This window comes from Excalfactoria chinensis, chromosome 2, assembly GCF_039878825.1.
Source record: "Excalfactoria chinensis isolate bCotChi1 chromosome 2, bCotChi1.hap2, whole genome shotgun sequence".
In the NCBI taxonomy this organism is placed as follows: Eukaryota; Metazoa; Chordata; class Aves; order Galliformes; family Phasianidae; genus Excalfactoria; species Excalfactoria chinensis.
Window position 1 is genome coordinate 47,505,561 of NC_092826.1, and position 272,560 is coordinate 47,778,120.

General features: G+C 38.1%; 3 protein-coding genes and 1 long non-coding RNA gene across 9 annotated transcripts in view; 2 read left to right on the forward strand and 2 right to left on the reverse strand.

Moving 5' to 3' along the window:
* The window catches only part of LOC140248950 (uncharacterized), a 2,336-nt gene extending 1,924 nt beyond the window's left edge, over window positions 1-412 (reverse strand). The window contains exon 1 of the long non-coding RNA XR_011902915.1: window positions 286-412. This is a non-coding gene — a long non-coding RNA (uncharacterized lncRNA). The remainder of the gene's footprint in view (window positions 1-285) is intronic.
* A 65,856-nt stretch (window positions 413-66,268) lies between these two features.
* Window positions 66,269-140,615, forward strand: ARHGAP28 (Rho GTPase activating protein 28). Of its 6 annotated transcripts, none has more exons than XM_072329408.1 (15): window positions 66,269-66,510; window positions 104,955-105,163; window positions 109,341-109,558; window positions 115,768-115,855; window positions 117,851-118,008; window positions 121,449-121,614; window positions 121,732-121,823; window positions 123,137-123,214; window positions 126,212-126,374; window positions 127,819-127,901; window positions 129,706-129,903; window positions 130,588-130,731; window positions 133,487-133,641; window positions 134,277-134,341; window positions 136,863-140,614. In XM_072329408.1, the coding sequence occupies exons 1-15, from the start codon at window positions 66,380-66,382 to the stop codon at window positions 136,952-136,954; spliced, it is 2,040 nt and encodes a 679-aa protein (XP_072185509.1). In that variant the 5' UTR covers window positions 66,269-66,379; the 3' UTR covers window positions 136,955-140,614. The 6 variants fall into 6 exon arrangements, with proteins under 6 accessions (XP_072185509.1, XP_072185511.1, XP_072185510.1 ...); XM_072329410.1 differs by lacking the exon at window positions 136,863-140,614 and adding an exon at window positions 135,929-135,955; XM_072329409.1 differs by lacking the exon at window positions 136,863-140,614 and adding an exon at window positions 134,447-134,704.
* Window positions 140,616-140,652: 37 nt separating this feature from the next.
* On the reverse strand, window positions 140,653-235,897 carry LAMA1 (laminin subunit alpha 1). Its single transcript, XM_072329414.1, has 63 exons — window positions 235,800-235,897; window positions 216,960-217,130; window positions 216,538-216,650; window positions 209,281-209,523; window positions 206,658-206,837; window positions 204,641-204,730; window positions 204,110-204,227; window positions 202,897-203,075; window positions 201,349-201,454; window positions 200,730-200,890; window positions 197,816-197,956; window positions 196,999-197,172; window positions 195,643-195,744; window positions 194,581-194,792; window positions 193,152-193,263; window positions 192,184-192,294; window positions 191,299-191,426; window positions 190,627-190,713; window positions 190,065-190,276; window positions 189,477-189,583; window positions 187,860-188,040; window positions 186,790-186,926; window positions 184,637-184,873; window positions 182,179-182,322; window positions 181,684-181,863; window positions 180,920-181,105; window positions 180,397-180,524; window positions 179,186-179,306; window positions 178,908-179,045; window positions 177,401-177,522; window positions 176,238-176,324; window positions 175,790-175,983; window positions 174,727-174,869; window positions 172,351-172,449; window positions 171,681-171,792; window positions 171,351-171,513; window positions 169,516-169,726; window positions 169,160-169,276; window positions 168,888-169,051; window positions 167,667-167,805; window positions 166,298-166,391; window positions 165,000-165,116; window positions 163,213-163,392; window positions 162,742-162,896; window positions 161,526-161,669; window positions 160,618-160,751; window positions 160,216-160,366; window positions 159,144-159,268; window positions 158,014-158,164; window positions 156,766-156,910; window positions 155,996-156,137; window positions 154,759-154,873; window positions 154,394-154,564; window positions 153,554-153,705; window positions 152,887-153,072; window positions 152,261-152,414; window positions 151,024-151,136; window positions 149,818-150,007; window positions 147,752-147,910; window positions 146,860-147,013; window positions 146,138-146,271; window positions 144,823-145,045; window positions 140,653-142,498 (listed from the first exon to the last, which is right to left on the reverse strand). Exons 1-63 carry the CDS (start codon window positions 235,888-235,890, stop codon window positions 142,338-142,340), a joined length of 9,291 nt encoding a protein of 3,096 aa, XP_072185515.1. The 5' UTR covers window positions 235,891-235,897; the 3' UTR covers window positions 140,653-142,337.
* Window positions 235,898-263,395: 27,498 nt separating this feature from the next.
* LRRC30 (leucine rich repeat containing 30) lies at window positions 263,396-264,432 on the forward strand. The gene is given in 2 exon segments (XM_072330543.1): window positions 263,396-263,447; window positions 263,450-264,432. Coding segments are annotated over 2 exon segments (1,035 nt in total).
* Window positions 264,433-272,560: the final 8,128 nt, after the last annotated feature.

Here is a 272,560-nt window from a genome sequence, read left to right on the forward strand (position 1 = left end):
GGAACAAATCAAAGCAGTAGCTTATCTGAGGTATGCATTTTGATACAGAGCACTCAACAGAATACCAAACATTTACAAATGTGCATTGTCTACTGAATAAGGAATGTACATAGTCCTTGAATAAGGAATATATTAAGGAAATTATCACTTAGTTAGGCCAGGGGATGCATTTTCAGCACTCCTGCTGTAATAGTCACATGGCTCAGAAGTCTAATGTTCACAACTGTGTTTATCTCCTGATTTACACCAAACACCACTACCAACCTGTAGGTGCAACAAGTTTACCTTTAGATGACATTTCATTTCTGATCATACTCTGTAAGCAAGCAACAAACTACCAAAATAGCTTGTTTGTCATATAAATGGCTACAGAGGACTCAGAATTTCCTTGCTTTGCTTTGTAGCTTTGAAATAAATCCTACTAGTTAACTCATATTCTTGTCAGATCTTGTTGACAGAAGAATTTATTGCTGAGGGGGGCCAGGTGTGATGACAAACACCTGGGAACTTGGAGCTAGTTAAAAGCCAATAAAAAGCAACTCACAGTAAGGAAATACCTTTATTTAGGCAAAATTATATGGGTTTTTAGTGCTTGTCAGTGTAGTGATCCTGTCTCTTTAGTCCATGGTGAAGCAAAGATGTTCTTTTAAAATTAGAAGGGTTGAATAAGTTGTCATTTAATGCTGCCTTTAATAGAACAAAGCCTTCATCTGTGATAGTAATTTGAATTAATGGAAACAAACATTTCTGAATTAGTGCATATATTGATCACTATATATAACAGTGGCTCTTAGTTGCTTAATCTGAATTGAACATTTGGACTATTTTCAAAAGGGTATGAAAGACACCAAGAAATTGTTAATTAGGTGGAACTTCAATCATGTTAAAACCTCTGTGAACTTTAAGACCAGAATACCACACCTGCTACCACTAGATGGCATTGATTCAGCATCCAAAACTAAAGACAAGCTTCAGATTTAGCAGAACTAAATCTCATTTCAGTGAATGCACAAATATTAAATGCACTCATAACCATTGCTACTTTTCTTTAAGTATATTCTCCACACTCAACAATGTTATCTTTTTTCCATCTGTATCTCCTGTATCACTGATATGTGTTGTCAGCCAGCTTTGCTGCTGTTTGCTGTTGATACAGTTATAAAGGAGAAAAAAAAAAAAAAAAAAAAAAAATCAATTCTAGTGCTATGAAATCAGAGCTACTTCCTTGTGGAGTCTTCAAAACACTCAAAATTACCAGGAACTATGCCCAGATCTAGCATAGAATGTGATGAACTTTGTCAGCAACTGCAGGAGGTTGTGCTCTTTAACATCTTTCTCAATGACACTGATGACAGAATTGAGTGCACGCTCAGCAAGTTTACTGATGACACCAAGCTGAGTAGTCTGGTTGACATGGTAGAAGGAAGGGATGCCATTCAGAGGGACCTCAAGGGACTTAAAAGGAGGGCCTGGGTGAATCTAATGAGGTTCAACACATCAAAGTGCAAGGTTTTGCACTTGGGCTGGAGGAATACCAGACATTTATACAGACTGGAAGGAGCAGTCCTGGAGAGTAGCCCTGCAGAGAAGGACGTGGAGGTTCTGGTGAATGAAAAACTGAATATGAACCAGCAGTGTGCTCTTGCAGCTCAGAAAGCAAATAGTATCCTGGGTTCCATAAGAAGAGGGGTGGCCAGCAGGGACAGGGAGGTGATTGTCTCTCTCTACTCTGCCCTTGTGAGGTCCCATCTGGAGTACTGCACCCAGGTCTGGAATCCCCAGTACAAGAAAGACAGAGAGCTGGTGGAGAGGGTTCAGAGGGCCACAAAGATGACTGGAGGGCTGGAGCACCTTACCTAGGAAGACAGGCTGAGAGAGTTGGACTTGTTTAGCCCAGAGAAAAGAAGGCTGTGGGGTGACCTAAGTGCAGCCTTGTATTACCTAAAGGGAACCTATAAACAGGAGGGGAGTAAACCCTTTGAAAAGGTAGATAACAGCAGGACAAGGGGAAATGTTTTTAAATTGAAGGAGGGAAGATATAGTTTGGATGTCAGGGGGAAGTTCTTCACAGAGAGAGTGGTGAGGTCCTGGCACAGGCTGCCCAGAGAGGCTGTAGATGTTCCATCCCTGGAGGTGTTCAAGGCCAGTTTGGATGGGGCTCTGGGCAGCCTGCTCTAATATCAAATGTGGAGGTTGGTGGCCCTGCCTGTGGCAGAAAGAGTTGGAGATTCATGATTCTTGAGGTTCCATCCAACCTGTGTGATTCTGTGATTCTGTGGAGTTTAAGCATCAGTAGTTTCAAGAGATGCTGCTCTGTCTGTTTTACTGAGCCTCAGATTTTCACAACCACAGGCTGCCTTTACCATTACAGGATTACTTTACATGGTCTGGAGGAGACTTCTCCAGACAAGATGCAAGAATTGGGGCTTTAATCCCAATCTTTTCTGCCTTTGCCACTGACATGATGGGAGAGTACCACTGTCCCTACAGATGCCTTCTCTGTGAGGTCTTACATGAAAGAATAATTTCCATTTGTTCTTGCTCATTCTCTGTCTCATATTTAAGGTGTGAAACTAAAATGCCTGCTGCCCACAGCGTTCCTAGTTTCACTTTTGATCAGTAGTCACACACCTTGATTGGGGGGTAATGGAAAAGAAAATAGTGTCTTTTTTTTTTTTTTTTTTTTTTTTTTTTTTCTTCTTCTGAGGTATCAGCCACTCTGGAAGAACACCCTGGAAAGACCTACCTGAAAGGTGATGGTGCCTATGTAACAAACTGGATATAAATATTTCCCACACTGTCTGTATTTCTGATCTCCGCACCACATTGCATAGCCACCTTAAGGTTTTATTCTGTCTACTTGGGACTGGAACAGCAAGAACTACTCATCCAGAGTAACACGATGGCACTCATTGTGGATGCTCCTTGACCTCCACTGCTGAAGGCATGAACATAACAAGTGTCCACATAGATATGCACATAGCAAAACTCAATATATAACCCACAGTCACTCCTATTACCCTCCCAGGGCTCTATACCTTCTTTTGTCCTTTGCTGTGTGCTGTGATGTGCTGTATCAGCATTCATTGGGACACAACACAGGGTGGGGGTTGAGCTGTTAGCCAAAGAAAATACTGCTGATTTGCAGTAACACTGTGTGGCACTGGAAAAGGAGGGAGAAATGCAGGTAGGCATAGGAACTTTTCTGCTTCACTTGAAGCCATCAGGGGAGTGGGAATTTGTGGGGAAAGGAAATGTGATAAACACAGTTGCTGCAGTATGGGAGAATGAAACTGGGTAACATTTTCCAGTTTTGATACTCTTCCCAAAATTCCTTTTCAGCATTTAGAAGAAATGATGCATCTAAGCAAGTATGAAGATGCCCTGAGTTATCCTAGTATTACAAGGTCAAAGTGTTTTGGATGACCAAGAATTGCTTTTAGTCATGTCTCAGTCATAAGGAAAAATAAGCCCCACTTGTATTCAATGAAACTAAGTATGAGACCTACAGGAGAACAAATGTGCCTAGTCAGCATCTCCAAATCCATTCAGTTTTATACCTATTCCCTACAAGAAGAAAGCATCTTAAGTCTTCCATAACTGTGGGGCAAGGTAGCTAACTCATGTTCAGTCTACATTAGAATTAAAAAAAAAAAAAAAAGACCTGAATGGTCCAAATAGTTTATTCTTTCTCAGACCACTCTTACCAGATTTCATCTTAAAAAAACCTTGAGATCCAGGAGGCTGAAAGCAGAGCAGATAAACACCTGTATCCTGTGAATAGTAAGGAAGTTGGAGTGCCTTCCTGTTGTAGGAAAGATTTGGTCTCAGGTCACTTTTCCAAGGACCTCATCCCTCATCCCCTTGCTAAAGACCACAAGTTACCACTTTCTTTTGTAGCTTTTGTCATTGGTGTCTAAATTGAAAATGGACTGCAGTGTTTGGCAGCATACTGCTCAAATGTCTTTGCAAACCAGGTCCTTAAAGTTGTTGCAGTAGTTTTATGGCATTCTTTTCAAGAAATTGTGATCTTATTATCCAAAACGTGACTTTTAGATTTTTATCATCTCAGAATATTATTCCTACTTTGTTATCATCCTAGTCCCTTCCACAAAGGGAACATAATCCCAGCTCATGAATTCTGCCAATAATGAAAGCTGAATCTATGACAGATTACAGGTACATAAGATGTCTGGATAGGTTGGATGGATAATACCAGTTGCCAAAACTTGCTTAAGTGCTCAAATGAGGTGTTAGAAACATAGAGAGAAGAGCTGTCAGATCTCACAGGGTCTCACCATGGCTCCTCAGAGGTCCATAGCAAAGCCTTTTGATAATCAGTAGGTGTTGTATGACATACATTTATAGCTAGGTTTCCAGCTGCATGGTATTTGCAGGATCATGTGAAGGTTGATCCCTGTCATATGCAAGAAGCATTAAATATATGGCAGAAAAACACTGCCCTGTATGTTACGTTCTTTAACTAAATGAGTGCTAAACTTGTAGGGGGAGGGGGGGGGGGGGGGGGAAATGCTTATTGACATACAATTTTCATGGTTTGCTAGCTAATGAATCTCAACTGTTTAGAAAGTGATTTTTTTTTTTTTTTAATTTTATTTTTTTTACCGTGAATCAGAAAGATGACCGAGAATTTTTTTTCAGCTCACATTCACTAGAAACTGTAACGTTCCCTGGATAATGTTATGATATAGACCTATTTTTAACAGAGTGCTTTGTTTCTCCCTGAATGGTGACTGACTTGATTGCACCTGATGAATCTGTATGAACATAATATAATCTTTCTTGTTGACAGGATGTCCATAATCCAGTTTGTTCGCAACCAGAACGTAAGCTACATGACTTTCAGGGGGCATTCAGCAATATTTCAGTCATTTCTCTGGTGTCCTTGAGCCTGTATTGCTTAATCTATTTACAAAGAAAGGTCAATCAGATCAGTATAAATTTTTAGTGCCTCTCCTCCAATTGGTCTGAGCCTCTTATCAGGGGAGTTTGTCAACTGGTGTGTTTGTATGGCAAATATGCATACAGTAGCCTTGTTGTTATTACCTCCAACAGTTATGAGTTCTTCTTAGGTACCATATTGTAGTTAATCCTCACCAGCATTATTATACATCTTACTGCTGATATTTTCTTTTGTAATGTCATGGGTTAACCTAAAATCTACCTGCGCCCATGACAGGGGGCAGTCAGCCTAGAATGGGCCACTAGCCCAAAAGGTAAGGAAAACAGTGGCAACGATCTAAGGAGGCACACTTATTTACTAAATACTATATCGAAATACAGGATAACACAATATAATACAATATAATTGGAATTAAGGCTAACGAATCAAGTAAAATAGGAGAGAGAGTGAGTCCCGAAACCAAGAGGCCTACTGTAACTCTAGGCGAAATGGTTGGAATTCTCCCACGCTCCCTCCCTGGCTGGCAGGATCCAAGAGAGCGAGTCCAGCTCTGAAGTGAGATTATTATATAGAGTCCTTGTCATGTGACTGACCGTGATGTTCTCTGGGACATACAGTCTTCTTCTGTGAGCAGCACATTCGTTAAAATTATCCATGCTTAACATGATGTTATGATGTGGAATACTGATAGCAAAATTACAAAATTGTAAAACCATGACATGTAAGAACAGTTATATTGAAGGCTGATCACTGATCACATCCTCAAGACATTTTCCATACTGTATATACATACTTTCTATTTTATATGAAACCTGGAAGTAAACAATTGCTACAAGAGGAACTTGAGCTGTAGCTGAACTCATGAGACTGACTCATAAACCTCTAGAATAGTACTGTGAAACATGACATACAGTCACTTAACTATACAGAGGGTTAGCGGAAGTGAGAAGTCACCTGACTGAGAGGCATCTCAAAGACGGGGTAGGAAATTCAAACTAAAAACTAAAAAAGTGTCTGTTGAGGATATTCTCTTCTTGCACTCCTGAAGAAAATCATTACTATAGAATTGTTGAAGCTCAGACATGCTCATATGAAACTCACTTAATTGTTTAGTGGTTTGGATCCACTTACCCCTACAAAATTCAGTGGCTCTTTTAGGCAAAGTGGGAAAAAAAGCAAAAGTTAATGGTTCCCGAATCAACTCTATGTATTTGTGTTGCTGTGTTGTTTCATCCCCCCCCCCCCCGTCCCCTATCCCCCATCCCCATAATGACATTGATCACTTTCAGGACGTCTTTGAAAGCCATCTGCCATCATAACCTGGGGCACAGAAGCCATTCCTGACAGGCTAACTGCAAAGGTTGGTTCCACAACACAATCTGTAGTCATTGCCCTGCATGCAGATGGCAAAAAGAAAAGCATACAGTTTACTCTCAGAGGCTTCACCTCTTCACCTGTGCAGGATGTTTCCTGGTGCAGAGTAGCCAACACAGAGAAGCCCATGGGTATTTTAAACTCCTTTACACTTCAAAACCAGCTGGCAGCATCTGAGCTGCATTTCAGATATAATGTGTGGCCCACACAAAATCCTCACTGTGCCATGGACCACTGGCGCTGGTCCCCATGCAAAGGACCGCTCTAGCCACTTACTCAAGCAGATTACCAGTGGTGCTCCCCAGCACCATTTACCCACAGACAAGAAGAATATGGACCCAATTTGTTTTATACTTACCTAATCTAGAGCTGAGTATTCACCAGCTAAAGATACAGTTCATTAGAATTAAAGCTTGATTTTATGCCTTACACAACTCAAAGAAAAAAAGAAAAAAACCCTGCTTAAGTTACCAACAACAAACAGCTGTAAATATTTCACCTTTTGTAGAATACAGCAATGAAAAGTTCATTTTCAGGGGCATAAAAAAGGAGCAGCCACTCTTGTGTTTCCTGCGCGTAAATGCCCATTAATAGCCTCCAGAGCTCTGAAACCCAATGTCACTGCACAAATGCTTTATCTCAGTATGAAAATGAAGTTTCCTTTCCTACTGGTGTAAATAGCACCCATAAACTAGCAAACATTTGTCATGACACAGATGTGACTCCAGCTCCTGCCATAAGATAATTAGATTTAATGCACAAATGCAGGAAGCAATATTACACGGAGACGCTTGCAGTATATCTCTGAGGATGCTTTCATAATTCAGCAGAGGAAGTAAAGCCAATTAAGCCTATCTAATGAATGTGTACCAAGGACTGCAGAAGAAATCACAAAGATACCTACATGATTAAGACACTTTTGCTTTCCCATTGTGCAAGTCATACATGAGGGATTGTAATCAAATTATCTGTTTTTCCTTTCAGAAAAATCAACATGTCCTAAGAAATGCGAAGAAGAATGAAGGAAAGAAAAACTGTGCCATCCATCACTGAAGATAAACTCTGATTCAGTCATACTTACCATATTTTCTTGAAAGATGAGCTCTCCTGGGGCAACATAAGCATCTTGTTTTTCTAAATGCTGTTCACTTGTGTCGAATGCTGCAGAATGTCTGACATCTGCCCCTCTTCCTGAGAGGAATTACTGCCCTCCCATGTTAAGCCAACAAAAGTCCTATTCCCCCTGCCACCCCCCCACCCCTCCCCCATGTATTTCAGCATCTACAATATCTGTAGCTTTGAAAAACCTTTACTTCAGGCTGTTTTTTCTTCTTTGTGCTTTGGCATTGAAATTGTTATCGTTTTTATGAGCTATTGAGTTCATGGCTAGAAAATAAACAGAAATATTTTGAGAAGAGGCATTATTAATTTTAAATTCCCACGTTCTTTGCCAGCTGTGAGCCTTTTGCTTACAAATAGTGAAGCAATACATTAATAAGAAATAAATAACCCTAAATTAAAATAATTAAAATAAGACCACCTCAGCTTTTGACCTCAGGGAGATTGCATAACTCTATTCTCAATATCAGTTTTTACAAACAGTGTTTTTGTTTTTTTTCTTTTTAAATTGCAGATGTTACTTTACCTGATTGACATTTATTTTCTACAGATATTTAAAATATTTTTCTTTGTTGCCATAAAGAAGCAGCATATTTAAGGTTGCAGGTCTTCCTGAAGCTGAAATCCAGTTCATTCATGGTTTGGAGGACAGCACAGTAAAGTTAACTGACTGATGTCATAGCAGCGTTTAATGTTCTCTGGACTAAAAATACAGATAATGTTTTTTAAGTAGAGTGGTTGAATAATTCATGATTTAGGGGATGTGCAGGGCAAGGGAATACTTCACAAAAATTATGGTGTAAAATGTAGCCAGTAGGAAAGCAAACTGGAATTTTTTCAGGTGTCAGTGGAAAAAAAAATTAAGTGAAACAAGTAAAGAAGGATTTGGCAAGAGTCACCCATCATGCAGGAGTGCATATACTTGGCAATGTAGAAGACAAGCGCCAGATGCAAAAGCAATTTGATGAAAGTTACTGTTTTCTGTTGTCACTGAATATAAAACAAGGCAAGAGGGTGAAGCAATAAGAAAGCTAGTAAGAAGTTTCAGCTTACAACATGAAGATGTACATATAGCCTGCATACATTCAATTTAAACCATGTCACTTTGAATTAACTTGTATAAAGCTGTCTTTAATACTCATCCTGCAAAAACACAATTTTGAGCTCTAAGGGGTCTTTCCCTTAGACAGTGATTTTTTCTATCCCTTTGCCTTTGGTAAAAGGGCTGCCCCTCCAAAACATGATATGGGTCCTGGGCACGTCCAAGACATCTTAAAAAGGTATTATAAAAGGTACAAACTTGTTCATAATATAATTATTTTCTACCACAATCTATCATCTGTCCTTCACACTGCCTCTGTAAAGTAAATCAACTTCATACAAACTAATTCAAGAATAATCTTCCTGCAGAAGTAATTGCTAGGAAAAATATGAAGCATTCCTTGTTTATGCAATTTCAGTAACATCTCTACTTGCTTAGGCTCTACAAGATATGGTGATTTTGGTGTGCTAACAGGTTGTAATTTTTTTTTTTTTAAATCTTCCATCTGTGTAAACAGTATGTATCAGCACTGCTGCCGAACATAACACATATATTGCAAATGAGCAGGACAGAAAGTTTTACGTGGTGGCATATATACATGTCATAGGATTCTGCTCAACAGTTTTATTTTTCATGACAGGTGGCAGAGCTACATCATGAATTATAGCAGCAGTAAGAGATCATCAGTGAAATCTGTAAATTTGGAGACAGATACCTATACAAAAGTCTAGTGTTCACTGGAACACATGTGCTTTTTCAGTAAGCTAACAGCTAGGAGACATGCACTGAAAAAATGTCATTTCATCTTCAGTAAATGAATGAATTTGGCATTTTCTGGCTATTGGACTTATTAATTTTGATTGAAAAGAATTTTCTCAAATTATACTCTGTTCATTCAGGCTTTTCAGCTTTAGGTACATGTTGAAATTCTTTTCTTTTTTTTTTTTTTTTTTTTTTTTAATATATGGAATGAAATTGTACTGAATTGAAAAGTCATAAGATCCTTTCTAGAAAGACACCCACAGCCCCCCTAAATACGCTCTCAAATATTCTACCTATTTCTAAAAAATACCACACTTCCAGATACAGTTGTTTATAGGCTCCTTAAGGGCCAAAACAATTGTTGGCAACTTTGAGAAAGCTATGAATATCTTTTTTCTCCCGTTTTCTTTTTTCATTTTAATAAACTGTAGAATAAAATAAGCCAATTATACCATGAAATGAGGGCTAGTAAATTTATATAATATATCAAATAATCATCTGAAGAATGCCTGCCATTGATGGAGAGCTGTATTTCTGCTGTCTGTAGCAATTTCTCTTGTTCTGACAGGCTTAATCTTCTCACATCTGATAAGGGAGAAATATCAGAAAAGATAGACATCAAGAAATATAGCCAATTAAAGAAAACTATATAAAAACATTCAATTTAGCTGTCTGTTGTCTGGCTGATAGCAGTTAATTTACTTTCTATGCGTTACAAAGCAGATAACAACATATCCTGTGCAGTTGGATACATTTTTGGGGAAGAATCCAAGAGGTTGTCACTGCTAAAGAATGTGCCCTTTTCAGAACTGCCAACAAAACAAGAGATGCACCAAAGACCCTTGAACATGTAAACAAATACGATAGTGTTTTTGTAGAGATTTAGGAGAGGATCCTGGCTGCTTACAGCCCTATTTATTGGTAGCGCTGTGTTGGAGTCACGGATAGAATTAGTTACAGAGCTTAGCTTCAGATATCTACCCTACTTTTCTTCTTAGACAAACTTCCCTTGGCCCTGAAGAAGCTGAGAGGGTGGGAGGAAAGGAAAAAAAAATAAAAAAAAAATACCAAACATATCAAGTTAGTTAATCAAGAGTGTCCTTCTGGACTAATGAAGGTTTATGTCTTTTTGTACAAAGAATGACTAAAGTAAATGTATCTGAAACTCCAGGAATATCGTTATTTTGAGCCTTTTTACTTGGATGATATTACAGATCTCATTTACTGAATTAATTTTAGAAAAGAGCAATAAAATCACATACCAAACCTCATAATTCTTTCCAGGTAAAGATTGAGAGCTTCCAGAAAATTTTCTGTTATTCCTAGAATCATAGATTCATAGTCACAGAATGCCCTGGGTTGGAAGAATCATCAAGTCCACCTCCTGGCTCCACAAAGAACCACGCAAAATCCAAACCCTAAGAGCACTGTCCAATCACTTCTTTAGTTCCAGGGGGTTGGAGCCATGACCACGGCCCTGGAGAACCTGTTCCAGTGCACAACCAACCCCTATGTGAAGAATCATTTCTTAATACCCAATCTTACCCTCTCCTAATGCAGTTCCAAGATTTTTCCTTGGGTCCTACTGAATATTATTTGTAATTGTATCCTTTGTCCATCCTTACCAATGTCTGTATGAAATGCAGTCTCCTACTTTAACTGGATTAATACAGTTATTATCAACTTTTTATTGACTTGGAAGTGAATTCACCATGAACATATATAATGTTGAAATGCATGTATTGATTCTCATATTAATTTTGTTTTAACCATATAAAGAATTTATTTATGTACCCACCCAGACAGTAGATAATGTGACCTCATCCAGACATCCTGGCTGAAGCTAACACTAAATTATATTCAGTGAGAAGGCAACTTGGCATTAGCAGGCTATATGTACAGATGACTGTGGGATACTGCTTACACATACATTCCTGCTTAGCTTATCAGTATATATGCTGCCAGCTTCACAGGACGTTGCAGGGTACAGTGACAGTACAAACACAGCACTTTGGTATAATGAGATTACTTGCACATTCAGAACTTCAAGTGGATGCTGCTTTTAGCACATTACCTCTATAGTATGAACAATAGATTCTAGATCTCAGTTAGAGCCTGCAGACAACCTGCAGAGCAGGTTTAGGTAAAATATCCCTGCTCAGAAGTGGACATCTTCTAAAATAGAAAACTATCCGTAAACAAAAAGTTTTATTTGTAAGACCCAATTTGTACATTGGAATATGAATATCTTTCTGCTCATCTGTCTTTAGGACCAGAGGGAATGGTTTCAAGCTGTGCCAGGGGAGATTCAGGCTGGACAGTATATTATTTCTCTGAAAGGGTGTTCAGGCACTGGAATGGACTGCCCAGGGAGGTGGTGGAGTCACCGACCCTGGGGGTGTTCAAGGAACAGCTGGATGTTGTGTTGAGGGACATGGTTTAGTGGGAGCTATTTGTAATAGGTGAATGGTTGGACTGGATGAGGAATTAGGTCTTTTCCAGCCTTGGTGATTCTGTGATCTTTATCACTGCATCATAGTTCCGAAAAGCATATGGCTTTCATATTACTTTTTGCCTAGTTACTCTGTTCTGTAATTGTCTACCCAGCTTCTCTCTGTGAGGTGCTGCTTACTTTATAATTGTGAAGGGAATACATTACTTCCAAATTTGAGGTCAATTATTTTTTCTATTTTACAAAGCAATGCAACATCGAGTCACCTTTTCACTAGGTTTTAAGCATCATACTATCTTTATACAGAAAGACAACTTAAATAATTATCTCTTTTCCCTTTGTTTATCTAACCACTTACTCCATTATTTACTTTTATCACTAGAATGCCTGATTTATTTTTATTTTCAACTCTTCTCCCTTCACCTCTTCTTAACTGATCTTTTCATTGGATCCTATCACTTTCCCTTGTATTGTCACCTGCATGGTTATTCATGTCTTCTCACACCTACTGTAACCTGATATTTCAAATCCTTATTCTGCAGTCTTCTATTCAGTCCAACCAAAGCATTATAGCCAAAAGCCACTGTTTCCTATCTATCTACAGTGGTATGGATTGTTCTTCATATTCCTTTATTTTTACCTCACTTCCAAAGGTTTTCTTCACTCTGACTTCTGAGACCATTTTCACCTTAAGAGAAATCCTTTTCTTCCCAGAGATTTCAGCTCTGCTAAGCTACTCTGATAGTTAATATTGTGGTGCCTAGAAGTAATATTGAATGAGCATTACACCTTTTCAGAGATATGGTGTTTCTGGGTCAAACATAGTGAAAGAAGGTGATGTTTGCCACTCAGAACACAGTGTGTCAGAGAGGAAGAATCATGAATGAGATGGAATTCATCCAAAATATGCATGTGCAAGAATCTGCATTTTTGCATATTAATGTATTTGTATGTATCTGTAGTTCCTTTCTTTTAGATCTATGTGGTGGGTTATTTTGTTACTTTTTGCTTCCTTCCCCCTCCCCAGCCCCCGTGTATCTCAGTTTAAAGAATAATTTGAGGTTTTTATTCCACAGCTACAGAGCTTTGTAGGAATAGGAGAGAATAGTGCTGAAGATAGGTTTGCAAAGCAGTCCTGGAGTCTCATAGAGCCTGGCTTTAACTAATAAGCTATGAAGACACAAAAAAATGTGACCTAGTTGTAATTTTCATACAACATTTGAAATAAAATGACTTTAAAAAGCCCTGAGGAAAGGTTTCTTAGAAACTTAGGATAACAGAAGGCTGTCAGAAAGAGAATTTCCTAATTTCTGGTACAGAGCTGTTGAATCTACACTAAAAATAACCTCACATTGAAAAGTTATGTGAGGGCTAAAGAAATTACAGTTCAGTGTTATCATATTATGTGGAATACTAATAATACTGACAGCTTATGCATGTGTTTATTTTCATACATATGTACAGATTAATGCTATTCAGATTTGGCCTTTGTTGTTTTGTAACTTATTGAGTATAAAAAAAACCTCAGAATCAATTTCTATATTTCAAATACAGGACCTGAGGGAAATTCTGAATCGCAGCCTGAAAAAATGTTTTGTCTGTTAAATTATACGTTTTACTTCAATTTTGTTGAGCTTGGGTCACGTTACTGTTACAAAGATATGATTGTTTATATCTCTCATCTAGCGTGTATTGGAAAATTGGCAACACTACCCTGTAATTCATCAGTTGTGAGTCAGGGGACAGTGTATCTTGAACTACAAGGCAAAGGATTACATTGAGTCATAAAAGTAAAATATTGCATCCCTAGGACCTGAATCAACCAAGTAACAGAGATCTCATACAAACTTTGCAGAAATACATGGAAGAGTGGTTTCACAGGCATAAATGGTATTGAAGTATTTTTTCTCTTATCTGTTTAAATTGACATCATTTTGTTCAGTCAACTGATGAGTCATGACTAGAAACATCCACAGTAGAAAATAAGGCTCTAAGATAGTAAATAGACATTTTTGACATAAAGTAACAATGTGGCTATACTCAGCTCCACACAGTGAAAGTACTAGGGATTAGAAAACAGCAATGATAGTAGTTTTCAAATAAGTACTTTCAAATAATTGATATTTGTAATACCTTACAATAGTGCATCAGTGAAGTAGCTAATGTTCCATGTAATGCTGTAATGGGATAGAAAGTACTATGACAATAGCAAGATGGAAAAGTCTTTGGCTACAGCAAACGAGAACAAACCCAAATACAGTAGCTGCAGAAATAAAGAGCTGCTTACCTTGAGAAGGCCTTGGATGATAAGCAAGAAACCCCAGAAGGAAATGCCCTTACCACCAACACTTAAATGAGTTCTGGGAAGGGGTGGATCCTGGCTCCACCCCTTCCAGTCACTCAGGGGCATTACATGCATCTGAGCTCCCCTAGGTTCGCTCTGCCTTCCCACCAGGTACTAAATCACTGATTCAAGTTATGACTTAGCATTTCCACTACAAGGAATCTACATAATTATCCCATTTAAGATCAAGGATTTGGCCATTTCACATAATAATAATAATAATACACCCCCCCTCCCCCCCAAAAAAAAAAAAAAAAACAAAAAAAAAACAAGCAAACAAAGCAAAACAAAACAAAAAACCATCAACAACAACAAAAAAAACATGCAATACTTGTAACACAACACATTGAATCGTATCTTCTGAAATTTGAAAATATTCTGTTTCCAAGGGAGATGCATGTTTAGACGTAGCAAACAGGCCATCCTGAGCCTTGTACTTTCTGTCTGGCCATGGGTGACCATCTGTTTCTGGGAACACAGGACATATTACAGCCCTGAATCTGCTGGAAGAAATGCCAGTTTCTCAGAACATTTGAATGTTAGCCTTATGCACATTCTACAATTCAGTTTTGGTTGTTGATTGTTTGGACAAAAGAACAGTCATTCCGCAATATCATCTAGCAAATCAACATTAGGTGCTAGAAAATATTAAGAGTTATAATGAATTAAGACTCTGAGATATGAATAATTGTAGTTGAGGTTAACGGTGATTATGACTCAGGAAATCTGTATTCCAGGCACACTGTAGGTTCTTTGTTTAATGCTGTCTATGACAACAGAAACAATATTATTACCCTGATAGCTCTGGAAAACATAACAAGAATCTCACGTCTGGCAAAGAAATTATATATCTCCTGTTTTTCATATAGTTCCTTTTTAGCTGAAGAGAAAAGCTTAATTTTCATTTAACTTTATTTGGTACAACTTTCTCTTCTGAGAAGAAACAGAAATTGCAAGACCTGAGGCATTTTTTTCTGTGAACATGGATGATATTTTGCCTCATATTTCATGCATGTAGTGTGGCTGTAGGGAATAAAACAACCTCTCCATCAGCATTCAAAGCAAGGTTTTTTTATTTCTTTTCTCCCTCTTTCTCCTCGCAAGACTGAGAATAAAGAGACTAAAGAGACTAAAGGATAGCAATATTAAAAACAACAACGACAACAACAACAACAACAACAAAAAAAAAAAAAAAACACTTGGTTTTCTTTCTACAGCATTATTTCAAAAGATCCAGTCATGTACTTGAAATGTGCACCTATGCCTGATATTCTCAGGAATTCTTTACAAACTATGTGATTGTGTACTAGCTCCCTACAGCTCTGTGTGTTGCTCCTGACAGTGATTTTTTGACCCTCTGTTAGGAATTTGCTAGATTTAACTGGACCTGAAGCTATTATCAGGGTTTTAGCAACCTCATTCTTTGAGCTAGACATTATCGTGAGGAAGATGTCAGCCACTTGGGAAGAGCAATGACCTCTGTGTTCACATATCTAAGTGCCTCAGTGCATAATAAACCACTTTGCTTTCAAAACCCCCCCAATGCACTTCCTCTCTTTCAAGTGCCAATGAGGGCATCTCTGAGGCAGCCAGTCTCTAGCTTGCATTAAGAAAAGTTCAGTCTCCTGTCACTAATGGAATAGAAACAGCGAAGCATAGGCCCCTTCTGTTCTGTCACAAAAACACAGGCAGTGACTATGCTGGTAGAAATTACCATAATCACATATTGCTGAGCCAAGAATAACAGAAACTCTCCCTTTTACATCACATCTGACTTTAATATAAGCAGTTCATGTTTCTATGGGGATTATGCATTGTTTAGTCTCCAGCAGAAAGTTGATCTTTAAGTAAACAGTAACCAGAAAAATGTCAATCAGCTTTGTAATAAAATAGTTTGTGACAAGTCAGATCAGGAAATTCAGTGTTACTTATTAAGAATACCAGTCTACTTTTTCATGATTCCTCTTGTTCATGAAGTGGTGATTGAACTAAATGAGTTGTGCCATCATGAATGATCACCAGTAAATGCAAGTAGAAGCTGCACCAAATGAAAGGCCATATGTTTCCCAAATATAGGTACACTTAAATTAAAGTGTAAGAGTTCACTGACATGCTTTTGTGGTTTGTTTTGTTTGTTTGTTTGTTTGTTTGTTTTTATCATGCACACAGGTAATCAGCACCTCTGCACAATATTTTGCAACACAAAATCCTATGAACTTAGAGAGCTATTTTCAAACACTCACCATTACTCTATACAAATCAAATCCTAGCTGGTCTTTAACAGGACTCACAGTTTCTTCCCCTTCGCTGGTTCCCTTCCTGACTCCAATGAGAGCAGGAGGCTTTGAACACAGACAATGGCCATTGCAGCTGTGGGGATATGGATGCAAGTGTGGGCAAAGCAGGTTAGCAGGAAGGCAGGTGGGAAAATCATCAGTTCTAAGTCGAAGGACATTGTGTGGGCAGTAAGAATAGGATTGATTGTCAAAAGGAGGAGAAAGAGCAGGGTCTAGACCTGGCCTGGATTTTGTCTTAAAAGCATTAATAGCAAGTCATTTTACCCATAGCCTTCTCTTTTACTACTTTCCTGCTTAGCTCTGCAAGGTTCACATCTCTCACACCTATACAATGAATAAATAAATAAATAAATACTGGTATATTGTTTCAGCCTAATGGTCTGCATGCAACAGTTAGACTAGTAAAATCTTAAATTCCCATTCTGCTTACTTTATTTAGGGAAGTCCCTACAAACTCTCCCAGCAAAAACCGTGCTGTTGCCAATACAAGCTACATGAGTGCTAGACGAGCTTGTCGCAAAGGTAGAAACAGAACTGCCCTCGTTGGTTCTGTGGCCAGAGGTGAGGAGGAAGCACCTATGTCATCTGCCAAGATGGAGGGGAGAGGAACAGCAAGAGGTCAGAACTCGTTTGGCCAACCGTTGAACTCATATACTAGTAAAAGAGCCAAGTCATCCAGACGCTTACAGATGAAAATAAAGCTGAGCTACTGCCTCACTGGGACCCAAAGTATCCCTGAAACATTATTATTTAGCATAGATCATATTTACAGGGCCCATGAACCCATGATTTACAGGTGGTAGGAGAATGAGGAGCAGCAGAGGATTTGCACCAGGTAAGCAAAAATTTTTGGTAGAGAACATATATTTTGTTTGAGCTCTGATAATAGAGGACAGAGCTCCTATTAGCATATTCTCCTGGCAGGTAATGAGGCATTCAGAATTATTTCTGCAATCCATGCAGAACACAGGAATATCCTGATTTGAAGAAACTTATATAAGGCAAAAGGATGAGTCTTTATATCTTAAATCTGAAGCTTGTGAAAGTTGTAAAAATAAAATGGAACTTCTTTTTTTTTCAGATGTCACGATGCAGCTCTGCTTAGGTCTCTCACTGAAGATAGTCCAGATCCATGATGCTTTCCTAACTCCTTTTGAGACATGAGGAATCCCTGCAAAATATTCCTTGCATTTGAAAAACAATAACAACAATAACAATAACAACAACAACAAAAAACAACTATTTTTACTAAATACCTTGTTGGAATAAACGATCCACAATGCAAGTCTTTGAATGCTCCATTTTAAATATCCACTCATTTAGAGCATGTCTTTTCCAGAGTAGTGTCTTCAGCTTTGCAATGTAAAATTAAAACTTGTCTAACATTACTAAAATTACAAATTAGGTACATTGGGTTCAGCTGCACTTCATAGGCCAGTGCTGCTGTCTGTAACTTCCGAAATTAAGCCAGGAAGGAAATCTGCAGTTTCACCCTTAGTGAGAGCAAGACAGTCTCATGTTGTGTCTAGATCTTGGAAGCGAGTGTCAGGAGGTTACGGGACTGTGCTGAGAAGAAATTAAACCTCACATATAGATCATTCTCCCAAAGAGAGCATCTTTTTGCTTTACAGAAATTCTTGCAGTTAAATGCAGACTGAAACACTTCTGAGCTAAACAGTTCCTCATTATTGAAACTACATCACATGAAGCGACCATCTACCTACAGACAATTTAAATGATTAATTGCTACACAGGCTTTATGGGGGCTTACATACACACATTTGGAAGAAGTATTATCACGTAAAAGGATATGTAGAAGACTGTACCATTTATTAGCAATTAATATACATTATTTTCATGGAATTACAATGGGATTCGTATAATGCAGACAATAAAATTTTATAGCTTATAAATGCTAGTATCAGCTTTCATTTCACATTCCATTTTTGCAGAGGTCTCCACAGTATGAAAGTGTTGCAAACAGGATCATGGGGTAGTATTTCCACTTCTAGTAGGAGTTATTAAATTCCTTATGGGACTGCTTTGCAATTGTTTTGCGAATTCTTCACTTCAGAACTACTGGTCAGTGAAGGAGAGTGCTAGTCTTTTACTTTGGAGAGTGAGAGACTGAGGTAATCAAGTTGCATGGTTTATCAAGACTGAAGTAGTATCATTCATTCATCGTGTCATCATTGCTCAATACTATTTGTCACCAATTCTTATTTAGGAGACTGTGCAAATGAATGTATGGAATTTGCTATGACTGCAAAGACTATTTAAGCTTTGCTACTGCATTGCCAACTATCTTCAGTGTTACACCTTCACCAGTTGACACCTCCTATGAAATGTTAAACTACAAAATAAGCTCTATCATTTATGTTATTCCAGTTCAACTTTATCTAGGAGCTCTTTGCATGAGAAACTCACAGGTCAGTCATTTTCCCCATGAATTTTTGTGGATAAAAAAAAATAAAATAAAAAAAAAATCAAGTCTTCAAGACTTTCTGGAGATAAAATGGCCAAGAAATTTATTTCACCTGGTAGAAACTGCTTGGTGATACATGCATGTGGTCTAAGTTACTCTGTTAAGAAGTCTTGGTACAACTGCCATATGAAAACTTTTTTCAGGACAATACTTGTTGTGTAGACATTCTTCTTGGTTCTAGAAAACTTGACCCACTGATGTCTATGTGAAAAAATCTTATCCACATTCACATGATAAAGAAAATATTTAATGGGCTAAACCAAAGCAAAGAGCAAACCAGAAGGTAATACTCAGTTAAAGTGAAAGAGCAGGTTGTGTACAGGCTGTGTCTTTTGGTTTCCAATCAGCAACACTCTCAATATTTTGAAGGCAGAGGCTGCATCAAGAAGATGCACTGAACATCTTTTGGAACCTGAGGTCCAACAGAAGTCCTGCTTCAAGGAGTCCTTCTGCCTGTATGTTCCCCATCTGCCTACAGCATAAAATCCTCAAGACTGAGGTTATATCAAGCAGCAGGAGATGAAAATTCAAGCAATCTTTATTTAAAATTAATTATTTGGTCAAGAGAAATAGTGTAAATGACCCAAGAACAAATGTCATCCTGATTCATGTGGCAGAAAACTAGCATTTTTCTCTAACTTTCTGTATACCTTCATGTAATACAGGAGGAAATTGTCATCTACTACTAACAGAGCACTGGCAAAAAAGTCTTACAAAGCACTTGGCTCACAGTTATTTGTCTCAAGAGAATATGGTGTATAATCTTGTGAAGAGAGATTTGGTGACCTTTCACTTTTGCTTTTGCAAATAGATTAGCATCAATCATTTTCCTAGTCTCTCAGAAAATTATTTCTTTGCAATACACAACAAATGACAGTGCTATAACTAATAGTCTTTCCTACAATCCATCATATTAAACAGAAATATTTAATTATGATGTTTAATAATCCATTATTTATTGTTAGATATTTTTTTCACAATATTAAATCTTAATTATTCCTTACTCTACATTCCTACATTAATTATAATCATACATTTTATCTGCTGAAAATAAATCTGTCCCTTGGTGAAGGACAGCTGTTCTGTAATCTCACCTTTTCTCTGCTGAAGTTTATAAAAATATGTTTGCCCATACAAGAAAAAAACAAAAACAAAAAAAAAAAAAAAACCACTTAGTAGCTGTAACAGTTTTTCTGAAAGCTTTTGCTGTCTGAAAGAAAGGCTTCTACATAGAGTTTCCACATTTAGCTTTATACAGACATTTGAAAATAATGGTACAACAGTTCAGAGGTGTTCCTTAAGAAAGCAAAGTGCTTCTGCAGGAGGAAAACCTACTATCAGCTGTACATTCATATGTACATTGTTAGATAGGACCAGGTATTTAAGGACCATGACCAGATGGTATCTCAGTACTAATATAGCTTTAGCATTGCATACTAAATTATAGCACCTTCAATTTAATATTTAATTATACATAGTTTGGATTTTTAGAGATAGACAAATATTTCAGGTGTTACTGAAATAGCTTTGCACTGTAAACTGTCCATAACTTTTATACTAAATACATTTTTTCCAGTAAGGCAGAAAAAAATGCTGTGAGAGAATGACTCAGTCTCTCTCAAAATGATGGATATTTTGAAGGCTGACACAGATCTCAGCAAAGTCCTTCGGATTTATCCCAGAATATTTAGTGGCTGTTAGAACATGTTCTACATACTTAAATACATAAACGGTTCTTTTGGTTAACACATCAAGTTCAAAATGCCAGATGATATGTGCCATTAGATTACATCAGTTTTGCATAGTTCTATTGCTGATCCATCTATGAGTAAAACTTATCCTGAGTATAAGCTTATTCAGCAAATCCCTGTATTTCTTATTTTTCTTTTCAAGTGGTACAAGGGTGTTAAATGTCAGCTAGCACATTTGAGAATGTAGACTAACATGTATAAACCCACATACATGCAGAAACTATTACCATGTATTCATTATTTTGGCATAACACGGGATGGTTTTAGTGAAAATATGAATGAACTCTAATAATGGAATAAGCAAAGATGGCTCCTTCAAATTGAGTAATTCACGTGATTTTATTGAGGTCCTTCAAACGGTCTTGCTTATTAGAGCCATGTGTCCTATGCTTTTATGACTAGATTTGTTCTGTGCACATCATCATTCCACATATGTTCATATTACTGTTTGTTCACTATTTCATGATTTTAGTGTACATAGATTAAAACTTTATGATGACAATTTCCACAAATATGATTTTCTGCAGAGAAAACTCCTCTTATCCAGCAGAAAACCTCACTAACTTTCAGTCATGTCAGGTATTCTGTAATACAGATTAAAAATGTAATACACATTTGCTTTGTTACCTCAATATTTCTTAACATTGCTGGATTTTTTTGAATGTCATGTAAGGTATGAAGAGATAGTATAAATGTGTAAGATGTGCATAGATTCTATTTCAGCATAATAAATACATCCATTTATCTTTTATTAATGAAAACTGGCCTACTAAGAATACCTGTCTCCTCTGTTAATTCTCTGTATGCTTCTAGGCATTTTTTTGTTTGGTTGTTAAGTATGCACATCTTCCATTTAACTTCCAGTAATCATCATATATAATTTAGTGCACTTTTCTCCTGAGTCAGAAGCAGAGATTTACTGACCACTCCACTGTAAAACTAGTACCACATTTAATTAGGAAATTATTTCCGTTTGTTAGCATGGTGTTTTATATAAGCACCATCTTAAATTGTAAAGTTCTTCTTTGAGAATCTATCTAAAAATGTTTTATCTGGCATTATGACTATGATCAGGCATTATGATTATTATTTATGACAACAGTAAGTGGATTGCAGGAGTCATTAAAAGAGTGTAGATTTCAAAGCTGTGAATGCACTCACACAGAGCAGTGCACGTAATATGTTTTTGGGAAACACAACTACACTTTCTCTAAAATCATTATTTAATTTTTCTCTCAGGTTTAAAATTGTTAGCTCTTAGGACTGTAAAAGGCATATTAATATATAAGAAGGAAAATATTGCTCATATATAGATATATCCAGGTCATTTTTTGCTGAAGGACAGATTTTGTTACAGTATTTTTTGTACAGGCTGAATAAATTTCTTTGAAAACATTTATTCTCCAAGCCAGAGAAGACTGATTGATTGTATACCTTACCAGGCATAAGTGATAAAGATGTCAGACAGTGAATGCTATGGTCTTGACCCAGCAGATTATCGTGTACATATTGCCTGGACTGTGAGTTAAATGTCTACATCATCAGTGTCATTTATTTTAATGGGACATTTTTTGGTTTAAAATCAGTTAAAATTATCAGGTAAATCTGCTAATGGGATTGATAACATCAGTGAAGTTAACCCTGGCATAGAGGAATGTATGAGCTCATTGAGTTGGCTGAATCAAATTCAGTGCATGAAACTCAGCCCTTACATACTTAAATAAGGAACACGTTTTGTCAGAGTCTTTTGAGGGATTATGACCATGTCAATATTACTACATTTAGAGATTTTCATATTTGTGTGATACAGGAAAACCTGCCACTTGCAGAAGATTGCCCCAGACTAGAAAATACCAATGTTATGAATATTTTTTATATTTTTTTCCCAAAATGATTTTTTTTTTTTTTTTTCCTTTTTGCAACAGAAATGCTGTTTCCAAAGTGCAGGTGTGTTTTCTGCTTAATAACAGCATTATACTATTTCCCCCCTTTTTTAAAACTGAACTTTTACAGTTGTATGACAGTGAGTCTTTGTTCTGCCCTTGCTGTGGTAGAGACAATCTTCCAAGTAATAATTTCAGAGAGAGAGAAACAGAGAGAGAAGAAATGTTATCTACTATTTGGGGTTGGGCCATGGAGGTACAACAGTATCCTCCTGTACCAGAGCTGCTGGCCTTGACTCTTGCTTCCAAGCTTGAGGCAGGTGGGCACAAGACTAACTGGAGAAAAATGAAAAGTAAAGAACTAGGCAAGGTGCAAGACTTAAAGACAGTAAACTAAGGCAGTGCTTTGAATGCTGCAGTTTCTGATCTCCTGATGGCATGGGAAACCATCAGTTTAACAGATATGATAGCTAGTATAGAGTCACAGCACTAACAACTGTGCTGCACACTTGAGCACATCCAAGGCAAAACAAGTATTTCCTGGAAACCTAAGAACACTTACTATGAGATATCTCATCTATTAAAAATATCTCTGAACAAGCTGACAGCTGAGTAACAGCTTTACAGCCAAACCAGCAGAGATGGCTCAGGGCTTCACAGGAAATACAGAAATATGTAAAGGCAGGCTTCATATAATGACTGAAAGCAAAGGAAAACCCATCACTTCTGCTGATAATGTTTGCCAATACAAGTTGATTTCTTTCAAAAAACTTTCCTTTTAAGCAAGGCTGTACCCCGGGAGACAATCTCAGCACCATGGATTCTGAAGTATGTATGCCTCCTCAAGCATCTGCACCCATGATATTACTGAAGGGCTTGTTATAAAGTTACCAGTGTAATTCCTTCTCTGGGAGAAAATTCCCCATGTAAACAAATGTGCACGGTAAGTTTCCTACCAGGCAAATGCCCAAATCCCTCAATACAGGCTAAGTGTTAACTTGACTTTTTGTTTCACAATAAGTTGAAAGGTCTTTCTCTAAAAGCACTGAGCCTCTTTTCCAACTTAAGTGGTTGCCAAATGTAAACAAATTGACTTAATTTCATAACAACATATTTGATTTTAAAGGCGGCTTTCTATCTCAGTTACGCCTCTCTGTTCAAAGATATAATATGCCTTATAAGAATGTTCAGATTTCTGCTTCTCTTCATAGGAATTTCTATTTTTGTAGTCAAGACATGTCTGAAAATATAAAATTATTGATTATTCTATTTGCTTTTATATGTTAAAGTCAGTATATCCTTGCAGTTAACGAAACAGCAACCACAAGGCTTGTCTTCTGTAGCAGTTAGGATATCACTGGCAAGATCACAGTTAAGATTTACTATGCAATTGAGAATTTTTGCATTCCACAATAGATCAAATAAACAGGCCCTCCCAAATTCACAGAAGTGAGCATGGGAGCAGGTGGCATGGGCAAACCATCTAACACGGTCCGCAATCACAACAAACACTGTGTGTGTTCCTCCAGACTGATGACCAGTAAAGAGCTTCAAGGTCAGTTCACATTAAAAATCACATGAATTCCAAAATCTTGGCTGTTTCTGACAGGATGAAAGCTGAGTGAGGTAACTAGGCTTCTTCAAGGAAATAATAATTAATCAGACACAAAAGTGAAATCAAGTTGTAATGCAACTTAGTAGGTTGTGATTGGAAAGGGAATAGTTTAATACATGACAAAAGTGTTTTGAGTTACATACTGGAAGTAGCTTGCTGTTAAATTTACACCTTTCTCTCCCTCCCCTTCTTCCTTCCTTCCTTCCTTCCTTCCTTCCTTCCTTCCTTCCTTCCTTCCTTCCTTCCTTCCTTCCTTCCTTCCTTCCTTCCTTCCTTCCTTCCTTCCTTCCTTCCTTCCTTCCTTCCTTCCTTCCTTCCTTCCTTCCTTCCTTCCTTCCTCCCTTCCTCCCTTCCTCCCTTCCTCCCTTCCTCCCTTCCTCCCTTCCTCCCTTCCTCCCTTCCTCCCTTCCTCCCTTCCTCCCTTCCTCCCTTCCTCCCTTCCTCCCTTCCTCCCTTCCTCCCTTCCTCCCTTCCTCCCTTCCTCCCTTCCTCCCTTCCTTCCTCCCTTCCTCCCTTCCTCCCTTCCTCCCTTCCTTCCTTCCTTCCTTCCTTCCTTCCTTCCTTCCTTCCTTCCTTCCTTCCTTCCTTCCTTCCTTCCTTCCTTCCTTCCTTTTTTCCTTTACGTGTTTCATAGTAGAAACTGCAAGGAAGTACCGAAGACAATATACTTTTGAATCAGTAAAAACTCAGTGTTGCAACAATATTATTTTACATTAGTTTTGCCTTTTTTCATTACATAGCAGACATTTTTAAGTTTAAAAGGCATATTAAAATGAGTAGTTGAGTAATGTTAAGAGTTTTTTCTCTGTTTTCCCATGAAATAATGTTCTGGATAAATATAATCTAATGGAGCATTTTATTTTTAATGGATTTATAGAGTCACATATAGTATCATAGCATCATTAAGGCTGGAGAAGACTTTTATGATCATCTAGTTCAACCATTCACCTACCACCAACGTTGTCCACTAAACCATGTTTCTCAGTGCCATTTCTACACATTTCTTGAGCACATTCAGGTTGCCCAACTCCTGTTTTGGAGAAGTTTTTCCAAGTGTATGGAGTTATGCCAAAAAAAGCACTTGCCTCAATATCTTGAAAAGTCATTGATATGCTTGGGGAAGTATATAGAAGATGGAAAACACATAGCAGGTAATATCTCCCTTGATACACCATCTCAGCTTCCAGCAATTAGGTAATAACTTCCTGAGCTGGAGATCTCATCTGGACCATCATTCTCTATCATCAATGATGCAACCATTAATGAAGGAGTCATCCAGTCAATTTCTGTTGAATTTTATTAGTGTTAGCAAATGGGTATTGATGCTGAGAGAGAAAACATAATTTGTGGCTTTCTTCTTACTTAAAGGAATAGGATTACACATCTGAACAAGTCATTCATGAAGTCATAAAGAAACAACAATATGAAAATAAAAAGGCATATGAAAAAGGAGACTAAAAGGAGAAGCTAAGAATATTAAATTCATATAGGTTGTATGTGTATTACATTGTATTATGAAGGGCTTGAATATAGCTGAGAGAAAGACAGAATGGCAAGGAAAGGAACTTGCTAAAGTCAGTGGAATAGCTTTCAAAAAGATTATATAAGAAAGTGAATGAAGTAAACTCGGGCATATCAAATGTATAATAAAAATAAACCAGATAAAAATAAAATTTGAAATAAAAACTCATACTAAATCCTTCAAACATATCAGGAGGAGAAACCCAGCGCTCAGTTAGGGGGGACAGTGGATCATCAGGATTTGATGCTTCACAAGATGCACTCAACTTGTCTGAAGTTGAAGTGACTGCAGGAAAGTCTGTGGAACTGACAAAATGAACAGTAAAACAAAATTTCAGGCCTGGATTATATCCTCCCAAGAGTTCCAAGAGAACTCAAGGATTAAATAGCTGAATTAATAAAAGTGCTACCTAACCTCTGGTTTAAGATTCCCGTGGCAACTGAGGACTGTAGCAAATGTGGAATCTGATTTTTTTTAGAAGCTCCAGGGAGACCAGGAAGCCTCTAAGTCGGAGATCTTTATGGAGGAAATTAGCACAAGTGTAAACCAAGTGTGGAATTAGCAGATAGCTTAAGAAATATGGTCTGCCTGGGAAAAGCTAACACCACTTCAGTAAGGTGAAGATGGCTGTTCAGTATTCATACATTCTAAAAACTTCAATTCTCAATTGTTTTATCCTACCATTCAGAGTCACCACAGCCCAGTACCCAGAAGGTACGTAACCAGTATAAGGAGTAGCCTCCACATATCCAGGGGAACTGAGAAAAGGAAATATTTTCATAGGGTTTCCACAGCCTCTCTACAAGGTGCAACTCCTTAAGAAATAATGAAATATTGAGGGGAACAGAATCCCGTGAAACTTCATTGATCTCTGGCCAGGAAGTTTAACAATACTATGCAAATACTAAGAAATTCTTTTTCTACAAACTGGTGTTGCCAATCACTAATCACTAGAATTTAAAGGACTGTAAACACAGAGGAATTTTCACTCTCAAAAATATATTTCAACTCTCAGAAAATGCTTTCTACCCAAGTAAATTCTATGCATGTCTTAGTGTCACTGGTTAAAGAAACTCTGTGCTAGACCTGGCAAACCTTTTTTGGCAGATGAGTTGACAGTCCAGACTGCAAGGGGAATACACTGAGTCAGAGTAACAAACGGAGGATCTCCTTGGTGGTGGGAGAGATAAGAGTGAAGGTTCTCTTCAAGATGATCTCACAAACTCAGCATTTTAAGCAGTAGTGTGAGGGGGAGTGAGCCTTCTTCTCAGTGGGTGCACATTCAAAGGTAGAAAGGGTCTTGTCTGCTTGGCTAACTAAACTCACCAGCTCATGCTGAATATTCCTATCAGTTATTAACAGTAGCCAGCTTGGTATTACTGACTATTTCACACATTCACATCTAGACTGTTGGACTTGGGCTTTACAAATTTTATCAAGGCAGTCAATCTGATCAAGATAAAATAACATAATTTCTCTTATCTAACCCTGAAAAGGGAGATCAGATTAGACTGCCAAATTGAGGGAGAATGTATTGCTGCTAGAGAAAGCAATCGGGATTTTAAAAACAAAAACCTTAAGATTTTGTTTGTTTATTTGTAATAATATTGCGCTGTTCTGAAGGCTCTCCTTGTCAAAAGGTTAGTGATTTCTGCATTTTACCTGGTAATTATCACAGCACTCAAAGCTCCATGGGGAGCATTGTCTCTCACTACCCCAACACCCTGGAATGCATGAGTGGTTTCTCTCTCTGCTCTGTTTCTCAAAAAACACAAACTGCTGAAACAGCTTTGTTTCGTCCTGCCTTTATCCTACACCGTCACAACTTCATTGAACTGAAATTTCCTGTAGGGACCATCAGTGTTGAGGAAATTTTATAAAATAATCATGTGTTTTTTTAAAGAGAGCAAGTAAGTTCCCCCAGGCTTCATACCCTGAGGAAAGGATTCTTCCTGGGGCTACAGTCAGCACCATACTGCTCTTGTCTGACTCATACTGATTTTGGGGTAAGCCTGGATTTCTAAGTGGACATAGCAGAACAGCAATAAAAATAATGCCTCTAAAACTGTGAATTTTAATTAAGTCTGTTTGGGAAATGTTTGGTAATGTACTATGAAATACAAATATGGAGGAAAAAGAATGAGGAATTATGCATTCCTCAAAGATGCATGACTAATGACATGGTGTCCTGAATGTATTCTCGTAAGGAGATCACTCTGATGGAAAGTAATGAAGTTTCAACATGACTTTCACAAATTATGGATCAACATAACAGGAATCTTTAATATATCTTTTCCTTGAAGAAAAAAAATTAGAAGTTGCAGCAACATACCACTTTTCACTGAAAAGGAAATGTCCATTCTTGACAGTATGCTTATGTCACTCTTATTTTTCTAAAATGCATCTTGCTCTATTCAAAACATAGAATTACACTGGGAGAGTTGTACAACAGATTGAGTGGGATCAGGCTGGTGACACAAATACTGCATTATTGCAGGAGGTGGTTGAGTCACTGTCCCTAGAAGTGCTCAATAAGTGTTTAGATATAGCACTGAGGGACATGGTTTAGTAGAGGAATACTGGTGGTAAGTGGATGGTTGGACTGGATGATCTTAGAAGTCTTTTTCAACCTAGGTGATTTTGTGATCACACCCATAGCAGCTTTGCAAAACTTCAGGGCATAAATGTCATCCAGAGCATCTTTTCTATTCCTTGGAGTTTGTGGTTAAATCAATGAATCAATGGGAAAGTAATTTGTTCTTCAGTATCCTGGATCTATAGCATCTTCTGGTATGTTGCACCTGTGCTTTAGGGATTTGGAAATACCAGGCTTGAGGTCTCATATTTGGAAAATAAAACTTCATATGTTGAAAATAAAACCCAGCCTGTGAGTTATGGGCCAGACTAAAAGACAAGTTCCTCAAATTGCTATTGAAAATAATCAGGGGAAAAAACAAAACAAAACAAAACAAAACAAAACAAAACAAAACAAAAAAAGCACCATAAAGGATATCTGTATGGTGATAAACAATTAACTTGGAAAAATAAAAGTACTTCATTCCAATGAAATGAAAAATGCTGTTGTTTTTTTTTGTTTTTTTTTTTTTTAATACGATTTCTTGGCTTCAAATAGTGGACAGAGCAGTACTGGCTTTTTTGTAATGTTTGCAGATTCTTCATTTAGATAAAGATCTGGTCACAGACATGATGAGTTTTTTTGGCAGTGAGAGGATTACGGTAGCTGATGTATCCCCAGGTTCTTCAAGAAGATGCATTAGCTCCTAAACTTCGAATGTGAGATAAAGTTTAATATTTATGATTTTTAAAATTCCATTTTATATTTGATGAGAAATCAGCTTGAGGCACATACTCAATCTTATTAATTTACTCTTCTGTTTCAGACATTTCCAATATTTTCATGGACTGGGAGGAGGTATATGGTTTGTTCCCTTTTTGCAGCTGATGTACTTTTACCAAAGATATTCCAAAGTATTATATATGGTCATATTTCTTAATTTTATACGCTACATGCATGACTGTGTTCTTAATTTCTTACCTTTCAGCCATCTACTATCCTCAGCAATTATAATATAACCATTGATGGAAATATAGCATGTGAATTACTGCAAAATCACTACCTGTGGGGCTATGACCTGTGTTGTTAAATCCTTTGGTAGGACCTAAAATGAATCACACTTTGGGATGTGACTATTGGCAAATCAATGAACTATTCAGTGAAATCCACTCCTGTAAGGAAAAATCTGCTTTCTAGGAAAGTCAGGAAATAGGGCTGCAGTTATTGTGTCAGTTTTGCTGTGTACCCATCACAATTAAACTGAAGGTCTCAGTTACAATTGAATACTGGCATTGTTACTTTCCGGTATTATTTTTTTCCATTTATTTATTTGTGTGTGTGTGTGTGATCTAAATAGCATATTAGTGTTACACTGAGAATTAGACTGATAATAACAATCTTGTTGCCATAAATCCTGTCTTGAATCTAAATAACACCACATCACATAACAATAGCAAGTGACATTTTCCTATTTTAATTGTACAGTATGTGTAGAATAATTCCTAGAATAACTAAAACACAGATTGGGTTTCTCAAGATGTGGACATTAAATACAGTGTGTTTTATTTCAGTATTAAGTCTGCAATTGCACAAAATGCCATGTACTTTTTTATATGGTGTGTAAGCAAGTTTATTCTTAAAATTTTATACCAGTGGGAAATAAATTTCTTTGTTGTCATTATTTATTTATGTAGAAATGAAGAATTTCACAGGGACGAACCTTTATTTCACAAAGAAAATGACATTAAAATATTTTTATTTATTTTGCAGATATAGTTACTAAAAATGATGCATTAATTAGAAGCTACAGTTTCTCCTAGTAAATTTTTCTGATAAGCCAGAAGGAACAAATATTTCATTTGCTTTACAAATCATTTTTTCCCTTAATTTTAAATCAAATAATATCCAAACATATTGAATTTGTTACTTTGTGTTATACAAGCCCCCTAAATTATACATTTCTTATTCTTTATAAGAATTTTTCTTATAAAGAAAATTATTCTTATAAAGAATAAGAAATGTATATGAACTGTAGAGTGAGGAATTTTTAGAATAGTCTAGTCTAAAAGCAAGTGATTCCTTGAAGAAATTGTCATATACATTCATTAGAAATTCTTCCTCATTTTTTTCTTTTTTTAATCCTTATTCATCCATTTCCAAATGCTGTTGCTGTTATCAATGCAAAGACGTAGAATTTCATTTATACTTCTAATCTTTCTCGTACCAGGATAGCTCATCAATACAAATGTTAGCATTCAGGGTTTTACCATAAAAATAGGAACATCAATAGAAAGATAAAGAAAAAATGATGTGCTAGTGTAAAATGGGGCAGTGTTAGTGTACATTTAAAATAACAACACAACCAGCTAGGTGCTTTACCAACACTTGGAACACATTTAGTTTTGTTAATTAATTCATCAGGTTTCACTCTTTGTAATTACCCTCTGAATGCCTCCTTTTTAATTTTCAAGAGCTCTAACCTGGTCCATTTTAAACAACATATGGATGATGATTTACTGACATATTGCTGGAGGTTCATTCTGAAATGCTCAATCCAATAAATTACACAGTATTTCTGTGAGCAGGCTTTTATTAATGAGAGTTTATGTTTAATGTTTAAAATGTGGATAAACACCACAACAATTTAAAAAGTTCCATGATTTCTCGAGGAACTGGCACTATTACACATTTAAATTAATAGTCTAGGTAGTACAGAACAAAAGATTTTAAAATTTACAAGTGTTATTAAGCTTGCAAGTGGTTCCAATCAAGCTCACAGTCAAAATTTGTGTTCCAGCTATTCATAAATAATTAAAGTGTTTTTCAATAATGAAATCACATTGCAGCGAGACCGTTCATTACACAAATAGAGGCACAGAAAGGAATTTTAAAAAAAAATTAAAAAAAAAAAAAATCCATGAGGTTAGCCTTAGCCTCAAATTCAAAATTAATTAGCAAGTTTATGAAAGAAAAATAGGGATAGTAAATGCCAAACTAGCATCTAAAATAAAAGTTTATTCTCTAACACATAGGGAGCTATCCTTTTTGTTATCTTCTATATGGGAAATAACAGAAACATTTCAGCAAAATGATTAACTACATTATCAAAGTTCCTTTTAGTTCTATTAATGCTTCTATTTTTGTTGCAAATGTTACCATTGGAACATACAAACTATTTTGTGTGCTACTGGGAACACTGTCTGGGCCACAAAGGCAGCTCTCAAGTCATAATATGCTTTCTTCCCAGGTGTGGCAAAACATATTAACATGTAGAATATGTCATGTTCAATAGACTCTTGGGAATCTGGAGGTAAGCACTGAGTAACTGGATTTGTCAGCAGTGATTGTATGTCACTTTTATGAGCTGTTCAAGCACTAAAATTGGATCCATCAGTTGAATCTGAGCTCAGATTTCTAGAATAAACTGAAATGTTTGCCTACAGTCGCTTCTCTGATTAAAGATGCACCAGCGCATTTGTCATCACACTAATTGAATTGACAAGTATTTAGTTTCTACCACACTTGCACAGACTTAACAATGGTGATTTCAGTCTACTGAATAATTACGTGCCTGAGGATCATGGCAGTGTGGATGCTTATAGTGATTTTCCCGTGTTCCCTTATTGCCTTATCTGTGCTTCACAGAACTGCACTTTTACAATTTTTCTTGCTTCCATCAGCAGTTAACTGAGATTTCTCAGATATATCAACTAGTGCTTGTACTTTATCTTCATTTAAGCTCTCATTGCTTAAAATATGTCTGTAATAGATAAGAGGATAATAGGCTGATCTGTTAGACTGGTTTTTAACTTCTTGCTTTTCTCTTGCTCACTGAAAACCTGCCTATATCCTTCAGTCTATCTTTATGGTTCCTAATTCATATTGTATCTTTTTTACTGCAGTGTCTTAGTCCGCTAGTACTCCAAGATCTGCATGCTAGCTGTTTAAAATATTTTTGGTCATATATAAATGAACTGTAAAATACTTGAAGAATGCCTGAAACAAACTGAAACATTAAAGCCATCTTTCTAAATACAGATAGAATCATAGAATCAAAAAATGGTTTAAGTTGGAAGGGACCTTTAAGATCACTTTGTTACAGCCCCCTGCTATAGGCAGGGACACCTCCCTCTAGACTAGGTTGCTCACAGCCCCATCCAGCCTGGCCTTGAATGCTCCCAGGGAAGAGTCATCCACAGCTTCGCTGAGCAACCTGTTCCTGTGTCTCACCACCTTCACAGTAAAGAATTTCTTCCTCATATCTACTCTAAATACAACATCATATTTAGATATACTGAAGAAAATTCTGTTTCTGGGAGTTCTCTACTTTCTCAGGAAATCTTCTGAACTAATATTTATATTATGAAGTCTTCTTAAAGTCTGTGTGCATCATTCATAGCCTTGTTTTGTGCTTGCAAATACAATCAGCCAAGATGCATGCTTCTGTAACATTTAGAAAGTTTATCACTTTTTCCTGTTATCACAGTTACCCTTTACACTGCTGATTGGAAGAAATTAATTTTTGTTGGAGAAGGATCACTGGAATAAATTACATTTTAGGATTTAGAAAACATCAGTGTATGTAGAATATGATCTCTGAATGCTAAACATGGTTCTTTGGCATTTGAAGAAAACTCAGTTTTAACCATTTAACTAGAACAGAAAGCTAATGGCATAAGAGCAGGGATGTTGCTGCACCTCCTGTTTAGAAACACAGTTTAAGTTTACTAAAATGTATTTGAATAGGCGCACATATTCTTAATGCTTTTCTGTCTGGAACATGAAATAAATTTTGCTTTAAACATCTCTATCATGTCTATAATTAAAACAAAACATAACTTCCTCAGGACAGAATTATATTGTACTTTTCTATTTACTTTAAATCATACGGCTCTGCAACTAATGTTTGTCTGAATCATCGCTATGCCCTTTCTTTAGCATTGACTGCAGAACTTATTCTCCAGAAAATTTAATCTTTTGCCCTTCTGAGTGATTCTATGCCTCGTTACCTAAACTATCTAATGGAAAATTTGTCAATTCTGAAATCTTTATTCAGATGGGAAAAAAAGTTACCTGTTTGGATGTACCTCTCTCTTATCATTGACTTAGAGCAGTAGACAACATTAAAAAAGTTATAAAGCAGCTATTTTGTTTTAGAGATGTATAATAAGACAGTATACATCCTGATATGTAGGTTTTTATAGAGAATGCATTTGTGCAGAATGGTTTCTTATTTCTGCTGATTCTGCAAACATGAGGTTCAACAAGATTCCTTTTAACAGCACTCAGCTGAGTGCAATCAAATTCTGTAAACAAACCTGGCTTAAGATTTTCTCCTTTCAAAAAGGTGAAGGATAGGAACATTTTTTTACAAACATTTAGCTCTAGGCTATCCAGTATAAATGTCTGTGAATGACTTGCAAAATTATCTATTATGCTACTAATAACACTGGTTTCTTTTTTCTTCCAAAAGTTATATGAAAAAAGTTTCAGACTATCATTGCCTCTTTATAAGCTGAACTGTGTTTTTAATGTATGTCCTCATCCCACATCAGTCTGTATGTCTGTGTAACTTTGGCTCCAGTATTTACCAAATTGTCTACCTTACTATTTGTCTAGTCTCTCCTATGTTACATTCTTTAGCTTCAAAGAAGGTAGCTATCCCAAGTGATCTACTTATTCATAAATTCTACATAGAACGCTTATTTAGGTTTATGTACATTTATAATCTGTCTTTTCAATCCATTCAATTTTAAAACAACCTGATTCAACAACATGGTTCTATACTAGAAGGTGTACTCGTAATGACAGGAGTGTCACAGCTTGCATTTTTACTGTAAAGGTATGCTCCATGGTGGGCACACAATCTTACTTCCTTGATCATCCAGACCCTGAATGTGTGTTTGGGCTCCCATTCACCCTGGGATGGAAAGGTTTATATCTCACCCAAATGCTGCAATTAAATATTCAGATGAGATCTCACGGATGTATATCCTTACACAGGACCTTGGAGAGACTCCCGTTTGTGTTCTCGATACAGTTTAAAAATAAATAAAAATCATGTACAAAACATGTCCCAGAAAATATGAACTAAATTCATTGGTGGTCAGAAGGACCTACAATCTACAGTTCACTCTTAAGAGGTCTATTCCCTTTGGATCTGCAGCAGCAAACCAAACACTATGAACTACAGAATTTTCCCTCTGCTTTTAGCACTGTATAGCATTGTTCACTTGAACCTACTTGTGTTACGGATCATGAGAAAGCATTTTGAAATCTATCCAATATTGTTTTACTAAAAGAGCATCAGTCATTTCCTCCCACTGAAAAGATTAGATATTTACCTGATTCAATTATGAGCATATGCACACCATAATTGCTTAAATTAATGTAATGGTTTTTAAAGTATTAACACTTTGATTAAACTAATTAATCAAAGATTAAAAACTTGACCTATGAAAATCAGGAAGATCTTTTCTCCCACACCCTTTAGTAAAGTTCTAAGAAAGGAAATGGCCTTAAAGTTCGAGTAGGACTTAAAGTTCAGCGTGCCTTACAGTTCCACAAATTCTTGACAATTAAAAAAAAAAAAAAAAAAATCTAACTCCAGGCTACAAACCTATTAGAAATATTAAGACACAAGGTTAGATGGAAGGCATTATAGATTTTTTGCAAAATTTTATTACTGTTGAGTATAATAATACTTTTCATAAGGTTATCTTATTTCTTTCTGAAACCCGACAAGCTTTATGTTTTCATTTGTGATTTGAAAAATTAGTTAACGCCTCACTAGTTTTTCAATGCTTTTGAAAAACTATGTGTCAAAGTCCCCCCCCCCTTTTTTTTTTCAATTCTGGGAGAAGAGCACTGACATCTAATTTCCAAAATTACTGAAAAGAAACAGAAAACAGGAAAAGAAAATGGAAGCACTGTGTGTAGTGATTCTGCTATGTCACTTAATGATGGATAAACCTTAGCTGAAAAGATCTGCAGCCTACACCAGTTTCTCAGAGACTGAGCATGGGCACATAGCTGTTGGAAATTCATCTTAAAGTTGTGATTTTTGGAAATTTGCCATTCTATGTCTGTTTAAAATTAATGGATAACTATATATTTAATTTCAAATAAGAGTGACAGTTTGTCTGCTAACAAATTGGCTTGTTGCTTTCTGAAATATCTTATTAAAGCTATCTTTCTGTAACCGCATCTGTCATGAAAAAGTCTTGATTTCTATATAAATAATATGAATATAAGAAGTAAACTAATACATTTTATGTGGATTATCTTTATCTTGTGTATAGAATCTTGGCAAGAGAAAAGACATCCATGTGGCAGACAACAGTGGAGCAGATTTACCCAAAACATCACAGTGAGAAATTCCTAGCAAGTGATTTTCTTCCTGACACAGTTGTTTTTAACAGCCATGATCACTTTTTGATTGCATTGTTTGTTATCCATGTGTGAAAGGATAACATCCAACAGAACAGAGCTTGTGAACAGGTCTACTTCAGAGAGTGCCCATGTCTCCTCCTGCAAATTTGCAGAAAGATCATACCTTTCTCAATTGAACATCAGTCTTCAAGGACAGTTTTGAAAATGCCCTGCTTCATCATCTGACTTCTTTTGTAAATATGATTCTGCAGATCTATAAATGATTCTACTCATTTTCTTCTCCAGATTCAAATTCCTTTAAAAATATGGCTAGGATATCAAGCACTCAGTGAAAAAGTAACACTGATCAAGTTTAAAGCAAGACAGCGTGGGATCACCATTTGTTAATATATCAGCAACTTCCTTTCAAGAATGTGTTATTCAGCATATTATTCTCTAGGATCAATTTGTTCCTATGAACTAAGGTACAGGGCTTCCAAAAATCACGTCAGCAGCTTGAAAATATTGATGCATTGTGTTTTTTCCTGCACCTGGAATGGTTAATGCCAACTTCAAATGTATTTGATACAGATAGAGCTGTAAGATTCCATGTGAACAGCCTGTTTTTTGTTTTTGTTTTTTGTTTTTGTCAAACCAGAACTACATGTCCATTAATTAGTTCCAAGGTTTCTGGAATCAAAATGCCTACCTCATGTAAAGCAAGAACCCATTTCATAGGTCTTCAAAGAAAACATCAACCAAGTCTATAAACATATTGGCTGCCTTCCTACCCTCTCATCCTTTATCAACAACTGATTCCTCAATAAACATCTTTCTAGCTATCAAAAGTCAGAATAAATATGGTGTTGTTCTACTCTGATCCTTTTGCTCAGTTGCTGAGCCCCAGTTCTAAAATAATAAAAGAGAACAAAGCGTTTATGTTAACACAGTTAAGCCTTGGTCTTGCAACAAACTTTTGGACATCTGCTATCTGCTCTACGTCCCTAATTCCACATTTGCATGATGAATTCAAGGACGAAATAACTAGTGACTACAGATGTCCTGTAACTAAAATAAAGTAGCATTTGCAAACTAAATTGGGAATTAAAACTGGAGTATCAGATTAAGCAACAGAAAACAGTAAGTTCTTAGGAACAAATAGCTCCACTCACACTGGAAAAATAAATATCACATTCAAAACATTATATGTGTGAGACTTAGCCAAGCAAATTTCCTATGACTTTTTGCAAAATGGGGAGAGTATGATTTTTTTTTTGCTTTGCTGGGAATAATCAAAATTATTTATGATTACTTTGAATCAATTCAGATAAAGAAAAGGACTGCTTACACATGATTATGGAGCTTGTGTCTCCTGAAAAGACTAAAAGTCCAGGATTGTCTTTTGCTCACTGTATTTATACTTTCTTACCTTCAGATTTATTGTAGTCCATCTGTAGATATAAGGAGCCTCTTGCTGAAATGAATATGGCCCTGCCTACATTATCCACATGCCATATTTCCTCTTGGGAAGGCTGCTTGTAGTCTTACTGTTGTTTTTGTGGTGTTATGTTCTCCTGTAACAAATCCCTGAGTGCTAGTAGACTTAATCCACATTCTTGCTTAAGTGTGAATCTTCAGTTTAACTCTCTGTTTTGGAGATAGGAGACCTTAAATTCCACCAAGAAACATCCGTGTCAATCTTCTGTACTTAGCGTTATCTGCTAAGGAGGCAATAGAAGGACCTAAAAACACCTTGTGCCCCTGGATGATCCTGTCAGCAGCTGTAGAGGTAGTCTGTCCTGCTTCTTCTTGCTAGAGCTCTACAAATGCAACCAACCAGCGCTTGCAACAGAAAGCCCAGCTAAAGCCTATACCAAATAAGGCTGCCTGCAGCCTTCTAACTGGACAGCTTCTGTGGAAGTAAGGCATCCTCGTCAAGGAAACTGCCACTTTCTCATCAAACTACTAACAAAACAAAACAAAATAAAACAAAAATCTCAAGTTATTTATCCTCCCTCAAATAGTTGAAAAAGTATTCCTTAGCAGAAATTCAATTTTGATTTTGATCTCACTGGACTAAATCTGTATCGATTCTATTAGCAGCTCTGGGCTTGCTTTTATGTAATTGAAAGAAAAATTGGGTCCTTGATATATTAGGACAGCCTTGAGCCAGCTTTCAGATTCTAATTAGGAATCCATTGAAAGGGAAAAAGTGTTTGTTTTTATAAATACTGACAGAAACGTAGGTAAGTAAGCCAAGTATTCCTAGTGTAATACTACTGCCCACCTGCACCTCAGCCAAACAGAAGGCTAATGCCAGACAAAGGGGGATTAGGAGGCTCAGACAGCACAGAAAAATGATCATTTGTCAAGCAGTGACCTCTTTCTCACTCAAAAATTGGCTATGAAAAATCCTGATGTGTAATGTATCCAACAATTAGAGGTGAAAGGTTGAATGATGTAGCTCATCTTCACAGATCGGTTGTCACAGAAAATCTATCCTTGACAGAGGTTTCTCCTCTGACTGGAAAAAGATGAGAACATAGAACTTGTACCATGACTTTTGAAGACTTACTGCTTGTCTCATATATTCACTTACCAGAAGTTTCAAAGGAAAGAGAAATAAAAATGCAGTATTGTATTGTTTCAGGAATAATCTTAGAAGAGATTATTTCTACTTTTTTTAGTGAAGATTAATTTATTTTTCAGTTCAGAATGATTATATTCCAACTTGATTAGGTTTGAAGTTTTAACTGACTTCTTGGAAAGCAAGGTGTACTGCAGTCATATTGTTATGTCAAGCCTCATCTGATCAATTTAAAAGATTGACTAATTCAAGCAGGTGTGACAGACTAATGAAAATCCTAAAGACAGGTCAGTTCACACTCCCCTAGAGAGTGACAAAGGCAAGCTGGTAACAACAGACAAGGATTAGGCTGAGGCATTTAAGAACTTTTTGCCTCTGTCTTCTCTGATAACTGCTCATCATACAGCCCTCAAATGTTTGATTTGATAGGAGGAGATTGGGCAAGCATTGTCCCTCCCACTGTAAGAGATTAGGTTTGTGACCATCTGAGGAACCTAAAAATCTACAGCACAGTAGTCATCTCTTATGCTTTAGCTGCAGATAAACCAATCAGAACATAAGCTGCTGGCCATGCTTTGCATGCAACCCACAGATCACTGATGCAGATAAACAGATTCAAATGGAATTGGTAAAGAATTCTGAGTCCTCAGAAAATATCAGATTAAAAGATTTGAAAGTGTTGAGGGGACCAGAAGACAGAATTCTGAGCCTGAGATACAGGTATAAAGGATGTGAACCAATGGGAAAGCAAACTGAATGGTTTGACCTGCCATAAAAAGTCATAGGATAACAAGCCGTAAGAAAAGATCAATACCAGAGTATTCTGCTTTCAGTTCTGCCATGGTTTTGTTGGAGGTAATACAGGGTCAGTCATCTAATCATTCAGTGAATCTGGTTCCCATAAAATAGGGATAAAATGCTTATTTTAAGGGTTATAATGGGGTCATTCATTTTTGCTAGAAAAAGGCTCTGCAGCATTAGAAGAATTGACAGAAGTATAAAGAATACATGAATGGAACACAGACATGAATGCAGGAAGACATTATGTTGCCCATTTAATGTAATGAATTAACACTATGTTGGGACAGACTTGATTTCTCAACAAAATCTACCCACTGAAGGTCTCCTTATTATCTTAAACCAACGAGCAGTCAGTATTTCATTTTTCTAGGCTACCAATTCCTTTGGGTGAGGATCTTTGTCCACCATCTCCTCATACTATTAGGCCTTTGAAGAATAGCCACCTTATACTGAGACGTCATTTATATATCCTTCTCATGATCTCTATACAGCTTTGAGGGTTTTTATGATTTACATATATGCTACTCACAAGTCTTTAACTCTTGCACTTCCTTATACCTGAAAAAAGAATATAGATGAACACAGATCACACCCAGGGCTAGATCCACCACCTTCAGGGTGCAGGGCAGGAAATCCAGGATGGAGTGGAGCCAGCACAGGTACCTTGAGTTAGGCCTATATTATTCTGTAACAAGTGACACCATGTAGAAGTCCATAATGCTGTGGATAGTTGGTTATTGACAGCTCTTGCTTAGGATTTCCTATGAATCAGCTGGCAAGGCTTTGTGTTATTGGCAGGCCACTGTACTGTTGCTGTACATTGATCAGTGAGTAACTGAATGTTGAGACATTTAGAAGTCAGCAGATGCTAGAAAAGCAAGCTTAGGCTAAAATAATTAATTTAATCTGGAGTTCAAAATTTGCAGTCATTAAAGTTACCCCAAATACTATAATTCCTCCCCTCTTCCTGGACAGTTCATCACTTTCTGACAGATTGAAGTAGATCTATCATAGGCTGTGTTTTGCAAAAGATCTTTATTTTATTTTGAAACTCTTTGTTTTACCACAGAAATATTAACAATCAATGAGGTCTGACATGTGGGGCACAAAGAACTGAACTTACACTTTGTCCTTGTAGACTTACTAAACATCTTTACTGCACTCGCGACAGACAACTGTTGGCATGTGGTGCTGGTTGTATTTGAAGTCTTGTTAATAATTAGAGTAGTCTACTCTGGAGTAGTTCCCTGCAACTACTGCAAGTACCATAAATACCTTTGGCTGTCTTTCTAGCTCTCAAATTAGCTGCTGCTACTCCCTCTCTGAAGTGACATTCTCCACTCCAGAGATGCCAATACTTAAAATAGCAATAGGGGTTAAAGGCTTGAAATACTTTGCATTGGAATTTTTCACCCTTAGTGACAAGAGCATTTTCATCATGCCAATTTAATTTTGCTAAGGCTTTCTAGTCCTTTCACCATGTTTGTATGATGTTGACATTCTGGTATTTCACCCCCTAAAGCTTGGTGAAAAACTTTTCTTTGTTGAACATCCATTCCAAAAACTATTTTTCAGACCAACAGATATTATTTCATGCAAGTTAGCAATGTCAGAAAGTGCTTCTCATCTCAGAGAAATCTGACTCAATTGCTTAAAAATGATTTGAAGATTATATAAAAGATTAATTACAGCAGGAAAGATTAATAGTTCCAAGGGCTTGTCATTTCATTATTTGTAGGATAGGTGAGCTGAGTCAAAAATATAGATCTTAATAACTACTCGGCCATTGCTGAAGAGTAATATTGTTATTTTGCATTTTTCTATAGTCACTAGATTTAATTGGTTTCATTTTATAAATTATTCATATCTTAACTTTTGTTGAGTTTGACAGAGCTGCTTGATTGATTTCTCTTAGGTAGAGATCCATCTGCCCACATTGTCAAAAAGATGAGGATAGTATAAATAAAACCATTTGTTAACATTACAAGTGGAATATGCTATGCTTTCATGATGTCCTTACTCCCTACATGTATCCCACTGCCCTCTATGAAATGCAACTCATCATACCACTATTCAATAGTCATTGTGTTAAAAACAACTATTACCATATTTCATCATTATCTCAGTTTTCATTTCAGCCCAGGGTTGCTGAAAAGTATATTAAACATAATATTTCATGCAAAAGTAGGTCATATAATGGTTTCACACTTAAAGTAGGTGAGCAGATGGTTTTCTGCTCCTGTGAGCAGAGCTACGTAAAATTAGAACTAGATTTAACTAGATTAAATTACATGGTCCTAATGAGGTCATTTAGCGAGAGAGGGAAAAAAATCATATAAAGGGGTCATGAGTGTTATCACAGAAAATTAAATCAGTGACAAATTTTCCTTGGAGAATACTAATTGGAGATTTTTAGTAAGAGTCTATTTTTGATAAGAAGAACTGAAAATATTTAAGAACCTATTCTGTGCTCAGTAAGGTAACTGTACTGTCTTAATTTTCTGCTACAAGATCTGTGAATTCATGTGTGGAATTTCTTCCAATCACAGCTAACTTTCTATGTTGCAGAGGAGCAGTTTTTCATAAGCAGATGCTTGTATTTATCATAGGTATTGCAACCTGCAGTCAATAGAAAAGCCACACATGATTCATGGGAGAAGGGTAGCATCTGCTTACTGCCTGATTGCTGTTCCTCTCAGAAAAAGAAATAAATAAATAAATAATATGTGTGTGTGTGTATATATATATATATATATATATATATATATAAATCACTTCTACAGATACATCTGCTACTCCTGTTATGTCTCATGTCAATGCATATGAAACTAACTACTTTCTATGCCAATATGCATTATCTTGATCAAATTATTCATCAGTTTTTCATGCACAAAAGCTCTGACATTTGAACAGTAAGTGAACATCGGCTGCAGGGAAGCTTGACATTGGCATTATTCACTTGTTGCTAATTTTCCCCATTCCCAAACATGCTCATGATTTCAGCAGTGTGAAAACATTCTCAGCCTATGTGCTTCATGTTCTAGCACAATAGTGCTATTCTGTTTACTTTTCCAAAGCTTACTTCCTCTGATTATTCATACACTTAGGCACTCATGAAAAACTATTTTTTGGAGGGTAGGGGGAGCAATGAGGACTGCCTGGACAAGAAACCCTCTAAAATGCACCCATACTTCTCAGACATCTGGGATCATGTCACAGTGTTTCCCAGCAGCAGGACCTCCCTACGGAAGTGATCTCTTAATAGATGTACTCTGAGCTATGCAACAGAAAATATTCCAAGTAACCTTTGTTATTGTCTATGTGAGTTCTGGAGAGGAAAGGTAGAGTCAGATGTCAACAATGAATGGTAAGAAAGTCGATTCTTCTTTAGACGATTGCTACCAAGACTGAGGAAAACACCAGCTGAACCAAAGTTTCAAAACCGCTATTCTGACACCAAGAAAGCAGATGCTCATGGATAGCCTGAACATCAGTTTTCTAACTTCTAATTCTAAACACACTTGCAAATACAGAACAATCATTTAAACAATCAAACAAACAAACAGAAAAATACTCATTTATCTGTTTTCACACTGCATGACACATCAAATGTCATCTGCTGAGTTATATCAATGTAGTATCAATTAAATGAGGATAGGATTTAAACATTAAGATTCATATACAAAACTTTAAATGGAAACCAAAATACTTTTCTTTATCGTTATTCCTTAGAACACTGATTTCAATACAAATAGATGAACAAGGGAAAATTATGTATCTCCAAGACAGTTCATAAACAGAGTTTTGTATCACTTAAAAGTTTTAAGATTAATTTTTCACACAACAGCAAGATGAGAATGGAAAAAGTTCCTGAACAATGCAGAAAAAAGTAATATAAATTTGATGTACAGGCAGAATATTTATCTTATTTCAAAAACAAACTATTTCTAAAGCTCCTATCACTGGCCAAATATTCTTTTCCCTTCCTTTTCTTCTTTAAATGTAGTTAGTGAAGCTTCCAAAATCAGTTTCAGTAGTTCTTAGGATGTGTAATAGGAGTACATAAAAGAGCTCTAGATTGCAAACTCTAGTTTTCTGTTTTGTTTGTTTTTCCAGTAACTGAACTAAATAATAATAACAATAATAATAATAATAATAATAATCAGAAGGGGGAAAACCAGTGCTGAGATATATTTTAGAAGCAGAAGTGAACTGTTTCAATTTGAGTTACACTGGAAGACTTTATGAAGAATAAAACCCCTTAGGGGGGGGAATTTTTTAATCTTAGTTTTCACTTTTCCTGTGGTGTTTTGGGGATTTCTCTTTGACAGGGAAGCTCTGGTTTCATTTGGGGTGTTTGAAAACCTGAAGAACCAAGCAAAAGCATCGGAGAGGAAGTTTTTATTATTTTGATTATGTTGTTTGATCTTCTGAGGAGATACAGAGAGTGTCGGTGATTGGAAGAGTAGAATAAGAGGGAAAGAATTCTTGAGGAGTGAAGGAGAGATTTATTTAACCAGAATTAATTTTATCGGAAAAACTAGGTGAAAAATCCTGTTCTGCAAAGATGTATTTATTCTTGTTTTATGGGAAATATTGGGCACAATTTAATTTTTGTTTGACTTGTTATTTTCGTAAGTATCCTGAAAATCAGAGATGAAATCAGTGATTTAGAGAAACTACCTATGAAACTTCAATTGTTTTCCATATATTTGCAAATTTTCTGACCTAATTCAGAAATAGCTAAGCAAGTCATTTCCCCATGGTGTTGTTTTTTAAATAGGATGTCAGTGATTCCCCATTGCTTTCAGATTTGAGGGGTTTTAGTCAAAATATTTTAAGCTATTTCAGTTATTAGGGAGAATTCCTCAGCTTCACTTATTTGCACTTTTGTGACTTTTTTTTATCATTCCCTTCTCGCTGCATTAAGCAGACTTTACAAAGGAGATAAGGAAAAATTGTTTGAATGTCTGGAAACAAAAAGACAATCCTAGTTCTCTCTGTTTTTTCACGTGAAGAGAAAACCAGAGGAATTCCATCTTTTTCCGTAACTTGTTCTATCTGTCAGCCTTTCTTGGAAGTTATATCTTCTGTTCTTTGCTGGGCTAAAAATTGGCTGATAAAATGGTGAATTTTATCATGTAAGTGGAGCCCATTGTGTTATGTATCTACAGTAGTATTGCATTTATCAGAGAAGGGAAAATTAATGGATTGCACAGTAAAATACCTCATGTTCTAAAACGATTTTCATTTTTATCAAACTCTGAAAGAGAAAGGGTGGGTTTGGGAAAGATCCTGGTAATATATGTCACTTTTGATTACTGGAGGGGCCTAATTGAGTCTTTTAACGTTCCAGTGAATGGGACTCCTTCTTGATGTCACCCACATAATCTATAAGAAAATGTTAAAGCATGAAGTGGACCCCAAAAAACAGGCTATAACATCTACAAATGACAGTGTATCATTCCCATAGACTTCATTTATTAGTTTATAATTTTGTAGTTTTATCTCAGATGCTGTTTTCAACTTGATTCAGAAAATTTCACGGACTGGTACCATCAAGGATGAATGCTTTCTGATAACTGTTAAAAATACTGTACTGGGGATGCTGTGGTTGAAAGCTTGTTCAGCTACATGGACAATGGCCTGTGAACTCCTTATTCCTTTCCACCTTTTTCTGAAGTGCTGGGAGAGGGAGAGAGTAGAAACGAAAAAAAATCATTGAATTATCATATTGAAGAAAGCAGTTATTGGAAAGGTGTTTGACAGCAGGATGGGAACAATCTTTGTTCATGGTCATAAATATCTCTGGAAAGAAACAAACAAACAAGAAAACAAACAAACAAAACTACTGTGCATTAGATAAACCTACATGTATTATGGTAAAATGAAAAAATAAATGAGAAAATAGGTACCTTTTTCTATAGATGACTTCTAGAGTTAGATTTCACAAAGCATTTTGCTAACGTGTATGTCACATTAGACCAACAGTAGTTCATTACAATGTGTAATAACACACTGTGAAATCCTGCAGCCTTTTCTTAGGACATGGCACAGAGCTAAACCAGAAACAATGGCTCACAAGATTAAACAAAGTGGAATTATATAGATAAATAAAAGTAATTTTGAGACCATAATTAAACAAGAATATTAATAGAAGTATAAAAAAAATCAGTCATACCTGCCAAGAATGACGTGCTGAGCTTTTATCATTTTGCTTCAGCAAGGTATTTGACACAGGAATGCTTAATGATAGCCAGTGTTGGTTTCTGGTTTATGTTTAACCTCTGAATGTGCTAACCAGGAATGCTGGAAATCATTTTGATTTAGAAATACAACTGAGCAGTTATGTGGGAGGGACTGCACAGGGTTGTAGTCATAAGGTTGAATTATTACCGGGAGTGGATTTTGCCATGGAACTTTCCTTTAGCACCCACCTGGAATATTATTCATGTATGCCATCACAAGCAAACATAAAAACTACAGATGATGCTCAGGCCCTAGATACCTAACAGCGACCAAAAATACTATGTATGATGGTTTAAGCATTAAGTCATGCCAGATTCAATTTATCTATATTCCTTCTGCACATTGGGGTTCTATTTCTGGGACTATCAGACTAATCATGCACGTCATTGTTCAAACGCTGCTTTGGAGCCTTTGTGTCACTGCAAGACAGGAATGAGACTTCAACATGTTTTATTCTTTAATAAAAGCACACACTTTCATGTATCACAGGCCTCTCTAGCTGACTAAGACTACACTAAGAGCTACAGTTTAATCACACTTTTTGTCTGTTCAGTGTGAAGCAATTGTCACATAATATTTCAAATAAACAGACTCTTTGAAAGTAGTAAATTCTAGAGTTTTCTAATACCAACAGAATGTCCAAAATTCATAAAAGCTATAATTTACTGTGATTCAACTGGAAAAAATGGAGAAAAAGAAAGCAGATTTAAGCATCAGTCCAATTTCAGGACTAATTCAGTAATTCCTCAATCATTTACTGGAAAACACTAACAAAGTTCCTCTTCACAGGGGTGAACTGCTGAAAGATGTAACTTGGGAAGAAGAAGTGGGAGGAATTCGGAGAATGGAGGACTTTTAGTTGTGCATTCTGTGTTATGATTGATACATGAATGTGATGTTAGACTCCTAGCACATTTCTTTCAGATGAAATATCCTAAATGAACCCTCTGCATTGCTTATATTTGAGCTAAAGTTTCAGCTTCCAGGACATCCTAAGTTTGTACCTTCGCCAGAGGAAGACTTCAGGGTCAAGCCACTACTTAACAGTGCAGACTGATACTATTTTTTTCTATGATCAGATGACACATTATGAATACTAGATTCAAGGATTGGTTAAATCTCTCAAGGTTATATCTTTCTTCAGTAGTTGGATTCCCTAATGTGAAGATTATTAAAAGAGCATGGTCAAGGTTATTTGCCTCTAAATGTGGACATAACAGCTGTGTTTTGATTTCTGGGTGTATGTTTGTACAAACACGGATCATTTGTGCATTTGGGCTTTTATACAATGTAAGAAAGATTGTTGTATTTTATTTCTGCCAGACTGCCATACCCTTCCATAGAAGGTAGGAATAAGACTTACTGAACAGCGTTTGTATTTTTCATGTATGTCTCTATCAGTTCATGTTGCATATAAACTGATAATGCGGCCATGATTTGGAGATCTAGTCCATTTTTTCTGCTTAATTTATTCTAACAGGTCAGCATATCTTTTTGGTGACATAAGGCAGTACTTCCAGATGTATTAGCTTCAAAACCCTAATTCTTGTTGTTTATCTGCATTTTTAACTATATAATTTCTATGTTACTCTTCTGCTTTTAAAATGGTTTCACTTTCCAGGAAGACACAGGAACTCCTCTAAATTACAGTGGCTTCTAGTGACCTCCAGGTTGTCTGGGAATTGAGGGATTGCTACTCTGCATTTGTTCACTGTTCCAACAGTGCCCCCTCTAAGCAAAAGTCTTTATATTTGGTAGTGGTGGTGGCTAGTGATCTAGGATTTAGCTCACCAAGCCTAAACTAAAATAAGCACTATTTGTTTGGCAAAAGGGAACAGCATGCCCTCAGCAGAGGGTTAGATGCCTGCTCTGGTGGCAGAGTTGAGCTGAAGCACTTTGCCACCTGTAGAGTTGTCAGGCTCACTGGAGTGAACTAAAATTTTCAGCTTTAGGCCAATAAAGTTGATAAATTCAATGTTTTACAAATTTGCATGGAAAGGGCAACCAAGGAATAGTATATTTACTTCCATAAAGCAATCAGGCAGATTGTTCACCATATGCTTAACTGAAAATGTTGAAGGCAGCTGAAACTACAGTTAAGCTTTAGTGTTAAGTGATAATGAACTTGTTTTCAGAGGCCAACGTAAAAGAAGCATTTACAGTTCAGTCTGCAACACTTCAAGAAAGTTTTGTAAAAAAATATATATACACATCCCAAATTCTTTCTTTGGACTGTGAAGGTTTTGAGATTGTTCTTTTCGGCCTCTTAAAATGACCTGTGCTGACTTTGATGGGCAATGAAATTTTATATATATCTTCAAAACCTAAGGAAAAGAAGAAAACAAATACTGCAAACGGCTGAGTCTAGGTATTTAGGATACAGCAATGTGTTGTATATTTTAAAATGTGGAGGTGCTCTTATCCTATCAAATTAGAATCATTGTTTATGGCAAACATGGTATAAACAATAAACAGAGTTAATGAGCATGAACATCCAGTATAGCAATGCCAAGAAAAGTGATGTGCAAGCCAACTTTTATCCCAGCATTTATTTTATAACTGTGGGGATTGTTTCTTCAGTCACTAGGATAAATGTGTTGCTGAGGAAGTGCTCTCTTCTCAAGACTGGTTAGCAATAATGAATATCAAGACTGTGCTCTTCAAATCCCCACCAGAGGTAAACCACTGTCACTTCCCAAACTCTCTGTTACTCTTAGTTTTCCTAGATACAACTCAGCAGCTGTCCCAAGAATCCATTATCCTGTGCCAAAGGGAATTAGTGTGACGAAACAGGTTAGCAGGCTGGTTCTGTCTTCATTCCAATGATAGAATGCAAATTTTGCTTTCAAGATGGTCTTTCCACTGGAGAGACTGAGGTTTACAGAGACAGCTGGTTTGCAGAGACTTTAAAGCTATTTCAAAACCAACAGCGCTATGTGCAAATATTAGTATTTATAAGCATCTGTGCTTTTTCTCCGAAGGTCAGAAATGCAAACGTTCATGTGAGAGAGGGAAGTGGTAAAAGGCACCAGACTGGAACTCCAAAGCAAGGTTCAGTTCCTGGCTATGCTGCAGTTTGTCACTGCAGGCAACTCTTAAAGGGATAACACTTCACTGTCCCAGAGAGCCAATTAATCAACCTGTGGGTTTGAGGTCTGTGTAAGAAGGGATGAGAGCAGGGAGTCCCCATCACAAAACTGTATTTGGGTTGATATCCATATTCCAGGCACCTATTAGAGATAGCCCACCTGCCTTTGCAAAGCATGCAGCAGGATTTTCATGCAGCTCCCCACATCCTGGCACTGATCTTCACTTCTTGAAGGACTCTGTGATCTATGCTCACTGAAGTTATAAAATCTTAATCTGGGACTCAGAAAACCAGTTACTCTATAGCCATGGATGGGGAAGAAAACAGACCTCATAGTAGAAGAATGAAGGGCTGGATCTTTTTTTCTGCAGAACATATGAATTCAATTTCAGTGAGAAATGAATCTCAGACTATAAGCACATAAGGAACCAGAACAAAGGGTCTCTTAAATGATAATCAGTCATTTTATCAGCCTACAATGGTAGCAATATGTTTTTGTTGTAAAACATTTGTCTGGCACATGCTTGCAAACCTATCAGAAGGTTATCCCACATAAACAAAATAGTCATTGGCTTCAAAAGTGGGTTTTACTGATTTATTTTTCCTAATTTTGATTCAACTAATGTGTGTACTTTGACCATACCTTTAAATTAATTAATAGCATGATGAAAGTTACAGCATGATGCTCAGGCAGAAACATACCATCCTTGCTGTAGCAGCCACAAGCCCAGCCAACCTGCGCCTTCACACAATGGAGGAGAAAAAAGGCTGGTTGTGACTTCTTAAACAAGGTGAATGAAAGGTCCAGCCTGCCTACACACTGCTGTGTAAATTATGCCTGTTGGCTGTGCTCTGCAGGGCAAGTCCAGCTTGGAGGAAGCAAGGTTAGAGCCCTTGCTTTGTTCCAGGAGGTATTTTGCAGTCTCATTTGTATGTGCTCTCCACAAGCAAGCAATAGTAGCTCTATTGAGATCCTCACATCTCCTTCTCCTGTACCTAATCGCCCCCACACTTCTTAGGTCTTTGCAAAACCACAGCTTTGGCTGACTGCTTTGCAGGGAGGTCTGAGCAAAATCTCTCCTACAAGCTCCAAGCAGTTGGAATTAGCTTTGGTGTCTGGTTAGCTCATTGCTGATGGAAGAACAGAGCTTTACTGTAAGCAGAGAAGGTAGAGAAAAGGACCTGAAAGGTCATCACACACTGAGAGGCGCCAGGCAGCAGCAGAAATGGAGACGGCCCAAAGGGCCCTTCAGCTTCACGGAGCCAAGTGTTGGATGTGTTCTGCACACACACAAGTGGAATTGCTTGGAAAAACTGAAAGTATTCCAGATGCTCTGTAATCTTACAGTATGATTATGGGTATGCAAGTTAAAAAGGGATTCACAAGCAGGAATGTCCAGAGTGTGATTTAGAATAAATAAACAGATTTTTCAAAATTAAATTAAAGCAGAAAGCAATCAAGCATAAATGATGGGACAACTCTCAGCACTAGGACATCATAATTCAACTGGCCTTCTTCCATCTATGCATTAAAATTGCACTCTGACTGGAATTTTGAAAAGAAAAAATTGGGAGGCTACTATGAGTTCAAAAAATAATAGAACTATTATATCTTTATTTTGTTTCCATCCTTTGTAGAGGAAATACAAAGTGAACTGCTCTCAGCTGTGAATCAGTCTTCAAAGACAAAGGAGAAAGAATATATATGTATTTGGTAGGTAGAGTAATTGGTTAGTAGAATTTCATTTAAACAGAATGATGTCTGTGAGCATTAGTGGCTAAGAATACAAGGGAAGCTTTGAAGATATACGTTATTCTATTTTAATTTCAATATGAAGTTCACTAACTTACAGTGAACCCCTGTATGAAACAACAAAGCCAGACAATTTAAGGTCAATTATCAGAAAGGGTACACGTGTCAGTTAAGATGAGATGGTGATCCAGTGATTTTGAAGACTTTCAAAGAATTTATTGAAAGCTATTTTAAAGAGCTCTCTGCTAGAGGGATAACATCTCAAGGCACTCAGACTGTACTGAAGCAAAGGAATTCAACCTTAACTAACCTGTTGAAATTCTTTGAAGATATTACTGCAGTGATAGATAAGGAGAATTCTAATTTAATTAGGTTTTTAGAAGATAATCAAGGTTGCTTCACATCAAAGATTACTGAATAAAAGGTATAGAACAAAGGATTAGGGCTAGAGTCGCGTAGGATAAAAATTATCTCCTGAAGTAAAGAACTAAAGAGAGAATGGCTATTAGTGAAGATGAAAAGAGGTCACTGCTTATGGCAGGGTTAGTTGAGGTACATGCTTTAAACATCCCAAAAATATTGAGGTATGAACAATTTGAATAGGTCTTCTAAAAATCGAGGGCCATGGTTTCTAATGGAATATATCCACTTTGTCCCTTACAGCTATCTCTGATTTCTCTGCCTCGAGAAATATGATAAAATTTTCCTGGTTAATCAAAATCAGATGCACAGGGAAAATATGGATTTCTTTCTACAGTACTTCCTTGTTCTGACAATGCTTAAATGGGAAAAGGAAGACTGACAAAACAGCTCAGTGCTGGTCAAAAAGTATAGCTACAAGCAACTGTGGCTCTTTAAAACATTGACTAGAGCAGCTTTCAGGCTAATCTGCCTTGGCACAAGAGTGTTAAAAGTGAGTGAAGTTATAATTCACAGACACAGCTATCAGAATGAAACTGTGTGCTCACTGGACACACTGCGCTTCAAATCTATAGGCAAATAGATTAGAGCATCCAGGGGGCTCAAGACCTAGAAGAAACTAGGAAATGTTTCCACCAGAACGATTTCATTGCCAAGATTTTATGTAGTGTTGATGGAAAAAGTGCAGGAAATTAACAACTAGCTCAGAGTTAGTTAGAGGAACAGAGGGGGGGAAAAAAAAGACAAAAAAAAAAAAAAGGATGTTATTTTCAGATAAACAAGGGGAAAAAGAAAAGACTGGGCATGCTGAGTTGGACAGGCTCTTCCTGTTCTTGTGCTAGAGATTTCTTATGTCACCTTCTCTGTTTTTCTAATCATATACTCAAGTTGAATGGGTATACTTTGCTCCTGCATTTTTATTTCCCTAATTATGACAACCGGTAGTGTTCTAGGCTTTTTCTTAAATGCTAGTCAGTAGCATCCAACCCAAAAAGCAATTGGACATAATTCATTACTCAAAGCAAATAGCAAGCCAAAACTAGAAGTCATTAATTTTGGGTACTTTTGGTATACTGTGAAGTACAATTTTTTAAAGCTTCTTAAGGAATTAATTGCAATTTAAACTGGAATGTGCATATCAAATTACACATCTTCCAATAGATTCAGCTCACTAATTGCAGTAAGAAATCTCTTTCATCCTCCCTGCATCAGAAGATGTCAATTGCGTGAGCTCCTCCAAGGTAGGACAGGTAGGCACTTTGTGACAGATATGCTGAAGAAAATCTCTCCTTGCTTGTGCAGAAACTGCAAAGCAAAAAGCAAAAAAAATAAAAAATAAAATAAAATAAAATAATATATATATCTATAATCTTGATTTTTTAGCACATAAGCTTTAATAAGGTTGCAATTCAGATAAGGACATGGTTCACAGACATAACTAGAGTAGGAGTCGGACTATGTATTTGAGGACAAATCATTAAAGGATATGAAGCATCAGGAGTTACTGTCAGCAGAAAGAAAGCCCTGCATTTGTTACAGGGCAGACTACAAGTGGATGGTTGCCTTCCTGGCTAGTGCAAACACAAATACCCATTTTCCTAAGCTTATGAAGGAAAAGCTGGTGTCCATAGACACCCATTACTAGAATGCAGACTGCAGCACAGGAAATGCAGTAATGTTTAAGCTTTTTCCTGTGTTTAGGTCCAGATGTCCAGTGCCCTGCAGTGTTTGCTGTATACTCACTACCAATTGTAAACACTTTTTTCTCTGGGGTCACCAAACCGGCCTTTTCCAAATTTCCTGAAGAGAATTATCCTGAACAAAATGCACTGTGGAGGAAAAATTAAGAATTAAAGCACAACAGCAAATCTGCAACCTCATCTATGAGCCTGGAAGCATTACTGGAGGAGTGCCAAGAGTCTAGGAGGGTGGTCCAGGACCAGAGCTGTCGCAGAAGTTTAGGGAATTGAAGATCTATTCAAACTAGCCACCTCCCTACCAGCCCAGAAGCACTGAGTCACAGCTTCCAGAGTCTGTCCCAGCCCAGATGCTGCAAGTTGGAGAAGTTGCTTTGATCAGCCATTTACATTAACCTTGTTTTCAGTGGCATAAATGAAGAGTAAATCCATTTTGATCAGACATATTTAGCCTGGAACAAAACTGCAGTGACAACAACATGAGAGTACAAAGATTATAGTCCAGAAGTTGTTACAATCCCACACAGACAGTGTTTGCCACTATCAGGAGTTTTGCACAGTTCATTGTTTAACATATAATTTCTTAGAAGAGGGACAGTAAGGCTATTCAGTGAGATCAAGGTCACATTCGCTGAGTGCTTATCCTCTAGATCATGGGTGTCCAGACTTTTGACTTGCCTGGGCCACGTCGAATGAAAAGAAACTGTCTTGGGCTACATATATGTATGTTGCTTGGAAAGTAATGCCTCCTATTTATTTCCATGAAAACTGACCAGATACAACCAGCACGGTAAAACTGTTTGATAGAGGAAATTCTCAGCTACAGAATGCTATTTTTCAACATGGTCACCAACATTAACTATGAATTTTCTTCAGAGATGAATAAGATCCTGCATGACAAGCTCATAAAAACCTCCACCAGCAGACATGGCCCACTGTCTCTATTGCTACTGCATCACCCACCACTTCACTGTACTCAATGAATGTCAGTGGTGCAATTTTTTCCACGTGGAGGAATTCACTGACACATCTTTGCTTGATATACACTTCCATGTCAGACACCATTCTGTCAGACTACCCCCTGCTGCCATCTGTCACACAGCAACCAAATGTCATGGAATGTTGGCAGGAAGGTTCAACCACTACTGCTATGCCACCAATATCCGCCCCTGGCATTGTGAGCCAACATCATGAAACAGAAGCCATTACTTTCAGAGCAGCCCTCAAAAAAATATAATGTAGTTAATGTATATAAGTAACAAGACATTTTGATTTTTGACATTTTTATTAAAATAATATAAAAAGAAGAGCAATAAAGCTATGAAAATAGTGGGATGCTTGACTTTGCTTTTTTTAAAACCAATACATCAGTCTGGTTCAATGGCAGTGGTTGTAATATGTGGTGAGTTCACAAGGTTTTCATCAGAGATTTTTGATGAAGTTTTATTTCTTCTGTGCTTCATTCTTGAAAACACTTGTTCACAGATATGTGTACTGCCAAAAGTGGTGAAATGTTGATTGTGGAGTGAGGGATATTTCTCTCTGTTGACAGGGCTTATAAAAGTCCATTAAGGAAACATGATTAATTTTTTGACTATCTGATTCAGCTCTATCCTTTCCATTTGAAAATTTGCAGACCATGTAGTTATGTTGACTGAAAATGGAGTTGCAAATATACAAAAAAAAAAAAGTTGATGATTTTTTGCCAATCTTGAAACCTGTTCACAGGACAGTGTTTAGTCAGCGTATCAAAATGCATAAGCTTATTGGCCAGTACTTGAGCTGGCATTCCTCTGTGCCTCTGTGCCTGGTGGCCTGGTTTCAGCCCAAATAGGGTTAACAGCTCACTGATGTTCAGTTGGTACTAAGGAATGTGTGCTCACTCACACCTGAGAATAGGCCTGGCCACTCAATTGGGGTGGGGGGCGGCTGCATTGTGATCTGTGCTAGGCCACATGCAGTCCATGGGCTGCCTGTTGGGCATCCCTACTCTAGAGTATTCTAACAGACTAGATTAGGTGAATCAGCTGGTAAAACTGACAGGAAAAAAAAAAAATTGCATACACCCTGGGTTTTCTAAAATGCTCAGTTGCACAGTGGTATTCATAGTGAGCAGTCCCAGCATGATGCAGCTACTTTGATTTCCTTTTCTTATTGTCTTCCTCTCTTATTGCCATACCTGAGATTAAGCAGTTGATACTGCCTGTGGTCATCCCTGGAGGATTTTGGTCTTTACCCTCTACCAAGGGACACGGAAGTCTCAGACAGCCTGAGTCCAGCATGCCCTCAGGGGAAATGCAAGGCTCTGATTGATACCAGAACCAGTAGGTTTCATTATTCAGGTGAAAATTAAATACTTGGCATTGCACCAAAACCTGTTAACACAAACTGCATCTGGGAAACTTGCTGACACAAATGCAGTTTTATGAATATTTTTGCTAACACCAGGGTGCTTCTAAGTTTGAGAGCTGTATTGCTAAAGATAATGAGGCGAGGAACTCCCTGTGATGTCCTATAAAGGTGCCTTCATGCTACAGCACTTCACCCATGAACAGAAACTTTACTTGAATGGAACGTTAATGTTCCATATCAATCTTGGTGCTTTCTAAAAGAGTTCAGAGGAAATTACTGGCTCTGTGAGTGCCAGATCCCAGGGTGTAGAAACAATAGGGGGCCATAAATAAATAAATAAATATGTACATAATATTTTTCAGGCGTTTTTCTGGCTTGCCATAAAGATTTCCCTCATCCACCTTGAGTTTAATTGATGCCCCTTATTAGAGACCGGGATTTAAAACAACACTGGAGAAGTCAGGGGTTTTCATATTAAAGTTCATTGCCTCTGCTCTTTGCAAACAAGATACTCTCTGAATTCGGATCAGTCTTCTCATTTAGGTCTCTGCACACCCAGTGACTTGCTTCAGGAGTATTTCTAGGCAAAGCCCTTTTCTGATCTTTGAATTTATTCCTAGATTTTTCTCTCAAGGAGTGGGTGGCCTTTCAGTAGGCTAGGTTCATTTGCTGTGTCAGAACAAAGGAAAAGAAAAATAGCCAGCTGAAAAACTGAAGTTTCTGGAATGTGTAATACTCAGCATTAAAATGGCACAAAAATGCCTGCCTATTTATAGCTCTTGTTTTGAGAAACAGTGAGGCACACTTTGGGCAGTAGGTACAATGGATCACCCAGGAAAATGCACAGCCTTGCATTGTGTGTGAATGCCTTTTTGTTTGTTTGCTGCAATACCAGTAATTGACTGGGAAAATGAGGCTTACTCAGAGGTTCAGTTATCTCTGTTATGCAAACGAAAGTGTTAGATGTGAGTATGGTCAGTGACTAAAATGATGATGAAATAAATATCCGTGATTGCTGTAATTCAGATTTATCCACCTATCTCTGTCATTGCCTCTTTGCTGAGACATCCATGCTTTGTATGATTACACAAGAAATGTGTGTCCAATGTAGTAAGTGTCCTATACTATGTCACTCATCAGGTGATGAGACTTTGAGGAGGACAGAACACTCCCTGTCCACTAATATCCAATCTTTTTTTTTCCCCCATATGCCTCATTATCCTCATTTGGGTTGTGCTGAATTGCACTTAACAAATTATGAGTTAGCTACTTTCTCTTTATTTTCAAGTTTCCTGTCATGGTATTGTTTTCCAGTTCAGCAGAACGTAAGATGGATTCAAATGTCAGTGAGCAGAATGACTAGAGAGATATAATGAAATTGCTGTTTGAAAGAAATAAAATTATTCTGCAGATATCGTGCAGAAGACATCTGCAAACAGATTGCCCTATTAACAGCAGTTCAGTGACTTTGATGCTGTATGTAAAATGTAAGTCAGGCCTTACTGTGTGCCAGGTGAACTGAGAGCAGACAGCAGTCATCTGCGTTGGAGCATGCAATTCGCACATGCTACAAAAGCAAATGGGATGGCTCAAGGTAGATCCCTGCAGGGAAACACACTCATGATGTCCTTCGGTAAAGCTAGAAGCAGCTCTAAGATTTCATGCATTTAGAAGCAAGCAGTGTTCACAGACAGGACACATGCCAATCCGGTGTCTTCCTGAACAAAATGGCAAGCATACCCAGAAATTGAAGTTGAGGTCTCTCATGGGGTGTTGTCACCTTCAGTAGCCAGAAGTTCCATGGTAAAAAATCAGTGACTGCACTTTGCCTCCACTTATGTGTAAACTCAGGACAAATTTTATTTAATAACAGCAATTTACTTAGATCAGACAAGTATGGTAAGACCAAATATAAGTAGAATCATGGTGATACATTTTCTCTTTCATTTATAAGTTGTTTTTAATCATCTCCAGGCACTTTTGAGTTCATCCTCAAGTTGCAAAGGCTCAAATCTTTACCAAACAAAAACAAAAATGGCTTTTTCTGGCTTTATTGTAACTGTACACAATTACTACCAGATCTGCTTAAAAATTGTTGGTTTTATTCTTTTATTTTAATAAAATACATGAAGCTTTTTCTATTGACTTTTTATATCACAAAGTCCCTAAATAAACATATTTAAATTTTGATAATCAGTATTTCTGGTTGTTAACTGTATGTTCCAGAGAGACCAAAACTTTGCTGGAAACAAAACCTTATCCTATATAGGCATCCTGTTTTCTCAGCAGGTTTGTACCTGGTACACTACAGCGATTGATAAAAATTCATTCAGAGAGCATAGGGCCATAAGAAATGCACCACATGGTCATTTCACTGGTTCACCTAGGCCAGTCCTCTGTCTGCAACAGGAGCAATAAGAGATGCTAAACTAGAAATGCACATGAGACGAGCTCTCTGCCAGCTCTTCCCATGATCCCAGAACCCACAGTCCCTGGAGTGGAGCTGAGAGAGCGAATTCCTGCCTGCTCCCTGTAGTTCTCTGGACGGTTTCATATACTGTGACTCTCTCTTTGCAAAACAGCTGAAGATTCCTCATGCTTTTTTGAAACTGACATATATAATTGGACATGACAGCAAGAGAAGGATCAAAAGTGGGGAAAAAAATCTCTTAGAGAAATGAAGGAAAATGTTTCTGAAAAGACTTTGTGGTGATTCAGCAAGGCCAAAAAAAAAAAAAAAAAAAAAGGAAAAAAAAGTATCTGAACTGAAGCCAAATAATAAACACGGTCCCATGGATCCATTAAGGTATATTAGTGCTGCTGCTTTCCCATCTGTTCCCTGAAGTTCCAAACCTAAAAAAAAAAAAACAAGTCATCTGTGGACTTGGCTCCCTCATTCTGTGAAATATCCATCTATTAAATTAATCTGGAGAAAATGGATCCATTTTGTCCCTGGTGAGTCTTTGTTTTGTTTTAATAGTGCTACATACCATGGATTGTAGCCCATTGAGGCCACTGATAAATTACATGTGAATAAAAACAAAAACCAAATGAAACCGATAAATAATAACAGCATGTTATTATTTTGCTGTAACAAAATGCCTTTGGGATAACTACAATATTTTCCTGCGATGCTGAGAAGGCCAGCAATTTACACTAACAAAATTGACACAATAACCCTGGGAATCCTCATTTTTCTATGAACGATATACAAGGGCAAAGTTTAATGCTAAATTTCCATGTCGTCACACATCAATATATATTTCAGCTTTGAAACAAAATTTCTGGTGCCAGCACCAGAAGTACAAAGGGAATGGTTTATGTTTGACCTTGTTAAGGAAAAGATTGGAAATATTCTTTGCAACCTCCCACACCAGTAATTCCCGAATGCTTTGAATTGCAAAATTCCCTTCTGCCACCCTCTGATTATCACTGCTGCTTCATCATGGTGATTCAACGGTCCACTTGGAGCCGTGGCAAACTATTTCTAGTGCTTTCAAAATATTCTTCAGCTCATGGTGTTCAATGCCTTAAGAGTTTTTCCTGGCTTCAGGAATGGTGTGGTGAGCAGAACTAGGGAAATCATCCTGCCCCTGTACTCAGCATTGGTGAGGCCTCACCTCGAGTACTGTGTTCATTTTTGGGTACTTCAGTACAGAAAGGACACTGAGGTGCTGGAACAGGTCCAAAGAAGTGCAACAAGACTTGTGAAGGGCTTGGAAAATCAACCCTATGAGGAAAAACTGAAGGAATTGGGGCTGTTCAGTCTGGGGAAAAGGAGGCTGAGGGGAGACCTTAACTATATCTGAAAGGTGCTTACAGCAAGAGCGGGTTTGGTCTCTTCTTGATGGTGACAGGTGATAAGACAAGGGGAAATGGCCTCAAGCTGCACCAGGGGAGGTTTGGTTTGAATATCAGGAAAAACTTCTGTACAGAAAGGGTTGTTAAGCACTGGAATAGGCTTCCCAGTGAGGTGGTTGAGTCACCATCCCTGGGTGTGTTTAAAAACCATTTGGATGTGGTGCTCAGGGACATGATTTAGCAGAGGGCTGTTAGTGTTAGGGTACTATGGTTAGGTCATGGTTGGACTTTATGATCTTTAAGGTCTTTTCCAACCTGACTCTATGATTCTATGATTTAGTTAAGCTGCATCCTCATATATGGTTAGGGCACAGGACTGTGAGCACAGCAGCCTAGGTTCCCTCTGTAGCTATGTCATAGGCATGCTGCATTTTCCTGGGAAAGCCAGTTCAGTGCCTCTGTCCCAAAAACCCAGGGTGTTCATAAAGGGACTGATGAAATATGACTTTCCCACAGTTCTGTTTAACTTAGCAACACTGTAATGTAAATGCATACCTTTGATAATATGATGTTGTCAAAATGAAACTTACCATTAATCACTGCATATTCTAGTGCTTTTCTGTTGAATTTTGATATGCTCAAACTGTTCTTTTTCAGTTTGAGAGCATTTTCTTTTTACCACTCATAAACAATAGAGGCTGCAAAAATATGATTTAAAATTCTCATCATATAGATTATAGCATTAAATTTACTTACAGATATTTAATTAGGTGAAATTTGTTCCTGCTCATACTGAAAATCTTTTCTGTAAATAAATGGACAGCTATTTATTATTGCCACAGATCTAATTTTGTAGTTATTAATTTATAAAACTATCTCTGTCAAAACAGGAACATCACTTTTGAGCAGATGTCATTTCATTCTTAAGGATCTAACTTGAACATCTAAAAGGACTGACCAAAACTCACACTGCAGAACTTCCCTAATTCCTATTAATGACCATGACAATTTTTGAGCTTATTCAAAACAGGGAAATTAATGAATTTCTCTGGTCAATGTGAGCATGCTTGTCTGTGTATTAATGGCAAGATACTCACATCATCTACAAAAGTTAAGTAGTATGCACAGTGACTGGATGGATCCACTGAATACAGTGCAGAGCCATTCCTTTAAAAAACCACACTATTGTGCATCCTAACACATAAAGGTCACTGTTGTGGTTTGTTGGGTTTTTTTATACTCATCTCTCTTTGGTACACAACTAAGATTTCAGGGAAGTTTTGAGCCATCATGCTTATATTACCAGTATGTGAATAAGACTCCTCCAGTGACCTCTATTACCACTTTAGTGATGATATTATACTATCATGAAGGAAACAGCTGATAAGAAAAAATGTTTCTTCATTTCTTGCATAGGAAAGGCAAAAGTAAATTTAGCAGCTTCAGGAATTCTAGTTATCAAACCACAGAATTCCAGAGCAGGAGAAAGATACAAACTGTGCTTTATCTTCAAGAAGACCTAAATAGGTATTTCAGAAATGCACTGCTCTTCTCCAGCTAGGCAGATTTCTCCTTTTTGATACAGATAGAGAAGTTTCAGTTCATAATTAATGTTATTGATCACTTTAATTGTACAAACTGCAGCTCTTGATTTTAAAATGAGTAGAATGCAGTCAGTGTAAGACAGCTGATGTCAACCTGTCTTAGATACATGCCTGTGGAAACATCAAAGGCTTGTGCTAACAACCCCCTTCACCTTGCATTCCTTCACCTTGCATTCCTCCACCTTGTTTCATCAATTTTTATATACATCTCTAAGAACGGAACTCGAAGTCTGGATCAATTAAAAGAACAGTGCTCTGGGAACTGTCTCGCTTGGTATAACTTCCCAGTACACCAGAAGCTGTTTGCTCTACTTACTGCTGCTTTCTGGGAAACTGATTCTGTTATGAAATAGCACAATGGAAGAAATCATTGGCATGGTTACATGGAAATACCAACCAAAGCTTATGAAAAACTTCCCGAGAAATGGAATATGTTTGCACATTGTAAATGTTACAAAAATGTTACACTTATGATTGTAATGTGAGTTAATAAATCTGTTCTCTTAATAATCTTGTCTTCAGATGTCTGAGATGCTGTAACAGCAAATGTAAATACAAAAATAATCACCACTTTCATCATACTGCATTTTGCTGTTCATAACATTTAAAATGTTGGATGTTTATGTTTGTTTCCTTGGCAAATCTGTATATATCCATATGCATACGACTGCTTAAGAATTTGACTGACCTTGGAAAACTTCAGTTTTTAAATGGATGATGTTATAAAACTCTGTCTGGATTTTTTTATATGTATGTAAGAAATTCTTTTTATACTTTTTTTTTTTTTTTTCATTTTAACTCTAATTGCATGGTGTGGAATATATAAACATTTATAAATATATATGTAATTCTAAGCCTCATCTTTCCCAAACCAAATGCAAATGCTCCAGTTCTGCTTTCTCAGATGTATCACAATGGTCACACATATACTGAAAATGCTCATTGCTGCTCAAGTCTGAGGGGTCTTCCCCTTCCATCCTGCAGAGACCAATTCCCATTTTCATCTTCAGCTTAGAGAAGTTTTTCAAAGAAGCAACTGGCCTCTCCCACTGCCACTTTTCTTAACGTGACCACATCACCACTCCTTCATGTAATTTTAACCTACTGCCTCAGAGCATAAAAACAGATCACAGCATTCAGCTGTGGATACTCCTTCATATAATTTTAACTCTCAGCCTCCAAACAAAAAAAAAAACCAAAACCAAACCATAGAATTCAGCTGTAGCTATCAGCTGTTCCAGCTGAAGGAAAATGAATCTAATGGACAAATAAAAGGATATGATATTTTTCTTATAGCAAACCTCCAAAAAGTCCTATCGTGTCAGACAGAATTTTTTCTGTATGTAACTAACAGGGGAACGATGTATGGGGAGTCTAATCTATACAAAGGAGGAACATTTTTTGAATTCACAAAACATAAGTAAGGATCATTATGAAGAGAGCAGATACACAAAGCTGTCAGACAAGTTTTTTTTTGTTTTTTGGGGGGTTTTTTTTATGCTTTTGTGTCTTTTAAGATAAAAGGATCTGCAGTGAATGACTAAATTTAAAAAATGACCATTTTAAAGATCAGCAAAGTATAGGGTGTAGTTAAGTGGGGCCTGGGACTAAAATACATGAAGTCATATTTAACAAATGTGGATGTTTACTTTCATGCTCTACTTTAAAAACTTTGTAACACCAACAATTGACTCGATGCTTGGTTTTTAATCTCTCTGCATAAATAGCCTTGCTACTTAACAGATCTGTAAGTGACAAGTACATGTGTTTCAATGTTATTTTTAATCCCATTTTGAAAAGTCAAAGAAAGAACAACACAGATTTTAACTTTTTGGCTTTCAAATTTTTAAATACTCTAAAATCAGTGTCTCTGTTACAGTGCTCCTGATGAATCCCACACATTTACTCTCATTCCAGTTGCCCACATAGACACCTCATACGAACACCTCACCTTTATAGTGGATGAAAGACTGTAATCCTTCCAGCACAGTGGGAATAAAAAGCATGGAGACTAAATCAGGCAATAGACTACTGAGGACTGTTTTTCATGATGTATTAAAAACATTCATTTTAAGCAAACAGACTTCAATTCCCAGTGAAAATCTTCCTGACAGAGTAGTCAGCCTCTTCTAAGAGACTTTTTCAATACAGGGTTTGGTACTGAGCAGTAGGAACCTCAAGCCAATGTCCTCAATTTTCTTGTGTCTTTGCGGCACTTCTTGTTTTCAGACAGCCCAGGTGCTTTTTACATGCACCAACTCTTTGATGCAATGAGACTCTCTACTCACCACTGCCCACACATCTTTTCATCCAAAAAAGAAATGGAAGGCAAGTAATGATTCCAAAGTGAGGAGAAATAGAGTGTTCCTTTTTTTGCTTTTTTTTCACACAGTTACAAAATTTATTGCATGCTACTGCTTAAGCAAGAGGGATGAGGAAATCTAGATACAGTGCTAGGATTACATTTTTCTGTGTACTGCTCCATCCTATTTCCTCTGATTTAATCAGGGAAATATGCTGTGCTTAACACAGCTTCCTTTTAAAACTTAATCTAACCCAAGTTCACATTAAACTGGTCCAAAATTAACTTCAAAGTTTCTCAGATTCTGTCCAACTTTGTCTTGGCTAATTTAAGCTGGAAGCTAGCAGTGAAATTCAATATCAGGAAAGTTTTCTATGATTAGTAGTTCCAAGGGGAATTTTGCACTTTCTACCACTCTGTGGTTCTGCTCTTACGCTGTTATGGCGTATACCCTTGCCATCTCTGGACAAGAACTCCTAGTTGATAAAACCCATTCTTTCCAGTGACATGGAGATTCTCCTTTGGACATGGCCAAAAAAAGGTTGTTTTAAATTTATGTGAAATTGAATTGGTTCCTTTCTACGCAATAGCCATTGGATTTGCCATGTCAAGTTTCCTGTCATGTTAATGACACAATTATTACCAGTTAATATTATGCAACCACATATTAGTATTATTAACAATAATAAATACATCTTTTTAATATCAGCAAGTGTTACTAGTGACTGTAGATTTATACTCTTGAATGTAGCAGTCACTAATACATTTGTGTGATCAATATAGCCACTCAATCAATATAGCCACTGATTATGCTTCTGAAACAATGAGTTAATAAAGACTTTCCTTCCTAGTTCTCAAAGTCTGGGCCTACTGACCTACATGTAAACAACTCTTGTGCCAAATCTGTGAAAGTTCAAAGCATGCTTCTTGGCATGAACACGGTGTAAAAAATGAAAGCACAAGGTTCTCGACTATATTGTGTAGACCAGCATGGCCCTACCAAACCTAAGTGGACAACTTACAAGTTCCCTGGTTGCAGACTCCCTACAACTTCTCTTCTTCTAACTTCACTTTACTGATTTTAAATAAATAAATAAATAGATTCTACAAGTATAATTTCTTAGAAAACAGGTTTTTCCAATGCATTTGGAAGCCCTATGGAGCTACTAGTCACCCGAAAATACAAGTAGGTATACTATAGTCCTGAGTACACCAAGATCAATTACTGAATGATATCCTGTAGAAACACAAGCATTTTGGACTAAAATATTTTCCTAATTGCTTCTCTAAAAGACAAGAATATAAACTAGAATACATAAATAATAATTACCAAAATTACACAGACAATACTGAAGGACGAATCTTGCACACCTAGCCTTGTGCACATTTATTATGGCTATATTACTAGTCTGGTTAAAGTTTTGTTCAGTGTCTGTCTCTACTTAATTTAGTATCATTTTCAGTTTTCAGTACTATGCAGACATCTAACCCCAAGAGCCATTATGCATATAAATATTTTTAGCTCTCAGTTTGATATATGTAGTTTGGCCGATTAATTTTAAAAATACCTATTTGTAGTTATGCCAGACAGCCTGCCATTCATGTACAAACATCTAGTTTGTGCACCATCACTTTATAAATATCAAACTGAAATCTTCCATATCTATTTTTCTTAGAGACAAAATCCCATTTAACAAATGCAGGCCTCTTTTTTATATGTACTTTACTATTGATAGGGTAACTGTACTCTCTAAGACATGTTGATGTTGAACTTTGGGAAGAGAAGTAGTTAAGACAGTATGAAAAATAACCAATATGTCTAGTGTGGGTTTTGTCTACCCATAGCTTAAACTGTCCAGACGCCATTTTGTTGTCTGATGGTACTGAAGAAAGCCTATTGTTATGATAGAAAAAGGAGAAAAAAAGACAGTTCCCTGGAGTTGTAGCCAGTACTTTGTCTGTTCTGATCTTCTAAAAGATGCTTATCTTATTCCTGATGGTGCTTTTTATTTAGATGTTTAGTTTCTTGGTGTGAATTGTGGAGAATGACTCTTGAGGCTGTATGCAGACAACTTGTGTGAATGACTCACATTTTTTAAGCATTCGGTATTTTTTTTTTAAGCTGGATATTAAGAAAATTTTCTTCTCTGAAACAGTGGTGAGGTATAGGAATAGCTGTGCAGGGAGGTAGTGTAGTCACAGTCCCTGGAGGTGTTCAAGAGCCATATGCATGTGGCACTAGGGGACACAATTAGTGAGCATGGTGGTAATAGGATGAAGGTTGGGATAAGTGATCTTAGTGGTCTTTTCTAACCTAAATAATTATATGTTTCTACGATTCAGACATTTACTCTACTTCTTTCTTAGAAGTGGGATTTTCACCTTCTTATCCAGAAAGGAAACATATATTCACTGCAGAGGGAAAAAAATGACATTGACAGCAGCCTCACTAATAATTTAGCAGCAAGACAGCATCCTGACAGAGTTCAAACCCATGAAGACACATGTCCTAATTTTGTCAGACCTTCTCCCTCCTACTATTCAGCACCATGAGGTCTTCTCTGGTTTTTGCATTCACTGCAGCCCTCAGTGGTGACACTTCAGGATATGATCATGATGCCATTGGTGGTAGGCAACACTTAAAAGTTAGCTCAGGTCCTTCTCCTTCAACCTATTTATATGGCCATCCTAAGGCTCTGAGATGGCCTCTGTGCTGCCACAGAAGCAGCCTTGATTTTATGCTATGCAATCTGACTTTATAATATTTAATCCAGGACACATTAACAGTGCAGCAAGAGCAAGCCTAGAGGCTCAGAATGTTCAAATATTTATGCTTCCTGGGTGAGTCTGGTGCGAAATGCTGCCAAGTGTACTGCTATCAGTGTCCTGTGCTGGCTAATTGAAAATTAACTTGGGCACTGCCTATATGAGTTGTGGCAGCGTATTTTACCGAAACGATCATGCTCCTCCAGATAGGATAAGAAGCTCAAGGGGAAGGTGGAGGTGAGATGAATCACTTTTTATGCCTTTCAAAATCTGACTACCTTACCTTACATCTGGAGAGACTGCAAATGAAATCTGGGTAGCTCTTCAGCAGCACATCCCTTCACAAGTGGGAGTGTGAAAGAAGACCTCAGCTGGTGTTTTGCGCTGTATGTGTGCTGGGGATGCCATTAGCAGCTGTGGGGCTGTTGTCTCACCCACATCCTCACAAGCTGCCCTAAGAGCTTTGGCTGTAAAGCAGTATATGGAGTTGAAAAGTAAAATTAGGAGCATCCTTCCTATGACTTTGTAAGAAGGACAGTACTTTTCAGGAACAGTCTTTTTTTAAACAAACAAACAAACGAACAAAAAACACTAAAGAAGCAAAATGGGAAAATAAAGGGCTGTGTAAGTTTCCTCATTTTAGCTACATTGCTCTTTCTGGGTGTTAATTCCTGCCCCCTGATATTTTTGTTTGTTTGTTTCCTTTCATACAGAAACATTTAATTGTCATTTCAAAGATCACAAGTAAACCTGAAAAAAACCCAAACACCTAGAGTCTTGAAGTGGATTTATTTATGGACTTGCTCCAGATGAACGCAGGCTATTAAAACAGATTTTCTCATTTCCCGATGCCCTTCTAATTGCGCACACAGTGGTATTCAGGCAAAAATGAGAGCTCCATTGTTGTTCAGAAAGCAAATGCAGTCCCCTGCTGCAGGAATGATCTGCCATATAGGAAATCAAGGTTACTCTTTGTGCTTATTTAAATAGAGTGCTCACGAGCCTCTCATGCATGCGGTTGTACTGTCAGCCCCTGTGCTGGCAAACCATGTTTTAGGGTTGAGTAGCACTCGCCACTCAAATAACTTCCTTTCTCCGTGTCTATTTTGGGAGCACGAGGCATATTAAGAAACGGGTTCTGAAACAAAAAGGAACAAAGCAAGAAGTTCCCCCCCCCACACACACTCCAGTCTCGCAGAGCTGTGTTAGGATTATCTCAGGTTTCTGGTTTCCTAGGGACTCAGTAACTTCCCTGTGGGTTGTTTTGTGGGCGGTGTTTTTGAATATATGCTAATTCAGCTTTCCTGACAGGGAGACTTGCTGGGCCAGGCTACTCCGCTCTCCTGACAGCAAACAGCAGTAAGAGGCGGTAGTGGGGTCAGGGCACACGCTGCTTTTCTGACAGAAGCCCTCGCTGGCCGCCTTTGTCACCGACATGTATCTATGACCATGGAGATGAAGGACTCGGGCAGCGTGGTTCTGACAGCCTACCACCCCCACAGCCCAGCCAGGATCCCGGGTATGGAGCAGAGCTTCGTGCAGGACATCCCCTCTAGCCGCTCTCCTGGCAGCAGGTAAAGGCCGAGGGTTGGGAGTGGTGCATTGGCCTGATGTGGTGCCTGGGTGGGTTCTGTTGGTTGCGCACTGAGTCTGCCCAAGAGCACTGTTTGGCTACTTGGTTGGCACTTTGCTGTTACATGTTGCTTGCCTCCAGCCAGGGAAGTGATTCAGCTCAGCACTGCTGGTCATGGCTGGAAGTGGAAAATTCAAGTGTTTGCTTTAAATGGTGGAAGTGACAGATTGAGCCAGTTTCCTGCCTGGGAATCCCAACAAGACTGGCACGTGGGCCAGGCATCTACTCAGGTCCTTTAGGAAACCCAGGAGGCTGCATTGAAATTGATCCCGGTTTGGCTTAGGTGATTATTTGATGCCTTTCATATTCACTCACCAGCTCCAGCTCTTGCCTTTATGTGGGGCTGCGGTTGCTGCTTTGCACACCCCCATACACACAATGGGAGACTGCATCGTTAGAGACCTAGTCTAAATAAGAAAATTCCTTTGTGTTGAAGGAAACAAAGTATTGTCTTAATTAACTTTATTGTGTATGTATGTTTCCCTGCTCTGCGTGAGTGCAGGCATTTGCGCAGTTAAAGTAGCAGTTTGGGCAATATTATTGCCCCAAGTCTGACCTTTCTCCTAAACACAAGTGGTTTTTCTGTGCAGTTTGCTCCAATAGTAAGTGGTGTGGAAGTTCATACTGTAAAAAGCTGAACAAAGTAGAAAACTTTATTCTGTGACGAGACTGAAAGAAACCAGAACTGAAATCTGAGGGGAAAAAAAAAAAAAAAAGTAGATGTAACTGTCTCCAGGACTTAAGTTCGTGTCTCCTGTTAATAAAAATAATGATATTTACTTCATACTGTTTATTTATAGCCTGATGGTTATTTTATTTTCATTGTCATTATTTAGGTTAGCTGCATCTTCCTGTTCTTTGTGTATTTCCCTGGCTGTCTCATAAAGATAACTCCTTTGTTCTGTTAAACTGTTGTTTGAGAGCAGTACCAAAACACACAATTTGATGTTAAGAAAAGAAACAGAGCCTGGGCTTTTAAAAGCAGACAGAATGGCATTTGTTACTCAAATCAGAGCAGTGGTTTGGCACTGAGTTAGTGGGGAACATGTCATTTCTTCCTCAAGGAAGAATGCTTAACTGAGTCTCCCCTTAAGTCTGCAAGCAATGGAAATGTGGTGTCTTGCAGTGTTTCTGGTAGGTGTGCTCATTGTTTCAGAATGTCCTTGAAACTTAAGCCCAGAATGTATGAGAATTTAAATCACATACATATCACCTAAGAAAAGCAGAAGAGAAAATTCTTCCTGAAAGGAAAAAAAAAAAAGAGAGATAGAAAAGGATCCTGGCATTTTGATGAGAAACATATTTTGGAACCTCCTGCTGCAAGGCAAAGCTGTGTCTCTCTCTCTGTGTATATGTGCATGTTCATAATATTTTGGTGTTGTCCCCACTTTCTTGTCTTTGGCTTCCTGCAGCTGTCTTAACAGCAATAGCCAAATTCTGCCATATGGGCAGTCGGCGACCATCTGAGTTTCCAAAGGCTGTTCAAGTGGGGGTTTTATTAACCCAGCATGCAGTCCTCTGGAATGCAGAGTCCATGAAGGCAAATGCACTGAGTATTTTAGCAAATGGTAAAATGGGCTCTCATTTAATCCCTACTTCATCTTCAAAGAAGTCTCTCTTGGACTGCATTTTCTGTATTATTTCCCCTGCTGCCATCCTAATGCAAGAAGCTTTTCTGTAGTTGCTGTTCCTTGATCCCCAGGGCAGCCACTTGGACTACATCATGCAGTTCCTCAACTCTAGCAGAATCATTTGAAAAAGCATGCAGCAAGCAGAGGTGTTGTCTATTTCTTTGTTTGATAACAGAAACAGTTAGAACCCAAAGCCTGTTGGTTTTAGTTGGATGTAGCTCTAATGAAATCTGTACTTCAGATACAGATCTGTGAAAACAAAATCAGCCTTGGATTTTAGCCTTTTATTTGATAAACTGCCCATCAGTTCTTTCCCAGTTTAAGAATTATGATTTTTCATCTCCCCACAATGTTTCTCTATCTTTGGAGTAATGTTCCACTCATATCAGAAGAACAACTTCACTTAGCAGGCCCAGGCTTTGATGTGAGACTCTTCCATCTATGTTTTCTCCTAAAAACACTTTCAGTTTGGGAACTCTCTAAGCAGAGGTTTCTCACAGAAGGGGAAGCTAATGCAGCCTCTGTCGGCATTAAACTGTTCTGCTTCCTACTATTTAAAGAAGCCCTGATTAAAAAATAAATAAATAAATAAAGGGAATATTTAGGTACCTATCATGAATGTCAAAATAAATCAGTGACTTAAATATTCATGCCAACTCACGTATGTAGCTGAGAAGCCCATGGACACAAGAATTTATGCTAATAAAGTAACAACACTTTAGACCACTGGGCTACATATTCGTCAGCAATTCTTGGAGGGTCAATTAGACAGACATTCTGTGTGCATTTCAAAACATACCTATACATCATTAACATCAGCACAAAATACAGCAAGCACAAGTATTTTTATTCATAATCCCAGCAGAAGGGGAGCATATCTGCCCAGTTATATATTAGGTGACAGTGATAGTAGGCAGTACTGAGGACAGGAGAAGATATGCTTCAGTTACTTTGAGTGGAAGATACACAGTATGCAAAGGAAGATGGATAATAACTTCATAGGTGTAATAAATATGAGAGAAGGATAAAAAATTGACAACATGGTGATGCAAAGGGAGAAGTCTAGCTTCCAAATTTACTGTTTTGTAATATTAATAAAAGGGTTAAGAAGAGACACCACCAATTCCATGCATTCTCCAGAATGAGAGAGTTTTGGGGGACCAAAGATAGTTGTGTTTACATATCTCCTCCTCAGCTATCTATATCATTCAATTCTGTAGTCCTTTATTTTCTACCCACAGACTTCACCATTTCCACAAATAGGACAAGCTCTGAAAACAGCACTGTTGGCATTGTCAGATGTCTATGAGAATTCCCCATCAAAATCTTTCTTTCATTTTGTTTATGCAAATTGCAAATACATTTCTCCACTTTTGTCATAGAACATTTTGGTCCCTTCACTTTTTTTGTCAACTGCTTTACATGATTGCAATTGTCTACAACACTCATATTATTCTTACCATTTTCTTTTTGGTTTATTGCTTTTGCGAACTAGATATTGAGCAATCTTTGTTTAATTAGCAGTTAGTCTAATCCTACAGCATATGAATACAGTAGAGAAGGCTTCTGTGCTTGTGGCATCTTCCTCACTTGTTTTTAGTCCCCACTGTTAGAACTCAGATGCCACAAATACAGGTACAAAATACTTCAGAATATTACACTACCCTTTTCAATACAGGCACTGTCCCATTGCAAAGGTGCAAGTGTTTCTTTATGTTTAGCACTGGCCATTTTTCCAACCTCACTTCAAAGCAAGAAGGACTTAGTAGCTGTGCACAAATATTGCACCTGAATTATTTAGAGGAGAAGTGGTGCCATAGCCATATGTCTTTGTCACATCGTTTTTGTCCCGCTTGCTAGAAGTGAGAAGCTAGAAGTTATTTCTGTGCTCAGAGGAAACAGGAATGACCTCTATGCCAAATGGCCAGTGAGCCCTCTAAAGTAATTATGCAATTAGGGTAGTACAAAGCATTCCTGAGTGAATCATGCTCAAGCTTTTCTTTACTCAAATATGAGAGTTAGTGAGTTCTTCAGCCTATTTGTTACTAGTGTATCTACCAGCAAAGAATTCATCCTGCACTGCACTGCAAATCACAAATATTTCTATTGCAATGAGTGACTTCAGCTTGGATATGCGTGTGATCAGAATCAGAGGAAAGAAAAGGCTCACTGCTCACAAGCTTTGTTCCTGCAGAACAGGTTTGGATCAGATTTAAAGGATACATCAAGCTGTTTATGTGTGGAATAAATGAATTTATAACAAATAATCATTCAAAGAGGGTACATATGTACTGTCAAGTCTTTGCACATGCTACACAGATAGAGGACAAAGTGGATTTCAGCACCAATGAACAATGCAGCCAGGAGCACTGCTTAGCTCTTCTCTTAGCCAAAGGAAAGTCTGGCACTAGCAGTTGTTTCTGGGAAGTGCCTGTCCAATCCCTTTGTGTTCAGCATATCTTCCCCCTGCTGTATGGGGTGGCTTTCTAGCAGGCATCACAAAACTGGAGACTCAAATAAGAACAGGAAAAATTTCTGAAGTATCTGTATCACCTTGAATTACTTGCTGACAGCTTCAAGGGTTCCTGCTCTTCAAGACTAGGACTTCCAGACTTCAGGTCAATAGCAGAATCATTATACCAGACAAGCACAGCACCAGATCCTCCTGCAGTATTCTTCCCCTCTTGCTAGCCTCAAGATGCTATATAGATGTCAGGGTGAGGTATAGTGCCCTGAAATAATGACTATTTCTGAAAGGAATAAAACTAGAAGAGAAGCACTTATGCACAAAAATTTGGCTTGTGACAAGAGGAACTGAAAGAGCAGTTCATGTTTCATCCCAACAGGAGTAGAATTTATCACACTGTAGTAAGGTCTGTATGCCCCGAGGCTGGGAGATCTGGGTTTAATTTATGTCAGACTGATTGAGCAGCTCTCCTGCTCAGCTGTATACAAGTGATGTCAAGAATGTCTTCTAAGTGATGCAGGGTAAACAACCTTAACTATTTTGGATGTTTATCTCACTCTACCATAAACTTCCCCAGAAGACCAAAATAAAAAGCTGGCTCCTTTTCTACAGTCAATATTGTAGTGGCTTGGGCCTCTTGAAGCAACTTGGACTCAAAACCTACAGAATTAAAATTTAAAATGTACCAGAAGTGGTAAAAGAAAACTACGTAACAGTAGTCTAGGAAAATATTGTACTGGCACAGACTGAGCAAGAAGTATGTTTTGTGGAAAAATGAAGACTTTGTGTAGTTTTCAGCAGCTTCCTAAAATATGGTGTTAATACTATACTTTTTATAGATGTCAGGAATGATAATTCTTAATGAAACTTTTAGTGGGAGGATGCATATAAATAAGTCAGACAATAGTAGACACACTTTTCCTGTAGTTTTTTTGTAATACCTACAGAATGTCCTCTGGGAGCCTCACTGAGGAATGTAGTATTTATAGCCCGTTCCTCATGTTATGGTTGAAACTAGAGTTGGCTTCTCTGGTTACTTTTTAGTTTGGTGCTCCTGCTGCTCTCCCTGGTACCTCCATATGCAGAGCTGATGGGAAACATCTGGTACTGTCCCTTTGATCATTTTGTTTGGTCGAGCATTTAGCCAGCTGCCCCATTCATTTCTAAGCAAGTCACTTATCTCTGATTTTTGCAGGGCTGGAGCTGCCTGCAAAAAGCATAAGACCTGAGAGCCTCACGTGCCCTCCTCAGACATCTTCAGATTGCATCTGGCACATTGACAGCACTGGCACAGCAAACAGCCAGAAATCAAGAGCTGTAAAGTAGTTCTTTTGCACAGGAGATCGAAATAATTGTGTTAATACACAGAAAACTGCAAAACACAGTTATGGATTATTAGTAAAAGTCCTAGGTAGGACAGAATCTGAAAAGCATCTGGTTAGCACTGTACAAATTTAGAAACACATCCTGAAATAGTGCTGACTATCCACAGCAAGTGATCAAGTTAACATCCTGGATTTGGCTAACCACAGTACTAGCAGCCATGCTGCAGTGCTTTGCTCCAGCTGGCAGGCAGTGCATCTGCCATTGGGGAGGGCCTGTGCTCTGTGCAGGCTTCAGATAACACTGTTTGGGAGGGAGGGGGGGAGGGCAGAGCTGAAAGAACCAGGAGAAAAGTGGTCAGGGTCATGTCTCAAGGCACTGACTGAAGCCAGGCATCCTCTTTAGGTTGTTGGCCCCTTTGCTGGCCTCCTTCTTTCTCTCCCTATGTCAACAGTTCCCATTGTGGTCCTCCACATCTTCCTGTGATTACTAGAGACTCTTAAGAGAAAGACAAAAAGAGTGTAATCGGGTTATCTAGATTTATCCGTGATAGAGGCTGCTGCCCCTAGAAGGGGAGAAATGAACAAAAACAACGGCAGCAATCTAAGGAAAGAAATTATTTTACTAAATACGAGACACAATATGATACAATATAACTACAACTACTATATCAAACAAGGCAGAGAAAAAAGAAAGAGAGAAAAAGAGTCCCGGAGAACCGGGGGCCTACTGCAATCTCTAGGCGACAGGCTGGAACGTTGCTGATAGAGCGAGACGGCAGGGATGGAGCGCTCCAAAGCGAAAGACAGGGCGAAAAGAGGGACGTTCCAGCCTGGGAGCGAGATTATATGTGTGTCCTCCTCCTCTGGTGATTCATCTCTGGCCGCGTTGTCCCCTGGGATATGTAGTTTCCTCCAAGGGCTGAGTACTCGGGATGCTGCCATTCCACAGATCTGGAGCATGAACCTTCCACACTTCCGCATACCCTCTGTTACACTTCCACATACCCTCTATTACACTTCCACATACCCTCTGTTACACTTCCACATACCCTCTGTTACACTTCCACATACCCTCTGTTACACTTCCACATACCCTCTGTTACACTTCCACATACCCTCTGTTACACTTTCTTATACCACCAAAACAGTTCATACCGCACATGATGTCATGATGTAGAATATTGACAGCACAAAACCATGACAAAGAGAAAAAAGGAGCAGAAGGAAGAGAGGAGAAAAGGAAAGATGGAGAAGCATCTGATTCTCCTCTTGTGTGCAGAGAAAAGGAGTAAGAAAAGAAACCTCTACCAAAGGATGCTGTCTTGTGGGACCATTTACAGTTGAACTTGTAGTCCCACCAGAGGCAAAGGGTTTCCAAATGACATTTAAGGTGGTCATTTTGAAGTTGAAAGCTGAGATGATTTAAAACAGGTTGTTTGAAAAAGAGTCCCCATTGCCCTGAAGGACTGCTTTAGCTGAGGTCAGCATAAGTGCTTGAGTTGGCATTCCTTGTAATTAACGCAGGGAAAGACTGATGCTCTGTGAAGGAACCCTCAGCTCTGTAATTCATTTCTTCCTCCCTTGCCTGTATCTGTTAACTTTCCAGACACCGCCAGAGCCTCTGGTCTCTGAGGAAAGAGAGCGGAACAAACACTGGAGCAGAGAGCCCATTATCAGCTTGTTTGTTCGAAGGCGGCTGTTTTCTGATTTAGGATGCTATGTGTAATGCTTAGCTACTGTGAGCCTGTGGGATTTTCAGATGTGTGAAATCATCCAGTGTAGGATGGACATATGCTGGAGGTTTAACCAGGGGAAGGCATTACAAAGGAGTCTCTCCTTGTCATTACTGTATTTCCACCTGAACACTAGACAAGCCATTTATAACTCTTCTTACAGCAGAAGTTGCTCAGAGCACATTATGAGCAAAGTAATGATGATAAATCTTTCTGTGAAGGGTAGAATAGCCCTACCAGTGCAAAGAAACAGAAGGGAATGTATGCTGAAAAATTATATTGGATGCTGAAGTCCAACTGTGTTGACATCATTTACCAGATGAAAGACAAGCAGAGCAAGAGGCAAGCTGGGGAGCTGTGTTTCCAACATCTGTGGGCCCAGCCTCAGGACATCAGTCAGCAGGTCACTCTCACAGTTTGTCACCACAGATGGGAGAAGTTGTAAGTCCTCATATATTACTGCAGCTAATTGGAAAAATTCTAGCATCCTAATAGACAGATTTGGAGAAGGAATAACAAATTTCTGCAAGGGCTGAATTTGACTGAGTACTATGTTGCTTACTAAATGCTGCAAATTAGTGAATCTGCAGTTACCTAGACACTGGTTTAGTCTGTGCAAACTAGCGGAGGTGATGAAGAGCTTCCTCCCCATCAGATTTTCTTCCTCTGGCTAATAAAAGCTCAGAACAAAATATTATCTAGGCTTATTTTCTATCCCAGTGATGATCATACCTACTGGTTGAGAGAGATTTTAAGAGTGAGAGTGACAGATCCTTTTTAATGTTAACTATGTATGAGAACAAGATCCTGGATAGTTGTAGCATACACCCTTACTTGAAATCATCTGGATTTTTTATTCTCCTCTAATAAAAGATCAAAAATAAATTCTATAGTGAAACTTAACTTGGGATAAAAGCTATGTTTATATCCAATGACTTAGTTAATGTCTACTAAGGAGAGTTACAGCCAATGGAGATTTTATCTTTGAATTCACTGCAGAGGGGATCAAACCAGCAGAACTCGTATATGTTGTCTATAATTTTGCTTACAGACAGTGACTGATCTGATAATGCCACTTCTGTCAGCTCAAGCTCATTATTTAGTAGCATTTTTTTGCTAAAGAAAATAAGATGAAGTCCATTTAAAGGAATTTTAAAAAGAATGGCATCCAGGTCTGTCTTATTTTGTTTGTTTGTTTTTTAATACTTCCCTCCGTTACTGAAATGTATTGAAAACTTCAGTTCTAAATATTAGTCTGGATGTAGTGGAGGTAAATGTAAAATCTACGCTGTAGCTACAGGTGAAACATGAAGCGAGGGAGCTTAGGGAGTTCTCTGAAGATGTTTTGCAGACTTGGCTGTCCTTGGCCATTTCTAGGCCAGATGGTGCCCAGATCATGCATGTGCAAGGAAGTGAAAGGAAAACAACAAGCTTTATCCTGATGAACAGAGACAAGGGAAGCCTTTGTACTCAGACAGCAGCAGGATTTCACGTTGAAAGTTTTAACTTTTGGAGCAAGAGTAGGCAGAAAGAAGCAAGGACAACTGGCCAAGCACAGGAGAGAGTACTTCTTTTAAATATGTGGCAGTCTATAGTCTCCTGCTGGAACAATCACACCCAACTTGTGTAAGGCAGCTTTTACTCAGAGGATGCATTTCCCTGCCACCCCTGATGATCACAGCAATCCTTTTCTCCTGCCTGGCTTGCTTGTTGTTTTTTCCCTCCTCACTTTCAATTAGAAAAAAGCAGTTAAACAATGTGATGTTAATGATAACATTAGTGAATACGTGAGGTTTCTTTAAGTGATAATTTATACTAAATTACATGTGTACAGTATTCACAAGTCTATACAAGGAGCATGAAAATTTAGGCTACCCATGTGTCACTGGCAATTCGGAAAATATACAGCAAGCATTAGAACTATGTTGTCCACAAGACAAAAACTAACTTGAGTCTTCTTCAATTGTATTTCTTCAAGCCATCTGTTGCCTCTGACAGAATGGAAATTAAAAATAAACAAACAAATGAAACTACTGAGTCTCTTTCTGAAAAGCCTTCTTCAGTATCCAAAAACTTCAAGTTCTGTATTTAGGAAGTACACCGCAGATTTTTGGGAGGGACATTGACTCTGCAGCTGTTTCTTGTGGTCAAGATGCGTTGCAACCTTAATTTACTCCAGCTCTTCTAGCTTTTTTTAGTTAGGATATTTTTTTATTTTGTTTTTAGCGTTTAGCTAAGCCAGGACTGAAGTTAACTCTGCCACTCTCAAAAATTCAGTAAGACCATGCAAACCAAACCAGTTTGCCTCAGTCTATACTGAGCACTAGTAAATCTGCAGTTAATTATAGTTGTATGCCATGCAACAATGAGTCACATATGGGGTGTATGTTGTCATAGAATATTCTTCAAGGCCCATTTTCTTTTATGCAGATTCAAACATGGGGTATGATATTCATCTGGGTAATAAGAATGCCTCTAATTGGAAGTGTTAGTGATATCAAGAATTCTAGAAGATGCAGTAAATTTTGCTTTTCAGGGTTAAACTTCTACTTGAACAGAGGCTTACTGAAGTAAGAAGGAGATGTATTATTTTTTATTGAATTCAGTTCTTTCTGGTTGCTCTCAGATACAAGACACTTAAATGTATGTTCTCTGAGTACATGAGGCCCAGATGTGATGCCTGTATTCTGACACTGAACGTCCCTATTACAGGTAAAAAGGAAACCGTAAAAGAGTGAAGTCAAAAAGTTGCCTGACACTGTAAGTTTTATTAGCAAGGCAATAAATCCATAGACTTAGTGAATTACCATGTAATGATTACACCATAGGAATGTGGGACATCTTTTTATGAGGTGGCAGCAAGCAAACACAGCCTTTTTTGTCTCCATCCAGGGACTATCTGCATTAACACAGCACTGTGCCCAAGCCAGTGGATGGGTGTAGCACTGCACTTCCACAGCTGGATGGCTTCTGACCCCTTCTCCAGCTCCTGGCACAGCACTGGAGGCTGGAATTCAAAGTGTTTAGACTAATGCTCCTGAACTGATAAGAAAAATAGGGTATGTTTTTCTGAACAGCCCAGTCTGCTGATTAATAGGTTAGGCTGGCTATTTTCAGGGCTAAACACTTAAAGTAAATAGGTGAAAAACACTGCTGCATTTTTCTCAAATATTTTGCAGACTAGAGGGGAAACTTTATCTAACTTACTCAAACCATAACAGAATATCTCATTCATTTGTGCAAATCAGAGTCCTACCACAGCAAAACACAAGGGGAAAAAAAAAAAAAAAAAAAAAAAAAAAAAAAAAAAAAAAAAAAAAAAAGTGATATCCACTTAGCAAAGCTTAATGACAATCCTGCAAAGGTATCAAAAATTCATCTTTTTAATCTGTGCATACTCCTGCTGAAGAGTCAAGGGTACAGCAGGAGTCAAGAACTAGTCCTGGTCAATACATTTTAAAAAGATTTATAATTTTTATTAGGTTATATTTTTTACCACTAATTTAGCCAATCTGTGTGAATGTGGTGATCTGATTTTCCTAGGGAACAGGGCTTGAAATATCTTTTGTTTCTTATACAATAGATAGGCCAGTCAGAATCTGACTATCCATTAGAATCTCTTTTCTGATTAAATCTCATCTGCTGGATCAGGAGTTCGGTGATGTTTGCAGGCTGAATTGAGACATATTCAAACACTGTAAATAAGGTTCATAACCTTTATGTGTAAGCTGTCAATTCAGCCTTTGGTTTCTGATTCATTTCAAGGCATTAATCCAGGGCTGCAACTATACTAAAACAGACTCTGACTACCACATAAGTGGGTGGAAAAACACCATTCATCAGTTAGCTGGGTATATCTGCTGAAAGTATGTCTGTAACTCTATGAAGGCAATGGTATTACTAAGAACGGATTGGTTTCTGAGACTGCCTCAAACCCAGCCAGCTGTAGTTAAAGCCTCAAAGGCTGACAAAGTGCATTCCTAATTATAACAGTGGAGTGGACGGCCAGATTAAGTTACCTCCTTTGAGAGTATTGGTGATGAGTCTCTAACACTGTGATAGATCCTATATTTTATCCAACCAAAATGGGACCTCAGGCTGTGCAACTGTTTTAATAGAAATAAGGTAAACACTAGGGTGATGCGTGCACATCTATGGAACTACCATAAAGCCTTCAGAGTGCCACATCCCACAACTTCACCTGATGTAGCAATACCAGTTAACATTAGATAGGCATTCTCCGAAGATTCTGAATGCATTTATTATCAGATTCATCATTGAAATTAATGAACACAGCTTGCATCGGGTACCAGAAACAGTCAGGAAGATAAGAGATAGTGGAAAGACTTTTGATATCTTTACAGAAAACTGATATTTATGGCTTTGGCCATCTTCACAGTGTCTTACAACATTCTCTGACGTCAATATTCTGAAGCAGCTGGTATAACTGAAGATGATAAGCTCAGGTTTTGTTGTTTTTTTGGTGTTTTTGTTTTTGTTTAGTTTAGTTTTGTTTTGTGTGTGTGTATGTATGCTCTTCTGTGATCTATATTTAACTAAAAACTAAACTTTATATCACTTTTCCATCACTGTTGATAGTCTATACAATGAGTAATGCCCCACAATGTGGTTATAGCAAAGCAAATTTAGCATCTTATAAATAAAATTGGAAGGCAAAGAATACACCCTAAGGATAAACAGTGAACAGCACATATATGCTTAGAGGAGTGACATATTCATACCAAAGGGGAGGAAACTTGATATTCAACATCAATTTCACATGTGAGGAAAATAATTTTCTCACTTTGCAAAACTACTGCTGTGCATTTTATATTTGGGAAAAATCCTGTTTGCTTAAGCAAATATTTCTGCCATCATTGGCCTTTCCAGCATTTAAACATTTAAAATGGCTACCCAAAGCAAGAGAGATGATACAGTCCTCTGTATGTACCAATTGGAAAATCCTGCTTAGAAATACATAGAGTGCTCAGCCAATCAGATAAGACATGCCTGCAGAGAGAATGTTTGATTTAACAGTTGAAGTGTGGAGGTTACAGAGAGTTGAATCTGTGGCTTATTAATAATGTAGTTGACATCTCACTATATCTGAGGCTAGATCCAAAACTCCTCTTGGCTGCAGTAGGTTTTGGAATTGTCTCTAAAGATATAAATGATAGTACTCTGCAGTCAACTCTATTTCCCTTGACATACTTTGCAGTCTTATTTGTGGTCGTTGATGCTATTCATTCTATTTTCCTATTTAAAAACTCCTAAATTCATCACAGGGATAAATCAGTTATTGAAGTTCTCTGAGATTGCATTTCTATTGAATCCACTTTTTGCATAGATAGGACATTCTGGTAAAAAACAAGAAACTTCAGCCAAAACCTACTGAACTACACAGGAAAGATAATAGAGTGTGGCAAATCTGTAATGGTCATTCATGATGGAAAAAGTGAGCAAGTTCAATGGGATTTTTCTCTTTTAGATTCATAATAGACACTTTTTTTGGATTGCCCTCAGAGCAACATACTTACAAATGGAAATACTGTCACAAGTTAATAGTGGACCCCAAAATCCAAACAAAACAATGAAGCAACACAGACTTTCCTTCCTCTTCTGATTGCATCACTGGAACTGCTGCCTAATGCAGGGATTTTGTTTGAAAAAACTTCCTTCTGTGCTTTTTACTGCGCTATGTGCCTGCATTCCTGTTCACTTGTATGCTTGATTAGATGAAATCAAATACAAAGATTTGGATCTCCAAGCACCTATAAAAGCTCAAACTAGGCAAAGCTAACAGCAGCAAATATTCTGCATTGCCATCTTCGTGGGAATTGTTCTTCAGAAAGCAAAAGAGCTGATGCAAAATCACGTATGTGTTTTTTCGTCATGTTATTTTGTCATTACGTAACTGTTCAGAAGTTTGCTCTTTAGCAGGCTTCAAATAGCCATGAGGACAGGTAACAGAGGATGTTTTGTTTGTGTCTCTGCCTCATACACAGCTATTCCAGAAGCTGGAAAGAAGTGACTAGAATTATAAAAATTCTGTAAGTATCAAGCTGCGGGATTCTCCCTCTACCTCTACCTGTGATATTCTCTCTGCTTTTTCTATCATTGTTGAGTTCCGTCGACATTCTCTTCTGTGGTTTAGCAGTAAGTTCTGTGGACTTTTAGAACTAGGAAGGTATTTTGGCTTTTGTAGTTGATGTTTTATCTCCTGGGGATGATTCACTGAATTGATTCTGACCACCGTCATCTTTTTGAATGGACAGAATAATGATTTTTATGGGGATAAGTTGAGAAGATGATTGTTGGCGATTTCTATCCTCCTATTCATAGTTTTGGAATGTGTATTTTATGAAAAGATAAATTAACACAGCAACTTAACCAAAGAATCCTCTAATCATTAGAAGAATCTAAAAGAACTGAAGAGAAAACTTTTAAATGAAGGATATAGTGACAACTAGTTGATAAAATAGAAAATCCATGAGTCAGACTGAAAACATCTAAAATCTATTTTTTTGTCAACCATGCATTCATTTTTATGCTTTTGCCGTGATAATAAGTTTTATGTTTTGCATTTCTGTTATCAACAAAAATTTGATTAGTAAATCTCTGAAATAGAGCCATGTTTGACATCATAGGAAGAGATCTTGGTGATTGCATTCTTCCATTACCAAGCAGTGAAGTGAAGGATAAAGTAACATGTTGAAAATGGATGGAGGATCATGCAAATTTCTTTAGTTGAAGATCATTTTAAACAAAAACTCAACATGATGATTTGATGTGGTACTTTCTTTAAATTACTGATTTGATTATACAGTTGTTGGAAACAAAGCTGTTGACAAGTTTTATTATTGGGTTATATGGAAGAAACTGATTACTGAAATCAGAGCAGTTACTCAGAAGACTAAACATGTAATGAAAACACATTGATGTCACCAGGCATTTCAAAAAAGAAAGCATAAGAATATACACTTTCAATATGCTGGATTTGATGGGAATTTTTTTATTATTATTGTTATTATTTTTGAGACAGTTAAGTGTGTATACATTTTTAATGTAATTCTTTCAGTGCCTAAGATCAAGCAGTTTCTTACACTGTGATTGAGTTCTTAGTATCATTTCATCTAGTATGTAAATAGGAAAGTCCTGTTTCACTGGAAATTATGGGAAGAAAGCAGCTTCTTGGTTAGCTTCCACCTTGTGCTACAATGTTTGTATAATAAAAATGAAATAAGTTTATTTTGCATCAAGAAATCAATCAGATAATATCTTTGGAGGAAATTCCTGACTTGCACACTTACTTATACTTTCTATACTATAGAAAACCTGACTAGGAAGGAACACTTTGAACACCTTTTGATGGATGAGCTCTCCTTAACCCTAATAGCAAGAAAAATGACAAGCAATTTGTGACTGGTTTTAGTTGCTGTTGCTTAGTTTTCATTGGATATAAACTTTAGCATGAGTTTATTCTTATTGGCATCCGTCCTATTTCCCGTAGTGTTTGCTGAGTCCGTTTCATATATTCTTAATTCATATTCTTTAGCACACTAGGTAGAATTGTCCCTTTGTAATGGATGGACACATGGGGGAATTAGTCATGTTCATGAAGGACAGACCCAAGTGACATGTAAGCTTGACTGTGGGATATGACCTTGGGAGTGACCTAGGGTCCTTCTGATCCATTTCCCAGTCCCGATCACTGCATCAAAGTGTTACAGTGAGACCAGAAAACTCCCCCTGGCTGTCCTAAGAGGTGTAGCTCTGCCTACAACAGACATAAAGTATAGCAAAAAACAAACAAAATAGCTGCCCACAGACTTGTAAACCCCCTGGAGCTGTGAGAACTACATTTATGTTAGTGTTAGTGTTTTCTAGAGGAAACTTTAGAGGAATAAGCAAATCATGAATGGAAAATGGTTTAGTTTTTACTTGTTCCTTATTTGATAAAATACATGTTGCCAAATTCCCTTCAATGCAACAGATGCTATCTGGTGTCCAGATACCTCCTAGCTACTTCATCTAGGACTCAAAAATACAAGCAAGTTGCAATGATTTAATAAACCGATACTTAACTATGTGAGATTTTGTAACTGTCCAGAGACCTGCTCTTAACCTGGAGCAAATAAAAAATATTTTAACCTTTTACCTCTCTCACAGCAGAATAATTTTGAATAATGTCACATTTGCCATGGTCTAAACTTACAGCTGACAGCTAAAGTGACTCAGATGACACACTACTTTTCTAGCAGTAATAATGTCATTATTTCATGATACATGTGCATGGAAAAAGGGGTGCATTAATGCTTTCTTTATGTCTCTACCACAGTCTTTCAAGATAGGAAAAAAATGTTAATCCACATATCTCAGAAGTTCTAGGCTACAGTAGTAACTGTTAACTTAAGTAATAACACAACATCAGGCAACCTCATTGAAATGAGTCTGTTAAGCCATCTTCAAAATATGTTTGATTTATGTTAGCTTTTCACTGGCATTATTGCTGATTCCACAGTACAAACTACTTGGAGAAAGAAGGCTGTGCTAAGAACACGTGCTAAGTTCATTTAGGATTTCTCTCCAAGGCAGGGAGAAGATTAATACAGCCATGAAAGTATGAAAGTAAAGGCCCTACAGCCTCTTCCAACTCCTTTTCCAGTTGTCTGAATGCTAAAATGATCACTGAAGTTTCCTCAGGAATCTCAGTATTCATCCCACACGTACACAGCTCCAGCAGAAGTGATGTCTGCAAGCCTGTGCAGAAGAAACACCCCAGACCTGACTGGCAGCTGGCCAATTGGCTGTGATCAGTCTCCAGGGCTGAGTCTTGAGCCTGGACGGCTCTGTCTTGGTAGTCAACAGTGTTGGCAGTGCAGAAGCAGAGCACATAACATGCTGGCTGCTTGTGGAAGAGTGGCTCCAGCGCTAGTAAAGTCTGCACACAGTTGGGCAGCACTCAGTTTTAAAAACATTCACACAAAAGCTGGACGCTGCCCAAATTGCAGGTCTGAGGAAGCTCTGCAGATAGTTGTCATTGTGCTTGAAAGGAAAAAGCAGAACACCAGGAGCTTGGGAAAAGTAAAAGAAAAGAGAGGAGAGGAGAGGAGAGAAGAGGAGAGGAGAGGAGAGGAGAGGAGAGGAGAGGAGAGGAGAGGAGAGGAGAGGAGAGGAGAGGAGAGGAGAGGAGAGGAGAGGAGAGGAGAGGAGAGGAGAGGAGAGGAGAGGAGAGGAGAGGAGAGGAGAGGAGAGGAGAGGAGAGGAGAGGAGAGGAGAGGAGAGGAGAGGAGAGGAGAGGAGAGGAGAGGGAATAGCAGCTAGAATTCATCAGCTGTTCTGTGTTCCTGATGGTCCTTGTCCAAGCATTGTTGATGAAACCAGATCTATGTTACAAACATCCTTTTTCCCGATGTCTGCTTTCACTCCATGCCCATGAAAAGGGAACACGGAGAATGGCTGGTACATTGCCCTGCCCTCTTAGTGCAAGTATGGATCATTGTTTAAAAATAGGAAAACAAGGAAGGTGAAAATAAGGTAAAGAGATTAAAAAGCAAACTAAGCAGCATATTAACACAGTGAAGCTAACAAAATGCCATTTGCTTTACGCCTGGTCTTCTTTTGGAGGTTGATCCTGTAGGGTAGTTAGTGCTCAGGCGATTCCCTGTGTCACACACCAGAGCATGCATAAAGTTAAGTGCTTCAAGGGATCGTCAATAGAGTGCCAAGCACTCCAGGAATCAAACCTTGCTTAGTTTTTCTGCTTTCTTAAAAAGCGCTCTTCAGCTTTGAGACCTAGCTTCTGACTTCCATTTTCCTTCCATCCTATCCCTCACTTTGTTGCTTTTTTAAGCTTACTAGTAACCTCCAGGCAGGGTTAGGCCTCAGGTTTCCCACTGAAGAAACTCCAGGATAGGCCCCACTGAGGACAATATTTTATACTGAACAATGGTCCTACCTGGAGTTATTCAAAACTCCTTTCAATCAGTCTGTGAAAAATGACAAATTCAGCTGCAGAGGAGAAAGGAGACTGTAATAAATCCTCAGGCATTGTCAGCATATATTCCATAGGGGCAATTGGCTGTTAAATCAAATCAAAGAAAACCCTTAGAGAAGTAGGCCCTGTGATGTGCCTAACAGAGTACCCTGCATGAAGTACTTCAGTTCCCTCACTCCAACCCAGTTGTCACCATGACAAGCACTAAGTGATCTCAGCCTCCATTTTTTTCCAGTAACACCAAATCATTGTGAAGAATAGCTTTGTTACTATTACTAAGCAAATTCTCAAACTGTAGAGCCAGATGTGTAACTTGCTTGAAAACTATAATTAGACAGGGATGACGAAGCAAGCAGAGACACTTATTGCTGACATGGCAAGCCTGCTCAAGTCTTCTGTATTAAGGTTAGGTTTCTTCAGTTTCCATAGGAGCAGATCATTATGTAGCGCTTTAGAAATCAATACATAGTGCTTTAAAAACATCATTTTCCACAGCATAGTCTCTCCCATGCTTCCTACCCATCTGTGCATCTATACATGTATGTCTGCATGTGTTAGCCATCTCTGCTCGCACTCCACATCCCTCACAACAAAATATTACCAGCATTATGTATCTCTGGCCATCTTCAAACAGCTGCTAGATTTTCTACACAGCCTGCCAGAAACAAAAATATAAATAAAGGAAACATTCACCTCTTCTCCCCAATTATAAAATTGGCCAAGGGCCTGGGAAAGACAAAGCACAGTCTTCAGTCGTTGATGAAATTAAAGGCTTAGATATCCCCACATAGGTCCATAGCCTATAGGGCTAGAAATAATTCTCTCTGGATCAGAGCACTAGCTGTATGCCTAGCAGGACCTGAGATAACAGCTTTAAAATTGCCATGTAATTGAATATAAGAAAGACACTGGATTTTTGTTGTTATGTTGTTCTTATGTCCCTAAATTTCTGAATTTATGTAGTGAGAAAGAATTCCATCTCTGAAATGAAGTGTCTTAGGGGCACAAAATGACATTTTATGCCTGACATGGCCAGGGAACACAGTGCGTTGTACTTACAGTAAACAAAATTTTTCAGTGTAGCTGTACAAAGCATGGCATTCAGGATGCTTTTTTCTTCAGATCTCCAGTGCATGATAACAACAACAACAACAATTACAATATTTGCACTGCACACAGAAACAAATGCCATGAGCAGAGGTGATGTAAGCAGTAGAAATTCTATGAATGATATGAACAAGTCTCTATATAGCTTGGAACTGAGCCAGCACACTAGAACATCAGCCCTACCAGGACATGGCCCTAGATTTTAGAAATCCTGAGATTTCTAACCTTTTGCTCAGATCTGACACTTCCTATAAGTTGCAATCGGCAATATTCTTCTGTCTTGCAAGAAAGTCCAGTGGGTGCAACCACAGACACTTGGATGTGTGATAGTGATTACATGGACCTTGGGTTTTCCAGCTGCATTTAAGCAAGTGTGGCAGGTGACTGCAGGCCTCTAAGTGGGCTGTGCTATGTACTGCAATCTTAGGATGAGAGATAATGGCCTTAAATTGTGATGGGAAGGTTCAGGTTGGGTATTAGGAAAAACGTCTTCTCAGAAAGATTGGCGAGGCATTAGAACAGACTGCCCAGGGAGTTGGAGTAACTGTCTCTGAAGGTGTTCAGGAAAAGGGAAGATGTGGGACTGAGGGGAATGAGTCAGTGGGTATTGTGATGATGGATTGACAGCTGGACTACATGATCTCAGTGGTCTTTTCCAATCTTAGTGATTCAATGAATCTGTGATGGAATTAGTGTCTCTGTGTATAATTAGTCTGGGCACTGCTATTGAAACCAGGCTAGGTGTCCCAAGTCCTGTCCGTCATGGATCAGTTAGGTCTCCAGACTGAAATCAAGCAAGGGAGATCTGTGTCTCCTGTCACTCTTAATGTCACTGAATTGTGACGATGGTAAACAATAGTAGTACACTGAATTTTGAGAGGCTCTTTTTCATGGATTATTTTTTTTTTTTAATTTCATACTAATGTTTTTTAGTCTCTCCTATTTTATTCATTATGTTGAAATGGCCGTGATGGTTCTCAGTGAAGACGTTAAAAGTGATCCCTTCATTATATTCACTAATTAAACTTTATTTTCTTCTGCTCTCTTTTTTTTTGATGCATTTTACAAGACTGGCCTCTCAAATTCATCCTGATTGTCAAGACTAGTTTGCTTTCTTTGTCAAATACTTAATAAAACCTTAGAGTAACTCAATATTTATGTTATACATGGTAATTAGATACGGCTTTGCCTTGTGTAAGTTTCTGTTTGAAGAAATGAGCTTTGGAGATTGAACATTTGCTATTGATTGAACTTTCTTAGATCCATAATTATGTATACAAAGTAAAACTTCTTTTTTTCTATTTGTGTCCAGCAGAATTCTCAGACTGTTTAGTTAAGGATTTTTTCAAAGTCCTTTTACTGGAACACATATCTTGATTTACAGTCTCTTTCAAGTAAAATGCAATAAAAGTGCTGATTAAATTAGCATTACCTAATGGGTGAAACTAGTAAGACATTTTGTTTAAATTAAATCATCACCTCTACAAAGATGTGAACTAGTTGATAGACTGCTAGATGCTCACAGGAAACTCATCTCAGTTCTTAAAATAATGGTAACTGGCCAAATAGTAATTTGGCAGTTACAGTTACTTTTAAAGTCACATTAGTGAGGAACATCTGTTAACATAAAAATATCCCAGATATATTACAGTGGTTTAACTGTAGTTAGTTTAGCAGTGCTTGGTTAACATCTAAAGGTTGAGGGGAGAACAAATATCTTATATTTGGCACTTGTAAACTAGAACTTTTATCCATTGCTTGGCTTTGTTTGGCTTTAGACAAAGTTCCTCTGCTTCTCTTCAAACTGCGGTAATTCTTCAGCCCTTGATGTCATGAATTCTAGTTTTCCATACCCTTTATAACACTCTTTGAACCCTTAGCCCATATTATATGTTATGAATATTCTTGTTTTGGACAAAAGATGCTGGTAGTCATTTTAGACCACAGGAACCCTACCTCTGACATTTCCCTGTGTGCCAAAGCCATGGAGCAAGAACAGAAGTGACAGAAACACCAGTTTGGAAAGATTTTTTGGGATGAGGAGAAGTAATGGTGGAAAGGATCAATGAGACATTACTTTTAAGGGTCAGAACATCACTGCCCTTGAGAGGAAATTCAAACTGTACCTAGAAAAGCCTCTTCATAATCAACCTTGGTTAAAGGTAGATACATAGGTCAGGCTGTGGCTGCAGAAGGAGAAAAAGCCAAAGACTTGGCCTGATGAGCAATGGTAGCTTTGCAGACTATCAGTTTAGATCCTTCTTTCCCAATAACAATATATTGCAATTCAGATATACTATTAAGCAATGATTTTCCTTATCTGCTTGCCATGTGACTGATGTGGCTTCTTACTCATTTTCCCCTCACTCAGTAATTTAGTGACTCTTCTACCAGACTGTTGTCCTTTCACTCTTTCCCTTCTTGTCCTTCTTGTTCAGTTTTAGACATGCAGAAGTTGCACAAAAGTGCACCAGGGGAGGGACAGTCTGGGCATTGGGAAAAATGTCTTCACTGTGATGATCATCAAGTGCTGGAACAGGCTTCCTTGTAAGGTAGTTGATGCCCCATCTTTTGGTTAACTCTGAAGGAGTCATGCAGTTGGACTCAGTCTAACAGTTCTTTGAAGGTTACTTCCAATGGAACTCTTCAGCTTTGAAAGAAACAATGGCTGAAGGACAAGTAACTTCTCTTGGGAACTGTATTGTAAATCCTTGGGCTTAGGGCAAATAGCATCTTCTCTATGATTCAGTAATGAAAGAAGAAAGATAGGCTTTTGTTGTATAGGGTCCTAACAGGGAGGACATCACTAGCTGACTGAAAATTAAGGTGCAAAATCAGAGACCCACTTGAAAAATTATCCCATGTTTGTAAATTCATCACAAAAAATTACTCCCCAAACACATGGATCCACATACTGTTTCCAGTGTACATATGGCCCTGGCTTGTGGCCCTCACAGCAGGCACTGAAAACAAGCTCAGGATCTTCCTGTTAATTTACTTGTGGAGGAGGTTTTTTCCACTGGACAAGTTCATTTGTCAAGGTGACCTTCGCAGCCGACAGTGAGCTTTAGTGTAGATAAAGAGTGCCATGTCAGCTAATTTCTGAAAATCAGCTCAGTGGCCAGCAGTGCAAGCACGTTGCAAAACAAAACTGCAGGCACTGGGAGGATTTTTCTGTTCCACAGCTTTCGTATATTGGCATTGTGCATTTTACAGTCTTTCTTCTGTCATGCTCTATAAACCCACTTTTCTTGCGTGGCTGATTTTACATCTAAATGATCTGGAGGTTAAATAGTTTCTTTTGAAAAATCCCTACTCTGTAAATTAATGTCCTCCTAGTCAGAGCTAAGATCACAATTAAATCTTAATGAATCATGGTTACAGTTAGGAGATTTTACAGATACCCTGACAAAGTCCAGACAGAAGCAGATCTTCAGAGATCTCCTCCAAGATGTTTTAATCTTTCATGGCACCTGAGGAGCTGAGGTCAAGTCTGGACTGCCAGGCCATGAATGACTATCTTCCTCCTATCTGAATTACTGCTTTAAAATACATCACTTATTAAGTCTTAGGACATTGCCATTCCTCTACCATGAAAAACAAGCCAGATTTAGAGCATGTGTATTTAATGCATCTCGGTGTTAATGTAAAATCCAGACTGGAGAAGAGCCTCTGATTTTTGCTCACAAGCAGCTGGAATAGATCAATATATAGAGACCCTGGAAATAGAAGTCATGTTTCAGAGGAAACCACTAAATGATTAGGATCATGCCAGTTTAATTTCTGTGGAATAATTAATCCAACAATATTTCTTCCAGTTCCTTTCTTGTAGTTTTATTTTCATGCTTGCCATATGACATCAGTTAGACAAGTCCTCAAAGCAATTCCCCAGCAGCAGTGACCTGTTAAAACAGAAGACTGTATTTAGAAGCAGGATCAAAAAAAAAAAAAAATGATTTTTTTTTTCTCAGGGAGAAAGAAGTTTGGTTTGGGTTGATCAGAATAACCTACAGAGCATTTTTTGAGCCAAGAAAAAAAGAAGCCAAAATCAGAAAAAGCTGAAACATATCACTGCAACATCTTCTAAATGAACTGCTTTGTTTCTAATTTATGTAGATTTAATTTTGAACAGAAAAGTAAAACAAAGTCAAAATCGCTGGGATCAAACTGTTTATTGTTCTTCTGAATTTCTACGTGAAAAGAAAATGGCTTTGTTTCAGATGAACTTTAGACGAAGGTTTTTTTCAACTCCTCATTTGGCCGAAGCCCTGACACTTTTAATAGCAAATTGTTTTGGACTGATTTTTACATCCAGATGCAGCAATGAGGTTAGGCATTTGTCTCATTGTAATGACAACCTATATATTTCTGCAGTCATAAAATGGAGTCAATGGGAGGTCTAATTTATTCCTTAGCATTTAATTTTCAAAGAAAGAACAGTATGAAGCCACATGTATCAGGAACAGTCAGTTGTATGACATTCAGTATGTTTGCTGAAATGTTTCACCTTTTTGTGTCTATACATGACAAACAGGGAATTAGCGCAGAGCTAATTCTTAACTGACCATGAAACAGAGTTAAATCAAAACATATAGATGTGGTACTTGGGGACATGGTTTTGTGCACAATATTAGTGGCGGGTGGACAGTTGGACTTAGAGGTCTTTTCCAACCTTTATGATTCATTGAATTAAGATACCAATACAGGCAGATCTTTGTGTAATTCATATTCCTGCCAGTTTCGGTAGAACACCTGTGTATATGAGTTCACCACTATTTATTTTTCACAGTACAGCTGTGATTAGGACTCACCCTTGTGCTGGTCCAGAAACAGTCAGAGGAAAAAAAATAAATAAATAAAATATAAAAAAATTAAAGCACATTTATATTGTTAATGGCAAGACTTTAACTTAAAGATCCCTGCAAATTGTAGTTCAGTAAAACACTGTGTTTTGTAGGTATGTTAAATGCAAGGACATGTCAGAGAGATGCTCACTGTTACCTTGCTTTCAAGTATACGAAATGCCCAGGAAGCAGTTACCCACTTCCAGACAGTTCTTTGCAAGAACCTCACTGTCCTCTCCTGTCATGGACAGCAAGGCAGACATCTTCTCCATAACTGAGCTGAACTGCTCTTTGAAGGTGTTTTCCTTTTCACTGGCTGCCTCCAGGAGCCTGCAGCACACAGGGCCATAACCCCCACATCCCAGTTCATCGTCTAGCATTAGATGAGATGACCTGGTGCTTACTGTGACACAGGAAGCGTTTTAATTGCTGACAGCAGCTGGAGAGAGGATAAGCTTACTGTGAATCACTGCAGGTGAACTGGTCTTGCTTCTTCCACTCCCTCCTGGCCTGCGTTTTTCTGCACCACACAGGCAGCGAGCTGATAGGGATTTGAATTGCTTTCACATTTAGCAAATGCAACCAAATCTCACCTTAATTTCTAGGAAACCACAGGGCACTGTTACCAAGGCTTTTGTAAATCTCATCAGAGAGCAACTATGGGAAAAGACAATTCTTTATTTATGTTTATATATATTTAAACTCTACATACTTAAACTATTTATCTAATCAATGCTTAGAATTAAGTATAAATTAATTTCCTGATGCAGTAGCAGTTTAAAGAGAGTAACTGAAGGAAAAGTGAATCACTCTTTTGAAAGAAGAAGACATCCGTGGAGGAAGGAGAGACAGTCTTCTGAATATTCAGCCTCTGATGGAATGCCTGTGGGAGGTGACACTGTAGAAGTATTTAGCTGGGAGGATTGGACTAGCATCACGTTACTGTTTCACACAAAGCAACATTAGCAGCCAGGCACCTAACAGTCCTATTTTTTTTCTGATGAAGATCTTTAGCTATATGTTTAGAGGAAGTGAGGAGTAACATAAAGCTTATATTAGTCAGATATCCTTTTGAGAGATCAGTTTAAGTATTTCAATGGAGAAGTAAGCTTGGTGGAGGGAGTGTAGTTGGATCATCTCAAATGCTCTCCAGGTTTCTTGGGCCTCTTTTAACTGCAGTAACTGCCAGTGGTAAGAAACAATCAAAACAACCATCTAAACAAGTCCTCCCCCTCGCCCCCCCCAACCTGCAACTTCTGTCATCCCTGAATCTGAAGAATTTACCTAACATGGCAAAACAAACAAACAATTATGGGCCAGTCTATGCAAAACCTGGTGCTTGCTTTTGACAGCATTCATCTGCACCTCCCACTGGAAAAAAAAAAAAAAAAAAAAAAAAAAAGCAGGAAAGGCTTCCCCATAGATGTTTGATAACTTCGTAGCTGTACTCTGGCTCACTTCTCTTTCTTAGCTAGCACCGTGCACTTGAGAGGGCTCCTCATTAATTTTCATATGGTCATTTACAATTTTGGAGTTGTGTTAATGGCAGCGCCTTATATCCCTTTAGCAGAAAACACATAAATTGGCTTTTTTTCTGTGCCACTCCACAGGGACTCTCCTGAATTACAGCACAGCTAGCGCTGATTACTTTTTTATTTCTCCTCTTAGGAAATGGATAAAAGGCTTAAGTTCTGACACAAACAGGAAAACACACTAAGAGGATTTATCCTGAAGGCATCTACTCTTTAAATAGTGATGGAGCAGTGTCAGTCCATTTCCCACAAGGGCCAGAAGCTCCACTGCTCTTTGTTCTCACAGCCCTTGTATGACTAGAGGCAGAATATCCTATCACAGGCTGTCAGATAGCTCCCAGAATAAGCAACTTTGTGATCATAGGCTGAGAAAGAACTTACTGCCGCTAGGAGCATGAAGAAGTTGAGTTTCAGAAGGACTCTGTACTGCTCCCTTAAGGATAGCACCAAGGATTTGTTCTGCTGCGAGGTAAGATTTGCAGAATTTACTAAATCAATAACTTAGCCTCACAGACCCTGCTCCCTCCCTCTTTGTTTTCTTAAATAAGGAGTGACAGGAGAGGGAGTAAGCTGACAGAGTTATCATTAGTGGAATTTTCCAGCTTTTCTAGGCAGGAAAGGGGGAACAAAAAAAAAAAAAGATCAACTGCAGAAAAACAACTAGACAAAGTGCAAGTGAAAGAGACTGCAAGATAGGCATATGGATGCTGTTGGGTTTTTTTGTTTGTTTGTTTGTTCAAGTTGAAATAGCATGAAAATACACAAAAACCTAATAATACAGCCCTGTTTAATGTTTTATTGACAAAGTGTGTTTCTATTGTATTATACTATGTGGTAGTACAACTTTTTCCTCACTGTTTATGCTGTCTTAAATGTATGTCAATGGAATAGTGTTCCAGAGGGAGAAAACCTTTACTTCTAATCGAATTAATCACATTTCCCCCCTTTATTTGCTTTCACTTGGCTTGGCATCCAAAAATTTGTCTTTTTTAGCCTTTATCTTTTGGATGTCATACAGATGTTTGTGTTGTTGCCGTGTATTTCAATTCAGTGTTGTGGCTGTAATTTAACTTGCACACAAGTAGAGGGTTATGGAAACCTGGCTTTAACAGAAGAAGAAACTTACGGTATATCATTCAATGGCAGGAAAATGAGGTCTGACAGTTTAAGTGATATGCTTGTACAGATTACGTAGCTAAATGAGCTAAAGTGTTTCTACAGTCACAAATACTTTATCTAAATCCCCATTTTTCAAGTTGTGCTCAAATCTGTCTTGGTTCTGTACAACTAGCAGGAAGGGATTTGCTGAGTTTTTCTAATGGACGCTTTCCATTTGAAGGTCCTTCTGTCTGGTACAGTGCAGCAAGGTCTGGTTGTGAGCAGTAGTTAAAACTGTTGATATAGTCATGAAAACTGGAAAAAATCAAGGGAGCTGAAAACCAGCACATGTCCTCATTGTTTTAATCAAACTGGAAGTTTATTTATGAAGCCTAAATCAATGAAAATACAGAGAGCAGGCCATCAGTCCAGCACTCAAGCAGGATTTCTCATCCAACACGTAAGAATTCCAGGGGTTTTCTCTCCTGCCGGCTGGTCAGCAAGGTGTTTACATCTCCACATCTCCAGAGCAAAGATAAGGAGTGTTAGAGGAATTGTATTTAAGGAACTCCTGTTCCCTTAGAGTTTGCTAACGCTGAAATGGCCAACACAATGTTTCCAGTTCCAAAGTCTCCCTGCAGTAAAATGTCATGAGCCAGGGTCATGACGGCTGACAGAAATAATACTCCTTGCCTTGGGGAAAACTTTTCAAGGATTTCTTCCCCTGTTGTTTCCTCTGTAAAAGCATCACAAGACATATAGTGAGTATCAAAAGGAAGTCTTGAAGGGCATGAGATGCTGCAGAGCAGCACAGTATAATGATCAGGATCCAATATGATGAGTACAGAATAGATTTTAGTTGACTTTGATCGGAAGGAAATAACAAGTGCTTTCATGTCACGCACAAAGTTTCGCTGAAAGGAAATTCAGGCAACTAGTGTCCCAGATGATCTGTGTTACACTAGCTAAGTTATCGATTTAGAGTATTTAGAATAAAAGAATCAGATCACCAAGTTTATTCTGAAATTTCTACTGGACAGTTAAAATTCTAGCACTAAGAGATTCTTCTACAGCAAATAAAGTTTAATTACGAGACTCAACAGTGTTCAGACAGGTTGGATGGTAGAGTTTACTGGCATCAGTGGCACTACCAAAACTACCTTCTGTGATTTTGCAACTTCTTTTTCATTTTGATAGAATTCTGAGGGGTCTCCCATTGCTGTTTTTTCTCCTGATTGGTCCCAATGAAGGTGATCCAGTCCATGCAATGAAAAGATAACACACTCCTAAATGCTTGGGCTTTTCCAGCCAGGGTTTTGCAATGCATTTCAGAAATGGTTCCTAATTCTTAACATTTCTGAAACAAAGAAATGCAGATGTTTCTAAATAGCTGATTTTTTTCTACTGCTAATCTTGTTTCAAGATAATCACCAAATTCTGATAAAGATGAACCAAACGTTATCAAAATTTCATCAAGTTTTAATTACTCTTTAGGAGAAAGCCTTTTAAAATGCATTGTTTTGGAAAGCTTTTGGTGGTGAACTATGCATAAGTGATCAGTCATATAGCAGCCTCTTAATTTGATACCTTTCTTGTACACAAATAGATTTTGAATAAAGTTTATTCCATTTTTATCTCAATTTAATCTCCCATTTAGCAACAAATTAACATTGATCCCTTGGTTCATGACTTAGGAAACATTCTGCCACATATGTTAAATGGCTTTTTCACAAAGGCTTCATCTTCTTTTAGATTACCAAAATGTTCCTTCCCTTTGTTTGAATATTTGCTGTGTATTCGTGTATATATGTATGTATGAAACCATATATAATAATCTTTCCCTTAGGGTATTGTGTGTATATTTCATAAAGGAAAAAGAGAAACAGCACATTACAATACAAACAGACTGACTTTATGGCAGTCTTACAGAAACTCATGCCAAACAAAAGAATAAATAACAGCTGTTTTAATCACAGCCAAATTTAAAAGATAAGGCTTGAATTTAGGTGGTCAAAATCTCAGGAAGCTGGACAAGCTTAATGTCTTCAGAAAAAGACAATGAGTGTAATAGTATGCAGTGAAGTTGAAGGAAAATTTTCAAACATCTCAGTGACTTAAAAGCCTCAGTATCACCTGCAAAACCAAGTTTGCACTCAGGAGCATTTACCCTCCCTGTAACTGAACAGGGCTTGTGCCTTAAACTCTTCAGTTGTTTCTGAAACTGAGTTAGTGACTGTCCCTCTTGGCTCCTTTTGGATGCATAGCCTGGAGGGACAGAAGAGACACCAGATCAAGCAGTGGCTGAATACTAGACAAGTATACCAACTGAAGCCAAAGGGTTAGAGGTATAATCATAATTATTCCTTTGTTTTACTGAAAAGCTATCTAGTGTCTCTGTTTTTGATTAAACATGTGAAGACGTGTTAGCCTGCTCAGAATCTTGTGGAAGCATTTTGAATCAATTGTAACTGATGTAAATATAGCTCGTGACTGGAAATCTGCCAGAGTTAAGTGAGCCACAACAGTTCAGTCAAGATGCATTCTATCAAAAGTATGGATAAGTAATTCAGTGTCCTCATGGGAAAGATAATATTACAGCTTCACAACATTCATAAAGTGGCTGTGTAGTGAAAGATCTAATATGATCATTAAAAGACGGATGAATGCCCTGTGAATCTTCACTCCCTATCATAGATCATGGCTCTTATCTAGACAGAAGTGGGAAGACACACATGTATTCACCATGACAAAGGGCACAACAACAGCTTAGTTGTGCCCATTTGATGTGAGCACGTGAGCTTTCAGACATGATTTACTGTGTTTGCATAGCAAGACTAATTACTTTCTAGAGGCTTTCCAGCCAAAAAAATATGCATTGGGTTGGCAAAGCTCAGCTACAAACTTTAGCTATGCTCTGTAGGACGTGGAGATTTACAGTTCTGTTACTCACAATGTACCCGACTTTAAAATCACAAACTCTCTCTTGTATCAGAGCTGATACTCTTTCTTTAGTGCACAGGAGCTCTCCATCCCTGAGTGTAGCAAGTCAAAAAAGAATGACTAGAGACCAGCATTGCTGGTATGGGACCTGCTGGTCAAACTGAAGAGCAAGAAGAAAATGCACAGTTGGTGGAAACAGGGACAGGTACCAAGAAAAAGTATAAGGAAGCTGCTAAGCTGTGTAAGAATGGGATCAGGAAAGCCAAGGCCAAGCTTGAACTAAACTTGGCTAGGGATTCCAGAAAGAACAAGAAAGACTTCTACGGGTGCTGGAGCTAATACTCCTTAATATCTTTATCAATGATACTGACAATGAGGTCAAGTGCACCCTCAGCAGTTTTGCTGATGACACCAAGCTGTAGGATGCAGTTGACACACCAGAGGGACAGGATGCCATCCAGAGGGACCTAGACAGGCTTGAGCAGCAGGCCGAGATGAACTTCATGAGGTTGCAGGGTCTTGCACCTGGACTGAGGCAACCCCCATTACCAATACAAGCTGGGGGATGAAAAGATTGAGCACAGCCCTTCAGAAAAAGATGTGGTGGTACTGGTGGACAGGAAGCTGGACATGAGCCAGCAGTGCACCCTTGCAGAAGGCCAACCATATCCTAGACTGCATCAAAAGAAGCATGGTCAAGGGAGGTGATCCTGACCCTCTGGAGTGGTCAGGTCTCACCTGGAGTACTGTGTACAGATGTCAAGTCCTCAGTACAGGAGAGACATGGACCTGTTGGAGTACATCCAGAGAAGGGCCACAAAAATAATCCATGGAATGGAACACCTATCCTATGCGGACAGGCTGAGAGAGATGGGACTCTTCAGCCTGGAGGAGAGAAGGCTGTGAGATGACCTGATAGCAGCCTTTCAGTGTCTAAAGGAGAGCTACAGGAACAGCTTAGAAGAAGACAGAATAAACCAGTAAGTTCAAATAGTCAAAAGTAATACCTTTCTATAATACACTATATTTATGAAAAGTTCTGTCCTGTCATGGTTCTGGACCATCCAGTGTTTGTACTTCCCAGGACAACACTAAAAGGCATTTTATACCTTTGTTATTGTGGCTTTGTTATTGTGTAGGAGAAAAGGAACAATTTTGGGATGGTTGCAAATGGACTGAAATGGACTGAAAGGGTAATAGAGATGCTCAAGTCATTCAGAATAAAGTCGCAGACCTTTCTTTACACTGACAAGAGTAATCAACAGACAATGTGCTGAAAAACTATTTTTCTGTCCTTCCTATATTAGTTGATATATAAATATTTTTCTTCAGGTAAAAATAGGAACGTAGTTCTTTGAGGTAATTCTTTGAGGTAAAAATACCCCAACTACACTGAGTTATTAAGCAGTCACACTAACAAAAGTAGAGTGTATTCAGCAAATGTAGGACTCTTTCCAAATGCATACAATCTTTACGAATGTGCTTGAGTGGCAAAAAATAGAATTATGCACACATCTTGTTTTTTATGTGGCCACAACATTTTCCATCAAATTTTTCATTCCTTCTTACTGATTCAGTATGCTGCGAAGTACAATACACCATGGAAAATACAAGCTGAGGGTTCAGAATTACCTGACAGCCAATCCAGAACTGCAGAGAAAAATTGAGATGGTGAGAAGTAATGTTTTTCATGCAATTTTTGTAATTTGCAATAACTTCAGAATTAGCAATACCACAAAGAAGGATGTTCTGAATTTAAACATAAGGGATAAATTAAGCCAGTGAAGCTGTAACGGTTTACAACTAGCTGAGAATCTGATCCAGGATTTTAATAATGATAGTGTGAAGCTACTCCCCACTCAGTCAGAAGATTTAGAAGTATCTTCCCCTCATAAGTTTTTTTTTTTTCCAATAGAATAAATATTCAGAGTGTTGCTTAGCTTTAAAAAACTAATGTACAATTCAACATTATTTCAGTCCAGTTATAAGAATACTTTTGAGCATCATGTTCCAAATTATTTTCTGTGGATCGTGGAGTGACTGTTAAAATTTATGACTAAAATAAAAAAGAATTCATCTAAGAGTCGACATTCATATTTTGTAGCTCAGTCATTGCCTTTTGTATACATTAAAACACATTTAAGGAAAACATTGTCTTAGGAAAATAAGAATTGCTTGTTTGCTTTGGTCCTGAAGCCTTCAAAAAAAAAAGTATTTTCTTAAAAGTGTGTATTGATTACAGGAAAGGAGACAGTAACATCTGGAGTTCACTTAAAGCTAAGCACAGACAAAACTTCAAAGCATATTGCATGACTTCATGCTCCCATTTAGTTTACATGTTCACTCTCAGGAAGTATATGCCCTCTTTCTTTGCTTATATCAGGGGCTTAAAGAGCTTGTACTTGTGATATATGTAATTGCATTAGAAGCCTTCCTGGAGATAGTATGGTCCAGTTCTTTATGATGCTTCCTTAATTCAGCCAAAATGACACTATTTGTCTCTTGGAGTGCTTCAGAGAGACAAAGTTCTATAAGCAATATGAGCTTATTAATGACAATAAGCATGATAGTTCAAGGGATAACATATTTAGAAGGCTTTAAAATAAAAATAATTAAATATTCTTCCACAGTTATGACATAAATGGAGGCAAAAATAGAAGGTATACTGAGAGCTGTGGCAAGTTTGAACTCTTATGTTTCAGTACTTACTCCATGTCTGATGAGTGTTTCCGTATTTCTTTCTCTTTAAAAAATGTAGTTTGTAACATCATTCTATTTACCTTCCCTATGGATTTTACTTGGTTTGCTTGTTTGCCTGTTGAATGATTTTTTCTTCATTTGAGTACCAACACTGGTCCAGTCCCTGAATTTAGATAGGATGTAATGCAATTGTGCTCCCCCATTTCCTTCTTCTTCATATGACTGTTTCATTTTTGCTTGCTACTTGGACTAACACCCTAGGTAGCTGCCTGAACTCAGCTGCTGGATGAAATGTGTCTGCTTCATGCTTTCTGTATAGCTTAACCAAGTAACTCATGCCAAGGACCTGTAACCTTACTGTATTATAACTCTGTATTTCCAGGGCCATCATTTATCTTGATATATGGGTGGAATCTGAAGGTTTTACATTGTATTTTGAGGTGCTCAGCTATCCAGAAATATCTCTAGATGACTGTCAGACAGCTAGAATTGATCTGAGACATCTAGTCAGCATGAGTAGATAAACAATACAGTGCACAAGCAGTGAGTCCGGTGTTCCTGAAAGGCTTGATCAGCATAGGGTGTATGAACAGTAAACTATCAGATTCCCTGGGTTCAGTGCTCAGGCACAAAGCATTTATACTGTACTTGCACAATGGATCAAACATTTCCTGGAAGAATGGAGTTTCCTCCAGTACAGTGCATACTCCATGTGCCTATGTTTCTTCCTGGAAATACTTGGTCCTCCCTAGATGTGTGGATGTATTGCTTACAAAATTAATTGGACTTAAGCAAACACCAACAGAACAGAACAACTATCATAATAAAGTATGTTAAAGATGTGGCTCCTCAGACATAACTTTGGCCTGCTGCAGGCCATGTCTAGATGTTTTTTATTCTGTCCATAGACACTGTGATTTATGTCTACCATATTCTGCTATGATTGCTCATCTTTAAGTCTTAAGAATTCAAAACCAGCATATTCTGCTTCCTCTTAATGTATGAGAAAAGAATTCCGTTCCAATTTACTTGGGGAAAAAAAAGGGGGGTGGGGTAGGATAACAACATACTCTTGTTAGTGTTAATCATTTGGGAATCCCTGCTGCCCTTTGAGAACAGCTTTCTTAGGACAATGAAGACAAAATAGAGTCCCCTTTCAGATTTTGACAGATGCATTGGAGCCATATAGTGCACTGTCTCTGTTGTATCAGGCCAGCACTGAAGTGATGTGATTGCCAGCATGGAGGGGAGGTCTGGGTCATGTCCCCAGAGGTCATCGTTGCCAGCAGGCAATACCTAGAGAGCATATTCCCTGCTCTCTGCTGGCTCAAAGGGTCTGATTGTGAGAGCCCCCACACTGACACACACAGACAGAGAGATTATTCTGCAGTGTCCATGCCCAGCCCCAGGGCAGTCACAATGTGGTACTTGTTGGAGATGGGGGTCATCCGTGCCACTGACGAAAATGTTGCATCAGAGAGCTGAAGACAAGGTGAAATGCATTTTTAGATAGTGCAGGTAATACTGACATACAGGCTTCATGGCTGAATGTCCTGACTGCTGCTGGCACCTTGAAGAACTGAAGATTAGTTATGAATAAATAAATGAAACTCTTTTAAGTTTTGCAAGTCCTTTAAATCTTACAAGCTTTTTCTCTAATAAATCTTTAAATCCTAAGACTCGTTAAACAAGTTTTTTTGGTTCAAAAAAAGAAGTGTTTTCAGAGGTAAAAAGGATCTTTGGAAATAAAATTAATTATTTACAGAAGTATAAGTTGCAGAATGTTCTGTGGAATAAAAGGGCATACAAAGTACTGAATATAGCTAATACAGTAATGTGATAGTTCAGCTTATTTTCAAACCCAGCTTTGTAACAGACCAGTGAGATTTATATGATTTTTGAGTTCCGCTAGGCAAGAGCATGAAAAAAGTACTACTGAAATTAGGTGCCATTTTGCATCTCACTCAAATACTCCGTTGCAAGAAGCTTGTGACGCCTCAGTCCAATTAATAAGTGTGATAGGTTAAATGCTAGATGTTAGAGAACGAAAGATGAAATTTTATAGTCTACTGCCTACATTTTTTCTAACATCTGCAAGGTAATCAGAAACAGAAGTAAGCAGATGAAGTTGGGGGATGTTGCCTGAGATATGCTCCTTTCTGTGATTAGAACCCACTGTTCACAGAGAGAAGGAAGCAAGCAGACAGCAAACTGGGTTACCAGGAAGGAAACAGAAGAAGAGATCTGGGGGAAGAGTGTTGGCTGAAAACATGCCGTGAACCGTGCACAGAGGTAGTATTTCCAGTTGCTGGACTCTGACTGGAGCTTTTACACATTTGAGGAAAAAAGAAAAAGGAAACACTGGTACATGACTGCTTCCTAAAAATTCAAAACAGACAAAAACATAGTTCTTAGCTAAAAGAAAGAAATGTTGTTTCCCTGCCAATGCAAGGTACTATCTCCCTTCTTACATCCAAAAAGAGTTGAGCAGAAAGAGAGTAATTGTTTATTTTGTCAGAAGTTGAGTAATAGTTATGATGAACTGTAAGAAAGATTGGGGACAGAAAACAACAAAGTACTCTGCTGCTTTTGTGTTATTCAGGCACTACTGACTTCACTGGAATGAGTGAGTGCGCTGATAGAATGATTGTAATAAGCAAACGTGGCTTTTGGTGCTCAAATGGCCAGGATAATTTGTTTCCTGCATCTTCCCCTTTCCTGTAAATGTGACTAATTGTGATGAACTTAATTCAGGACTCACTGAATTAAATCAAACGTAATGATCCACAAGAATAAGATATCCTGTCTCTGTGTAAACAAGGATTAAGTGCTGGTTTTAACTACAAGGTGGCTTTATTGCTCCCTGTCTGTTTAATGGATTTTTACCACCCGTTACTTAATTAAACTGAAAGCACAAGCCTAGCTTTCTCATTAGTCAGCCCATGAGCAATCATTAGGTGTCACTGAACCAGTTCTTCATGCAGTGTGACTAACCTCTGCTTTGGGGATAAGTGCTTACTGGATATACCATGGCTATCCTGAAATCAGTGTGTGCTGGCAGACCCCCAACAGCTTACTACTGCTCAATATACAAAACATAAATCATAGGTTCAGTGGGCCTACTTTGCTATTGCATTTTATCAGCTTTACAAACACAACAAAATTGCAAACTAGAGTCACATGGAGACAAATCAGCCTCCCTGTGTCCCATGGAAATACCCCGCTTATTTGCAAAAATGCTCTCTACATGATACCGTCATGTTACTCCATACTGGCACTCTTCCCTGTGTGACTGATGCCCAGCAACAGAAGGGTTCTTTGATAACATTGACCATTGTAGTAGGCTTTTTCCTTCTTTCATTTTCTTTCATTTTCAAGTATATCGGCTTGTATCTGCATGGGCTTTTGTTTTGTTTTGTTTATAATTGCATCCTGAAAACAGTTTCAGCTCTCTCAGTGAAATCACTGTGATTTTTGTTTAGTGTTTCACCGTATTTTTCTACCAGTGTTTTCCATCTAGAAAGCCAGGATCTGAGACCCCTCCTGCATTCAGTTTCAGTCAGCCTTTCAGACTAGCTCACCACTGCCTGTGTGTGTGAGGGACCAAATGAAAAGGAGCGTGAACTTTGTGACTGGTCTTTGTCTAACCAAACTGCTGTTCAAATTTTCTGCGAGAACAACAGACTTGACTCAGAAGAAGAAAAATATATCCTTGTAAACTACTTCTCTATAGACACTGAGGAAAAGGGCAAAGAAACCAGAAAGCCTCAAGGGTGAGAAAGATATAAGGAACATAAGTTTCCTGCTGCCAGAGTTCCCAAGTGACAGGCAACCTGGGCTTGTTGAGCTATTTCTGAGACAGGCATGCTGAGTCAGTACTCGTATCCTCCAAGAAAGAATTAAAAGCAGTGAGGAATATGCTTTGCTTCCTCAGTGGGAATTCTTTCCTTTTTCCTGAAACTGTTTTCAACAGCTTTGAGTAAAGGAAGTGGAGACAACTGCCATTATCACATAAAACAAGACCACTTCCTCCAGGACAGAAGCTCCAGGTATATGGGTCAAAATGGCAGCCAGAGAACTTTCCCAGCACATGTGACTGAGAATAATTGGTGAAGATTTGTAGCAGACTATTTGGAAGCATGCTTCAGTTGTTTACCAATAAGGATAAAGCATCTCTGCCTAATCTTTCTTGTTACAGGAATTTTGCACAGTGTGATTTAATCTGGGCCGAGATAACAAGTTTCAGATATGAGATTCTCAGCAGACTTTATCCAGTTGATTTTCAAAATAGCTCCATACTTTTAATATTGTTGTAAATGCACGTTAATTGCCCAGTAACCTTTGACGTATTTGGTAAAGCTGGTTGTCACAGCAGTTGTTGCCATGTTACGTGATCTGTTTTGCATTTAGCTTTTCGGTATGGTAATATTACAGAATCACTATGAGGAGAAAAGAAACAACCCGCCAAGCCTCTTTCTTCCTAATATGGTGAAATGAAAAGCCTTGGTTTGAGTTAGCTGTTAGAAGTGCTGTTGGAGTCAAAGCCCAGGGATCAGTCTGGTGTGGTGCCCGAAGAGCGCAAGGGTCATGGTCAAGACTCTCACTGGGAGGGCAGGAAGTGTTTAAATTCCCTGACCATGACTAAGTGATGGAAGGCAGCAATGTGAAAAAAAAAGGGAAAAACTCCTCTGCTCATCCCAGCATGCCTTTGATTCCAGCACAGCAAGAGTGTTATTTCTGTGAGCTCTGCTCTGGGCTGTGCTCTAGAGCAGATGTGAAAACTTATTTTTTAACAAAACTTTAGACCAAGACTGGTATTGATACACAGTGAGCAGCAGTGTGGGGGGCTCAGGCAGAACTCCAGGCTACAGAGGAAGTTGGGGAGGGACACAAGCCCTTGGCATAGGCTCTCTCCTTACACAGCACTGAGTGGAAAGGGGCCCCAAAGGCCTTGAGAGTGCCAGGAAGCTTTGCCTTTTTCCTTATTTGTGTTCGCTATCACCTCTCAAACAAAGGAGCAAAACTTGTCATAGCAGTGAGCAATTGGCTAGCAGGGACTGCTTCCCCATCCCAGCCCTCTCCCCACTGACTGTACAGTTTTCCTAGCTGCTTCTCACGGGTTCAGCTTCTCCTAGTTAACATCTCCGCTTCAGGACACTTTGCACAATACTCATGATATCTCTGAGGCCCACAGTTTGGTTTCCTCACTGGTGCTGAAGGAAGAGAGAAAGGAAAATCCAGACAAAAAGATCCCAGATCCTACACCCATTGCAAGTGATGGTTTATTGATGGATACATCAGTAACCTGAGTTATGTTGAATGAAAAAATCTCATGGCCCCTCAGCAGAAGACTGAGTGGAGAGTATCAAATAGATTTAACCATATGTGTGTCACAAATTCTTATCATGTTCCATGACTGAGGCTCATCCTAATTAATAACAGTTTCAGTGTTGTGCTTAAAAACAGTCATTTCCCATTTGTGAGAATATAAAAGCATTGAAGGTGGCACCTCTCTTCCTGGAGAATATTTGCCTCCACAGCACAACAGCCTGTTTTCTCCTGCTGAAGTTTTGTCATCTGTCTGAAAGCTTTGCTTCTCAGCAGATGGCTAGTAGCATACAAGCAGGTTTGCATCCAAACTGTTCACATTGCACCCTGCTGTGTTTGGGCTCAGAGCTAGTATGGAAGGAACTGCCGAGCCCACAGAAGTGATGGGACCACAGATCCCATCAGTTTCATTGTACAGTGCGGTGTTTGTACATGCATTAGGAGACCTTGGAAAAGGAGGGAAAAGCTGAAAAGGAAGCATCTTTTTTTTTTTTTCTTTTTTTTTTTAATAGAGTAAAAGTGATGTTTGTGGTTTTAAACAAAGGGCTGTTGGCAGGATGATGCCATAAAGGAAAGGAAGAGAAAGGGAAACTGCATTTGAATTAATTCAGATAAGTGAAGGCCAGAAGACCTCATGACATAATTTTCCATTAATTCCTGTAGTCTAGCTCTCTAGTCATAATTATGTTACCTCTTGACTCCTTTGTCCAAACATTGTGGTGGTTTGTATTACTTTCTACTGTAATTACTGTAATTACACTCGCAAAAGCTGTTTACAGTATTGCAGCTGTAATAATGTGACAGAACAAAGTTAGATAAGAATTTTGCAGTGGGTATTTCATATAATTTTCTGTGACTCTTATGTAACTGTCTTCAGCTGTATGAATTTACAGTGGGAGAAGACAAGAACAAAGGTATAAGGGACAAGTCGGTTGGTTTACTAAAAATCCAAAAATTAATTTAAGAGAAGAAATCTTTGTGTCAAATTCTAACTTGAAATTTGATTTTTAGTGAATCAATTTTTTTTTTTGAATGGTGATCAAAATTGTCTGTTTGTTCTAAAATATATAATTTCACTTCTAAGTTTTTTTAAGATTTCATTTATTTTAAAGTTGTTTTAAAAAATATTTTAAACAGAATTTTCAAACAGAAAAAATGATTATTCCTCTGTGCTAAAAAATCTCAGGTTTTTCATATGTTTCTTATAATATGTACAGATAGTGGGAACAAGATAAGTTTGTAACACATTTCAGCGTTCCCAAGTCTGGTTATTTTTCCTCAAAATATTTCAGTGAGTAAGCAAAACAGGAAGAGACAGAAAGAAAAGCTGAGGCACAAAGAAGCTAAAATGCTTTTTCATTATCTCATTATATATATATATGAGAAACAATATTATATATATATATTATATATATATATGAGAAACAATATTGGAAATAAAAATTGCATCTCCTGAGTTCCCCTCTAGGGCGTAAAGCATTAAATTGTTAGATGAAAACAAATCTCCAATCATAACTTTCACAAGCAGCAGAGATCATGAAGACCACCAGAACTGTGTGTTTTGTCTCCAGCATCTTGTTCCTGGCCTTCCTGGTACAGCCATATTTGAAGCCCCAGTTGCATGTCTAGTCTGCATGTTAGAAGGGTAAAATATTTTTAGTTTTCATCTCTGTCTCTTTTCAGAAAATCTCTTCCTCGCTGCCGAAGGATTAACAGGATGCTTTCCAATGAGTCAATGCCAACAAGTCCTCCAGCATTCACTCGCTCCAATTCTCAGGCCTCCGTGGACAGCACCTCCATGGAGGACTTCTGGTGTGAAGTGGAGAGCATCAAGGAGAGCAGTGAAGATGGGCCTGAAGAAGCAACACTCTTGGAGTTCAAACCTGCTGACGGTAAGCACACAACCACCACTTCTGCTCCACACCTTAGCACTTCCTGATCTCTTCAGTGATACTTTTCTCTTTCTAGTATGAGCAAGGTTAACGTGCAGATTAGTTTGAGTCAGGAAAGAGAAACGCTAGAAGAAGACTTTATCTCCAGCATTTAATAATCTAAACCAAAATTCATTAAAGGACAGAAAAGTTCAATTCATATATTGGAATTTTCCACTTTCTGGCTTTTGGTAGGATATAACACAGAAGTTATGAAAGTCTTAAAGCAGTTTTTAGCTAGATATCATTTTGTGCTATCAAAAGTTTGGTAGCTGCCTGCTTCTCTGAGATTGACATAAAAACACACTAGAGATGAGTCTGAATATAAAGATGCCCACATTGTTCATCTTCCTTACTTCTTCACACCCTCTGATCACTTATATACATTACACCCAGAACAACAGATCTCTAACTTTTCCCAGTTCTGATCCCACTTACAAATGCATTTTATTATACAACACAAAATACCAGGTGTTAATGTAGGATGAAACTGAAATTTTTCTGAGGTCAAGGCCCACTGATTGTTGCAGCTATTTTGTGGATGAAGGCCACTAGCCTGGGAATAGCTGATCTAAAGATAGATTTTGAAAGAGTGGTGTATTCTCTTCATGCAATTGTTAACATGAGTGAAATGTGCTTTTCTTACCTTTACATGCAATAGGATATCATTAATTTTGCTACCAGGAAAAAGGTTGAAAAGGGCAAAGGGTGCTACTTTAGTTAGTAATCAAATATGTAATCATTAATGATAAGTATCCAACAGAGAGGTATCTAGCTCTAACTACATGCTGTTTCCATAGGGAATGACTTCCACTCTGTAGTTCCAGGTTCCTCTCTTGGGAATTAAAGTAGAAGACCTCCATTTACTAGAATTCTGTTTGCAATAAGGGATGTGATCTGGCAGCTTAAAACCAAACTGCACTTCTTTTTGTTGGCCTGAGATCTCAAATAAAGATAGATGGAAATGTAACATTGAAAATTTATTGTTACTGTTACAGGAACTCAGAAAAGCAATCTGCCTCAATCAATTTGACCTTATTTATTGACATGCTGTTTCTACCCACTACGAGGGCTAGCAGTGTTCTTGGCTATGTTAGGAAAAACATCACTAGCACATCAAGAGATGTGACCCTTCTGGACCAGTCAGCACTGGAGGGGCCACACCTGGAGTGCTATGTCCAGTTCTGGGCTCCCCAGGACAAGATGAGATTGTGACCATCGTGGTATTTCCCTCATGCAGTTATCTGTGTGAATGATGTGTTCCTGACTTGTCCCCAGCCTTGGGGGAAAGTCACAAGCCAGTTAGGTTAGCAGGAAAGGGAAATGTAGGAGCCTATTTTACCAGTTCTCAAAAATTTTTCTGTTGCTCTCGTCACTGCTCAGCTAAATCTTCACACCAATGTGAAGTGTGCTGTAGTTCCATATTATCCTTCATCTGATTTTAGCCCATTACATTGCATTGATTTTTAACTCTCTGTCCCAAAGTAAAAATGAGACTGCAATATAAAATGCAATACATCTCCATGCTTTATTTACCTTCATATGGTTGTTTTAAACACTTATGTAGTACATACACGCACACACAAGCGGGGAGTTAATTTTCTAGTTCTTAACTTCAGTAATATTTCCAATCTAAAATTATAGATCTTGGGAACAATCATGGGATCTATTAAATCTAATAGGTTAATACTCCTTGATGAGGATCAAAACACTGAAAATCAATGTGGAAGTCCCCAGCGTAAAATAAAAATAAATATTTATAATCCCGTTGAGATCTCTTTGAGAGGAAAAGGTGCAGAATTCTTGAGAAACCATAAGGGTTATAGCAACCAGACACTAGTGATATTGTCAAAGACACAATTCTGTTTTTGCCACTCCTGATGTGTAATGAGAAGACATACCCTGCTGATGTGTAACTAAGAACAAGAAAAAATAGACCATAAAAAATGACGTGGGGTCAAAATGTAGGGGAACGGAATGTTGGGATGTTTGAAATCACTCTGACATGCAGAATTGCTATTAGCACTTAGTTTTAGAAGTCTGGGATGAGATATTTGGTCTTATATCTGAAATTCAAAAAAAAGGCACACACCTTTTCTAGCAGTCACTGAGAGGAAAAGAAAACTACCAGCCAATGAGTTCTCTCTATTATCTGTTTATCTTCTGATGTAGCAGGATCAACAACAATGCCCCTACTGAATAAGTAGCTACTACTATAAAAAATAATATTTTTTAAAACAATATAGGTTGGTTAGCTCTTACTTAAACTTATTTTTATAAACTTTTTGAGACTTTTTCTGTCTTAGCCTACTTTTGTGAGTGGTTGAAAAGGAAAAAGGGAAAAAGCCAGAGAAAACACTCATAAGGGTGCTTGGTAAACAGACAGAATTGCGTGTCTACTTAGCTATTTTACATTGCATCATAAAAACCGTGTTTGATTAAAAACAAAATTCTTGGAAATAATATGTCAGGATAAAAGCCAAAATGAATATACTTAGGAAAAAGAAACATGAATGGTTGTGGATAGGACAGCAGCACTCACAAATGAAAAGAAGACTTGTTAGAAAGAAGAGTGAGGATGGCAGAACAACCTCAGGATTAAAACTGACAGAGAGGAATGGAACAGCCTGTCATCCAGTTTCCACTGTGATCCTTTCTGAGTCTACAATCCGTTTCATGGCATCAAGGACTTGTCAAACCCCAACCTAACATAGGGCTGTCTTTTTAGGAGCTGACATTTTTGTAGAGCTTTGTGAAGAGACAAGGCAGTTAGCCATGAAGTCAGTGATGGCTCTTCTCTTACCCCTACCAGCCAAGACTGTAATTCTCTTTTTTGTGTATCAAACTGTCAAAGCGGAGTAAACTGATACCTATCAATCTACCTGCAGTCCAATTTTGTCAAGAAGAGGCAATAAAGAAAGAGTGCGAAGATAAGCAGTACATCATTAACACCAGTGCAGCAAGAGGAACAGTGATTGAATAGACAAATTACTTTACAGAACAGACTGAAAATTAGTCATTTTCCTCTTTGGTGTGTTTATTTGTAATACCTTTCTTGCAGTCAAAGCTGGAATACAATTATTGTTTTGACTTCTTTTTCTTAAGCAGCATACTGCTGAAGCAGGATTGGTCACGGGCAGAATAAAAATGAAGGCCCGTGGAAAAAATAAAGAGATTTAAATAGTCTATGATTGTTCACTTTAGAAAGCAGATAAATGAAAAGGCAGTGACAACAAAACTGATAACTACAAAGTCAGTCAGAGAAGGTAGACTGGAATCATCTCCCTGTTCTACAGTGATAGGGAATATTCATTTAATGTAGCAGGTAGAAGTAGCAAGCTGAAACTCAAAGAAAGAAAACACTGTTTCACACTGTGTATGATTTCACTGTGGAACTGGTTCAGAAGACGGCACTAAGCAGGGCAAAGGGAGGTATTGTCATTGATGTGGGTGTCCAGAAACCCTGGGAGTGGAGTATTAGCTAATCATCTTTAACTAGTAGAAATCAGGATGATATCTAAAAGTTAGCTATTTCTTCACCTTGCACCTCTACCTGATCTCTTTAATACCTACCCCTACTTGCTTTTTAGTGAGTAGCTCTGGCTCTGAGTTATCTTGTCCAAATGGCTATTGGGCTGTCTGAACATCAAGTTTTTCTCCATTGGTCACCTTTCCAAAGTGTTTGATTGCCAGCTGATGGAGGATTTTTAAAGCATCTTTAATCTTCTCATCATTTGTGTGCAAACACACTGCTGTATTGTACGCACTACGTCAGCATTTTTGCTTACTTAGAATACAACACAGTCTAAGTGGGAATTGAAGATTTATTCCCTTGAATGAGGAGTTAGCCTTTAGCAAACTTGCTATGTCAGGCTGCCTTCTTCACACGAAGATGTTTTTGTACAGTTCAAAAACACCTCCTCTGATTTTTTCCTAAACCTCCCTTGCAGACGATACCAAACTGAGAGTAGGTAGTAGAGTGACAAAAGCTGAATTAACTTAGAATCTTGGCCTAATATTGAAAGTGGAGCCTTCTGTAGGTAAAGGCAGACACAGCAGTCCTCCATACTACCTCCCTTCCTACCTGCCCTTCTCTCCTTCTCTATCAAGACCATGTCATACTCTCTTTCCTCCACAGAAGGGGAACTGGAGGCTGAGTGGCTGCAGGATGTAGGCTTATCTACCCTAATCTCTGGAGCTGAGGAGGAGGATGGCCAAGCCCTGCTGTCCACTCTGACCCGAACACAAGCTGCTGCTGTACAGAAGAGGTACAACACATACACTCAGACCCTGAGGAAGAAGAACAAGCATACGGTCCGGGATGTGCGAGATATCTTTGGCACCAATGACTCTGATGTAAGTAGCTAATGAATTCAAAAGAATGGTCTTGAGCTTATTTTTTTTTACATGTTTCACAAGTAGCCCATGAATGCTTTTACTACACAGGAATATTTTCTGCTGACAGTATACAGCCAGCCAATACAAGTTCCTAATACTAAGTCCAGGCTTTTAATGCTGTATTTGCTACATTTTGAGAGGAAAGGAAGAAACCAAATGAAATAGATAGCAGACAATTTTACTTTTAACCTGCAACACAATGTTGTATGTGTTGCCAGCCCTTCTCCTGAAACCTCCTTCCAAGACTAATATTTATTCCTTTATTTTTTGGAACTCGATGAGTTACCCTTGGCAGTTGTTCAAATTTCTTCTAACTTCTGGGGATGCTTGCTATTTTCTCAACAGTCCCAGCAGTGAAGTAAATGCTTCTCTAATGAAGCAACTGGGGTTCAAATATGCATAAGCAATTAAACACCTGCCAGAACAATTGCAACTGGTATGCTTGCAGTTAAATTTCACTTACATAGCCAACAAGAATCTATTAACTATTCATTTATTTCACAGCGTCAGAAACAAGCATTGCTCCTGGTGGCTTCGTCCATTTTTTTTTCCCCCAGGGATAGCTTTAAGAGCACCAGTTCTCGTCCTTTCACTGTTTGATTTAGGTAAATGCAGTCAGCCAAGCAAACTCAGCCCAAAGTGACATTTAATTTTGGATGAGTGACTCATGGCACCTTATTAGCAGACCACCAACAAGCTCACAAATCCACCTTTAAAGTTAAAGTTTTTATCATTACAAAAATCTAGGAAACTTTGTATCTGAAATTGCTTTGTCCTTTTCAATTTGTCCTACTTTTGCATCAGGAACTGACATCCTGAATGAGTTTAAAAAAAAAGGGGGGGGAGAGGGAAGGAAAAAATAAAATTGTAGCTGCTTATTATAAGATTAGAAAAATATAATGCATAGTGGAATTAATTTGTCTCCAGTTGAAGTTCCTGGGCTCTTTAGAGCCTTACCTCTATGTGATAGACGTATTCCACAAATATTTCCAGAAACACCCAGTAGTTTCCTGTGGGCAGACATTCTTTCTTGCATGAGAAGTGCTTAGCATGTTTGCATGACAATTAAAAAGTTGATGCATTTCTTATTAGGTTAGTGCACCTCTGCTTTAAGTATCTGTAGGCCTTAAAGCACTTACAATTTTTAATAATGCTATCATAGCTTAAGTTTTCTAACAAGTTTTTCTAACAAATTTAAATAAGACAAAGAATTGTTACTCAGATGGGCACACTACTTTTTTGACCTGCTAATTTTTCCTCCTCTATCTTAAATAAAGCTTTAATAAAAAGCTTTCCAGGCATTGTCCTTTAATTCATTGTTCTACCTCCTCAGAAATTCAGCTCTCTCACTTGTTTTGCATTGTGAGAATCTGAAAAAAACAATAACAAAAACCTGAACGATTAATTAAGACCTTTACTTCTTCCCACAGAAATGTGCAGTTCTACAGGGTGCTTGCCTAAGTGTTAAGCACAGCTGCAGAAAACACCATCACCATCCTCCAGTGAACTACAAAGCAAATTGTATTTTTAAAAGCCTGCAAGGTTCCCAACACCCATTTAAATACTTCCATTAACCATTGCTCCTATCCTTTCTGCTTCTTATGGGATTTAGAAAACCGATCCTAATTATCAGCTCTTCTGGGATGGATGGATGGGTGGGTGCATTTGCAAAATGCAGCTGACCAGCATTTTAGAGGGCCTTAGTTGAGGTCTCCCTATCCTGAACAGCTCTATGTGAGGTGGTGGTAGCTAAAGCAGGTCCTCACGCTCAGCTGAGTCTCTAAGCATGACACTGCAGCTGTCAGAGAATCTGTGATGAATTGGTTTGGGACAGTGATCTGGATTTTAAAAATAAAAATAAAATAAAAAAATAAAAAAATCATAAAAAACTCATAAGAGCAGCGGGGACAGTGAGGAGCAAGACTTTTCAGCATGGCCACTGAAGTGATACCGGTATAAGCACTATGCAGGAAGTTCTTTGCTCTCCCATTCTGTTCTTTTTGTTTGTTTGTTTTTTATTTTTTAATAGGAAGTGAGAGCAGGTGAGGCAGAAGTAAATGCAATGCAAATAGCCAAACAGCCCTAATTGCTTTAGATAACTCTATAATCCTCCCTTTAGGAGGATAGATTTACACCTTCTTCCCAACAACCTGAGCATTACAGGAGCTCAGAGAGATGGGACACAAGATGGATTACTCTTTTCAGCGCCTAATGATGAGAGAAGAGGTGATTAGCTCATTAGGGTCACCTGAGATGAGATTTACAGGACCATTGAAGCTGTATAAATAGTTTACAACCCCCCCCCCCTCCCCCCTCCCAGAGGCAGGGGAAGAAAGAAGAGATTTTTGTCTTATTTTCTTTTGTCTGTTTTGAAAATGTTGTTTGCTGCACTGTTTTTTTTGTTGTTTTTTTTTTTTTGTTTGTTTTTTTTTCTTTACTGCCTGGTAGCCAGCTCCTGTGTTGATCAACACTAAGCAAAGGGCATTAGGGCAGGAGCATTCCCTCAACAGCCCAAAGGGGGACTGAAGTAAAATGAAGTGTAGCTGTACTTCTCTACTTTTTCTTCTACTAGGAAGGTGCAGTGAATGCTGTGGGCAAAATCCATCACTTGTGGCACTTTGCCCCTAAGCACCTTATTCCAGCTGAGGTGCCTCTGCTCTACTTCAGGCTTGTTGATATCAGTGGGCTCCAATGGCAGCCACACTGCAAGGACTCAAATTGAATGGTTTATTAATCACAGTGGCCTGATTTTTCCTACTATTTGTTCCCTGCTGCTTCCATCAGAATCTATCAGCTCTGCTAGCACTCAAAGAATAAAGAAATCAGCAGCAGAATATAAATTAATGGAAAAACATTGATTTATTATTGGAAAAAGGAAATGAAGCATCATATTCTTTAACAGCCCTAGTCCTGCATGTTGGGATCTACTGAAACTCCTCAAGAGTTTTCTGAGAAATTTATTTGAATAATACATGGGAAAATCATGTCCTAATTAAGGAAGAATTGCTAACTAACCCAGAACTATTTGCATAGTTGGAAATATGAAAATAACTAAAACACTAGCAATTCCTATCCTGACTAGAGCTACAAGTCTACCTCTTTTAAATTTATTTTCCTTAGCTGCAGGACCAGCAACAAAATTTGTTGCTTTGGTGCTCCAATGATTTATTTTTACATTTTCTACAATTTTTGCTAAAGAAATGACTATCTCATCTCCCTCTTTTTCTTTTTCTTCTGGTTTCTGCTCCCCATTGGAAATTCCTGTGTATGTTATGTTAGTAAACACTGGACTCATTTTTAGTATCAGATAATTAGAACGTGTGCCCTGGTGACGCAGTGGTAGAAGAGCCGCTTGCAACACCGGAGGCCCGGGTTCGAATCCCCCCTGTGGCACAAGTGGTAGAAGTGCTGCTCTGCTACACAGAAGGCTCGAATCCCAGGAGTTGGACTCAATGATCTCTAAGGTCCCTTCCAACTCGCACGATTCTGTGATACTGTGATACTTTCTATTGACTCACTTTCAGTCAGAAATGAGGATATATGAAGTCTGACTGGATCCCCGGCCGAATGAATAAAGCTGTCCTAATTTGGGTAAGGACACAATTTGACCCTCAGCCTTTGGCATTCATTAAGACATGAGATTCCAATATTTTTAAATCTTTTTTACAATACAGAACAACAACAAAAAAATCATTCATTAAAAAGATTTTACCTCTATTACCCTAAGATTCAAAAAAAGATAATAAATAAAAAGCTCCTGTTGGTTGCATTTGGAAAAAATCTCTATTCTTTAACTCCCAGTGCACTACACGACGTTATGATGTGGAATACCAAAATAAAAAAACATGGAACTATTACAAAAGGAAAAACAGATATATATATTTTTTTCTTTATATACTCTCCCTGTGAAGGGTGAGAAATGAGAGGAAGAATATGGTTTGGTTTGGTCTGGTTTAATATTTTCTTGATATCCAGCTGCCATATGCACAAGCAGTCTTCAGGCACTGCTGAGTGAGAGACAGAGCTGTGCTCTCAGCTCCTTTTTCCAGTCCAGCTGTGCTTAGCAGAAGCTGCTGGCAGCAGTATCTTCACTGTTGATTTCACTTGTGTATCACTGGAGCAAGACTTTTTTTCCTCAATAAACCTGACTCACAATGAATTTATTCTCATTCTGATTGTAAGGTCAGACATTTTGAGTAGCAAAAGTAGATGAGCCAGTTGCTTGTTTACCATTTATTCCTCCATCTGGAAGACTAATGATTACTCTTATGTTTGATTTTCTGAAATCATAGAGGCAAGTTTTTTACAGACCTCTCCACTTCCATATTCCCACCTGAAATTTACATTACTTTTTTATGCCTGAAAAACATTTGTAGACATGCTATGTGATTTTATGGTGACAGCTTCATACAGTTCTCCATGAAAAAACAAATCAGTGGTTTGTACGGTATACTTGGCAAAGGAAGTCCGTGTGACTCAAATCCTGTTTGCTATCAAGTTCACAGCCCATTAAATGGACTCTCTCAGGAGCGATTGTATTCATGTTACATTTGACTTTGTTACCCAAGTAACTTAAAGGATAAAACTGAGTAAAACAACTGTACCCTTATTTCAGGTTTGCAATCAGAAAAGCTGTCTGCCTCTTAAACATGTGACATTTTTTATCAGGAAAAGACAATAAATACTGCCCTGAGGCACCATGGCTTTGTGATAAACAGCCGATGTAGCAATTTAGAGAGCAATTTAAGAGCTGCTGCTCCAGCCTCATAGGGGCTGTTAGCTGTGTATTCAGCAAGTCAGAGGTTATCCCATAAGACTCGGGGTTGGGATGCAGCAGGTTTCAGGCAGGGGTTCCTAAGTAGGAAACAAAAGAGAGCTATTGGAGAGGGTCCAGAGGAGGGCCACAATGATCAGGGGGCTGGAGCACCTCCCCTACAAAGACAGACTGAGGGAACTGGGTTTGTTCAGCCTAGAGAAAAGAAGGCTGCGGGGTGACTTAATTGCAGCCTTTCAGTACCTAAATGGAGCCTATAAACACAAGGGGAGCCAACTCTTTTGAAGGGTAGATAACAGCAGGACAAGGGAAAATGATTTTTTTGAGGGAGGGAAGATTTAGGTTGGATGTCAGGGGGAAGTTCTTTACAGAGAGAGTGGTGAGGTGCTGGAACAGGCTGCCCAGAGAGGTTGTGGATGTCCCATCCCAGGAGGTGTTCAAGGCCAGGCTGGATGGAGATCTGGGCAGCCTGGTCTAATATCAAATGTGGAGGTTGGTAGCCCTGCCTGTGGCAGGGGGGTTGGAGATTCCTAATCCTTGAAGTCCCTTCCAACCCGGGCCATTCTGTGATTCTGTGATTTTGAGACAGCCAAAAAAGGTTATATATAAGTCTGGCTGGGAGCACTGTAGTGGTTCTCACTCGATACCATACGAGCATTTTTAATATACTGCCTTTTGTTTACCAAAAAAATGCAGGTGGGCTACTACTCTCCATATACATGCACACATGCTTGGGTTTATCTTTATCAGTCCCAAACCTGTCAATCACAAGGACAAATCCAAGAAGAGAGGGAGAGATGATTCTACCTGGATGTCACCTCAGACTTCAGAGCTCTTTCTCCACAATGCTGCATATGCTTTCCTCATTTTCACACAGGGCAGAATGATTTCTGCAGTAGAAAGATGAAATTAATGTCTTCTTTTCCTCTCAAAACAATTTTTTCAGTTCTCTGATAAAGTGTTAGTATATGACCTATTGATGGAGAACATTCCAGTGTCTGCCAGCCACTTGGGATGTTCAGCATGTGTCAGTGTCCACAAGAAGATTTGTGAGCAAAGTGATATAAAAAAAGGATGGATTACAATTTGACGAGAGTCTTTTGCTTAGTACAGTTACGTACAGCAATTTATTTAGCTAATTTCAGTCATTACGCAGGGCAGGACTCATTAGCTACAGTGAGTTGCAATATCACTGACCTGAACATGATCCAAATCTGTGCAGCCTGGGGAAGATTAATTCTCAGGCTCAGTTATGAAAAATGTACTCTGGCAAATCACAACAGGTTGTTTAAACTTGGCAAAGAGAATGATTCACTGTTTCTTAAACTGTAGCAGTTTCTGTCCATAGGCACTGACTTTCACTGTAGTCTGATCATTTTTCCTTGCCTATCAGCCCACATTTGAGACAGTTCCAGTGTCACCAGTTCCTTCTAATGGTATCCAGCTTCCTGGGCAGAAGCCAGTTTGGAAATCAGTTAGCTGTGAGTATGCCAACGTGTAATCAGTGTTCACTTCCTCATAGAAAAATGATAGTCAGAGAGATCCTTTTGTGGTTCTGAGGTTAGACCCCTCCTTCACGTTAGGATTATGCTGCATATGTTTTCTTAGAATTGTTTTCAGCTTATTGTCATGTAGGAACCAAAGTTTTCCATTCAAGACTGGTACAGACACAGACTGCTGCCTCTGAGGTATCGATATCTAAAATGTACTGATCATTGCAAGGCTGGGATTCTGATAGTAACCTTCACACAATATGGTGCAGAATTTGCCCAAAATGTCAACAGTATATTTTCTTGCTAAGAATCATACAAGATGCATGTATTCTCCATATTTCTTCTCCAGTACTGCAGATAATGCAATGTTAGAAATTATCATTTTGCTGGCTCTCCCCTATTATTCTAGTTTACCAATGGTGTTGGTTTGGACATCCCTTAAACACTTTGTCCTAACAATTATTGACAGCGCTAGTGGACATGATAGCTATGTTTGACTTGTTTTTTCTATTAGCTGTCAGCGGCCCTCCAAAGCAATGTCCATCTTTTGTTTTGGAAGCACTTTCCATCATCATTGTTCAGAGATTAACTAAAGGATAATTAAAAGTATTATTTTACTACTAGCATAATTATATTACATTTTTTGTGTATATATATACATATGTATATATAAAATAGACCTTCTAAAATAGTTCATTAGATATTCACCCACAGGCATTTGTCATAATTGTACAGCCTGATCACTTCACTGTTCTGCTGGTACCTCTGCCCTGCAAGTAGGTGTATTAGAACAGACAGGGGAACAAACAGTGAGGACTATGGGAGGGTCTGTGGTCTTGGAATTCTTCCTAAAATCTCTTGTCCGTTGAGTAACATGTATGACCACAGATCAGAAGCTATCTAATAATGTACCCCACTTTTTCATACCAGAATTTCCAAACAAAGTTTCCCACAAAAAAATGTGTCACAAAAGATGATTAAGTACCATCATCTGTAAATACAATTATTCAAAAATCATTGGGAATGAACACGTTTATAAAATGTGGAATGCTTTTGAATTCAACTTCTGAATCCCACGACTTTTGAATGCAGTCGGGTCACATTAGTAAAATCTTCTCTGCAGTCCTGGGGGCTGAAATTTGATATCTCTTTTAATGAAAACCATTATGCTGTACCAATTGTGCGAGTCCAGGAACTGGACTTTAATAAAAAAAAAAAATGTAAAATTGCCCTGAAATGTGAGAGATGAGTCATAAAAGTTGACAACACTGGAACTAAAGCCTGTTACCACACTTTGGATTGCATGACAATAGGATATTTCTGTACTTGACTGTACTGATTTCTGAAATTTTCCTTTGGCCTCTACTAATTTCAGGAGTCAAATGAAGTTTAATGTAGAGCAGTAAGTAGAAATAGTATTTTTCAAATGGTAAGAAGATTGTACAGTGGATCCTGCTTTGATGCTACACACCTGAACAAGCAACTGTGAGAAATTTGTGCGTATATATATGTGACCATGTAAAATATATGCACAATGTCTTCTGATTGTAAATAAGTCAACAGTGACCTCAAAATCTATGTCAACACTTTTGTTTTGTTTTGTTTTGTTTTGTTTTCTGTCAGGAACTTTTGAATTTAATTGTGCATTACACAAGTGCCAGCAGAGTTTGCTGGCCCAGATAGACAGGGATAGAGTACAAAAACTTGGTAATTCCTGATAAACAGGAAGTTACTGCTTGACTATCTTTCTCACGAAAAGCAACAAGTAAAATAATCTAACATGAAAATAGGGATTTTACTTCCAAGGGGTTATTTCCTCCAGACAAAACAGGAATGTACTGTGTTTTACACTGAAATTCCTCTTTGAAGTACTTCCTTTATTATTTTCTTAAGACTTCTGTCATCATGGTTCAGTTTGTTAATGTCTCTGTCCTGAATGCAAGCATACGTACAGGGTTCATATGTGGTTTCCCTTATTTTCAGCTAATAGCTGTCTAGACTGTGGACTAGATAAAGGCAGTTCGTCTATAACAGAAGAGCTCTCCTATGAGGTCTCTTTCTCAGAATCCATTACAGTCCTTCCAAAAACTCGAGAGTGGACAAAGAGCCAGAGGTTCAAAAAGGAAGACTCTGCTTTGCCAGTAAGTTTGTTTTCTATGTATTTCCTCAATTGTTTTTGTTGGTTTTTTGTTGTTGTTGTTTTGTATTTTTTGCCTACTATTGTCCTGCTTTATATCCTCAGCACCTTGGAGGTTTTTAAGACACATTAGCTGTACTTTGTTATGCGTGCTTTATATAGAGGCTCCTACCATTGTGCCATATGATTGATTCCCAGAGGGGCACAAAGCTAAACAGGATATTCAAGCCTCATTTTCAGTTGTACCCATCATAGATGATGGGTAACTGAATCCACAAATAATGCATCTCCTGCACATCAAAAATGAAGACCAGTTACTGGTACTAATACTAGCAATCATTTTCATTACTGATCAGCTCTTCTGTTGTATTCCCGCATAGATTATCTGCTTTTATTGACACGTGGATTTAAAATTGCTTCACAGATGAAGTGGAGAAAAGCAAGGCTTAGTCCTGCAGCAGTACTGATTGCCACCTATCAGTACTCAATGCAATTACACCATAGGAGATAACACATGAATGAAATGAAGTTTACCATGTTGTATCTTCCAACAAGACATACATAAGCAGTCATGCAATTTTCTGGAATGATCCTTTGAATTCAATAGATGATTTCTTATTTCCATCTGTCCTTAGAGCTTCCTGGATATAAGAATTCATGCTCCAGATACCACCTTTTTGGTGAAATGGATTAAGTAGCTGTAGATTATTTGGAAACATCTCCTGAATGTCATGGTTTCCTGAAGTTTTGAATTGTTGCTTTCCACACAGGTTATGAATTCTCTGAGAATTATCAGTGTATACATCTCAGGCACCACCAAGGAAGAACCAGAAATGCAGGAGCAAACTTCCCTGTTGAAAATAGAGATAGGAAACCAAACAGGCTACAACTAGTGTGAAATCCATTTGCTTTAGTGTGTCTCTTTTTCTTGTGTTGGAGATAATTTGCCATCCAGTGGAGAATAAGGTTATCTCTACATTCATCATAATTCTCACAAACCAAAAGTTCTTTGGTCCTTGTAATAGCAAAAATAGGACTCCCACCTTCACTTTACACACACACACACACACACAGAGTTTGTTCTCTATAACCACTCTGACACTAACTTTCTTGTAGACATAGCAGGGAAACTGGTGACTAACAGGCAGGAGAAGGTGTTGCACTGAATATTTTGGACTTCTGGATACATCACTGTTAAGTTTTAAAAGGCCAGTATAATGCTTGAGGTGGACTATTCTGCATGCAGGACTACATTTTGATTACTTGGAAGAGTACAGAAGAAATATGCCAGCTCATCAGAGACAGAGACTTTCTAAATGAAGTCAGTAATCACGGCTGTGGATGTTGGTATTTTTCTTGGTTCATGGTATTTGTTTTTGTTTTTTTTTTTTTTCCCATAGTTGCCCAGACTGTAAAATATCTTTGCAAAAAATTGCCTCTTGCTCACTGTATGTTGAAGATCAGCATGTCCTCTGCAGCTTTCAAAAGAGCAAGCTCAGCATCATTTTCTGCATTGGGTTACATGTTATTTCCTGAACAAAGAACCACAATTAATGTGACATAGTCAAAGATATCATAGAACAAAAATTCAGTAAGCAATTCATACACATCTAAGTACAATGTAGATTTTCCACACAGAGACAACACGTCAAACTATTTCAGACATGATCCTTAGTCAAAATGGTAGTTATTTCATTTTCTACTGTAATTTTTTGTCCTGCATAGCATTGCTCCAACATTATTAAGAAATATCAATGAAAAAAATATGACAGAAGACAAAACAAAGAGGCAGAGCCCCAAACCTTTGATCCATACTACACTGCAGCCTTATGACCCTAGAAGTCAACAAACCAATATGAAAAGTTATTGCAGCTCCCTTTTGTATTTGGTTGTGGAGTGTTTGTCTTTTTCTCTTGACAGGCATATTTGCAAACAGGTTTTGCTATTCTCTATGTTGTTTTTTTTCCTTCCCCTTGGAAAATGTGCATACTGTTTAATTTCTTTTCCCCAAGATGATTTCTTATTCTTTAACTGATTTGTAATGCTTTGCATCAATGGAGCTAAAAAGAAGTAGACATACTTAAGCTTCTACATCTTCCACATAATTTTTGTTGCATTGTTAAGTCTCAGCTTAAAATTAACAGTGGAATTACTGCATCCTAGGGAGGGAGAATTCTGACCTAAAATGCCTCAGAAATTTTGCAAATACATTTTTCCATCCCCTGCATTCTTTTCCCCCTAGTTGAAAAGCCATGTGCAATACATTTTAGGAAGACTAAATTTATGTGATCTAATGTGTCCTTTTTTGTCTTTTCTTACTTTTGAAATCTAGTGGGATTTCTTTTCTTGCCTTTTTCTTAATGTGTTTCATTAGCTTCATCCAAAGACACATTAAGTCCAAATTTGTTTAAAAATGAGGGGACTGGAATGAAATCTCCAGGAGCAAAACCCTCTTAAAAGTTGGGTTTCTACTCAGTCCCCTGAAGGAAGGAGATGATTTGCAATGGTATTTATTTGTACTTCTGACTAATAAATTCTTGTTTAAATTACAAGTAAAAAATAATAAAAATAATAATAATAAAAAAACATACAATACCAAAGATCCACGATGCTTTGTAATGCATGCTTTATATTATATTTTGTAACTATTTCTAGCAATCAAGTAGAAAACTGATAAGTGTTTTTTCTTTCTGACATTTGTACAAATGCTTATTACATGATACAATGCTTCTGGCTCTGATTCATGACAGTGCATTTTCTAAAATATGTAGACATCTTCACATATCCCAGAATTACTAAGTATCATTTAGTTTAAGCCTATTCAAATAAATTATTTCTTAGCTGCTGAGAATCCTATTTCTCTGCCAAAACAATTTTTGAGTACTAAAAGCTACCAGTAAAGAGTCATGCTGGCATGAGAACTAAGTTGTTTTACTTCTGGGTTTTTCTTTGGATTTTTAGTCTGATCTCCCCTTTAAAAAAATCATAAATTAATAGAAACATGCAGAGCATAAATGTATTCATCCATCCCCATCACCAATGGATATACAACCATATCCATGATGAAATGTGTCAGCCCTCTAAGCAGTGTTCTAAGATAGTGTGGGAGAGGAGGAAGCAAAACAATGTTATAATCTGCTGAAACGGGACAGAAGTTTAGTTAGCACATAGCTCATTCTTCCAGACTGGAATGCAGGTGGGGCACTGAAGTTAAGATCCCCGCCCCAGTGACACCAGCTGAACTACAAGGGAACATGATAAGCAAGAAGGTTGATTACAATTCAGATGGAGGCAACCTATTTCAACCTACCAGGCTAAAATATGTAGTTGCAGTTCAGTTCTTTGGTGTTAACTGACTTCTTCTTAAATATGGGCATCTCTTTCAAAACAAAAAACGGCACATCATTCTAGTGCAAATTACAATGCAATTCATCTCTACTGTAGAAATTCATTGTCCGGAAAAGCCGATTTGGACTGACTGAGGTTGGAGATCTCTCTCCTGAAGACATGAAAAAGATCCGCTACCTCTCCCTGATTGAGCTAACAGCCTTCTACGATGCTCTGGGTGTGGAGCTGAAGAGGAACCGTGCAGAGAGAGTGCGGAGACGAGGTACTGTACCATGGCATCTGCATGGTGGTCACCTGGGCACTGCTTAGCATTGATAAGAAGACACGTGTCAGGCTGTATTTTCTCACTTTCATATGTGTTGTTTTTTATATTTTTAAGAAAATGGCCTTTTTGGAGTCCCCCTCACAGTGCTTCTGGAGAATGATCAAAAGAAGGTTCCTGGAATAAAAGTTCCTCTCATCTTCCAAAAAGTGAGTATGGTACAGTTTGCTCATTCACTAAGACTGGCATTTCTGTCATTCACATTGGCACCCAGAAAACAGGTCAGATAAGAAAAGATTCAAGCTTTCCAATTTTCAAGGTGTTTTCTGTAGATTTCTGCATGTCTTTTCTACAGATTTCTGCTTCTTTTGTGTTTTATCTACAGTAGGAATCTGTTTCCATTTTTGTAATTATATGGTACCATACAGGAAAACTTTGAAAGTAATGTCAGGCTTGCTTTTACTCATTAAATGAAACAGGCATACAAAATTGCGTGTGTGTGCAGAAGCAGCAGAAATGAGTTCTCTCAAGAGTTTTAATTTCATGTGAATTTAAGCTGAAGATGTTATTAGCTATTATTTCTAGACTGGATGTGGATGCAGTATCTTCTCCTTTGAGGCAATGTCACCTATATAGGTCTTTTGACAGAGCAGTGACGTCCAGCAGATGTCTTGGAGATGTATACACAGACACAAGCACACATGCAATAACAAGGACTTGAAACTCTAAAAAATGTTGCTGTAAATACTGAGAAAAGAGGAAGTGGTACGGAGTGTCAGGGGAAAGACTGACAGAACTTGAATATTTACATAACTTTGCAATGCTTGGCACCTCTGTCAAGTTACTATTGGAAATTCAAGGATAGAAACTACAGCTGGTACTGAAAACCCAGAGCTATTTGAATAAGTGCTAATACATTATTTTGGTTGTTGTTAATTCCAAATCTTGTTCAATCAAAACATTATTTTTTAATAACAAGTTAGAGTGCAAAGCATATTTCTATATTCACAGAAATTTCAAAAGAAAAATATCCCGTGATCATTTTCTAATCTGAGTTCTTAGGTTACAGAAACATGTTATCTATAATCCATTCCATTGTGCTTCTCAGGGTTAAACTTAAGCGTTTCTGTGAGGTTAAGTTTTCCTCAAAACACCACTGAGTTTTACCCAGTGTAACCTAATACATAGCATATGAATGTATTAATAAAAGAGCATATACATTTATACGTTACTTGTTCTATAGCAGTGTCAAGTGTCACATCAAGAACAGAGGTGCCTATTATGTTATCAGTTTTCTGTACTCTCTATACATCAAATTTCAGAATCAGGAATACAGACACTGAATTATGAAGGTTTATTTACCTAAGCTTGTTTTCATTAGCAGGTTATGTTGAAAGGGTTTTGTGTTTGTTTTTTGTTGTTTTTTTTTTTCAGGTTTGTTTCAAGTAGACATATTAAAAATAGTTAATGGCATTTAAAAACATCTGATTTAAATACATCCTGGGGTTTGCCTCTTTTTCAGTTGCTGCTCAAGCTTGAGGAAACTGGTTTAGAAACTGAAGGAATTCTTCGAGTGCCTGGTTCTGCCTCCAGGGTTAAGGTAAGATGTCTGTGCCAGTTTCCTGTCTCATGGACCACAGCTTCAATGTCAAATAATACAGCACACACAAACGCACACTGCACAAAAATAGTGGTGTGTGTAGATCAACATTTCCAGTTCTATCAGTGAAAGGTTAAATTGGTTCCTGGGAACCAATAAATCAAAGAGCATGTGTTGTATTGCTTTGCCTTTGGTAATGTTTTATATAAAGCACAGTCTTGACTCTGAATTGAGCTGAACACTGAGTGATCTTTTCAGTTTATCTCTGTCATCCAAAATTGCTGTGATCTTATCTTCTTTTAATTTATTTCAGAAACACAGGGTTGCCAACTGAGCTAACTTTAGATAAAGATCTTATTCTATGTCACTTTCAACATTTTTTTTTTTTTTTTTTACTTTTTTGATGTGCCATTTTATTTCTCATTTGTCTTCTATGATCTTAAAATTTCATCTTTCATGTGAGAGAAATTTGGCCTGTGATCACTGTTTGGCAGCCTAGAATGCTTTTCACAGGCTATTTACAGGCCGTGAACACAGGCTATCTGGTGCCCAATAACCTTGGCTCTGCCATTGCAGTACAGTAACACTTGGAAATGTTTCTCCTGACTAACTAAATTTGAGGAGCTGGAAGACTGTGCCAGGGGAAAGTTAGGAAATTAAGTTAGGAAATTAAGTTGTTTTTCTTTCTCTGGCTTTAGTAGTGTCTACCTATTTTCCTTTTTTTTTTTTTTTTTTTTTTTTTTTCCTCTGGCTTGATGGTGTTTTCTTGCATGTTTTTGAGGGTGGAATGGTCTTAAACTGAGACAGGGGAGGATTAGGTTAGATATTAGGAGGAAGTTTCTTGCACAGGGGGTGCTGATGCACTGGAAAATGTTGCCCAAGGAGGTTGTGGATTCCCCATTCCTGGAAGCATTCAAGGCTAGGCTGGATGTGGTTCTGGGCAGCCTGGTCTGGTGGTTGGTGACCCTGCACATGGTGGAGGGGTTAAAACTGGATGATAATTGTGGTCCTTTTCAACCCAAGCCATTCTATGATTCTATTATATAATTCTATGTTATTGCTTTTTTAAAAATCTGATTCTAGCAATTTATAGTGATAACTTCCTATTTTCACTTTCTCATCTTCAAGATAACTAGTCTTGCTTTCTGAACATAGCAGGGAAGCTCAAAATTTCAAAATAGTAGTAAAAACAGAACTAATAAGTTTAGAGATTACTAAACATTGATGGGCTAGAGGTCATCAAGATGAAGCAGCTTGTGAAAAGCACCAAAGATCGGCAGCAGCATCCCAACTCCCTTTGACATTGGATTTATAAAAGAAGAGAGTTCCTAACTTGGCCTGTACTTTTTGGCTTCCTCATTTTTTCACGAAAATTCTTAAAGTATTATTTTACACAATCTTAAATTTCTCTGACGTCTTTGGGAAGATTGCACAGCAGAGCTCTGCCCTACCTAATTAATGACCTTATTTTTTGCATATATTGTTTTTTGTCTTGTTCACTCCTTATTCACTGCCTTTACCCAAGAAGACTCTCTGAGATATGAATTTATCTATAGCTATCTGGTATTGCATGTCCACCTAAACATTTTAAATTATTTGAATTTTGTCTTCATTTATGTCTGTTGAGGAACCCAACCAGCAAAAGAAATGTTTTTTCAAAGCTGATCCAGATTTCATTCTTCAAAGCTTTCGTACATTATTATGACATTAGGATTTGAGGGCATTCCAATTTTATTTCAGACTTGTTTTGAGAAAGAAAAGGCATATGGAAGTGATTTAATGTTACTCTTATATAGAACAAAGGATAAAAGAAATAAATACAACTTTTCCTTTGTCTCTAATCTAATTTGTAATGAAAGCTCCAGTGAACAATAATCTCCCATTCAATCAGCCATGGTAAAAAAAAGTGGCCAAAAAGCATTTAAAAGCACTTAGATATGTGTGTATAAACATATCTGCATATAAGTACCTGTGTAGATATATATATACACATATGTGTTTGTGTTTCAGAAATCTTGCTTTTAACTTACACCTCTCTCAGAAGTAAAAGTGTTGGGTAGTTCTTCTCTTGTGATTTTGTTGAGGTGAGGAATTTTATTCCACATTTCCCAGTCAGTTACCAAAAGAAAACTTAATTCATGTGTTTGTGTAGATTATGTGCAAAGGGTATGAATAGAGGAAGCCGAGATAATAGCTTAGATTGTAACCTGTAAAATGTGCTAGTAAAAATGAGATGGTAACATTATATACCAAATCCTGAATGACCCTCTATTTCCATTTCTACCAGCCATTTCACTTCATTATATGTAACCATATTTGATATGTAATTTCCTTCCATTCATGTGAGGCATGGTAAACAGAACTCATTTTTCAAAGCTTTTCTGTCCAATTGGATTGCTTTTATTTATTTATTTATTTATTTATTTATTTATGCATTGTGCTAATGTACATTTGACAAAAACATGACCTGAAACATAAATATCAGCCATAGATACATTTTGTCAAAAATAGTCTCACAATGAAACATTAACAGACTTCCTATGGGTAAGGAAGTCAGTGTTTGGCCAGTAATAATTGTGAAAGCTGTATTATTCATGGCTAGCTTTATATTAGAAAAAAAATACTTCAGTCTTAGTTAGCCAGCAATTTTTTATGGAGCTTTCATTTTCCAAGCAGTGATCTGTATCTGAATGTGCTAAAAATCCTACTGAACAGTGCACAAAGTTGTCTTGCTTTAAAGCAGTTCAAGTGTGTTACTGGTGGAAATTTACCTATGGCAAACCAAATTTAACCTGCATTTCAAAGTATTCCCAGGATTCTCACTTGTTAACCATCTCTGAACTCCACATGGCTGTCCCTGGATCACAACTGGTTTAGAGCTATTTTAATTCAGCTGTGGTGTAAATATGTCTGTGGTTTGTAGGATTTCTAAAGTGATATCAAAGTACCAAGCCAGAAGTAATATCTGAGAGTCACATGTTCCTTTTTTTCTTTCAGAATCTGCATCAAGAACTTGAGGCAAAATTTTATGAAGATACATTTGACTGGGATCAAGTACGAAACAATGATGCCGCGGGACTACTTAAAATGTTTATAAGAGAACTCCCAAGTCCACTGTTCACAGTGGAATATCTGCCTGCTTTCATCACCTTAGTGGAAAGTAGGTAAACAAAAAGGAGCTCATATAAACTGAAGTACAAAGACAAAAGTCCCACTGCCTCACCTAAGCATTTAATTTGCCTGCAAGGTTTCCATTTTAAAGAGAAAAAAATAAACTGTATTTAGCAGATCTTACTATATTGATACCTATGGTGCTGTGTGAGTGACACAGCAGTTTAATGTGAGATTTGAAATTTGTGAGCAAACAGTGATTGAGCAATGTCTTTTATATGCAATGTAATTGACACAAAATACAGATTTCACAAATGAAATTTTATGCACGGTAAGATCAAGTCACTTCCCTTTGTTTAGTATACTATTAGCTCTATTTTACTTGTCTTGAAGTTTATGCTGAGGTCAGAATATTCATGCAAGATGAGTGTGATCACAGATGACCTCAGGCAACCTCATTTTGTTTTCAGCATACACACCCTGAAAATACACCCTGTGATATTTGCAGTACATTTTGTTCATTTCTCTTCCAGGAAGAATGCAGTAGTACCTTGCAATACCTACTCACTATTTGTAAATTCACTTGAGCGAGGACAGAATGAGACTATCGATCAGGATAGTGAATTTATTAGGCAAATTAGTATAGAAAATTCTAAACACTGGCAATATCAACACAACACCTTTATTTTTCCCACAGCCTCACTCATCCACCTAGAGTGAAAGTGAAGGATAGATTTAGTATGCATCCTTTACATCCTCTCCACTTCAGCTCTAGTGACCACTGCACTGAATGAATATATACCAACTGTTGAAAATAGGATAGTATTTTGTAACAAGCATTCACTTAAGTATGAAAATTTCTGAAAATAAATATCCATTTCCATTTGAAAGAGGGGAAGAGCTTCATCCATGTACATCATATTATGACTAGAAGAGAAACTGGCTAGCACTGAAAAGCATTGGCTATTGTTTATTTAGAAGGAGTTTTGTATAGTCTTTGTCTCCCTCTCTGTGTCAAAGATCCAAGATAATGATGAGAAAAAAAATGCTCAGTGTACTGATTTTAGAAAGTGTATGGGAAACTGGTAATCACAGCCTGAACCTCTGATTAATCAGCTGAGGCAAGTGTCAGGTCAGCTGTGGAAGCACAGGTGAGAGTAACTTAGCTGTGCTCCTGGAAGGGGTGGAGCTTGACTCCACCTCCTCTTGACCTCCCATTTGACCACCACTAAGGCAGCATCTCTTTTGGAGATTGCTACCTGGTGGAGATTGCTTCAGCATTTCCCAGTGAAGGTGTCCATATTGGTGCGTTTTTCCTTGTAAATAATCTATTGAATATCTGTTAACATGTTTGTATCATTCCACCTTACAAGAAAGAAATTCTAATTAGTAGTTTAACATGCTAGTCTGAGCTGGCCAGTGGTTTTCAGAAGAAACTAATTGTAATTGCAATACCAAAAATATTAACTATTTATTAATTATTAATTTATTAGAAATCCCCAAGATCAAGTTACAGCTTCAAGCTTTGCATCTGTTGATCATGCTGCTGCCTGAAGCCAACAGGGACACAGCCAAGGTGAGTCTGTTGTTTGCTGTCACCTGCCATCTGTGCTGTCTATGACTTTTAAATAAGAGACACTTTCCCCCCCTCTCCGTAACAGTCTGTGTTCAGATGCTGCACTGTGAAAGCTCTCATCTGTGTTTCTTATAATTTTCTTAATGAGCTGTTCCTATTCCTTGGCTGACTTTTCCTTTGCAAGAAATTAGAAACAGTTAGTGAAAGTATCCAATTCCTTGTGTCAGCTCCCAGATACCGTTTATTCTGAAGCCTTTCTAAAGAGGTGGTACTTGGATTGTTAGGATGAAGTTCAGTTTCTGAGGTTACTGTATAACTGAAATTCTCTGGGCTGAAATGGAAAGAGAAGTTGCCGCCCCAGGAATTCATCTAGGGCACCCCAAGGACTGAACGGTTTCCATCCCACTGAACTAGACTGGAGAAGTTAGTCCAAAGTAAAACTCCCTAAAATGTATATCTACAGCATGGATGTCAAGGACTTAGCTGTTTTCTTTCACAGTACCCACATCTATTTACCACTCTTGCTTACAATCACAGAGGCTACAAGCAGTTTGGGTTCTTTGCAGCTCCCAGGTCTACTTGGAGCTACGTCCTGACCCTAAGAGATGCTGGCTGGGTCTTTGGACTTCTTTTTACTTAAAGAAAATCTGGGTGAATTAGCTGCCTGGGAACCACAGATGTTCTCTTGGGTGTTCTGCTCATCAAGACTCTGGAGGTCCCCAGTTCCAGAAGGTCTCTCATTGGCCAGTTTGGGTATAGCTTTATGAAACTAGACACCTTCTCTGTCAATAGTAATTAATGCATATAGGACATGAATAATTACTCAATTTAAAGTGCTTGAAGGTCTTTTAAGTCCACTGTGAACAATTAGGATTATTTCTTATACCAAAGTTAATGTTGGTATGGAGAAGTATATATAAAACATGCTAGGAGATTAGCTTTAAGTATTATTACACTTTTAAGCAAAAATAGAAATGATTATAGAAATGAAGTTGTGTCTCTTCTTGCAAACTATAATGAAAATTTAGAAATTTCTCCATCATATTTTCTGTTTTGTAGTTATTTGGTTTGTAAAAAATGTTTCAATTGCAATGTCGGGATGCAAAGATAATGGTTTTAATGGTGTTTCCAAAGGTCTCATTGGAAGACCCCAACTCTAAGCACAAGTGCAGTTCATCCTATTTTGTCAATCACATAAAATTCTAAATAAATTGCCCCAAAGTGAAACATTTCCTTTTATTCTGCCATGCATGGATAAAAGTGTCATTAAAGAACAAACCACTAAGCATTTCTTTCTTTCATCATCCCAGAACAAAAATCTGGGGACTGTTGGCAGAAATACCTCAGATTGTATCACTTACTTATGGCACTGGTGTATGTATGAGAAGAGGCCCATCACCCTGATGATTGAAACCTAAGAACCTTGACCAGACACATCAAAAGTGACACCTTGAAATCTATGAAGGAATTAGCTATTTCCTTGTAACAATGCTGTATCTTCCCTCTATTACAGAGTTCTGAGCCTTACTGCAGACACTCTACTTGACTTTCATTGGTTTTGGTATCATGCCCCAAGTGGTACAGAATTTATTATAGTGTATTTTAATGAACTATATCTCTGTGGTTGATTGGTGGCTGTGCCAGCAAATATCACAGTAATTCAAATTATAGTGCAGAAGCCCCTGATTTTCACCTCCAAGTGCAAGCATGGCAGCTTTCTAGCCACATTTGTTGTGTGTTTGAAAATGCTGCAATTAGATAAAATATTTTGTGAGACTGAGCATAATATCTGTCATTTTTCCAGGCCTTCCTCCAGTTCCTGAAGAAGGTGGTTGCTAATGAAGGAAAAAATAAAATGAATTTGTGGAATGTTTCGATGATTGTTGCACCAAACCTCTTCATCTACAAAGGGAAACGTGCAAACCAACAAGAAATGCAAGCAGCTGCCACCACTGCACACATTGTACGCCTTTTAATTCGGTACCAGGATATCCTGTGGACAGTAAGTAATACTGTAATGATGATTCCTTCTTTATGGCTCCAGCGTGGGAAAGGATTTTGCTACGCATGTAGATTTGTAGAAATCAGAGTGAACTGGTCTTCCTAGAAGAAATTTAGTTGTTCTTTAGAAACTAGCTGAAGTCTGATATACTTCCAGATGCTTCTGGAAGTTTTACCTTGCCTAAGATACGCTCTTTATCATAAATCAACCTCTAGAGGTATTTATCCAACACCAATATTTATATTTATAAAAATATATATATATTTTTTCAGTTGGAATTGATGCCCTTTAAGGTCTTTTCCAACCTGAGCAATTCTATTATCCTATAGGAAAATGTATAGGAGTAAGATCACATCTAGATGCCCAGGTGAGACTTGGCATGATAGTGACACACTCAAATCTTTTCTGCATTCCAGAATATTTGGGCATTACAAAAACAGACAACTGATAAAATTCCTCCAATGGCAAATATTGCTATTTAATATCGCTAAAAAATTGATATGATATGAAAGACAACTAGTTTCACTAAGGGTGGATTGTTAGGGAGCACTGTTAATCCTATGTATTTTTCTGGTAGCAGAGTTTCTGATGCATTCAATTTGGTTACCTTATGAAAACCAAACACCGGTTTTAGGAGGGGAAAAAATCTACTGCCTATTCTCAGCTTTGGTTTTCTCCCTTTAGGTTCCATCCTTCCTGATTTCCCAGGTGAGGAAAATGAATGAAGCTGCAATAAACAACAGCAAGAGGCAGCTGATGTTTGACAAAGGAGTGAGAAAACTTCTAAGGAGAAAGACTATGGAGAGAGAAAGACCTGAAAGACCAGAGGTGTGATAAAAGTATAAAGTCTTCAAGTGGCAGCTTTGATCAATGCTTCTCCTCTCTTATCTCATAAAAGCATTTGGGAAATAGGGAGGAAATTCCTATAGAAGTATATAAAGCTATTTCTTCGTTAAATATTTCCTCAAATTTTATTTCTGTTCTGCTAAGTAAGTGCCCTCGTTACAATTAGTTAGACCAATGCCAGACCTTTATTCTGCTTTTTTCCTTAACTCAGTCTGCCATACAAGCTATCCTCTAACCCTTTTTAAGTGGCTGACCTAAGTTTGCTTATTGCATCTCATTTACCATATAGGCTCTTTTCCTCAAAGTGGTGACTGTCAACGTGATTTGCTTATACAGTCCCTCATACAGCAAGGAACTTGGTCTCAAGTAATTATGGTTGATGTAGATAAATTCTTCAACTGTACTTAAATCAAATACATTTTAGTAGGGAAAAGCAGTGTGAGTGCATATGTTAGAACAGTGGGTTTAATGTAAATCTTCATAACAGGAAGTTCCTTAACTCTCCAGTCAGGCAGCAGCTTGTGTATTTTGCCATAGAAAATAAGCTTATTTGGGAGCTGTCTTGAAAGACATGCTTCCTAATCTAATATTTTTATAAGATAAAGCACTGGGGACTGACAGAGAAAGTGATACAGGCAGAAGGATTTATAGGAGCCCAAGCTATGAACAGTTATATACACATGTTGGTTTTATACCAGTTTCATAAGAAGGTGATTATACATGGACTATTCTTTATGGCAGTAATTTGCAGGTATTCTACAAGTACATCTGTAGCTGGGTAGAAGGATGGTCCATATTAGGAGTAGATAACACTTACCCATGCCCCAGTCCAGGACACTAATTTTCTCCTTGCAAGTTTTGGCTTTACAGTTCTGCACTAACTTCCGAAACAGAAAGAGAAGTTTGCCTAACAGAGGGACAAAGCTGGGTCTAAATTTTAAGCATCTGACAAAGTAGTTGGCCTCAGGTCTTTGTTGGTTCTCACCTCAGTCAGTGGTGAGAGGGGGACACAGTAGAGGATTTTCAGAGCTCTAAATCTGGGCTGAAACTTCAGCATAGGAAGTTCCGCACGAATGTGCGCAAGAACTTCTTTACGGTGAGGGTGACGGAGCACTGGAACAGGCTGCCCAGGGGGGTGGTGGAGTCTCCTTCTCTGGAGATATTCAAGACCCACCTGGACGCCTACCTGTGCGATGTGGTGTAGGGAGCCTGCTTTGGCAGGGGGGTTGGACTCGATGATCTCTAGAGGTCCCTTCCAACCCCTATAATTCTGTGATTCTGTGAAATCCAGATCAGGCTTAGAAAAGTCTGATACAAAAGTCTTCTGGAGGTCTTAAAGCCATCAGCTTTTCTCTATTGACTGCATATGGAGTTTAATTTGATGAATGCTACTTCAATAGACAGGACCTAAGATGAACATACAGCTTAGGTGTAACATACAAATCAGGCAACACAGCAACTTGTACACAGAGAAAACCTTTATGTCTTTTCATGGTCATTTGAAACAATGGAGATTGGTGAATTAGAAGAATAATCAAGGAACTTGTAGAGGTGCCAATAGGTACTGAAGAATAGGGTAGAAGAAAAAACAGTAGGAAGTAGTGATGTTAAGAAATTGCAAGAAATAGAGAAGAAACCTAACACAGTCAAATGTTAAACTGCAGAAGAAAATGTCTGGGTAAAATAGGATGATAAAGGATATGTTATGAATGGTGAATCCATGTTAAATCAACTTTTTGAAGAGCTCATTTGCTAGCACTGACTGAAATGTGCTGTTGGAAGGATATACATTTATGATACAGCTGCAGATGTAGGTATTTGTTTAAAATATTGGTATAGGCTGTTCTGTGTCAAAAACTGCCCTCAGTCTGGAGCAAGAACAGTGAGAGCTTCTAAGGAGCATCCATTACTGCAGCCTTGAACCTCCAGAAACTTAAGTCCATTGATCACTGTAATTGACTTTGCATCTAATAAAAAGGAAACTAACCATGTCAGGTAGCTGAATTATGAAAGGTAAATTGGAGGCAAACACTATTTGCACAACTGAGTTGAATTTTGAGAGCACTTAACACAAACCCTGGGTCTCAGATGTCCTAAATTACAGGCACTCGAGAGACTATTGTGCTCTGCTCAGCTCGGTATTAACTGGATTAGGACTGGAATGCAAACCTTGCTAATTGATTTATCTGCCATTAATCACAGAAGAGTGTATAAACTTCATAGATGATTGTTTGAACCCTACACAAGGTCAAATTGCAAATTAACAAAAACCATATGCTACTTCAGTATTTTACTGTGCATAAACTTTGATCTAGCTGAAGTTCTAGAATGTGGAAACTGTTTTTTTTTTCATGCCTAAGAAAATTCCATATTTAAATGGAAGAGCAGGCATCCCTAAATACATTTTTATGTACTTTTAATTAAGCTGTTAGCCTACTGCCAGTGCTAAGAGAATAACTTTAAAAAATCTCAGGTAACAACTCGAAGTATTATTGCAAATAACTTAAATTAATGGGATTAAGTGATGCTTACCAAGTCATTTTTGTCTTTGTGTTGTATTTTAATATACTGTACTTATAAATGTACAATTGTATGTTTGTAAATGTATTTTTTTAATAATTGAGTTAATCCTTACTAGTGATTTTTGCAAAGAGTATCTAAAGAGTTGCAGAACTGCTTCTGAATGGAGTTACAATAATACATGCCTCAGACTTACTCTACTGAATGTTGACTTTAGGGAGCTGTCACTTTTCCCCCATACCTGCAGTCTGACATACCCGAGGGGGTGATAAGAGTTTATGCACCACTGCATTCAAAAGTCTCTATGGCAATTCAGCTCAACAGCCAAACAAAAGCCAAAGACATCCTGGCTCGATTCCACTGTGAAAACAGGTGGGTAAAACAGAACATTTTGTTTTTTCTGAGTAATAATGCCAGTACCATTAACGAATAGATTGTCCTCTTTTCAGAGATTCATTGTGTTACAAGAATTCTTTTTACAATCCAAAATTGCTAATTTATGGTTACGTCAGTCAAAGAAATTTTAACCATTGATTTTCTTCTTTATATTCTACTTAATAATTGGCTCCCACACAGATTCAGCCTGCCCTCTGTTATGCCACTACCAGAAACATACATTTTATGGGTGTACCACATAAAGAATACAAAGCTGTCTTATATCTGCTCATAAAACATTCATGATTTTATTTCTGTACAGTAATAATCATTAACTGCTATGGAAAATGGCAGATTGCATTGGAAAGTCTTTCTTTCAGAGTCTTTTGATGTTATCACGTTAATTCTGTTCTGTAAATAAACAGTAAATAGTGTAATAGAAAGCTTAGTTAACTCTGCATGGTAAAATACCATACAGCAGATATATTCTGCTCTGCTCGGTTGAAATCCTTGCTTTTGGTAAGTTCAACAGAAGAAGAGAAAAACATCAATTTCTGCTTACTAAAGATGGCAATTGATAGGTAGCAACTACAACACAAAAAAAATACACCAAACCTTTTCTTCTTTCCTAGCCGTGGATTGTCACAGAATGTGAGAAGTCAGATCCAAAGTTTACATGAAGTTGGAGGAAATATAGGTAGGTCTCCTATTTGAAAATTTGACTCTGAACATCCTTAGACTTCTAAAACACCACAGATCTGTGCTATTTTCACACTGCTGGTTCTCTCCTGCCTATCTGCAGGAACGCTGATTCAAAGTCTCTTAAAACTGATGTAATGATGACTGGAAGGGCACCCCACAGTATGGTGTAACCTGGTGGCAAGATCCCAGCAGGACCTCTTGTGGCTGCTACAGCCCTGCCAAACTCATCTGACCTTTTATTTACCTCTCTCACACTCACAACTGTGCATTTTTCATGGTTAAGGGCTCCTTGGTCTGCCTCTTAAAAATACAGTTTACCTCTTTCACTAGTCTTTTCTTATTGCATTTAAGTGTTAACTTCTTGCCGATAAAAACGTACAATTGAGAATTCAAGTTCTTCCTATATGGATCTAATATATTTGCGTTCATACATGTACTGTATTTATGTTGTACATTCCTTGCAGTAGTGACTTTTCTTCTGCTGTATTGCATGCAGTGACATTTCTGTAATAACAACAGTGACTTGCCACAAGAGTTGCTCGCATAAAGGTGAAAAAGAGTTAATTTTATAATGAACAGTCCTGAGTCTCCCCTTTCTCTTTTCATACTGAAATTCTGGATTTTCTCAGTCTTTAATCAGTGTTTGATGAAGCTCAGTTCTTCCCAGAATCACAGAACCACGGAATTGCAAAGGTTGTAAAGGACCTCTGGAAATCACTCAGCCAACCCCCTGCAGTTCCCTGCAGCAGGTTGCACATGAACATGTCCAGGCAGACCTTGAATACTTCCAGGGAAAGCCAAACTGCTCTGGTCAGCTGTTCCCCTGCTCTGTCACCCTCACAGTAACAAAGTTTTTCTTTACGTTATGTTCAAATGGAACTCCCTGTGTTCCAGTTTGTGCCCATTTCCCCTTGTTCTGTCACTGAGCGTCACAGAAACAAACCTGGTCTCATCCACAGAACTCCTTTCAGGTATTTATAAGCATTGATAAGATCCCCTCCTCAGCTTACTCTTTTCCAGGCAGAACAGTACCAAGTGTCTCAGCCTTTTCTCAGAAGGAGATGATCCCACCCCCTAAATCATCTCTGTGGCCCTCTGCTACGCTCCTTCTGGAAGCTGTCTTGTTCTTTCTTGAACTGAAGAGCCCAGGACTGGACATAGTACACCAGATGTGTACTCAGCAGGGCAGAGCAGAGAGGGAGGATCACCACCCTCAACCTGTTGGCCACACTCTTGTTAATACACCCCAGGATACCATTGGCATTCTTGGCCACAACCTGTCATCCACCAGCACACCCAGGTCCTTCTCTGCAGAGCTCCTTTCCATCAGATCAGCCCCCATTTTGTACTGATGCGGGCAGTTGTTCCTCCCCAGGAGCAGAACACTGCACTTGCCCTTGTTGAACCTCATAAGGTTCCTCTCTGCCCAATCTACAACCTGTCATTTCTTAATAATCTCTGTAAAATCATTACAGAATACTACAGACATTCAAAAGCAGTCAAGAACCAAAGTCTTTATTATTGAAGATATGCTCATCCTGTGCTTCACTTGATTATTGATTTGTTTTGCCTCTCTAAACAGGATGACCAAGAGATGCTAATACAGGAGAGGATTATAAGACTTTTTGAAGCAACCTCAAGTATTCTTAACATGCTCTTGCAGAAAAAGAAATCTGAACATTTAATTTATGTGCTAGTTTAAAATGATTTTTATAATCCCAGATGTTCCAAGGTGCCTTATAAAACTGGTCATGCATTAATTCGTTTGTAACGTTTTTACTTTATTAGGATCCTAATGACATTTTAAGTAACTAACTGGACAAAAGTTTTACCATAATACTTTCTGTAACAGCAGTGTAACCTCACCAGTTAAATGGCTGTATCACCCACCATAAAGCCAATATAATCCAACAAATCAACTTAACTCAAGAATTTCTTACCCTATTTATTATCTAATTAACAAGCTTCTTTCTGTGTGAAAAGCAAATTGTGGCAAATGCAGCAGACTCCTCCCACATGAGCCAATTCCTCTTTTCAGATGCCACCTACTGAAACCCTCAATCTTCCAGACTTCAAAACTCAAAACCTTTTTGTAGTCTGCATCTAGCTTGCAAGTTCCTATGTGGATAGGAGAACAAAGTTTACAGAACAACATTTGGAACATTTAAAAATAGAGAAGAAGCTGAGTCAGAGTTTTAATTCCAGCCCACTAGCAGTAACAGTGTTGTTAATGGTTATAGAGAAAGTGTAATATTTGTTTAACATTTGAGTAAATGCTCAGTAATGTAAAGCATCCTGCCTGGAAGTGGAAGTGAATTTTGAATCACATCAAGTGAAGTCATTGGCACATTTACCCAGGTTGCTCTCTGTAGCCAAGCAAGATGCTAGCTGGGTACATCAAATGCACTGTTTGCATGTTGAAGATGCACTCAAGGATATTTTAACATAGCTCTATCCTATTCACCTAATGCACTTAAAACACAAAATTATTTGTGGCTGTCATTTTTTTGTTTCAGGTCAGCACTGTTTGGATCCGGATGCATACATATTAGATGTTTACCGTGCAAATCCTCAGGCAGAATGGGTGATAAAACCAAAAGCAAGCTGAAGCACAAGGCTGTAGCATACTGGACAAAGGCCAAATGAACAACTGTGATGCCCGTCATTTGAAGCTCTCACCTCTTGCCAGTGATGACAACAAATTGGTAGCTACCTACGGGACATCATTCCTTTCTACCATACTGTCCAACAGATGTTCATCCTGTACTACTTTTGGTATTAAGAATTATCACTCCAGTTTCTGGACCATTTGAATAATGCACATCAGTTATGCTTTCCTATGGATTGTGCTTGTGCTAGAGTTGGCCCAGGAGCTGAGGAGGACAGACCAAGGTACGGAGGCACAGAAATCAGCCCATCATATATGGAGTTCTTTGTTTCCTGACCCGGCATTGGAACATGGATTCTGCAGGAGGAAATAATCCAGTGGCATCCAAGGATGCATGAAACACTACCTACCACAATGTAACACAGAGGCATCACAAAGAAATTTAAGGAGGAGGTAACTGTCAAGCACAAAACAGAGGATCTCAACCTGCAGAAGTGCCAAGTAGGAGCCATGTGACAAAATCAAATGTTTCTGCCAAAAGTAAACCTGTGCAGAGTGTGTTACTGCAATATTTATATCTCTCAGTCACTCCTCATGAGTACTTGGTGCTGGGGGAGGGAGGGAGACAAGGGGGAGAACTACTGTGTAGACAGCTATACTGCTTTATGTATGTACCACTGTATATATTACTATCAGTCTTCTGAAACCCTCTGTCTGGATCTCATTACTGTGTGCATTTGTAGCACCACAAACCATTTCCTCTGTCTTTTCCCTGTCTCACACGCCAGCTTCAGGAGATGAATGGTAGGTGAGAAGACATATTTTCTGGCTCCATCTTTTACTTTATATTCTCAGATTTAAGTCTGTGTGATGCCACACTATGAGTTATGTGTTAATGGTGCCGCTTACAGACATCATCTTTTTCATTAAATGTTATAGTTTCTTAATTTGTAACCTAATTATTTTTCTTTTAGTTTAGCTTCAGTATGTAAGCAATTTTTATACTACCCAGCTGCGTTGAGAAGAAATATCATCATCCACATCTTGTAAGACATAGCACAGAGGAAAAAGCTTCCAATGAGAAGAAGGGTTTAATACTCTTATTTAACTTTTTCACAATGAGGGCCTTAAGACCAGAGCCAAACCAGGCCCAGTTGCGCTAGGGTTTCTACTACTTCTGCAGTAGTAAGCTGCAGCTACTTTTGCTGGTTGCATGCAGTCCATCAAAACGCATAGAGTGACAAAAGAACAGTGGGTTCTAACTGCATTGACAGCATAGAGTAAAAAATAGAAGGCAGGATATCTAGTTGGCAGCCAATCACTGAGGTGAGCGCCCTTCTTCACCCAACCGTGTGGTTCTCTGTGTAAATAAAGTATGTTTGTTGAGAAAGGAATACACAGGTATCTGTAAAACAGCAGATATGTTTTCATCTTTGTCTTATCAAAAGAATAGAACACCTTCAAACACACTGAAGAGTTACCATAATCACACAGCTGTGTTGCACAGTGAATTCACCCACTGTGGTCTGCTAGTACTGTTCATGATCTGGACACACAGATAAGACTGAAGCTGATGCTTCAGGTACCAAATAGAAATGTAATAGCCTTCTGAACCAAGTCTTTTAGGTGAACCTAGAGTATACTATGCTAAAGAGAAACCCTGTAGGCTGTGACAAGCTTCTGAAGCTGCAGGATAATGACGATGATGATTTTCACATTTGAGAAGCCCTATTTCTGGTTCAAAGCAAATTGAGATCTGCAGTGCTTAATTTTCTCTGTCAGAGTTCAGTGAAAGAAATCAACTTCTAATCTGCCCTCTTCCCAGCAACAACGACTACAGAGGTCAGATCCTGCCTTTCTGTTTTTCCTTCTTCAGATACAATACCAAATCTAGCAGTGTTGTTGTTGGTTGGTTTTGTTTTGTTTTGTCTACTTTAAAATGTGTATAATTTTTAACTTCTTGTTGTTTTCTTTTTCATAACACTAATGGGTGCATAGTTGCAGCCAGGCTATGTCTAGGACAGTTTTGTTATAAAATGCACTACTTATTTTGACAACTATTTATTTTACGTATACGAGAGAGTAGAACTGTGGTTTGCTCATAGGCCTAGGAATGAATGTTTTGTCATGTGCTTTTTTCCTGATTCCAGTTAGTTCCCTCTGTGACCACGGACAATCCTTTCTGCTGTGCTGTGCCCTCCTTTTTCAGCTGTAAAACAGGATGAGTATTTTTCCTTATAAAGGCTATATGAGAATTAGTTGGAGTCAAATTCTGCTCTCAGACACAGCCAAACAGCTTCACTAGTAGAGCAGGAATTATAAATATCCATCTAGGAAGGACAAACTCAGCAAAGGGATTTTATCTTGAAAGTGCCTGGAATACAAAGAGCATAACATAAATGCTAAGCATCACTGTATTTATAACCAACTAAAAAGCTTTTATGACTATATGGAAAGTCTGAACATTAGCCAAAGAATTTGAAATAGCGTGGCAAACAAGGCAACTCTTTCTGTAGTACCACCTTCAGACAAACACATTGACTTTCAGGATCTTCCCACTCAGTCCATGTTCTCAGTTCTGTACATGGGAAGGAAAAGTAGAGTACCTGTGCATTCTGGACCTTGAAATGAGGACTTAATCAAAAATGTATCTTAAATGTCACTGTTCTCTGCACTGAATACAAGGGGTTACTAGAAGACTTTCACCTTTTACCACTTTGCAACTTTGAAAAGACAAATCTGAGGTAATGAAACCTCTTCTGTGAACCCTTGTTTCATACTAAGGGTGCCCATAACTTTTTGAGACATGCGCCTTAGCAGATGACCTCAACTCTTCAAACAGTACCCCAGATACTACAGCATGGCCAAACACCTGCTGTCACTGAAACAGAATGGCATAATACTTTTTTAATGCAAATGAACCTAATGATCCATGCATACCGTGGTTAATATTGTTAAACTTTAAGTTGTACCATGTTGGCGTGGTAGGCTAACTAATATGAAGTAAAGCAAACAATCTCACCAGTATTTTTAAACATGAAGTTTCAACTTTAGGCCTTAGATTTCAAGATGCTGACAGGTGAGCCTGGAATTTTGCTTCTCCTAGCAGTAATTAAGAACAAAGATGTGATAATATTGTCACCTTAAAAAAGCAATGCATGTGAAAGCTATTAATCAGCATGTGGCAGCAAACAGGAAGAAACTTATTCAACAGATTCCACAGTTGCCTCAAACATTTATATTCTCCAACTGATATATTCCAGAAAATATTCTAGAACGACAGCATTTCTCTTGTCTACACATACAGAGTGCTGCAAGAAATAGGTATCAGAAGCAAACTGGAATGCTCTCACCTGTTCATTCAGCTAAGGTCATTATAACACGTGCATGTGTGCAAATGTGTCTGCATCTGCATCTAATAAGAACTACCTCACTTTCCATTTTCCAGAAACAATATTTTGGCTTAGAGGTTTAATATTCCAAAGCTTTCTATTATTAATGATACCTCTGATATTAGTCTTTTACATAGATAAAACGTTTCTTGCTGTAGGGGGCAAGACATGGAAATTGCCGCTATATATTAAAAAGCGTGTTCGAGAGTATGGACAAAACAATCCAAACCATGCTGCCTCGATGACTGCTTGCAATGTGAACCTCGTTAGATCACATCTTGGGGTTAAAAGACCAACAAACAAAAACAGTGTTTCAGTTTTTATTTTTCAATGGCTTTCCAGTAATGTCTGTTTTCTCTGGAAAATAGTACAATGCCACTAAGCAAAGCAAAATGTCTGCATGTACATTTTCCTTACAATTCCTTTTTATAATGTTAAGTGTTTTGTTGATGTAAGCCCACATATTAGTGTATTTGTACAGCAGAATGTGTCCACTGTATTTGTACTCGTGTCAAAAATAAAAACAGTACCAACAAAATAAATCTCTTTGAAGTTAAAACACGTGGTTTTCTGACAGAAGCAGGTGACAGAGAATTCAAGAACATCAGGCAAATCCATCGTAAGGGCAATGGTGTCGTTACAGTGCCTGAACAGCTACAACCCATAGCTCCTTAAGTGGAGCACTTCTATCAGGAGCTCTTTCTCTTGTCTACAACGAAGCAGGGAGCAAGATGACACTGCTTGGAATCCTGCCTCACTGAAATCATTGATACCTCCGGTTAATTTGAGCCAGTTTGTTGTTTGTTTTTTTTACTTACTAAGAAATAAGTAGATCAAAATTCACTTTAGAAGGAATTGTAAAAATGCTTACTAAAAGCTCAAGTTGTGAGGCATTAACAAAAATCCTGCTGGTTCAAAAACAAAAAGGATAGGGAAGTGACTCATAAGGAAATATATTTATTACAGATCCATCCTCAGGTGTCAGACACGTTTCAGCACCACTCAATGGTCCAGTCAGTTGATGAAGAGATGTCATTACTTGAGTCAGATTGAGTGTGTATCCTCCAAAACTGGCCCAAGCACAGCTACTGGAAGCCTCATGTTTGAAATGGAGGCAAACACAAAAGGAAAATGTAGACCTGCTTGCTAGCCTGCAAATTAGGAATCACAGGGAATCAAAGATATTTCCCTCTGCCTTGTGAGAAGTACTGATTTCCCAAGATATGTGTTAGTTCTCATTGCCAAAATACACAGTTGTTGCCAAATCGGACCCCAACGGTTTCTTCACCAACACAATATTTCACATCCTCTGTGCCACAGAGATGCTGTTCAAATGAAAGCTTAAACAGGAACGTACTCCTCCTCAATAACTGACAGCCACAAGGACTGGAGCAGAAGGGAAAGGGATCAGAGCTATTATAGAAATTATAAATGAGAGAATTCTCTTCATTGGACACTGAATCTGATACTGTCAAAATTATGCCCTTAGTCTCCTGCTCCCTCTGCTGGACTCAAAGCACTTGTACTTTTCACTTCACAACCTTATGACTCTTCCAAATGAAATATAAGGACAACTGAACTACATGAAACAATGCAGTTTATTGCATTTTTATTATGTGGCTCAACACTATTAACTGTTCATAAAATGACCAACACACTATAAAATACTGTCAAGTAATCAAGAGAAGACGTATTGTAAACACTGATTAATAAAAATTCCCAAAAGAAAAATATCCAATTAATGCCACTAAATACTGTAGTAGAGGTATTCGTTGTTTAAAAAAAAAAAAAAATCCTAGTTAAAATACAGACATAAGAGTTTCTGACTAAAAAAAAAGTGACCTGAGTTGAAAAACAACCAGAAAAATCAAAGAAATCCAGGTTCTCACAAAGGAAAAAAAAAAATAAAAAATCTTTCCATTATGAAATGAGAATGAAAAACAACTGATAAATATAAAACCTGTCTCTAACCCTGACAGGATTTGTTCAGCTCATTGCTGAGCTCCGGGGCAGGAATGAGGAAAGACTCCACGCAGGTCAAAAGCTCTGTTGAAGTCAAACAATTCAGCCTGTTGGCCCCTGGTTAGTATGAGGTTCCTCAGGCAGCCATGGAATGAGCTCTTGCTTGTGAGACAGTTCTGTTTCACATCACCTGAAAAACAAACATGAACTATGTAGAATCTACTTCCAGAGAATTGAAACAACACAAAGATCCACGTTATTATTTAATTGCCTCCCCTCTCAAATCAGATAGAAAAATAACAATAGATGAGCACCAAGTTCTAATCAAACTTGAATGGTCTAGGGTATCCTACCATGGATGGGCAATGGTGCCTTCAAGCATGAGCCGTACACTGGCATAAGTTAGGCAGAACTTGCAGGAATATTTTGCCTCAAGGGACAGTACAAAATGAGAGCAGGAAAAAGAGGGAAAGCCATTTTACATAGATACTTTTCAAGTAAAAATTGAAACTGTCAGAATATGAAGCAATAGTTGAGTTATACATTTGCCAGGAGAACCCATGGCTATCAAACATGAGACTGGTATGGAGTCCAACTCTTTTTGCTATACAACCTGTGAAACATTTCACTCTTCACTTCTGCAGTACATAACTAAAGAATTTCTATCTTCTCAGTGAACTCTATTCTTTAGGGATGAAGTACTGAAAGAATAATTATCATAGTGTTACCCTATTTTACAAAAGGGTTCACAAAATACTGATAAGACTACTTTGGTATTCAAGCAAGACCTATATTAATCAAGATCCACTTAATTAGCATTAATTCATTTTTCATAAACCTTGTCCAGCAGAAGGCTCTGTAACATTTTAAGCTATTGTCTCTGAGGCTTTCCAAACATTTGCAAGCTGAGTTTCCCCTTCAGACCTCAGCTCCCTCTTTCAACATAAAGGAATAATAAATAAATAAATGAATAAATAAATAAACATAAATTGAAAAAGAAAGAAAAATGTTAACAGCTGTTTCGTAGACAAATTTACATGTGCATATGATGATATGTTTAATGGTACAGGATATTCAAACCCATACAAAACCTACTCAGTGATGCATTATACAAATACATTTGTGTGCAAGTACAGAAAGATTAAGCTCATGATGATCCAAATTCAACTGTCCTAATAAATAAATTGTGTTGGCTCAAATTATCAGCAAACAAGTCATAAAATTTAAAATTATTCCAGTTATATAATTTTTGTTTTACTATCTTTCTCTATTACCGTCATTGTATGATGGATATATGATTAATTAGAAGATATGCAAGGCATATGTATGTGCCTCTGCTGAAATGTGACTTGTACATAGCCTCTGACATGAAGGAAATAGCAAAAATAAAGCAGAAAACTGTACTCTATAAACTTTTCTTAGATGAATGAAAACATCACTCCCATATTCAAGAAAGGGAGAAACAAAGACACGGACAACTACAGGCTGGTGAGCCTCATGTGTGTGCCTGGGAAATTCACGGAACATGGAAGAGATGTTGTTGAATACACAAGATGAGAAGGTGATCCAAGACAGTCAATATGGCTTCACCAAGGGCAGATCATGTCTGACTGATCTGGAGACCTTCAATGGTGGAGTGATGACATCCATAGACCTACGAAGAGCAACTGATGTTATCTGCCTGAACATGTGCAAGGCTTTTGACATGGTCCAGAACCACATTCTTATCTCTAAATTGGAGAGATGTGGATTTGAAGGCTGAGCAACTAGATGGATAAATAACTGGTTGGATGACCAAAGCCAGAGGTTTGTTGTCAACAGCTTTACGTTCAGATGCAGGTTAGTTAGAAAAGGTCTGCACCTGGGGCCCATCAAGGGACCAGCACTCTTCAGCATTTTTATTGGTGACATGTCTTTGAACTGAAAGAGGGGAGATTTTGCTTAGATGTTAAGAAGAAATTGTTTATTCAGAGAGTGGCAAGGCACTGGATTGTGAAGAGAAACTGTGGATGCCCCATCCCTGGAAGCATGTAAGGTCAGATTGGATGGGGCCCTGGGCAGCCAGATCTAGAGGGCAGCAGGGGGGCTGGAACTATATGATCTCTAAGGCCCACTCCAACCTAAGCCAACCTATGATGCTATGAATTTAGAGGGAAAAGTAAATTGCACCTGAACATATACAGGTAGGGATGTTGTGAACCCTCAGGGATACTACGAAAGACAAACCACACGGAAGCACAGAAGTAATCCATCTCAGAAACTAAGGGGTAGGTTTGTGTAGGAAAGTAAAATCATTCAGTTCATCTCTCCAACCCACTCAACAGCTGAATGAATTCCACCATGAAAAAATGCAATCATTAAAACACTGCGGCCTCAGTAACAACATGCAAAATGGTAACTAAGACCTGTAACTCATTCAGGAACGTATGACAGAGGAGGAGATGGGGATGATTCTTAGGAAAAAAAGAAGTACACAGAAGGGAGAGAAGGAAAAAGAAATATTATTGTACCTACCAGGATAACCTCCAACATAAATGGGATTGTTTGTATCTGCCGATGTTGACTGAATGTAGGGATTATCAGTATGAACCAAATTCCCATCAATTATCAGCGAGATACGATATTTGCTTGTGTTTGCTTGAAGCTTGTGCCATTTTCCATCACATAAACTGTTTGCAACTCCTGGTTCATATGTAGCTGTTATTCTGCCAGCTCCATTGTTGACATGGAATAAAACCTGCATAAACATCCAGATGACAATAAAGATATAAAGTAAGAATAGATTAACTAATTTATCTAGATAAAAGCACAATCATACTGGTGCAGATATTTCCATTTTACAATTGTTTGGTAGTTATGCAGAGCTAATGTTTACTTTGACTGACTGTGAGTCCTTAACTGAACTATACTTGAAATCTAAAAGACTTAGATCCATCCGTGCAATGATCTGTGGCTAGGTTTGTGTACATAGGATTTCAATGTTTCCTACAAATACAATAACAATTTTCTCACAGAAACAGAGACATAAGATTTGAAAGAAGAACTGCTGTGCCTAGATGAAGGAAATGAACTACAAGTACTTATTACTGACAGTATGTGTATTTATTTATTTCATCCCTCTGTTTTTAAAAGCAGTAAACATTTCTTGAATTCTGTGATAAGGATTAATATGTAAATACGAGCAGAGAAAATACCTTCTATAGAAATAGTCATATTTAACACTATCTCTAACTAGGAAGTATTGAATAAAAAATGAGCTCTTTTTGAGGAAAGGAAATACTTAAGAGCAATCAAATATATATTTTTTTTTTTTCTGCAGGAGATGAGTGGTACACTATGTATTGATCGTTCAAATGCTGACGGAGCATAATGGCCAATGGATTTACAGAGAGAATTAATTGTCCAGAATACTGCTCATGAATATCAGAGAAGAGACTACAAAACAGGGTGTTTTGTACATAGGAGAATATGCTGAAGAAGGTTAAGTTCAGTTCTATGGCAGAAAAAGTATTACACTGCAAGAAAGGAATATATTCAGTCTAACATAAAAGATATCTAGTATGGGAGGTCACAGTGGCTTCAGGCTAAAATGAATTACAACAATTACAAAGGCAGAAAGTTCCAGATACTTCTGCTAATCCCACATTTTATCATATTATGACGAGAAGCTTTGATACTTACAGTCTGCCCCATACCAGTTCTGCAGGGATTTGGTTCTGACATTTTGCCTCCACATTTCAGTGGTGACTCTTTAGTGGTACCCTACCATTTAATCCTCCCACTTATAACAAACCTTGTGAAATGAGTATGCCAGCCCATGGCAGCCTACCTTGCCATTTACAATCTCCAATCCAATGGCATCAACTTTAGCACTGCTGATTCCAAGGAGAACACCATGCATGGCTGTAGTACGAAACTCAAGTGTAATGTTCACATCAGAACGGACTTTGTAACCTTCTCTGACTGAAAAGAAATTACAAGCTTCTAATGAAAGAATTCACAGTTTAAAGGAACATTCGTATGCAGTCATTAAAAGACCTAAAAAGCACATTAATTAATTTGCTGGGATAGGATTTTGCAGAAACTCTTTAAAGTTTTTCCAAAGTAAATTGTCCAAAATCAAAGTTCACATTTTATACTGGAAAAGCAACATTCCCAGATATGTTTCATTTTGTTCATTTAGATTTAAAACATTTTTATCTAATTTGCTGAAGAAAGAGTCAAGAGTTTAAATGAATGTAATCCTTCAAGTAACTTCACAATTCCCTTGCATCTTTTGTCTCCATACGCTTTATCGGACCTCAGACTAATTCTATGAATGTGTCATGTACATCAGCTGCAAAAGAAAGAGGTCTCTCTTTCTTTCCCCAAAGTCATCAACTCCTTGACCCTATATATGAAAATGGCCACTTTGGGGTGCATGAATTGAAAGGACTCAGAAATATGTATGCAGGACATGTTAAATATGTATACTTCCAACAAGGACTAAAACAGATACATTTTTGTTGGCATTAATTCACTAAGACACTGCTTCCATTTAATGACACTTACCAAGAGCAGCAAAGCCAGTTCCATCAAAGAATGTGCCATCCTGCACTGTTGCATAGCATTTATTCACAGCAAAGATGGAGACAGGGCTCTCCTTGTCCAGTTGCTTGCTGTTAATCGTCATACTGCCAATGCAGGCAGGAATACTGTCAGTCACCTACACATACCAAAATTCAGGAATTAATGCATAATAAAAACTGCTGCAATGGTCTTTTTGTGATTCACCTGAGGTTACTGTAAATTAACAACAAAACACAGTAGCAAAAATCCAGCAATAAGATTAATTAGAATTTCTCACTATCCTTTTTAGTAATTGCATATTCAAAATTACCCCCACTATGCAATTAAAAAGCAAGGGTGAAGAAAGCACAACCAAAATTGAGAAACAAAGCTATCAACACCAGAATCCTCTCTAGGATTGTGAACAGTGCAAGGAGAAAGGTGACAAAAAATACCTTCTAAAATCATGAGTAAACAGTATGCTTTAATCTCAAACAGCTAAAGGCAGCCTTTCAGAGATATTTAAGGCATTGAATTCCTATGTGAATCCAACAGGATTTAGGTTATACAATTTCTGAGGTTTTAGGTCATATTTTTCTCTTCTACTGAACATGAGAATTTATATTGTTTATCTGTTTTCAACCCAGAGGTTGATAGAAAAAAGAAAATCCATTAAGGGCTATTAATAAAACACAAGGTTCCAGCTCTAGCTGGAATCACTAAACCATAGAGAGCCAGAAAGATTTATTTAGTAAAGAGTCATTATGTTCTTTGTTGTTTCTTTTTTGCCCCTGTCAGAGACAGGATACCAAACCAGATGCGTTTGATGCAGTATAGCCATTCTAATATTTCACAGCCAGACACTAACCCCCCCTTGCCCCTCCCCAAACCTTACATTCCCAAGATTCTTCGCCACATAGTCTAAGGGGAGTCCTCCCACATACAGCTTGCCCTCCACATCCAAAGTGCTGCCATCTCCCAGGGCACTGACCGATACCAATTCCTGTCCATCCACAATGATGATACCTTTTCTTTTAACATATTCTGTCCTTATCTGGAAAAAATGACAGTGTGCAAACATCAGGTGAGTCAGTTACCTAGTCATCATTTGCCAAGGAAGAAATATGATCATTAAAGGTTAGATTGCTTGCATGTATTATAATACTAAGGCAGTCTCATGAAATTCAGAGAGGCTGAGGCCATTTCAGAATGCAAGTGAGCAGCCTAAACTGCTTTTTTGCTTCCCCAGGGGCCTATAATGATTGCATTTTGCCCTGTCCCAGTTTTTTTTAATGTTTTAACAACTACTATTTAAAATCACTAGCTTACTGCTTTAGGATATGAGTAAGTTACTCAGTTGGAAAAGTAGAGATCTGTGTTTGTCTGCAACACTGTGCTGCCCACCAGCTGAGCCATCTCAGCTCTCTGAAGCACACACTCCTACGATATAGTTTTATGATGGGCAGTGCTGACTTCGCTATGACCAAAAAAGCTTTCCAGCTCTATCTCGTTCATTCGTAACCCTGTGCCTTCTCTGCATGAAAACGATTATGCACATACAGCTGAGATAATAACCAATCTCTAACTGTTTACTTTTCTCCAGTTACTTGCAGCCACACTCAGAATCCTAATTAGGTTCCAGGTGAGGTTTCAGAAGCATCTGGATTGGTAAGGGGATAAAGCAGTATAGCAGAACAATATGACAAAAAATGGAAAGAAAGGTGTTTCTTCTGACAGGAAAGCATGCTAGTTTCAATTGATTGTGCAGCTACTGCAGTAACCATCCTCAGCTGTGTGACTCAGCCTTGATTTCAGAAAAAAAGTTTTAAGTTCATTTTTTAGCCATTTGTAGTAAAGGAAGATCAGCTCTCATACAGAATCTTTTCATCTCTTATAAATTTGACAGTGTGAGTATAAGTTTTTACATAGCTATACTTTATTTTAAACATGCAGCTTTAAATCCTGAAGTGTTCTTCCCTTCAGGCTAGGCAGCAGAGCTTATCTGTGTTATCACTCTCTAACAGAAGTTCACGTTTGCTTTCTCTGGTAGCTCTCATTGTTTATTATTCTACTTGTTATATATGAAAACCAAAAATAACTCTGCTGATTCCCCAGGCACTGAGGAAAATTGGCAGCTCTGTGTCATCAATCACCTTATCCCACAGAATACAGTTCCTGGAGCTAAGGCTCCACATATGAACAAGTGAAAGGAAGCTTAGCAGGATGAATGCTGTCAACCTCACCTGCCCTAAAGATAAATGATGTGGTGAGCTGCTTTTAAAACTGCAGCAAACATCACAGGTGATTCTTGCAAAGAAAGACAGAGCCAACAGTCACTGGGTTGCTCAGAGGAACTGTGCTGATGGAGCCTCACACAGACCCTCTGTACAGAAGGCTACATACTGTTTTGAAATCTACAGTCATAATTCCTCCCAGAACTTGCCTTATGCCAAACACTCTTCCTCCAGCCTCCACTGATTCAAAATGTTTACCTTATTCTTTTTGCACAATCCATGGCGATTATTTGTTAGCATTAGCACTATTAGCACTCAAGCATTAAGTGGTAAGTGGGAGAAAGGAGAAACTCTACAGCCACAGTTTCACCCTGTCCCACACTCAGTTGCAAGCCCTTGGTAGCACAGTGTGTGGAAAGCTTTTTGTGGAAAAGATCAGAATGTTTAGATCTCTCAGTTACTTTTCCAGTGAAGATGATTATTATGCCTATTACACACTGATTGAACTGCTTTATTCCTAAATAATCTCAGAATCTTGGTGGGTGGAATCAATGCATCAACCAAAGATTTTTAGAGGAATTAACTGTGCATTGATCTGAATGGTTTCATGACTGATTTAAAACGTGTTTACCCTCACAGAACTGAAACTGTACAGGAAAGGCAGTGAAAAGACATCCCAGTAACAGCAGAGAAGAGGAAATGGAGGAAAAAATTGGTAACTACTTACCGTATGCCATTTTCCATCATTGACAATAGCAGGGTGAGAAGCTACTGCTCTTCCTTTGCCTAAATCAAATGAAAAATAGAGCTGTCCCCCATGAAGCTGTAAGGCTGCATAATCAATTTGGTTCTGGTGAGCCACGTAGTAAATCAAGCCACTGGAGGCAAAGGTTCTGAGATTCAGCTGGACAGAAAGTCTAGACAATAAAAACTCAGTGTTAACATTACATATTTTATTCTGCATTGACAAAAAGCTGCTCAGGAGGTAGAGAACAGCCTCAACCAATTTAACTTCATGAAAGCATTTCTTTTATTCCAAAGGCCAGAAAAATAGAATTTGCATTGTGTTCTGTGAAGGCATGACCTATACTGCATTTCGTAATACAAATCAGTGTTGTACCTGTAAGAAATTTGAAAAGCATACAGTGAGCCAGGTTTTAAGAGTTACAGGCTCAGCTGTTTATGACTGCAGGTTTGCCTACTGCCCCAAGGAAGGAACAAATCCCATTACTTTTAACCAGGATTGTTGGAATATAAATAGGCAGACAGAGAACAGAGGAAAGCTTAAAGACAGAGGAGCTGTTTCAGCGCTCTGAATCCCCAGAAGTTATTCATGGAAAAGTTACTTATATATTATAGAGATGCTAAGTTAGGATAGCATAGCATCAAGTCTCTGAAACCTTCTTATATTCAGTAGTTAAAATGTAATGGCTAAGAAAGGAAAGGGTTCTTTTCCCTATGCTTGCCGAGGCTTTCTAAGCTGAAAGAACTTAGGCTTGCAGGCTTTGTTTCGAGGACCTCAAAAAAAATGAGTGGCAGGAATCACATCACATCACACGCCAGTCTCTACACAGTGCTACACAGTCTAAGCTCCTTTGGTGACCTTGGGAAGGAAGGAGAAGTGGAAGGTACATTTGCAGAAATCCAGAAAGGGTAAGATGTTATCTGCATCACACAAAGCAGCAGGGACCAGTAAGGACTGGGAAAAAAATGCAGAACTCTGATAAACTCATGACCACAAACCTGAGGGAGATGTGTTACTTGTGATGTGGTAGTTGTGATACTTTCTTCCTTTGAGGAAATCACAGAAATTGAGGTAAGGGCCATTTTCAAAGCTCATAACGCACTGATTCTGCGTGAAAGCCACCATCATGCTTCTTGTAGTTCATTAGAGAGTAACACACTATGTGCATATGCAATAAGGTATACTCACTTTTTCCTGACAGTAGTCTGATTGAAGAGCAGTGTCATATGGCTGCCTTTGGCAAGTCCAAACTGATGGGCACCTTGAACATGATCAGGCAGCTCATCTTTTGCACAAGCCACCTGTTAATGAAGGGTTATTAAGAGGTACAGTATGAGCTGCTTGCCAGCAGTGCTGAATGGCAAAATGCCTATTTTAATCTTTATAAGCAGAAAAACTGAGCACCACAGTAACCACAAAATATACAGTAACATCAATTTGCTAAACTCCTAACCTTTTCAAGCCATCAATTTTGCTCAGAGAGGACTAGTGGTAATGATAAAGCTATGTCTCATGTGCAGTACCAATCTCCTCTACTAAGAAATGTTTATAGTTTGAGATGTATGCATTAACCATTTCTCTTAATTGATAGCCCTTCTGCTAACAAATGTTAAAAGACAAAGCAAAATGCCAGTTAAAATCTTACAGACTTAGCAGAAATATTTTCCCATTTAATGGAGATGTACACTTTTGTTATGATTTAGGGAATGAAGAGCTGAGTAACAGAGTATGAGCCAAAACCATACATGAGCTCTAAGAAGGACAGCTTATTTCTTTTTATAGTCAGAGTTGTATGAAATGCATAAAATCCCGCTTTCTTTTGCTACATAAAAATGATTTCAAGATGCTTTGGAAACACTTCATCAGGAAGATGTGCAGCTGCAGGAGGAGAAATGTAATGCTGTTTTGGGAACTGGGACTGTGTGAGTGAAAACAGGTGCCATGCAAGCTGCATTCAGGTGCTGTGTTCCTCTGTAACAGTTTGTGCCTCCTCCTTGACACAGACCAGAGACTGTATCTGTGTGACCAGGAAAATGCAAATGCTAAATTGCCCAACTAACGCAAATCTCAGCACGGAATTACTTTGGCAAGAACAAACTGAAGATAATAGTTAATGTCAAGTCCTTCTGCTGAGAGATTATCACTCCACTTCTCTTTTCAGTGTTACAGATTGAACCATGATAAACCTAGCTAAGTTTCGCTTTCAGAAAGCCAACAGAATGCTTCACAAATTTATAAACATATATATATCTTTTTCCCCACAGGAAGTAATCAATTCAAATCCACATCGACTGGGCTACAACATATCACAGAAGCAGCAAATACATACAGTCCTTGTTTTGAAAATTTTCCACAAAGCTAAAAATGCAACTTTCACCCGAGTACTTTCCTAGAAGAAGCAACAGAGCTTTGTTGTAATGCATACTTTTTTTGTATCTGTAGGAGGCCTCAGGGGAACTGGTAGTTCAGCCTGAATCTCCACATCTTCTAGCTGCATGGCTGCTTTAGGCTTCTCAGACAAAAAGCAGCTGTCCATATCCACATGTTCGTACTTCATGGAAGCGGTGAAATCCAATAGCCTGTGTGTTTTAAAATACCTACATATTAAGAGGTGAAATCCCAAGCACAAGGAAAGTACTTCACGAGCTCTATCACAACAGAAAGATTCACAGTACCGTAGCATAATTCAGATTGGAAAAACACTTCTAAAGTCATCAAGTCCAACAACAACAACAACAAAAATAGGCAAATAATTCCCCATGTAACAATATTAATAGAAAATATTCTTGGAGGCATCTGTAAGAACAGATGAAACTATGATAGAGAGCAGTACTTTGCACAGCATCCATATACACATTAAGGACATGTTTACTGTTATTTGTAAATGTAGCAATTAAGAATCAGTATTAATTTTCTTCATGTTATGATGCCAGGTCATTAGTAAAACACTTGCATTATGTTAAAGAAATAGAGAAATTAACGATGTTGGGAGAGCAATTTCAAAATATATGTTCAGCTTTCCAGAACATGGAAGTTACCACTCTGACTTACTCTTTGTTAAAAATAAGATTGCTGATACAGCCATAAAAGGAGCCAGTCATTTTTAGCCCAAAGAAGCCCTCTCCTGCAGGGATGCCACCAGCATAGAAGTTGGAAATGTTCATGGGGCTCATTTCTGCTGATGCACCAAGCTTCAGTTCTGAAGGGTTACTTTCATCCACCTGTACAGTAATGATTCTAAAAAGATAGAGAAAACATTCAACAAGGGTCTCAGGCATTTTCATATTACAAACATTTTTTTCACCCTAAGAAATATACTGTTCTAAGAAGAAAGATTCCATAAATTCAGTAATTCTTTTAGTGTCCAGAAGAAAAAAAATAAAACCAGAAGACCATTTTTTAGATAATTTTTAACTGTTTTGTTGAGTATCTTTGCAAATTATTTTGATAGCTATATTTTTTTCTAATACTATTAAGCATACTTCACTCAAGTGGCCAAGCTGCCTCGAGATTCTGAGAGCTTTTTAATACAATATAATCAGTGGCTGTGTTCTGTATACAATTACCATATAAATCAGAACACCTCCAGTAAAAGCAGAACAACACAACATGATTATTCCACCTAATGAGCTCTCAAAGGCAGCTTCTCAGAGATTGCGGTGATGTGACAAGGGCATACAATAATTAAACAGGTAGAACTGTTTGCAGTCATATGTACCTCTTATTCCGAATTAGGATGACAGAGTGTTCTTGTCCATCACTGTATGTTCCATTAGCAGACCTAAGAATTACTTTTCTAGTACTTGCTCTATCTCCAGCATTAACATGCACTGCAAGATGACCATCAATCAGCATAATGGAAAAGAAGGGCTGTGGATTTAATCAGAAAATTATTTTTTAACTACAACTCGTTTTTTTGTCACTCATTCATCACTGATTAAACAGCATATAGTTCGGAAAAATTTACCTCCAGCTTTTTTTTAAACAAACTGTACTGAAACAGAAAAACTATTAGGCATGTATTAACATCTCACAGAATGCAAAGCCTTCTAACAGAAGGCATGAAAAATTTCTCTGTTCACCAATAGAAATCCAGGAGATTGTTTTTACCTACACACATACCTGCTTAGAGGAAAGGAAATAGAAAGGATCAGGTTAAGCATTCCTGTTAACACTTTTGACACTGCATTCTAGGACCTCTAGAACAGCCAGTCAGATATGAGTCCTTTGTTCGCTGCAAATGCTTCAGTAAATAATTATGACTAACAAAAGTGGAAAATAATTTTCAGTGTTTAATTCATGTGCAATTGTTGTTGTTATTTGTTTAAAAACTAGTTTTGATCTTAGCAATTGATCTCTGCTAACAGATCCTTCATCTCCACCCTGCTACGATCTCTGTACTATTTGTCCTTTTACCTTCTCTGAGCTCAGGCCTTCCCTAAACTGATCAGAGTTTTATTTATTTTTATTTTTATTTCCGCCACCAAAATTTCATGTATTGTTTTCAAGCACAAATGACAAAAACAAAGCTAAAAAGATATTCATTTTCAGTACTTGCCAAATGTGCTTGTCTGCGTCGTCGCTTCTCCAGTCCCCTACTGAGTCCAGCAAGGATGATGCCATTGCTGTTCTTTGTAGCAAAAGTTGCCATCAGTTCTGATTCTGGACTTAAGGACTTAGGTTCCAACTCGATATATCCATTGTTCAAGATGTTCACGCTACGAATAGGCTATTTTATGAACAAGAGAAATAATTATGAACTTTGTCTTGCTGTTGCAACCAGTAAGAAAAAAAAAATTCACATATATATTAATTTGCCTACAATTTTTCAAGACAAGTCAATTTCAACTCACTATATTCCTTCATAAATATTACTATTCATTGTTCAACAACACTAAAATCATAAACCTTCGAGTCTCCTACCTCCAATACACAGCCTTTTCTTACTCCATACGAATTTCTAAGCAAGTCAAAGGTTGAACGGGATATTTCCAGATTCTTGATACATCCCACATACATCCTACTATTAAGACCTTTCCTGAAAGACAAAACAAGGTTTGTTTTTTATTTTTTGCAATGAACAGCATTTGGAATCTCCTGAGAGAAAAGATTCATCTCTCTTCAGTAATAAGAAGAGAGGATCTGGCTTAAAGAACACAGCCCAGTGTAAGTAAAAAGGGGGCTATTTTAGGTTTCTTATCAGATGGCATTTCCAATCTGAAAAAGAATCAGATAGCACTGTTCCCAAACAGAAACATGTAAGCCTGTAGTGCTGTGATGACAGGTCAGGCCATTTTCCAAAACTCTTAGTTGAATTCCCAGCTGAAAAGTGATAGCTTTTGAGTGAGGGTAAATGTAGCAATTGTTTTTTGTTTCTCAGGTCTGGAAGACAACCTAATTTGGTTCCAGATATACATCCAAAAAATGTAAGCTTTCCCTGCCACAATCCCTTACATGCTGCAGTGCCAACTAAGATTCAAGTTTGCATCTGAGTGCAATATATTGCTGTGAGCAATATATTACAGAGATAAATAGTGTCCTGGAATTTACCTTATTGTCAAGAAAATACAGATAATTTAATTAGCTTTTCTTTCAGTCATGTTTGTTCTTTCGAAGTGAAAACACTGAAAGAAATGTAGCTTCACAAGCTCAGCAGGAGGGTACAGTATAGAAAGCATTAACAAGAGACCAGCTATAAACTATATGCATAAACAGATAAACAAAAAACCACTACATTAATTCTCACCTGTTATAAGTTTCAAAACTAAGTTACAAGAATTCTTTTCTGAAGTAGAACTCTCAACCTGAAGTGCAATTTTGTCCATAAATGACAGCTGGGAAGCACAAGGCTCACAAAGGTAAAGATCAGAGAAGCACTGTTCCAGGCAACAGCTCTGAATGCTTGCTACAGCCTGTCACAAAGAGCAGATGGCTACTGGGGAAATTACCCACGAAAGGGAAAAGCGGACAGTTCTCCTTCCAAATGGCTATGAAAAGTCCCATAGTAGAGCCTAAAGGTGAGGAACAGAGAACCAAGTCTGAAGCAAGGCTTCAAACTTCACTGATCTCCACTAACATCAGTGGAATATCAGATTTTCTTAGTCTTTCTCTCTGCTCACAGGTGTCCGAGTAAAGGAGTAGAAGTGAATGCACACTTTACCTCACGGCCCTTGATTTCGGCAGCCCGCCAATGAAGATTGGGTCCTTATCAGAGCGATTCAAGTCTGAGGCAACCCCAGGAGCTTCTCCTTGTTTGGTCTCTTTGTAATTAAGGTTATATGCATCTGTGACTGCCAGCATTCCTGCAAAGGAAATAGTAAAGGTCTAGAGAAGGACAGTATCACACATTGTTCCATTTTGGCAATCTTGTTTCTAATAAAGGAAAATGTATTCATTGAGTCAAACGTGTATGGACAATCTTCTTATTTTTAGAGTGAGTACATACATTGTAGTTCCAGCTGTTCTGTTATTCACATTTATTTCTCTCTGCCAAAACCAAATCTGGAAGGGCCTTCAGGAAAAGATAAATCTGAGAATATGTTATGGCTGTTCACATATATCACTTGCAATGCATTACTTCCCCTGTAATGCATTACTTTCCAATCATGGGCCCGAAAATTGTTGTACAATTTACTATAAAAAATGCAAAACAGATGCTCCCTAATATACAGACTTAGACAAAGATTTCTCACTGTTTAAGTGCTATTAATATAGGTGTTCTGGCAGCTGCTGCACTAACTGTTCTTCATAAGATGTGGCAAATCCAACACTAGATTTTCATTGCTGTCATTCTCCTGTCTGTAATATAGAAGTTGCAGCTAAAGAAATCCTGTAAGTGCCCAGATTTGGTTGCAGTGATGCTTCTTCTGGAACCCCTAGGTATTTCTGTTTGTAAATGGACAAATGTATTTTATTCAGCCTGTAGCCTACCTTGCTTCTTGTTCCGACTGAATGAAATTTTATACCATGTTCCGTTGTTGTAACGATTTTCTGTTGTCAGAGCAAGAGGTCCTGAACCTAGATCAACAGTCAGTCTCACTTTGCCATCAACAAGCTCAAGGGACAAGAAATCTCTCTGGAAGAAAAAAAAAAAAAGTTTCAATTACATGAAACGAAAATCTTCCAGAAATATGCATATCTAGCATGTATGGCCTAGAGTATGAAAAAGGGTTGGTAAGTCCTGCAGACTATTTCTTAGACCCAAGATGTTCATCTTTGCTATATTTAGGAAAATTAAATTCCATGTACCACAAAAGGATTTATACCCTTTGTTTTGTTTTATTGTTGTTCTTACTTAAATGAATCAGCAAGCTGGATTGCTCAGCAGACAGAAGTTTAAACAACAAATGTCACAATTGATTTTTTTGTTTTTGATTGAGAGTAATTAGATTTGACTGTTAGCATAATAACCAAGCAATACAATGTTCCTTCTGCAAGATGCAAATAGATTCTACATGTTTATTCACATCAACAGAAGTTAAAAAAAAAAAAAAAAGTCTGTTTCATTCTAGAAGTGCCCTCTCTACACTGTAAAATTTAAGTCACGTATCATTGTGCAATGTATTCAGGCAGTGAGTACATAATGAATCAAATGAATTATGTAGTGCCTCCAGAACAATTTGTATCTGAACAAAGCTTTGTCCTCCAGGAAAAGTAGGTGGTAAACTGCATGACGTGACAATGAAGGTCTGGAGATGGGTCTAGCTTAGGCTGCTGTTGGAAACGCAGTTATTTATTTCAGTTTGCTGAATTCACAACCCATGGATTTAATTCAATAAGACTATTCAATATTATATTCTGCAAGTTCAACTCCAAAAGGCTTGACATCCTGCCAAGGTTTATCCAGCAGGAAAAAGAAAAAAATTAGTTTGTTGTCCCTACTGATTCTTGATCTTGCTTTTAGTTAAGTTATCCTTAATTTTACTCTCGGGATTAAAACAAATGAATAATTATTTTCATTGTGAATATTCCATTAACACGTTAAAACTTGTTCTAAGGAGTAACCTTAACCTTGTTCTTTGACACATGGTGTTGATCACAGACAATAATCAATGCAAAGATGATAACTTGTTTTAATAAAGGTAAATTGAAAGTGGACATGGGAGAAAGTAAGGAAGGAGTTATGAAGTGATCTAAGCACAGTTTCCAACAGCTTAAGAGTCTGATCCTTTTCCTTACAGTGCCATTTGAAGCAAGATACAGAAGTAGCCCATTAGGTGAAAAGGTGCTGAAGAATATTATTATCTGAGTCACTGTTGAGCGCAGTGCCTTCTCAACAACTGAGTATCCTCTGCCATCAAAATGGAATGAAGTGTCTTCATCCTGGGGGCTATGAAATTGGGGATTGAGAGGGAAAGAAAAAAAGAAAAGGAGCTAAAACATTAGCTGAAGATTTGTGTTTTTCCAGTCATTTTAATATAAAATATAAGAAAAGATTGATCAGCTGATGCAGGCCCTAGGCAGTATGATTAGGAAGTGTAGAAAGAAATTTGAAGTTCAGTGTTATGAATAACTGAAGGATTCCAGCCAAAGGCTGCTTTCATTATAGAATATCACGAGTAGTTTAGCCATGGGGAACGATGCATACAAGATAAAAAATGCCCTTCTCTGATGTATGAAGAGAAAACAACGTCCTCTTAAGGGAAAAAAAATATTACACCCTCTAACTTTAGATGTGTCATACATTTATAAAAAAGCTTTATGTAATTGCACTTATAATAAGCTCCTATTAGCCTCTTTTCCTGTACTATAATACTTGGAAATATCACAAACAATCGAGCAGCACCCTCTGCTGTTTCTATGTGAAATGTTCCACAAAAGGGATGCAGTCAAGCATTTTCTTTGCAATTCCTTAAATATAAAAATACAACTGACTGCAATCTCCTTTCACAATGATTACAGGAATAGTAGCAAGCTCAGTGGCTACAATTTTGCTATGGCCTTTTAATAAGAGTGCTGTTATTGAAAAACGAATAACTTCATCTGGCTCTGCATTACTGGAAAGCAAAAATTCCAAATCTCTTTGCTTTACAGGCAGTTCCCAGCTTTTAAACCACAAAGCAGACCACAGCCATAGAACTCTCCTGAAAAAGTAGGTATTAATAAATTATAAAATTTCATACAGTTCAATTATTTGACACTAATGACACATCCAGATTAACATATTCAGAACTCTAAGTTAATGATCAATAAAACACTGCATTTTGTTTGAGATCACTATTTTTATCTGGAACAGAAATACATGTTATACATATAAAAGGCTAAATCTATTTAAAAAAAGAAAAAAGAAAAGAGCAAGACAAAAATACCTTCCAAAACATCCATTGCACTTTCCCTCCCTTTCTACATAATTCCAAAGACCGATGGATTTTCCATTCAGGGATGCTTCTCCCATGCACCCTTTAAAATGTGTTACTTTAACAGCAGGTGACTTCTGCAAGAGAAGAAATACTGCATAAATGCAATTAATGTTAAATATCCTGAAAATTAAACAGCTAAGTTTTAGTTTGTTTGTTTTTTTTTTCCATTCTACTCTAAATTTGTTAGATGTAAGTCATAAAAGAACATTTAGATGTAAGTCATAAAAGAACATTGTAAACAACTACCATTTAAATCGTAAGAGATCTCTTTTGCTGAAAGTAAAGTTACTACAGCCTTGACCTACTTACAATCCTTATTGCATAAAAAAAAGGCAGTTTAAAGAAGCTGTAGAAGAATGAACAAAACAAAAAAATACAATGTGCAATATCTATGCATCATATATGTACAAACTGCCTGCCCTAATGAACAATTTAGGCAGAAATTTCCAGACAAAGTTAACTTCAGATTAATAAAGAATACTGTTATGGCATCTTTATGAAGAAAGGAACTGGGCTTGTTTAGCTTGGAGAAGAGAAGGCTCTGAGGAGACCTCATTGTGGCCATATTTGAAGGAAATGTATGAACAGGATGGGCCTACAATGTTTATGAGGGTGGATAGTGATAGGACAGGGGGGAATGGTTTTAAACAGTGACAGGAGAAGTTTAGATTAGATATTAGGAGTGGGTTTTTCACACAGTGCGTCGTGACGCACTGGAACAGGTTGCCCAAGGAGGTTGTGGATGCCCCATCCCTGGAGGCAATCAAGGCCAGGCTGCATGTGGCTCTGGACAACCTGCTCTGGCATTTGGTGACCCTGCACATAGCAGGGAGGTTGAAACTAGATGATTATTGTGATCCTTTTCAACCCAAGCCATTCTGTGGTCCTATGATCTTTGCTTTATATTCAGTTAACCTAGCATTTCTTTATGAAGTAGCCAATATATGCAATTATTTCTATGTGAAAGGTATATCTCACACATGATAAAACATTTTACAGAATGCCAATAGCCATATTTAACCTTAATTTGCCCTCCAAGTCCCCCAATAAACATTCGTGTTGACTCGTTAACATCTAGTATGCTGGCTGTTCCCGGAGAGGTTGCAGATTTAGGTGGAGACTTCTGATTGGAGTTCATTTCCTCTATGCTGAGTGTACCTGTTTTTCCAAACCTATCAATTACAAATAAATAAATGATTTTAGGAATCATCAGGTTTAATCGATGCATTCTATCAACTTTTTAAGAACAACAAACATCTTGTCACTAAAAAAACTCAGCAGACAGATTGTTTATGATGTTTATATAATACAGCAATATTACTTTAGAAATATATATAATTTTTCCTAATCTCAGTTTCCACTGAATTTATTTCTGATTGCGCCTTTAGACCTTTAGTAATTATGCTGTTCACACTTTAACTACCTGGTTGCGTGTATTCTGTGCCACTTGTTGTTGTCAATTTGAAAATCAGGGTATTCTACTTTTGTTGATCCTGAGCCCAAATCCCAAAGAAGAGCTACCTTACCACGTCGCATCTCCACAGAAAGGAAGTCTGTCTGAAACAAAAAAGCAGTCCTTATTCTAATACATCACACCGAACACATTTCTGTTTAGTACATTTAATTTTAACATTTAACTTTGATAGTCTTTCCAGATTCCCATCCCTACATCACTGGAGTTTTAAGAGAAATCCTAGTGAATAGTTTTAGCAAAAGAGGATGAGCAAAAGAAAAATATTTATTGAAATAATAATAATAATAATAATAATAATAATAAAAAATCAGCTCATATATAGCTAACTGAATGTCTTTTTTATAGACATATCAAGGTACGATACAGTATTTGCAAGCACATCTGTAGGCACATATAAATATCTGAGTTAATACAAAGAGACCTACCAGTCTGTGAAAAAGTATTAACATGTACACACAGCTGTGTATTTATTAGAAGTATAGAGGGAAGGAAGAGAGAGGCAATGAGACACTCAGCTATCATGTTCCTTCCAACTGTACGGATACATGAGGGCTAAAGTCAAGATCTTTCTTTGTGATAAAAGGCAAAATGCTTGATGTACTCCAGCACATATACAAAAGCACCTCAGTGTTACACACCATGAGTTGAAGTACAGAATGGTAAAAGGAAAGTAGAGATTCATTGCATGGATAAGAAGCAAGCTAACAAATCAGGTGTTTTAACCTTTGAGGATCTCTGTAGAACCATCTAAGGCCTCATTTGGATACTTAGTTTGAAGTTAAGTAGAAAAAAACACAGATGGCCATTTTAAGTATTTGACTACTGTCACCTTCAGTGAATGTATTCAAGAAACTTACCTTTCCATTGCTACCCAGGTAGAAAAGGAGGTTATCTGGTTCAGTAGTTTTCACATTAAGGGTTAAAGAGTTGTAATTTGTAGATGAAATCTGGGGTTGGTAGGCACGAACACAATCTCTGTCTGCAGATACTGCAACTTTAATCTGGGGGTGAAAGGATAAAATGGAATCTAAACAAGACTCAGTGTACAGAGCGTGTGTTTCTAGAACATGTACTTAGTTTCTCACCAACCAGTGCAAGATATTTCTTCAGATTCTTTTATGTGACTGAAGTATTGTTACTGCGGGAAGATCTTAATCTCTTAGGGATCAGTTGAAAAAAGATTCAGAAATAGAGAAGAAACAAATACTTACTCATCCAGTTCCAAAAATTGAGGGCATTAGACAAACCTATCCAAAATACCTCAGAAAATAGCAATAAATCTTGGGTCAGAAGCCCACATATGAGTAAAAGCCACTGTAATTATATCAGATGACAAAGACACACCAAGGAACTTGATCATGTAACAGAGAAGCCTTAATTTCATCCAATTCATTAAACACACATGTAGTAACTAAATACATAATGAACATGTGTGCAGATGTGTGAGCATGGATATATGAAGTTTCTCTTGACTAATAAACTTAAACTTCGAAAACAAAGCATATCCACAAAACTTCAAAACAAACTCTCAAAACTGGAAAAGAAAGTTTTGCTAATATTTCATTTCATCCTTCTAGGAACCTCTGTAATTTACAATACTCCCTCTGTTCCACACTGGATTCATTAAGCTTCAACAGACTGTAACAAAGATACAATAAGCACAAAATTAAGATTTCTGAAAGAACTGAAAGACACTCATTAAATATATATTTGGGGGGGAGAGGGGGGGGAATTTCCACCCCTTCACCTGACTCTTTCTCACCATCTCCATGAATGCTTTCCAACACTTTGCATTCCATTATTTTAATAAGAAACAAAAGGAAATGGAAAATAAATTACTGCCTTGTTGTTCAGGAAAACTCACAAGTGATAGAGGAAATGTAAAGCTAAATCTATAAAATACACCAACAGACCTGCAAGTAATGATTTTAGTATCAGTTGGTGCTCTATGACTTCAGTGAGATCCCAGAACAATCACTTACCTTAAAGGTAAGTTGTATGCTCTTAAACTCAAACAAATTCCGTGTCAAAGGTGAAAGTGAACCCAGTTAAATCTGCAGTGATGGTACTTACAGATGCTGCTTGTTTCCGGGCTTGACTGATGAGCTCTTTAATTTCAGACAAATTTCTGCTCAGATTCTCTTCTAGCATTTTCAGAGGTTTCAGCCTATCAAGTAAAAGACTCGCTTGTGCTTCAATTTCTTTAACTTGTTTTTCAGCTGTGATTGCTGCCAAAACATAAATGAAATACTGAGGCTGGTTGGAAGAGAAACACTAAAATACATAACCAAGTGGGCCTATTTCTGATCTTTTTTTTTTTTTTTTTTTTTTTTTTCAAATTTAAACATCAGTGAAGAATATGCATACTCAAAAGCATTCCATGAGACTCCTCTAGTGATCTTTTAAAAAGCAAGCATGTTTTTATTGAATAAGGAAGAATATTTCAGTCTATCAGATTTATACGTAATGCCTATTAAACTTGAATAGCAGCACTACTACTGCAAGCAGTGACATTTCTAGAGAGCAATGAAGCAGTAAACCTACCAGCTTTAGATGAATCAGTTATAAGCTCACTGGTTTTCCTCAGTGTGTCATTAACTTGGGACAACGTAGACGAAGTATTCCGCAGCTTTTGACTGAAATCCCCAAAGTGGCTTAAACCCACCATAGTGCTGTTTGCAGACAAAGCTAGCTCATTCACCTCCAGCACATATTTCCTTGTACCTGAAACACAGTGGTAGTTCACAGATTAAAAGAAGTCACACCTTTCACCAAGTAATAAATGCCTGTCCTGTTTAATAACAATGCAGTTATATACATGATCAGAACATTAGAAATGCTGCCAGTTGAATTCCTTTCATACTAAAAGTTATGTTTCCAGCTTTTTGTATACTTCAGTCTGTGAGGGGAGCTCCAAACCAAGACTGACCATGATCGAATTTTGCCTAGCTGTTGAATGCTCCATAGCTCACAGTGTAGGAATTTTAACTTCTGTGAAACTGGAATGCCAGAGTAGGCTGGTCCAACTCCTCTTACTCAGTTAGTAAGAGAGAAATGGTCATAGCTATGGCCCTCAACTAAAAATACAGTAAATCCTCCCAAGCTGGTGATATAGAAATGGATATAATTATCAGTGTAACATACAGACACACTACAGCAATACATACATATATATATACACACATACATAAGTAATATATACATAAATAAATAATAGAATGTACAACAAAGCAGGCAGGCCTGTTACATCCTTTGCTTTGGGCCACAAGCACATATACAGTAAGCACAGTTCTCCCATTCTCAGCCTATCCCTTACACTCCTTATGCCAGGATTAGTGGGACTCAACTGACACAGAAGACTGCGTTTAGGTTTGCAGGGATCCTTTTCATCACCAGTACCCAAGGCAGAGGGCAATACTACCATTAATATACGTCCAGATAAAAAACAGACAACTTCAAGAAATAAATTAAAACTGAAATCGAACAATGTTAACCTGTGAGTTAAGGAAGGAGATTCATCCTAAGATTTTAATGATACTTTAATTGCCTGTGTGTGGCTTTATGTCAGATAGTATCCTGCAAATAATAGCCAGTGTAATTATGTCATCCTTTAGTGTGAGTTAAGAGCTGGAGCTACAAAATAGGTATATTACAGTTCTTAAAGTTCTAATCTGGACATAAAGTGAAACCAATGCAGGAGGTCTTTATGAGGTTTCTTCTACTTTTTAAACAACAAATATAGTTGGTAAAGTATTTCAGACCCCCCTCTCTTCACAATACAAAATATGTTTTTTCTATTATCCTCCACAAACTCTAGAACTTTCCTCAATTCAAAATATTGTTTTGTTTTTTTAAAGGATTTGTTTTGTTTTGGAAATGCACAGAAAGGACATTTAATTTGGTACATGAAGTCAGCGTTTACAACAACATTTGGATACAGATAAGTTTCATAGCATAATACAAACAATTTCAAAACAAGCTATTAAAAGAAAGAAAACCCTCACAGGTTCATATAAGAGTTTCTCTCCATGTGGGATTAAGTATTCTAGGACTTCATTCTCCCCTCATATAAGTGCAATTCCATTGCTTTCAGATCCCTACCTGATGTACAGTAGGATAAAATGAGAATCAGACTATGGGCCTTATATCAAAACCCAGTTATATTTTTATATGGGCTTACCAGAAAACACTCTTTGTTAGGCAGGAGATTAAAAGAGACTCCAGTCCAGTTTATTGCTTAAGCCTCTCCCATCAGATGATGAAAAAGACTGTTTTACGATTGTACTAGAATGTTCTACAAAAAGGGGTATATAAATACTGATTTAACTTACCATTAGGCAAAGCTTTCAGAGTCAACAGGGAATCATTAAGATGGTTGACAATTTTAACAGTACTTTCCTGAATCTTTTCTACTTTTTTGCTCAATCCATTCAACTCAGACAAAAGGCCTGTTGGAAGAAATAGTTGTGATTTTTCTGTGCACTAAAAAAATAAAGATACAGACCACAGAAGTCCTATATACAGAGATAACAAACATGCACTTATGTAAGCACAAGGAACTTTTTTTGTCTTCTTTAACAAAATGAGCATTTTAAAAACATAAGTGTAAACTGAATGCAGAAAGCACAAATAAGATCCTGTGGGCACTGTATCACACAAGGTTATCCTTTCTGGCAAATTCAAACCAGAAACAGTCAGAACAAAGTTATGAATTAAAATTATTCAAAGGTGGTGAACCCTTAAAATTTCTATGATGCTCTTGACATTTTCCTTGAAATACAACAGGAGGCATTTATTTTTCTTCTAATTATTTGTAGAATCCCCTCACTAAAAATAAAAGCATATGGAACAAAAGAAGTGTGTATTCGGCCCATCTGAATTACCTAAGATGTATGTATTTGTGTAAAACTTTTGATATTAAGAGCAAAGATCAGTTTAGTTACAATTCATCTCTATGAACCATTTCTGTCCAATTTTGTTCAAAACTTCCCTTAGGGTCAAACTCTGCTCCTAAACATGGTCTGCATTCAAAATGCTTTTGCACTTCCATGGTGCAGACTCAAAAGCTTTGCTGGTCTTTTTGGAGTGATAACAAACTAAAAGGATATTGTAATTTATAGAGGGACTCTAATCCAAAAGGCACTTTTTACAAACAGAAAGAAAAACTCCAGTTTATGTTTGTATTTCAGCTATATAGAAGGTACAAGAAAAAAAGATTATGATTTAAATACATTATCCTACAGACTTGTGTAATCCATGATTTACTAAATCAACTGAATGAATGTATTTCTTCAAGAATTATGTTTGTCCTTCACCTGTTGTGCATTCTCTAATGACTTCATTCATAGCATTCAGAAAAACAGCCATCTATAGAAAGCAGTACTTGGAGACAAATCAGGCATAGTAAAGGTCAATTTACTAAATGTTTAACAAGCAAAATTATATTATTACCAAAAAACGTAAAATATGAGTCCTTAATAAAACATTAATTTCAATAGTACCAAAATGCATGAGTATTTATTTACAATATTGTGTTTTAGCTTCAGATCATTTGAGAAAAAATGAATCTACCATAGAACAGGCTAAGGAAAAGGAAAGAAGCAATAAATGTGAATTCTAAAGAACTAACCGTTACTTTTTTTCTTCAGATTTTTAGCTTCATTCTGAACTTTGGAGCTAAGCTGCAGAGTGTCTTTGCCAAGAAGACTGAGAGATTCATCTGACTGGAAAAAAACAACCAAAAAACAACAGAAATCCATTGCCAGAAGTTCAACTGAAGACACTGACGTGTCTATGGACATCTAATGCGATGTAGTGAATGTTCTCACCATTTCTATAATATTCTATTTATTACCTTGCTAAGAATAAATAAAAAAGTTGTAATGTTTTGCTCAAGAGCATGACACTGATATAAAACCTGCCAAATTCCAGTCTGAGCAGCGTTACTTATTTTTCTGTTACTTTCTGGAATATATGATAGTTTTAGTTCCAGATTTATGGACAAATTCTCAGCACCAAGTCCTTTTGAGGTATTCCAGTCTTAAAGCATTATTTTAATTCGTTTATCCATCTGGAAAACCTGGATAAATGTTTAGGAGGAATCATGCTGTGTATATGACAGCAAGTGATAAAATAATAAACAAGCACATAATTCTGACTATTTTGATCACTATCACGTGAATACATTATCATGTACTTGCCTCTCCAGCAATATTGCAATGCCATATGTAAAACATAGTCAATTCTTTTCTTGGGCTTACAATCATTTAAAAAATGCAAAGAGATAAAAGGAGGGAAACACGTACAGTATGAAAGTCACCATTACAGGTAGGCAACTAACTGATCAGGTTTTTGTAAACTACTGTTATAATAACAACCTGGTAATTTTGCAAGGCAGGAGAATGGAAGATGTGATATAAAATACTTTTTGTTACTGGATGCTCCCAACTAAACAAAACAGTTGTGGTTGTGACTACGTAGAACTGAAGTAGGGACAAGTTGAATAGAAGATGGTGAAATAACTCTAAAACGTAAAAGGGAGCACCAAGGACAGGGAGCTTAAGTCATACAAAAATTACACACTTCTGGGAAGTATCCTCTAGCGGGAGATGTCCCTGCCTATAGCAGGGGGATTGGAGCTAGATAATCTTAAAGGACCCTCCCAAACCAAACCACTCTATGATTCTGCAAGTCAGATGATAGATGACAAATACACACTGAATCATATCTAGTCCAGCTTAATATTTATCATGTGTATAAAAACAAAAGTAGTAAAGAGGAAACTGAGACAAATAGAACATGAAATCTGGTACCCTTACTGCCTTAGAGCATGGATTCAGAATACACAATATATTAGCAGGCAAGACAGGCTACCCTACCCCTCCCCCCCCCCCCCCCCAATCAAGATGATCCAGATTCCAGCAAGTGAAAACAGATGCAGAACAAATATTCCAAAATGAGAAAGATAAGGAAGTTAAGATGCCAACATCAATACTTACTAAATCCAAAGGGCCATTCACAACCCTAGATGCATCATCTGCCAAACTCTCTGTCCTTTCTATCACATTTTTAACACTGGAGTGGGTGTAGACAGCAGCTGTTGCATTTAAAGTCACATCTTTCACTTTTGAGAGGCCACTAAGTAAAGAATTAACAAATAATTCTATTTTTGTGAAACGAGCAATATATACAAGCAGTAAGTTCCACGTGCTCTTACACGTGCACAGCTTTCTAGAATTCATGATGCATGCTGAAAAAAAAGTCTGCATCTCTTCCAAAGGTGGAAAAAAGGGCTTTCAGTCCACTATTTTGAACTGAAAAAATTCCAGATCACCAAAATACTTAAAATATTTATTTTCTTTTTGTTGATGGTTAATTTTTCAATTTACACACATATGGATAATGGATACATATATATATCCATTTATCCACAGATAACATTTTGCATGAAGAACAAACAAATCACATCATGTAAACATAACAGAACATAAACATGTTCCCACCTGGAGCTCAAAAGCAACACAGAGAAATACAGAACCTAGGAGGAAATATAAGCATCTGAAAACTACTCCATATCGAATTCTGTTTTGGATTTGTTTGGATACAGTCAAACCAGCAGAGCCACTCAATGTAATTCAAAGCAAAATTTCCTGTTCTCAAGCTTAAAATATGAATAAAATTTTCAATCTTATAAAATTTAAAGTTTAAAACAGCTCTGCTGATTTTATAAGACAAATGAGCAAGAGTCCTAGAAATATCCCTGTGACAGAATATTTCCACTGAAAAAATGATTCAAAAATTGAGCACATTTGGGATTGCAACCCACTCTTTTCTGCAAGATGCTTTGAAAGCAACAATAATGAAGGCATAGCAAAAATAGCTTCTTGATGAGATTCAGAGATATATATTCAAAGAAGTATTCATACACAGATCACAAGCTTTTCAAGTCCTACTATGGTACATTCACTGGGCACTTAATAACTCACCAGTTATTGTGCAAGTCAACCACGTGAATTTCAAGACGAATCAACCCCCTCTATATCATTTAATAAAAATACTGTACACTACATTAAAGCTAAATTATAACTGAAAAGACAAAGAGAATAAAAACTGATTGCTTTCCCTTAATGGACTAAGCTACTACTACTACTTATTTAATTTAAATCTGACAGGATTACAAATGAGACCTCTCCGTATTTCACCTTTCTTAAGTTTCTTACCCCTCCAGTGCATCTGCAAGTCTTTGGAATTGAGCGGCATGATCCTCAGCTCTGTACACCAGGTCCAGCACTCCTCTTACAGACATCTGCATCACCAGCTCATCCACATGGTGTCTCAAGTTAGTATTCCATTTGAGTAGCTCATCCTGGTGGACCTCCAAGTTCTGCACAACAAAAGGGTTTCCTTTTTTCCTGCCCCCTCTCTCCTCCCCCGCCCAATAACAAAATCCACTTGATAGTGTCAAACAGGATATTAAAACTTAAGAACTTACTGATGTGGAGTTCTTTACATCTTGGGAAAGAGCAGTAGCAGCATTCACTAAGAATTTTCCTTCTTTAATAAGCATGGTTGAGACTTCTTTATTTTCCTTTACACTCAGCTTTTTTTCCTATAGCAAAAAATAATTTGTTTTTTATGGTGATACGTAGGTTAAACTCTACATATATTTGATAATCATTATTTTTGTTTTCAAACAACAATCCGGTCTCCTTTGAATTTTCAAGATACTGTATAAGTTATATATAAGATGTTTAAATGCATACAGCTTCCTAAAGGCTAAAATCAACTTATAAACAAAATTTCTTATTTGATATTTCTTATATAAAAATACAGATCATCCAGTCTTACATTTAATTCTCCCAGGTTGCTAGAGATAAGAGGAAACAAGCGATTCGTCTCATTGATGTTAGCAAGTGCATTACTTAGCAGATCCTGGGCATCTTGCAGTTTGCTGTTGTGCTTCGATAAGAGCTGGCTTGCATCATTTTTCATCTCTGCAAGCTCCTGCTGGGGTTTAAGGTAGTCTTCCTGAACCTGAAGCAATAAATTTTCTGCAGCTCTGGCAATGAAAGGAAGTGAAAAATAAACACATGGTAAAGGAGGGACAGGCATGGGGGTCATCCAAAATCAATGTAAATGCACCTTCTTACAGAAGTCCACAATTTTTTCATATAATAGCATGCATACATACACTAGCCTAGCTACCTGTCTGAGCACACAGAAAGATGACAATGTCAGGGAGAAGGAAAGGAATACCATTAATAAGCTTTGCATGTGAAAAATAGAAAAGTGTAAATATAGAATATAAGTATATGAATATATAAATATTCATCATTAAAATGACCACTGAAATACAGTCTTTATACCTTAAAATCAGTAAGACATGAAATCCCCCTCCCTCTCCTCAAATCAGTCAGTTGTAAATCACTTCCCTTGGTCTATCTGGGAATATTTGTACATCTATTTGAAAGTTTTCTAATACTGAAGGAAATCAACTCAAAATTATATTGAAAGTCTATTCCTCTGTCTCTCTTTGTTTCCACACATATGCTGCACCCAGCAACTGCTATAAATTTCACATAAATTTTTGCCCCTTTAACCCAATTTCAAGCCATACTGATAGAATCGTAGAATCTTAAGCACTGGAAGGGACATCTGATGCTGAAAGTCAGAACCTTTTCTTAGTATGCAACAGAACACTAAGATGTTTTTTTAAGTGCAAAGAAGTTATGTGAAGTTCCTAATAAATAAAAGAATAAATTGTACACTTCTAGTCCATGTCCACTACTTAGCATCTGTACAGTTTAATACTTGGTACAAGGAAAAGTCCAGCAAACAAAATCAGATATTCCACCAGTATAAATATTCTGTTCTACTCCTAATTAAAGGATATAATAAAGAAAAGTTAAATTTTCAGAAATAATTTTGAGCTAATTTTTTTATCTTCTGAAGCCAATACTTATAACAGACACTTTTCTGTGTAACCTATCCCAGGGAAGTTGCTTTAGAAGGGGATTAGATGGTCTCCAGAGGTCCCTTTTAACCCCTATGATTATGTGATTCTTACAGCTGTCTGTGGGAGCTAGCCTAGGGCAAGATATTGTATTTCTGAAGGTGGAACAAAAGTGTTGCTGACTGTTGTATAGTTGTTTTACACTGGCAAGTCTTAAAAAAAGATACAATGAATTCAAAAGCTATTTCAAAATGCAGGCAATTTGAGACAACAAAAATGAATTCTAAGCAGTGGCTCAGAAAACGGAGTAAAATGCCCTGGTTTCATATGCAAATCTAGTCGATACATATTTAATTGACAGTATTTTACCATGTCCTTCAGTAGATCTTGGTCTTGCAACTCTCTGAGACTCTTTTACTATGTCTCCAGTCCATAACAATATGTGTATTTGGGCATTATTGGGCAATTGGTAAGTCTTTCCACTTACTGGAATGCATCATTGTATCACTTCCAAACAACCATGGATTTGACTTACTGGTATTGTGTGAGATGCCTAAATATCTTCAAATAACATAACTTCAAATGCAGAGTTCATATAGGTCCAGCCAAGCTAATTACCATAACCCAATCTATTACTACAGAGCAAGCATTCTCCAGATCTCTCTCCAAAAAAGCAATTCTGCACAGTACAGACAAATGTGAATCAAAGTTTCCAGTAGAATAGGCTTACTTTAGGACACTGGTAGCATTATAGTGCAATTGAACAAAATCTTTCTTGCGCAATTCATCCAGTAGGGCTGAAACATCATCCTGCAGGCTCTGAGATGTAACATTTGACAGTGGGAGGTCCAGGCTCAGTGTTTCATTTAGAGACTTTGCAACTTCAGCAAGTACTACATAGGAGAGTAAAAGATTTAGTCATACCACTAATAAAGAAATATGTGAACCTCCTGGAGAAGTTGCAGCACTTCTGTGTTCTGTAAATAGTTCTTTAAAAGTTACAAAGGAAACACCCTTGTAAATTCTGCAAAGAAGTGGAAATATCTTAAAAGCAGGATACCTTTGATGGCTGTATGTACTGTGTCAATAAATCCACTCAGTTCTTTACTTTTACTCCTGGTTTCCTGAGTCATTGTGTTAAGTTGCCAAGCTTTTCTCAACATTCTAGATAACTAGAAAAAAAATCAGAGACACTCTTTAACAATTTTGTTAAAACACTGATTAATGAATGATAATTGCTCACCTTTTTACATTTTCTTTTTTCCCAATAGTGAAAATACTTTGTGAGAGGAGACTACTTTTTTAACAAGGCAGATCTAGCTGCTTTAGAACTGTGATGTTTTCATGCTGCATCATTGTTATTTTGAAACTTCCAGCCCCTGATATCAGTGAAGAACTAGTCAATTATTTTCACAATCCATAAAACCATAATTACCAAAGCTTTTACTTTTGTATAGTGAACACCATATACTTGTATACATCAATTTTCATATCCTAAGATAATTCCTCTTGGCAATAACAAGGCTTCTAGGGCAAGCACCTAGTTCAATTAGTTACACATGTTCAACAATTCCACAAACTGGTTAACCCCTCTTTCCAGAAAGACTATAGAATAGACAGAATTCTTCTACTGAAGTCCATAGATTTAAAATAATAAATATTCCAGCGTCCATGTTCAATGCTATGAAACCTCACAAGATTTCTCCACAGATTAAGAAGGCACCACCTACCTCTTCAGGCAACTGATCAACATCTCTTGACAAACTCAGAAGACTTTCTTCTGCTGTAGCTAACCAGTACGTTGGATCCTCTCTAGAAACTATAAACCCCTGTAAGAAACAACACAATAGTGTAAAGAGTCCACTGTGTGTCCAGATTTCTGGGGAAAAACAACAACAACAAACTATTCAAACTATTTAGACCGCTTATATTTTTTGAAATGACATTGTTCTAAGGCACATGAGATGACAGAATAGTTACATACACATAGCTGATGAAGAATAGGTGGTCATTTCTATAGATGAAAGTAAATGAATCTCTTGATCTAGCTATGTCATGCTTTCAATCCAGTAATAAAAGAGAAGCAATATTCAGCTTTCCTGATTCTCAGTTTCTCCACAGTCTGAGCTGTCCCAAAGAAGCTACTTTCAGAAATCCAAAGAACCATGAAATTAAATGTTGCCATCCAGATCCACATCTTCCACAATTTCAACAGCTGGTCACATCAAAATAGCTGTATCTACTGTGTATGTTAAGGATGACCCTGAAGCTACATTTCAGTGTCAAATCCAGTGCGTGGCACTCAAGAGTTTGTGATCTTGGCACTCAAATAACACAACCAACTCTGCCCTGAGGAACCTTCAGGCTGTATTTGGCTTCAAGGCCAGCTCAAAACCGCTGTGTTTGGCAATAAATAGGACATTGTAACTAACTGATACATTCAAGGCCTGCAACAGAACGCCACTTCTCTACTGATGCAAAACAGCATACGGGATCTCTTAACAGGAAGGCAAATCTGGGTAAAAGTTGGTTTAAAGTGGAAAGGACAGTCCTTCAGCAAAGACCTCTAATTCAGATAAATAAATACAGGGATTTTACAGATGTTACTTCTGTACAAGAAAAAAGGGAAGGAAATCTTTCATTATCACAAAACACAGAAATGCCTACTTCCAAACAGAAGAACTATGAGACTTCCAACTTATCCTCAAGATTAAGTTGTTCAAAGAACACTGTGCCTTCACATAAAAAAGAGTGGAAATCATAGCCACAAGAGGTTTGAATCATTGTTAGATTCCTTGAATATCACATGTCCAAGTGAGTGACAGTTGGTTTGGACTTAATTTTTACATAACAAGATATATATTAAAGGAGAAACTTATGCTGCCTTCATTTTTACAAAGGATTTGACTTTATAATTAAGTAGATGTGATATATTGAATAATGCTTATGCTCCCTGAAGACAAAGCTTCTACACAAACATAAAACAGTTACAGAAAGCAAGTCAGTTGTATCCTTAAAGAATTACAATCATTTGGTATGCTTATGCTTTCATGGCACAAAGGAAGGGAAGCAAAACTGAAGCTTGATAACAAAAACATTAGCAACTAGAACTAAAGGATAAGACTACCTCTGCTGAAGCATAAACATGTAATTTAATCCAGTTTTCCTTCAGATGTTGCAATTATTATAATTTTTGAGCACTTGGGTCAGAATTCAGTCTGCCTCATGCTTCAATAGGTGAAATTTTAATTCAAACTTCATTTGCAGAATCCAGCAGCACATGAAAGCTCATGTTATTCTGACTGTGGTGTGATATGGTGGAACACAAAGACAGTAGTTTAAGCCCTGTCTTAGAGCTTGTCTTTTCTCAATCACTGCTGGGCAGAATTAACAATAAATAAGCTTATTTTAGTAGTCATTTAGTAGCAAATATTTTTACTTATCTCTGGCTTTGTACAGAGATGACTAGAACTTAATCTGCAACAACAATTGAGCCTATGGAGTCCACTAGGTGTTTAAGGCAGCACAGGAGCTGGGAGGAAAGTTTTCTACAGTCTGGAAGTATGCAAAACAAGCATTCTAATAGCTTTTGTCTCCTAAGATGAAGGACAGAGGATCATACTTTGATGGTCACAGAACTGCAAGGAAAGCAAACTGCTGCATCCAAGGAGACCTGTCTAACAGATAAGCAGTTTGGCATACTGTTCCCCAGGATCCTGGCAGTTCTTTGAAAGGAAACAAAAGGGACCTGATATGATGCTTCAGACTGATTGCCAAAAATTATGCTCTTTAAATACAGTAAGTCTAGACAAATCCTAAGTATCCACACAATCCAGATGAAACACGCACATATAGTACATTCAATAATCACATTACTGATTGAAAAATATATTCAGACATTTATTTAAATGTCAATACAACAAAATAAAAGAAACATCAGCAACTAAAGGGCTTAAAACTAATTTCTATAATGTTCTTAATCTGGTGTCATTTACAGATACACACATAAACTTCAGGAGGACCTCATTAAAACTACTGTGAATGGCTGCAAGCTTTCTTTTAAAGGTGTGACTAAAATATTTCTACTACTTATATGTTTGTATTACCTTTAGATGTTTTGTTGCATTCTCCAGCTCTGATAGTATCCCAGAGGGCACATGGACAATACCAGTAAGGTTCAATGAAAGTATGTCTTCACTGAGACTATCCAAGTTGTTTAGCAAAACCCCTGTGCAGTTGTCATCACAAGCTAGACAAACCATTCCAAAAAGAAGCAACATTAGCTTTTCTTTAAAAAAGCAACCAAATACTGCTATGGGCTGTTGTTGTTTTGTTGGATTAATTTATTTATTTATTTATTTACATAGCACGTGCCTTTACTTTTTGTGTCAATAATAGAACACAATTTTGAAAATGCAGGCTTGTAGTCTTGCCCTTCCATGCCTACCCCAGTAGCGGACCAATTCTAAGCATGCTATTCTTAGGTTAGAACACATTCAAGCTGTATCGATCTTGCTGACTACTGAGCTTCTTGCTTTACTATGCACATAATGCACCTATTTAGTTTTATTGCTGTAAATCCAGGGCAATGCCACTAACAGCTACCAGACAGGTTACAAAGATACCACAATGGAAATAGATTCCTTGTAGGTACATTTATTCCCCATTTTCCTGTATAAAACAAAATATGAGTCTATATTCCTGGTTCACTGTAAAAGCAATTACTGTAATGAGTGGGTCTTTCTGCTATCAACTCTCTCATAAGGGACTACATGACTAATTATTGATAGAGCATGCCTGTACACATGAGATGACTCCTTAAGTATTATTAGAGCAATATCAAAGGCGAAGAGTCAATGGTACAGGAATTTAATGTTTTCAAATAAACAAAAGTATGCTACAAACAGCAAATAAGTATTAAAATTATCTATTCTTAAATATGCTCATAGTGCTACACTAGCCAATTTAAGGATTAACTGCTGGTCTGATATTATGGTTTGCACTGCAGTTTCCTCTTTGTTCACAGAATCACAGAACAGCTGAGGTTAGACAGGACCCTGTTTGATATTGATTAGTTCAAGCCTTTTATAAAGAGAATAGACCAATCAATATGAAAACACTCTTGGAATAAACCAAAGCCCAGAAGTAAAGAATTTCAAAGCCACCTACAGACACACTCTCCTTCCAGAAGAAGATGTCTTGGTTCACACTCCTCACAGAGCTGTCCTGTCACACCCTGCTTACAGTGGCACTTGCCAGTCACACGATCACAATTAACATGAACAGAGCCACTTGGATTGCATTGACACAGATGGCAGCTGCCTCCAGGAAGCTGAGGGTCACCATAATAGCCAAGGGAGCACCTACAATAGGAGGAATTAGACAAAAAACATCAGGGGAGATTCATCATAAAACCAGACATCATATTTCTCTTTGAGAATCATTGATAGAGTTTTGACTAAGTTTCTTTACAGTAGCTAACAAGTCACAAGGGCCTTCCACACATATTCATTTATTTGCTTATGAATAATCTATTCCAAGAAAAGGTATGGTTTTTATTATTCAAAACTGTCCCTGCAATTTGGGGGCAAAAATTGAGACATGGTGTATGACTCACTTTTCGCAGTACTGTCCTTCATAACCTGGGAGACAAGCATCACAGTGGTAATCATGGTCGCCTTTCAGGACACAAGTGGGACTAAAACTGGAGAAAGAAAAAACAAATGCCTGCTAGCACAGAAATGGAAAACCACGCAATGACAGAGAATCTCATTCGGCCACAGATCGAGCATCTTCTGCTCAACATAATGCAGTGGGTTAGAACATGTATTTTGTTTCTTATAAAGATTGCTTTCCTCCAGTGCAACTCCCTTACTGCATATCATGCTAAAGCATCTTACAACTTTCAGTTTGAAAGCTGAGGAGTAATGCTTTTTGTGTGCCAGAATGGAAGCTGTCAGCCACCTCCTGATATTTCTGGTGTCCATCCCTCACATTCAAACACATCCTCTCTGAGCCATTTCCTAGCTCTGTTTTGCTCTCTACACAACCACATATAAGCACACTGAGAATCTAGAAGGTTGCAGGTTTTTTGTATTAATACACCCCTCTGCAAAATATACTCCAACGAAATCAACATAGATTTAAATCCATTGTTCCAAAAGTATTTTACAGATGAGTAAGTCGAGGAAACCACATGATATGGTCGTAATATTTATCTAATTGATATCTGCATGCAAACACTAAGAGTAGTTCCACTTGCACTCTGACTCAATTATCCAAAAGCAACAGCACTTTTCAAGCATCTAGATGAAAAGTAGTCTACATAACATTTTGGTTTTAAAAGTAACTTTGTCTACAGACAAAAATTACAAACAAAGGAGTACTTGTTTTTATCCTACTATTCATCTCATTTAAAGCTCCTGAGCAGGCTGGAAATGGCCTGAAATACTGAAGCATTGTCTTTAGAAGGAAAAAGAGACCCACATTTGAAACTGAAATATGTCAGTGCAACCTACTCTATTATCTATAATATCTGAGACCCAAAAAAAATGACATTAATCTTTTTGTTTTTAAATCCTCATAAAGTAATCACTAGATGTAAACACTAAACTTAAGCTGTATTTGCTAAAATAAGTAGCTTACAGAAAATAAAAATTTAAGAACATATAACAATAACTATCTCCTATTGTCATAGAGTGTGGGACATAGGAGATGGGACATACAGCACAAGGCATCTGGAAAGCTATAACAACATTGTATGTAATAAGTTTCGGTTACCTAATAGGGTTGGCTCTGGGACAAGCACAAAGAGAGCAGTCGTTGACAGATCCAATTACTTTTCCATAGTAGCCTGAGGCACAAGCACTGCAGTAATCACCAACTGTGTTATCTCTGCAGTTCTGGTACACAAAAAAGGAACTCAGACAGTTTAAAACAACAACAAAGAAGAAGAATTTTATCTTCTCCTCAATCCATAAATGCATCAAGTCTTTAACAATCTCATCTAAATATCACCACTCATTGGTCAGCATTCTCTGGGTAGAGGGATGTTTTATGCAAAAATAAGCAAAATGCCAGCATATTTTCCATTCCATCGGACAGACTGACTTAATATCTGTTCTGAAGTGCCATTAAGATTCGTATATTTCTACATCTACAAATCCAATTTAGATCAGGAAATCACAGTATAAAACAAAAAATTGTCCTAAAAAAATATCTGATGGAAAAATTAAACACGATATCTGTACCAAAAATACAAATCTCAGTGTTTCAATAAATGCATTTGGCAGCTATAAAACAATAAACAATCACAGTTAAGATTCACAGACACTGTATTTAATTTATAGTACTCAACAAAAGCCAGTGCTATTAATATTGAAACACTAAATCAGTATTACAAACATAATTAAAGTAATTCCCTTCATTAATTGTTTTTCTTCTTTTCTATCATTCTTATTTTTATGACTGTGAAGATTTCAGAGGTTAGCAGAGTATATTAAATAGTAACAATACATCTTTCTATTGCATGGGAACAGAAGACAGGGGAAAATCGTTTATTTTGCCTACACAACTCAGATAGAAATCTTTGAGTAGTAAACGTAACACGTGGGTGAGTCGCTACGCCTGCAATGAGGGAGTGAGAGAATGAATGACTGTTACTCTTCAGTATAAAAGATTTGCATGGACTGGCCTCACAGTAATAAGAACCATCACTCTTATTCATGAGATTCAAACTTTAGGTGAAAGAGTGGCTTAAAAAGAGCCTGAAGGATTGAGGACTGAGTTCACAAGACAGTAAGAGGCTACATGTTATTCCTGTGCGACTCTTCTTTTTAATTTTTGGGACAAAATGATGGAAATAAAAAAGTTAACCCAGCTGAAGCATAACCTTAGATTACTTTACTCTCAGGATGCCAAAAAGAGCCTCTTTAAAGAAGCTCAGAGGACATTTGCTTCAAGAGAGACAAGAATTTAACATTGACCTAGTCTGTAGTATGGAATGGCTTAGTGCTTCTTTTACTTCTTCTTTGTGTGATTAAGCAGACCTTGGCCAGACCAAGGAATTATTAATGATTTTGAAGATAGTGACCAAAAAGCTTGATAATTTTACAGAATAGAAAAATTAATCTGAAAAACAGAACACAGATTTAGAGATGTAGATAGGGAAAATTACACTTTTTCCATACAGTATAGCCACATACTATTCCCAGAAATTCCTTTCATAGAGTACTGACAGTGCACGTTCAGGTGAAGCCAATGCAAAAAATGCATAAATTGTACATACCAAACACTTTCCAGTTTCAGGGTTGCAGGTTTCACTGTGATTATTACACTGACATGGCACACAAGGTGCTATAATAGCATGAGTTTCTCTTACACTGAATTCTCTAGGCTTTTCCCTGTAGTATCCTGGAGCACAGCTCTATTCATAAAGGGAATTTCAAAAATAAAAAAGAAAGAAAGAAAGAAAGATTATGGCTGTCAAAAGTTATAGACAATTCTGAAAGTCATTTGTGTAACTTCATTATTACTTGGCACAGAAAGGATTCAAGGATTTAGTACCTGACAGGAGAATCCAGCATAGCCAGCAGGACATCTACACTGCTCTATAAGATGAGCTCTAGGTCTGCCTAGATGCATGTCTTCAAACTTCACTGCAATTTCCATTGAGATATTTGAAATTCTGTAAGATAAGTGTACAAGACAGCATGAAGATCTAGATGAGGCCTAGCACCAAAACTAAGATACAAACATTTTTATGTTTCAAGGTAAGAGCTACCACAGCTATCATATATACTCTCCCATGATCCTCTTTTCCGCATGGAATATATACATGCTCGTGGCAGGGATGTTGGAATTAGGTGATCCTTAAGGTCCTTTCTAACCTAGACCATCTTATAACTCATTGAGTATGAAACACCTCAATAAAACCTGAAGATTTTTTGAATGAATGTATGAGATTAACACACACCAAAAATATCTGAAGTACTTCAAAGTAATATACATTGGTTCTCATTGGTTTGCAAAAACTGACAAATCCACCATGCAAGAGTATGCAAGTTGGCCTCAGAAAATCTAGAAAGAAATACAACAGCTCGGCTCTATGGATGCTCCTAAAGATCTATCAATAACATAGTTTACAGCCTGTCAATCTAGTATAATCCCATATCTGGTGGTGGAACCACTCTACTGATGTAAAGATGCAAGAGTATAGGGTTTTTGTTGGATGCATCTCTGTTTGTCTTCTTGTTTCTAAACGAGTTGATTCAGTGATCATATAACATCTCCTTTCTTTCATTAGTAACCTAGTTTTGTTCAAGATGGCAGTAAAATGTTATTCCCACCTCAGAAGAATATTTCACTACCATGGCCCGTAGTATGTAAAACTACAGGAAAGGACCAGATTTGTACAGACATGTATCACATGTTTTAATTCTTTGGGAAAATGAAAAACAAAGAAAAAAATTCATTACCCATAAAAATAACTTGGTAAAGAAATAACCTAGAAAGCATCTAACTATATTGCCCATCAAAAAGAACACTGCATCAACCTGTAAAACTTTGTGATTCTTCATGGGCTTTTCTATCAAAATAAGAAGCAGATATTTTTTAAGGCAATAAATGTTTTCTTATCAGAGAAATTTAAGTCATAAATAGAAAATTGGAGATTACTCTAATTTGAAGTTAAACATTTACTGTATAGTTCTGCAGGAACTATTTCCAAGTTCAATTACAGTAAGTACAATGAAATAATTAAAAACTTATTACTTTACCTGCTTTGCTGTAATCCTTGGCCATAGGCTGCCTTGATAAGGATGTATTCAATGTTGCTTAGCACAGACATAAAGTCAGAACGTGAGACAGGCTGGTCAGACACAGAATTAAAATACTTCCAAGAATCCTAAGGGAACACAGCACACATTATTAATAACCATCAATATTTAAAGCTCACTTAAAGCTAACGGTCTCCTTTCCCCTACATTCTTTTGGAAATTCAGTCAGTGACTGAGTCTATACTCTTTGCCCCAGAAAATCCAACACCTGGCACTAGACTAGGACAAAATGTTTTTTTACACCATTTCTCCTCACTTTTCCTTCTCTGCCCCTAAATTCCATGCCTAATTTCTACAACACAATTTTCCCAAGTATTTTTTACATGAAATAGATGCAGTGTAATGCGGTTTATTTGAGATCAGGTATGCATTTCCCAGTGTATTTTCTTAGATATTTGGGGCTTGACTGTAAGAGTTCCTATAAGATACATATCTCTATTTCAGCACCAATGTATTAACTTACCTCCTTCATTTCTACTTCTTTCTCACTTCTTATTCCATTTTCTGGAGAAGGGCTGTCTACATAGATGACCAATTTGCTGGTATGACCACCTTTCATTAGAATCTGTGGCTCAAAGTTTGAGGTTCCAAAGCCATCCAAAGCATAAAAAGCAACAGTGTATCTCAGTTTGCCTCCATATGCCATAAGCTGTTTGGATATAGAATTATTACTTCCATTAATCCCAAGGTTATAGCTACTAGTTTTAAGGTAATAAGAAGATTTGGAAAGTGACAGTTCTTTGAGGAACTGGCAAGAAAAACTGACTTAAACTTAGCAGTTTCTGCACAAATGTTAAGCGTTTATTTCTAAAAAGCAGGCAGTTTCTTCTTTTAGGACCTTTGAAGGTATATACTCAGTTTTCATTTAATTCCTAAGCAGTAGAGATTCCATGATCTATATATTGAATCCAGTGTCAAAGTTGTAAGCCCTTTAAAGTTTCTAAACTGAAATTGAATACATCACACATGTAATATCTGGAAAATAATACCATACTTAAATAAGGGTGTTACCCATTTATAGTATCAAGAAAAATCTTATTATAGCAAGAACAATCTATGTAAGTTCATTTATGCAGTCACATTAGTTTATACCATTTTATTACCCACTTGAATTAAATAACACAGAAATATGTTATCAAGATAAAGTGACCATTATACAAAGGAGTGATATTAAAGAAAGTTTAAAGAAACTATCGAGAAAGTATTGTAATTATTTAATAGTCTCACCTGGTCTCCCTGAAACTGCTCTGGCAACCTCCAGTAAAATGTTTCTGTATTTAAGTACTTTCTGACAATGGCAGCATCCAGTAAAACATCAGGAAATTGTGAAAATACTCCTTCCACTGTTCCAGTCAGGTTACTTTGAGCTACTACATGCAGAATGGACTGGTCTGGAGTTAAGGTTATCTATAGCATGAAGAGCAATAGATTCGTTAATGAAAAATATATTATTTTGATGTAATATACTGTTAATAGTCTTAGTTTCCTTTAGATAGTCAACAATCCATTTTAAAGTTATAAAAGCCCAAGCTAAAAAAAAAACTGGGTTTCAGAAATAAGACTTTACTTTTTTTTGTGGATTTACTGTAAGTCACTGTCCCTGTGAGCTACTTTATTGCAGTTCACCTGATTCATTAAATGCATGCAGCCTTTTGGTGCACCACAGAGGTACCAGGAATATAACACCTAATTTCATGCACACGTTTATGTTACTCTACTTACGGGAATTCTCACGTGATCTTCTACTTCCAAACAAGATGTAGACATCCCAAAACAAAAACACGGAGTACAGCCTCGTGCGTTGTTAGCGGACAGAGCAAAAGTTCCAGGTTTACACTCACTGCACTGTAGCCCAAATACATTTTCCTGGAGGGAAGAGGAAAAGAGCATACCAGCACATTCACGTCACTTTGCTAGCAGTACATTTCATTTCAATTACAGAATGTTTTTTAAAAACACAGAACATTAAACAAATTTCACGTATTTGATTTCCTAACTAAAATTAGCAATTATGTTTTCCATTTAAAGGTAGAAATCCATTCCTTCCCCTGCCTCCACATAAAACGGGCCCATAAAGCCAAAGCTACTCAATATGAATAGAAATCAAGGGACTACAGCTCTCCATTGTTAAGTCCAACTTGAAGAAACACCAGAGTAATTAGTCAATGTCGATCTCATTATTAATCAGAACGTTGGAGAGAGACTTGTGAGGGTATCTATTTGTTGTATTGAAGTAAGTTTCCTATTACTACATTTTTCAGTAAGTGTCCAACCGTTAAAAAAATAATAATAGCATAAAAAATTGTGCTATTAAATTTCTGCCCTTAGTGTTTCCTGTTTTTAATAAAAGAATGCCCATTCAGACTACAGTGTTAGCAAGATACCCAAAATATTAAGTACTGCTTTTGTTTATAGTAGAGGAAACACAAATTTGAACTTGCAACATAATCAAATTAATAAAGACATTGAGATCATGTTTTTTGTATTTATTGGTTTCTTCCTACCATTATAAATTGGATTTTCAGAAGCTAAGATTGTATCATCCGAATTAATATACTGTTCCCAAACCTAATAAAATCATGTGTGTATGAACAGAAAAAAAAAATCTCTGTACATTGTTTTTTTCCCCCATTATAAGGATTATAAGCCATTATAGGGATACAATAGCTATTCTGCTGGAGTTTTCTAACATTTAATTAGCTTTCAAAAATGTTTTCACATCTATAATGGAAGGAGCTGTAGATATGCTATCTCTACAGAGGACAAAATAATTATCTGTCAAAACAACAGATATGGAAATTATATCTTTTTAATTAAGAAAGAAACAACCTTTTTGTAAGCAGTTGTCTTAGTCTCATAGATTGTTTCAGAAAACTCAAGATGGTTATGCAGCCTACAGTGCAAAGCCTGAGTCTGGCAGCAGAGTCTTTCTAGACTCAATGAAGGAATAGTATTTCCATGCCTTAAGGTAGTAATATTTTCTCTACACTGTTCATTGCATTAGAATTTATTTTCATCAGTAGTCCTTTTTGCTCTTTTTCAATCTTCTGAGTGTACTGGAAAAATAACTTTTTTAATAGACACCACAAAAGAATGCATATGAGTTATAAGCAATTATTATTTGCAAAGAAAAAATGCAGGAGGCATAAATAAAAAACTCAAAAAAATATATCACTAAAAATCGTATCAGATGGCATTTACAACATACAGAGAACTATACTGACATTGAAGTCTCTAGCACCATTTTCATTTATTTAATAAGGTTTACAAAAAATTTGTCCCAGAACTCATGGCCTATTCAAAAAGTTGTCCTTGCCCTTTTGTGAGTCAGACAGAAATCTAACAGCAAAAGGGAAATCAAGACAAATGTATCCTCTATCCTTTTTCATTTCTACCCTACTGTACTAACACATGAAAAATAGGATTCTGAACGTATTATAAAAGGATGTGGTTATAGATATTCACTTAGCACAGAATAAACATATGGATTTCACGTTTAGTGAATGCAGTCAAACTGAATTTAGGAGTACAGTGAGAAAGGCTGACGTCATTAAATATGCCAACTCCCATACAAGATTGGATTGAACAATGATTGATGTCTTTCAAATGTACAGTGGTTGTTTTGTAAAATTAGCAAGAATTCAGCATTAGTCAGTTAGAAATGATTTCTTATGATCAAGCGTGGGTCTGACCTCTACTTCTTAGCACATATCTACAGAAATTCCATGAGTTTTGTCTAAAAGAGAAATGCAGTACTGTGCTACAATGATTGTATGACCACAAACTGGAAATAAAATTACCTGGCTGCTTAAAAACAAATTGAAGGTACTAGGAGAGGCAAACTGTCTAGCATTATTTTAGGAACTTCTGAGAAAAGAAATAACAACGTCATGTTGGTAGCATTAATGCTATCTCTTTTGCCTGCAGCAGTGTTTGCCCAAACTGAAAAACTCATCTGGCAGTTTCTAATACAGATGACTCATAACAAGACTGGGTTAGCACTGGCACAAAAAAAAAAAAAAAAAAACAAACAAAAAAAAAACCATTAGAGGTGACTTTAGGTGTTCTTACAAATATCTCAGAGGAGGGATGCAGTCTAAGATCCTTCCATCTCTATAGCCATTATGATTTTTAAGAAATAAATTATCAGAAACTCCAATGTGTCCTAAAACTTCAATACCTTGCAGGTACAGATGCCAGTCTCTTCTTCACAACCACAAAGTCCTTCAGTGTCATCACACATCTCTGTTTTGGTTCCTCTTAAGTCACAGTCACATGCAACACAGTCTGGGTAGTCCCTGTAGCCTAATGCGCATCTGGAACAGTTTTGTCCTCCAAATTCAGCTTTGCACTGGCACTGACCAGTCAAAACATCACACTGCAGACTATTTGAACCAGAGTCGCTACAGTTGCAGGCCTTACAGGGAAAAGAATATATTAATATCAGGAATAACTTTTTTAAGTCAACTTTGCTACAACAGAAGATGTACAGTAAATTTAAAATAGCCATTAAAACAGTGTTTGTCAGCAATTGCTGTACAATATAAAAGTGAAGAACTTTCATATAGACATGGGATTGTTTCCCTTGAATTTAAAAAATAATTGTACGTCATATTTCTATTGAACTGTGGAATGTAAAATATAACCAGTTTAGAACCAAAAGAGTTAAAGGAACAAGTCCCAGAAGATACCACTCAAAAATATCTTAATTAAAACAGCATTAATTGAGTGTAATAAATTATAATAATGTTATGTAAATAGTGGATTTTATACACACACAAAGAAAGAGAGACAATAGATTTATAAAATGGAATAGATTAACAGAGTGGAAAGAAAAGTCTTAATACTGACATTTGTTTAAGACTTCCAGGAGCACTAATAGGGTTCACATCTCGTTCCAGCTTCATTTCTTTTTTGATCAGGAATTGAGAATCTCACTGAACCCAAAAGTAGGAAGTCTAGCATACACTGCAGTTCAGTGTACAACACCTACAAGCACACATATAGAGCATACTTATGTATTCTCTAGCATTCTTCACACATTTGTTGCTCACCCTTGGTATTAAGCAGACTTCTCACTCTCTCAGTACTATGTACTACACTGCATAGTCTAATACACTTTATGACCAAACAGGTTTCCAACTTTGGCTCCTAATTACTACTAAAGGTCTGCAGTTGTGAAGGTTAAACCCTGCTTTATCACAACAGAAATTATTTACACATATTCTCATCTCAAGTTCACAATGATAAATAAGGACTCTAAGGTACACTTCACTGAGTGCAGGACTTGATTTGGCAAAGGTTGTAAACAAAACAAAACTACTTTTCTGCTCAGTAAATGTACCCAGGAATAGATTCCACGTACTGAGAAAACATACAAGTTAATCCAATTTGATCATTGGTATGTACTGTGGAATCAGACTATGAAAGGAAAACTTAAAGGAGTGATAGTCCACTGTACCATTACCCAAGTGAAATGGAATAGGAACCAGTAAACTATTTACAGAACATTCACAGAAATAATAAGAGCAGCTTGAAAATGCAGATTTAGAGAATGTTGCCATAAACTGTGGAGATTACAAACACTGAAGAAAAGGCTGTATTATTGGGCTATGTTATCATCCTTACTCTAAAAAAATTAAAGATGGAAAAAATAAAAAAATTTGGCTGATGCTTGTCATTCTTATCACATACAATGATGGCGATAGTCAAGTTGATTGTATTTGTGGTTTCTCCATTGAAATTGCCCATTATAGTCAAGTAATTCTGAGGCTTTCTAAAGTCTTAGCATTTATAAAATAAAGATTGGTTCAATGCCATATCTGACAGGGATTTACAGGGAAAACCTAATTGTGTGAATGTCTTATACTCCTTAGATCTGCACTAAAGTTGCATTTTAGTACTTAAAAATAAATGTTAAGCTCCATTCAGGAAACATAAACAAACTACCTTATATAACTTATATTTTAAATATTTTTTAAAGTGTATCATGACTTAAAAGATATCTGTATTTCACTTTACTTAAAGCTGTAAAATTAATCCTTGGTTAATGTAAAAACTGTGTTCCTTGCTTGATTGGTCCACAACTGATAGTCAAAACACACACTTCACATTTCTTAGATGACCTATGCACCTACCCAGACACTTTGGACCAATATTTTCAAAGACAGCATTCTTAGAAAGTTCCTCAATAAACACTAGAATTAACACTTTGAAACATAAAATAACAAGTGAGGTACTCAGAACAAGAGTACAGTTCTATCATAAGTATATGTTACTAATAACCAGCAAGCTGCTTTGAACTGTCCTGCCATTTCAGCAAGCCTACCATACCTTGCAGCCAAGTTTAGGAGAGAGACCCCAGTGGTTTTCTTCACAGAGTTCACATTTTGGTCCTCGAGTATGAGGGGGACAAATGCATTGACCAGAATCTGCATTACAGTTGTTCTGAGTATGAGCACAGTCACAGGCTGCAAAAGAAATGAGACCAAATGATTAACTTTACCTTTCCAAAACAAAATAGACTCCACAACTATTGATAATCTTGCTTCTCTTGATACAGTATGGCACTCCTTGTACTCATTATCCTTAACTGAGAACTAAATTACAAACAGAGTGGCAATTATTTTTTTTTTATTTTTTGGTTTTTTTAATTGAAAATCCAATATTCCTGTTTGATGTAGCCTGGTTGGTGATTTCAAAAGCAAGGCCACATCTACACAGGGAAATCAACAAAGCCAAACAAAATTACCATGGAGAAAAGTAAATCTACAGAAAAAAATGCTATTATAAAGGGTGCAAAACTGATCAGAGATTTGATAATTAAAAAATGCAACATTATTCTTGTTAGAAAGCGGAAATTCAGAAACACTTCAATTGCATTAATATGATTTACAAATTTTTCAAGTCTAAAATGGTTAAAGGTACCTAAGGGATCTTTGATTCCTAGTACAGATACAGTATATCATTCCACTGAAGATTTCACATTACTACACTGTGAAAAAAGGTCTCTGTGAGGTTGGAGAAATGATAGACATTCCTTTAACTATACTATACTATACTGTATTGGAAAGAGTGTCAAGATGGCATCTTCCCAGATAGGATTAGAATCTTCCTCTAACAGAAAAATACAATCAATGGCCTATTTTATCAAGGAGGAAGTCATACTTTGAAGAATTAAACAGAATATATATATATTTATATATATACATATATGGCAGAAGTTTGCAGTAGTAGTAGTTTCTAACTTCCGTTCTCAAGCTTAACCAAAGTATCATGAAACCATTCACCAGACTTTTTGGAATATTTATCAAACTAACTGAATGCTGCTAGAGTAAAAAATACAACACACTGCCGAGAGAAATTTCACACAACCCCTGAAAGAATCGTGGATTAAAGCTTACGTGTACAGCCACCGCTCCTCAATGAGTGAAAGCCATGAGCACAGCGATCACACTTTACTCCAGCCACTCCTGGTAAACAGTAGCATTGCCCCTGATGATTGCAGTCCTCAGAGATAGAGCCAAATTGACTGCAGTTGCAGGGAATACAGCCAAGTCCAGTAAGCAAGCCATAAAAGCCATTCTGTTGGACAAGAAGGAGATATGTTAGAGTACACCAATTTTCCCGGTTACTTTCCCAGCCATCTGACCTGTATGAATACTGATCAGCTCTGTGTGACTGCTATGGGAGGACTACCTGGCCTCATCTATTCACTGTTCCCAGCTGCATGCAAGTATGCATTTAGGTGAACAAATGAATAATGAAATACCCTCGTGGTCCCCTAATCTCATTAGTGAGACCTGTTTTAAACTCTGACATTATTTTTAATCAAAGACTTTCAAGAGGGCAAGGGTAGGCTGTGCTGACCAAGCAAAGATTTCTGTGAATTAAAGAGCAGAACAGAGCATGTCAGTGAACTATGGCACATGTAAATTGAACAGTGTTCAGCTCAGCTGCCACAGGGGCAGTAACTGGGCACAGAATTTCTGCTCTGGTCTCTGACTCAGTTCCATACTCAGCAAAGACTAGAAACTGTTTTGTCTCAACAGTGAATACCTATTTGTTCTTGTAACAAGCCTGTCTTTTAGCTGAATCTATTTCTTGGTGTTCAGCCATGATGTATTTATTAACACTAATTGCATTTTTCAGATATTCCCAGAGTTCATTTTACAGAAGCACAGCATTAAGATGCCTTCAGGTCTGTCAGTGGCCTTCAGTTTGTTTTTCTGCAGTCAGTAAGCGTGACTGCACCCTGCCAGGCAGCACAACACCAGCCTAAACAGCTTGATTCAAAAAGGGGCTGAGTTACAGTTTCACATCTGCAAAGAGCAGATAGAGCAATTTGCAACTACAAAAGCCAATATAGACAAACCTTTGGTTTCCCCTCCAACAAGTCCACACTCCTCTGAATTTACTTGCTGCTGTTTTCAGTATCTGCTCTAGTCTGAGTTCATACTCCTTGAACAGGGATGATCAGAATATTACACAGCAAACTAGATAAGACCTTACTAGTATATTAGGACTTTCTGTCTGATAGAAATAACTCACTGACATGCTCTAAATCATATTTGCCTTTTCTGAAGCTTCATCACACAGGAGGCAGAGGTCTCCTACAGTCCGGTAGTACAGTTGGGACTTTCACCTCCTCTGTCCATCTTAGATCACTCAAGTTTTCCTTCTTGAATTCCAAGTTACACTGCATCTTGTACTACTGAAAATCATCTCTTTCCCCCAAAACACTTCTGAACTATTTTGGTGTCCATCAACAATTTTGTTCTAAAGCCATAAATCAAAGTATTGAACAGACTGATCAAAAAAATCTGGTTTCCTATGCAGAAAACATGAGTTCAGATTCCCAGAAAATTTTGAAGAATGTGAAGTAAACTTATATAACAAGTTTTCAAGCAATCAAAAAATTCTTCACGTCTCCCCACACTAATGCTGGGATATGCAGATAAACAGGCAGATCAAGATATGAAAAAAACACAGATGTTAGGAAGAGGTAAATATCTGCTTACCGAGCACTTGTCACATTTTTGTCCAATCACATCTGACTTGCAGTCACAGACGCCTGTCTTGTGATGACAGATGGTGGAAAGGGAACCATTCACATGGCACTCACAGGCTTACGTTTAGAAAAAGAATGAAAAAAATTGTTAGTATGCAGCATTACAAATTTGTTACATAGCGTGCATTTCATTTGTTCGTCTATATCCTAAAGATGTTAATATACGACAGCAAAATTTGTACTACACATCAGGGCTAAGCAAATAAAACAGCAGCCACAAACTGTGAGGAGATACATGTGGGAAGTTCATTTTTTTCCATCCTCGCATGTAAAATTCAGAAGCAGAAAACATCTACAGCAAGTCACTGGAGGGGGAGCATTAAGCAAGCCAGAAATTTTCAGAAATATGACGTGTCAGACCCTAGCACGATATATTCCATCCTCAGGCTAAAAAAAAACCTCATGGTTTTCAATCTTGTCAATTCACAACTTGAAGGTTAACTCTTTTGGAAAACACATGCATCTTCCTATGCATTCTGCAACATGCAGACCACATTTTTCTGTTCTTTGCATTCTCACAGTAATAATAACAGCTTACCACGGCAACTTTTCTCAGTCACTGCATCCCCATAGTACCCATCAGCACACTTTTCACAGTGAAGACCTGCTGTGTTCCCCACACATTTCAAGCATTGACCTGTGATGGTATCACAATAACCATCTTCTTGAGGGTTTATATTGCCATTGCATTCACAAGGAACACACGACTGTCCAGGCACCAGTGGATTTCCATAGTAACCATTTGCACACCTGCACAAGAGAGAAAAAACTTTGTCACAGAATAGCCTAGGTTGCAAGAGACCTCAAAAGATCATCTGGTCCAAACTTTCAAAACATTTGTCTAGATTAAATTACCAATGAATGCAGCTGAAATGCAATCACGTCAAATACTCTCCTCACTGAACAGAGTATTTCCTATTAAATTTTGCTCTAAAGAGTCGATGTATTACAAGCAAAGACAAAATGAGGAAAAATTCATTAAGAATGTTTTGTACATGTGATGTAAACAATACAGAGTAGATGGGATGATGAATAGCTGGTAAGGACAATCACATAGATGCCTTACCCACAGATACCTTACCCAAAGTTAACATACATACCTTTCACACCGAGTGCCCGTATAGCCTGGAAGGCATTTATCACAGACAACTCCCTCTCCTTCACTCAGCTGGCAAGTAGGACTGAAACTATCAATGGTATTTGTGGAAATTAGTAGTAAGACACAGAAACACAATTCTATACCCACTCTTCAAATCTATGCACATATCTATAAAACCACATAATTGCACACGTATCTAGATTAACACCAATGTTTCAAACATCACAATATGCCAAAACAGAATTATCATTTTCAGAAATTCTTGTTGAGTTTTTTCTTTTATTTCAAAGGAAGATTTCAGAACTTTCTAAGAGCCTGGCCCTTCGTCTAGCAAATTTGGCAAGCATGCATACCAAGCTCCACTATTTTAGGCGTAACAGTTCTGTCCTTCTGCTTTTTTCTGAACATGAAAGATAACTGTGATTTTGTTCCAAGTTCAAGGACAGGTCTAAGTATTTCTTTTTGTACTTTGTGTACAAACTACATGAGCTCACTCAGTCTGTCTTAATCTACATTTGACAACCTAGCAAAACAATGTGCCTGTGACACAGACTCAAATGAAGAGAGAAAAATTGTTCCCTCTCTTTCTCCTTTAGATTTCACAACATTTTCCTTTACCTCACATTTCAATTTTGCTAAAGATGCAACAGAAAATCTGAAACATGCAGCTTACTTGTTTGTAGCAGAGCTCAGAGGACAGGCACAAGGCTGGCAGTCCTCAGGGGTTCCTTGGGATGGACTTCCATAAAAGCCAGGCAAGCACTGATCACAAAAAGGCCCTGTCGTGTTGTGCTGACAAGCCTATGAGACATGGCAAAAAACTTTTCATATTTACTTTTGATAGTTCTTCGCTCCCCTGAGGGATCTCTGCAGGGATCTGCTAGCAATACAGCATAAAAATTCAAGGAAACAACCATGAACAACTTTGGGAATAAGTTGCTTTGTTGTTTGTTTTTTTTTTCCTAAACTGAGTTACAATAATTCCTAACTATTTCTTCCCTAAATTTTAAAATGTAACTTTACATTACAAAACATTATCTAAATATGAATTTAATCTTATTTGACATATTGCAAACATGTACAGCAACAAATTTGATATGTGTTTCCTGCTGGTGTTTAGTCGCTGCCTTTTTGAGATCTTTAAGTTTCATGACAGATCTGAAAGCTAAATCTTCAGAAGGGAGTGTATAACTTCCACTGATGTCAGCCATGAAAGATACACACACCTACATTCGCACTGCTTTATTTTATTCAAGTTTTAATGTCAACTTGAGCAAGCAAAGTTTTTTTATCAGCTAGCATATGTGGACGTTTTCGCTTTAGATCTACTTATTCTACACTTGAAATGATAAAATGAAATAAAATCTCTAATGGAGAACAATTTACTGGAGTTCCCTGAACACACACAGTATAAGTAAACCACAAAAGAAAGCACAATACACAATTTGGACCCATAGCTTGAAATTTACATACACCATAAACTTGTCTCCCGCAGACAAAATGCTCTTCTAATTTCTAAGCAGATGCTTAAGACACAACACATCAGAGGACAACTTACTAAGCAAACACCTTGAGTATCACATTCAGTTGCATGCCCATTGCATTTGCAAGGTTGACAAATACCGCCAAAGAGTATTCCATCCACCCTGTAGTACCCAGGGAGACAGGACTGGAAAGAAATGAGAAGAAAAAGCAGCAGCATTATGTCTGTTAAATGTACGCATCAAATCGTTTTCAAAGAGACCACTTCCGACCACCTACTGACTTGTTCTCACTGCGCTAAACTGAATGCTCTTTCAACTCTGTTGGTGTCACTGCAACTCTTTTCTATTTATTTATTTATTTATTAAACTTGGACTGGATGAAGGGAATAAGAATTAGCACCATTAAACTTTGATTTAGCCCTGAAGACACATAAGTTCAGCTTTCTACAGTTGAATATATGAATTTATTTATTATAGGACAATAAAAAACAGATGGTCCGTCTCATCTACAGAATCATTAATGACGCTATGACACATGGCTTCATATTGAAACTATTTGTCAAAACAAACCCTGCTGTTCTGCAGGTGGTGCTCTGCCTCCACAATCTTCCTTTTACAGATACATAAAATGCCAACTAGCCTTACACATTTGACTCTTGTAATATCTTCCAAAGACTAGAATTCCTCCCTGCTAAGATTCTTATTGCCTCCATAAACCTAACTACATAAAAAAGAAGGAAATGAGCTATTTGTGAGTAAGGTAAGCCTGAAACAGCTTCACAAAGCTTTTACAGCTACTCCCCCTGCAACACTAATGCTGCAACTTGTATGATCATCTTTTAGTGACACCAAATAGAATTCAAGAAATAAGCATAAAATCCCATTCAGTGTATTGAGAAGGAAATATCAATGGTACTGTGTACAGTACACAGCATCTCACCACAGAATATAAACTCTAATGGCAGTGTAATTAAAAGACGTCTTTAAAACCTGCATCCTTTCAGAAAAAAAGAACATCAGTTTGCATACCCAAAACACTTACCTCACAAGATATTCCTGTGTAACCTTGAGGACATTCACAGAATTCCACATCTGGCGCTGAAGAAAGGTCTATTACATTTGCACTTGCGTTGTCCAGGGTCACTGAGTCCAGCCTAGGATCAAGCATGAAGGCATCCCTTTTTTTTTTCTGAAAGTTTCATTTTAAACAGTTTGGTTGGTACTACTGAGTATGTAACCACTGAGTATGTTGTCCCCTGGCAGCAACAGCTGAGGAATGGCCAAAAATCTCAACAGTAAAAAGACTGTGATGGTAGCTTTATCACTACATTCACAATTATCAGCTGGAAGCAGTTATACCTACGTCCCGTTATCCTTATTCTAATTCCCATTGACTTGGTGACTTCATTGACTTGGTGACTTCTCTTGGAGTGAGGTTTAATCAAAAACTCACCCTCTGTCATCACAGAAGTACATGGGAAGAGCAAACTTCTACTGCAGTCCTGAGACAAGATACCTTTACTACATGTCTAAACAAGACATATATCACAGGTGGGTAAGGAAAGAAAAACATCATCAGTTCATTGCTGGTGTATACTACAAAACAAAGCGAAACCCTATAGTACAAATAAAAGCATTTTGCAGTAGAGAAAATTTTCTCAGCCACAGGTAAAATGATTTAAGTGGATCTTTACAAATGTTCCAGAAAGTTGAACACAGTATCCCTAAATATTCATAAATATAATCGTCCCTCAAGGGCACAAAGTGAATTTTCTTCATGCTTTACTACCAGCTATAATGCAATTGATGTTAAATGCTAACAAGTTAGAGAATGAGGAACAAAGGCTATTGGTAAGGCAAAGGGAAGTAAGTAAATAAGTGATGAAGCACTGGAACTGATTCCCTTGAGACCAGTAACATTCCATTCCTGTATAACTTGGAGAACAGGTAAGAGAGATCTGCAAGTACTGATAAAGATACTGCTAATGCTGACTTGAGATTATGAAATGATCAGGTAATCCAGCCCAGACCAATTTTGCTATTAAGTATTCCTTTAGAAATGACCATCAGAACATCTACAAAAGATATTAAAAGAAATTACAACCAGCTTCTTTAATGGCAGGTTCTCAATCATCAGTGATGGATTAACTCGCCACATACCAAAATAAGCACTTCTGAGAGTTTAAGATGGCAGCTAACAAAGCTGCCATTGTAATAAGGCTTCCAGGAATATTCCTTTAATGTAGAAACCCGTAATTCTGCTTTACATATCCCTAAAACAACCACATGCCCTTTTCTGCACATTCCACATGAATGTGGACAACACTAATCTTAAAAAATTAAATGAAGAATGCTTTCCTCAAGAAATTATTAACACAAAACTACAAGAATACTGAAACCACAAGCAATTCTTCACACACACAAAAATAACGTGAGTATATTGATTAATTTCAGTATTTTCCATCCCTTACCTGTAAACAGCTTTTTTGGCAATATTGTAGTTGGCCCTGATCAGAAGATGGGTCACATTCACCAGAACAGTCATCAGCCTTTCTCGGTCTATAGCTTTTTTTGTATTGAAGTCGATAAAATTCTCTGATACCAATCTCACTGAATTAGAGTACTCCTCATAGGGCTGCAGTGACAAACCTGCCGCTCTTGTGCTCAAAATCTGACCATTGCCCTGAATGTGAAATACAGAAAATATTATTCATATCTATATGTGTCATGGGTGCCGGTAGATTTTAGGGTAACCTATGACATTGCAAAACCATGACAATATGGAAATTTCATTTAGCTGTTACAGTAGAAACAAGATTTCTTTCATTAGAAATATATATATATATATTTCTAATATATATATATATATATATATATATATATGCTTTTTTTTTAAAGTCTGTATTTTCCATAGATTCAGGAAGATTACAATCCCATTCTCTTTTGGTTCAGAGACTTCAGAAACAGTTAGTTTTCTTTTAGAAAAAAATAAAAATCAAATTCCTCTACAAAACACAATCTTTTTCTGATTTTCTCTATTAACAAGCACATATTACAAAATAAAGCTTTTTCAGATATGCCTGAACTTCATATGGAGCCTTAGCTTTTAACTGCAACATAACTTCAGAAAAGTAAACAAACAGCATGACTATTCATCTGTTTCATAAACATAGATTAATCCAGATTACTGTAGTTGCCTTTTAAACAAAACATTGCTCATTTAGTAATTACCACCTCATGTGTTTCTACCGAGGCTAAGATTTTGGTATTTGTTTCCCAAAAATAGAATTATCTGCCTACAGTTTCAGAGAAACAAAGCAGAAAATCAGAGAACTGAGTAGCAAGCAAATCTTCGTAGTTACATTCAATACAGAATTTAAAATTGAGATCTAAGGAGAAATCAGAAATTATTGCTACATAAATACTGTTTTATTTTCCTTTTTTTTTTTTTTTTTTTTTTTTTTTTTTTTTTTTTAAACTCATTCATGGATTTCTAATAATGTTTGAGTAGTAGCCATCTGAAAACCATCCACCTGAATGATGACATCCACGCTAGATACTATATCACTGTCCACACTCTCCATGGGAATGTCGTAAGACACAGTATACTTCAAATCCCCACCAAAAGCTGTGAGCTGAAATAATAAAAAAGAAAACCTTGACATCAGAACCTCCAATCAACACAAAGAAGAGACATGAGAAAGTCCAATGTATTTGCCTCAAATTAAAAGAACACGTGGGCTCGCAAACACCACTTTCCAAGGAAAAATTAACAGGCTGTGCTTATCAGCACAAGGACAAGCACTGGCTTGTTGCTGTTCCAGTGGGGAAAGCCAGCTGAAGGCACTACTGATGATTTAGATAAGGGGCCTTATTCAGCAAAACACCCACAGGCCTTTCAACAACAGAGGTTTATGCTACTGTCCTAGCCAAAAGTCAAAGCATACTAGAGTTATTCACATTCCATATTCCACCTTTCATGCTCCATAACTCCACATCTGCTGCTGCCTACTTCAAAGTAAGTGAAAAAGATTTTAGCAGTTAGTCCTACATTAGATGCATATAAGATCAGAATTTGAGTGAACGTTCTTCTGTGAAAAACTACCCCTAAAAGTTATACTTATTAGGCTTGTGTTCATTTTGTCTGACGCTCAACTAATTGTGCATGAACAAAGAGACTGTACTAAAAATAATTAAAGAAGTGAGGTTGCCTCTACTCAGCACTAGTGAAACCACGCACGAATTTCTTCACCCATTTTTGGGCTTGTCAGTACAACAGAGATGTGGAAATAATGGAGAGAGTCCATCAAAAGGCCTCAAAGGTGGTGAAGGGCACCAGCTTTGAGATAGTAGTCATGAGTATAGGGAATGTGAGCAGGAAAGTTAATAACAATCAAGAAAGACACAATATCCTCTGTAACAATATAAGAACCAAGTAGTATGATGAGTGAGATCAAAGAGCAAGAGGGGGATTCTGTACCATACTCAGCCAGGAATAGTATGATTTGAGGAACAAGGTTAGGTTGAGAACTCTGGTAAACCTGGCTTTTATTTGTACTTTTTAATTATAGAAGTTATTGATATATTTCATCTATATTTGTATTTTTATTACCTCCCATAGCTAACCAAAGAACATATGCAGCAATCCTGAAGGTTTCAGTGCATAGAAATATAGCATCAACTTGAAAGACAACACTTTAAGCTATACATGAAAGACGCAAGAATAAAATTACAGGAGCACAGTGATGATTTTTTGTAATATTAACATCTCAGTAAGGAAACATTTTGATTAGCAGAAATATATCTACTCTTTATGTATGTGTTTTAAGAGCAATATAGCATAATTAATGTAGGAAAATTAAGAGCTTTGGCTCAAAGCAAGAACTCACTTTATTTCCTAGATATGGTTCAGGTGCTGACCAGTAGTAAGTATGTTTCAGTACTTTCACAGCATCAGTGTTGTTGATGCTTATTTGACGGGAACCATCAAATTGGCCTCGCTGAGGTTGCACACCCCTTGCATTATATAGATCGGTAATAAGCCAACCAGTCATGTCAGAAATCTGCAAGAAATAATGGTTATAATAGTGTAGTCAGGCTCAGTGTTGCTGAGAAATTAGTCACAAAACCCATCCCCATAAATTCACGTGAACTTGTGAATCCAGCAGACGTTCATTCACTCAATCCCAATACACATAAATGTGGTACCAACATCATACAATAAGACTAGGACTGCCTCTATCTCTGTAAAAGTTAGGAACATAAGCATAGCAAGTGTTATTTTCATCCTTCCAATAAAATCAGGAAGTGTAATGGAAATACTGCCACAGGCCACTCTAGTCTTGCCCAGTAGGTATAGGAGTAAGGACAAAAGTTTGGGCTCATATCTTTAGTATACACAAAGAGACTTTAACAATACAAGGTCAGAAAAAGAAAAAAAGGGAGGGGAGGGACCCAATTTTTCCAGTGTATTATCACAGATTCCACTAGCCAATGCTTCTGGTATTAATGCAAGCCAGCAGGCTAAAGCCTGCAATGAAATGACATACTGACTACCTCAGTGTTGTCAAATGATGTTGAAAATCCATTCCTCTGTAAGGACATACATGCCAGAAATTACAGTTAGCTCAGGTGCATGTCAAAGAGAAAAACATTACATGTTGCAGCTGCCTGAGGAAAGAATGTCACTGATGTAACATATAATACCTGACTGACGGGCCATGTTAGGCTGTCACAAACATCAGAAACCCCAAAACAGAAGCATTCCGTGCAGCCCTCTGGATTTCTCTCTTGCAGGTTGTAGAATCCTGGTTTACAGAGGTCACAGTTTTCACCTTCTACATTTTCCTGTGAATGGCATATGACATTTGTTTCACATCAGCATTATTATGGTTAACAGTTACAGTGGCTAAGGTGCTCCAGGTCAGCCAGAAGAGCCACTCCCAGTTCCAGATTTACATTAGATTTGGTTCTACTGAATGAATTTCAGGATTGTCAGAGAAAAATCTGAGCCCTTTATTAGCAAAACTACCAACAATCTACTCTTCTGGACCAGTGTTTGGCACATTAAGTTTACATAGGACCTCTCTCTAAGCAGGTATGTTGTGACCTTTTATGAGCATGAATACAAACCATTTCTAGAAACCACATGAAAAAACTAGACAATTCTTGTAGCTTTCATTTAAAGGAGGAGGATGATTGCTTTCTATTTGTTAATATTTATTCTGCTCACAGAGAAGTGAAATAGCTTTCTGACAGGTTCTTGGTGATATCAGGTAAAGTATTTGTGAGCAGGCACATATGGAAAGAAGAGCTCAACTCATCCTACTGGTGAAGGGTCTCTGACTGTGCAGCACTCCCTCTCAAAAAGCAGCCTACATCCAATTGCTGCTATCCCTTCAATAGCTGCCCTTATTTGAGCCAAGCATAACTCGTCCCTGGATCCACTTCTTTTGGGCACATGGAGAGCAATGGTGCAAAAAAAAATGTGCCTGTGCTCCCTGGACCAGGCACTCCCCTTCGCCAGGTGCTCCATCATCAGCTCAAATCCTGACCTAAGAGATCCCCAACAGTATATAAATATAATTACCATACAAAGGGAAATCTGAGATTATCCTGAAATAATGGGATTTTAGAATCTTGGATTTTTATTGAAATAATAACTGTATGGTTTTTTCCAACTTCTTTATTTCTTTTTTCACAGTACACTGGGATCGCACATACCTTTTGTTTCTATAACTTGATGATGAAATGGATGGAATGACTTCTTATTTCTTAATGAATAATAGGAACCTTATGTGATGGGTAGACCTCAAGAAAGAGCTGCTGTGACTGACTAGACCTTAGGGTTGGGATGTGACTCTCTGATTAAACCTCTCCAATGGGAGAAGACTAAAGGCAAGGGATAAGTGCACAAGAAATTCTGGGAATAATCCAGAGAGTGACTGATGCATAGAAGATTTTATCTCAACAAAGAGGGGTCTGGAGGATAGCCTATATTTTAGATAAACAAATAGCAATAGTTAAATGGATCAACAAGTGAAAACTCTCCCTGGAGTTCATTTTAAAAGTGTGAATATCTCCCTAAATTAGCCAGACTAGCATGGGAGGGTAGTGATTACAGTGCTCAGACCAAAACAGAGTATACATACTAAAAAAACAAACAGAAGAATTTTGAAAATAGTAACAACCTTGAGCTGGTGTCAACTCAAGTATTTCTTCACAGCAAGTAGGGACAGCAAGTACTGTGAGTATATAATGACCTCTGGTACTACCATGAGGTATATGAAGACTACATTAGCTCCCAAATGAGAACCACATTTCTACTGTGATTCAACTGTGTATTGCAATTGCTGTTTTGTCCTTGCATAATGGATTCAGTACACTGCTGTATCGTTTTTCTAAATTGAAATCTTAGGTAAGATCAAATATCTTCTCTTATTAGTAGTATTTGATTTAGATAGGAAATGTCTCTCCCTCTACACATAGAACATTTAGAAGTGTTTGGTCAGAAAGTATTAGACTGTGACAGCTGTGTTTCACAAATGATCAAATATTATAATATTCAGAGTGTAAAATGAAATCACTTGTGTTACTAAGTTTACACAGCCTATGTAGGCTTAGAAACTAGAAATTCTGTTTCCTTTGTTTATTATTTGGAGCACACAACTTCCTTCTCTAATGTAATTGTGTTGACGGCTAGTGACACTCTGTGATCTGGCCAAAAAAATTCTGTATGCCAGGCTTGTGCTTTGAAAGGGGACAGTTTCTTGTCCAGTTTATACCAAAATTTTCAGCCATAAGCTGCAACAGCTTATGCTAACACCGTTACTCTAGCTCAAAAGAAAGCAAAATAATTGTTTTTTCTTGTTTTTCCTCATTTAATTTCTGTTCAAACTATGTCTTTTTTCAAAACTCTGGTTATTTATACATTTGATAATTTGGATTAGATAAATCATGCAAAATAACTAAGCAGTTTCAGAAAATCTGTCCAACAAACCATGGGGTTTTTTGGCTCCTACTTGCTGTCATACTTGGCAACAAATACATAAACCACTGACTAACATTCGGTTCAAAAAATTTTGTGTTACTTCTTTAAATAGTGACACAGAGCTTTGCAATAAAGTTCAGCAGAATCTACAGCTGCAGGATATTTCAAGGGGACTGGACATCTACCAAAAAGAAAAGCAGTCATGGAAAATCTGTTGTTTGTTTGTTTTTTGTTAAAATTGTTGATGGTTTATATTTTGTAATCAAATACAATCAGATTTCATATATATGTCTAAGTTGGTTGTTCCAAAATTTCACACAAATGCACGGTTTGCAAAAAGCTGGTGTTATAAACACACCCCTTCTTTACTTCTGGTTAGTGACTTTTAAGAGAAACATTAGCTCATTGCTAAAAGCAAACCCAGCTAGGTATACTGTCATTCCCTCTGAGCTTCCTTCTCACATTCATAAGTGCAATTATTATTCAGTTTTAATGTTAGTCAGGCCTATTTTTATAGAAAAAAACATACAGAATACTCAAAACATAGCAAACTACTCAATATACCGTATTTTAAGTACAGACTCAATCCACAGGTTGCCTTTTAAACAAAAATGAGATTTTAATACTCACTTTGCAAAGACAAGGTTCTGTGCACGGGTCTTCATTAATGCTACCAATTAGGCTGCAGTTGCAACGCAAGCAGTTTGGATAACCCCGATACCCAAATGCACAACGGTCACATTTTTCTCCTGTGTAACCATCTTTGCATTGGCACTGCCCTGGCCAAGTCCCTTGAAGAGCAAAAACAAACACATTAGAGAAGGCAGCATGCTGGATTCAAGATGTCTTAGACCATGTGAATAATTCATCATTCATTTTCTATTGTATTCTCTGTCACATTCCACCTAAGTACTTGGCATAATGTCAGCCTCACCATCTATTTTTTGTGCTTAGAGTACCAGATGCACAGAAACTGCAGCAGAATTCATTTTGTGACAGTTATAATAGCATTCATAAGCAACACATAGTCATATGTTTCACATAGTCAGAGCTTGTCATCTCCCACACAAGACCACATTCAGGAACCTGACATTTCCTTCACCTCTCCTTTCTAAATATTTACCATTGTTCTGAAGTGCTACCTAACTGGCAGCTATTTACAAGAAGGTACTGTTCCCTCATACCTCCACTGCCCAGAAATGTTAGCAGGATTTGAAGTTTAGAAAAAATACATTTCCTGCTCCCTTACCATGCTGTGAGTCGGACTGGTGCTCATCTTTAACACAAACAGAACTCAGAGACCCAAATGGATCACAGCCACAGGGATAGCACGGATGATCATCATAGGGAGAAACCTATGAAACAAATGTTCTCAGTCAAATTCCCAAGTTATTAACTGAGGAAAAAAAATGTTACATCTGTTTCTTGTCTGAGATCAGCGAAACTAATACGAATAAAAACCAGAAATGTAGCAACAGATTAAGGGACTCAGTCCATTTAATTTTATCAAACAGAAGATCAGGGGATTGCAATCAAGAAAAAAAAAATAGATAAGAACACAATCCAGCCTTCAACAGCCCAGTCAAAAGTTAGAGAAACTAATGTTTGGAAGTTGCCACCTGACACATATAGTCTAAATATTTTTTTAGTGTGACAGCTATTAATCACTGTGATGGCTTGCCAAAGATTATGGAAATGTGTAACAAGAATGGGTACTTTCAGCAAAGACACTCCAGTTCAAAGAGGAAAGAAATGAGAAGAAATCCTTGGCTCTATGTTCAGTGGGAGGGCAGATTATCTACTCATGGCAATTCATACCAACTTCACAATCTATACATCTTTGAAATACAAGACAATGAGATTTCATGACAAGGATTTCCTTTTTTTTTTTTTTTTTTTTTTTTTTTAAGGGAAACCTGAAATTTTGCTTTGAGGTACTCAAGATATAAAGCAAATTTATAATGATGCATGGATACATATTTATTGGCCTGGAATTGATTGAATACTTTTATTCAGTGCTTCTTATAACAAGTGAATTAGCCAATCTCACATTTAATTCTCCTTTGTATTGGCTGTTCCTGGTGTCTAATCAAATTCACAGACTCACCCTTCCTCCCTGTATCTATTTATGTTGGATTTCTAAAGCATGGGCTTTCATATATATATGAAAACCTTCTGTATTAAGACCTTGTGAGGAAGAAATTTAGTTTAGTTTCTCTTTTTCTGGAGACCTCTTAACACTGCAGGAACTTCACATTTAACTCCATTACTCACATAATAACATATGTCTGGAAAGTAGGCTCAGAGACCACATGTTCTACAATAAGCTAATCTAAACTCATCAAGAAGAAGAATATTTGCTGTAGTATCTCATGAAATAGAGTTTGACCTTAGAACCATGAAAGAGCCCTTTTTAACATTGGTTGAAATTGGCCGTTATAGGACAGGACACAATTTTGGCACTTCTGAAAACACTGAATCTATAATGTTGGCACTTTTCAGAGGTTTATCCAAATGAGAAATTGGTTTCTTATCACAGCAATTACATTTCCATTCTAGAAAAACATATCTACTTATTCTTTTCTTCTACAACAACTTCTTTTAAAGCAATAAGATCTGCACTTCCTCACAATCATTTTATGCTTTTCTCTAGCAGTTTCAATTGTAGGTAATATATAAAAGAAATCCTGTAGAGTTTTTAGTTATTCTTAATAGAATGTATGTTTGAATGCTGAAATATATATCATATCATGCAATAATTAACCAAAACTCTAGGGTGTTATTTTCCAAATCTTACTTTCTGTGGTCTAAAATATCCATCAGCACACATTTCACAGTTGATCCCCGTAGTATGTTGAGAACAGTTTAAACAGACACCACCTCCCACGTACTGGCCATGAATATTCATACTCCTTTTTTGATCTGCAATACTCTGATTGTAATAACAATCTTCAGCTTTGTTATGACAGTTGCACTCTACGAAGGAACAGAAAAGAAATATTTTTTTTTTATTGTTTATGTTGTGTAACTCACTGATACTTTCCAAAATGGAAATGCAAGAAGAAGAGCATATAAATTCATCTCAGAAGTGTGATTTTCTTCCCATTAACTATGCTTCTTGCTTCAGCAGTCTCAGATACATTCTGTTTCTTAGCAAGTAAGCATATTTCACAAATACTGTCACTGCTTCAATAGCATCCTCTTTGGCAGTATTCTGTAAATCACACTCCTCTCAGGAGTGATGCCAATAGTGATGTGCGCTATCACTGTTAACTGCTCTTAAATATTCTGTCCTCCACACTGCAAAAGAAAATCCATGCAATTCTTCTCTTATCTTAGACAAAAGTCTAAGAAGTCAACAATATCTGTACATAAGTACACATTTCTTTGAGGTTAGAAGATACTTTTCAGTCCAGTCAAAAACACCTATTTTCAAAGGAGTGACACAGAGATTTGTGTAAGAATCCTTTCTACTAGGAAGATGCTTTTCCATTTGTAATTGTACATTTTGTCTAATAGGTTCTTAACTGTCTGAAGCATGTGCCAGTCATTAGGGATGCAAAGAGGGAAAATGCACTAGCTAGCCCTTGAGACACTCATTGACACAGCTTAATTCAATCTATCAAACAATATGAAAAGTAGAGAAGCAGTTAATTTCAAAACATTTGTTATCAGAACAAAAGTTTTTTATCTGTTGAAATTTACGACCAAGTAAGAAATCTGCATTTCAATTAGCTAACAAAATGATTGATGCAAAGCTTCTACTTTTTACAGGAGTATAATAAATCTCCAAGACTCTTTTGTCTGATCCTCTCTGAAAGTTTTATTACATGACACATCTACGAGCCTAGCAGTTGTGTTGGATAGAATACTTAAAAAGATCTACTACTACTACTAAGGTAGGCCATTTTTGGATGCTTTGGAGAACTGGTGTAGATCTCGTTGAAAAGCAGCTTCCAGCAAGAATATAATAAGCCTTAATGAATGTCTCTAAACCGTTGTGCACTTACTTTCACATTTGTTCCCAGCAGAAATGGTTCCTGGTCTCCATGGTTTCTGATGGTACCCCGGACAGCACCTGTTACAGCTCTCACCACATGTGTTGTGCTCACACTGGCACTGCAATTTCTAAGGAAAATAATAATAATAATAATAAAAATCTTTAAATACTTTTAAATTGATGATTTTCTCAATGTTCCCAAAAATCTGTCTGAGAATTACTCCAAAAATAAAGCAATGATAAATGCTCCACAACCATGCTATGTCAACTATGGAGAAGTAGCCTTTCTACAAAAGGAAGAACAACTCTCCAGTGTTGCAAAACAGACAATTTTGTGCGCTCTTCAAGCCATTTCATTTCAACACCAGTGAAAAAGAGTTTGCTTCAAAAAAGATTTGCTTACAAAGCAAAGGAAAAAAATATAGCAAAACATTTGTATGCATCATGTAATAAGATCTCTTTTAGACTCCTATTTTCTATTCACCTTAGGCAAACTGGACTAGTTGTATTATGAAAATAAATCAGTGAGATTAAAGAATACCTTTGTGACTTCATCCAGGGGGCAGCTTCGAGCGTGTCCATAACAAATACACATGCCACCAACAGAGATGTCCTTTATTGAGTAGTAGTACTACAAAAATCAAAGATGGAAAAAAGATGAATACATTTATATGTATTTTTGTCTTCTCTCCTATGTAATAAAATGACAGTGTGTCACTGTTCTTTTATGTGAAAAATGTTAAGAAAATACAAGAGACTTTGAATTTCTCTTACCTGGAAAAGCCTTCCATTTAGTGAATTATTTTTTAAGCTTTTATTTATTTTTTTTAAGCTTTGTTGCTTATAAAATAACCTTTTTTCACCTTATAAAAGCAATGGAGCAGAACAATTGCTATTTTTGAATTTCAGTTTGTGATGTCAGAGTATGCTTTCCTAAAATGGAAACTCTGGCTTCTCTTAAAAAGTGCACTTACTTCCAAACAAGCTCCTTTCTACTAGTGTGAGACAGTGTATTATGCTATCCACATTTTTAGCTTAAGAATCTGTGACACAGTAGAATAGTATCTATTTATATTGCCATGTGGTGAGCAAAAACAGTACGCATAAGGAAAGGATTTAACTTGCAAGGCAAGGAAGACCATCTGGGTTCAGTTACAGCTGAAGTATCAACATGGTTGGCCTGTTGATATCCTGGGAAGTATGTACTACAGAGGAATGAAAAGAAATACTTTTTGACTACACTTCTAAGCAAAAAGTTCAAGATTCTCAGACTCAACAACCCTACGGTCATCTACTTCAGGATGAAGAGTTGGTCCTGGGTGGTCAGACCTGCTGACTTCATGGATTGTTATTTTCTTTGAAAGATCTTGAAACTGGAGCAAACTAGACTCTTTGATTGAATACTGAATTTGTAATTTCTTTAAAATTTTATGATGCTTAGCATTTTAGTCTTTTTTTAAAATTTATGGTGTTAGATTACAATACATAAATAAATTCATGAGCATTAAGGCCTTAACTACAAAAAAAAAAAAGGGAGTTCCAGACTGGGAAAAGTAGGAGGACCAAGTAGCTTGCTCCATTTCCCGCTTCTACCCTTTTATCTTGTTTTCTTAAAACTCACATTGCATTTGGCTCACAGCAGCTGTGTGCAGCTTGAAGTTGAACAAGAGACCAGTGCTAACCAAATGATACAGAGAGAAATAAATAAATTAAATACAGAAACAAAACTGCTGTTGAACTCTTAGAAAAGTTCTGCTTCAGCAGTTTTGATTATATATGAGAGCACTGATAAAATGGGTATCAACAACCAGATGTCATGCCTTCAAAAACAAAAAAACAAAAAAACAAAAAAAAAAAAACAGAAATGGAATCCAGATAGCTGGAAGTGATTACCTTTGTTGTCATTTGTTGCACAGTGTTGAGACACTTGAGTGAGATATCAGGTTTTGGGAACCCTGACCCAATAAAACTCACACCTTACAGAGATGGCGGTGTGTAGCTTTCATGCAAAGATGCACTAAGTCATGCTGGCTGGGCTAAGCCTTGGATTACACAACAGTGTACATTATGAAAGCAATGGGAATATTTATTCTCAGAACACTTGTTTCCCATGTAAACTGCATGCTTGTATGGTTTCATGTCAAACATCCCTTTTTGGGTTGTATTTCTTGACATTACAATACTATCAACAGATCCAAAAATCTACCAGGCTGCACCATGGGAACATCTTATCAGTTTAGCCCTTGTGTTAACTGCTTTCTTATGTCCAGAAAAGCACAGCTGGAACAGCTGTCCAGTCCTCTGTGCGTGTAGTCCTCATGCTAGCAGCTCCCACATGAGGCAGATGAGATGTCAGACAAAATTAAAAATCTTTAAAAAATATGTAGAGTTGTCTCTGGCAAAGTATCATTTTTAATAACATCAGAAGGAAGGCAAAACCCTGTTAACAACCTTTCAGAATAATTCAGTGGATGGCAAAGTTGAAGTAGCTCCTCAGAGACCAGAAAAGGCTGTCTCACCCTGGCATACTGAGCAGTGTTTCTGAACAATCAGCTTACCCTTCTGGTAACAATGGGATCGAGTTCTTTTGGATCGTGATGGCTGAGAGTCATGAGGTCAGCATTAAGGGTTCTAATACGCTGCAGTCGTAGGCGAATATATCGTGCAGAAGTAAAGTCCAAAAGCTTTTGTGAAGGATCATCAGCACTAGGCCTGCCATTGATCAGAGACGTGTGAATCTAGGAAGAGGGTCTGAATTAATCACAAATATAACTTCGATCCTTTTACAACAGCAAACAGCAGTTGAGTAGAACTTAAGTTTGCTTTTCAGAAATTCCGCATATTGTGATGTTAAATTAATTGGAATTTTTTTCCCCACCCTCAACCTGCAGGTAAAATTCGCACTTCCTGACTTACATGGTTCTGAAACCACCACTCCTGTCTCATCATGAAGACTCATGTCTCCTGGATTTTTGTGGAAATAGCATAAGGTCAAGAATCATACCACAGACTAGTCGTTATTTCCCCTGGTCTTCCTTCCTCTCACTTATAGACCTGGAACATGTAACTCCAGCCATAAGTTTGGTTTTGTCATTAAATTTTTCCTACACAATTTGTAAATATTGTAAAATATAACCGAGTGCAGAGACAATAATCCTATATCCTGTTGGGACAGAGCTGCTTAGTATGCAAGGAACACTCAGTAAGAAGACAGTACAGTGGGAAGTCACAAGTTGGATGACAACTGGAAGCAGAAAGCTGCCACCACAAAACCACCCATCTGGTCTCCATCTCTGTCTCTCACTGGCCCCAGTAAGACGGCTTTTGGTACCAAGCTGTGCAATTTATTTTAGCAACAGCTCCCTGCTCCTTTCCAAAGCAACTCAGGACCACACAGTTTGTGCTGCATTTTGAGGGAGAAAGTGCAAAATGAGACCAACATGCCACAAACGGATGTCAAAGAGTACACCTACCATCCATCACAAGAGTCATGCTCTGAGTTTATCAGCTGCACTTCAAAGTGCAAAGCATATCCTTTTGTGCAAAGCAATTTTGTCTCACATATTACTCTTGAATTTACAGTTTGAATTTTGTCCACCACTGTCAATTATTTCCCACAATACATGCCATTTCATTTTAGTCTCTCCTGCCTCCAGCTCTAATTCTCTGGGAATACATATTTTCTCTGTTCATGAATAATATTTTCAAGCAATGAAAAGTGAAATTTTGTATGCATCTTAATTCTAAACCTACCCACTGGCTAGACCAGTAGAAATTTTGTAATAATGCACTGTAATTTATATAGAGGAATCTTTCCTACAAGGAAAAGGAAGAAAGGGATAGATGCTAAAATGTTAAGGAAGAAAAAGAATAATTCTCCATGTTCACTGCTATATTTGGCTAATCTACTGCTTACAAATAGCTTATATATACCAATATATTTGGATTATATATGTTTGCATTATTTATGCCCCTTAATTGAAGACTATTTCCTAGCAATTGTAGCTTTTGCTTTGGAATTTATCATGAATTCTGACCTTGCAACATACATTTCTGGAAGCTGATTTTCAAGCAGCATATATCAGGTTAATAGAGTATACAACGGTGCAGTTATACCTCTTTAAACCTGTAAAAATCCAGCAGTCAAACTGGCAAAATATCTGAATTAGCTAAAATGTCCTTCAGTTACATACACATTTAGACATGTGGTCCTTTTACCCTATTTTTTCTTTCAGACCAGAGCATTACAAGCAAAACACGGAACAACAGCTTGCTAACAAGTGCTAAATACAAGGCAAATGTTTGTAGAGATCAGCTGATTTGCAGGTCTTCTGAGAGCCCCATGTTTAAGTTTGTTATGCTGACCAGAACCAATTATAAAGCACTAATAAATACATATTCTTAAAAGAGTGCCAAGAATCACTAATATAGGTTATGAGATTCTCTGTGGAGGGAATACTCATGTCTGCCTGCATTTCCAGCTACAAAGGAGCAGTCTGTACTTTGTGAACAACAATATTCAAGCAGTGCACAGCAATTTAATTTGGACTTCCTTTTTTTAATGTTTCTGTTATGTTTATATATTATTACATTTATAAATATACATCTCTGATTTTAATGTATCATCTCATACCTGGCTATGAAATAAATGACACAAATACCATTAACAGAGTTTGCTAAAAGAAAGAAGAATCAACAGTGAGGCTGCACAGCTCATAATTCTTCTAATTATACAAGGTCCCTGAAACAATGCCAAGGCTAGTTTAGGAGTTCCAGCTGTGCCGAGCACTGCAACAGTTTTTACAGCTTTATCTCACAACCAGGTGTTCCTAACACAGGAATTTACTAAATGAAAAACCTGGCAGAACATAGAACCTCTGTTGTAGTTGTCTATAGAATAAAGCAACTACTACTACACAGTTAATAGTCACCATCAAATGACATGGAGGGTGAGAATAAAGAATTGAATAGTAGAAATATGTGGAGTGAAAGACAAGTTATCCTAACTTTTAAAAGCTTGTTATACTGGTATATGATGTAAAAATAGTAACATTAAAGAAGAATAACAGACAGTGTTGTAGTGCTGAGGGAGTCAAACTCTGTAACTGGGATGCAAATGTTTTCAAGTCTTAATCAGTCTGAGTTCATACTCACAAACCACAGGTGCAAAAACAAACATACCTCTCCATGTTCCAGAGGAACTAGTCTGGAATAGTAAGAGGTGCAGATCACTTCATCATCTCTCTTGTAAGTTGGCGGCCCAACTCTTGGTGTAATATTATAACGAGTTAAACACTCTGTGTCGCTAATTGCATAGTACTGCCATGGTTTGAACTCTGTGCCATCTATGGAGCGTTCCAAAATCCAGTTTCCAGGTCGTGGAGCATTAGCAGATTTGATGATGACATATGCAACTTGAAAGACCTAAAAACATGCAGGAGAAAAAATTTAACACTTCATTCGGCTCCAAAAGAACACAAGAGACCAGTTTGGTGCCCAAGTTATCTACAATTTTAAAAGCAGTATATAATTTGCCAGGCAAAGCAGTAAAATTTGCTAGAGTGACTCTAGATAAAAACATTTGCACAATTTTTTTATCAAAAGCTAGATTAATATTTTATGATACTAGTGTATTCAGTTTGTACTGTGTTAACACGCAAGCTGACAGTTATATATATATATCTATATATATATGCGTATATATATACATACACACACACACCACTGATTTCAGGATTACTTGGGAATAACATTCCTTCTATTTAGCTTTTCCGAACTACTGAAGACTTCAAAGTGGGTTCTTTTTTTCTTTTTTTTTTTCTTTTGAAACAGCTGCAGACCAAACAACTCTTTGTTTCACATTTTAGCTGGGAGTTTAATCCTCTCAGTAAGAGCATTTCTGATAAGCTTTTTACATCCTATATTAAAAATCTGTGCATTCCATTTTCATTCTGTGTTGAAGTTATTTAACAGCTCTTGTAAAGTTATTTGCAAACACTGCTGAAAAAGGAGGCAGACAAATCAGGTAAATGTGACAAACATAAGGATGATAATGCTATTTAAGTAGCCTTAAGGCATGGAATCTCTCAGCTATATGTATAATTGAGGGCTTTTTTTTTTTTTTTTTTTTTTTTTTTTTTAAATCATTTTTGAGTAATCTTCTCATGGCAGCTAAATAACTTGCACAGGCCCTCGACTAGCGACAGCTTCAGCCACTATCACTGAAGGGCACACTCCAAAACTACTATCTTCCTCTTTTTTTACTAATGGCTGCTACCATTAGTAGCCACACAAAAGGCTGTTGTTGCAGATTGGTAAGACTCCTCATGTGAAATTAATGTTTTGTGAGTGTGCTATCAAACCACATTTAGAAGAAAGAAAAACACCACGCTGCTTAACCATCTCAGAGATCTGTAGTCTCACTAGGGTGATCTGCCAAGTTGGCTGGTATAATAACACCCATTTTTGTGTGCAGTATTAATACCATGCTGAGTTCTGCTTTGGCAGCAACCCTTTATTTCAGACATCTTTAAATATAGGAATTTGTTTGATTAGGTTTTGATTTTGTAAAATAAGAGAAATAAACACACAATGAAAGGTAATAATTACACTGTGTGTGCTGTTCATGAGACTACTTCTGAAACAAAACATTCTTTAAGTGACCAAAGCTTTGCTTAAGAGATTTGCAGACTTGAGAATGAAAAGAAAATGGTGATACTTATATTCAAAGTCTGACTTATTTAAAAAAATCAAATTCAGATTTGATTAAAATCAGACATAACTTTAAATTTGATATTCAGCTGGTCTGATTTTCCTTTTGTTTATTTATTTTTCTGTTTTCTATCACCAACTAAACTACTTCCCTACTTATTACACAGTTGGCTGAACAACAAATGCTCTAATTCTGATTACATGGAGATTTTTCGAGACCCATTATATTCTGCAGCTGATGTAGCTAGTTTTAAATCCAGTTTCAACCAGTAATAATGAGTTATCTTTCGTCACAAACTAACTGCAGGCACTGCTACAGAAATGCTTTTACACAACAGTATGTAGGTTGCATTTATTTTAATTACTGAATTTCTTGATGAGGGAGGTTACGGGAAACAGTTAAATATAAAAGTATTTTTTAGCAACTCCTTGGGCAGCTTATTTTAATGTTGCATCATTTAAAGTCAATGGTTTGGTGGGGGGCTAGGGGAGTCAGAAAATTGGCAGACGTTTTTGATGTTCAAGATGTTCAAGACTTCCACAGACTGATTTTTCCTGTATGTCTACAGTTCACCAAGAGCTGAAATAAAGATATTTGAAACCAAGAGCCCAAAAAAGGCATTCATAAAACAAGAAATTGTTCTGCAAAAAAATGAGGTAGGTGTAATCAACCTGAGTAAAAAAACACTGTCTTGTTTTCCCCCTGAATTTTCTCAGGTTTCTTCCACACATAGACCACAAATATCTAAAAGTACTTCTGAAGTAAATTCACAGGATACTGAATATCAGCAGCATCAGAATGATTTGTCAGCCTCTGAAATTGTGTATAAGAATGGATATTGCATATATAAATGAAAGGCTACTGCATGAGAGCTTCTGTAGTCAAGAAGTCAGAATGCAACTTTTCAGTAGGTATCATATTCTCAGAGATTATGTTCCCAAACAAGGGATTAAAGCTGGAAGAAGGGATTCAGACGTCCCAGTGCTTGCATATTAATACATTATGAAGAATGTCAGCTAGGACTTGTGAGACCTCACATCACATAGCTTCTGCAACCCAAACAGATCTGAACCAGGAACTCCACGTAACACAAACTGACTTTCCAATGCCCTTAGCGCATTTCCTTAAAGATTTTTTACTTTAATGACTTCTCCATATCTGAAAATCACCAAGGGCAGTTTCCTACTACTCGGTCCATTCATTCACTGCCCATCAACAGGCCATGTGATAAACCTGAGCCACATGGCAAGAGCTAATGATTTGCATGCATTAATCTAACTGTATAGCTTTCCCAGAACTCATTTCCTTATTGAGCTACAAGGGTAAAAAGGGCAAGCCAAAGCAAGTCAGCAGATACAAAGTTGCCATAGATTAGAAGCATCTTTTTACAGGCATTTCAATCCTGACTGTAAAGATCAGCCAAATAAACTTATACTTCTTTGTAGCAGCAGTACCAGACTAACACACCACTTCTGCTTTACTTAGCCTTCCTAGTGACCTTGTTTCCTTTAAGTCAAATTCTGCAATATCAAGAACTTCATTCTTGAACAGATTTGTAAATGAACCCTTCCCCCATTCATCAAGCAATTTTGCATTCTCTTTCCATAAACACTTAGCCAGTGGTGGCCACACAGCAAATGCTAGCCAAATGTTCCCTTTTGCAGGTGCATGCTCAATGCTCTAAAACCTACATAGGTTCTGACGAGCACAATTTTTCCATTAGTCTTTTTAGATAAAGACTCCTAGTTACATTTTACAGTTTACATCAGTGGAAAGAGCAGTAAGTGAAGATGTTGTCTTTTCATAACTGTGGGTATTTGAGGCCCAGTCTCCAAAAATGAAAAGTTAAAAATGAGTCCCAGCAGTTACCTGTTAAGAACAGGGGTACCAACTAGTACCAAACCAATTAGTTCAAATCTATACCCCAGTTCAAACCCAAACTGTACCAGATCTTTAAAAAAAAAAAAAAATAAAAAATAAAAAAATCTAAATCTAAAGTATCTGAAAATACATCTGAAATATATAATTTAAAAATTGCAGGATCATTGTCTGTAACCTATTGTATATCTTACTGAAATCATGTTGGTGTAATGTAAACCATATAATACAATAGACCTCAAATAAACAAGCCTGAATTAACACAATGCTTTTGGCAGAATGGCTCTTCCTAACCTTACAAATTCAGCTAAATTCCTCCTTCAGGATAAGTGCAGCAAGGAAATCTTAAAAACAGACAAGTGTGTTTTTCAAAATGACATGACAAGACCTGTGGTGAAAATGCTTATTACAACTAATATTACTCTGCACTATAATTACAAAATCCTTTCTGCATACAAAGCTGGTTAAAATAGAAACTTCATCTTCTCTGATTTTATTTTACTTTCTGAATCAAAAACATCTGAAATGAATCTGTGCCAACACTCAAAAGAATAACAGACTACGTGCAGAGATATCAAGTATCAATCCGGGATTAAGATCCCTTAAAAAGGCCCTCAGTAAGGAATTCTGAGTCCTATCAATTGTCTGCTACATTTTGCCCTGAAAGGTTTATAATGCTAAATGCATAGACTAATCTGAATATTTTCTGTTTGGTTTTGAATCATTGTGTGCAACCATTATTTTTCACTAAAAGATAAGTTAATTTTATTCAAGAATTGTATTATAATATATAGACAAGTGCACTGAATATTGTGATATCATTTTTACAGCAACAGAAGTGCTTTAAAGAAACTTGCCCGATAAAACAAATTCATATTTGTCTAGTGAAGTCAGGAGAACTATGTGTCTTGTTATATCAGCAAAAGGTTTGTCCTTACACTTATTGCCAAGAGATTTCAAGATCAAAGATCTGTAGGAATCATATTATAATATTATTTATTTATGTACTTATGTATTGCTCTTATATCAGTCTCTGAGTGATAATCCTGTATTATGAAATGTTCATGAGCTATGACTTACTTGGAAGTGGAGAGGATTTCACAGCTTAGTACTTGGGGTCTTGCTCCACAATTTAAGAACTTAGTAGTATACACTTTTGTCTTCCTGATATGTCTAGATATGTGTTAAGCACTCTTAAATACCTTTGAAAGTAAGATATAGAATAATACTATGGAAAATATTCTTAATGCTGTGATGGAGAAATATTTTACAGCTGGCTCAAGCACACTACTGACATTTATAATAGTCAGATTTATATTAATTCATCGCTATCTTGCAAAGAAGCTATCCAGAGGAGAAGTCAGGCAAACACTGTTTCTGTCTTTATCTACTGCTGTGGATTTTGTTTCTGTAGAATTGCCAGCATAGAAAGCATGAGATCATAAATCAAATCTTGGTATCTCATACATCAATACTACTCTTTCCCTTGCTCTGGATTTTTGCCATACATTTAATGGAAAGAAAAAAATAAAAAATAAAATAAAATAAAATAAAATAAAATAAAATAAAATAAAATAAAATAAAATAAAATAAAATAAGATAAAATAAATAAGGAAAGGCTATCACACATCTGGTTCCAGAAAGAGCAAAAGACATGCCTAGTGTTTATGATATATGAATTATAAAACTGTGACAATACCACTCACTACCCTTACAAAATGCTTAGTAATAATAATAACACAGAAATTCTGATCTTGATTTTATTAGCCAGACTTTTTTTCTTAATGAGAATCCATCAAGCTGCTTTTCAGTTCAGATTTTCTTACACAAAATATATTAAATGTAAGTTAGAATATTAGCTGAAGAAATATTCTCTGTTCCCTTCAATACTGAGTGGAGACAAATACAACAGGGACAGACTGTTCAGAACATCTGGGATAAACTTGAGTCATTTTCACCAGGCAAGGGAGTCCCCTTTATTCACCAGCTGAGGCTACATTGCATCCCTCACCAACCTGATCATTAGCTTGTATCTCTATGCTGTAAATTAATAACAATTCAAATAAACAATCAGTTCCTCTTAGTGCCATAATATCTAGTAATTATTCAAAAATAATAAATAATAGCTAAATTTTTCATTTTTCACAACAAAAACTGTATTCATGTATTATATATACTGTCAAGAAATGTTAAATAACATGTTTACTTTCATATGCTACTTGACAGATTTAATGCACAAAGTTTGAAATAAAATGAAAAAGCACCAATGTTAAAGAATATCTTTAAAGGTCCTAGTAGAGTATTTTTACAAATTATCTTGTGAATGAGTTAAGTAAACAGTTACTAAAATCACTAAGATCTTTCGTATACTTTTTCTTTATTCCTTTTCACTAGTGCTGACTTGTTTAAAGTAAGCACACCAAGTCAGCTCCAATAACTTATTGACTTCAAGCAGTCTTTATTAACCAAATCCCTTCTTGAAGAGTAGCAATTTACATTCGAGTTGCATAGCCCTACATGCCTTCTCTCTCTCAAGCTCTCTATGGAAAACACAGAAGAAAGGCCCCTTGGGGGAAACATTTCAAATCAAATTAGTGAAATTGAGTGTGGGTCAGGAGAGGAAAGATATGTGTTTGGAGAAACATCAACAGAACTAAGATTTAGAGAGCAGCTCAGCTGGTCTGTTTCCAAAGTAAAAATGTTCTAGGAGGAAAAAAATGAAGTCATTGCTCTCCCCTTCATTCTTCCTTCCTGTTTGTCCATTTAAAAACTAACAACAAAGTCAACTATTCAAATGAAGAAGTCCTATCCAAAACTTCTATCACTGACAAAAGATCCTGTGATTATTTTCCTGATAATTCCGCTTTCTCATTAAAGAGGAAATTAGACACTTGTTTAACGTATGCTTCATTTCATAACATGCTTCATTTTAAGCCTTCTTTTTTAAACTTAAAAATTAGCATCAGTCGGAGTCTAGTGATCTTGCAAGAGCATGTTGTCAGCTGTATATGTCAAGCATGCATTTCTTATTAGCATAGCTTCTTCAAGAGATTGGAAATATTATTCTCAATTCATACTGGAATTCCTGTTAAGCTGCACATACTCATGGATTTCTTAGCTATGGTTTTCAGACACCTTAGATCTGTTCAAAGAAACATGAAAAAAAAAAAAAAAAAAAAAAAAAAAAAAAAAAAGAAGAAGAATAAATCTAGAAAAATACATTTTCTTCAGAAATGATTTTGTCTTTTCTAGGGATAGTGGAGGAGACATGATTCTTCTGTGCCTAACAGAGAAACTAGCTAATCATCTGTTCAGTCTAGCAACCTTTTGTATAGGAATTTTACCAGCTAGAAGAGCAAATACTTTCTGTTTCTCCAAATGCCAAACACTGTTTGCTTCTTGAAAAAAATCTTTAATAATCCATACCTCAAGCAACTTTCATGATATAAAAAGCAGAGAAAACCAGTATCAGAGGACTACTAGGGAAAAGTTAGCTGAGACAGAGTAAGGTTATCAAGAAAAAGGGAACAGTGGTGTAAACTCTCATCCACTCATGCACAACTGTTTATCTGCCATGAATTACAATGAACTGTGATTTATATACTAGAATGCAGCCATTTCCACTGCAGGTTGATATGAATAAAATCTCTAAGATGCTCTTTAAAAACAACTGAAAAAAACATCTGTTTTAAATCAGTTTGTTTAAGGTTCAACTATCCAGTTTTAGCTATTTGCTATTAAATGACTAACTATAAAAGTCCCACTATCTAAACACTAGAGAGGTAGAATTAATTACAGGGATTTATATCCTACATTCAGTAAGTGACACTTAGGTAAAAGTTACTCACCTGCCTTAGATCCAAGGTGATGGTGACCCAGTGGTATTGCCTCCCATTCTGAATGCTGGGACTTTGCCACCAATTATTTGTACCATCAATTGCACTGGAGATTGGGTGCTGTTCTGTTTTAAAGGAAGAAAAAAAAAAAATAAAAAAAAAATTAAATATTGCTGAAAAAATCACCTGAAACTATTTTCTCTGATCCAGCACATTTATTTCTTGCAGACTATAACATTTTTCTGCCATAAAGCACTCTACAGTGCTCAACAGTGATTTCAGTTGGTCCTTTGCTTAAAGACAGCTTCACTCATGTAGTAGGGAGAGTAAGACCAAAAAGTACTTGACCTCGACATGCTTTGAACTCATGGGGAAGAGTCAAAGAGGAGAACCAATGAAACAAACAAAAAATAAAATAAAATCATGAATCTTACCTTTGGGATTAGCACTGTGGCGGTCACAAACTCGGCACTGGGCATTGCGTAGCGGCCGTCCTGGGACATGCTCAACCAGTTTGCAGAACATCTCTGGTCCCTTCTCCCCACAGGTGGCATTGGTGGAGATGTGAGCATTGCTGGCCAGGTTCAAAATGGCAGGGAACAGACCTTGAATTGAGTGATGATTGTAAATTGCAGTGTTAAGGCAAACAAAATACAGACATGGTTACAAGACAAATCCCTGAATATACAGGATATCATAATTAGCTTCTAGCCTAGAGATACAGATACAGAATAATACAATAGAAACAGATTATTTTGTGAAAAGATTATCATAGCAATCTGACACCAGCACATCGATCGTCATGATCCTGAGGCACTGCCAGAGAGGTTCCCCATGGCTGCCCTGTTCCTGGCTGAGCGGGTGGGATATGCCCTAAGGGTCAGGCCCTGATGGACACAGAGAGCCCAGTAGGCACAGGGATCCCCTAGCCCTCCTGAGAAGTATCTGAAAGAGCTCTCTTCCAGATACTAAACCTTCTTGCTGCATTATGAAATGATTCAAACCAGGCGGTAAACTGGACTTCTGACTGTGTGGAAAATGGCATTTAACCTAAGTTCCTCGGGGCAGAAACACCACCACCCTCCTGCATTTTAAGGGCTGCATTTTAGACCTTTGCTCTGGGCTTCTCTGAAGCCTGTGTAAACTCTGAGGGAAATCTGACTTGCTGGTTATTAATCTTTACATACTTTGCCATACTTTCAAAAGGTGCTGCTCTTTTGCACAGGAATAAGGAAAAACTGCAGTTACTGGCTTTGGAGCTCTGCATAGCTTCTAAAAGGAGTTAAGTTTCACTTGAATCTGAAGGCTATGCATAAAATTTAAGAAATACTTCAAGTGGCAGAAAGAAATTATGTAAGCACAGCCTCTCAGAAACTTTGTAGTCACTTTTCACCCTTCTCTCTTGAGCTAAAAAGCTGTTATTTCTACATGGTTAGGTTTGCACCCATGAGTACAACACAGATAATCTATTTCTGCTGAGAAATAATTCAGAAAAAGAGAACCAATCTGGGAAAAAACAGATCCATGTGTTGAGTCTGAACAAGATGGGCTGAAATCAAAGCTAAAATCTTGGAACAGAGTATTGAGAGTCCGGCAAGAATTGATATTGTTGCAATCATGATGGGATCAAAAGCACATTTTTGTAAGTTTTTTGTTATCTTTCTTGTGTTACAAGGAGTAAAAAAATAAATAAATAAAAATTAAAATTAAAAAAAAAAAAAAATCTGCCATATTAGGGTACATTTTGAAAATATTCTTTTTGAGTGTTTACAGCTACACAGATTATTTTCCTTCATTAACTTTCAATGCATATTGCAAGATTGCAATATTAATGTTTTGATTTTTTTTTTTTTTTTTTTTTATTTTTTTTTTTTTTTTTTCCTGAGCTGTCTATGTCAACAAGGCAGAATTTAATATTCTTTTGGTTTTATGTGTCTTTGTCTGCCCAGTAATTGCATTACCCTGGAAAGCCTGGAGAAAACTTTTAGTGTTATTCAAATGCTGACTTCAGCTTTAAAAATGTGGTTAAACACTAACCTCCTTCACTATGAGTAATAAAGAGTGTGTTTTCAATTGTGCTGTGTTCGAAACTTAGCAGGAGGGAGATAGAGCTTTTATTTATTTACTTTTAGTCTTTGCTTCACTTAAGTTAAATCTGGACTGGGGCATGCACCTTGTTCTCATTATATCTAAATGTAATTGAGATGAAGACATGGAGGATATACGACTGGTGAGGCTCTTCTCCCATTAACATGCATTCTGCACACTCACCTTCTGTTAACCACAGTGTTGGTGCAGTACTGCTCCAAACTCACATCTGTCAGTAAACAGAAATGCAGCCCTCCATTTTGTTACTAGACAAGAAAGCTAAAAGTTTGGAAGAGGGTGTCCTCTTTTACTTTAATCCCTAACTATTTGAAATCTTCCCTACTCAGTATTCGTTACTGTTCACATAGACATCTATCAGCCAGCCTTCAAGAACTACCAATTAACTTTCCAAGTCATTCATTACCTTCACTCGCATTACACAGTAGCACTACTGTTTGTTTCCAGGGTTATTTGTTACGGTGACATAATTTGCCTACAATAATCTTTAGTCAACAGATTTGTGCCAAAGGGAGTAACGAAGCTCTGGAGTAACAGTGCTCATGGCAAGCACTGTCTTGGTTAAGTTCCATTCCAAAATCCCCAACTCAGATCAGGTTCATACACTATAGCATTCACATTGGACTGAGCCCTTCTGTCTGCTTGTCATCAAGATTCCAATCCAACTGAACTGCATTGTGGTTTTGTCCCAGGATTGGGAAAAAAAAAAAAAAAAAAAAAAAAAAAAAAGCAAACAGGTTATTAGCTTCATGCTGAAATAAGCTAAATCTCGTCAGATGCTACCTGATTACACTAACCTCCAACTCTCTTTAATGCAATCAAATTTAACAGCAGTTTGCAGAATTGCATCCAGTTATTTCAGTAGAAACTGAGAGTAGCCTACAAGTTGATTTAAAAAGATAAATCAATAAGGCAATAAACTAAACAAAAATAGAAAAAAAAAATGAGACAAATTTAAAAGAAATGACTTGCATCTTTACAGTACATTATTCCTCTTCGGGTATCCAGCATGCTCTTAAGAAAAGTTTTAGAAAATTACTTATTACTGATAATGGTGACATCAAGACTCTTATATACTCCTCTGCCACAAAAGAGAGAGAGAGAGAATAAAAGAAAAAGAATGTAATTGTGCAGAAGGTATGATAAAGACAAATCACCACACAAGCAGTCACTTAAATAAGCCACATTTTTATACCCTTCTTTAAAATCCAAGTGGCCTTAATCCACACACAACTCTGACAGAAGATACCACGTATCTTTAAACTAAACTGGCAAATTCTATTTGCACTCCTAAAGACACTGATGTAACTTCTACAGTTTGCAGTCTGAAGTCTGGCACAAATGGTTGATTGAATTGGATTTATCATACTTATTCCCACTAGAAAGGATGGGAAGTACTACGTACAAAATTGTCACTGCTTCACTACTGAGCTATCAAATTCCATTATCACATTTAACAATCATAGCTAAGAGGCTTTGAAAGAGCCTTGAGAGACATCTATCTGGATGGCAATGATCTGTAGCATTCTGATGCAGCTTCTCATGTCACTAATCTAGTCTGATTGAATATATTTCAACTGTTAAAATACTTTGGAGTGAATTTTGCAAATAGGCACTTGCTATGTCAGTTTTTTACCACTGAACTCTTCTTTGTTTCTGAATTACCATCCATAACCTTGCAAAAAAATAAAAATCCCAAGATTGAATTTTTGAAGAACCTCAAGCATGCAGTATACTAGGGAAAAGAAAGACAGGCAAAGACCTTTAAGATAAGTGAGGTAATCAACATGTATTTATGTGGTTCTATGTGCCTGCTAATTCTAATCCTTTGGAATGAAGGATTGGAGAATGCATCTTGCTGGGGTGGATGGACAGAGATACATCACTGCATAAGTAAAAGGGGTATGCAAGCAGGGCACTTATCCATCTCTCCATTGTAAAGGTTATGGCTGATCATATGGGTTGCATTTCTTTGGGAATTATTCTACTTGAAACCCATGTCTACAGAAGTTCCCTGTTGCACAGATGAGTGCCATCATCCACCTTTCCTGCACTGTTAATTCTGTGTGGTTTAAATAAGTTTTCTTCACCATATTGATTTCATTCCAGGTGTAGGATACTGAGCAGCCCTGATTTTTTCTCAACAAAGAATTTCAGGGATTAGGGGCATGTTTCCAGGGTTCTGAGTTTTTAGCAAATCCCAGTGGAGTTTACAGCCACTCTGTCTGCTGCACAATTAGATATGAATGAAACCTCAACTCCAGTCTTCATTAATGACTTTTTCAGTCAAGAAATCAGTCCTTCATCACAGGTCTGTTACAGGAGTATAGAGAGTAGTTTTGTGCCTTTTGCCAAAATCCATGGGTTGTCTATGTTTTTGATTATATTTGCCTTGCATGTACTCTCACAGTGTGATCGATGGGCAGGGTGAAACTATACCTCTTCCATTTTTACAGATGGCATGCGTAGAAACTGAGAGATTCATAGAAGAACAACTTTCCTAATAGACTCCTAAAAGCTGATTGCATTATATTCATTTATTTTACAAACAGAGTTGTACAAACAGAAGGATACATATGGGAGTTCACTATATTCAATAAGCATGATAAAGATAGGATTACTCTTCATATCTTGATAAACACAGCAAGGATGGTGAAGTTTCTCACAGGAAGGCCACATATAAAACCGCTTCCTGTTGAATTCAGAATAACTAACCGGATATCTATGTGACATCAGATTAACCAGTCTGATAACCCTAGAAAACTGAATAATTTAGGGAGGTGATTTTTTCTTTTTCTAAGAAATCAGAATACCAAGCTGATAGGAAATATATGTAAAAGGTTATCTGAAGAAAGCCAAGAACAGAATCCAAAAGGAGATAATATTTTCTGCATTGTTCATCAGCGTATGCACCAAAGAATTCCAACCAGATTCAAGTGAGCAATTTTGCTGAGACATTCAGCAAAGCAACAGCTTGATTTTTGCCCTTCTTTTGTGCGTATGCTGAGGATAATAAAGCAGTAATTCAAGTGAATAAAGTAAATACAACTTTAAAAACATAAAGAGCTGATGTGTGCAGCAACAGTAAGCTTTTTATTGTGTCGTATCTTGGGAGCAGAGAGGAGACTAATCTCATTTGCAAATTAATATTTTAACAAATGTAAGGCAATCCTTGATTCATGACAAGGAGACAATGATGAAGTTTGTTCACTAGCAGTAGATTCGTCATTTACTGAAAACATTTGCAGAGGACACATTAACAGTTGTTCAGAATAGTTTGCTGCTCTCTAGAAAAACACAAGGGGCCAGGGACAAAATGTCACTGAATGTATTTGAGTATATAAAATATATGATAGTTTTATACTACAGAAGTTGAAGTCACATTCTTTATAACATTCTCTGCCAGTTTTCAGTAGAACAGTTTTGTTTTAGTTGTTCTGTCTTATTCAAACTATGAATTAGGTAAGTTTACTAAATAAACATCCTGGAACTATCATGCTTGGGTTTAGATTCTTCACATGCTTCATTCTACTTCACCAGCAAATGTCCCTACCTTAACCTTTTTTATATATCTACATCTGAATACTATTCTGTAATCACAATGAAAATGTGGAATGATTTCCCTAAAATAAATGGGCTTAAATTAACTGCTGGAATCAAGGCACCAAATCCATTCCTATCCGTAGTCAGCAAGAAGTTTGCTGTGTAGTATCCAGTTTGCCTTATAATCCCTGTTGTAGAACTGTTGCATTTAAAACATGTATTAGCCATGGCAACAATCCACATGAAGTTACACAACAGACTTTATAGAGCTAACAGCTTAGAAATAATCTGAAAAATGATGATTTGTGTATGGGAAACTGGTAATCACAGTCTGAACCTCTGATTAATCAGCTGAGGCAAGTGTGTGTTCAGCTGTGGGAGCACAGGTGAGGGTAATTCAGCTGTGCTCCTGGAAGGGGTGGGGCTTGACTCCACCTCTCCTAGACTTCATTTAAGGGCTGACCACTACTAAAGGCAGCATCTCTTTGAGGTTGCTCCTCTGTGGAGATTGGGTAGCCAGCCTTAGCATTTTCCAGTCAGACTGAAGGCATTCATATTGGTAAGTTTTTTCCTAAATATAACATTTTGGATATCTATCACCTTCTTGTATTATTACCACCTTTTGTATTATTCCACCTTACAACTTGTTTCTTCCATACCTATACAGAGAGCAGAATTTCTGCAAGCACAACACAAAACTTACATGAGCTAATTAAGGTGTACAGTTTTATTACCAGTATGTCTACAAATATGAATTTGCATTATTATTAGACTCCTTCAGATTAAGGATAAATCCTCACCACCATGACAGAATACTGTCTCCCCCTAGAACTTTTTGTTTCCTCATGTTGCTGAGCAAAGCTGACTTGTGCATCAATTACAGCAAGACTACTCAAGGACACTAAGTTCTGTAAAAATCACAGAATCATTTAGATTGGAAAAGACCTCTGTGATCATCTAGTCCAACTCAGCCCGTCCCCACCATGCCCACTACCTGTTTTCCCTCAGTTCAATGTCTCCATTGTTCCTGAACAACTTCAGAGATGATTACTCACCCAATGCCTCACCATTCTTCCTGAGAATATATTTTTTTCCAAATATCCAGGCAATTTACTGTAATTCAATCAATTTTGAATAGAGGAACATAGTATATTTGCCTAGCATGTTCTTAAGAGCTCCCAGCTAGGGAAATTCCTCTATACGAGTGCTTCATCACTTGAAAAGTTACCAACTTTTAGTCATCATTGCTCCATTCATGATCTGTCATGACCTTGATTACAGCTTTTGAGTACCCAAGAGGCTGTTATCACACACAGTTTTCTCTTCTCCAAGCTAAAGAAACAATATTATAGTCTTTCCACAGTCAATTTTCTAAACCTCTTATCCTGAATTCTTGGCAGTTTGCATCTCTCCAACAGTTACTCCTCAAACCACATCAGTACCAACTGGAGAAGAAAAATTTCTTAGATTCTGTACAGTTTCATTAATGCATCCCAGAATAAGATTTTTCTTTGCCAAGCTGTACAGTTGAGTTTGCTTTGCTAAGGTAAATAAAGATCATTTTCTGTCATACTGCTGCCTAGTCAGTCATGAAAGAAAAGTATACTCCACAGAGGCCCACACCTTGAGATCATATTATCTGTAAAACTGCTTGCTTCACAGCTTTTTGCTGAATGCCTATAAACCTTTGTTTTAAGGAAGATTCTGCTGATCATTTTGTACCTCTGATTCTATAAACCTTTTCCAAATGACAGTTCAACTAAACAAGCACTAGAAGAGGTTAATATAACCAGAAACATTTTAATTGAATCCTGTAAATTGTCAGAGAACAAACAAACTGCCAAAGACCAAATTCTGTCCAGACAGACAAGAGCTTCTCTGCCAAACTTTTTCTGCTGTGGCTTATGTGCATCCACCATTATTAACAAGAGCCTTATTGCACTACAAGCAAAGGAATTTAACTCCTGCAGTCTGCCCTGGGCTAATTAAAAATCAGTGTTGGAAACCAGTATTGGAAAAAAAGTATAACACTGAATATTTCTTCTGTCCGGTTGTGTCTTAAGTATAGAATTGTTTTGCATTATATTAGTCTATCAAGAACCTGCCCAGAAATTGCCACAGTATTTGCACCAAACAGAAAGAGCCAAAATTTGACAAATATGCAGTCTGCCAAAGAACAACAAACATGCTAGACCATGAAATTAGTCCTTGCTCACAAAAATCTGGTTCCACACATTGAGGAGTCTAAATTGTACTCATTGGTTTGGGAGAGTATCATTTTTGTTTTTCTTTTATTAAATATCACAATAGGTATTTTCCTGAGGTCACTTTAATCTTGGGGACAATTTCCACATTAACTTGAGGTAAATATTAATAGTTATATTAGTGTCTTGACAGTTTTGCTGACGTACAGCCTAGGAGACATTAGCTTAGATGAATGACAGTAGCACTGACAGAGTGATTGGCATGTCAAAAATTGGAGACCTTAGTCATTCACCATTTATGACATGTCCTAATTTCAAAGAGGCAAAACGCTGTTGTTCTTACTAATGTTTGATTTAAACCAAACTTATTTCCAAATTTACTATGACTACTTTAATAGATAGCTCATCCACAGCTTCTTTCCTATAACTCATTTTCAACCTGAGGAGACAGCCTTCCTTATAAGTGAAAATCGTGTCTGGGTTTGACCCTAATTAAATTTGCATACATAAATCTACAGCATTAGGCTTCACACTCAGTATAATAAAGTGGGAGTTATGACCCTAGTGCCTGTTAGCTCTCTCATGATTTTAAATTTATAGTTATTATTTGCAAATTCTAAAAGGCCTGAGACTGAAAAATAAATAAATAAATTGAAGGTGTAATAGACCAAATCATTTCCGTATTGTGACCCAGCATCACAACTTAAAGCGTGACTGCATCTTTTCTACACTGTTTTCTATTACCCTCACTGGGATTGAGTGTACTCTCATCTGATATTACGCACTAATGACACTAAGCTGAGTGATGCAATTGACACAACAGAATGGAAGGGAACCAACCAGAGGTGCTTGGACATGTTCAAACAGTAGGCACACAAGAACTGAATAAGGTTCAACAAAGACAAATACAAGGTGTTGCACTTGGATCAAGGCAATCCCAGATACCAGTATAGGCTGGGAGAAGAACTCACTGAGAGCAGCCCAGAAGGCCAAGAGTACTCTGGGCTGCATTGTACAAGGTGCAGCCAGCAGAGGGGGAATGGATTGTCATCCCCCCCATACTCTGCCCTTGTGAGGTCCCATCTGGAGTGCTGCATCCAAGCCTGGAGCCCACAGTGCAGAAGGGATGTGGAGATTTTGGAGTGGGTCCATAGAAGGGCGATGAAGATTACTGTAGGGTTGGAGAACCTCTCCTATGAAGAAAGGTTGAGAGATTTGAACTTTCTTCGCTTGGAGAAGACTCCAGGGAGACCTCACTTAAGCTCATTTAGCAGTTGAAAAGAGCTTACAAACAGGATAGGGGACCAACTTTTTACATGGTCTGATGGTGACAGGAAAAGGGAGAATGGCTTCAAATTAGAAGAGAGGAGATTTAGGTTAGACGTTAGGAGGCAATTTTTACTTAAGAGTGTGGTGAGGCACTGGATCGGATTGCCTAGTGAGGCTGTGGATTCCCTATCTCCAGGGGCATTCAAGGCCACATGAACATAAAGAAAGATAGCTTGAGGCTGCTGGCATCTCCTCATGATCACAAACCAAGCCTTACCAGCAAGCAGTAAGACTACAGGGTGATGGTGAAACATATTTTCCCACTCAGTTCATTGAAGCTTGTCAGCACCCATCACATACAAAAATTAAATGTATGTACATAAGGCTTTTTTTTTTGCTTTCCTAAAATATATGCACTCTTTTAATATTACAGTGTACAACTACATTAGATGAAGTTAAACACTGATTAAAAGTTAGGAGACATTTTTCCATTAACCAAATAGCTATTTCAAGTTGAAGAGTTTTTGGCATCTCAGCACTACCCAGCTTCCCTGTTTTACAAAGCTATGTGCTTTTCTGAGACACGTAAAATATTTTCTTTTAAGCAGGCATGAAGCCATTATAGGAGTACATACAGCCCTGTATCACTGCCAAGTCATCTGGGTGGAAGGGAAGCCTTTCTTTCAGCTTGATTGAATGGGGACAGTTTGCAACTAGTGCAGCACCTTAAGACATGCAAGACTTGAAAATCTTGTCAGCAGAGATAATGGAACGGTCCTCTCCAATTTAAATGATCAACTGGGAAATATCGTTTTTGTTTGTTTCTTTCCCCTAGTTATAACTGCTTAATAAACAATAGAGGTGGTGTTTTGCTTTTTGAAAAAAGAAAAATATACCCTACTAACTTTTTGCCTAGGCATTTTACTCAGAAAACCAAAGTAAAACTGTGAATTACCTTCATTTGTGTCCTTCAACTTACCAGCCTTTACACAGAGGTTAACAAACGCATGGGACACCTCTTGCATCTCCATACTTCAAAAATTAAAAACAGCTATGGCACATTTTCAGTGTTTTAAACCCTTATGCTTCCAAACCCTCCCTATTTTAAAGCAAATATCTTCATGAAAATCAAAGCCATCTGTAACACACAGGGCAAGCTCTTGAAAGCATAATTTCAAGGATACAAAATTACAAGAAAAAACTACAAAAAGTTCCTTTCTGTATTACAACTGATGCTCAATAACCCAGCCATCCACATGGAATTTTAATCAAGTGTCCTGGAAGTATTTTGCCTTTGGCTTGAAAACAAGAATGATAGATGCACTTCAGCCCAAAGTTCTGCTGAGGTGGAACCCAGCTTTAAACCCTTCTGTGGGCTGTTACATGGCATTGCAGAAATATCCCCCACCCCTAGCCTAATTCAGGCACCTGTCCTGGCTCTGCCTCACACCATCATGGTGGTAGCTCTTCCAATCCAGCCTCCTGGCCTGGCTCCAGTTGTGCTCCCATCCTTCAGCAGCAACCAAAGATTGGTGCACTGCAAACACTGAGCTGAAACAAGAATATATATTTTTTTAAAGAAAATTCTTACAGCCTGAAGACCTGAGAACTGTATCCCTTAATTTACAATTCAGCAGCCCTACAGTGAGACACTTGCACATTTTGCATTCCATCCTGAAACACCCCAAACATTTTTGTTGATTTACTATGGAAAATGAAACAGTTATTTAGACAGAGGTGCAGAGTGTGGAGTAATTGTTTCTCATTGTTTTCAAGAACAAAGGAAATTAGAAATGCTGGTTCTAAAGAGAGGGCAGGTAGCATTGGTTGGTAATACATTGTAAGTAGAAGGATTTTTCTACTCTGGGGCAAACATCTCAGCCTTTTACCTGACACCACACCACTGAGTAGCCCCTTGTTGTCCCCTTTTCCTATTACCACACCAGGAGTCTCAGCCTGACAGACAGGATAAAACCTGTATTTCTCAGCTTCCACTCTTAACTGTGGAAGTGGTAGCACAATAGCAGATCCTTTCAAAAAGAAGCTGCAATAAAAAGTTTCTGAGTGAGTATATGCATATCACTGACACATCACTGTGGCAACCTGTGATCTATGCCAAGACATGCCAAATTCAGTTATCCCCCAGCAGTCATTGTTCGCACTTACTGCCTGGGGCAGAACAGTTGGAAAGCTGAACAGAGGAACAGGATCTGGGGGAGTGTTAGCTGAAATCCAGCTGACCACGAGCTCAGGTGGCTAAGAAGGTTAATGGCATCCTGGCTTGCATCAGAAATACCGCTGTCAGCAAGAGCAGTGAAGGTGATCACACCCCCTCTATTTGGCACCAGTGAGGCTGCATCTTGAATTCTGTGTTCAGTTTTGGCCCCTCACTATAAGAAAAACGTTGAGGCCTTGGAGGATATCCAGAGAAGGACAAGAAAACTGGTGAGGGATCTGGAGCACAAGTCTTAAGGAGAGCAGCTGAGGAAACTGGGAGTGTTCAGACTGTAGGAGACCTACTAAGGTCTGCCAAATGCTCCCTACAGTTGCCTGAAAGGGGGTTGTAGGGGTTGTAGTGGGCCACCTCTCGCAGGTAACAGAACTAGGATGGGAGGTAATGGCCTCAAGTTGCACCATTAGAGGTTCAGATTGGATTTGACTCTGCTGTTTGTATTTTCTGCATGACTTTAGCAGCAATGAACTTCTGGTAGATATCAGCAGACACGCTGTAAACCTGCTTAAAGGAAGACAGATTGTCATAGGACTTGATACTTGCCAGCCTTGCATAAAATTCATTTTTCCTTTTTTATGCTCATTTCAGTAAGAGCTCAGTTCTGCATGAACAGAAGAAATGTATGTACTTTCTGAAACTATCAACATTTAGCAAGATTAGCAATTAATATCCAAAAATAAGCTTTAGAAAATGTGCAGGTTTATTCATAAGTCACAGACTTCTAGATGCATGGTAGATTTGCTTTCCACTTATCAAGATCCTTTTTATACTGTACATTTTATTTCCCCATAAATGAAAATTGAGCAACTTGTGCAAATTAAAGAGAACATATTTCAGTGTCTTACTGAATGATTACATTAGTTAGCAACTACTCAAGGAATAAATGAACAATTGTCTGCAGATAAATGCAAATTCATGGCTAATTCTCTCGAAGTCAGTGGGGTTATATTGATCCCTTCTATTCCCATCAAAAAATAGAACTGTCATATTTTAAAGGGTATTTCCTGGTAGAAGACATTTAGTGTGCACTTTAGCAACTCAACGGGATGAAGTAGATTGATGGAATCCTAGAAATTTCAACAGCATGTATTTCACAATCCCAATTTAAACCAAGGTTTCCACAGACCCTGACAAATCAAAGAGCCTTCACTGCAAACTTCTGCTATCTAGCCACTCTCAGCCAATAAAGTAGAAACAGCCTAATCATCAGAGGCATTAGCAGACAGTTACAACCCTTTTTTGTCTCCCTTCTTGCAAAATGCAAGATATGAACAAAGGGGAACACTAGAAAACCAAGTAAAATATATGAATGGTGTGGCACAGAGGATAACAAAGCAGGCATTAGTCACTCATGCATTTGAATGAGGAAAGCTTGTAAGGGAACATTAGAAAAAAGAAAAAGAAAAACCTAGTGGGCTTTTTAGCCATACTACTAGTAGTGTGTGACTTCAAGGAACAGTTTCTCCCTTCAGTAAAGCAACTCTCAAACAAGGATAGTGTAATTTGATTGATTGACTTTCCAGGCATAAGCATTATGCTGGAGCTGGACATTCATCAATTCACTGGAGTGCTTTTTGTCCATATACTCCTGGGGGATCCAGAATAACTGTGAGAGGCCAGCAAGGACTGATTGCACCCTCCTGCACTCTGGGCAGTTATTGCCTGGAGAGGAGGCAGTGGAGGAGCAACACAGGAGCAACATGATTTAGCAACACTTAATCAGATCTACAACATCTAACAATTAAATAAAGGCTAGAGAAGTTCTTTCAAATAACTTGTATGGGTTCTGAACCACCTTTGCAACCATTCAGCAAACAAAAGCTTATACAAGCAAATACGATAAAGGAGGCATAGGACATAGGCCTGTCTTCAGGGTCATTTTGGAGAAAAACAGAACAGTAGAAATGCAAGAAGATCCAGGGGGAAAATTAAGTTTTCTCTTCAGGAAGACCCGTTCTTAACCTTTATTCTGATGCGGGAATCCAGAGGGGGACTGGATCTCATAGCACAATAAATGAGCTCAGGGAAATGAATTATCTGAGGCTAGAAGAACAACTTTCAACCCTGAGATAGAGGAACTAAGCAGGGAGTAACTCTGATGGATTCATTACTGTATTAATCGATAGTTAAATTAAAAAATAAAAAAATAATTAAAAAAAAAAAGATAAGTTTTTATAAGCTTTGCTGAAAGCTCAAATCTACTTTGCCTACACGAAACAAATGCAGGATCTTCATGGGGATGACTGGTAGGAAAAGCACAGAAGAAAAGAGAGAAACCACAGAGAGATAAACCAGTTGAGGCCATTCCCCCACGACAGCCAGTGTTTTCCATAGCCTGTAAGGCTGAGCTGCTCACAGATAGACAAGATCTGGCCCAGCAGAGGATAAGACTCATTGCCATGCACCACTCACCCAGTTGCCCTGTGAACTTCTGTTAAAGCAACCCTAATTTTCAGAGAGGACAGGTATACCTAACCTTTTTTTGTTCTGACTTAAAGCTCCACCAGATGAAGCATTCACATCACAACTCAAAGCCTGAGTGCTATGCCCATCATAAAGTGACTCTGGGTGCTGGGATCAGGCTCTGAAACATCACTCAAATACATATAAACATATGTAATGGGAGGTTTGATTGATATGCACCTAAGATTCACGCCAACTAAGAAATTATGATTCCTGCAAGTTGACCTAACCAATCTCATCTTGTAAAGCTTGAACATGTTATTTCTCTGTATGGTCAGAAAGGGATGCCTCAAGGACAGCAGGTATCTATCCCTTTATAAAAAAAAATTACAGGCATAGAAAAAAACAAACTCCATCAGAAGAGCCTTGTGTGAGAGTGCCATAAATACCAACAACCAATCTACATACTGATAGTTCTGAATTTCCAAAGATGCATTTTCTAAGCCCTGAAGGAACAGGGAGAAATATTTATGACAGACAAATGTTTTTACCTTAATCTTCATCTATTTAGCATGCTTTCATGAGATTTTTCTGTCACATACCTCTGCATTCTGAGGAAAGAAGAAATATTCTGTAGCTTTTTGGTGCTAACTTTCTATCAGAAGTAGTGAGGGGAAAAAATAAATAAATTGAAATCTAGGACCCTCGACCAATACAGAGATAAACATTTTCTCCACAAAATGCCTAAGATGTTCTTTGCAGATCACCAGAAAGAGAAACAAATTTTCCTCTGCTTCATTCCTTTGCTGTCCCATCATAAAGGTAGATTTCAACCATCAGAATCTGCAACTAGTTGAGATTTGTTATCTTTCACATTAAACTTTACATCACAAATTCTTTGATTATTATCAAGCCCCAATTCTTTTTGATGGTCTTCTGAATATATATGTATCCTCTCTTAGGAATTTAGTGAACTATATTACTTTAGCACAACAGTACCTGCAAAGGCAACATACCTGGATACATGCAACATGGCTTCTGTTTAAGGTGACTTGCTAGATGGGTAATCTAATATTTAATCTTTAGTAGAATACCGTATAGAACTAAGCCTACTACACTAAGGCTTCAACAGCTCACACTTATCAGAGAAAATGAAGAAGCCATAGTTCCAGACCTAGAGCTCCTACTATGCAATTACTTTGGAGCGTGCTGAAACCTGTTAGGCAGAAGTACTCAGGTCTCCCACTTTGCTGGCATTTTGTCACAGAAGCCCCTCAGATCCTCAGCTCCACTTGCACACAAACCCAATAGGGACCCCTTCAGCAACTGGCTTAGACTCACAGCCTACCCAGTAGAAGGCTCAGTTCTTCTCAACTCTGTTTGGCTCACAAACAGATGCACTCTCATGTAGTTAGTATCTCAGTCAACATCTACAGCCCACAGTCTCCCTACTGGATCTCCTGGCATCCAGCTCACAGACATTCTGATCTCTACAGTATCCATCCCAAAACTGTGGCTGTTTTGAAACTTGGCTCCCAAGTCTCTCATCCTACAAACTAGCTGGTCTGATCATTCACTGACATACAGACCCATACAAAATGTATATACTCCAGTCTCTCTATCCAAGCATACAAGACACACTAGCCACTGTGACACACGGTCCCCTGTCCATTGGTTAGGGCCTTCACATTCAAAGCATACAAATCCCATCACCCAGGAAAGCAATTTAGCAAGAAGATAAGACAGGCTATACTGATGAAACACACAGCATGGAAAGACAAGCATACTGACTGACTACTTGTTTACAGCCAACTGACTTCTTCTATCCTTTTTTGTTTGTTTGTTTACACTACACTTGTTTTCTCCCCCCTTCACTCCCCCTTTTCCAGCCTTTGCCCTTCCTATTTTCCTGTCTTTGGCCCTTCATCTATGGGACCCTTCCCCATAATATCTTCTCTTATCTCAAACCGTTCTTCTCCTGAGTCCCATGCAAGGTTCCACAACCCCTCAGGCAGCAATGCTGGAGAGCTTCTCCCACAGCTTTTAGTGATGGGCGTTATCCCTATCCCATAGGCAGATGACTATCATGAAACACCTCTTGGAGGGACTCATTTTCTACTGAGGCTGCCCCACCCTGTTCCTTTGTGCCTGGGAAAAGGAGGGTTATCACATAGCCTAATAAGTTGAGTATGGACAGATAATAAGTATCTTGTGGCCCTGCTACTTAACCCATATGAAGACACATGAGAGGTGTATAGATGTGCTGTAACTGTTTCCAAACCAGGGAGAAATTGTAAACCCAAACTTCACATTTATTATTCTGCTCAATTTTGCCAAAAAATGGGAAATTCTCAGCATACTATAACATTAAGTGATTGTCTCAGACTCCTTCCACATTTTCAGCTCATCAGTCTCCTGCCTTTTACTGTAAATTGCAAACAGCACGGTCTCCAGGCTTTCCACAAGTTGAAAGGTTTCTTTCGGTGTTCTCTCTTGTCAGCAAGAAATATTAATATCAGTGGAAGCGCAGAAGAAATGTTATAGGAAAATATTTAAGAAATGAAAATCTTTGTAGGGTATGGAAGCTTTCCCATTACAGAAGATGCATCAAACACTGACAGCAGGGAATCGGGCAGAAACTGATTTTAAGATCAGAGCATCCCCTCACTCCTTGCCAGTTTTATTACCCCTGAATCTACACAAATCCAACAACAGCTTTTTCTCTTACTCATTCTCCTTCTCCACCCTTTGAACTTGCATTCTTGACTACACAGTAGCTGGATCTCAGAGCTTTAGAGAGATTTCATAAGTGCCTCTCCCCCCATTGCCTGTCACAGCAATCTGGCAATAAGGCACTCTATTCAGAAATTGGAGATGTGAGTTCAGACCATCTCAAGCTAAGGAGATTAACCCAAATCTCCCACTTCCTGTGCAAGTGCTCTAACAATCTGATTCATAAGTAAACCTTTATCACTTTACCTTTCAGGAAAAAAGAAAATGCAGTTGCTGACCATAGAGTTGTTATTTGTGCGTTAGTCATAGCCTAAACATACTTATTGAACCAGATTCTTGAAGCAGGGTAGGCTTGATATTCAAATAGTAATAACCATTATTTCTTTTTTTTTTTTTTATTTACTAGAAAAACACCTGATAGTGGCAGAATTAAACATAGGAGATGCAAGCGATATTGTGCAGTCATTAACTGAATTCCCCTTCTGCTTCCCAGACATGCAGCACAGTTACTCTCAGTACAACAAAGAACACATACCAGTGGATCAAAGATGCTATATACGCCTCTGAAACAGTTGTTTGCTTCTGAGGCAGCAAACCAGTTCTCATCTGGATTGGGACACCAGTGATACATGCTTCACCAAGAATAACAGTTACAGGATACAAAAACTCTATTGAAAATCAGACCCGACTTTTCAACAGGATGGGGATACCTCAACCACATACCTGCAATTAAAATACCAACTAAACTTTATAGGTATGTAGATATCAATCTTTATGCTGAAAGAACCAATCATTAACCTTTAAAGCTGTGTGCTGCAGTAACTTTACTATTCTGAGCTGTTCTTTCTTTGCCTGGACTTCAGCACTCTCTGACAGACCCCAAACTATTGTATGCTCCATTTTCCTCATCTGCTGACAGGACAAAAGCACAGACAGAAAAACAGGAAATGCTGAAAGAGCTTTACCAAGGTACTCTCCACAAACATGCCAAGGTGCATTTCCCCCCAAATTCTACGTTTGCCCAGTGTCCAAGAAATCTTTCAATTCCCACAGCAGCAGTTTTTTTTACATCATTGTGATGCTTGCAAGTTTGAGCCCCAGTTGTTTACTTTCTGCACAAGCGACATGGCTATTCTAATCTGCATCGCATTCCTTGCATTGTTTTAGGTTCAGTTATCTGGAATTCTGGTTTTGGAAAGGCAGTTTTCCACTGGGGGGTTTGATGCCCACTGCTTCCTCTGTGAATCTGTGTTCTCATGCTGAGGAAAAAAAAAAAGAAAAAGAAAAACATCTCTCAACTTAATCTAATAGAAGGAATGGTCTCCTGACCCGATCTTTCATCCAGAAAAATATCAGGTAATTAATTTAAATAGCCCCAGGAGAGGCAGCTTAGATGCAACCAAACATACTGCAATCTTCAAACAGCAATATTAAAATCTGTGTTTTATGAAGATGACCAACCATGTGAGCTGCTACACAAAAGCTGAAATAGCAGCACTAAACTCTTTAGAAAAGCCGCAGCAGATTACAGCAGTAGGATCATTGCAAGTTTATGTTAGGGAAAAAAGAATAGTTGCGGACTCTTTGATCAGCTTTTAGGACAATTCTTAATAACAATATATGTTAGCTATGTCCTAGCATACCGTGAACCATGTGAACCAAGACGTAAAGTTATTTGAGGTAGAGAAGATGGTACTGTGTGAAAAAAATAATAATAATAATAAATAAAATAAAAATAAAAATTAAAAAAATGTGAAATATAAGTTTTGTGCCACTTCATCTTTTCATTTGTTTCCAAGACTGAGTTCACACAAGCAAGGCATGGTTTCTACATCTACAAGCTGACGTTTATGGACTTAGCAATTCACCTGAGTTCGATTTTGCCATCCTGACTTTACGGATGACGTTTTGTGCGCACATATAAAAGCCAGGCTTGCTTTTATAGGAGCGCACAAGCAGCCAGATGCTGATCTGCACTACATCCATCTTGAAAGCCACGCTTTACCTTAAACAATATCACGCCACGCATCTGCACAGCACATGCCTCCCAAATTGGTTTTTGTTATACCGAACCCAACCGCGACCGAGGACCAACGCCTGGAGCGGATCGGTGGTAGATCAACGGCCGGAGCCCAGACAGAGGAAGGCACGCGGTGCGAGTCAGTGCCGCACCTCTCAGCCCGCACCCGGGGCTGCTGCCCAGTCTCAGTCCCGCAGCACAAACCCCGCTCGCCGTCCTGCGAACAAAGAGGATGCGCACAGCCGAGCTGCTTGCACGGAGCTCACCGAGAGCAGCGCACCGGGCAGAGCCACGTGCGAAGAAAGAAAACTTTTGCAACTTGTCTCCATTACATCCGCACGCTTCCCCTCCCGCGATCTGGATCCCTTCTCATTCCTCGATCTGGTTCGCATTAGCTCAGAGCGCGGCATCCCTCAGCTCTGCCTTTCCCCGGTATGGGGGCACCCAGTACTGCGGCCCCTGGGGGGCTATGGCGCTACGGGGCGGCCCCAAGGAGCGAGCACCGGCCATGTCCCCTGCCTGCCCCGGCTCCTCGCCTGTTCACGGCCCCCATAAAAGGAGAGCCCCCCCCCCCAACAGCAGCCGATGGAGAAGAAAAGGCACCGGGAAAGAGGGGAAAGAGAGAAGGAGGAAGAGCCGACGAGAGGATGGCCAAGAGGAGGGACAGGAGCATGCCGCGGGTACCCCAGAAACTCTCCCAGCCCCGGGATGGGGTGCGAACAAACTCAGTCGCACCCCCTGCCCCGCACGCCCGCGTCCTCACCTCGGGGCTGGCCGTGTCCCGGCGCCCCAAGTAGTGAAATCCCCGCCAGCAGAACCAGCAGCAGCCACCGGCCGCCGCTGCCCATCACCATCGCTGCTGCCGCCGCCGGGAGAGGCTCGCCACTGTTCGCCCTGCCTAGCGCGCCCGTCTTATAGGCTCCCCCCGGCCGCCCCGCCCCGCCCCGCTCCCTCACCCACGCACACCCACGGAGCCCCACCGAGGTGCCTCCTCCCCGCAGCTCTCCCAGCTGTGGTCTCTGAGCGCCTAAAAAGTTCGGGAGAGTCGTAATGAATGAGGTGGTGCTCTGCGGGAGAGGGGGGGGGGGGAAGATGGGAAGAGTGTGAAGTAATGAGGGGAAAGCGTCTGTGCAACGCGGGGGAGGCACTGCTAAGCCAAGGTACTGCGCAGTGTTCCCGTGTGGCTGACATCGCCAAGGGCTTGAAAAATTCGGCTTGAGGCTTTCCTTGCGAGTGTGTCCCCCCACGGCTGTGAGACGTCATACCGTGCCGATGAGTTCCACTCCGCGCACACACAGCAGTGCAGCCATGTTTGTCAACTAAAGGTTTATCTCTCCAAAGGGCTGCCTGCTTTTGTCCTGCGGAAAGGCTTTGCAGCTTTAGTGATCAGCTGCCTCTGGAACCTACACGAAAAACAGGTTGACGAAGTTCAAGACAGAGCTGTTCACGGGTATTTCATTGAAATTCCACGCACGCTTTGCTTTCTTTGTTTTAAGGACTATCACACAGCTCATCCGTAAAACACCCCATAAGGACTATCCCACGTACACTGCAGCAAGCAACAACATTTTTTAGGAAAAGAACTGAGTGCCCAAAATGAGTTAGTTGTTTGGGGAAATTTTAGAATCACAGTCCGGCTTTGGTTGGAAGGAATCTCAAAGCCCAGCCAGACCCACCCCGTGCTATGGGAAGGGCTACCCCCCTGCAGCTCAGCTGCCCAGGGCCCCATCCAACCCGGCCTTGAGTGCCTCCAGGGATGGGGCACCACAGCTTCTCTGATCAGCCTCTTCCATTCTAATCAAAAGATGCTATGCCTCAAATGCAAAGCATCACTGAGAACGTATGCTGGTAATTTTTTTAGGAAAATATTAGATTGCTCTGCAATCTACATTGTAAAGTAATCCCTGTGGATTTTATGAACAGAGTTAGGCTGCGTTTTCCTCCCATTATGGGGAGCTGTTGATGGATATCTGTATTTATATTTATTTACCCGTATTGATATGGGTAGATAAACTCAAGAAAATAGTAGTAATGTATATGTTTAACATAAAATAAAGCTATTTCTTATTGTGTAACTCAAGAGTTATAAGTTATACTTGAGAATGCATGACAGTGTTTATACTCAAAACATACAAACAGGAAAAATCCCCAGGTCAAGGAGATAAAAATGAAAATGTTCTGCCATAAAACGGTATCAAAGGCCTCCAAGCCTACAAATAAATAACACTCCACATCTGTCCCTTCCACTAGATCTGTCCTCTGCTTGCTCCAGGAACTTCTTAAATTTCAGGACAGGCTAGAAGGAGGAAAGCAAAACATCTGTGGAAAGAAAAGTCAACAAATTTCAAGAGCCAATTGTCTTTTTTTTTTTTCCCTAAAATTGTTGAGGTCAGGTTAAGAAACCCTCTGTGAGGAACTGCAAGTACCAGTTGGGAACCAAGTACAAAGGGAAGAGAAAGAGGAGCATCTGTGCAGCATAAAATCCCACCAGCTTGCAGCTTCATAATCAGTTTAACCATTTTGACAAATTCCAACACACTGAAGTGTACTTCCTTTCATGCATGCAATGAGTAAGTGCCAGTTCTTTTCTATGTGCGTTTATCCTCATCAGAATATTCTGCAAGAAAGACATGGAGGCCCTGGAGTGTGTCCAGTGAAGGGCAACAGAGCTGTGTCTGGAGCAGAAGTCTTATGCAGAGTAGCTGGGATTGTTCAGACTGGAGAAGAGGAGGCTCAGGGGAGACATTGCTCCCTATCGAGGGAGGTTGCAGTGTGATAGGGATCAGCCTCTTCTCCCAGGTAACAGCTATAGGACAAGAGGGAATGGCCTCGAGTTGTGCCAAGGGAGGCTGAGGTTAGATATTAGGAAAAATTTCTTCTATCTCAAAGTGGTGAGGCATTGGCACTGGCTGCCCAGGGAGGTGGAGCAGTCACTGTCCCTGGAGGTGGTCAAGAGCCACGTGGATGTGGCACTGAGGGTGTATTGGTTTTAAATGTACAGATGGAAACAAAATGTACAGAAGGTATATAAGTGAATGAGTAAAGGGAAAACTCACCAACGGTGGTGCCTTGACTGAAGCAGCTGAGGCAGTCCTCCCTGGTGAGCGATCTCCAAGAGATACTGCTCCAGTGGGAGTCAGCCCTTAAATGAGGTCTCAGAGGGGATGGAGTCAAGCTCCACCCCTTCCGGGAGCACAGCTACATCACTCTCACCTGTGCTCCCACAGCTGACCCCATACTTGCCTCAGCTGATTAATCAGAGGTTCAGGCTGTGATTACCAATCTCCCATACACTCCACCCCTTCACAGCGTGAACCAATGATTAGGTGAGTTTTCCCTTATCACAGAGACCCAACGCGACGCTGATACAATTTCCCGTCGCACCGAATGCTGATGTTATTCAAATGATGATTGGATGGGTATTCACGATCTTCCGTGGGCCAGTGCTTGATAGATGTTACTGGAGACAAGCCATCTCGAGGTGCAGGTCCATTTGCGTTTCATCAGTCCACACAAATTGTTCTCTGATGGTCCTAGAGGCTTAGAATCTTAGGGAGAGTAATACAGATGTTTCAAGGGTACCAGGAGAGGAAGGTCTGCCCTCCAGGGCAAGATACAGGCCGTATTCTTGTCTTGGGTCAATACTTCTGCTCGCACCGGATTATGTCCCGGCCTCCGATACCATACTCTCTGGCCAGATATCTGTGGCTGTATAACTATATCTGGCACCAGAGGAGGAGTCCTGATCTGCCATAGGGACATGATGGGTGTCCCTTTAGCAATAAAGACCGGAGTATTGACCACGATGTCAGTAGGCCATGTACCTATCACCGAGGGGGTAACTGAACCTCCCACCTCCAATAGTCTCCCCCAAGGTGCAAGTAGGCCACACCACTTGGGTCCTACTTGCACCTTCCAGGGCCAATTTATCTTATGGATTCCTGGTTTTAGATTCTCAGGGGCAGGGAGCAGAAGATTATTGTCATTACCAACCTGCGGTTTTACCTCATTATCAGCACCTGTAATTTGAATCCTAAGAGGGGAGGCCCATATAGTGTGTAACATTTTCAGAGCACTGGGTCTGCCATCCCGAGGTCTTTCGTTCAAGTCCCGCAGGGTTTCGTATAATCTTTTTGTCCACCCCTGCAGGGACTGGGAGTCTGTCTTCAGGGCAGCCTTAAGAATACCATTGTAGCGTTCAATAAGGCCTGCCCCTGTTGGATTATATGGCAGATGGAATCGCCATTCAATGTTGTTCTCTTCTGCCCAGCGCTGTATCATCGCTCCAGTAAAGTGAGTCCCTTGGTCGCTCTCGATGACTTGAGGTGTCCCATATGCAGACATCAGTTTAGTGAGTGCCTTAATTGTATATGCTTGATTTGCCTTTGGTACGGGATAGGCTTGCAGCAGTCCACTTACAGTATCAACGCAGGTCAGGGCATATCTCGCCCCCTCAGACCGAGGGAGGGGCCCAATGTAATCAACCTGCCATCTCTGAAGAGGACTATATCCTCTAGCAATGTGGGATGTTGTTTCAGGCAACGGTCTTGGTCTCATCTTCGAGCAAGCGTCACAGTCCTGACATGCTTGGACGATATCAGATAACTGTACAGGCAGCCCCCATGCTTTAGCAGCTGCCCACATTATCTTTTGTCCAGCATGCCGTAGCTTCTGATGTAACCATCGGGCAATATTTTCGGATTGTGAATTCCCAATCCATCGAACTCGGGCCAGTGTGTCCGCTTCATCGTTTCCTGGTGACTGCAGGGGTTGATGACCAGAGACATGGTAGACACATACCGTCCTGTGTTTGACTGTATTCCAAATGTCTACCCACATGTCTTTCCCCCAGATCGGTCGGGCGTGGATAGTCCATTCCTGGGTAGCCCACTGCGTAATCCACAGAGTAAGCCCCCGGTACACGGCCCAGCTATCCGTACAGATGTTCAGGATGCCATCACCAGGTTCTTTAGTTATAACCATCCACACGGCTCGTAATTCTGCCCATTGGCTGCTCTGACCATCCCCCTCATCAAACCAGATTGTCTCAGTAGAGGGATGGTATGCTATAGCTCGCCACTTGCTCGGGTTGCCTCTGCTGGACCCATCCGTATACCAGGCATCTTCAGGAATAGGATATCTTCCTTCCTGAACAGGGCTCTTCTCTGGTGGAGCGACCATTGGTTCTTTCGGCATATCACTGCGATATGTCACTGGGCCTAAGATCTTCTGTAATTCCTCCTTGAGTGGAGACGAAGACAAGCTGCTTCTTTGACTTAGATAGGCGACCCATCGTGCTACCGTCTGTGCTTGGGCCACCCCTGTCTTAGGAAGGTGAGTTAGATCTCTTACCCACCCCTGGATCGGTAATGTAGTTTTAACTATAACCTCTGCTGTTTGCGTTATTGGCTCTACCGCTTGTAACGCTGAATAGGCAGCCAATAACTGTTTTTCAATCATGCTGTATCTTTCTTCTGCTCCGTGCCAAACCTGAGACCAGAATCCAATGGGGGTTCGAACAGAACTCTGGCGTTGCCACAGGCCCCAGCCAAAACCATCCTGGGTAACATGAACGTCTAGTTCAGCTGGGAGGGTCGGATCAAATATACCCAATGCCTGGGCTTGTTTAACTGCCAGCTTTGCCTGTTGGAAAGCATCTTGTTCTACCTTCCCCCAGTTCCACGATTGACCCTTCTTGGTAAGCTTATACAATGGCCTCAACAACTGAGCTAAGTGAGGTATAAAGGAGCGCCAATACCCTAATATACCTAAGAACTCTTGTAGCTGTTTTGATGTTGTAGGGACTGGGAACGCTTGGACTTTATCCACTACTGCACTGGGTAGTACTTTGGTTTTTCCGGACCAAATTACTCCCAGGAATTTTACAGATAGCCCCGGACCTTGCACCTTCTGTGGGTTTATAGCCCACCCTCTCTTTTGCAGATAAGCTATCAATAAATCTGCTGCTTGTCTCACCGCCTCTAATGAATCGGATGTTAACAGGAGGTCATCAATATAATGATATAAATTTACATTATGTGGCTTCTGCCACTTAGCCAGATCACGCGCCACCAAATTATGACAAAAAGTAGGTGAATGCACGTACCCTTGCGGCAGAACCTGAAAAGTCCACTGCCTGCCTTCCCATGTGAATGCAAACTGGTCTTGTGATTCTTCACTAATCGGAATACTGAAGAATGCATTCGCTAAGTCTAGGACACAGTGATACGTTTTAATTTCTCTACTTAGTGTGTCCATTAGGGAGGCAATATTGGGTACGGCTGCATGAACGGGCGGCGTGACCTTGTTTAATTCCCTGTAATCCACTGTCATCCTCCATGTTCCATCCGATTTTCGCACTGGCCATATTGGGGAGTTGTACGGGCTATGTGCAGGCCTTATAATACCCACTCTTTCTAATTCCTGCACTGTTTTTGTTATTTCATCCTGCCCACCTGGGAGTCTGTACTGTTTTACATTAGTAATCCGACGTGGCTTGGGCAGACAAATAGGCTCATGTTTTGCATGGCCTCTCAATATTGTCTGAATTGCCCGGATACTAATGCATCTCTGCCGCAACCGGAACTCTCCCACTGTTGTGTGGAGAGCCAGACCCCACAAGATATCAATTCCCAATATGTATTCCGGAATTGGAGCAATAGATACCTTGTACTCCCGTGGTGGGAGGCGCCCGACCCCCAATTTTACCCAAGTTTGGGTGACTGGAACGGTCTGTCCCCCAAAGCCTCCAATCATTACTTTGTTCCCTCTGAATTTTGTTGGGTCTCCATAAATTATAGATGTTTCCGCCCCCGTATCAACGAGGGCCATAACCTTCTGCACATTTTCTCGGGACCAATATATTGTCAATTCCACATAGGGCCTCCGGTCCCGTCTAGAGGCCCTAGGGTGACTGACGTCCCTCATCACGCCATAAACTGGGCCAGATTCAAGTCTTTTACCTCTGATGCCTCTGGTACTGTGACCCGAGGCACCTGAGGTGGCCTCTTTTTCCTATTTGGCACGATAAAGTCTTCTAGATTCCAAACTGTTGTTGGTCGTCGTTCTATAAGCCTTATCCCCGGTCTTTTGGGGCGGTTTTGAAATTTTTGTTCATCCTTCAGCTGTTTCCACAACTGAAGCAGAACGTGATTGGGCTGCCCATCAATTTTGGCAAATTGAACACCTGCTCGGAGTAGATCATTAAACATTTGTTTTCGGGACACCCTAATGGGTCCCGCCCGAGGGGTTCGTGGAGCCGATCTCCTGGCTCGGGCTATTGGAAAAACTTCAGGATCTTCAATTACTCTAATATTGCGCTTGGTTCTTAGGCGCTCCGTTTCCCCCAGGTCCGCTACCAATTGGGCAGCATGCTGGACTGCTGCCTCTGCGGCCACTAGAGGATTCAATATAGAAACCAATGTTCCATACATATGTGAGGGAGCCTGTTGTAAGATTAGGTCCCTCATTCCCGCGGAAAACTTCACCATGTCCGGACTAACAGATACATCTTCATAGACAGCCTCTCGCATGCCTAGTTCCCGGATATAATTTTGTAGGTCTTCCATAGAAGACCACATCCCTGTATGTATTGGCATGTCTGTTTTATTTGACCATACCATACGGCAGGCAGCCATTATCCAATCTACGATCGAATGATTCTCTTCAGGGAACTGGGACCCTGAGTACAATCTCTGCCTCAGGGCAGGATGGACTGTTATAGTTGCTAGTTTAGATACCTCGGAGCCGCTAACTATTACACTTTCTGCTCCCGAGTCCCATAATCGTAACAGCCAGGCTGGGACACTTTCCCTTGGTCTTTGCCTGAAGCGCTGTACTAGATCCATAAGTTCAGTGGGTGTATATGGACGTGCTGTTACGTGTAAATAGGAGTCAGCAGGGGTCCATTGATCAGGAGGCACCCCTGCTGGTCGCTCCTGGACTTTTTTTGTTTTTTGGGTTACCATAGGACGGACTTCTAATAAGTCCGTCTTAAGTGGCTCTTCTAGGTCAGATTTAGTGACCTTAGTTTGATCCGATGTTTCAGGATCCTTACTATCATCCATTGTAATATATCTAATTTGGGGGGTGTTTGAAAAAAATGATGAATTTTTCCCCGTTAATAGATTAATTTCGCCCTCCAATTTTTCAATGCGGGCTTTTAATAATTGATTTTCATGTTCAATCTTATCTGATTTAACCTCTGCCTGATTTAAAGCATTCAATAAAGGCCAAGCAGCCATGGAAGCAGCCATTTGCCTTTCTTTGGTTGTCAAAATATCTTTTTGCAACCCCTGAAAGTATTCAGTTAGATGGTAAGGGGACATATTGCCCGTTACCCGTAAGGGCCCCCATTGTTTGATAATCGTCGCTAATTGAAAATATGGGGACGCCTCAAACCCTGGTATTTGTCCAGGGAGGATTTTCCCTAAGGGGGTGATCTTCTCCCCCTTGAACCAGCTAAACACATTCCACAGGAAAGACATTTTTTTTTCCGATATTTGCAGGCTCCTGCCTGGCTCGCCAAATGTATTGGTTTTAAATGTACAGATGGAAACAAAATGTACAGAAGGTATATAAGTGAATGAGTAAAGGGAAAACTCACCAACGGTGGTGCCTTGACTGAAGCAGCTGAGGCAGTCCTCCCTGGTGAGCGATCTCCAAGAGATACTGCTCCAGTGGGAGTCAGCCCTTAAATGAGGTCTCAGAGGGGATGGAGTCAAGCTCCACCCCTTCCGGGAGCACAGCTACATCACTCTCACCTGTGCTCCCACAGCTGACCCCATACTTGCCTCAGCTGATTAATCAGAGGTTCAGGCTGTGATTACCAATCTCCCATACAGAGGGCATGGTGGAGATGAGCTGACGGTTGAGCTAGATGATTTTAGTGGTCTTTTGAAACCTTAAATATTCTATAATACTTTGATCCAGCCTTGGACTGTATCAGCAGTTTCATTTGTTAAAGTTCAACTAAACCTCTATATACAAAATGTAACAGAAAATTGTACACCACAAGTAGTCTGTGGAACTACATCACTTCAAAATATTTATTCAGTCCCCAAAGACCATGTGTTAGATGATACTCTGAGCCCTGCTATGTCATATATGCCCAACATAAATAGTAATACAAACAGTACAGTGACATAAATAGTGCAAATTAAAAGGGCCAAGAAGCTTTTGTATTTTAAAGCAATTATTACTGCTCCAACTTTATTCAAAGAAAGACAGAAACTGCACTCATGTTAGGAAGGAAAATTTCTGAATACCTCACTGTCACCTGTTTTACTAATAAAAATTAACTCCAAAATAAAACAGAAAGAAGTTTGTCATACAGAAGAACATAATAAAATAAGTTATTTCTAAATACCCAGATAATGGTCAGAGATGTGATTACAGAGAACCTCTTAAAATCTTGTTTTCTCTCCCCATAACTTTTATGAGTTAGATTTGCAATAAGCACTCAGTGTTTCAGTTGTGAAGGAAAGGAAAATACTAATATTTAAGATTAGGCAGCCCAAAGTGAGTGTGTTAATTTAGCCACCTGTGGATAACAGCCTACTGATAAAATAACATGGCCTTTGGCAAAAGCAGAGTTTTGGGAGAATTCAGGCTGAAGAAAGACCAAACACACAAAGTCTGAATGGAATCTCTGCTGTCCTGCACCAAAGCAAATGCCCAGTGAACACCAAATATGTTTTTTCAGCCTTTGTCTGGGTTGCTGTTTCTGTGTTAAGGCCAAGCTATTGTGTTGGGACAGGTTCCCTTCAGGCCCCTCGGGAACACCAAGTCACCTCCTGACCCCGAGGGCAGCAGGGCACACAGATCCAGCAGCTGTGCTGTACTGTTCCTCAGCCAAAGCAATCCTTTGATAATGTACTCATGCCAGCAGCCCATATTTGCTCCCCACCCTACTTCCATTGATCCTTCTTCTTCACTGCCAACCACCATAGAATAGCATCATTAAGGTTGGAAAAGATGACTAAGATCATCCAGTACAACCATTGGCTCACCACCCCACCCACTAACTCACATCCTTCACTACCCCATCTACACATTTCTTGAACATTTCCAAGGACAGTGACTGTACCACCTCCCTGGGCAGCTTGTGCCAGTGCCTGACGTGGAAGAATATTTGATACAATATTTACTCAAAGTGCAGCAGGGAATTATGAACAGTGTGGCAAATAAGGTGCATCAATCTAACCAGGCGATAATCCTACCAAAAACCTACATCTAATGGCTGAGTTAGGTTTTTTTTTTTTTAACAGCTGTACTGAACAACAAAGGCCCTTTCTGGTTTTCAGCTGCTAGATTTTTGTTGGGCTTCTTTTCACACACGCTTGTAATCTGTTGTGTTTGTGTCTCATTAGCTCAGAAGCACCACCCAAGTGCTCTGAAACAGCTCTCTGAAAATAATTACTGCTTGTCATCAGAGGGAAACACAGTTCAGTAAACTGCCTGTCTATCTCTAATAAATATTCACTCACCACTAAAAGCTGGTTTAGATAACTTATTTTTTCCCCAGAACCCTTCAAGTGCTTTCCTCCCTCTGTCAGAAAAGCATGTCCAGAGGTTAATAAATCTCAGCTGTGACAGACCAAAGCGCGGACTAAATTCAAAGCAAAAGGCCCCTCACAGCACACCCTGCCCACAGCTTCCTCGTAGCACAGAAAGCCACCTCTGCAGTGTGACATGTGGGAGTGTGACTCCAGGACAGCTGGCCAAGGCAAGTCCCAGTACCCTGCTGTCATCCCTCTGTTGATAGCCCAGAGTTCTGCTTCGACAGCAAAATATTTTGTCCTTTCTACTTCTGAAAGCGATTTCAAGTTGTAACTTGAAATCTGCATTGTAATAATTTGGCTCTGAGATGACAAAGGCTTCCACAAGCTGCTGTTTTGGTGGAAGCTGGGAAACAGCTGCTGCAGGAGGCTGCACAGAGCTGACATGGAGAAGTGGACAAGGCACAGGCAGATGGGATGGCTCTGACCTGGGCAGGAGGAGACCTTATGGGATCAACTGTGCTGACCCCAGATCTGCTCAGACCTGAGTGCCAGAGTGGTGCCTTCGTAGAGAAGCTGGCACTCTGAATGGTTTTTCCAGGGAATGGAAGAAAGCAGGAGATTCTGTATGAATTCCTACTCTGTTCCTAGAATAAGAGCTCTCCTCTGCTGAAGTTCTGCCTTGCAATATACTTGGAGTTGTTTTCCTGTTGATTGATTTCTGCTGTTGTCCTACTGGAATGGACTGAAGTATTGGCTCTGAAAGACGTTATCATAGAGTCATAGACTATCCCAAGCTGGAAGGGACCCATAAGAATCATCCAGTCCAACTTGTGGCTCCATACAAGGTGACCCAAAATTCAAACCCTGTGTCTTAGAGCTTTGTCCAGACTCTTCTTTAACTCCAGCAGCTTGGGGCCGTGACCATTGCCCTGCAAGAACCTGTTCCAGTATCCAGTTACCCCCTGGTAAAGAGCATTTTCCAAGTATCCAGCACAAACCTCTCCTGTTGCAGCTCCATGCTATTGAAGGAGGACTCAATAAGCTTTCTGGGAACAGCTAACAGGCTGGAAATTCTGATAATGGTCCAGTAGGAATTATTCGATGCTATCTTTTATTGCGGCAAATATGTTCTCCCCCAAAATTCACAGTAAATTTGTGTAAAACATTCCTTGTATTGGGAAAATTGAACACAAATTATATAAAATATAATAGCATCACCACTGGTAGTCAGCAACAGCAATAATGCTGTTTCTAGTCTGGGTATGGAACTTTCCCTTGTGTTTTGATTAAACTATTTGCAAGAGCTTGAAGCCTCCAGTAACCCATGCAGGCTAAGGAACAGCCCCGGGTAAGTTTATGACAGACATCTACAACATGAGGGACAAGGCTTAAGAGCAGGAAAAAAAATTAAATCTTACTGGTCATCTTCAACTTGATCCTGCATGTGTAGGAAAGACTTAGGAAATTTGCATGATCCAAACCCACCACTTTCAAATTCATATTAAGAAGGAGAGAGAATGTAACACAGCTCCCCCAGAGATGAGTAATTTGAATGGCATTTAATTTGTGCTCCTAACATCTAAGATAATTCTGTACTGATAATTTGTAAGTTAGTTTAGCTCAACAAAAAAAATCATTTATGAGAGAAGATTAAAATTTGTCACTATTTTTTTTTTTTAATTTCCTTATTATTTTGCAGAATATATTAAATAGGAGTTAATCAGTTAATCACAGCCTCTGATTGTTCTTTGGTGAGTCTGGATTTCTTCTCAAGTGCAATGGGGTATGCAGCTGGGAAAAGTTCTGTAGGATGTCACACTGTTCCAGTGGTTGAGCTTTTAACAGATGCCCAGACATATGCCTGCCTATGCAAAATCGATGTTAAAAGAAGTCATCTTGGTATGATCTTAGCATACCTAGAGATAATTCAAGAAATAAAACCTCTATAAAGTAGAAAATGAAAGGCGAGAATTTAAATATGTGACCCCTTAACAAATTATGGAACAATTTACATCCGTGGTTGTCTTTTGTAGCTTTTAAAATGCTGTCATTTATTTATACCCTTAAACATGAATTTAATGTCAGCTTTAAGCTTCTGTTACAGAAATTTGCTATAGAATCTAATTCGAGTGCCAATATAGCTTTGTTAACATGGGCAGAAATTTTAACTGCCATTCTTGTTATTGCAAGTAAATGCTTTACGCGTATCTGGAATGCCACTCCTAGCAAAGTGAATAATATATTGCATTGATTTCTCAAGAAGTCATACCTGCCTCAGACTCAAATCATTGGAAAAGCAACAATCCAGTAAACAATGTCAGGATCCCAGTTTGAGAAATGATAGCAGTGTCCTACTGTAAGTTTCAGTGAGCACCCTGTTACAGCCAGCGCTCAGCTTTCCTCTCTATGAAAGCAGGTGGAGGTGTCTTCCTACTGCCCGACTGGTATTCATATCTACATTTCAAATGACCTTTCCTAGGGGATTCAAACAAACAAAGACAACATGGTCTGGAATTCACTGTGCTTCACCTTTCTAATGCCATTTAGGGGTACGCTCCGAAGAAAGGAAGCAGAGTTAGGGCTTACAGTTTATCTTCAACCTTATCTCTGCGCTGTTTGAACTGTAAGAGGTTGAATTAAGTATACATATATCAAATTAATGCAATCATGCTATGCACTGTGTGGAAGTATCACCTGATCTGGAAAATATGGGAATTCAGATGTCCCATTAACCCATGAACACATAAAGAATAACAAGCAAAGGGGGAAAAGTACATGTCTTATTTTAGTTAATGTCAAGTTAAATTGCACATATTAGAATTTACTTTCTGCTTTCCTTTTTACATATATAGTCATGCACAGTGCAAATTCTGTGTTAGATGCTACCGCATCTCACAGTAGCATTTTCAGTCTCTTTGTGCTGTGTAAACAAGTGCTCATCTGGGCAGAAGCAGTCTAACTTTTTTTAATATCTAGCAAAGTATCAGCCTCACTTTAAAACCAATTATAATTAAAAAATCATGAGATACTAGAAACGTTTATATCTGGAATTGCTTAGCAGGAAAAAACAACTGTTTCTACATAAATACTATCCACATGATGGGTGGATTGTCAGGCTGTATTTACTAAGGTAGTGTTTCTGTGTAAACACAGTTGCTAATTAGAGGTTTGTTTTGGAGAAAGAGACACAAAGCCAATCAGTTTGATGAGGAGAGAGCTTAGGAGGTGAACTCCCTCACTCCTCTTTGACTTCAATCAAGAAATGCCAGTTTGAACAAATGAAAACATTACCGAGTTGTAGTCAGTCCTTATCTGCAGAGACGTTTCAGTGGTGTATTTACCATCCCTAAATACCTCCCTGCACATTTCTGGTTGTCTCCAGGAAGCAGACAGCGGTGCTGCTCTGCAAGCAGCAATTAAAATTCTTACCCCGTTCACAAAAACTCCTTTCTCCTTGTATTTTGGTGCAGCCTGAGATAACTGTGCCGCAGGAACTCCCAGGAGCAGGCACCTTTCTAGTCAGGGTCACATCAGTGCAACCATAGTGTCTATGACCAAAATTAAGCTACCATGAAACTATCACATTCTCCCTCTTTCAGCTTTTGTAATCTGTAGGTCACTTAATAAATAAATAAATAAAGGTATTACACACACTGGCAAACATTCGGCTTTTGCTTTGAGACTCTCTTGTTATTGCTAGCAGGGGACAGGAGAAATAGCTCTTCTCACAGTAGGATTTTTAGTAGAACAATAGGAAACAAAGAAAACTGGAAGCTGATGTATTGGAGATTGAAAGTGAGCCAATTATAACATAAACAAGACAACACTGAGTTTACACAGTGACTTTGAGTGAATATTTCACATTACAACATTTCCAAAGTACTCCATAAACTCTGCAACATGGCACAAACAGCAGATATGTGACTCAATTAATTAGCATAGTAATGAAACCACAAACAGGACTGTAACATAAAATGAAGTGGAATTAAAAAAAGTGAAATAAAAATAAAATAATAAACTAGATCACCAGCATGTAGGTTAAGAAATACTAACACTATTTCAATTTTCAGGCATTGTGATAATGCTGTGCTTTACTGCATTGTGAGCTTACAGGGTTTTTTTAATTTGTTATTTAACTACCTCCTCAGTACTAACAGAAACAACATTTTTGTTCTCTGGATACTCAGATCATATTAAATACTTGTGACAAAAATGAATCATGGAATCACAGAATGGTTTGGGTTGGAAGGGACCTCAAAGCCCACCCAGTTCCACCCCATGCCGTGGGCAGGGCTGCCATCCCCCAGCTCAGCTGCCCAGGGCCCCATCCAACCTGGCCTTGAGCGCCTCCAGGGATGGGGCACTACAGCTTCTATGGGCAGCTGTGCCAGCACTTAACACCTTCTCTGTGAAAATTTTCCCCCTGACAACTAGTCTAAATCTCCCGTTTTGGTTAAAAGTTGTTCCCCCTCTTTTCCTATCACTATCTATGTGTGCGTAAAAAGTTAACTTCCTTCCTGCAAATGTCTTGACTATGAAAAATAGCAGCCATAAAAACTGCAGATAATTAGAATAAGGTAGTTTTAGTTTCAAGACCAATGTTCTGCTCCATTTAAACTCGAAAATCTCACCACACGTCTTCGGCGAATTTGAAATCTTGGTTCAGTAAACTCAAGCTTCCTGCATTTAGTTCTGCATCGATTTAAAATATCCACTGGATGGCAGTGCAGACCTGCAGGTTGGAATGTTTAACTTCTTTCCCACCGCATCCTCTCTAACCGCTGAAGAAATCGGTGCAGCGGTGTTTGCAATGTGAAGCCAGCAGCCTCTTTTTACTGTGACCTTTTTGCATTTTTCACACCTGTCACCATGCAGGTCCCAAAGGTCAGGCTGAGCTGTGCCCAGAGCCTGCTGCAGGCTGCAGGAGAGCGGAGGGAGCAACATGCTGGCAGCACCTGGTGGCAGGCTGGGCAGCTTGGGATGCTTCAGGCAGACAACACATTCACTCTCATGGAAAAAAATAAAAGAGGGAGAGACAGTCTGTAGCATAGTCTTCCTGCTCCTGAATGGTTTAGCACTCGCTTATTTCATGAAGCATAGAATCACAGGATCACTGAGTCATTTAAGTTGAGACCTTTAAAGGCCAACCGGTCCAACTGCCCTGCAATGAACAGGGACACCTACAGCAGATCAGGTTGCTCAGAGCCCCATCCAGCCTGACTTTGAGTGTCTCCAGGGATAGGGCATCCACCACTTCTCTGAGCAGCCTGAAACCATAAGCTTTATGAGTTAATTTTTTTACTTATTGGCTGCATGAATGTCTTCATTGTTCATACAGCTCCTGAAGATTTTCAGTTTCAGGCTCACTCCACATGTTGTTCAGTTGATGGCATTTCTGAGTAGAAGAGAGCTATACAGATAATATGCAACACAACTGAAAATTAACATGAGTACAGAGGGTACTTCTGTTTATAATGTTTCTTTACATTGAAGAGAAGTATTTTTCTTTCATTTCTCTTAGATACCACATCTACTTCATCTCTCTGAAAATAAAAAATGATTTTCACAATGCCTCTCAAAACACTCTCAAAATGTCTTATATTTGGCTCATCCTGAACTAGCTGAAAAGTATTTAACAAGCAGGCATCTATGGCATCTATGTTCATGAGTTTAATTATTTTGCCAAAATATTGGGCTTCACTTCTATTTGCTTTCTGTGATGTTGTGTAGTACTGGCAAAAGTACAAATTCCATGCCTCTTCCTAAAGGAAGCTGATTGTTTAGGTAGGTTTGAATTTTATCACAGGAAAAAAAAGTGATGGGATTTGGAATTGGCACATGCCAGATTTGAAACACTTGCTGCAGCAAAGCAACAAAACTGGAAGAATTTTGCTCGAGAACAAATCTTTTGCTAGAGGTAAATAATTGCTAGGCAATTGTCTCTGATAAAAAGGAAGATAATATCTGTTTAAATGTCTCTTTTTATCTTTTTTTCTCTAATACATATATTAAAACACCTAACTCTACCATAATGGCCACTTTTTGCCCATGAGAACTGGCTATGGCTTGTGGAAGAGCCTTTATCCAAATTTCCCCTTTGTGGATGAGATTCAACAGGGCAGAAGTAGTAAAGGGCCAGTGTCTTGATGAGGGTTGAGCATACAGGCTGGTGGGAGTCACATACCAATTGAATACAAGTGAACACCAAGTCCTTGAATTAATAGCTTAAATATTTATACTGTTATTCTTTTTCTGATCTTCTGTAGGGAATTAATGGGCTTTCAGTTACTAAGCTGGATCATGTGTTCAATAACATCAGCTCTGCGTACAATAACTTGGGCAGAAATGTGTGCACACGTTTGTCTTCACTGCCACAACAATGGAATGAATGTTCTGTACAGTTATTATACAGTTATTTCCCATTAAGATGTCAGCAGAATGTTTAAAGAAATGGGAATTAGCTGCTCAGGCTTAGTTTTCTATTAATCAGCAGACAGAGGCATAAGAAGACATATCATGTGATGGAAGTGTTTGTGAAAGCTCTCCCATTTCTAAGATAGATATAGATATTTAAGTTGCAAAGTCAGGGGTCACATTCCAAGTAAGAATTAACAGGTGCAGCTTCCAAAATAAACAACGTTGGCCAATGTCCTTTCTCAGGCTTGTTGTTTAGCAAGTATTTTCTGGCTGGTTAATGCCACAGAATACAAAACATCTTCACACAATCCCAGGTGCTCTTGGATTATCTATCTTGGGGTACACAAAAAAGTGTTATTTCTAGAACATAATAATATTTTTAATAATCCTGTAGGATTATTGTACTGCTATACAGCTCAGCACAGCGTAGCTGATCTATACAATATATGAAAGTCACATAATATACAATTTTATATATAAAATATATAAAAAGTCAGCTATAAAGAGATACAGCCAGATGTTACAGTAACATTTAGAACTGTTTTTTAAAACATTGTTTTGTCTATACCACTGCATTGCATGTATGCTTCTCATCTGAGACAACACTCACCCATGAGCACACATGCTGGAGGCACTGCAGAAGCCAAATGGGTCACTTGTTGCCTTCAAACCATCATGGAGCGTGAGCCTGAGCTCTGCCTTCACAAGCACAGTGCTGCCAAAACTTGTATGTCTGTTGCATATGACTACAGGCACTGGAGAAGCACTTCCCACAGGTATGGGCAGTATCTGACCTGATTCTATTTTTGCAACTTTTTAAGCTGTAATAGTAAAATTTAAAGCTTCCTTCAAGCTGTACATAAAGTGGAAGAAATATAGACTTGTTGGCATTGAATAACACAACCAGCTTTCAGAAGCTATTCAGGATGAAATCACCTGCTCTCTGTAGCCACTGTGATGCTGCTGGCACCACTCTGTGTTAAAAACAGTGGGAATCTGTGAGGCTTCCCTAAGAGCAAAGTGGGAGAATATGTTTTCCTGGGTGTGAAAGCAGAAGAGGCTGCTAGACTATTGCAGCTGATACTCGCAAATCAGTGGTGCAGATCTGTGTTTACTATGTAGCAACTAAATCCCTTGCAAAATTAGTTACCATTTCTGCAGCAGATGTTACATGCTGGATTGTAACAATCCAAATGACAGTCTGTCTTCCAATGTCTGTGACTGTCTGAATAGTTCAATAAGTTATACAGATAACCACTTCTGTAAGGATGTATGTTATGATTGTATGCTGTTTCTAACGGAGAATTCCCCTTGATTTATGACTTTTACCTTTCCAGCATTTTTTATTCAAAGCACTTATTTGAAAACTAATAAAGCATGTAAGCATTACAGTAATTGCTAAAATTCACATTATGAGATTTATTGGGGAGAGTTGGGGCTGACAGAAATAACATCTCAAACAAGCAGATTATTGTCCTTCCCAGAAGTGCGATCAAGGAAAACATCAGTGATTATCAATATTAAAAGACAACAGTGACACATCCAGCACTTTCCGTCTTATCCACACTTATACTTGTATACATCATTTTGTGAGTTAGAAACAGAAAAGACAGTTTTACTCCTTTCTGAATGAGACCTGCCAGGTGCACAGCCCTTTCAGTCCCGTCCTCTGCAGCAAAGTAGCAGGAGATGCCACAGAGAAAGGCAAACTAACCAGACTGACAGGTCTGTCAGGGCCATGCTCTGTCTGACAGGTTCTTCATCCCCAAAAGCTACAGCCTAGCTCAGACCCTATAGCCTGAGGTGTCATCTAGAACCTAACACTGCTTAGTGAAATCCTCCTAACAAACAAACAAACAAACATGCAAGTCTATGTTCTGCTCTACACAACAATTTTGCCCTCCTCTTTTTGCAGCTCCTATCTGTGTGCTTCTCTCTTCCTGCACTTTTTACAGGCTTCACATTTACTACAGCTTTGAGAAGCACAAAGATCTTTCCCTCATATAAATGCTGATTCAGAGTAATTATTGTTCTTGGGTGGGTATAATTTACAAGATAATCACACAGCCTTCTGTTTCTCACATTCACCTCTTCCCTCTTGTTTAGGAGGCAGCCTTGTTCAGCACAAGTATTAATACAAGTCGTATATGAGAGGGCATATCCTTGACTTATCATCATCTGTGATTTTTTCCCTTGACAGGTTGAAAAATGTGTACACCTATTTACTCTGATGATTCCCTTATCACCACAAGCCTTCCTGAGGCTAAGTCTGCTCAACCATTCAATTTTGATTCTGGAAGCAATGTTAAGGCCATTAGCAGCGTCTACATAAGGATGCTCTTATAAAACTTGACATGCTTATTAATCATAAATTCAGCAGACTTTCTGCTCCAGTCTTTCCAGGGACGATTTATGCTTCCTTTACAATAAACAGTGAGGGTTGGGGGAGCGGTGGGGGGGGAGCGAGGAGGAGTTGTTTTATTTCTAGATTAGTATTTATTCCAGGTAGCAGACGATGTTTGATATTTCCATATCAGAGTTCCCATCCAAGGAAGAGCACTTAGGCCTTTTTCTGCTTATATTACACACAGCATGCTCCAGAGTGTGCAGTCAGAGAAGTTCAGTAGCAGGTGGCAGCAGGCAAATGTTCACTCTGCCTTATCAGTAGCATAATATCATCCTTACTTTTTTACCATATGTTACCAAATATTACTCCAGCGTTATGACACCATCATTTAAGGGACAGAAAAAACAGAATACTATGAAATTTTTCTGAACTGATTCATTCCACAAGTGTCTCCTAAAGCAAAGCTACTAAAACCTGTTTTCCTGAACAGGTTTACACAGGCTCTGTGTAAACCCACAGAACACCAGTGTATTCCAGGCTGCTGATTAACTATATGTAGCAAAGATTGTACGTGTATATTCATTTTTTTTTTTTTTTTTTTTTTTTAACTGCTGTGCTGACTTAAGACAGTTGTAATGTACTGAAGATTCAGTGTGGGCTCATAAAATAGGTTAGCAAAGATCATTAGCCTCGGCAAACCTGAATCATCTTCTGAAAAATGCAACATTTCTAGAGTGGATAAGAAAGGGAAATGTTCTGTAACTCTCTGCTAGCATTGCCAGCACATTACTCTGATCTTACCACCCCATGCTATGCCTGCAACTCATCCCTGGCTACAGAGAAGATTTCTTATCACTTGGAAAACAACTGAGTGCAACTCTGTCATAATTGCATTTTCTTCTGATTGCCTACATTTGTTCAAATTCAATAAACTTAAAGTGAAATGCAGAGATGCAGAAAACATGTAGATCAGCACCAAAGATAATGTGAATGCATTGGCCTGTGAAACAAAGCTCCTGGATTTTGCACGTGTGGAGAAGCTGAAGGCAGCAGGAGAAGGGGTCAGATTTAAGACCATTTCAAGAAAGGAAACAATATGTGTCACCTGGTCTGGTTTCCACATATCACAGGCAACTATATCACAGAATACCTTTGATCAGTTTATAGAGCTCTACAGTAGTAAGTTTTCATGATAAATGTACAGTCTGGCATTGTAGTTTCAAAATATTACTTGTGATAATCCTGGAACAAGAAAGATAAGATTCAAAATAAAATACTCCCATTCTTTCCCCTGCTCCTGACCAAAATTCTGGTTTGACTTCATTCCTAAATTCTTGTGTTGTCATTCACGTTCCTTTCAAATCACACATTTTCCACCTACTCTAAAAAGCTCACCCTGTTGTTAGCTGACTTGGCCACACATCACAGTACTGGTTCTCACCATGCTTTTACCTCTACAGCTGTCAAACATGTCATCCTTTCACCTCAGGTGGAATCATTAACTACACTACTCTGTGCTCCCACAGTCCAATAAATGTTGAAACCTTGTGGTTATAGAACACAATCTTTTGTAACGTTCAGATGCAGAACAGACTCATATTTGATTCTTCCTATTGGAATGTTGCTCATTAGAAGCTGTAAAATAATAGATGCCCTTATGGGTGGACCTTTCTTCTCTCTGTTATCCCCCCCGCCTCTTGCCTGTACTTGAAATTGAAGATCATATTTGCCCTTTGATTTGCACTGTTTTGTTACTTTTAAGGTCAGTTTTAATGCAAGTTTCCCTTCATTTGCTTTTTTTCACCCATTGGTCTGTACCTTCTGTCTCCAGGCTATGCCCTCTGTGATGCCTGTAGCTCCTCTTAAATGCAACTTGACTCAAGTCTCGCCAGTCTCTGTCTGACCATACAGTGACCCGTATTATTTCACAGGATTTTAAATATCACTGTCATACTAATAATACCTAGATGCATGGCTTTACTGATTACTTTAGAAGTTTTATTTGTTCATTCAAGCCCTTTGAAGCTAAGCATTCAATACGTTTCCTTAAGTTAGAGCTCAGAAATTTAAAAGTCAAGCAATTAATTGTCAGTATTGAGTCTTCAAATGTCTAGAGAGATGCCTGCCCTTTCATTTGATAGTCTCTGATAAATCTCAAACTGAGACACTGATATGTGTTTTAGGGAGTTTTAATTAGATTCTGTTTTATCATCTATCAGACATATGAAGGTAAATGTAGAGTTTCTTCTTATATCAGAAAAAATTGTGTAAGAGTCATGGATCTGGGATTAAGGCTCCCCAGTAGCTTTGATTGAATTATTTCCTAAGTTCTTTTGTGCATTCATTATTGTAATGGACTCAGGTGAAACTACCTAAACCCTTTCACACAGGGTCACATCGATTTACAGAGCAGATTTGCCAGATTTCTTGAGGACTAAGATAAAAAGTACTTGTGCTTTCAATTGGAGAAGAACACATTTATTTTAAAAACAAGATCAGTAATGAAAAAAAAAAAATGGCTCTTTGTGTATGATTTTAGTTCTAAAATAATTTTAGAACTTCCATATATTTTTCCCTCTTAAGACCTTATGAAACAACATTTTCGAACACACTTAAGTGACTAGAATAAAAAAGAGGGACATAAGCACAGCAGCAATGAACTTTGAAACGAATAACTTTTGGTCCCCTAGTCTTTACTGTGGCATGCAGAACCCTACTGAGCCAGGACACAACAACAATGACATTAACAACGCCTGGAGATAATTACTTATTTAGAAAACAGTCTAACAAAATCAGCATATTGGCAGAATGAACATGGAGGATCTGTAAGACTCTTAATAGATAATGCTGAATTAATAGGCTAATTTAAATATAGCTTCTTTCTAATTATAAGTATTATAATTAAACTCCCATGGAAATGCTTGTCTGGAAGCTACAGAATTGTTTCTGCCTTTTGTATGAAGAGCAGAACATAGATTTTCAAATGCCAGAGTAGTAGGTAACTACAGTGACCTGTGAATGTAAAATACTTAAACAGTCTCTGCTGGAGGGACTGGGAGTTCTGCCAGCAGACAGTAGAGTCATGCTTATTTTTGGACACTCTCCACACCCACAGACTTTTAAGAAAAGCCTGCAAACTTCAGAAGCATCTTTAGAAGAGGTATCAAAAGTTTCTCATCCCGAAGCAGTACGTAGCCCTTGGGAACTGCATGCCTCATAGTGAAGAAGGTTTCACACCAAAGGCAATTGAACTGAATGCACTCCAGATGCTGACAGACGGCTTGGAAGAATTGTAACCCAAAAGAAAGGCAGCAACAAATACAGGAAAGCATCAAAACATTTTAAATGAAGACCAACCTAGTAGACATGTGATGATCACTTACATCATCAGACAGGGCCCCAAACACCTCTTTCTTAGGTCAGAAGAAATTTAGCCAAGGAGAATTCAGGCCTCCCACTTTCAAAGTACTACATTTTAGATGCATCACAAGGAATGAAACAGCGCAATGCCTATCAAAAGCTGTATGAAAGAAGAAACCTGCAGCAGAGATGATGTGGCAATAATTATACAATAACCTTCATTCAGTTTGGAGAATTCAATGCAATGGAAAGCAGAGCAATGACAGCAGAGCAGCAAGGTCCTAGGCTGCAGAACTTGCTCAAATGCAACAGCTGTGAGCACAGAAACAAAGAAACTGCTTACTCACTCAGCTTAGGTAATGCCAGGATATCCAGTAAGGCACCCTCATCTCCACAGCCAACCCTTAAATGAGGTCTGCAATGCATACTGACCTGAGATCCCCTGGGTTGGCCATGCCTTCCCCCGGGATGCTAAATCACTGGTTCAAGCACTTAGAATACTAAAGTACAGGTTACTCAATAAAGTAGGACAAGGTTTTGATGTTCTGCAGGACGGTGGTGGGCTATAGCTCATGTCTATGCTTCTATGCTTTGAACTTTTCTTTCTCTGGAGAAGATATGAACCTATGGAAAGCATACATACCCATTGGTCCCTGGCTCTGCTGGGAGAGCACCTGTGGGCATGGGACAAGACAGAGCACATGGTGACATACATGGGAGCATGCCCTGCCTCAGTGCAGTTTGCTTGTGCAGGAATAGCCAGACAAGCCAGCTATTTGGCTTGTGTACAAACAGGTACAAGCTGCAATAGACATGAGAGTTGACCAGCCTATCATTCATGCATTTTCTGGAATGTCAAGATATTACTCCTATTTTGAAGAAAAGACATAAAACTTCCTCTACTTCCATGGAATATGAGAGTCACAGCTGGCAGACAGCTAGTGAGAGGAACTGTGCCTGACATTTCTAGTCCACACAAGCACAAAATAAATCTTTTCTCTTTTTATTCCATGCCATGGATAGTTTGAGCTTGTCTTCTGTCAGGAGGTCTGCAGAAAGACTTTGTCTATCTGCCAAAGCACTTGTTAAATAAGTTCCTGCAAAGGCAGTTTTCACCTTTAGGTCCAATTCTTTGTGGGTCAGATGATCCACAACTTTGCCCAGGACCCTAATAAAACAGTCCTCAAGAGCTCCATGGACACATAGGTGTTAAAGGCTGCTAACAACACCATAATTAAAAACAAATTAACAGGAAATCTGAAATTGCTTTAAGAAATGTTCCTGTCTTGTGTAACATCTCATAAATCTCAAATTACCTTTGAAACTTGGCTTCTTATTTCAGAATAGCTGCAAGATCAACAAACCACTACAAAGTAGTTAAAACATAAAATTTGCTTCTAAGGCCAGAGGATGTCTTTGACAGTTTGCATAGCACTGAAACTTACTTAAAAACTTACTTCAGAGCAAAGAAACAGGACAGAAAAGCTGTACTGGAGGTCAGTAGCTGCAGTTGCATTAATATATTTCTCCTGTACAATTGTTGCTTCCCACTGAACTGGAAATAAATAAACTCTTTTTAGCCAAAGCATTGTTGTTGTCACAAAAGGAGTTATGTAGTTTGCAGTCTCATTTAACCACACGTTTATAATAACACTTAGGTACTGAATAAAAATGAAAATCTCTTCAGGAAGTGTGGGTTGAACCTCCACAGCTATGTTTAAAGGTTTAACCTATTCCTCATTTTATTTATTTATTTATTTATTTATTATTATTAATATTATTATTTTGTAAAGCTGATCCAGGGGACCTATATAGGATTTTGATTCCAGACAGGACATGAAATTTACTTCAAAATCATTTAGAAAAATACAGATATGTTCTGATGAAATCATCAGTATGTATTGTGTGCTCATCAATTCAAAAGGCAATGACAGACTTGGGTTTTGCAAGAAAGCACAGATTATCAAAAACTGAAATTCACTGTGTCAGGATGGCTATGATTTTAGTAGAAGTCTGATGCTATTGAATGTTTCATTAAGAGTTCAAATGCTATGGAAAGAAATTATGTGATGATCTCAACTTTTATTTTGTTTAAAATAAAAAAAATAATTGTCCAACTGGTTGCAGAAAAAAAGATTGAAAATATTTCCCAAGCATATTCTAGAACTTCCAGATCTGCAGGCAAATAAAAGAGTCAATAGATAATAGATTTTAAAAACCCATGTCATTGTGAACTTGTCTTGCAGTGTTTTTCAGGTCTGACAATCCTGCTTCCTTCAAAAAAAGTCTATTCATTTGTATTGTCAGAAAACTTCAGAAAATATAGCCTGTCATTTTTTTGTCAGTTTACTGGGATTTTTTTAACACTGCTAGTCGTGCAGCTTCTTTTATTATACCAGTTAGGCTGTACAGTTGCTCAGCAAGTTTTGGAACATTTTAGTTAAATCAAAGAAATGATTATCAATTACACTGCATCAGGCAAATCCCTGATCTGGTCCCACTCTTCACTTCTAAGCTTGTAAGGAAGGAATTTGTTCTCATTGGCTGAGGTACATACAGAAGGACAAAACAGCCCAACATGCCTTCAGAGCACAGCACAGCAGGCAGCAGCTATGCTCGATGCTCGGTGGCAGCACTGTGGGTGAGGCTGGGGCTGGACCAGCTCCTTTACCTACAGCTGCCTCAGGTGGGAGCAAAGGCAGATGCACAAAGACAGAGAATTTGGAGAACACAATCGATACTTAAGAGCTGAATTTTGCCTTAGGTGAGTTTCTTCTAGCCTGGAGGTTCCTCTTCTGGTAAGTATTTTCAACGGAGTATGTGGCTATCAAGAGGCAAGAGGAATTAAATCTAACTTAGTCCTTCATTCTTTTCACATATCCTGGAACTTAAAATTCCATAAAATGTCTTTTGAGCAGGATACAATAACCTTTGCTTCATCAGAGTTGTTTTGTTTTTGTTTTTCCGAGTGCCAGCATAAAAATCCTTTGCAACTCAGAAAAGGGGAAACTGGAAACTGTTTGAACAAAAACAGAGCAGGACACCGACAGATAAGGGGCTTGTTTCGTTCACACTTTCAGTTCCTGTGATGCCCAGATGAGGCCACTGTGGTTTTATTCTCCTGACTGCAAGAAAGGAATTTAGTTTGATTACCTCAGAGTTTCCCATCTCCACAACCGAAAGCGTTTTTCTGCGAGCCTGTTTTTCTGTTGGAGAACAAAGAAAAGGAAATGGCTATTTTTTTCCCCACACACGGCGGTTACATTACTTGCTGTGGCAGGAAGGGAATTGGACAATGGAAGCTGCAGATGTGGAGCTATTTTTTAAAACCCCCTCTGCTGCTGCTGCCTCACAGGCAGCAGAAGTATGGCAATGCAGGAAAAGGAGATGTTGGACCGAAGCAGATGTTTCTGTTTTATAAAGGCATAGCCTCTACTATGCCGTGGTACAGGCTGGCAAAGCTTTCCAACCCGAGCTGGGCCACAGCAGAGGCTGTTTCAAATAGACAGTGTAGTGCAGAGCCAGGAAAGGGCAGCAAATGCTTTGGCTGAGTCAGGCTGTTAGGAAATCTAGATTTCTGCAGGGAGAGGCCACGGTGGGCCCTGCCAAGGCTGCAGGCAGTGAATGCAGTGGAGACACTCTCATCCAAAAATAGCTGACTGGACATGTGGGACTGTGACTACAGGCCAGCCACGCAGGATGGCAGCAGGTTGTCCCTTCCAGCTTTATGATCCCAAGAAAGGAAACGTTACCGCATGCAAGCCCCCTGAAAGCCTTTTTTAATTCCTTTCACCTTTGCCACAGCAGACAGGAATTGCCTGTTCAAATCTGAAAATTGGCATGTTTCTAACAGCAGTCAGGCAGATAGCTCAGAGCCAGGGTTCATGGAGGGCCTCCCATGTTTGCATCTCAGCCTACCTTGTCTGCAGGGCCGTGTTTTAGGCTTCTTTTTTCGCCATGTTGTTTAAGGCCCAAGTGTGGCCTGTGGCTCTGTCTACCACACCACTTCAGGCAGCACACTTGGGTGATGATTAACAGGAGCACTGAGTCAGAGCTGTGGCTGTGATGGGATGGAATATAATGTTTGTTTGTAAACTGACAAATACTGGCAGAAGAAACTTGTGAGGGAGAGATCCATGGCTGCCAGTCGGGCTGTCAGCATGCTCTGACCAAACAGCAACAACTGGCCTCAGTCCTTTGCAGACTATTCTGGGGAATGCAGTATTTCACCTCCCACCTCTTAAAGGACCAGTTGTCCTTAGACCATGCAGCCCTGTTAAGATGCATGCTCTAACTGTGTTTGTCATCATGGTCCTGGCTGTTCTCCAGGCACACAGATGGATGTCCCCTCTGTCCCTTCTCCTCTCAGACAGAGGCGGTGCTATGCGAGACCTAAAACTGAACGGGAATTGAGCAATGCTCAGCAGCAGGAAAAGCCTGAGGGGACTGATTCCAAAGAGGCTGCCTCAGGGACATGGCTCCCAACAGCATCTTTGTGTGTAGTCCTTTAACATGTGAACTGCTGCAGGGCTTTGGGGAGAGGTCCTCTGAAGTGGGGTGGTGGGGAATACACACATCACCAGATCTGCCAGGAAGCAGCAAAGCTTCTTTGTCATTACCAGAGGAGAAAAGCACTGAAAGTTATGTCCTGTTTACTGGAATTTTCACCTAGTTTACACAGTGCCTGAAGTCTTTGGATATCCTTTATAGGGTCCCTTTGAGTTTGAACTCACCACAGGTTCCTGTAGCAATACAATTTCCTTTCATCAGCAGAGCCAGCTTCAGCTGTTGTCGGGTATTATTATACCTCATTGCTTCCTTCCTCTCCCATCATTCCCTCCACTTGGACTTAAATGTCATGTATAGTTTGAGTTATTTGACTTATAGTCCCCGTGTACTGCAGGATATCTCAGAAAGACAGGAAAATTCCCTAGGAAAAAGGGGACTTCAGGTGGCTACGTTTTCTGCAGCACATAAAAGCCAGACCCCCAAACATCACTGATAGATGCACAGGGCATTTAGGACAGAGTAATTTGGGCAGAATTGCACAACGTGACTGCTCACATTTGGCAACGTGGGTAGTAAATGATCATCCAAGTGGGCGCAGATACCACTGGAAAATGTCACTGCTGCAGTGAAAGTGGTATTCTTTCTGCAAAGAAAGAGGCCTATCTTCATTGCAGAGATGATATATAAGGTAAAATATTGTTACAAGGGGTAACTTTTTAAAAAACAAAACAGAAAACAAGAACTTACAGGAAGATTCGTTACCTGCATTCTTGCAGAATGCAAGGTTTTCTGGTGGATTGGTAATTATTTCAGTGAGGAACATTTTCAATGAGGAACATTAAAATAAAAATGAATTTTAAAAAGCTGAAATGATGGATTTTTTGTTTGCTAGTTTTCTCCAATAGTTTTCTTGTTTGTTTTTTGAAGTCACTCTTGTTAATTGTCCTGCAGCCATGGTATGTACTAGATAGCCAAGAAAGCTGACATGGGGAAGTTATATACAGCATCCTTGTGACCTTTTTGCAGTGAAGATACATATCTGTCCAATAAAGCCCAGGCCAAATGACAGTGACAGCTGCCTCATGGCATTCAGTTTGAATTGAACAGGTTTGCTCACAAGTCTGGAGCAAGTATTTCATTACAGACTGTGCACCAAGAACAACATAAGCCCCCAAAAGTGAAACTTTCCCTGAGCAACTATGGAAAATGCCCCGGTGGACTGAGATGCACTTCACAGGCTCCTCCTTATCTCCTTGGTTTGACTTTCCTGAAAGCTGTCAACCTCTGGTGGTATTTGCGTGTTGGTGTAGCACTTGCAGGAGAAGAAAATCTCCCTTCATCTATCAGGAGCGATCCAGGGTGTTATGGGAACCAAGCACTCAAAGAACGAGGGACGAAGAAGCATGCTTTTCCTGCGGAAAAGTTCAAAGTTGCCTGCATGGGAAGATGCTCTTCTCTCAGGGAAAGACCCCAAGTCACTGCTGAAACGGGGACTGCATTATATTAGCTTGAGCCTTATAATGAAAGGGATGACCAGTGCCCCTGACTTCTTGTGGGGACTGCCTGAGGTGCAGAAACTGAACCTTTCACGTAACCAACTGGTGGCAATTTCTCCTTCTCTGGGAAAACTTGACCGGCTTGTAGTGCTGAACCTGGGTGGCAATCGCCTCAAGTGCCTGCCAAAGGAGATTGGACTACTGAGGAACCTGAAGGTTTTGTTCGTTAACATGAACTGCCTGACAGAAGTGCCAACAGAGCTCAGCTTGTGCAGGAAGCTGGAAGTTTTGAGCCTCTCGCACAACTGCATCTCGCAACTGCCTTCAAGCTTCACTGACCTGACAAGTTTAAAGAAACTGAACCTCAGTAACAATCGTTTTGTGCATATCCCCCTCTGCATTTTCACACTGAGGAACTTAGACTTCTTGCACCTGGGGTCCAACAGGCTTGAAAACATTGCAGAGAGTGTCCAGTATCTAGTCAATTTGCAAATTTTTATTGTAGAGAATAACAACATACGCACTCTGCCACGGTCTCTATGCTTCATCACAGCTCTGGAGCTGCTAAATGTAGATTACAATTCCATACAGACTCTTCCTGATGACCTCTATCTGCTGCACAGGCTGCCACGGATTGCATGGAACCCAATGGACAAAGGCCTTCACATCTCCCACAACCCTCTGTCCCGACCCCTGCCTGAGATCGTTGAGGGGGGACTGGATGTCCTCTTCAACTATCTAAAAGAGAAGAAGGAACACCACTGAGTTTCTGCCGGACTTGGGATTAAGCCTGTCATCACGACTCACTTGTGCCAGAGTACTTTCCCCAACAGTCACTTCCACTTTGTAACATTTGGATTTCCAAGACTGTGGATGGCTTTAGTAATGGCTGGCAGAAAGCAAGTAAAGTGTGATAGTCTTGTTTAAGTGAGTGAAGAGTAATATTTTCTAAAACTATCCACTCCTGTAGTCTTAAGACTTGGAGTGTTTGGGCTCTTCTGGAGGGGAAAAAAACAAGCAAATAATAAATGGTGATAAAATGTTTGCTCTTCTTTTGATAGAAACAAATTAAGGCAGACAGCTAGAAGTTTAGATATGTATATTTTCCAGATATTAGATTGGAGAAATATTAATATGATTTGGCTTTGCTTTATGTGATTGAAGTTGCACTTTAACTCCTGCTCATTTCTTCATGTGCAGGTATGACTGCATAAACAAACACTGCTACCTAAGCGAATCTCAAGGAAAATGTTTAATTCGCTTTCAGCAGTGTATATATCCTGAGCTATATTAGCCCAAAGACTGTATATCACTGGCCAGTTCAATATTACTTATTGTTTACCCTGCAGCTGTGAGCTGGATACTATAAATTGCAGGTGAAGATGTCAGCAGTGGGGAGATTCTCCAGCTCTTTGGAAGAAGACTCCAAACACAGCACCCAGTCTCATTCCTGATCCATGTGTCTTTTCCCACTGAGCCTACTTGGGTATCAAGTAGAAGTGTATCAGGATCAGTCAAGGAGAGAAATGGAAGTGGGTCCTTATTCCCTTAAACAGAGGCTGCCAGATTAAGCTGGTCATTATGAGATGAACTGCATCTGTTTCCCTTTTGATCTTCCCTGTATTTGGACTCATGAAACGACTTGACCCAGGAGGCAGTATGTCTCCTAAGGGTGAAGTATTTCTATCAAGAAAACCAGCAGCAAACCAGTCATCAGCTTAAGTAAGAGCTTCAAAACAAATGCTTATTTCTGTGATTTTCAGTATCAGCCAGTAGCAAAGAAGTCAGGTCTTATGTGATTTCTTATATTGATCTTCTGTGTATGTCCTTCATCAAAGTTTTATCTAGTAATAAAGAGGCAGTATGAAAGAACTGTTATCAATTTATGCAACTTGATTTTTTTTCTCACCCCAGAGAAGACAGAAGCAACTCTGTTGAAATCAGTTAAGATAAATGTTTCTAATAGCAGCATAAAAAAGAAATGAGCCTGTAATTCTTGCGCTAATTACGAATATCCAAAGCCACTTTTAAAGTGCTTCCTATTGTATGTCAAATCTCAGAAATCAATGATTACTTTTTAAAATGTAATTTGCTCAGAATTATGGAAGACTGTGGAAGGTTGATCTGTCTTCTAGTGAGGCTAATGAACAGCTGTGGACTGAGGGAAAAACTCTTCCATCAGCAATGGTAGAAGTAGTCTGGTAAGAGCAGACAGTCATGTAATTCATAGGAATATGCAAGTAAATGCTACACCTTTGGCCATACTAACATTATCAGTGCAGTACTGAACATAGCAATGAAGAATCTGTGCTCATACACTCTTTCACTGTAGGGCTTCTCACTCTGATATTTTGTTGTCCTGGATTGTTTTGTGTATCATTTCTTACTGTAATAGAGAATTTCAGTGCTGTGCTCAGGAACTGCAGTTTCTAGCAAAAGAGAAACAGTTTTGAAGGGCACTTTTGCTGGAGCATAAGGCAAACAAAATAAATAAACAAACACCAAAACACAGTTGTGTCTTTAATTTAATGTGTGTTTTAAATGTTATTTTTAATCCTCCTTTGCATACTTTTACTTCATCCATGCAGTGGGATTTATAGCAAGTTCCAAGATTTTTAATGCACAATACATTGAATAAATTAATATGTGATTCAATTAGCGACAAGAAATAACCCTGCAATTATTTATAGAAATACCAACAGATAATTCTTGGAGGAGATTAGACACAGATTATTAACTTCTCTAAATGCCCATTTCATATCCCTAAGTCTTGCATTCACGTAAACATTCGACTCCCTCAGCAGCACTTTGCAGGAAAATTAAATGCCTATGGCATTAATCACCTGAGAAGACTTTCCACACATCAGCATCCAGGATTATGTGACACCGGATAGCCTCTGATATGTTCTGACTAGAAGAGGTATGCTTCATAATTTACATGGGAGATGTGAGCCTGGACGCTGTGTGTTCATTAGGACACTACTACCAACGGTGAGCAGCAGTGCATGATTGAAGAAAATGGTCTCCCGACAGGGGATTAAATGGCAAATTTGACAGAATCAAATGCATCTGGAAAAGCAGTTATAATATGAAGTGCAGTAGCAATAATTTAAAATTCAATTATTCAATTGAATAATAATAACCTTTTACTCAAGCTAATAAACCTTTGCAGGGATACGAAACACATAAAAGTCTCTGCCTTTTTAAACAGAATAATAAAATTCATTGAATAAATGGTACTTTAATGTATAATTCAGATTTTGCCACTAAAAAGATAATTTCTACTGAACTGCTTTAGTCTTTCTTTCATTTCTGCATTAAGACCCTTGTAAATAGGTTTCTCAGAGATACAGAAAATGAACTCATATGAGCAAAGGTAGTATTCTGAATGCATACTAAAGGAGGAAAGACTGTATATCACTTGTAATCTATTGAAGTGTGCATAAGGGTCAAATAAATGCATATGTGTTTGCATCTGAGAGGGTATAAGGGGCACAGGAGGGAGGCAGAAATCATGATGTCACATGCTGGCTCTCGTTTTGAATAGGGCATTAGCAAAGAATTGGTGGATCTCAGCAGTGCCATCTGACACCAGCTGTACAGACTACACGAGGGATAAAAGGAGCTACAGTGACTGCAGACATGGCTCATATGGAAACTATCATTTCTATGTGTATATTAAATGATAGAACTTTGATACAAACCCTTTCAGAGAACTATATGCTGAACACTGCACTTCTTTCAGTACTGACTGAAGTTTTCTCACCATATAGATCTCCTAGCAGTATAATTTTCTGTGCATTTATTATTCTTGTTGTTATTGATAGTGATGATCTGCAAAGGAACTGAAGCAGGAGAAACTCATGGAAAAGAATGTTCTTAGGGCAGCATGACTGTTCTATGGCTACTGCTCAGACAAGCTTGCATAAAGCCAAAAGGTAGAAAAATTCTAGGTATGGATGAAACAGAAGGCAAAGCACAAGAACCAAATGTTTGAAATCATGTAATATGCGATGGGACTATATAATATTGAAACTGATAAGCATACTGATGGCACATTTGATGAGGTGAACAGCTTTGATGCTTTTTTGTCTTAAATCAAAAGGAAACTTGCATTCAGTGAAAAGTCTAGTAAACACACAAGACCTTCAAGAACTAGAAGGTTTCAGGAATTTGGTGTAACCCTAAAGTTACTTCAACCTTTTATTAAAATAAAAGCATTTTAATTTGAGACATTGCTGTAGTATCTCACTATAAATTCAAGCTGAAACGTGTTGTACCTACTTCTCTGCAGCTACTGACAAACCTGCTACATGGACAAACTTGCTCATGCCATTTGTCAGAGAATCATAGAATCATTGAATTGTCTGAATTGGAAGGGGCTTTTAAAAGTCATCTAGGGAAACCTACAGTTAAATCAGGTTGCTCAGAGCCCCCATCCAGCCCAACCTTGAGTGTTTCCAGGGACAGGGCATCCCCTACATCTCTGGGCAATCTGTTCCTGTGCTTCACAAACCTTACTGTAAAAAACTTTGTTATATCCAATCTAGATCTCCCCTCTTTTAGTGTGAAAACTTTTCCCTTTGTCCTATCACAACACACTCTGCTAAAGAGTCTGTACCCTTCCTTCTTATATCCCCCTTCAGATACTGAAAGGATCAAGTGACCTGCCAAAATGCACTGCAGTGTCTCAGCAGCCCTCTGGAGGATCACCAGGCACTAATCTAGCCAGGAGCAAAGCAGCAAGAGCCTACAAAGATCAGTTTTCAAGATGCACTCAGGTGGCACATCAAAACAGAATTTTTCAGGTTCCATCTGAAAACATTCGAAATTGAAATTTAGTATTCTATTATTATAATTTTGAATGAAAAATGTTTACTTCTTCTTTTTTTTCCCCAATTTGCCATGAATTTATCAATATTTTTCTTCATTTTAATCAAAACTTCTCATTTTTTTGGTCAAACACCACAACAGCCTCCAAGTATTTTTATTAAAAGGGCATACATTCCAGAACTTAAACATTTTAGGATGTGAATGAATTAATTTCCCACTATTGCACTGTAACTTCAGGAAAACCCATATTTTGGTTATCTTTGGATAGTATTTTAAAGAACTCTGCAGTCATTTTTTAATGTGAATGCATCAAAAAATAATGTATTGCTCCTGGAGAGCTGGACACGTTCTTTATTCCACTGGACTATTACATTACATAAAAAAACATATCAACATATAATTTTCACAAGTAAAAAAATTACCCATAGTCCAGTTTATTTCCTGAACCAAACAAGGAAAGGACCAAATAAGAAATGTCATCAGGATTTCCAGTACAACCACGTGAAAGACAAATGAAAAAAAAATCAAAGAAAATAAACTGATCATCCAGTCAGTATTAATTCACAGAATTCCAAGGGATATTTTCCTGCTGAGCCTTTGGGCAGCAGATTTTCAGTAATTCAATGAGAATTTCAGACTGCCTTGCAGAGTTATATTAAATATAATGAACACAAATAAAAATAAGTATACAAAAAATAATATTTAATAACACATAATATATGCTTATTATTATGTAACACGCTTTTGCAGTCCACACACAGCACCTGAATTCCTGAAACAGTCACAGCTGAAGGAGAACTTGCATTGGGTGTAAAAGGTCCTACACATGTATATAAGAATACATTTGTTTACAGTTCTATACACAGCAAAAAAACCCACCAAGATGTAAAAACTCAGGAGATGTTTAAATGCATATGAAGCTTTAGATATACTGGGACAGGGGTGTACTTTAATACTCACATGCAGAGTAAGGCTGAAAATCCTTTTATAAACTTGCATAATCCTTACTCTGTACAAATAAGAGGCAGAATAATAATCATAAAAGATGAAAAAAGAGACAGTGAGACAGCTCCGCTTAGGAATGTATTAGGTTATCTGAACACCCTGAATATCCCAAGAGGAAATCAAATTCATATAAAGAATTTTTTTAAGTGGAAATTACATATGAAATGTTTTTTCTCCCTCCCAGCTATTCAAAGAAGAGCCGAATGCTGACATTATTAGTTTTAAATCCTTCCTTCGTTTTCCCACCCAACAGTGGCTCCATGCACCTATCTCTCTTGCAATCAAGGCCAGCCAGCCTTCAAGAACCATCCTTTATCACAATCCCCTGCAGCACTCAGCCTAGCAGTACCAGCAAGTTCCTAAACTGCTGTGACCACCAGCCCCACCAGATGACTTTGCAGGATTTGGTGACAGAGCCTGAAATTTATTCCTCGATGTGTGTGGAGTCATGTCATGCATGGCTAAAAAGGTATTTTCCAGTGAAGCAGGAAGCGCAGCAACATATTTAGAAAAGGTCACTGCAAATTATACTGCCTTATGAAGGGAGCTTACCCGGGCAGGCTGAAATGAAGGCCAAAGTGCAAAGCTCTGTGTTTTCACAGGGCTCAGAGGAGTTTCATATACCATGAATTCATTAATGAATACACAGTTTTTTTAATTTCCACTTCCCAGATACTAAAAAATGTATATTTCTGTTTTTTCTTTTGATACTGTTCTTCAAAGGAAATACATGTTGCTCCCCTTTCATCCTTACTCCCAGCCTTTGCATCCTGAACATATTCACAGAAGCAGCAAATTGCTCCTCACCCCCTACAAAGCCAGGTGCTGCTGGGTGTGGGTGGCTGTGAAAACACACCCAGGAGCTGAGCTCTCCCCCTTTTGTGCAAGGACCAGAGGATGGGGGAGGATGGCAGGCTCCACAGACACTGGTTGTGAGATGGATAAACAATGCAAAACAGGCTCCTCACCACCTTACCAAACTTACGCACCTGCTTAGCGGGTTAGGAAAGTCATTAGTTGCTGGACATGATTTCCATGTTCAGTAGAGAGAGATGGACAAATTCCTCTTGGGATAGTACCAAGAAGGGAGCCTGACTGAAGTGCTAAAGAGAGCCCCAAGACATCTGCAGCCTAATTCAGTCACCTCAGTAAGGTCAATGATGTACAATACAAGTGCCTTCCCTTGCCTCTGCAGCCAGTACACACAGAACCAGAAGTGGTATACTTCAAATACAACAAACTTGCTGAGAAGGAGTGAAACATGTGGCAAAGAAACACCAAAATGCCTACAATGCCCAGTGCCAAATGCTTTAAATTACAGAAAATCTTTTCTCCTTCACTTTTAAAATGCTCCACCTTAAAACAAGGGTAAACAAGGCAAGTGTAAAAGAGTTTTCTGTAGCTTTTTAGAAATGGCATCTGCTACAAGACGTTACCAAGTGCATCATGACGAGCCATTAGAGAAAGAATCCTTTCTACCTAGAAAACTAAACTACAAAGGCTGCCCAGAAAGCAATGCCTTCTATTTTATGATGTTGACCCATGTCATCGGAGGCAAATGGTGGTGGTATGGCAGTAGACACTAAACCTTGCCTCCAATATTTCATGTTTTTGCCATGTGACAGATGGCAGCAGAGGGGCAGTCTGACAGAATGGCGTCTGACATCAAGTGCATATGAAGCAAAGGTGTGTCGCTGAATTCCATACAGAATTCCATGAAGAAGAACAATGCCTGCACTTTGTAAAATTCATTCAATCAATTGTGATTTGCTAAGATGAAATCTTTTCATTGGCATTTATTTGAACAGTAGTCCCACATACCTTCCAGTACACTTAGCTTCTCTTTGGAAACAACACTGTGAAAATAGATTTTACAGTGGTGTTTGTACGCTCTATCCACACACAAAAGGTGTTGCAAATACACTAAGAAACCTAGAAATTAGCTCACTAAAAACATCCCTCTGTGCCTGTGTATATATGTTTGTGTATGTGCTTAGAATGATTTGGGAGGTTTTTACAATGGTTTATGATGTAGTATCTGAGGAATACGTGTGAGCTGAATGAAAAATTGCATATTCCACTGCAAATAAAATGCTGGTAATTTGGTATCAAACCAGGACTTAAAATAGGTGGTGGTAAATTATGTTGCTTTTGAATTTATTTTACTTTATTTCATTTGGGGAGGGTGTGGGGGGTTGTTTTTTAGTGTCAGATATCACAAAGACTGTGGGGACTTTTAATTAAGAAATGTGGGAATTTATGGAAGCATTCTAGTTTAGTTTGTTTTTCCTTTCTTTTTTAATTGGCAATTGAACATGGAATAATTCCAGTTTGATTTGTTTATTCATTTAATGGATCCATGATCATGGAAGAAGATACAGTCCTTTTCAGTTCCTTAGTCACTAAACATTTAGTGGATCTTGCTACTGATATAGTTTGGTTTGTATAGTAATAGGGATTAGTACACTAGTTCAAGAACTAATATATTGCTTTAGCAAAAGGAACCCATGATAGTTCTAAACTTTTCCATTTCAAATTTGGTGGGTGAATAGTCTTGTTTTTCTTAACAATTTTGCAATGGGGTCGAAACATAATACCTTTTTCTTTTGCTTCAATAGGTGCAAGGACATGCTCCCCAGATTCCACGTATGTTGTTTTAAAAGTTGCTTACTATGGCCTAATACACAATGGAAATTTTCCAAGTTAGGGCTGACAGTGAGTCCAAGGTCTCACTTAAGAAGCTGCTGGTAGAGAAAGGGGAAGAAGTAGGTGGGCATTTGACCACCTGTCTTGTTTCAATTTATAGGAGGGAGAAGAGGTTCTTTGATATACCCAGCGTCAGATTAAAAAATAACGGTTCAAATGTTGGTCCAACTGGTTTATTACAAATCTTAATCAGGGAGTTGGGAAGGGAAGGATGGACAATTTAGGGTGATGGGGAAGGGAAGGAAGATAGAAAAAGACAAGAATTGCGTAAAGTGGGGATAGACACTACCAGGATCCGGCAGTGGTTCCTTTGCAAGACATTCCAATGGTCTGAGGCAAAAGAGCAGGG

Coding starts and splice junctions, on each gene's coding strand:
- ARHGAP28 (XM_072329408.1), top strand. CDS start 66,380: ATGACCATGGAGATGAAGGACTCGGGCAGCGTGGTTCTGACAGCCTAC. Junction 115,856..117,850: donor AGTTTGGAAATCAGTTAGCT/GTGAGTATGCCA, acceptor CCTTATTTTCAG/CTAATAGCTGTCTAGACTGT. Junction 134,342..136,862: donor TGAAGTTGGAGGAAATATAG/GTAGGTCTCCTA, acceptor TTTTTGTTTCAG/GTCAGCACTGTTTGGATCCG.
- LAMA1 (XM_072329414.1), bottom strand. CDS start 235,890: ATGGTGATGGGCAGCGGCGGCCGGTGGCTGCTGCTGGTTCTGCTGGCG. Junction 204,731..206,657: donor ATCCCATTGTTACCAGAAGG/GTAAGCTGATTG, acceptor TGATTTTTGTAG/TACTACTACTCAATAAAGGA. Junction 169,727..171,350: donor AATGCTACCAGTGTCCTAAA/GTAAGCCTATTC, acceptor TTTCATTGCCAG/AGCTGCAGAAAATTTATTGC.